Here is a 288,358-nt window from a genome sequence, read left to right as displayed (position 1 = left end):
ACTTGTAGCCAAGATGTATTCCCCATCTTCTCCTGTGAGGTTCTGCTTAAAAGTTCAAAGTTTCACGGAAAACCCACATCTTCCACAAAAGCCTTCTTAGATCCATCCAGTTGACATATTCTTTTCTTCCCTGTGCCCCTATGAAGTATTTCTGTATTTCTGCCTCTTTATTATAATCTAAGCCTTGTGCTAGAGTTACTGCTGACATATCTGTTTCCACAGAAGGATGGTGAGCCATTGGTGGGCAGAGCCATGCCTTTTTCACTTTGTCTCTCACATGGAGACAAGCTCAGCATCTGGGTCCAAGGAAAGCTCCCTAATATCTATTGAGGTATCTTCTTTGTAATGGCCTGACACTGTGCTAGTGTATAGTTAGTGCTTAATAATTCTCTTTTCATTGCTAATCCCTTTTATAAGCTAACAGAATACTTGGAATTATGATAGGCACTCAATGTTTTTTCAGTGAATTAATGAAAACAGGACATGACTGGCTAAATACAGGGAATTTCAAGAAACTTTCAACCTCATACCTCTTTTGTGAGTTTTTTCAGGGGAGTTTGTTGCAAGGTCTCTTGTTAGCTATTTGAGGCAGGACTAGGGTATGGCAACAAAAGGCCTAAGGTAGAAATTTAAGCAGGTATTTATTCATGGGGCCATGCAAGCCCAATGATGCCCTTGCAACAATGGTATGAGGGCCTCCCTTACCTTGAATCCCCTCGTTCCAGTCCTAGTCCAAGGTATGTTGTTGGCTCCAGTATTAGTCAGCTCAGGCTGCGATAACACAGTACCACAGACTGAGTGGCTTAAGTCATAGAACAGGGATGGCGAACCTATGACAAGCGTGTCAGAGGTGACACGCGAACTCATTTTTTTGGTTGATTTTTCTTTGTTAAATGGCATTTAAATATATAAAATAAATATCAAAAATATAAATCTTTGTTTTACTATGGTTGAAAATATAAAAAATTTCTATATGTGACACGGCACCAGAGTTAAGTTAGGGTCTTTCAAAATGCTGACACGCCGAGCTCAAAAGGTTCGCCATCACTGTCATAGAAACTGGCTCTCACATAGTTCTGGGGGCTAGAAGCCCAACATCGCATAGTCTGCAGGTTTGTTTTCTCCTGAGGCCTCACTCCTTGACTTGCAGATGGTTTGCCTTCTTGTTATGTCTTTACATGGTTGCCCCTTAGTCTGTGTGTTTGTTTCTGTGCTAATCCCCTCTTCTTAAAAGAACACCTAGTCCTATTGGATTAGTGCCTAGCAGTGTGACCTCATTGTACCTAATTACCTCTTGAAAAATCCTATCTCCAAATACTGTCACATTCAAGGTTCTAAGGGGTTAGGACATCAACATACGAATGTGGAGGGATACACAATTCAGCTCATAACAGCCCCCAAATGCCATAGCTTACAACTTCTTTGATCTCCTGAAGATGGTTTTTACCTTGGGAAATGGACACTTGTAATAATACCATAAAATATCCGAGAGATGCAAATCAAAACAACAATGAGGTACCATCTCACACCTGTTAGACTGGCTATCATCAACAAATCAACAAACGACAAGTGCTGGAGAGGATGTGGAGAAAAAGGAACACTTGTGCACTGCTGGTGGGAATGCAGACTGGTGCAGCCACTATGGAAGACAGTATGGAGTTTCCTCAAAAAAACTACAAATGGAACTCCCATTTGACCCTGTGATCCCACTTCTAGGAATATATCCCAAGAAACCAGAAACACCAGTCAGAAAGGATATATGCACCCCTATGTTCATAGCAGCACAATTCACCATAGCTAAGATCTGGAAACAGCCTAAGTGCCCATCTGTAGATGAATGGATTCGAAAACTGTGGTACATCTACACGATGGAATACTATGCTGCTGTAAAAAAGAAGGAACTCTTACCATTTGCAACGTCATGGATGGAACTGGAGATCATTATGCTAAGTGAAATAAGCCAGTCAATGAAGGAAAAATACCACATGATCTCACTCATTTCTAGATAATAAAGACCATTATAAACTTATGAACAAAAATAGATACAGAGGCAGAGATGCCTCAAACAGATTGTCAAACTACAGCAGGAAGGCTGGGGAGGGTGGGAGGGCAGGAGGGGGATGGGTAAGAGATCAATCAAAGGACTTTTATGCATGCATATAAGCATAACCAATGGACACAAGACACTGGGGGGTAGGGGAGGCCAGGGGATTGTCAAGGGCGGGGGGGGGGGGGGGAAGGAGACTTACGTAATACTCTTTGTAATACTTTAAGCAATAAAATAAATAAATAAATAAAACCATAAAGTGTTCATAAAAAGCCAGTTATGTGGGTTTTAATGCAACTTAACAGTACTTGCTCCTGTAAGAGATAACAGAATCCCTTCTTCCTGCCACCATCCTTGTGCCATGCCAGCACCTTCTTGTATACCCCTCCCTACCTAAAGCATCAGGCAAAAGAATTTACTACGTGCTAGACATCTCTGGTTATTATGTATGATTTTCTGTGTTGTGAACAGACAGGGGAAGAGGAGAAAGGCCCACCATCATTTATGTTGTCCATAAAGCACCGTTACAAGCAGTACCTATGTTTAAGTGCCTGTAAATTCTGGTAAAAATGATATAAATTATAACTACTTCAGAAATAACTTTAACTGATGGGTTACCCGATGTTTAATTCACTGGTGGAGGTTGTCTGGGGATCTTGGCACATTGAAAGGGACAGAACTATTTACTTGAGTCATCTTTAACTTGGATAACTGATAACTATGTTTAAAAATGTAATAATATATAGTTTGAGTATAAGGAGAGAAGTGGGAATACTTTAAATTTAAAGATTTATAGCTCTATGTAGTTTAGAATATTCCAAAAACGTGTGGGGGTGCTTGCTTAGGACATGCATCATTATTTGAGCAGTTCAAGCAGTTGTTGGAATCTCCCATCTTTCCTTGCATCAGACTCACTGCCTCCCCTCGGGTGGGTCTGGTGCTTTTTGCCAGAAAGGATAGATGAGGAGGGTAGGAAAGGCAGTTTAAGATGAGATGAATGGCAATGAGTGGAAGATATTAGTTGGGTAAAGAAGGTCGCAGCATAATGACTGGCCAGGGCTTATTGAGCAATCGACCTTCAGAGTTCCTCCTGGTAATCATCCCACGCCATGAATACAGGCCCCTGGATGACCAGCCCATCAGGTGTCCCTCTTACAACTTTACTTTCAGATTTTCTAAATCTTCGCATCTCTGTGCTCCATGCTAAGCAGTGTTCTAAAATGTATTTTCTGTTTTACTAATTCTTTCTTCAGTTGTATATAAACCTCTGTTTAAAACTCTGCTGGCTCTATCCATTTCAGGTTACAAGTTTAATTTTCAGGTTCTCCTTTGAAAAGTTCTTTTGCTTTGATAGTAAGATACATATCTATTTCAAATTGTTTTATCATCTCTCTTGGAGTCACCATTTCTTCTGTTCGCTGCCCTTGATAGTGGGCTGTTTCTGCGCATCAGTTTTAATATTCTGTGTGACCGAATCCTCTGTGAAGGTTATTGTTTGTGTGGTCACGGGGAGAATTCTAAGGGTGATGGTCAGGGCATAGAGGTCAAGCCCAGTCCTGCTCAAAATTCCCAACAACAATTTAAAGCATAATAATGGATCATGCTTATCAGGTTTCTGAAACAGAGATAGGATTGGAAGCATAGTTAATACACTGAAATAGAAGGTCCTCCAGCTTTTGCATATATGATGACTGCAAAGAAAGCAGGGGCCAATGACAGAGCAAGGCTGCTGAGAAAGCCAGTGGGGTCTCAGGTCCTCTGAACAAGAATGCTGAGCCCAGGACAGAGACTGCTGTTCTGTGTTCTGGCCTCTAACTGGAAACCACTTCTGCTTCTGGGCACAGCACGTTTAGAATAATATTAACAAATTGGAAAGTGCCTGGAGTCGCAATACTGGTGGATGAAGGACCCTGATGTCATAGGGAAGTTGAAGAATATTTTGCCAAGGAAGAAAATCTTAAGACTCCTCATGAATGTATTTAAATGTCCCAGTTGCTGCCTTGAGGCAGAAGCAGAATTGTTCTGGGCGAACCCCAGAGGGCGGCACTATGACTGATGGGTAAAAGTTATAGAAAAGGACATTTCTGCCCCACAGAAAGGAGTTTTTAACCAAGAACCTGCCTGATAGATGTTATAAGTTTTGGAAAGAGGAGTGAGCCCTCTAACACCAGAAGTATTCAAGGAAAGTCTCTGAGTCCCTAGAGAAGCAGAGCACAACCAATGATTGGGCTGGATGACCTCCACAGCCCAAGTGTGATGATGGGTGGCATAGGTGGGTCTGTGATCAGAGCACCAGGGGCCTCTACCACTGTGCTCTGATGTCAGGCATGTGACTTTACCTCTTCAACAAGAGGCTTGTGAGAATCAAACAATAATTCATCTGAGTACCTAGCACATCAAGTAAGATATAATAGACTTCTAATAAATGGTAGTACTTTTAAATTACTTTTCATAGTACTGTTGCATGAAGGGAAGTAGAAAATTAATATTTAATAAACATCTGTCAAAAAGAAACTATTGAGAATTCATATATATATTTATCTGTCTATATATATGAACATCTTTTTCTCTCATGATCCTATCATTGGTTGTTAAAATAATTAGTTGTTAAAATTACCCTTTTAACAACTGAGGAAACTGAGACTCAGAAAGGTGAAAACAAGTCATCCAAAACACATGCATAATAAGTGAGTAAAGAAAGGCTTAAACCTAGATACTCTCCCTCAAAGATCTGATCGCTTAAAAATTAGTTTATGTAGCCGTCTGCAGGTATGTTCTCTTGTCCTAATGATGCCATTTTTATTGAGTGTTACAGAAACATTTGTCTTAGTTTCTCCACGTGGCCAAAACCTTTGGGAGTCAGAAACTAGAACCATATGCTGTTTGTACTTCTAGCTCAGTCCTAAGCACATAAAGAATCTCAATATTCCTCACACTATAATTTTACTGAAACTTTATTTCTAGAGAAGATGATCTCTTAAAGTGTTTATTTGGGGCTGTTGGATGTTAGACATTAAAAATCCACAATTATGAACGTTTTAATATTTCTTTGGGTGATCCTTACCCCATCTATCCCATCTGAGTATGCAAATGGACCTCCCTCCACGATCATCTGTCTGTGCTTCCAATTCAAAGTGTGGGCAATTCAAGTTAATATCAGGGGAACCAGCTTGTCAATGCTAATTGTGTGACTTTGGGCAAGTGACTTAGCAGCTCTAAGCCTCCCATGGGTAACATATATAGACTAAGCCCTCTCTTGCAACTAGTTTGTGAAGATTAAATGAAATGATAGAGCAGAGGGCAAGCAGTGTATTCAGTAAAATGTTTCCTTTTCCTTATGAGAACATAAATGGTCTTCTTGCCCCTTATTTATAAGTGAGGACATTGGTGCTTAAATCTAGGCAGAAGAATGGGACCCTTATGATAAAGGATATTTCCAGCTCAGGACCTCAGGACCTTAGGACCTTCTACTCACTGATTCTTCACTCATTGCCAGTTGGGTATGAAAAATAAGTCCAGAGGGAGACTCTGAGGTCCTAAGGAAGACCAAGATGATAGGTGCTACTCAAGGGGAATGGGGTGAAGATGCTCTGCCACAGCCATGTTAGATTATGGTAAGGACAGTATATATATAATTATTTGGGGACTGTTTAGTATAGCAACTAGTATTATTTTCTCTGACTTATACAACTAATAAATGCACCAAGCATAGTATCCAGCACATAAGAAACACCCCAGCCTGGCCAACGTGGCTTAGTTATTGATCATCAACCTATGAACCAGGAGGTCACAGTTCAATTCCCAGTCAGGGCACATGCCTGGGTTGCAGGCTCGATCCCCAGTGTGGGGTGTGCAGGAGGTAGCCGATCAGTGATTCTCTCTCATCATTGATGTTTCAATCTGTCTCTCCCTCTCCCTCCCTCTCTGAAATCAACAAAAACATATTTTTTAAAAACACACCTCATAAGTGTTTGCATTCTTATTTAACACCACAATATGCCAAAATAAGGACATTTTCAAGTAGCAACAGCAAAAACTCCTCTTGTCTGAGCATTGTCCATGGGCCTGATGGCCAAGTAAGTACTTTGTTCAAAGTGCCTCATACCTGGTAATGCAGATTGTTAGCACTATGGAAACATCTCAGAGAGGACACCGGTACTCAGAGCAGGCTCCACATTTGTATAACTGCTAAGTGGAAAAGTTAGAAATTCAGCTTGAGCCAGCGTGTCTCCCTAATCCATGTCCCTTTGGACACACAGACAGTTTAGCCTCCTGAAGGTCCCACAATCAGCCTTCCACTGAGCTTGTGGGAGACTACAAAAGTGTAGACTCCGAAAGCACACTGACTGCCTTCCTCTGCAGCCACGTGCCCTGAGCTATTGTAAGTGGTTTCCTAGCTAGTCCAAAGATGGGAATCTTTTCCATCTGCCTCCCTTCTCCAGAAACACATTGGAGCAGTGGTTCAATGAATCCATTAGATTTCAGATATTTGGAGTTAACTGTGATTATCCCTTTATAACATCAAATAAATCAAAAGAAATATGCTTTTTAAACATCCCAAGAAGTAAATATATTTTCCACAAGGGAAAATATGGGTGCCATTTGCCATTGAGTAATATGGCAACAGATGGAACTCAGCATGAGGCACTGAAATCCATGGGTGTTTCCTCCTGGAGATGCTGACTGCCTGAAAAAGAAAAAAGCAAAAAAAAAAAAAAAAAAAAAAAAAAAAAAAAAAAAGCTGGATGGTAAGGTTGTTTTACAGTAATGAAAATAAACAACGTTATTCCAACGTAATTAATCTTCCCCCAAATGTTCTTCCTTCCGTGGTGTTTTTGTTCTCACCAGTGTTTGAGGACTTTCTCCCTAGGTTTGAGTCACCAAACACCTAGTTTGATTTTTTTTAATGTTTTATGTTTAGATACAGGCATGTCATTACCCACTGAGAGCTTAGTCATCCTTTCTCAGGGTCACCTCAGTTCCTCCACCCATCCCCAAGTCTAACTTTTCATCCTCAGTTACCCCTCTTACCTTATTCCCAAATTTAACTACAGCTCAGCCATCTGCCAATTGAGTCCTGCATCAAACCAGCTCATCTTTGCCTCTCCTCTCTCCTCTCTGGTCTCCTTGCCTACATAGCCCCTAAGAAAATCCTCTCACTTCCCACATCCTCTCTCCTTTCTAAAAAAAAATATTTGTGTATTTGTTCAATAACCGTTTAAAGTACAATATTGCTATAGATACTCATTTACCTGACTTCTTCCAATTCCATTAGTTTTTGACATTAAAAAAAAAGACTTGCTGAGAGTCAATGTCAAGAAAACAGGAAACTGACATCTTTGGAGCACGTGGTCTAGGCCTGGCACTGTGTCGCACACGTTACAGATGTGCCTTGTCAAGGCACATGACGACCCTGTGAAGTAGATCGACCTGTTCCTATTTCATAATTAAGGAACGTACGTCTCAAAGAGTTTCAGGAATTCCCCCCACATTACCCAGCCATGTAACAAATGGTAGAGTTAAGGATGTGGATTGAGATCTCTTCGCCTCCAAATCCCTTATTCCTCCATGAAATTTGGAGTCACATATGCCTAGATTCAAAACACTTATTAGGTCTGTGATTTTAGCTAGTTTCCTCTCACCCCATGGCCTGCCACTCTTTCTGAGCCTTAGTGTCCTCATATTTAAAATGGCGAAACTGTATCTTCTTCAGGTGCTTTTAGTGAGTATTAAACAAAATAACATATAAAAGTAATTAAAATGCCTGAAATGGTGTCCCCATGCTGGAAAGCCTCAAATGGAACCTCTGTTTATTAGAGATGAGGTTTGAAACATTGACCTTTCGACTGTGAAACCAGTTCAGACAGGACATAAGTTAAGGTGTTAGAGCTGGAGAGCAGGTTGAAATACTTCAGCTCAGGATGAAGGCGACAGTCCAGTGCCGGGTGCCAGGGTACAGATTCACAGGGCAGCCAACTGGATCCTAAAATAGTTATCATCAGTGGGAAACAGGTGCTGTGCGAGAAAGCATTGCCCAGTGCAAATGCAAACATCATAGAATGAAACTAACTTTTTTCTTCAGAAGCAGAGGTTTGCCTTTCTATCTGGAAAATAAGTGCTACCCGATACTACCTAGCAAGGTATTGAGTTTGTTGTCCCTGGGATTCATGAAATAAATAGTCAACTTCCTATCAGGGCTATAATTAGATGGCCTTCACATTAGCAAAGTTAACTCAGATGGTCAAAGGCACTTGCAAATTGTGATCAAGATCTATGACATAGAGATGTCCACTCTTGTTCAATATCTACCATATGTAGGATATGGTGTTTATGTTAAGCATGCATTATCTATTTCAACACACACACAGACAAAGAATCAGATATCATAATCCCCATTTTAGAGGTGGAAGAAACTGAGGTTCAAGTTTAGAGTCCTTGCCCAAAGTCATAGAACTGGCAAACAGGTATTTGAAACTAGATGTTTGTGGTAACAATCTCTAGGCTATACGTTTAACTTACTATCTAAAAAAAATGTTACAAATATATGTAAAGTAAAAATATATTTAACATAGAAATATATATATATATATATATGTATATATATATATATATATGTGTGTGTGTGTGTGTGTATATATATATATATATATATATATATATATATATATATATATATATATAAAACACAGCATGTACTGGCCCAAGGCCATGCCGCAGCTAGATAACTAGATGATGGAGACAGTTTTGACCCAGGCAATGTGACTGGAGAGACCTAACCTATATTCACACCACTGTGATGTCTCTAAATAGAACATTCTCTGGACCCCATTTTCCCTGGGAAGTCAGGGAGGCATGACTTAAAAACAGAATAGAGATGACTAAGTAGTGAGAAAAAAATATCTGGGAGTTAGGCAACCTCACCTCTTATTCCAGTTTAGAAACTAGATTTCTACATAACTGGGGCAAGCCATTCTCTCTTGTCAGTGACTCTGAAGCTGCAGAGAAAATTCTAGGGGGCTCCAGAGTTTCTTTAGGGTCTCTGAAGGGGTGGGTGTGGAACCAGTTAGATAGTATCATGGGACAGATGAACAGGAACTAAAATAGCTCTTAGTGAGGTTCCCTGAGAGCTTGGTATCACATGTTTCACGTGTATTATCTCATGTAGTCTTTCTAGCAACCCAAGGAAGGTAGTATCATTGCCCCCATTTGACAGATTAGATAAGCAAGGCTTAGGGAAACTGTATAAGGGGATTGAAAATCTAAGTCTTGCTGACTCCAAAAGCAATCAATCATTGAGCTGCCCCACTAGTCTAGAAGAGGACGCTGCCTTTCCCAGGTGTCAGAGGAAGAACAAATCAAATGGTGAGACACTAGGCCCTGACCCTGCATCCATGTTATCTGGCCTTTAGATTCACAGGCTCCAATCCCAGACCTACTGGTTTCTGTCCCAGAGATCATCTTTTTAAAAAAATAAATAATTTTATTGATTTTGAGAGATAGGGAAAGGGAGAAGGGAAAGAAAGATAGAAACATCCATGAAAGAGAAACATTGATCGGCTGCCTCCTGCATGGCCCTCCCGCCCCCTCCCACACACACACACTGGGGATCAAGCACACAACCCTGGCATGTGCCTTGACTGGGAATTGAACTGGGGAGCTCTTGGTGCATGGGTTGATGCTCAACCACTGAGCCACACCTGCCGGGCAATATCATCTTTTAATGAGCTTCTAGGATGATGCTCATGAACACTGATGTTGTAGAACCACTGGTTGAAAGGAACAGTAAATGACGAACTGGTAGTTTTATGCTGTGAAGGCAGAAGCAACCAAGACTGATGGCTCAGATCAGAGGAGGAATGCAGAGCATGCAAATGTGCATGTGTGTGTGCATGTGCGTGTGTATGTTGGTGCTTAAGTGTGTGTGGGTCGGGGGGAGGGGCGGTAATGCTAAAATATACTGGGGAGAGGAGAGAAAAGAGAGTCCTATGTTTAAGGATTGATTTAAGTGTTCACTCCCATTTCAGTGTCTCCGAGAGTCTTCTTGGGCCATCTTATTCAAAAGCTCATCTACCATTATTCTCCTTTTTTAAATTTTCAACCTGCTTTGTTTATCTCTGTTTCACCTTCTCTTACTTTACATATATTATTTCTTGGTGCATTTGCTTATTGTCTCTCCTCCTATAGAGTGTGAGCTGCATGAGGACAGGGACGGTGTTGTGCTCACTGCTCTGCATCATCATCTCAGCAGGGGCTGGTATATAGTAAAATCTCACCATGTGCTTCTTGAGTGAGTGGATAATAGATGGGCTTTCAAAGAAACATAGTTTGTGAGTATGGAAAAATGTGTGGAGCTAGTTATGGAAGGATTAGGCAAGCTCCCTGCCAGGTCAGTGGGACAGAAAGGAAGGTTAGGGGACCCCATAGGAAGCAACCCGGTGAAAGAAACCACAGAAGAAGTCTCTACCATTTGGGAGCCTTAAACAAATTCATTCTTCTTTCTGGAAATGAGTTTTCCCATGAATGAGCACATTTACCTCCTGGGTCAGATTTAGGGATTTACGTGTGAAAATGCTACAAAGGACTTAGCATAACAGTGAACATGAAAGGCAGACTCATCCATGTGTGTTCCTTATGATCGCAGTGTAATGAAGTAGCAGCCTAGAGCACAGCTCTGGAGTCTCATTGCTCACATTTTTATTCTGGCTCCCCCATTGTTTTACTGTTGTACCTTCAGAAAGCCTCTAAGCCTCTCTGAGCCTTCATTCTTTTATCTGTAAAATTGGATAAAAATATTGCCTGCTTTTGGGCAAATGGGAAGAGTAAATGACGAAATTCCATGGGAAACATTTAGCATTGTGCCCAGTACAGAGGTAGCACTCTCTAAGGGTTATCTTACATTTTAGGCTGATTTTAGTTCTTTCTGTTCTCCTTTCTCTATGGAATTATTTGGGTAAGTTCTGAGCTCCACACTTTGTGTAAAAGAGATTGCAAGCAAAGTATCCTTCCCGAAAGCAATTATTTGTGGAATACACTGAGAAGAGTGGACTCAATAGAGCATCCAAATAAACTACACACCTTTCTAGCAGTGTAGTCTTTTCAAGAGAAAATGCACTGTTCAGTACCTGTATTAGGTGCAACCACCAGGAGTCAGGGTGACCTGGCGCAGCTTGATGGCTGCATGGAAACTTTAAAAGGGAACTTTGGGTGAAAAGTCTACCCCAAATTTGTCCACAGAGAGGGGAGTCACAGAGATTGGTTGAACTGTAGGAAGGTCATGAGTTTGGGATCTGCCATATAAAAGCTGAAATGCCAGGAGAACATTCCATGTGGGGATATCTGGATGTAGGAGGTATATATTAGGGATAAGCTGCATATTGGTGGTGGTTGAAACCTTAAGAAGGATAGGTTTGCCAAAGGCAGGGTCTAGAACAGTATATTCCCATTTGCTCCAAGGTGTTTATTGGGATATTCTAAGATGAGAATAGGGTAGTGTGTGTTCCCCGGAGTTTTTTCACCTTAAAATCCCTTTAACAGACAACCTCTCAGAGCTAGAATCCTAGAGAACACACTCTGAGAAACTCTCATTTAGACCAGCAAGCAGAAGAGGGCCCCATTGATGAAGACAGATTGGGTTTTGCTTCAGTAACAACTAACCTCCAGCTCTCAGTGGCTTAAAATAACACAGGTTTGTTTATTTCTCACCCATCATCAGCTGGCAGGGGAAGTTTACTAATCGCTGTTACTTGGGGGCCACATTGGTGGAGTTGCCACCATCTTCAATGCTGCTGGTCTCTACAGCAGAAAAGTGACCCCTAGTGGGTCACAAGTTCATTTATTAAACTCCCTGGCATGGAAGAGATACATATGACTTACCTTTAGTACTCTTTCACCAGGGGTGGCCTCGTGTTCCACTTAACCAAAGAGAAATAGGAAGTGTGACCCTACTATGTGTCCAGGGGAATAACCTACCATGTGATCAGAATTATTTGGTGTGCAGCAGTAACATCGATCCCAAGGAGAAAACCTTAACAAAGGTCTTGACTTAGAGAGCAAAAGAAAGAATCTTGAAAAAAGGAATAACAAAAGAGATGGATAAAGGATTTCAGAGTATAGTTCAAGACACAGATTTTTCTGGGTTTTATCATTGACACACACTCTCCAGACTTCTCTTTCTTTCTCCTTGGAGGGTGACAGGGATTACTGGGAATTCTGTGCTGGCCTAAGGTCACATCTTTTTTTGGATGGGGATGTTGATTTACCATGTCCCCAGCCTTTACCTGTGTCACTTTTTATTTATTTATCCTGAAACCCTTTTCTGTTTCCTGACCTGTTTCTTGTTGGTGATTTAACTTTTCCCTTCTCTCATGGTTTAAGGTTAGACAGGAATTATCCATTTGACCTTTGTGGGTTTCACTCCTGGTGTTCTCTTGCTCAGACTTTGGTGCATGCCTTCAAGGAGCCCCATCCCTGGATGGTGGGTAGCCTGTCCTCCCCTCTCAACTCTTACCCCAAAGCCAAACACCCTAATCAACTCAAAACCCACTGGCTAGCTTGGGGATTGTCCTCATGGCAGTTGGCAGGGATCCAAGAGAGGAAGTAGAGTGTGAAAAGCCTTCTGCTGTGTTCTCTTGGCAAAGCAAGTCCCAAGTCTAGCCCAAACTCCAGGGGTGGTGAGGTAGACTCTACCTCTTGATGGGGGAACCTGTCAAAAGGTGTTGATGCAGGAATCAGCAGGACATTGGAGTCATTTTTGCAAGCAATCTACCACAGCACCATCTTACTCCTTCCTCTTTCAAGTCTTTCCTGTCCTGCTCTAGCACTGTTCCAAGTGGTTGTGAGCTTTCTTGAAGGCAGGGATTATACATTGTACATATCTGCATCCTACACTTCCTGAGCATCAAATGAACACCATCACTGTCACTCAGTAAATGGTGAATTTATTCCAGGTTCTATTTTAATCACTTTTAAATATATCTCTTGGCCCTTATGACCATTCTCTGTATAATAGTTACTCTTGACTGTCTTCCCATTCCCATGCACTTAGTAGGTACCCAATAAAAATCTATTAGATGGACCTTTTTTGGGAGAGTCTTAAGCTATGTTGTGAGGTTAATACCTGGTTTGTGGTTCTAGGAGATGGATCCAGGAGTGAGATGGTGAGTCAATCATTCCCATCTCTGACTTCTCCCAATACCCACCTATTTCACCTCCAGTTCACCCTGCAGACTTGTTGTTCTGGGTTGAATTCAGCCTCCCATGAACTCCTGTGATATTCATAATGCCCCAAAGTGCCAATATTACTCATCATGCTCACCCACACACCTCCTACTTCCCTCCATTCATGTATTTGCCCACAATCATTCTATCCCTTGGTTTATGTGAGTTTATCACAGTTATCTTTCAGAGTGAGATACCATAAACCCTTATGCTTCATCATAAAAAGCAACAGTAATAGCAATGTCTTTCTATTGCCAAGTACTTGTCCTGACATGTCATTTGATTTCTGCAACTGCCCTGATAGTACATGAGGCAGGTAAAATAGTCCTCATTTACAAACATGGAAACCAAGCCAGGGAAAGATTTAGTGGCTTTCTCAAGATCACACAATACAACAATGTTCAAGATAGGAGGAAAACTCAGGATTTAATGCTTTATAGGCCAGCAATAATTCCACCCTCTTGCCATTCAACCTGATCTATTCTCACAATGTAAACTCAGTATAATCAAGGAACATCTAGTGGTTGTTGATGATATGCCAAGCACAATTCCAAAATGGAAGGCAGATGAATCTGTCCATCTAAGGAGAAATATTGCTGTGTTGTACCTGGAACTGTTTTATATTTAGGTAATCCTGGTTTCTAATCAAGTTTCTATCCCTTGCTCATTTGTGATCTTGAGTAAATTATGCAATATGTTTCATTCTCTGTTTCTTCATCCCTCAGAAGTGGGCATTCACTTCACACCACTGGTTTATTAGGAAAATTACATGAGGTGATGTAAATAAAACTCTGACACATAGGAGCCATTCTGCAGGCTATTATTATTGTTGTTGTTGTTGTTAAATGTGAGTGAGGCAAGAATGAGTCATGTTAGTCAATTGCTCAACCCTCCCCTAGTCAATCTTCATCACATTTATGTCTCTGTTATTGATGTTTGCCCAAGATATAAACTGTTTGTCTCCTTAAGATATAGGTAGACATTTTTGTTTCATGTACCTAATTCCAGGATGGCCCTTCTAGCTTAGATGTGTAATTTGAAACATAAATGACATATGTACATCCATTAAATGTCTTTTCCCCCCTTATGCAAAGGTGTGTATGACCTGGAAGAAATGGTAACTTAGAAAAACAATGATATTCAAAAAAATCCATGGAGACAAAACTGAGTCCATGATCTCTGCAACCTTGTGGGACTTAGTTTCTGAACAGCATCCTGGACTTTGATGCTCAGGAGAATGGTCATTTCAAACGCTCATGATCTAAAATTATTCGAAGGCAATTATACATGTATTGTAACTTTCTTATTTTTTTTAGCTGTATCAAAACCCACAGAAGTTAATGACAAAACCTAGACAAATTGTAAGTCTCTACCTCCAGGCTCTCATGCTCCACAATGCCACAATAAGAGTCAATCAACATCTTTGTTGTATTTGTTTTCTGCCTCTTTGTTTACAAGCTGGTTTGTGCTTGCTTCTTTTTACTTAGCCCCCTCACCCATATGAGTTAAAGTGACCATTGTAGCTCATTTGTAAAACTAGCGGTGAAGGAATTAGACTCAGAAGAGTAAAGTGGCATGCCATGTTCTTTGAGCTCATGATGAAAGATATGTCAATCATACCTCAGTAAAGAAGATATGTCAACCATACCTCAGTAAAGTAGTTAAAAAAACAACAGCTAGAAGTTGAGAGCGCATATTGCCTGACACCAGTGCTTTTCCCAATGGTGTGCTGGAAGAAGATAAAATGGAATTCGAGCTGGTCTGATCAAGACATTTTTGTCCCCACTCAGCTCTGCAAGAATGCTTGTAAAGCCCATGGAAGGGCTTTTACTTTCTTCTTGAGGATTGGAGAGTTGGAAAGATCTGAATGGAACCATGGAAGACAGATCACTCTGTAAGGAGCAAGGAAGGGACTGAATAATTCAGTGAAATTTAATGGGCTTTTCAGAACATGCCAGCAATCTATTCCCATTCTCTAACCAGATGCCACAGAGCCAGCTTTCTTCCTGTCTGTCTGATCCATTTGGGAGGCTTCATTGGGGGATAAGTAGGGTTCTTCCTAGAAGCTGGAGGCCCCTCTCCTTGGTTGTCTTGTGGGAAGCTCATTGTAAATGCCAGGGGCTGGTTTGCACAGGTGTAGATGGGGCTAAGTGTGGTGGTAAGAGTCTTGAGGACTTCCATCTTTTGGACTGATTGTTATACACTAGAGTAGCAGAGTGGTACTAAATAGAGTTTCCTGGCCTCATCACGGCGAGCTCTCCTCTGTGATGCCATGATTTTGAGTTACCATTCTGGATTTCAGCGTCCCATTGTAAAACAAGGAGGTTGGACTCTTGTCCCTGATCATCCTTTGAGTTCCAAATTTCATAGTTTTGCGTCACTTAGGAAAGGGAACAGCCCTTGCTAGGGCTCATTTAGGTGAGACAGTCTAGTCATATCACCCACATTGGGCACATTAACCTAATTGAGCCTTAGTTTATTTATGTAAAATAAGCATAAAAAGATGATGCTTATCGCATGGACTTGAAAAGTTTGAATCAGTCTTGCCTGTAAAATTCTTTGTTGCCGAACTTAGCATGTAGCACTCACATTATAGCTGCCATTGTTATTATTTAATATTGTTTTCGTTGTGATTCTTCTTTTCTGCTCCCCCATGAACCTCTGAGGCCAGAGCAAGATATACAGCTAAATAAACATCCCTAGGGACTTCTTGGGCATCCAAGAAAAATGCTTACTTTACATCCTGTGGGCTATCAATTAGTAGCATTTTCTATGGAAATCAACTCCCTGAAAGAAAGAGAAGGATTTGATTTCAAGCATGAGAAAGGAGAAGGAAACAAAGATTAGTCACACCTCTAATGTGTTCCGATGCCATTGGTGTTATTATCTCAGCAGCCAGGTATCCAATGCTTCCACAGCTAGTGAGCAGAATGGAGAGCTGCTGAAAAGTGTCTCAGCAGAGCTCTGCCTTGCAGATGTATTAAGAGTGGTATTAGCGGGACTTTATTTGAACAACATGCTCTTCTCATGACTAAGTTGAAGGGCTTTTCCTTTCAGCTACAGCATCTGCTTAATATAGAAATGCTGATTTTCGGCTGCTCTTATGTCTCCACTAGATCACTCGAGGAGATCCAAGTTCCTTTCCCCAACACACAGGGTTCAAAGTTCAATTAGTTGTAAGAGAGTCAAGTCCCCTCTTAACTGGTTTCTCCTGTCATTCTGCTGTGTTTCATCACCAGAGAGGCTCAGCTTCTCATTGTCACATGTCCTTTTATTCCAGGGGTATCATCCAGCCCATGGGCCATATAAGGCCTGTGAAATCATTTGGTCTGGTCTTGCCAAGGCATTAGTGGTAAGTTAATTAAATGTTTGACCAAATATAGCAGGCTAATTTTTAAGTTGATAATTTTGTATGGCCTGCAAATGATGTTATAAATACCCAAATGGCCTTTGGCAGGAAAAAGGTTCCCCACCCTAGTTTCAGACCATAGAAAGAGTGAACTAGCACTGTGTATATCTCCTATAATTCATGTGATTATAAACATAAAACATACTAAGAAAGTTCAAGCAATAGAGAAGTATGTCCATGAAAATATAAAATCCCTTAGTCAACCATATATTCCAGTATCTATAAGCTCAGACCCTAAAGATTGTGACTATTAATGGTATAATGTGTACCCTTACATGCTTTTGTCTATAAATTTATAATTGTAATTAGATGGAAAACTTGTTCATTGGGCATTTGTTTGGGAATGCATTTGAGTTAGAAAAAAAGCTCTTAAGAAAATAGGGTTTGGGAAGAAACAAACCCAAGAATTAGGCTGTTGCTCTGGAGGTGGAGGAGGAGTGGAGAGGGCTGGAGAAAGAGGAAAGAAGTCATAGTGAAGCCAGCAAGATAGAAGGATGTCATATGTGTTTTAATGCCATCCCATGTGCTTAGTAACTCTAAAATCTTCAGCAGTGTCAACAAGATAAGAAAGAACTTGGGAGTGAATTGATTCTTGGAGATACAGGTAAAAAGATTGAGTTGGGCATCCCAAGTTCAAATGGGATATAATGGAAGTAGCATGAATATATAGGAACAACTATATGGAGAAAAACAAAAGGGAAAAGTCCTGGAACTTACAGAAATCATAGGGAAGGCTTTTTAATATTAAAACCTAAAATTTAGGTTTGGGCCAAGGTTAACTATGCTTCAAGTTCTTAGCTAATGATATATATTTATGTACATTTTATATGCTATCAACACTAATAAAAGAGAAAAATGGTAATTGGCGTACGAGCTACCCTTTTCATTGGCTAATCAGGGCTATATGCAAATTAACTGCCAACTAAGATTGACAGTTAACTGCCAATTAAGATTGGCAGTTAACTGACAACTAAGATTGGCAGTTAACTGCCAACAAGATGGCAGTTAATTTGCATATGTAGGCACAATGCGGGGAGGCGAAAGAGAAAGCAGGAAGAAGCCCCCTGCCACTGACAGTGATCGGAAACCCAGGGGGGAGCTAAGAGCTGGGGGGCAGGTGCCTTTTCCGCCCTGGCCAGTGATAGCAGGAAGTAGGGGTGGAGCCAGCGATGGGAGCTGGGCAAGGTCGAAGCTGGCAGTCCCAGGAGCTATGGGTCCCTTGCCTGGGCCTAAAGCGAAGCCCACGATCGTGGGGCTGCTGCAGCTGTGGGTCCCCGCTGCCCGGGCCGGTTGCCTCAGCCAGAAGCGTCAGGCCTGGGCAAGGGGCCGATCCTGTGATTGGAGGGTGATGGGGGTCAACGCCTGAGGGCTCCCAGTATGTGAGAGGGGGCAGGCTGGGCTGAGGGACACTCCTCCCCACACACACCCAGTGCACGAATTTCGTGCACCGGGCCCCTAGTGTGTGTGTGTGTGTGTGTGTGTGTGTGTGTGTGTGTGTATGTGTATATATATATATATATATATATGTATGTATATATATTAGTATACACAGAGATACACACAAAAATTATATGGTTTTATTTTGCAAATTCCTTTCTTTTTCAGAAATATAATATTGAATCATTGTATTTCAAAAGTATTTGGTAATTGTCTGCAATGAACCATGATTCAGGCACTGGAATACAACCAAAAAGAATCTTTTCATAGAAAAGAGCTATATCTTTCTTTTTAATGATCACATTGAATTCCACAGTGAAAAGTTTTGTTTTGTTTTGTTCTGTTTCATTTTGGTAACAAGCCCTGTAGTAATAGACATTTAGGTTATTTTAGTCTTTTGATGCACCATGCTCTAGTGTGCTGATGTATTTGTGTATATGTACAAATATTTTTGAAGGAAGTTTCCTTTGAAAAAAATTGGAGGAGTCAGGGACCATGCATATTTTAAAATTACATCTGTATTTTCAAATTCTCCTACAAAAATGTCATGTCATGAAAATTTTACTGGATTAAATATCAAATAACTAAAGGCCATTTGTAGAAGCAGAATTCCTATCAGATCTTGTCAAGAGTACTGATGATGATAGTGATGGTGATGATGATGAAGAAGATGGTAGTGATGATGTTGATAATGATGACAGTGTTGATGATGATGCTAGTTAACATTTGGCATAGTCTTACAATGTATCAAGTATTATGCTCTGCATCTTTCAAACCTGTGGACTGAGAGAAATAAAACCTGTTCAAACATTAATGGCAGGTAAATAGCGGAGTAAAGATTTGAGCCTTTTCTTTCATACTCCAAAGCCCACTCTACTACTTCAATACTACACAAGGGTTTGCCATACACTAGTATTATGAGATGTTCCACTAGTAAAAACAGCATGATAAATAAAAGGGTTCTATAACCAAACCAATTCTGGGAAATATTTTTTATCATCTGTATATTTTTGGAGATTCACAATACTCATGAATTAAGTAAATCCCCTGAGAAGATGTTTAACCAAGCCAAACAATCATTTCTCAAATTTAATTGATTATGAGACCCTTAATCAAGCACAAGTCTGTTCTGAAGAACACACTGAAAAATGTTGTCCTTGTCGTACAGTATTTCTATGATTCTTTCATAGAATCACAGGCATTTCTAAAGACTTTTTTTGTTGTTAATCCTCAACAGAGAATATTTTTTCCATTGATTTTATAGAGAGAATGGAAGGAGAGAGAGAGAGAGAGAGAGAGAGAGAGAGAGAGAGAGAGAGAGAGAGAGAGAGAGAGAAATATTGATGTGAGAGAGGCACATCGACTGGTTGCCTCCCGCATGCGCCCCAACCAGGGCCAGGGACTGAGCCTGCAACCAAGGTATGTGCCTTTCCCTAGAATTGAACTCAAGACCCTTCAGTCTGCTGGCCAATGCTCTAACGACTGAGAAAACTGGCTAGGGCAAGACTTTTTAAGTATAGTCTACACTCAGAGATTTATATGGATAACATCCCCCCCCACAAGCCTTTGCTGGAAGGTCTGCAGTAATGGGGGGCTTACTACCTCATGGGCTAGCCAATTTCATCTTTGGATACCCCTGTTGTTAGAAAATTGTTTATTATATATTCAACCACATAACCCTGTGAAATTTAATCACCGATTCTAATTTTACCCATTTGCAGTTTCACAGAGTATGTCAAATCCGAATTTTCCGTTCAGATTTTTTTTTTTAATTTCCTAATGTGCTTTATATATTTTTCAGTACAAATAAAGCATATTGCTTTCACTAAAAGTGCAACCTCAAGCAAAAACCATAACAGCACAATTAAATTATTGAACCCTTGTTATTAAGACATGTAATGTGCTTTTTCACTTATGTTCAAAGATGTTCAAAGATTCACTCTAGGATTTATTATTGTAACTCATTTAAGTACAAAGTATAGTCTTAACAACACTTATTGCCATTTCATATTTATCTAAAAATTCAAATATGAATGTGAATTTAATTTTAAAACATTAGTTAACCTTACCCAACTATATTATTAAAGACTATGTATTCAATGGGGGAAATGTTAGGACCAGTGGGGTTTTAGAGGAATTATGCAAAGAAATCTCTTTTATTTTCTTAAAGACCTAATTTGAAATAAAATAAATTAAAATGCCCATCTTGGAAAATATTCCCTTCAGATTTTTGAAGCCAGTAATCACATCTTAGTCCATCCCTCATCATCTTTTTTAAAAAAAATATTTTATTGATTTTTTGCAGAGAGGAGGGGAGAGGGATAGAGAGTTAGAAACATCGATGAGAGAGAAACATTGATCAGCTGCCTCCTGCATATTCCCTACTGGGTATGTGCCCACAACCAAGGTACATACCCCTGACCTGAATCAAACCTGGGACCCTTCAGTCGGCAGGCCGACGCTCTACCACTGAGCCAAACCGGTCAGGCCATCTCTCATCATCTTATCTTACATTTCACGGCCCCAGTGTTTCTTTCTTTCACCTGCTCTTATCTGGCTCTTTCCTTTTTCATCTTCGCAATGATTTTTCTTTAATATGCTACCATTGGTCTGCACAGACATCAAAGTGTGATTCCCAGAACTGGGCATGCCATTCTAGCTGTGAGCCAACTAGCACAGGTGAGGACAGAACCAGTGTTTCCCTGGCTCTAAACATTCCATTTCTATGGACACATCTAGTTTGGGACAACTGGGTTTTGCAGCCTCAGCACACTGGATCTTCAACTGTACTTGACAATAATTCAACCTTCTAAATAGCTGTGACTTTGGAAGGATGAACAGGTGTTGATGGTGGCAACTTTTAAAGAAAGCATACATCTAAGTGATTATGAAGTTTTGTTCGGTACTACTCTGACCCCAAAGGAATATTTACTTTTGTAGTCTCATGGCTTAAAGAGTTCTCTCTATGTCCAGAGAAATTGATACAATAAGGGGCTAGAGGGAAAGGGGAGTACATAATGAAAACTAAAGGATGAATTGCAGCAATTATTTTGCCAAATATATAAGAAAGATAAAAATCTTAAAAATATAGATCAAAAGAAAAAATTAAAAATGATAAAAGAAAGTACAACTATTATGATTTAATACTTTGCATGTGTCTTCTTATTTAAACCTTATAACATAAAGGAGAATATGTCCCCTACTTTTTTTTAATTTAAATTCTTTATTGTTTAAAGTATTACATGAGTCTCCCCATTGATCTCTCCCTGGCCGCTCCCACCCTCCAGCACATGCCTCACCCCCCTACTATCTGTGTCCATTGATTATGCTCATATGCATGCATACAAGTCCTTTGGTTGATCACCCTCTCCCCCAAACCCCCGCCTGCCTTCCCTCATAGGTTGAACAGTCTATTTGATGCTTATATGTCTTTGGTTCTATTTTTGTTCATCAGTTTATGTTGCTCGTTATATTCCACAAATGAGTTAGATCATGTGATATTTATCTTTCTCTGACTGGCTTATTTTGCTTAGCATGATACTTTCCAGTTCTATATATGCTGTTGCAAATGGTAAGAATTCCTTCTTTTTTAGAGCAGCATAGTATTCCATTGTGTAGATGTACCACAGTTTTTTAATCTACTCATCTGCTGATGGGCACTTGGGCTGTTTCCAAATCTTAGCTATGGTAAATTGTGTTACTGTGAACATAGGAGTGTATATATCCTTTCTGGTTGGTGTTTCTGTTTTCTTGGGATATATTCCTAGAAGTGGGATCACTGGGTCAAATGGCAGTTCCATTTTTAATATTTTGAGGAAACTCCATACTGTCTTGCACAGTCTGCATTCCCACCAGCAGTGCATGAGAGTTCCTTTTTCTCCACATTCTCACCAGCACTTGTTGTTTGTTGATTTGTTGATGATAGCCATTCTGACAGGTGTCAAATGGTACCTTATTGTCGTTTTGATTTGCATCTCTTGGATGATTAGTGACTTTGAGCATGTTTTCATATGTCTCTTGGCTTTCTGTATGTCCTCTTTCAAAAAGTGTCTATTTAGGTCCTTTGCCCATTTTTTTATTGGGTTGTTTATCTTCCTTTTGTTAAGTTGTATGAGTCGTCCCTTACTTTTAAAGGGCAGAAAATAAGGATTCAAGAGGTTAAATGACTTGTCTGATTTTAATCAGCTGATAGGCTGTCGAGGCAGGATTTCTACCTGGGTATGTTCAATTCCAAGACTTTTTCCTCAAAACCCCTAGATAAATCCCAGTGGTGCTGGGATGGAGCAGCAAAGCCTAGTGAGCTCTGTTTCAGAATGTGCCAAGGGAAAGGACCAAGCAATGAGCAACTTACAACAGCCTGAAATAGTCATGAGTAATTTCCCAGTGAACTGGCTGCCTTCACTGCCTGTCAGAAAGGAACTCCTCTCAGCTCCCCAGTATGAATTAATTCTGAAAACCAAAAGCATTACAGAGAACATGTTGGAGGCCCTCAGTTAGGGTGCCTGAACTCCAGTTCTAACTTTGAGAATCTTTAATGGTTCCTTATAAGTGTCTCAGATCCTGGGGATACCCCTGCACTGATGGAGCAGGAGCTAAATAAACAGTGCTAGCTGATATCTTTTCCTGTGTACAGGTTGTGGTTGGCCACATTATTCACCTATGTATTTGACACTATCATCACTATTAATAGATAGTATTTACTGAACACTGTGCCGTGCACTGTGCTGATGTTTTATATATAACTAGAGGCCTGGTGCACGAATTCGTGCACTGGTGAGGTCCCTCGGCCGGCCGGCGGTTGGGGCCCATTGGGGCTGTTTTGCCCAGTCAGGATTAGGGACGGCTAGCAGGGAGGGAGGGACTGTGGAGGTTGGTCAGCTGTGGGGAGGGACCTCAGAAGGTTGGCTGTGGGAGCACACTGACCACCAGGGGGCAGCTCCTGCATAGAATGTCTGCCCCCTGGTGGTCAGTGCACATCATAGTGACCAGTTGGCCGGCCGTTCAGTTGGCTGGTCGCTTAGACTTTTCTATATATAGATATCTCATATTATGTCAAACATCATATTTTTAAGTAAGTCTTATTATTGTTATTTTAAACAGCTCTTAAATAGGTGGGGAAGAAGGAACCTTTTGGAGGTGATAGATATGTTTAGGGCCTTGATTGAATGAAGTGTTACTATGCCCATTTTTATCAACGGAGAAACTACGTTAACTTGCCCAGAGTCCGAGAGTAAATAAGAAGTGGAGTCAAATCCAAGTCTGTCTGAAATCAAAGCCTACTTAACCCAATACTTAGCCTGAAGCTTCTCAGACTTTGGAATGTATTGTAATCTTCTAGGCCTTGACCCAGATTCTGGTGTAGTGGGTCACAGTGGGCCAAGGGATTTACATCTGGACAAGAACAACCAGATAATTCTGAGCACCATAGTTGCAAAGGTGCTAAGTAGAGGCCTCTCTTAGTAAGAATTGGTACTCCCCCCCAAAAAAAAAATTGGATATGGTGTCCTTCTAATAAAAATACCTGAAAAATGGGGGTGGAGGAGTGAACCCATGTCTGGAAAGAGGAAAGAGTGGTGTGGAGATAATGAAGGAGGAGAAATGGTCCATCCTGAAGTCCTGACACTCAGCGATGTCTAGAAGTTTAACTCAGACAGTGGTTCTGATCCCAGTGATTGTCCCTTGCTTTGTGCCACTGGCTTCCCGGATTGCTGGTTGGAACATTCCCTGGACCAGAGACAACACAGCGGTGAGAAGGAAGGAGTGCAGTGGCTGGGTAAGGGCTTGGTTTACAAACCCCTGTCTTCTCCCCTGCTGCTCCCTCCAGACTTCTGTAGCCAAAAGGAGTGAACAGAACCGTGAACAAAAGGGGCCAGGAGATGAGCAGTTTCCTGTGGGATGTGAAATGTAAAACTTATGCATTGCCTGGAAATGCCATAAGAAATTAATATTTGTTACAGAAACAGTAGGGCTGCATTAATATTTTAATGGTGAATGAATATTTAATCCAAAACTCTGGATGGAAAGCGGACAAGACAACCATGGCAGGAACAGTTACACCACCCGGTTAGAGATGTGAATGATTCATTGGCTCTGTCAGTAGTAATAACACCACACAGTGTATCTATTATATAATTCCTTTGAAATATTGGGAAGTAACTCCTCAGAATCAAAATCAGAAGCATTGTTTATTCTTTAAGAGGCAGCCCTTGAAGCATCAGACAGAGCAAGTCTTTGGAATCAGGGAAGCCTGGAATTGGGTACCAACTCTGTGGTTACTGACTCTGCAACTATGAATCAGCCCATTTCACCTCTTGGAGTCTTATCTCTAAAAAGAGGCAAGCATCTATTTGATGGGATTCTTGGCTGCATCTACATTAGTCACTCAATTAATGTTTCCTTTTGTGTTTCTCCTTATTTTTATAACATGGTAAAAAAAAAAGACACTTTTAAGGTGGCTGAAATGTCTCTTAATTTAGCCCCATGCCTATTTTTGAAAGAAATACAATGATATTTTAATTTTCCTATTTCTCCTGGATCTTTGTGTCTGTCACTATTCTTCTCAGTAAAATGTTCTGTAGTTTGGAGAAAGCTATTTTCCTAATCAAAAATCCAATTCTATTTGTAACCCTTAAACTTAAAATTCATCAGTGTTGCTTGTCTTTTAAATGTATACAGGTGTCTCCATGTAGCTCCACTCTTAATGGTCACATGCACATGTCATTGCAATGAAACTTACACTTCTCCTGGCAGGTAATCCTCCCTCCTCCAACACTAGACTATGGCCCCGGTAGTGCCTGTTCCCTCTCATCTCTCCTAGGTGGTCCCACTATACTTATTAGCTTCTTTATTCTGCCACTTGGGACTTTGATAATTTTATACTAAGAACAGGGGCTTTAGAGACCCATCTGCTTTAGATACAAGTCTCCACTCAGCCTGTTATTCATTGGGTAATCTTGAGCAAGGTCCTCGGTCAACCCCCTAGGTCAGGGGCCTTAAAACTGGGACAATGACATTTACCTCATTGCATTACAATATCTATGACATACACATATTAAGTGAAATATATTGGAGCATTCCCATTTCACAGATGAGGAAACAGATGCAGAGATCCAGTAAGGTACTCAAGGTCATTCAGTAAGGACTAAAACCAGGTCTTCACAGGAAAAGTGCTGCTGAGGATTAAAATGTTCTAGTAGCTAAGCCACCCCTGCCACTCCTGGATCCTTCTTCTGCTAGCTGGCCATTGAATGGCTACCAGCTGCATAATGTTGCCATATGTGTAAAGATGAGAATGGACATAGAGAAGAGGGTATCCGGATGAAGAACTAAGGAAGTGGGATAAGACAGAGGACAAATTATTATAATACACAGCAGAAAGTCATTCTCAAAAAATGGGAAGAATGTATTGCAAAGCAGAGACTAAATAGCGACTTAACTTTCAATTCACATACTGGGATTCAGTGTAGAATTTCACAAGGAGGAAAAAAAATGTGACCACCAGTAAGAAACAGGAAAAAAAAGTCCAAAAACCACTATGATAGATGATGCCAATGAACTACAACCAAACTTTAAACATTCATCATTCTTTGCCTTCTTCTGGACAGAATTAAGTCATGGAACAAACTTCTGTGAACGCTCACCTTTTTGTTTTTCCTGGAAGGACGCATGAAGTATAATACGTGGGAGAGAGGGCATGATGGATGGGTGCAAGAAAACGGAACAGCCAAATAGCTTGCACTCAGGAGTCAGTCTGCAGTTCTGTTTAAAAGTTTCTGCTTTGTTAAGGAGGGGAAGCAACCATACTATTCCCTCCCAGACACTGTACAAAATACTTTATATAGCTAATTCCTCTTAATTCCCACTAGAACCCTAGGAGGAGGGAATTGCATTAGCAACAACAGAAGTCACCTCTGCCTGTGTTAAGGAACAGAATATTTCTGGGCAGCAAACACAAGGATCTCTGCAAGCCTCCACCACCTATGAATGTAGACTCTATCCTGGCCCCAACGGAAATCCCCCTCTCCCTCATTCCTTCATCTCTAAACCACTCAGTTGACCTCCAAAGTCCAAGGCAGAAGTATCAAATCAGCCAGATCTAGGGTATGCCTTCAAGACCAGGATACCTAAAGGGGTGCGTTTCTTCACATGGACTTCCTACCTTTCTCCAAGACACACACTGAAGTCCCCCAAATTGAGAATAAGTCCATATTCATGGCAGACCAAATGACAATTACCTGCTGTAGGTACTGTCATCTCAACTTACTAGGTGTACCAATTAATAATGCGGATTATTTTCAGTAGATGGAGTTACACATATGTTGATATATATGCGATTTGATATGTATGCTGTTTTGTTGTATTGACAGCAAGCTTTAAAACTTCACATGTCAAATTTGCTGAAGGTGTTAACGTCATAGATATTTTTACACTTAAAAATGTTGAATTTCATGCCATAAAAAAGAGCATTTGTGGGAAGTTTTAATCCATTACTTTATTTTGAAGAGAAATGCTGCTGAATACTTTGGGAAGCTTATGGTGAAAATGCTCCATCTTAAGATACTTGTGAACGCTGGTTTAAACTCTTTAAAAGTGATGATTTCCATGTGAAAGACAAAGAACATCCAGGTCAACCTAAAAAGTTTGAAGACCAACAATTACAAGCATTATTGGATGAAGATGCGTGTCAAACTCAAAAACAACTTGCAGAAAGATTAAACATTGCTCAGCAAACAATTTCTGATTGTTTACAAGCAATGGGAAAGATTGTAAAGGAAGGAAAATGGGTGCCACATCAACTGAATGAAAGACAAATGGAAAACTAAAAAGTCATCAGGAAAATGTTGCTTCAGTGGCATGAAAGAAAGTCTTTTTAGCATCGAATTGTGACTGGCGATGAAAAGTGGATTTATTTTGAGAATCCCAAATGCACAAAATCATGGGTTGACCCAGGTCAACCATCAACATCGACTGCAAGGCCAAATCACCTCGGAAAGAAGACAGTGCTCTGCATTTGGTGGGATCAGGAAGGTGTGGTGTATTAGGAGCTTTTAAAACCAGGTGAAACCGTTAATACTGATCGCTACCAACAACAAATTATCAATTTGAACAACACTTTGATGGTGAAATGACCAGAATGTGCCAGAAGACATGGCAAAGTAATTTTGCTTCATGATGATGCACCATCACACACTTCAAAACCAGTTAAAGACACATTAAAAGAGCTTGCCTGGAAAGTAATTTATTAACCCACCCGCTGTATTCACCAGACCTTACTCCTTCATATTACCACTTGTTCCGATCGATGGCACACTCACTTTCTGAGCAGCACTTCAGAACATACAAAGAAGTAAAATATTGGGTCTCTGAATGGTTTGCCTCAAAACAAGAAAAGTTCTATTGGGACGGTATCCACAAATTACCTGAAAGATGAGGGAAATATGTAGCTAGCAATGGACATAATTTTGAATAAAGCACTTTTGATGTTTCTCTTGAAATTATTGTGTTTTCTTTGATTCCAAAATCCGCCATTATTAACCGGTGCACTATAGATGAAAGCATCAAGGCTCAGTAAAGTAAGAAAATTACCCTAAGATTTTATAGCTGCTTTAAAAAAACACACACAAAACATTTTATTGAGGTATGATTTGACATGTAAAAAGCTGTACATAATTAATGTATACAACTCAAGTTTGGGGATTAACATACATCTGTGAAATCCTCACCACCATCAAAATGATAGCCATATCTATCACCTACTAAAGCTTCCTCCTGCCCTCTTTATAATAACAACTAGTGCCCTGGGGTGGTGCAGTGGCTCGAAGGGTGTCTGTGGAGTGAGCGGGGATCCTCTGGCACATGGGAATCCCTCAGCCTAGCCTGCAGGGATCAGGCTGAAACCGGCTCTTCAACGTCCCCTAAGGGGTCCTGGATTGGGAGAGGGCATTGCTCAGGTGACACCCCCCAGAATTGGGCTCCTTCCTTTCTGGTTCTGGGGTGCATCACCTGAGGACCACTGCTGCCAAGTCACTGCAGCTCGGCAGCTCCTGCGGTGAGCATCTGCACCCTGGTGGTCAGTGTGCATCATAGCTACCGGTCAGACGGTTGCTTAGCCTTTTATATATAGAGGTAAATATTGTTATTATCATTATTGGTAAGAACACTAACCATAAAATCTACTCTCCTACAAATTGTAAGTAAACAATATACTATTGTTAGTTATAGGCACTATGCTGCATATTCAGTCCCCAGAAATTAATATCTTGCATAACTAAAATGTTGTACCCTTTAACCATCACTTCTCCATTTCCCCTCTGCCCAGCCCCTGGTAACCACCATCCTACCCTCTGCTTCAATGAGTTTGACTAGTTTAGATTCTGCGTTTATCTATAGTGAGATCATATAGATGTATCTTTCTGTGTCTGGCTTATTTCACTTAGCAAAATGCCCTCTGCATTTATCCATGTTGCCCCAAATGGTAGGATTTACTTTTTAAAGGCTAAATAATATTCCATTTTATGTATATACCACATTTTCCTTGTTTTTTATTTTTACTATTCGATTTTACTTTTAAATTTATTGAGGTGACATTGGTTACTAAAAATTATATAGGTTTCAATTTTTAAAAACATTTATTTACAAAGATATATGCACCCCTGTGTTCATTACAGCATTATTCACATTTTCTTTATTTATCAGGGGATGGACACTTGGGTTGCTTTCATTTTGGGGCTATTGTGAATAATGTGGTTATGAACATGAGTGTGCAGATGTCTGTTTGGGTCCCTATTTTCAATTCTTTTGGATATATACCCATAAGTGGAATTACTGAGTCATGTGATAACTTTATTTTTAATTTTTTCAGGAATTATCATACTATTTTCCATTATGGTTTCACCATTTTTACTTTCCCACTAACACTGAAGAAGGGGTCCAATTTGTCTACTTCCTCATCAACAATTCTTTTCTGTTTTGTTTTTAATAGTAGGATCCTAATAAGTGTGAAATGGGTCCTATAGTATATTTACCGCATGTTCAACACTGGCTCCCAGAGTTCCCAGCGGGATAAGAGTGCCAGTTGCTCCCACACAGTGGTAACTTGCTTTTATTGGTTTCCTTCTCTTCCTTGCCTGGATTCCATATTTTCCCACTCTCTTGGCATATTCTCTGATTATCTCCCAATGAACTACTTACACTCAAACTTTTGCCTCGGGGTCTGCTTCTAAGGATCTTGAACGAAGACACCTATTTGAGATCATTTCTTATCTTTTGCAGTACTTAAAAAAAACTGTATTGTTGAAAGTATTACATATACCCCCCCTTTCCCCCCATTGACCCTTTCTAGCCCACTCCTGCCCCCACCCCAGGTCTTCACCACGCTATTGTCTGTGTCCATGGTTCGTGCATATATGCATACAACAAGTTCTTTGGTTGATATGTTCCAACCCACCCATCCCTGTCTTTTCCATGCTTCTGTGTCTCTGGATCTATGTTATTCATCAGTGTATTTTGTACAGTACTTATTGACAACACCTAATTTGCTCCATGGACATAATCTACACTCCTAAAGAAATGAAGAATTTATTCAGCCGATCCCATAGAAAGAAATCTCTCTATCTTTAGTATACTCAAAACTCTTACAACTTCAGAGGGAAGTGGGAGCTCACAGATCTATGCAATTGCTTTAAAACTATGTTCCATGGATCCCCATGGTTTTAGAGATTCTGAAAGTGTTTACTTTGTGCAATATGAAAAATAAATTGGTTCTATACTACATTTTGAGATATTTCAAATGAGCTAACTGGGGTTGCTTAGTACATTGTTTTTGGTACAGAACTTTGGTCACAATTTTTCCAGTCATCTTTTAATTAAAATTATCCAGAGTCTTCAAGGCAAGTTTTTTTTAATGTTATTATAGACAAATATATCTTTGTCAATCAGAACTTTGTCATGCTGTGTCATCATGTAATAACTCCAGATTCTTTGTTGTTGTTTTACTACTTTAATGAAGACATTGAAAATATGCAATAATTTCCAGGAAAATCCATAGCTGCTTTTTTTCATATGTATATATGATGTTCCAATACAGGTTCTTTAAACATGAACAAACAAACATTAAGGTTTCCATAGCCATAGAAGTTGGTAATCTATAGATCTAGGTCATGCCCTCATGCAGTTCATAATTTCCTTCATCAGCACCTTGACATGTGTGCTTACACATGGCAAGTTAAAGAAAGCTTTTCCCTCTTGGAGAAGTCTGCTTTATTTTACAATTGAACTAATTGCTATGAAGATTTCTGTATTTCCCTCCTATTGAGCTGAAACCTGCATCCCTGAAACTTCCACTCTTCCATTAAGGAGAGATTTTTTCTCTCCTTAATCTTTAAGGGTCACTTCCAGACCTCACTGGCGTTTCCCAGTATTCTTGCACAAGCAGGCAAAAACCATTGCATGCATTTGAACTCCTGTACTTTTGGCACCTAGCAAGGAGTGGGTCCCCCTTCTCCACTGGTTGGCAGCAAGCCTCCCCTTTTCAGTCCATCTGTAACATATAGGAAAGTGACGGCAAAGATATGGATTTCACCAAACTTAATCAGAGCCTTAAGTGAATCAACAGGGGCGGGGGGTGGGAGGAGAGTTAGGGGTGCAGAGAAGGGGTGGGCAACTTTCCAGCCCCACAACATATGGCAATAGTTTCATTGAAAGCCCAAGACAGCATTTATTTCATGCAGCGACATCGCCCCAAGAAGCATGCAGGCCAAATTTCTAATACATGAACCCTAAATCCAATTTTTCAGATCTCCTCCTCTTCCTCTTACTTTTCTTCCTTTGCCCCATCCCCCTCTGAGCTTGTTTCTCTTCCTTATTTTTTTGAGGACTCCCTGTTCTCCTTGAAAGCTGGGGTAGTATGAATGGAATGTTTTGATTTACAACAGCCCCCCTGAATTCTTCTTTCCCAAATCAATTAATTTTCACACATTCTGACAACTGAGGAGTAGGAGCAAGGACTGAGGGGGGCAGTGGTTGGGTGGTGAGAGGTTAGGGTCTAGCAGGGGGTAAGGTGAGTGGGAGATCGGAGCTCCCCAGAGGGGCTTAGCCAGGGGAAGATGAATTACCCTTGTGTTGGTGTTGAGAGAAAAGGACTGGGGGAGAGCTTGGTATCTGAGATGAGCACACATGAGCACTGGGGGCAGGGCGATTGGCTGTCAGTCAGAGGGTTAAAAATATGGAAAAAGAAAAAGGCAACTTCATTCCAAGAAGATAGAAAACTAAGGAATTCAAAGACCTCCTCTGCCTCCCTACCCCAGGTTGCCTGGGGCCTGCCCATTTACTCCTGCGGCATTGCCAGCAGAGGTGGGTAGTGGCGTTTCTTTGCAGCAAATATTCAAGAATTCTGGTGGAGGAGACAGGAAGAGGAGGCTTTCTTTCTTCCTTCCTTCCTTCCTTCCTTCCTTCCTTCCTTCCTTCCTTCCTTCCTTCCTTCCTTCCTCTCTCTCTCTCTCTCTCTCTCTCTCTCTCTCTCTCTCTCTCTCTCTCTCCCCCTCTCTCTCTCCCCCCCTCCCTCCCTCCTCCTTTCCTCCCTCCCTCCCCCCTCCCTTCCTCCCTTCCTTCCTTCCTTCCTTCCTTCCTTCCTTCCTTCCTTCCTTCCTTCCTTCCTTCCTTCCTTTCAATCTTGTGTATTCTATTTCTCCTCCTTCCTTTGTTCCTCTCTTCCTCCCATTTCTCCTATTCTACTTTCTTTTTCCTTTCTCCCTTCTTTCCTCCCTCCCTCCCTCCCTCCCTTCCTTCCATTGTTCCTTTCTCCTTTCTTTTCTTTTTTCATTCTCCCTTGATCACTCAGCCATTCAGTCTCCCAAAATGTACTCAACAGCTCTTCTGGTGAGACTCTATGTTGATTATCGTAAGAAAGACCAGACTTCACAGATATGATCCAATTCAATTGAAAAGACATTGACTCATCAAGCTCTGTACTAGATGCTGTGATACTGGTTCTAAAAAGAAGAACACAGTGCTATGACCTCAAGAACTCAATTGCTGTGTAGGGGAGACAGGCATGTCATTACTCAGGTGTTTATTCATTAAATCTGTATGTGAGGTTCTGGGACCATGGACTGTTTTTGATTCTGTAGCATGTAGGATCATGCCTAGTCTCTAGTTGACATAAATTAAATTCAATAATAAAAAAAGTTATTAGAAACCTGTGATGTGTCAGCTATTTTGCATGCTTTATCATTAATCCTTCCTCCAACCTCATAACAAAGATAAGGTTATCCCCATTTTACAGAGGAGAAAGAGAGCCATAGAGAGATTAGGCAATTCACCAATGTTAAATCACTTAAAGGGTAACATGAAGATGCTAATTCAGATCTGCCTGATGCCAGTGCAGAACATTTTCCTATTCTTTCTGTCATGCTGTTTTTTACAAAAATATGTGAATGAAGAACTACTAAGTGGATGAGATGAAAGCCTTCCTAATTCAAGTCTTATCCTCATTGATAGGAAATCTAGGTTGCAACATATTTTGCAGTGCACAGACCTTTACAAATAAATATGTCAATAAAGCTGGAACATTCCATGTTACACCAGCCTGAGGTCTCTGTGGCCTGAGCACCCACATCTTACTGATCCAAACTCTCATTTGCATGATTGTGGGGCCTCGGCAGCATCTAGCTAACATCTCTAATTATTTTTCACTAGAGGCCCAATGCCTGAAATTCTTTCAAGGGGCTCGGTCCTCGCAGCCCTGGTTTTGTCTGGAAGGTTGTCTAGAAGGTCGTTCAGTTGTCTGGTCTAATTAGCATATTATACTTTTATTATTATAGATATCAGCCTATGATCAGTGAGTAACCACTTGTCCTTCTATTCTGGTCCCTTTATTGCTGTCTCCTGCACAGTCACTTGGGGCAGTTGCTCACCATAAACATGATGCTCAGGACCCTGAAAGGGAATAATGCGCTCCTGCTAAGGATGATTCACCCCAGGGTCCCTCAAAATACACAACCAAATATTTATGTACTACTCCTACTACAGGCCCAAAGTGGAACATCAGGGAGGCTCTGCTCATGGAGTAACTGACTCATCGCAGGCTTCCACCACCTTCTCAGCAGTGAGGAGAGAGAGCTCCTTGCCAAACCCTACTGTTTTTTACAGTACACATTACATCAGAGCCAAGCTGTCTTCTGGTCAGCAATGGGGAGAATGCTCCTCTCTCAACTCCGCACAACTCTGTCACCTGAGGCTGAAGAAAGTTTGCTTACATGCAATTTATTGACTGAAAGTTGTCATTCCTCCCCGAATCCATATCCTTTGATTGTAAACCAACCCATTGACTCTGGGCTTGGGCCAGGTGACTGATTTTGTCCAAGGAGATAATAACAAACCTTATGTAAACAGAGGCTTGCAAAAACATGCCTGGCCCAGACTGCTAGAGGATGAGACATGTGAAGCAGAGGTTGGTTCAGCTAAGACTGTTGTAGATTCACTAACACTCTAACGATCACCTGAGTCTCACGAAGACCGAAAGAACTGCTTGACCAAGACCAGCCCCATTCAGAAGAACTGCCCAAACAACTCACAGACATGGGAAGAAAATAGCGTACAGTTGTTAAAAGCCACTACTTTGAGAGAATGGTTTGTTATATAACTATAGCTAACTGATATATTTATTGTAAGTGAAGTCTCACAAATTATCTCATGGAAACAGATTTTTTAGCTCTTACCACCAACATTTCTCTTCAAAGGGTCAGACCCAGCTGAGAAACAAGCATAATCCTCTACTTTCCATCTCCAGCATTTCTCTTTTCTTCTGTACCTTCTGCCCCAAGAAGCTGCTTATAAGAACTGACTTATGGTGCTACCAAGAAGCACATGACCTGTTACCCATTCTACTTTTCTGCTCTTAACTCTTCTCTCTTCTCCCTGTCCCCTCTCTCTGCATTAAATAGCGTACAGCCTGCTATCTCCTCCTTCACTAAGAGAAAAAACTAAACACAAGGCTCTCACATAAATTAATTCATGCAAATAGATGCCTAAGGTCTACCAAATCTATCGCTTCATTAGACATACATAGATAAGGCTCAATTCCCTTTAGACTGAGCTAGGATCTGACTACAGAAAAAAGAAATAGACATAAGTGTAATTGGTATACACTAGTATATCATACATGTACACACATAGATCTGACTTGTATGAATTATACAGACACGGTAAGATTAAGTGGATAAGAATAAATAAAGGAGATTGCATTATGCAAATGAACATTGTCACCACTAAGAGAAGATGCCATTACTATTTTGGCCTTTATCATGTATTAGCATCACACATACTTTCTCCTAATTATAGCAGATTCTAAAGTAGCAGGACATGAATTAACAATGTTTTTGTGCTTGCATCCTGCCTTATGACCTTACAAAGGACATATGAGCAGTTTTGAACTTCCAGGAACCCATATCTGGTACCTGGTAGGGGACCAGCCTCCGCTTTGCCAGGTCACCCTGGTAGAATCAGAATAAATCAGTCCTGCTCTTGCTGGCATGTTTCTAGAAACTCTCTTTATCTCCCTGACACCTGCAGACAGGCCCTCTTTAATTTTACCTATTACAACCCTCAACATCAAGAACAAAAACATGTCTTTCTTCTCTCAGCCAAAAAAGGGGGGCACTCTGTATTTCATGGACAATAATTTGTCTGTGAAACACTTGACAAGGGCCAACTCCAAGCATGTGCATGCAGTAGAAGGAGCACTGGGCTAGAAGGCAAGAAGCACAGGTTCTAATCACAGTTCTGCATCCAACTGACTTTGTGAACTTGGACACAAAGGCTGGATTTATTTCCCTTTTTATGCTTATCTCTTTGTGGAAGTGCTTGCTTGCCTCCACTTCATTTTATTCTTTTTCTGCAGTTTTTTGCTGTTCTTTCACTTGAGGCATGTTTCTTTGTCTCCTCACTTTGGCTGCCTCACTGTGCTTATTTCTATGTATTCCATAGATTTGCTATGTATCCCACTCCTGGTAGTGTGGTCTTATGTAGTAGGTGCCCTGTGGGGCCCAGTGTCCTAGTCTCCTGGATCACCTGAGGCAGGAGCTCCAGGAGTGTCTCTTTTGTGGGTTGTATGTGCCCTTTGGTGTGGTTGACCCTTGATTTTTCTGTTGATACATCAGTGGGTGGGATTGACCCTCAGGCTGACTGGCTGTGAGAACTGGCCGTGACCGCAGTGGAGAGGCTGACCCCATGGAGTAGCGTTCACCCCAGTGGGTTCTGGTGCCTGCCAAGACTACTCTTTAGGTGTGTGGCTTATGGAGTTAATCAGATGGTTCTCAGTTGTGGTCTGAAGCTAGCAACTAGGTGTATTGGTTCTGGAGCCCCTTGGGAATGGCTCCAGTGCAGGCCAAGGCCAGCGGCTTTTGATGACCAACCTTGGGGTTACCTGTCAGGAGCTACAAAGCAATCCATGGTTAGTAGCTGCCTAGGCTGGACCTGGGCTTCCGAGGGAGAGGCCATGCTGCAAACCGAGGATGGCTGCCACCAGTACCAGGCCTGTGGCCACTCGGCAAAGGGCACCAGGCTGGATTTTAGTCTTCTCGTCGATTTGCCTTTGAAATGCAAAGTTGTATTAAATATTATTTAGGACTCTAGCTTCAAAAACTAAATGAGTTGATCCAGAGTTTCTTAAATTGTGCCATATAACCGGAAGCCGTACTGCTTGGGAGTTTAGATCTTGGAATCCATCACTGGATTGCAAGACACCCTGATCTTTGGCCTGGGCCACTGCAGGAGAATCTGATTTGGTATTGTTGTTCCCTCTCTTGTATTTTCACAACTCCTTCCCGAGAAAGAGTCCAGAGTATTGTCTATAAACACAAAATTAGATCAGGTCCCTTCCCTGCATAAGTCCTCCAATCATTTTCCATTGAACTTAGAATTTGTTCAGCCTGGCTCTTGCCTCCATCATCAATTTTATCTCCTGCCACCCTCCCATGCTGACAGCCAGCAAGGAGACAGGAACTCCAGTCTTATAACTACATGGAACTGAATTTTTCCAGCAATCTGAATGAGCTTGGAAGTGCATTCCCGCCCCCTGAAAACCAGGGAAGGATGCTGTGCTGTGGACACCTGGATTTCAGCATTGTGAGACACTAACCAGAGCCCACTGGCCTTTTTGTGAGCTCCAGCCAAGCCAAACTGGACTTCTGCCCTACATAACTGTGTGATAGTACATTTTTTATTTTAATCCACTTATGGGGCAATGATTTTTTATAACAGCAATAAAAGACTAATACAATGAGCGACCAAGCGCTCATCTGGGAAGATGCCATGAAGAAAGAGATCCCTAATCTTCTTCCATTTCTTATGCCTGATTTTACTCTCTTAGAACCTTTTATCCTTCTCTCGAGTAACACAAATCCTAAGATTCAAATTACTCCCAGCCTCTGGATGAAATCTCAGCTGGCATAACTGACAGGTCATTATGCATAGCAACATCAAAGTCAGGCTCTCGTTGTACCAGGTTGATTTCCCATGAAGTCTTGGGACCCCCTGCTGCTGCCACACTTGAAAATGGAAAGAACTAAGTGGGACATGTTCAATGTGGAAAAGGGTCTCAAAATTATGAAAACAGTAAGAGCTGGGGGGTATTTTTGCCCAAAGAAATGGAGCTCAGGGAGAAAGTTGTTTGTATGGTTCTCAGGGAGGTGAGGAAACAGACTTCCGTTGATTCCAGGGAAGAGAACATAAATGGTTGGGTTCACAATATAGAGAGCTTAGTGCCCAGGGGATAACCATAAAAGGTATCAATACATGCTCAGTACATGCTTAAACTGAGGATGTTGTATTGGGACAGCACTTCAGAATTTCTAGTCCAACTTTCTCATTTACCAATAAATGAACCAAGGCCCAAAAAGCAAGACTTATCACATGACCTTTAGTCTTTTGCCATAATGAAATTCTATTTTAATTATTCCTGTTTTATGGAATTATGAAAGACCCATAGGGAGGACTATTGAAAGAGAACATGTTGCTCTTCAGGAATTGCAGTTCCTTCCTTGACCCCTTTCTCTATAGTGCAGACTCTGGCTCATGGTACCTTTTAGTGACCCACTCCCACTGCCCCTGTGCTAAAAAAAAATGTGGAAATTATAGTTCTTGTCTGACTCCTCAAAAAACAATCCTCAGACTTCAGATGTGTCTGGAACATATACTTTCTTTTGCACTATGTCTTTAAAAGGGATTTGTACAGCAAAAAAGGGTCCAGTCAAGATGTTCAAATCCTGTTTTAGGCAATGAAATAGTTCAAACTTTCACTTGAAAAATATTAGTTCCTTCTAAATAGGGGTGTTGCAGAAATGAATAAGATAAAATCCTCACTGTCTAGTAGTCCACAGGGAAATGACATGGGAAAAGAGCACTAGATCATACTGTATCGTAAGTGCTGGAGTGAGAGGCTCTCTAAGGTGAAGGTGGAAGTGCAGGGCCCTGAGGATCAAGTACAAGGCCTGCTCCATGTACAATCTGGTTGTTGCACAGGGAGCTTGGGGATGGACAAACGGACAGCAGAAGAGGCTGGGGAATTTGGCTGAGACCAGGCATGCCATGCGAAGGAATTTGTATTTTATTCTGAAACTCATGTGGATTTGATGATATATTTAAAGGATGAAAAGGACATGAAAATATCTTGTGTTTAGAAAAGACTTCTGGTAAAAGGGGGAAGGTTGATTTTCCATAATCTCCTTAGCAGCATTCAATTTTAAAATTAGTATCATTAATGTATGTCCAGTAGGCTTCACTTCTGGCTACATAATTTTAATCCTTGCTTTTAAAGAATATATATAAGTGGTGATTAAAAGATATCTTTGTGATATTTGCACATTCAATCTTTATAGCGACATTATTCACAATAGCTGCAAAATGAAAGCAATGCAAATACCGATTGACAGGAATATTATTCAGCCTTAAAAAGAAAGGAAATTTTAACATATGCTACAACATAGATGAACCTTGAAGACATTATGCTAAGTGAAGTAAGCCAGTCACAACAACGATGACCACCAAATATGGTCTGATTATATATATATATGATATGCCTAGAATAGTCAAATTCGTAGAGACAGAAAGAAGAATGGTGGCTGCTGGGAGCTAGCGAGAGGGAGGAATAGGGAGCTATCCTATCTAATAAAAGAGAAACATGGTAATTAGCATACAACTGCTACCCTTCCCATTGGCTAATCAGGGCAATATGCAAATTAACTGCTAACCAAGATGGCGGCTGGCAGCCAGGCAGCTTCAAGCGAACATGAGGCTTGCTTGCTTCAGTGACGGAGGACTCCAACGTTCCCTGCCTGCTGCTGCAGGCCTCTGAGCTGCAACTCTAAGCAACTATGTTACAAATATAGAAGCTAAACAAAACCCCAGAAACCTGCTTTAGTTGGCCGGGCTTCAGCCAGCAGGATCGCAACATTGTTTCAAATACAGAAGGTAAACAAAGGCCAGAAACCTACTTTCGGCAGTGGAGACCTAAGAGCTGCAGCCAGAGCTAAAGCTGGCCCAGAATTAAAAAAAAGAAAAAAGGAGTGGTTGGGAGCTTCAGTCATCCGCCAGCCTGAAAACAGCCCTCAGCCCCTCACCCAGACTGGCCAGGCACCCCAGTGGGGACCCCCACCCTGAAGGGTGTGTGACCAGCTGCAAACAGCCATCAGCCCCTCACCCAGGCTGGCAAGAGGACCCCCACCCTGATCCAGGACACGCTTCAGGGCAAACCAGCCGGCCCCCACACGTGCACCAGGCCTCTATCCTATATAGTAAAAGGGCAATATGCCTCCCGGCACCGGGATCAGCGGAGCCGAGAGGCCTCCCGGCACTGGGATCAGCGTGACAGGGGGCAGCGCCCAAACCCTCTGATTGCCCTCCCGCTCTGTGTGTGACGGGGCGGGGCCACAACCTCCCTATCCGCCCTGCTCTGTTTGTGACAGGGGAAGGCGCCCCAACCCCCTGATCAGCCCTGCTCTGTGCCTGATGGGGGGAGCTCCCCAACCCCCTGATCGCCCTGCGGCTCTGTGTATGACAGGGTGTGGCACCCCAACCCCCTGATCGGCCCTGCTCTGTGTGTGACGGGGTAGAGCCATAACCTCCCCATCAGCCCTGCCCTGAGTGTGACAGTGGCGGCGCCCCAACCCCCTGATCGGCCCTGCTCTGTGCGTGACAGGGGGGAGCTCCCCAACCCCCTTATGGGCCCTGCTCTGTGCGTGACAGGGGGTGTCTCCGCAACCTGCCCATTGACCCTGCCTTGAGTGTGACAGGGGGCTGTGCCCCAACCCCCCAATCGGCCCTACCCTGAGCGTGCCTATCAGGGATCGCAACCTCCTGATCCACCCTGCTCTGTGCATGACAGGGGCGACGCCCCAACTCCCCAATCAGCCCTGCTCTGAGCCTGACCAGGGGCTGCACCTAGGGATTGGGCCTGCCCTCTGCCACCCGGGAGCAGGCCTAAGCCAGCAGGTTGTTATCTCCCGAGGGGTCCCAGACTGCAAGAGGGCACAGGCCGGGCTGAGGGACCCCCACCTTCCCCCTGAGTGCACAAGTTTTTGTGCACTGGGCCTCTAGTCTCATATAAAAGGCCGGAGCTCTGGAGGTGGGCAGGGCGGGGCAGGGTGGTGCGCAGGGAGCCAAGCAGCTGCAAGAGCTACTAGCTGCAGAGGGCGGGGCAGGGAGCTATGAGCAGCAATGGGCGGGGCAGCCAGTTGGGCCTCTAGTTGTTTAATAAATGCCAAGTTTCAATTGGGAAGATAAAAATGTTCTGGATATGGGTGGTGGTCATAGTGGCACAACAATGTGAATGTACTTAAAGCCACAGAACTGGACATTTAAAATGATTAAAATGGTAAGTTTTCTGTTATATATATTTTTACTACAATAAAAGAATTCTGTAAAATATAGGCAAAAAGTAAACTTCAGCCCAGCTCTGACAGAGTCCTGGGGTAGCATACTACACTATCCAGCTTGTCACCCACATGTTTATTTGTACCAGGAGACAAACGTGGGCCAATTCGAGTCTGTTGTGTCCTCTTGAATCAGGGAAATTCCATCTCTCTCATTGTGTGTGATCATACTGCTAGGGCCTCTGGTAGAGGGACAGTCTGCTAGAAGTCTCTCACCTTTTCCCTAATATTTGGCATGAGACCAGGAGCTCAGACATTTTCAAAGAGAGAGAGAGAGAGGGAACACCTGTGAGCTGAGCATGCTGGACACCTGAGTTGCCCACTCTTGGTCAGAAAGCAGAGAGGATATTTGCTGCAGAGTAGGATTCCTGGAACCTAGTGCCTGCTGAGATGGCACCAGGAGACAAACCACCTAAATAAATGGAAGGCACTGTCAGAAGTAAGCATAATGAAGAATTAGAGGAGGATACAGTGGCCCAGGTGGCACAGAAAGAGCATGAAATTAAAGCCAGGTGGCCTGGGTTCAGGTCCTGTTCTGTGACTTCACCTCTCTCTAGAGCAGTGGTTCTCAACCTTGGCTGCACATTAGAATCACCTGGGAATCTTTTAAAAATCCTGATTTCTAGGCCTCATCCTCCGGAAATTCTGTTTCTTTTTATGAGATGAGGCCACAACATTCATAACAAAGAAACAGAATTTCCGGAGGATGAGGCCCAGAAATCAGGATTTTAAAAAGATTCCCAGGTGATTCTAATGTGCAGCCAAGGTTGAGAACCACTGCTCTAGAGTTATGATGCATAGAAAATGGGATGACAAAATATAAAGTGCATGTAAGCTGTAAGTGTCCACAAATGTTAGTTCTCCTCCTGCAGGCATGGTATCAAGAGATGGTCCAGTTCTACAGTTACATCAGTTCTGCTCTCAACATTCATCTGTGTATCTCTCTTGCAAAAGATACCTCACATTTCTCCTCACATATGCCACCATCTCATGCAATGCCCACTGTGTGCTAGACATTGTACTGACTTCACATCTTAGATCTCGTTCTAGCCTTTACTTCTGATGCTCGAATTGCTTTTAAGGCTTCTCTCTGACTTATTTCAGGTTCATCTTGTCTTACAGGTATCAGACAATACCTTGAAGGAAGAATTGCAGTTGGATTCCTGGCTATAGTTAGGTGATACCAAATGATGTTTTCGGGTCTCCTGAAGCTCTTCCCTTCCTTACTTATGCCTAAATTGGCTTGCACTTCAAGTCTTCATGCTACTCCCTACTCTGAATTATCTGGTGAGAGGGGGTCCCATGTGGTAGGGGAATAGCCAGGGTCTGTCTTAGTAGACAAAATGACAATTGAATTTCTCCAACATGATTTCAATTTCCTCTTGAAGATTTTTTAAAGTGACATCTTCACAGGATAATAAAAATGTACATTTTATTATCTATTTGGGGGGAAAGCATCAGTAGATGATATTTGCTTCTCATAACTAGGGACTGGCCTCCAAATACTTTAAGTGTGGAGAAGATCTTTGAGACCATTTGGTCCATGGGTGGTGAGCATAAACATCCACCAAAGCCAGGAAGAGCAGGGAAATGAGTGACACCAGTCAGGAAGGTGAACTGGGGAGGTCACGCTTCATCTAAAGAGGAAGTTACTACTAAGGCACCAGGATTGTTGTCACTAAATGCACATGTTTTAAAAAATACTATGTATACCAAACATAGCATGTTTGCACAGCCCTTGGGCTACCGTTTTGCAATTTCAAACTTTGTCCAAACTACTCATTTTAGAGGTCCAGGAAATGCAAATTAATTGCCCAAAGTCACATCAAACATTCCTGGCAGAACTGGAATGAGAACTGAAGCTGAGCCAGATCCTTCCACCGCAGCTCCCTGGTGGTTCTTTCTCCATGTGGCAAGAAAGGTGAAAGGATTAGGAAAAAGGTGGGGTGAAACACATTTATTGAAGGAGCAAACAGTCCCTGTGAAAGAAAATGTGACATCTTTCTTAAAATGTCACCACATTCTTCTGGACAAATGCAGTCTGCTATCCCTATACTAGGAATGGGGACTCCATGAGGAGTGAGATAGGAAAGGTCATCACCCTGGCAGACACCACTCTCTAAAGGGGAAGTCAAGCACCCAGGCAATTGTAAAAGACTCTGAAAGGAGCTGGGATAGAAAGTGAAAGGACTTGTGAGAACACAGAGGCAGGGAACCCAACCCAGCCTAGTGGTCACAGAAAGCCTTCCAGACCCAAGTAATAGAGTTACAAAGGGGTGTGATGGGTTGATGGATGGCAAAGAAAACAGCATCCCCTGGAGTGTGAAACCCCAACCACCAATCCTAGGGGAAGAGGAAAGGTATCCTTTGACCATCCTAATGGGTGGCATTTTAATAAATTCTAGCTTTGTGTTTATTTCCCAGTCTTCCCATCATTGTTTACATGGAAGAAACAGAATGCCTGTTATGGGGAAGGTGTTGGAGGAACTCAGTCTCCACACAACATTCACGGTGCTGGCATGGTTGTCAGCTGTTTGGAAGCACAGACTCTAAGTGTGGTCCCTAGCTCTACCACTTACTGGTTGTGTGTACTTGAGTACGTTACTTATCTTCTCTGTGCTTTAGTTTTTTCCTCATTAAATGGGAATCACAAGAGTACCTAACTGTAGGGTTGTTGTGAGGATTAAATTGTAAAATCCCCAAAAGATCTTAATACCGGGTCTGGTACCTAGTGCAACTTAATAATTCACTGTTATACCTATGATGGCAGCTGGATTCCATGATCTTTAAAGTCCCTCCAGTGCTGGGGTCATATGAATCCACAGAGATCATAAAATCAGAAGGTCTGATTGGACAAACATTTGCAGTGGAGAATGAAGGATTAGAAAAAACAAATCAAAAAGTTAAAAGCATATCTAGTGATCAGAAATTCATTTATTTAGTGGATATATGCTAAGTGGAAGACATTACCATTCCTGATTTAATAAGATCTTAATCCTTTTCAGAAGTTGAGAAGTATTCACATGACCGGGAAAGAAAACGTGATGAGAATCTCCATAAAGCAGACCCAGAACTAGTCTGTTCATTTTTCAACAACCATTTGTGAGCATCTCCTATGTGTCTGGAGTTGTCCTAGATGTAGGAATTTGTGAAGGATGAAGATGCAGTGAAAGGGCTAGAGCAAAATTAATTGGGAAGGATCCAAGTGGAACTGAAAAGGGGCCATTCATGCCACCTGGGAGGTGTCCGAGCCTGCCATCTCTCATTTGAATTCCTGCCACAGCCTCCCAGCTGATCTTTCTGCCTCCCATCTTGTCCCTCTTAACCCATTCTCCTCACGGTACAGCAGGCAACGCCACTCCACAGTTCGTTTAATGGCAACATGGCTTGTAAGACCTCATAGCATGTGACCCTGCCATACTTCTCCTGACTCATTTCTTGCCACTCCACTCTCACCAACACACTTCCTCCCATCACTTAAACTTATCATGATTTCACCTCCAGACTTCTATAATACTGTTCCCTTGATGGGAATGGGCTTCCCTTGACACAGCCAGGCTCAATCCTGCTCATGCTTCAACCCTCAGCTAAAATTTTACTTCCTCCAGGAAGCCTTCTGGAATGCCCTCTGATGTACACACACACACACACACACACACACACACACACACACACACACACACTCACACTCGTAGATCTGGATTAGGTGACCTCCTCTAAGACCCCTCAGAGCCTTGTACTTCCCTATTGAAACACTTACTAGGAGGCATTCTAATGTCCCTTGTCTCTGCTAAATACCCAACTAAATATGGGTACACACAGTGGCTGTCGTGTTCACCACATACTCGCAGCGTCTCCCACAGTCTCTAGTACAGAGTTGGTGCTCAGGAAATATTTGGTGTCATGCTCCCCCTTCTAGGAATGGTGACACAAGACCATGTGAGCTAGCTCCCCAATATCAATGTCTCTGGTAGACCCAGTACCATCCCCCACCCTAATCCCCTGAAAGCCCGATTCTCCTCTACTCTACCCCCTTCCTTCTGCCCAAATCTCCTCCCTCTCCCTGTGTTTCACCTCCCATCAGTTCTGGAATCAGTCCTTGCTTTATTAGGTTTGTGTTCACTTTGAAGCTGTGGCTACACATGGCCACACAAACTCTGGCATCCAGGCCTCCAATCATCCAGAGCCTTGGTGACCTGACAACAAAACATCTGGGCCACTGACTCATCTTGGTTTTCTTTGCATCCACATGGCTTGGCACACTTAGGCACTGCCTGAAGGTCGGGCACTGAATCCCGATGCCGTGACAGTTTCCGTCTGGTCTCTTGAAATCATCAAGCGTTTGTATACATGGGAAAGGCTTTTCTAATCAGGGAACAGCTGGTTGTGGTGAGGGATCTATCTGTTGCTCCCACTATTAATTAGTAACATTTTAGAAAGCAAAGGGGAAAAGGAAAGTTTACCCCTGGGAGGGAGTATTGGGAGCCATATGTAAAACTGTAGGCAATGGAGGTTGGATTAACAAGAGATGATTGAAGACCCTCAGGTAGAAGACAAATATTTCTTCTCTGTGACTTTAGGGAGGAAAACCATGATCAAAAGTTTCAGAGAAGATGATTTTAGGCATTATTCTTTCAACAAAAAGGACTGAATCTTCTATTGTTGTTTTTCAAGCAACATTTATCAAACACCTATGTCTTCTGGGCCAGTGCCCGAGGGAGGCATGTGATGAGCAGTTACCAAACAGAGTCCCTGCTCTCCAAGGGGCTGCAGTCAAATGGGGGGAAAGTGACACAAACCCGGAGAGTCATGGTGATGCAGTGTTTACGTGCAATGGCGCACATTCGCATCGTGGGAGCAGAGGAGCAGGCACCTTTTTTGAGTTTCAGAACTGGTACCACCATGTACTGGTGAAGTGATCTTGAGCAAATCTCGTAACCTACCTGGCATGATGGTAGTGGACTAGATGGATTCAGTATAGGCAGTGGCATTGTGTAGACAAAAAAATTGACTTATTGGTGTTAATGTCCACCATTCAACTTCCCCAGATTCACACAGGACAATCTTGTAAATTATGGAGCTTCTGGTCATTGAAAGTATTTAAGGAGGCCAGATGATGCCTAGGAAGAGAAATGCTTAAAGGGAAGTCCCTGTGCTGGAGAGAGGTCTATCAATGCCTGAGGCTCTCTTTTCTATAGCACCTTGTTATAAATAAGACTAGTAAATGTGGTTCTTGTTCTAGAACATAGAGAGTGCACCAAAATCAGGAAGCTCAGAACCATCTGGCACTGCAGAGTACTTTTCCCCTACCAGTGGGATCGAGAGGGCCACCCCTGACCCTGGCCTGACCTCAGTTTTCTCACTGAGAATATGTTAACCTACCAGCAAGGATGAGGGGTGAGTCCCCACTGCATTCTCCAGTGCCCCTTGATCTAGTTCCAAAGTTTCTTATTCCAAAATGTTTCAACTCTTCCTCCTGTCTCATTCTTCTTCCATTACCAGGTCCTATGGATTTTACTCCCTGAATATATGTGTATTCATTATCTTTGGTCAGGCCTCACCACCTCTCACATGAGTCCTTTGATCCCTAGTCTTGTTTTCTTACCCCCAGCATCTAGTAGAGTCCTTTCTTTAAACAATAGACAGAGTGATCCTTTAAAAAAACAAATCTCATAACATCACCCCCTTATATAAAACCATTTATTATCTCCCACTGGTCTAAGGATCAAGTTCAAGCCTGCTGAATGTCTTGTAAGGGCAGTTCTCCATCTTTTTTATCATTGATTGTGCACATTACACTCTGGTCAGCCAAACCAACTGCATCTTTCAAATTGTCTAAGTCCTTCCACAGGACCTTTGCTCATGCTGTTCCCTCTGCGTGGAAATGCCAAGCTCTCTCCCTATCTGATTAAACATGTTTTCTTCCTCTTTGAAAATTTCCCTAACTTTTTCTTTCTTCCCCCTTCATCTAATTAGAATTAACCATTTACCTCTTTTTTGTTGTTGTTTGTTTGTGCATATTATGTTTTCTTCCACTATTTTTTTCTTTATTGATTAGGGTATTACATATGTGTCCTTATCACACCATTGTACCCCCCACACACACTCCACTCATGCCCTTACCCCCCTGTTGTCTGTTAAGGTACCACAGTACTCCACGCGCACCTGTATCAGAGCAGTTTGAACAGTTTATTACACTCCTTTATTTGAGTTTGTTTTCCTCTCTAGTTTTTTGAGGTCAAAGACTGCATCCCAGTCACCTGACATACAGTATTTTTAAAATAAGAAATTGAACCTGGACAAACTACCACATGGTATTGTTTAAAATCAGCAAATTTGCCGAAACCGGTTTGGCTCAGTGGATAGAGTGTCGGCCTGCGGACTGAAAGGTCCCAGGTTCGATTCCGGTCAAGGGCATGTACCTGGGTTGCGGGCATATCCCCAGTAGGAGATGTGCAGGAGGCAGCTGATCGATGTTTCTCTCTCATCGATGTTTCTAACTATCTCTCTCCCTTCCTCTCTGTAAAAAATCAATAAAATATATTTTAAAAACTAAATAAAATAAAATAAAATCAGCAAATTTGATGACCATTCTTAAGCTCGTTTATTCTGTAAAAGTTCACAGCACTGAGTATTGAGCCAAAGATAAAATCAAGCAAATTTCACAATTTACCCTCTTTCTTCAAGTAACTCCCAATCTCCAGACAGGAGCCTACTAATTAGACTATGTAATTAGTGTCATCATGAAGATCTGAAGAATAATCAAGTGAGGTGAGATTTTTCATTTTCCCGTGCCATCTGGGGACATGGACAGCATGACTATCAAAAGCCACATCGTGTACAAAACATTTCTTCAAGCAAGAGATAGTCCATTGATGTATCTGTGTACTAAGGATGAGCTGCTGAACTTTAAGGAAATCTTGGCCCTCCCCTTCGAGGTTCAGGGGGTGGGCGGTAGCCAGTGCTACCTTCCTCCTCTGTGGAAGCTGTAAGCCAGTGGTGGTAGGTCTCATCCGTCCCACGAGGGACATCACCATGAAATAGGAGGATTCAACAAGCATATTCAGTCTTGATGGGCTGCCATCTGGAGCTGTCAGACTTCTTTCCCCTAGGCAATAAAGGTGTTGTTTGAAGCTTATTAGTCCAGAAAACAACAATAACAAAAGTATATAATTACCTCAAAAATGTATCTGGGTGGGGTGTGAGTTGCTGTTACATATGCATAACTTCCCCAGGAATATGAAGGGTATAATAGTCACTCTTCAAGGACAATGAATACTAATGAGTACTTGAAACACAGTGTGCTTATCTGGGTGGCAACCTGTTTCTCTGCATTGTGGAGATGTAGAACTCCTTGAATTGGAAGCACCGAGAGCAAGGGAGCATCATTGTAGGAGTCCTGGAATTCCTAATAATGTCATTATCATGATTGACAGGCAGTGGGCTTATGCATTGTCCTAACATTTCTAGGCTTTAAAAGTGTTTCATTCGTTCACATATCTGACCAAAAATATTCAGCTGAACTAGTGCCATCACAGGAATTGTGATAGAGTGGACTAGTTAGTGCTTTGGTAGGACTCGGGAGACCTGGGGTCTTGTTCCAGCAAAGGCCAGATGCAGTGGCTACCCCCGTATTTCTCTATTTTCCCATCTCTAATATAGGGATGGGAGCTACTGGACAAGAAAAGCTTCGGTCTAGTTCTGCCTTTCATGGCATCGTTGTTTCCATGGGCTTTATTAGCTCAACTGTATCTTTCTCTACAATGACACTACCATGGAATATTGTAAGAAAATCTTCAGAGAAAGTACATTAAACATCAAAATTTCCATACTGGTGAGATCAGAGATATATAGCCCTGAGCTCTGTGGCACGTATAAGGAAGATACTATAATCAACCTTAGGGAGGTTCCATGCTCATCGTCACAGTCATAATGTCCCAAAAGTAATGACAGCCACATCAAGCAGGTCATAGAAAGTAACCATCAGAACTACTGTGGCTGTAGGGGATTAAACAAGCACACTAACTGTACTTAAGTGGACCAGTTGCCATTGTGATCTGGATCAAGAGCGTTAATGTTGATTGCCTGGCCGGCATGGCTTAGTAGTTGAGCATCAACCTATTCATCAAATGTCACTGGTTCGATTCCCAGTCAGGGCACATGCCCAGGGTATGGGCTCGATCCATAATGTGGGGCGTGCAGGCGGCAACCGATCAGTGATTCTCTCTCATCATTGATGTTTTTATCTCTCTCTCTCTCTCTCTCTCTCTCTCTCTCTCTCTCCCTCTCTCCCTCTCTGAAACAAATATATATATATATATATACACACACACACATATATACACATACATTTAAAAAGAATGTTAATGTTGAGAATAATGTTGAGTTTTATATTATGATCAGAAAACTTTTAAATTCGTGCACAGCATCATCTCTTAGTGAGTAAAGAGAGCAAGATATCTGGGTTGAGTCCTCATTTGATAGATACAACCTGTGTGACTTGAGAGAGAGGCTGTGAAGTTCACAGCATGGCTTTTGGCACAGTGAGTGCTCAGGGCATGAGACCTGTGTGGTAGGCAGGAGGAGGAATAGACCCACGTCCCAACTGGCTCATTTACCCAGTCCGCTGTGGAGGCTGGTGGTTCTCACTCCTGAGCCCATGCTTCGTTTGTGTAATAAAATAAGAAAAGAGGACACAGAGAGAGGGGGTGGAAGGAGAGGGAGAAGGGAGGAAAGAAGAGGGAGGGAGAAAGGGAAGGATGGTAGGAGAGAAAAGAGGTAACAGAAGGAGGGAGGGAAAGAGGAAGAAGGAAAAGAGAAAGAATAACAGAAGAAAGGAAGGAAGAAAGAAAGAGAAGGGAGGGCAGGAGGGAAGGTAAACAGAAAGAGGGGGGAGGGAGGGAAAGAGGACGAAAGGATGGAAAAGAGAGAGAAAGGAAGAAAAGAAGAAAGGAAGAACAATAGAAAGAAAGGAAAAATGAAAAAAAGACAGGCTCAAGTTCAGTAGAATTTCTTGCCTGTTATCCTAAGTAAGCAGTGTTTTATTCTTCAGATCTGAATGTCAGTACCTACTGCAAAAAGGTTCATTGTCATTATCAAACTAATATTTAGCCACCCTGGTAACGGGGTGGGGTGGGGTAGGGTGGGAGGGAATACAAACAGGTATTTAAAGCAGAGTGTGTAGTCTGGGCAGGGAGTTTGGAAGCCATGCTAGTGGACAAAGCAAGTACACAAGTCAAGTGTGCTTGCTAAGAGGTTGTCTCGCTTTCCTTTCCGCTCGCCTGGCATAGCAGACACACATGATGTGGCAGAGAAAACGACAACTTGAAATCCAGCAATTAGACATTCATTTGCATCAAGTCTTAGCTTCTCAGGTTTCCTTCCTTAGTCCCTCAGGAGTCTGAAAATATTTTAAAAAGAGAGAGAGGGAGAAAGAAAAAGTTCCAATGAAAATAAAGAATGTCATTTTTCTTTTCCCCTTATGAAATATATTCTGAGGATGAATGAGTCCATTTGGATAGAGTGGGATCCCTTGGAACAAATATCTGTGGTTGGAATTGCTTCTTTAAAAGTTGTGTAACTCTGTCTATCGTTCCATGGGTTTCGAGCATTGGCAATAGGCTGGTGCAGCGTGAGAGACATACACCTAAAGCAGACAGCCACGTCTCTAAGCACGTACTCTGAGTCAGGTTCTGTGCCAGGGCCTTCAGTGCCCTATCTCATTTGTGCCTCGCATTAACACTGCAAAATAGGTGATTTTAAGCCTGTTTATAGATAAGGAAACGGAGACCAAGAGAGAGGTGAGGTAATTTGCCCAGCGGCATGCATCTAGTAAATAACAGAGCCAGAAATTCAACTCATGCTCCAAAGCCTGTGTCCAAGACACAAACCTTGTCCAGATCCTTACATCCTGCTTGGCCAGAGTGGGCATTGATGTAAGACTGCAAAGCCAAGGAGCTGCTCCTGTAAAGGCTGCTCCTTCATATCCTTTTAGAACCACATTCTGCTAAGTGAAGGAGGTATTGTTGTTTCCATTTTTCAGATGGTGAAACTGAGGTGCAGATGGATGGAGGAATTGTCAGAGGGATAACGGTGGGACAGCTGCTCAGGACGTCAATGAAGTTTTCCTCAGGAGTTGGTCTTGACATTGGGGTAATGGGGAAGTCTGGGTTTTTATTTTTCCTTTCTTATAACTAACTGTGGAAGCCCAAGGAGGGAGCAGTTAGGAGCAAAATTTCATTTTAGGAGCAAAAGTTCAGTGGTTTTGGCTGAAATTCTCTCACACAACCTCCCATGAGTCAGTGAGCCTCTGAGTCTCAGGCTACCTGTCCAGAAAGTGTGACTAAGAAATGTGCTTATGTCCAATGGGTGTTGAGAAGATTTGATGAGTGAAAGCTAAGCAAAGTGCATTGTCTTCGAAAGTCCTCTAGAAATGTTACTTATTACATCATTACCATCGTCGTCATCATCATGTGCTGTTGTCTAGCAGCAAAGGGAACCGTGTTAGCCAGTCAGGATGGGGTATGCTCCTGCATCAAGGTGCACACGAGGAATCCCAGGCTCAACCTTCTTGGCTGTTTTACCCTGGTTCCGTCACAGGAGCCCTGAGCTTCATGCTCCTCATCCCTAAAGTGGAGCCAGTCGCGATCCCTGCTGTCTCACCTGCCTTCCAGGGCGGTCCCAGATTTCAAATGAGATGATGAAAGAGAAAACATCTTCGCAAAATCTAAAGTGAGCTGTGCATAGAAAGATTCTGTGCTGATAATTCATCTTTCAGTATTTTCTCCTTCTTTTCAATATCAAAATCCACACACAATATGCCTCCATTGTAAAAGGAGAAGCCAAGCAAGACAAAGTAAAAGTCCCCTGACTCCCTCTGTGTGCTTGCCCTGGGCTCCCCATCTCATCCATCAGAGGTACCACGTGTGTACCGTTCCAACCCGCATCTGTCACATTTGTTTTTGTTTTCGGTTGGTTTTGTTATCTTAGTTAATGTCTTGCCTTTCCAATGAGATATGTGGCTGAGTGGTTGAAGACTAGGTTCAGAACCCAAACTGCCTGAGTTTGAATTGTGGCTCCTTCATATGTTAACTGTGGATAAGCTTTTCTTGGTCTCACTGTCCTCCTTTGTGAAGCGAGGGCACTGATTATACCTAACTCAGGACTTTGTTGTGAGAACTGAAATGGTTAATGCAGCAAATAGGTAACCAGCCCCTGGCACCTGTGTTCCTCACTGTGTGTGTTCATTACTAGTATAGTTAGACAGGCAAGCTCATGAGGACATGGGTCATAGTTGAATCCTTGGCACTTAGCCCAATACCTCGTACCCAATGGGCACTAACAGGTATTTCTTAAATTAATAAGAGAACAACATGCTCATTTTCATATTGGGAGGCTAAGGACTGGGGAAAGCTTAATAGAAAGGCGATTAAAATAAGAACTTGTACTAACTGAGCATCAACTCTGCACAGAGAAGTCCTGTGCGTAATGCATGCTGACTTATTTACTCCTCATGGAAACCCCAAAGGACAGGTGTTATTATCACTGTCCTTGCTTTACCGGTGAGGGAACTGGGACATGGACAGGGTAGGACTCCTATACAGTCAGATGGTCAGGATCAAACCCAGCCAGTGTGGGCCCAACATGAGCATTCTTCGTTCCTCTCCAGTCTTCAGAGGGTTTGTTAACTGGGTTAGCATGAAGACCCTGAGTGACTTGGGCCAGTAATAATTACACAGTGTTTTCCCACTTACCTTTCTGGGCTGAAGTGCTTGCTCCTCTCCCCTCTGGGGGTAAAGTTAATGATGTGGGACATGAAGACAAGGTTATATTGCTTTTGAGAACATAGGAGCCCTGTGGCCCAGACAGTGTCAGAAAGATGTTGAGACCACTTGGTAGATTGAGAAGCCTGGCTGGCCAAAGAGCCACCTCTAAACTTAGAGCACATTTGACTTCAAGAGGCAGCCCACCATTCTGAACTGTGCTAAGCAGTACCGTAGAATGACTCCAGGGTGCTTATGAGAACCAGGGAAGAACTGAGTGGGTGGGAGTCTTAGGGGTCACATCTTTCAGGAGGTTTAATTGGATTCCTGTTGGAATCAGGATGATGATGACCAGCCTTCTAAAATCAGAAGTGAATTATTCACATGGGTCATGTTCAGAATCATTTAACAACTGGTAGTTCCCAGTCACCACTCCACCAGGAAGAATATTGGCCCCAGAGAACAGAGTGAACAATGGCCCTACAGCACGGCCTTCCCAGAGCATATCTGCTGGCTACCAGTCCAGGAACTAGATAGTTTTCTCTCTCCAAAGAAAAAGACAGATTCTCAAAGGGAAAGGAAAAGGAAAAGGATTTGTTTAAGGCAACACAGGGATTTACTAGTAGTGGCAGAAGTAAAAACAGAACCTGCACTCTTGGCTCCTATAAGAGCCCCTCAATCAGCCTCGTTTAACTCATGGTCCTTATTAACCACCACAGGAACAGATCCAGTTGGAAATTGGACATTTCTGAACATGACACCACACACACAGTAAAGTTAAACATCTCCTTTTTCTGAGGAGCACAAGAGTTCTTCACATCTACCAGGGCCATGCTCTAAGGCTATTGTTGTTGTTGTTGTTGCTATTATTATTAACTAGAGGCCTGGTGCATGAGACTCGTGCACTGGGGGAGGGGTCCCTTAGCCTGGCCTGCACTCTCTCGCAGTCGGGGACCCCTCAGGGCATGGCCCCTCCCTCAGGAGGGCATCGGGCCTAAGCCGGCAGTCAGACATCCCTCTCGTAGTCTGAGACACCTCGCTTCTTACCGCCTGCCTGCAGTGGAGGCGGGAGAGGCTCCCACCACCTCCACTGTGCTCGCCAGCCGTGAACCCCTTGCTGCTTCTTATCACAGCTGGGCTCACCTTCTGGCTGAGTGGAGCTCCCTCTGTGGGAGCACACTGACCACCAGGGGGCAGCTCCTGCATTGAGCGTCTGCCCCCTGGTGGTCAATGCGCAGCATAGAGACCAGTCATTCTGCTGTTCGTTTGATTTGCATATTACGCTTTTATTATATAGAATTCACTATTTAAAGTTAGTGTTTTCATATGTCATCCAAGTGAGTCTGCATCCTGTATTCTCCCAGAATACAGGCGTTCTCTATCAGTGTTCAGCAATTTGGTTGATCTCACTGTGGAGGGCTGACCACTGTTAGAGCCATGAGTTTCAGGACAAACTTGGGACACTGCACAATGAATCTCCAATTTTCTGGATGGAATTTTCAAATGTCTCATTGCTGTAGTTTATCCTAAAGCTTAAGAACATTGCCGTAACCAGTTTGGCTCAGTGGATAGAGCGTCAGCCTGTGGACTGAGGGGTCCCAGGTTCGATTCCGGTCAAGGGCATGTACCTTGGTTGCGGGCACATCTCCAGTGGGGAGTGTGCAGGAGGCAGCTGATCGATGTTTCTCTCTCATCGATGTTTCTAACTCTCTATCTCTCTCCCTTCCTCTCTGTGAAAAATCAATAAAATATATTTTTTAAAAAAAAGAACATAGGCTAAAACTCCTTTTAAAAAAAATATATATATTATTGATTTTTGTTTGTTTTTTTTTTACAGAGAGGAAGGGAGAGGGATAGGGAGTTAGAAACATCAATGAGAGAGAAACATCGATCAGCTGCCTCCTGCACACTCCCTACTGGGGATGTGCCCACAACCAAGGTACATGCCCTTGACTGGAATCGAACCTGGGACCCTTGAGTCCGCAGGCTGACGCTCTATCCACTGAGCCAAACCGGTTAGGGCTAAAACTCCTTTTCTTCTTTGGAAAATGGAAGTAGTCATATTACCTGCTCTTAGGGTTGCTATAAAGACTGCATGCTGCAATGTATAAGTACTCACCACACATAAGCAAACAATACATTTCAACTACCAGTGACAATGATGATAATTTGAGAGGAAAAAATTATGCTAGACAGCTAACCAAACCTGCCAGGCACAGAAATTGATAACTGATAAATAATTGTCAATTGAATAAATGAGTTATCACCATCTGCAATAAGAGCGACATCATAGCAGAAATAATATTGGTTTGGGAACTAGGAAACCAGGGAATTCTCACTTTGGAATGGTTTCGATATGTGACTTTAGAAGAATCCCCTCCCCTCTGTGAGTCTTCAGCTGTAGGTTTAATAGGCTGTAAAGCTGTTTCTACTTTAAGAAATATATATGACAGTAGGCTGGTGCAGCACATACTAACATCATCCCCATGTGCCACGTAGGAAGGGTTATGTTCACATGACAAGGTAAGTAGCCACACAGGCTGTGCATGGGAGCTGGCTGCATGGCTTGAAGACAAGATGAGAGAGAGTTTCAGAGGATGGAGAGATTAACTCTGACTGGGGGAGGGCATGAGTAAGGTTTTCTGAAAGAGCCAGGACTTTCATCAACTGGGTTTTAAGAATTCAAAGGACCCAAGCTAAGGTGAAATGAAAGAAACAGGACATTATTCTGGAAGTTACACATAGCAAGGAGAAACAGAGGTCCCTAGGCATTCGCCAAGTGTTCACTGAGTTTCTGTTCAGCATGAACCATAGAGGGTTAATCCCATAGGGGATATCAAAAGGCAGAAGACTCAGTCTCACCTTCGAGAAGCTTAAGATCTGGCACAGAAAGGAAGACAAGGGCATAAATCCAACAATATAGGAGACCCAAACAAGCTAAATAATCCTCTGGGAATGATTTATTTTCATGTTTAATAAAGAATAATGTTATGGAGAGGTGACATTTGCACTAGATTGGAAAAAAGCACAAAGGTTAGAGATTTGGTTTGGAGGTATATCTTCCAGTGAGGTGATCTGGGGTAAAGTGCTCCCTCTTTCTAAACTTGAATATCCTTATCTTTTAAAACAAACAGAGCAAAACCAACCTAATCGAGTGGTTATGAGACTCTGTGCCCTCATATTCATACAGGGCATACAGAAGGTGCTCAACAAGTCCTGTTATTCTTCACTGGCATAGACTGAGTTTCATCAGAAACCATTGCTGAATTCGTTTCCCAGGGAAAGATATTTTTGAAAGAATGATTAATTGCATATCTTCAGTCTCAGTTGATATAAAAAGTGGCCAACTGGACAGTGATTCTGCAATTTCTGGAGAGAAAAACAAACGCTACAGAGTTGAAAGCATTGTCCATTATGCGACTCAAGGCCTCATCTCAAAAATGCCACAAGATACATTTGTCCTAGAATTAAGCGGAAGGGGTTATCAGATGTTTTATTTTCTGTTCAACAAAACAAGGCAAAAGGAATGAAGAGAATGCCCACCATTGCCCATTTCCATTTCCGATTTCTCACAAAGCTTCCTCTTCCACAAGATTAAGGAGATATGGTCTTGAGTCCAATTTAAAACAATAGAAAGATTAATAGTAGATTAGAACCAGGCCAGCCAGGCAGTTAAGAATGGGAACTCTGGGGTGAGATAAACTTGGGTTCAAATGTGTCATAAAATCCAACTTTACTGAGCCTCATTCTTTAAAAAGTCTGTATAATGGGAATAAAAAAACCTACATATAGTTTTGAGGGTAAATGAAATAATGCAATAACCATTCAAGATGCTGTCTCATAATAAATTATAGCTAATTATTATTACTAAAGAGTAAAAATAAAATAAAATTATGTTTTTCTACAAATAAAAACGTGCAGTGTCAAGCAACAGTCTTCATCCTTAACTAAAACTCTACGTTTAAGAAATGCCTGGGCACCTGAGGTGAACAAAATTACACTCTTTGGAATGAATCAAAGAACCAGGGTTGGACTCTAGAAGCTGCTGTTTCAGTTCCCTAGTCATAAGCCTGCAGGAAGACTAAGAAAGGACTCCAGTTCATTCCAGAACCACCCACTTGTGGACACAAAAGGTTAAAAAAATACAGAGGAAGACAGCTAGAGCTCACCAGCTCCACCCCCGGCCAGAGCAATTCCTAAGCTGGAACCCCTAACCCTACCTCAGGCAATGTGGCCACCGGCTCTTTTCTTTATGGCTTTGTAGAACAGGCAGTTATTAAATTACCGACTTAATTTTTTTTTCAGATGGAGAGTAGAGATGCTAAAATATTCTCAGGGCTGCAAATAAATTTATGTTTTAATATGAGTTAAGAAGATAGAAGGATATACAGAATACTGCTTAACAATTCAGATAGACTGAGTTCTAACTACCTCCTAGTCTTGTGAAAAGTTAAAAACTGAGTACAGTATCTAACACATAGTAGGTGCTCAATACAGGTGGATCATTATTACTCTGGCACAATTTTTATAATTGACAACTCTACTACATGTGTTAAATTAATAGAATGAAACTACTGTTGGGAAGGAAGTAAAGAAGCCAGTGTTTAGTTAACACCCACTGACATATGTACTAGTCACTATGTAATATGGTGTCCATCATCTCATTTAACCTCCCAGGTAACCCCATGACATCTATAAAAATGAAGAACAGGTATCAAAAAGGTTAAGGGATTCTTCCTAGCCCCTGAAGCTAGAACACATAGTGCTAGATCCAGATTGGCTGAGCTCTCCACTCTTTGTTTGGTCACTGTGATTCAGGATGTTTAGATTTTTTTTTCTCTTGTAAAATAGAATGATTACTGGACCTCCTCTATAGGCTCCTTAAGAGGATTAAATGGGATCATTGCTATAAAAAGCATTTAAATATTGCTTGGAACACAGTGCATACTCAATAAATATAAGCTGTTATTAGGATCGTTATTTAGCAAAGATGGGCTTTTAATCCAAATTTCTTTTACTCCCAAGTTCACATTCTTTCTAGTGACTTTCAACTTGGGCAGCCAATGAACTTCAAAGTGTCTGTATGGGTGTCCACAGATGTATCACTTGGGAAAGGCTGGCAAAATTACGTATTTATTAAAAACCTAGTATGTTCAGAGCATTAAACATATTGGCACCACAGAAAAAACTAAAGAAGCAAAAAACATACATTTTTACATCTATATAAATGTACACATATGTGTAGATCTATATATGTGTGCGTTTATATATACATATTTAATTAAATTTAATGGTACTAAACCAGGAGCTATGTGCAAAGTGATGGGCTAAGCATTTGGCTATACACAAATATGAATGCAACAGAATCTTTGTCCGCTCAGAAAGGGGAGACAAGCACGTGTGTAATTAAACGTTAATAGTTGGTTTTGGGGATGTGCCCAGAGAAATTCAGAGGAAGTTCTAGGACCGCCCAGATGAGGGAGCCCTTCAGGCTAGTGGAGGAGCGATGTGGTAGCAGAAGTGGCCCTTGAAGATCCTTGCCCTGGAAGGTTCTAATCTTGGAGGAGAGACATAAACAGGACACAGAGAACAATGCAAGATCCGATATTAATCGAGTTCCAGATCCTACCAGCCAGACAGTGCCTGCCTAGGAATTCTGAGATGAGACTAATCCTTCTGCCTTTGAGTAAGATGTAGGCGGGGCTCTGGCTCTAAATGGAAGCTGGTGAAAGCATAGCAGGCCATAGTATTTAGATCCCTGTAAAGTAAGAGAGGGCACTCATTTATTAAGCACCTACTATGTGTCACAGCACACTATCCTCAGGACACATCCATAATAAGGCCACTAGACTTGCTTGCTGGAAGTCATAGGAACCCAGGGTAGGGTGGCTCTGAAATGTGTACTTTGAACCTCCCTCTCTCACTCAAATCCTCCCCAAACTTTTAGACTCCACTAGGTGTTACTCTCCTAACTTCCACTAGATCCTGACCCCTTCCCTGGCAAAACATCTTGTTTTTATTTATTACCAAGTAATAAGAGTGGAGGGACAGAACTATTTTTATTCTAAAAAAGTAGTTTTTAGGACAAAAATCCCCAGGAAGAAGGGACTCCCTGGGGTGGGGGAGGGTGAGAGGGAATTGACCAAGTATGATTAAATGGGAATTATTGTCACACTGCAATAATCAAAAGCTCCATTCCACTTCATATTTGGAAGCGACCTTAGGAATCTTCAACTCCTGTTCTTTCATTTCACGTAAGAGCAAACTGAGGTCCAAGATCTCACACAGCTCAGAACGAGAACCCAAGTCTCCTCACTCTCAGATGATTGCTCCTTGACTACAGATAATGAAAGATCAAGGAAGGGAGCAAAAGAGGGTTAGCAGCATGTGACATATCCCTTATTACATATGTGTAAATAAATAAGAATGCCATGCATAGGCCAGTGATTACAGTGGATCATGAACCAAAGGTTACAATTTACCCAGTCTGTCCACTCAGTCAAAACCAAACACACACATACAGAATACATACATACATAGATACATACATGCATAAAGTAAGAGTGGCTTCCAAGACAGGTGGGATAGAATAATAAATGGATATTCCATGAAAGACCAGTCCAAGGCTTTGGCAATTGCTCCCAAATACGTTTAGGGACTGAGTCAAGCGGCTCCAGTAGCTCTGAGACGTGGATCTCTCTGTCCCTTCCTCTTTGTGCTGCCACACGACATCAATGAAAGCCTGGGCTCCCAGAATGTTGTTTGTCTTTAAGAACCTAAGGAGCTCTTAGTCCTTGACAATGGCAGTAGATTAAATGGTGTTTATATAGCATTTGTATGGTTGAAGAGCATATTTTTCCTCAAATTATATTGTGAAATGCCTATTCCCATTTTAAAGGTGAGAAAGTGAAGGGCTAGCGAAGCAACTCAGGGCATAGCACTGACATGTGTTGGAGTGAGTGGGGGACTAAGAACTATAGCCCTCGTGTTTTGACTTCCTGGAAGAGTTGACAAAGCTCCAAACGTCTAGAAATATTCAAAACCATTGTATACAATGACTTAGAAGCCCCTGGAAGAAATAGAGTTTCCAAATGACTGCCACAATTGAAGTGAATTAGTAGGCATCTTCCAACTTCTATTGGGGAAAGAGAGGGATTTTGTGAGATATAATTTATGTAGTTCAATATAGGTTTTTTTTTTTTAAATTGAATGGCAACCTCATGGCTTTTCTAGATGACTTGGCGCTGCAGAAATTGAAAGATTTGCTTAGGCAAATTCCTTATCCATAGCACTTCTTTCCACCCAGTCTCTGGAAACACATGTAGAATAGGATGCCATTTTCATTTTATAACTGGAGAAACTGAGTTCAAACATTCTTGGCCCAGGACTATATGGCATGTTCCTTCCAAACCAAGATCTGAATCTGGGCTCTCCTGTTTTCAGAATGGTGTCATAATCCCTGCATGCTGCATTCTGGCTTTTATAGAGGGGATGTCTGACTCACTTGCTCATTCTACAACTCTGCAGAGTTTCACAACCACTTATTCTCCACTGGTGTTCCCTCTCCCTGAAGAGTAGGAATGAGCCCAGCTCTCAGATAGCATCTGGAGCAGCCCTGAGGACCAGAGCACATGGGGAGGAAAGTGGCACATTGGTGGAGTACATTTCACCCCCAGGCTTCCAGCATGCTATCCACATGCAAACCCCACACAGCATATTTTTATCACTACATTATTTGAACAGACTGGTAATAATGTGTAATCCACCACTGCTAACTCATTTTGACTTATTATACACTTGGATGAAAAAAAAAAAAAAAGGAAAGAACCGTTTTGCCATAAGGGGGAGCTTTTGAGTTCTAGAAAGAGGGGGAACAAGAAGAACAAAAATACATTACATCTATGTGCCAGTTCAAAACAGTCCTACAAAGCAGCACATTGGTCAGATCCTTACCTGGGACGTGAACAATGTTAGAGAACCTGAATTTCTCAGGTTGATTTTTTTAAAAATAGGCAAATTAATATTTCATTCTCATTTTTCATATTAAACTAAAATAATGTCTAACAACCAACAGAATATTTTTTGAGAGTATTCGGGAAAAGTGAGAGACCTGGCTGTGCTGAGTCCACAGCTTCTGAGAGGCAAATGCCTTGGAAAATGCCTTTCCTCTGGGTTTCTTCTTCCGAATCCAGGAGGGCAGCTTTTGGACCTGCTGAAGCCAGCAACACAGGGGTTCAGGGAAGAAGGGGGACTTTCATCATTGCATAACTTCAAGGGAATTCTGAGAAGGAGAAAGGGAAGGAAGGATAGGAAAGGCAAGAGAGAAGGGAAAGGGGGAGAGGAAGAGGGAGAGAAAGGGGGTGAAGAGAGAAAGAGAGAGAGAGAGAGAGAGAGAGAGAGAGAGAGAGAGAGAGAGAGAGAGAGAAGAGTGAAAGGGAGAAACAGCATTTAAAAAAAAAATCTGAGAATCAAGTTTCAAGACTCTTTATGTGCTATAGCGAAGGATGAGGTTTACCAGCAAAGTGCAAAGGAGATCCTGGGAGAAGAGAGAGGTGTTTTGTTTTGTTTTTCCTCTCCCTCCAGGGGGGTTAAAAATAATGATGAGGAGGGGGGATGAAGGAGGGGACGAACGCAAGCAAACCAAAACAAAAACAGGAATGTGTGTGTTTTGAGCAGGAATGGGGAGAGTTGGGAGGACCATAAGGGGGTGTGTACAGAATTTCATTAAATTGTTACTTTAAGATTGTCTTTAAAAAAAAAGGAGGGGGGTGGAGAAGCGGGAGCGAAGGAAAGAGGCAAACGGCAAAGTGGAGGCAGGCTGCGTAGCTTGGCCTCTCCAAACTGATTGATTAGTCATGATCCCCGCAGTTTTAACAGGGACTCATTCAATTGGGAAGGTGGAGCGCTCGGGAGCAGATTAGCATACGCTTGTTTACTCATCTTCTGAGAGATTTTCCCCCCCTTTCCTTTCATTTTGTGAAGAAGGAGGGAGGGGAGGGGGGACCGGTGGGGGGAGAAGGGGGCTGTGGCTTGTGTTATAAAGGACGCAAAAAATAAATAAATTAGAGCATCTTTTGGGGGGAGGGAATTCAGCGGAGCAGTGTCTTAGAGGAGCTTTTTTTTTTTTTTTTTGGTAGAGCGAGAAATCATATAAAATAAAATTAAATAAAACAAGGAGGAAGGCAACCAGCTGTTAAGAGGGGGGATAAGGCAGATAAAGGAGCAGGGAGAGAAATTAATTGCCAACCAGGAGGAGTTGGGCTGTATTTTTCAAAGGTGGGGGTAGTGGAGCACACACCTTGAGGAGGAAAGCGAGAAAGAAAAGAAAAAAGCAAGTGAAAGGGGGGGCTCGCCCAAGAAGGGTGAAGAAGCGAAGAAAGTCGAGGCGCCGAGTCTCCCAAAGCTGGCAGCTCCCGGCGGCGGTGCAGGGGCGAAGGGGGGGCGGGGGGGACCGTCGGACATGCGGCTCTGGAGTTGGGTGCTGCGCCTGGGGCTGCTGAGCGCCGCGCTGGGCTGCGGGCTGTCCGAGCGCCCCCGCCGGGCCCGGAGAGACCCGCGGGCCAGCCGCCCCCCGCGCCCCGCCGCCGGCCCGGCCACCTGCGCCACCCGGGCGGCCCGCGGCCGCCGCGCCTCGCCGCCGCCGCCGCCGCCGGGCGGTGCCTGGGAAGCCGTGCGCGTCCCCCGGCGGCGGCAGCAGCGGGAGGCGAGGGGCGCCGCCGAGGAGCCGAGCCCGCCGAGCCGGGCGCTCTATTTCAGCGGGCGAGGCGAGCAGCTGCGCCTGCGGGCCGACCTGGAGCTGCCCCGGGACGCGTTCACGCTGCAAGTGTGGCTGCGAGCGGAGGGGGGCCAGAGATCTCCGGCGGTGATCACAGGTAAGCGAGGGCGCCCGGCGGGCGCTGCACCGGCCCCGCGGCCCCAGGGGCGCGGGGTTGCCTGGGCACGAGCGGCAGGCTGGTCCGGGGCGGACGGGTGTGTCTGTGCGGGAGCCGCCCATCCGGAGGCGCGGAGGCACCCTGTGCGAGCTGCCAGGCTCACTTTGCCCCATCTGAGGAATGGGTGCTCTCCAAAGGTGTTGCCACCTAAACCCCGGGGAGGATCGCAGGGAGCGCTCCTGGAGGTCCGGAGACCTGCGGCCAGTCAGTAAGAGCCGCTCCCTGGGAGCCTGGAGCACGGAAGCCTTTTTCGGGATGGTCCAAAGTGCTGTCTGTGTTTGGGATGGAGGGGAGGGTGACCCAATTGGGATGCATGGGAAAAGAGGCTAGGGGACCATTGCTTTCTTGGACTTTTTAATCCCGGTAACCCCCCTTCACTTGACCCGGTTATCCTGAAAGACTGCAGGGACGAGGTGGTTGTAATCTCCTGGATTTAGAAGTCCTTGAAGTGCCCCAAAGTTGCTCTCTGCTTGATCTCTGCCTCTGGGATTGACCCGCTTTCTCCCAGCCAAACAACACACACACACACACTCACTCACTCACTCACTCACTCACTCACTCACTCACACACACAGAGCCATCCATGTCCCCGCTTTTAAAGCCTGTTGCCTGTCCCTCGGGGCTGGGGCAAGACCTTCCTCACGCACACCCTGCCAGTCTTCCCGGACTTGGCTGCTGAACGGGGTGCTTTTCTCATTTGGGACTTTGAGTTCTCCCTCCTCACCCTCCCTCTCTGTCCCCTTCCCGGTTCCATAGCAAAGCCCAGAGTGAAACCGGACACTCTCGGAGGGTTGAAAACCTTAGAAGTGCTCCAACATCCATACCCTCGCAAAATGAGTCTGTGGCAATGCGTTTAATAAAACCAGGGGACCGAGGTAGGGTGGCGCTGGAGGAGAGAAGGAAAGTTCTGCCTCTTCTGGCTGGGAGATTCCCTTCCTGCACAAACAGCCTTGCCAGGTCCTGGGACGCCTTAAAGCCAGAGAAGGGGTTCCCCCTTCGCTGCTGCCAGGAACGTGGGGAAGCGTTTTTGCGATCCCACCCCCTGACACACACTTTCTTAGAAGGGGAAGCTCTAAGCTCTTCGGCAGCTCTGCTCCTTTCTGTCTTGGCGTGCACTCCCTCCCGGGTAGCTCTGACTCTGTCCTGTTTACGTGAAGCCCATTTCAGGGGACCCCAACTCAACTACTGTGCCAAGAATGTGCCCCTAAAGCTCCCATTCTCCTACTACCAAACCAAGAGCTAGAAAGTGATTTCTCCCCCCCCCCCCACACACACACATCTGACGTCATCGGATGCTATTTTTTTCCTCCTTTTTCCCCAGGAAGGAGAGGGAAAGTGAGCTCATTCACTTTCAGCCCCCAAGCCCTCGTCACCCAGAGCGGGTGTAATATAGGGTAGAGGAGAGACGTTATTCATAATGATGATGATGATGGTGATGGTAATTCAGGACTGCGGTATGTTTACTTCTCTCTGGGAACATCGGGGAAGCGTAGAGCCTGCTGCTTGGAGAGGATTTTTAAAAGATGAGAGAATCTGTTTTTCCCCCGTGTTTACCTGTCATAACCAGTGATTTGGAAGGCTTCCCTTCCAGAGGGGAGAGCCCAGGGTTATACAGGTATCATCACTGAAAAGGCAGTAAATGCATTTAAACATATATGTAACACCTGGGATTCCTCAGGAGCGTGCTTGCAATTGTAATTCAGACAAGGAGCCTCTATCCACACGCGTTCTCCTGTGCACTCCGTCACTCTCTCACACAAAGATTTGTGCAGTAAAATACTTTAATTGGATGGGGGACGCTAGGTTATTATTGCTTGTATAAAATGCCTGGTCCATTTTATGTGTGGAAATAACATTCCTCTCAAAAAGGAAAAAAAAAAAAAAAGGCACTGCTGTAGCGTAGCACCAGAAAACCAGGAGCTTTTCTCCCGAGGATACTGGTGGATTTTTTCCCCTCCCCTAGTTGAGTCGGAGCCAGATTCGGCGGTGTGTAAACACCTGGCCCTGAGCCAGAAAAGACTCATTCTGTGTATCCTCCACATGGGAGAGACTGTCGGACGAAAAAGAACCTGCTTCTCCTTGAATTAAAAAGCAAACAAACAGAGGTTCTTTGCAGAAGCACTTTGCCAGCTTCTCCCTTCCTGTAAGTTTGGGCTGGGAGAGGCAGGGCCCAGGTGGGGCAGCGGGGACGCAGGTGCGGAGCCATCTCCTCCTGCTGCTGGAGACCGAGGGCCCAGTGTGCTGCCTGACCTCCGCTGGCTCCCTGAGGCTGGGCGTCGCCACTTTCCTAGGAATCCCTGGTCACCTATCTGGAGAGAGCAGGCATCTCTCAGCGGGACTGCGCTGCTATTTCAGGCAGAGGGTTGCTGCCTCGCTGTCAGGCCAGGCTGCCTTACATCATTCTTTCACTCTTTGCTGCAGGATTCGACTGGGTTTCGCAAAGGTCTAATTTTACGGTGCAGTTAACTGGGTCTGTTGTCTGGCAGAGGCAGGCCTTGCCGCTCCTGGTAGGCGGGCCGTGCTCCCAGATCTGCCTGGGATGCTATTTCTGCCCCGGTTCAAACTTCACTGACACCAGTTCAGACAGGCGTATGGAGAGGCAGAGGGAAGGAGCAGTTTGCTTCTGAAACTCAGAAAACATGCCTTTTATTTTCCCAAAAGGGAAGGAGAAAAAAAAAAATATATATATATATATATATGAAAACAGATATATATTAAATATAAAAGGAAAGGCTTGTGCCGGCAAAAACAAAGGTAAAGTTAGAAAGTGAAGGATTCTCCAGATGACCCCTGACAAGGGACGGACTTTAGGCTTGAGGAATTCTTTAAGGCTACTGGGATCAGGGTGCTTGCAGGCGCCAGTTCTCTCTTTGGCTGAATAGGGAGGCAGAGACGGGAACAGAGGAAGGTTGTGTCCTGGATGACAGGTCTTCAGTGGCAGGAACTGGGATTTAATCCCAGGCATCCTGACTTCCCGGCCTCATCCCCTACACCATGGAGAGAACGTGTCTAATGAACACCATCACCTCTCACCCCTCGCAGACCCACCACCCAGACACAGCCTTCCGTCTTCAGGCATGGCGATTGGGGCTGTCTTTCAAGCCCTGGGGTGGGAGTTTTCTGATGCATCCCTTTGTTTTTGTACCGTACCAGGCAGGATCCAGACTCCTGCCCCTCATCCCCAATTGCCCCCTTCCCCTGCTCCCCCCACCGCCCCAGTGACCCTCCAGTTTGAAAGAGAAAGAAAACGAAAACAATGGGTTCAATTTGCTCCATTGAGCAGAGGCCCTGAGCAGCAGTTAATCTTGTTAAAGTTTCTCCTGACCTGTTAGATAAGTGAAATGTGGACCCCACAAGTGCTCCCCTCCTCCCAGCCCACCCCATAGTGATCCAGAATCCCTGCTCAGAGGAGAAAGGGATTTACCTGAACCCCATCCAGCAATGCTGCCCCTGTCATGCTTTATTCTTTCATTCTAAATGTTGGATTGAGTTTGCTGGCTACTCAGAAGTCTTTTTTATCCCTCCCTTTTACAGTTCCTACTTCCTACTACCCACCCACCCCCCCAAAAGAATTCCTGCATTTTCCCAACTTGAGAAAGCTAGGTTCTAGGAGTCCGTACATTAATACTATTCTCCCTGGCATTTGTATTCACGGGGTGTCTAGAATATTGCAATGGTTAGAAGCCCGTTTTAGTAGTCAGGTTACCTAAGTGGGAATCCACCTCTGCCCCTAACTGGCTGTGTGACCTTGGGCAAACTAGTTGACGCCTCTGGGCTTCAGCTTCCTCATGTACAAAGTTAGGATAGTTTGAGTATCTGTCATTAAATGAGCTCATATGTGAAAAGTGCTCAGAACAGGATCTGGTGTATAGCAAGTGCTCAATAAACTTCGTTCTTGTTATTCAACACGATTTTCCAAAGATCTCCGTCTTGGTTTTGTGGACTAAGGGCACTTAAAGGCAGGAAGGAAACCAGCAGTTCCTGGGTGCCTTCAAGGTGCCAGGCGCTGTGCTAGGTGCTTGCTTTGTGCCTGCACGTTTCATTCTCACAACCACCCTGGGAGGTGGGCATTGTCAGCTCCCTTTTACCGAGGAGGAAACAGAGTCCCACAGGCCATCAGCTGGTCAGAGCATAGATGTGACCTTGAGTACCGAGTGCCTGTTTCCTCTTCAGTAGTCTTTTTTGGAGCGAGAGGAAGTGACTGCCGTGTGTTCTCCTTCCTCTCTGCCTCTCTGCGTGCTGATCATCACCTACAGATTAAAGAGGATAAAGAATAAGCACACATCTCACCTGGAACCAGGGTTTGACCTAGCAGATCTGATTTTCATTTCAAGCCAAATTATCAGACAGACTGGGCTTGGACTTTCTGTTGACAGTTAGATGCTGTGTGAATTAAATCAAGTCACTTCATCTCTCCATCCCTTGGTTTGCTCATCTGTGAAATGGGCACACTAAGATCGGGGTATTGCAATAAAATAACTATGTAGGAAGTACCTGGCGCAGTTCCAGCTCACATTAGGGACTCAGTCAACAGTAGCTGCATCTGGTCAATAACCACATTCTCTTTCCAGTTTGCTAGCTTGGTCTTCGGAAAATGGGGCCTGTTTGTGCCCGGGTAGGGCTCCTCCTTGTGAGTTGCTGGGGAGTCTGTCTAGAGTGGACAGTGTATCTTGAGGAAGAGTTAGACCACCTCACATCCCTTCCTTGCACTTTGATTTCCTCTTCTGTGACCTACTTGGATGACCCCTTGGTGGAGAGAGCCAGAGGAGGTCCAGAAGCACTGGACCTGTAAGCAGGAAAAGCTGATAGCCTCCAGGGAAAGCCTGCACCCCCACGCACAGGAGCCAGACCGTGCTCATAGCGGAGTCCAGGTCACAGATCTACTGTCACATGCTTCTTGCTCCTTCCCCAGCTTCCACATTCCCCCAAGCAGCCATTCGCATGGACAGACGGGGGATGGAGGCTGCATCGCCCTGGCCCCTCTGTACAGAGGAAGGCACGCTTGAGGTGGGAGGTGTGGGGCTCAGGAGCGTGGGCTGTGCCTGGTCAGCCCATGCACAGACTGGGTCAGACAGCTCATTGTGCAGCAGGGAAACTGAAGACCAGGTTCATATAGAAGCTAAGAGTTAAACTATGTTCATAAGCCACCTCATCTTTAGTGGGCCAGAGAGATCCTTTGGTCTAATAGTTTCTGTCCCCAGCAGCACTTGGCATCACCAGCTTTTACAACCCCCCAGTGCCCAGGCTGCCTCCCAGGGTTTCTGATGTCAGGGCGTGGGGTTGGCCTGGGCACTGGTGGTTTTCAAAGTCTTCTCAGGTGGTGTGGAAGGACCCTCAGTGGGGAGAACCACAGATTCAGTGTTATGCCTCCCTACTCTGCAGATGAGGAAACTGAGGCCCAAAGGGGAAGTAGTGTTTTCTGCTTATGCAGCTGGTTAGTGGCTGAACCTTTAGAGAAATCAGCTGTCCTGATTCTGAATTGCCAAACACCAGGAAAGACCCTTCTTCTGGTCTTAGTTCCCCTGCTGAGCCCAAACCCCTTGGTACCCTGGCCCTGACATTACCTGTTTCCAGAGCGATTGCTGTGTGTGAAGCCATACCCTCCCCTTCTGGCATTGCCTTTAAAGTGTGAACATGCCTGTACAGTGTAACACATTGAGTTTTATGCATCTGATTTTAAATGAATTTTCCCAAGTGCTTGGGAGGGGGAGCCCCTCAGAACAGGACCAGGGGATATTAAAAAGGGAAGCTCAGCACTGAGGCATTCCCATTTTGCCTGGGCTAGTCCTGCAGGAAGGGGTATGTTCCTATTATTTCACCCTCCTCACTCCCCCCTGCCCATACCTCACACCTGTGATCACTGTGAAACCAGCACTAGCTGTAGGTCTCAGATGAGAAAGAGAGATCCCAGGTGCCCCAGGTAGGAGGACTCCCTCTACATGCAGCTTGTCCCTTGTCTACCCGTGGCCAGGGGCTCAGAAATGCAGCAAATGACTTTTCTCCCCTCACCTGCCACACACTCCTTCCCTCATTTTCTTTGCCTCAGCATTCCCTTACCTTTCTTCTTGATGCTCTGCGGGCTTTGCCTCAGACCTCGACAAACTTACCGGAAATACTGAGAGCTGACCTGTGTACTTTGGCCCCTTGGCTCCTTGGAAGATCTAAAACGGGGAGTTGGGAGCTCTGAGTTCATGTCCTGCCTTGGCATCCTCTGAACTGTGTGACTTGGGGCCTCTGACTCAGCCACTGGGGCCTCAGGGGAGAGGGATTCAGGTGTGGTTACACTCAGCATCCCTATTTCACGAGTTGCCACAGGAACCAGGTGAGGCATGGTGGCAGAAGCTGTTAGCCAAGGTCAGAACCCAATCCACATGTCAGCAATAGTAGGAGGAGCCAGAGGTGGGAGAGGTGAGGGATTTGTGCACTCAAGGTCATTCCTGCAGAGGTGCCTTTATTTCATTATCCACACTACAAATGATAAACAGCGTTAGCAAATCTTTTGTTACCTGTGACTTCACTGGAATCCTTTGATGTTGGGACTTCACAGGTCTGCCAAATCCTGCCATTTATTTACTGTGTGGTCTTGACAACTTAACTGCCCTTCTCTGGGCAGTGATCTCAGAATACACAATGAAGAATAGGGATATAATTAAGATTTTCAAATTGTGCCCACAATTTTATGAACCCCCTGTGAAGGTCTATCTCTCCCACCTTCCCCACCCCTTATTCTGCTTAAATTGTGGGAATTTCAGGATTCCATTTAAGGGACTGTGCAGGTTGCTTAGTTGCAGAATTTGAGTGGATATGGACTGACATTAGGAATGATTGTGGCTTTTATTAGGGGTGATAATGATAATGTTATATATTTTTAAAGATCCTAATCTGTTAGAAATGCCTGTTAAAGTATTTATGGATAAAATGATGCTACATTTGTTTGGTTTGTTTAAAATTTTCCAGAAAAAAATAGGGTATTGGGATGAGGGAGGGTGTAGATCAGTGATGGCGAACCTATGACATGCGTGTCAGACGTGACACGCGAACTCATTTTTTTTGGTTGATTTTTCTTTGTTAAATGGCATTTAAATATATAAAATAAATATCAAAACTATAAGTCTTTGTTTTACTATGGTTGCAAATATCAAAAAATTTCTATATGTGACACGGCACCAGAGTTAAGTTAGGGTTTTTTCAAAATGCTGACACGCCGAGCTCAAAAGTTTCGCCATCACTGGTGTAGATGAAAGAAGATTGGTAACCTGATGACATCGTTGGAACCAGGTTGCAGAGATTTCGGGCTTCAACACAGTTTTGCCAGACTCTGTGTGTGATTGGAGAGTTTCATCATTAAAAGTTTTAAAAATGAAAAGAGTTTTAGAGCCACAGGAGGAGTTGAAGTCTTAGGTCCCTGTGTGTTCGGTGAGCTGCTGGTTTTTCAAATATAGAAGTGGCACTTTGAGAGGATTGAGGACTCTTCCAAGGTCACACAGAGAATAACTGAAAGAACCCAGTCTGGGCTGCAGAATTTTAAGAGATGGACCATCCTGGGAAAGCTGAGGGGAAGGGAAGAAAGGCGGGGAGGGGAGCCTTAGGAAGGACGTGTAGAAGGGCCGAGTGGAGCCTTGCTGGGCACTGAGAGGCTTTTGAGGGAGGAGAGTCATTGCTGTATGGAATTGCCCACACATTGTGAAAGGTGTGGCTTCCTTGGTTCTGTGCATAATAATCTCCTAGGGTCTGCTAGTCATTGTGTCCATACAGAACATATTGTGATGGCTGTGCGTGCGCGCGCGTGCACACACACACACGTTCCCACAAACCTCTATTTTTCATGGCTGGCTCATTATCTCTCTCCATCTCCAGCAGCCTGAGGAGTCTCCTAGGACCATCTAGAGCCCTGGGGGAATGACCTGCAGTTGACTGATCTCAGCAAGAGCTGACACCACCCGGAAATGGGAAAGGGCCTGTGTTTACTGAGCAAGTATTTTGTGCTGATTGATCATAGGACTCAGTCAGATGGCCTGGGTTTGATTTCCTGACTCTCCCACCTGCTAGTTGCATGACCTTGGGCAAGTTACGTAATCTCTTCAAGCTTTACTTTTCCCAAGTGTAAAATGCGGATGGGACCGGCTCCCACTTCGTAGGCTTGTTTTGAAGATTAACTGGGCCTCCATGTGGAAAAACGCTTAGTAATGGGATCTTGACCATGGGTAAGCACCCAGTAAATGTTAACTCACGTTGGTATTACGTGTGTCCAGCCCTTGCCACACGTTATTTCAAATTCTCTCAACAGCTCTCAGAGTTAGACATGTTTCTCTCTTTTGGCAGAGCCAGGCACTGCCTTTCCCTCCCTGGCCACTCAGGAAAGATTCATTGGGATCATCTTAGCATAAAACAAAAAGTAAAAGGAAAGACAAACAGAAGAAACATTTGATTGTTTCATATTACAAAAGCAGTGTGTGCTCATTATAGAGAAGGTAAGAAATAGACATAAAAACAAGAGACAGAGTAAAATGTAACCACCCCTTCCCAGCATTTGACAAGTATTTATTGAGTGACTGCTACATGCCAGGTATAGTTTTAGGCCTCGAGTATAGAGCTATGAACCTCAGAGGAGAATGCCCCTGCCTTTGGGAGTTTATATGGAAGGTAGGGGTGGGGTGGGAGGGGAAAGGTGAAGACAGAGTATAAGTGAATGATAAACCATATCACACAATGTCAGGTGAATGCTTAAGAAGAAAAAGCAGAGGAGGGATTCTAGGGAACGTTGTGTGGGGCTTCCAGAAGGAGTGAGATTTAAACGGGGCTGTGGGGAGGCTGTGCTGAGCAGTGGCATTGATGATGAGCCCTAAGGGCAGACCCATGGCCATCCAGAGAAGGCCACATGCACTGGAGAAGGAAGAGCAGTGCACTGGGAGCTCGGAGATCCATTCCAGACCATCAGTGCTTTGCTTGATGTGTGACTTTGGTCACTTCTCTGTATGTCTTAGGCCACTTTTCCTCATCTGAACCATTTGGGTAGCGAGGAGCTTATCTTTGTCCTAGAGAACCTTCTAGCAGACATCTCCTAGGATTCGATAATCTAATCAGGGTTGTCCAAAAACAAAATTGCAAAGTTGGCATTAATTCCAAGTTTCCTCCCTTTCTCGGTGCATTTTCCTCCACTAGGTGGTGCCTGTGCCTGTCTCCCTCAGGGGCCAAGTGCCCACACACTTTCTACTTCAGCTCCCCAACATCACTCATTCTCAGAAAAGGACATGGCATTCCTTCTTGCTAAGGTATCAATGACTGGGAACAACTTAGAGTGTTACTCTTCCAGAGACATATATACTTTAATATTGCCCCAAAAACCTTTGACTTGAAAAGCCAAGTACCAATGGGTAGAATTTCAGTCCAAGACTGACTGAAGACATTATTTAGGGGATATTGGTACTTCCCAATGGCTGGAAGCCATCTCACCAATAGTATTGCTAATAATAGCTGCCACAATCCAAAACTCTCACTGAGCAACTTTCCCTGTGATCACCTACTTGGCTAATGGTGAGAGTGCTCGAATTTCATAATTCTTACTATACAAAGGCCATTCTAGAGAAGTTTTTAGACATCACAGTAGGGCACTGGCCTTTTAGTCTTGCTTATCATTTTAATCAGATCATTTTATGAATTAAAATAGTAAGACTCTGGAGTCTGTAGCCATCTGTTAGCCTATTTTTCCTTCTGGGAATCCCCAGTACTGTATCCATGAAGGACCTCTTGTTCCCTCCAACCCCTTCTTTTCTCTCTTTCTTCCCCTCAGACCTACTGCACTGATTTTAGCCATTAAATTTTTTTCTTCAAACAACAAAGAAAACTTGTTTTTCAGTATTATTTACCATAAACCCAGGGCCCTGGAAGAGTAAGAGACATGACCGTTTAAATTTTAGAGAACTTGAGAAGGTCTCAGGTTCAAGTTCATTTGTATAAGACAGAAAGTCCAGTAGAGGGAGGTTGCAGCTTGGAATTTAAGTATGTGCATCGGGGGTAGCATGTGACTAAATGCAAAACCATGTTTCAGCCTCTTTTGCCCTCAGGAAGTTTGTGGTTTAACCTGTATCTATCACCTTTGTAGTCAAGAAGGCATTCCTGTATCTGTCCCATGTCCATTTTCCCTTAATTCCTAATTCATGTTGCTCTCTAAACATGAAATGTGGCAGGACTGAATAGGAGCAGATGTGTTTGTATGATATTGGACGTCTTTCGGCTACCAAAGCTGATGAGAAAATAGAGAAAGATACATTAATAAGCCAATCAGGAACAAGTAGGCCTTGCTTCAAGAGATGCAAAATATACAGATAAAACATAATACATATTTGTTTTCATGTAAGTCCAAAGACTCAAGGTGTGTGAGAGTGAGAAACACTCATCTAAGCCATTCATTTCATAGATGGGGGTTGGTGACTAGCCCAGAGCAGTGACCAGGCTGGGTAAGTTCCTCTGTTTTCTGAGTGTGAGGCTAGAGCTAGGTCTACTTTTCTCCTCACTTTGCACCCCGTCCCATGGAGTAAATATCATCTATCTGCTGATGTGCATCATTTATCTCCAGATTCTTCTGGACTCCAGACCGATTGATCTAGCTATCCACCAGAAATGTCAACATGCACTTCTAGCTCAGTCAGTTTTCCTCCAAATTCCTTGTGTCCCCATCTAGTGCCACCGACTGTGGCTATACCATCCACAACATTCAATCAGTCATCTGTTCCTGTCTGTCCTGCCTCCTTGACAGTTTTATAGCCGCCTTTTATCTTTCTAGCTTAGGCCCTCTGCGTCTCTAGCTTTAACTCTTTCCCTAGTAATGTGGTGCCCATTTCTATGAGCTTCAACCTCTGCACCCTTTCAACCTATCCTTCAATACCCAATAGGCAGATATTTCTAAAATGCAAATTTGACTCTGACTAGAGGTTCTTCAATATCATGGAATTATTTGCAGTACCCCAGATAACTTAGGCTTTTATTCCACATCATTTTCTTCATTTGGTGTGCCTCCTATATCCCCATGCACCATTTTTCAGAACACGTAAGCCTCTACAGGATTCTGCTCAAGGTTCCCCTCTTTTGGGAAGCCCTCCCTGATTCTTCTCTAATTAGAATTGGTTCCCCACCTCCCTTATCCATCTGCCTCCATTGTACCCTCTACACACATATATCAAAAGACCTGGATTTCTTTCTGTCACATTTAATTGTGTGCATATTTGAGATCATCTCCACTTCTTCACTGCCTAGCACAGTGCCTGGCTTTTAAAGGAGTTGTATTTTTTAAAAATTTTTTTCTCAATGAATGCATGACTGCAAAAGATAACCAGCTAAATATCTAATGATTCTGGAAGAAAGAGCTCAGGAACCTCAGGCATGGTGCATTACGTAACCAAAGCACATGACCTACCCCGTGCGTCACACTCAAAAACATTACACAGTGGTTAATTCCATTTCCCCTTGAGCAAAGAAGTCAGAAGGGAAAAGAAATATGGTCTTCCAAAACAGAGCCAGGAGGGAGCAGTGTATTTAAATGCCTCCTCAACTCATATTTCGGCCTTTCTAATCCAAGCCACATTTTAGCCTTGGGTCTACCCTTCCCAGCCCCTTGCCTCTTTGCAAAGCATTTGTTCTGTGTGTGCACTGCAGCACATAATTTGAAGCTTCCCTCTCAGATTTCTCTCTCTGCCCCTTATCAGCTTCTCATTGGGCCTCCAGTGTCCTGGCAGTCATATCTTTTGCTTGGGTTTTCATCCATTTCCCTTCTTCTTGATGGGAGAGGGGGTCTTTCCGTCTGCTTCCCTTGATCTTGTGAGACCTTGGGATGACCTCAGGATCTGGAATCCTCTATCCACTGTTTATATACCCTTGAGGGGGAGAGTACACATTTTCAGCCGTAATAACAGTAATAAAAGCAGCTAGCTTATAATGAGCACTTACTATGTTCTGGCACTGTGCTGAGTGCTACACTTTGAATCCTTTGAATATGACTTAGAAAGTTATAGGACTCACTGAAGGCCCCACAGCTAAAGGTTAGTGGAACTGGGGTTCAAATATAGGACATTGTAACTTTTCTCTATCCACAGGGCCTACTGCATCGCTTGGAATGCAGTAATTGTCCTGGAAATGATCCATGATGAGGGGATGAATTATGAATGAATGAATGAATGAATGAATGAATGAATGAATGGTGTGTCCAGTCACTAATGCACTTAGAGATTGTAGACTGAAAAGGGAAGGGATCAAGGGGGAGAGGATGGAAGGGAGGGAAATATGGAGGAAAAATCTGAATGAATATTAAAAGAGATTGGCTAAGACATTTCTGATATGCAAAATTAATTTGCAGGTGACTTTTGAGCAAATAATCCATTTACTTCCATGAGACATTTCCCATCTTTAAGTAGTCTACTGGGAGATACACACATATTTCAAAGATGCTCTCTGCCAAAAATGTTTCTGGATTTCTCTTTTGAGAAATTCTGGGGTGTGTTCTCCAGAATATGCCCAATGGAGACACGTTGTCACCCTCTGGGAGGTCCTGGATACATTCTGGGCCAAACCGAGATGCGTGTAGTGATTGTGCCGCATGAACTGTGGGGTCCTGAGTAGAGGAAGGACGGGTGACAAGGCTGATGTGCCATATGCTCTCCCTGGAGCTGATCAAGCCTCTGTAGAGCCAGTACTGAGCTCTCACGATGACTTCTTCTCAGACCAGCCCCGCTGGGCTGATTAGGTGTCATCTGCTAAAAACAAGCAAAGACAGAATTCTGTTCATCCCTCCCCCAAATTCTGAAGCTGGAATGATGGAGTCTGCTTTATCCAATCTGCTCAGTTTACAGATAGAGAAACTGAGGTCTGGGCAAGTTAACTTGTTGAACTATGTTAAGTTGAGTAAACTTAATCGACAAATTGGCAGCAAAGTTGAAACTAGAATTCAGGTTTTTGACTCTCAGATCAGCGCTCTTTCCACTGGATCCCTTCGTTTTTCCTTCCAGTGTGGGATGACAGTGGCACTGGGGCGTACACATTGCTGAGCTTATTAGAATCCATCATGCAGCTAGCTGTTCAGTTGCTTTCCTTAAGCACTTCTTACGTGCCAAACCTCTGCCCTCAGCATTCTGCGAGGTTCAGAATGGCAACATATTAGGAGAGGTAAAACATCTCCCTCCCTCCCTCCCTCCCTCCCTCCCTCCCTCCCTCCCTCCCTCCCTTCTTCCCTTCCTTTCTTCCTTCCATTTGTCCATCCATTTGCCCATCTATCCATTTGCCCATTTATTTAATTAGATAGTTATTTTGAAGTCTTTGTGTATTATATATACATTGAGCTGTGATATGTGGATTAAAAAGAACAGGGTACAGGTCCATCCCTGAGGAGCTCCCAGTCCTAGTGGTGGAAGCAGACTGGTAAACAGATACATGACATCATGGTAACTGCCCTAACTAAGCAATTAATCGTGCCCTAGGCAAGCACAGAGGCAGATACTCTGTGTTTTTGAATACATCATGTTTTTATTATGGGGCCTAGAAAGTGCTCTGAGATTTCAGAGGCATAAAAGGTTGCTCCCACCTGGAAGGTTGGGCACTTATTCATGAACTAGGTGGCGCGGGTATGTATGTAGAGTGTGTGCTTTCCCTTTCCTATGGATACGTCATGCACATCATTTAAATTGTAGAGCCATAGGTCAAATGAGAACAATGAACACTTTTTGATTCATGTCTCAGCGGAGAACATTGGCCACAAGTAGCTTTTAGGAGTATGACACTAGGAAATGATTGGACAGTTAATCATCACCAGTTCAACAGCCCTTTGTTTCTCACCTCATTGCATTTCTCACTCTGTTGTGATTGTCTTTGAGCTTGTCTGTTTCTTACCACTGTTGTCCAAGCTCCTCAGAAGCAAGGACCACTTCTGTCTTTGTCTCTGCTGTATTCCCAACATTAGCACATGGCCAGCCCTGTGGGTTGGTGCTCAGTAAACTTTGTGAAAAGATACTATGGGCCCTAGGAAGGGCCAAGCAGTGACGGCAAACATGTTATGAATGGCATTGCCCATTAGATACGGTCCTGGTCTCTCTGAACTGACCACTACCTGTGTGTATTCTTTACTGCTTCTCCCCATTACTCTCTACCTCCCTTTCTCTCTGCTGAGCCAGTGTAACATTCTGTTGCTTGTGAGTCCTTCTCCCATGGTTTTCTCTCAGCTTCTCCAATTCCGTCCCTAGAGAGCTGCTGCAGAGCCATGTGTGACAATGTGGGATGCACCAATGCTCCCCCTGCAACCTTCATCTGGGCCATGCAGACCTCCCAGAGGAAATGAGAGCAGCACGCTGGCACAAATCATGTCTTCTGTGCTCAGGGTACCTCCCAGGGCCTGGTATATTGCAGGGGTTCAACCAATGTGTGTGGGTGGATTTCTGGATGAAGAAATGATGTAAATTGATGATGCCTCTCATCTAGTCTTCTCAGTTCACAGATGGAGAATCCCATGCCCAGAGGAGGCAAGGAAATTATCCCAAATTACATCCCCAAATTAGGGACAGAAAAGGACTGCAGTCCAGTTGTCTATTTCTTCTATCTAGCCATATTGTCCTGGGATTTTGGATCAGATCTCTTAAATTTGGCCACAAAGATTTCAGAGCATTGGGTCCTGTAGTTGGATAGGACCCACACTATCTTTTTTACAAGTGGGAAATCTGGAATCCAAAGGTGGGGGAAATGACAGTGACAATACCAAGGCAAAAACCTGCGCATGTCTCCATCTGACCAACAAATAGATACTATGTGATGTGCCCAGCACTTTTAGAGATGTAGCAGTGAGCAGACAGAGCCGGTTCCTCCCTAATGGACTCTGAGTTCTTGTGGGAAGAGAAAGACAATAAATGAAGATGGAAGGTAGGAGTATAATGATTGAAGGAGAGAGAAAGGATATAAACCATGGCATAGGATAAGTTCAGGATGTTGAAGGAGCAGGTATACAAGCCACTGGGAGATGTGTGTCTGGAGATGAAGGCATCCCGGGTCATGGAATCTGCATTTTAATCTAGATAACCTAGGAAGTTATTAGAAAGTTTCAAACAAGGAAGTTACCAATTGCATCTGGTGTCGGTTTTCCAAAGATCATTCTGACCTCTAAGGGGAGAATATAAAATGTGAGGACAAGAGTAGAGTCTCAATCATACCATTATCGGTGTGAATTGATTGCCGAGATTATTATTTTTGATATGACTTGGTATTTTGTTTAATATCATCACCATCTATTTCCTTGCCAAAGCCATTACCAACTGAAATAACCTGACTAGCACTAATACTTTAGATCAGTGGTTCTCAACCTTCCTAATGCCTCGACCCTTTAATACAGTTCCTCATGTTGTGGTGACCCCCACCCATAAAATTATTTTCGTTGCTACTTCATAACTGTAATTTTGCTACTGTTATGAATCGTAAAGTAAATATCTGATATGCAAGATGTATTTTCATTGTTACAAATTGAACATAATTAAAGCATAGTGATTAATCACAAAAACAATATGTAATTATATATGTGTTTTCCGATGGTCTTAGGCGACCCCTGTGAAAGGGTCATTCGACCCTCAAAGGGGTCGTGACCCACAGGTTGAGAACCGCTGCTTTAGATCAATGGAGGAGAGGAGAATTCCCTTGGTCCAGGAGGACTTGAAGAGATTTATGAACCCCAAGACATTTACTGTAAAACTTTGAGGCTGTGCACATTTTTCTGGGGAGAAAGTCCAAAGTTTTCATCAGTTTCTTAAAGGGGTCTGTGGTCCCCAAATGATGACTTAAATGCTGAAAAGCAGGGGGCACGAGAGGTCATTTCCTGACGCCTGCTCCCAGCTCTAAAATCTGAACACTCTAGCAGGTCTGTGAAAATGAGAATGTTGATGCTGAATTGTCAGATCAGCCTGAGGAATTGCACTTTCCTTCATCTGTACCCTTGTTGGAGTAAATAGAATTTGGGACATTTTTTCCTCTAAGGACAAGTTAGTTTATTCCTTAGAAATATAATCTACAACTTTGTTTATTCAAACTCTGGTCTCTGCGTTTCTCTGAGTTTTAAAATAGGGAAATTCACTTCAAATGTGGCCTGAGGTGGTCCTGACCATAATTATTCACTGTGGACTTTACCCATGAATCTCTGAGTCCAAATATCCATTCCATTTCCATCCATCCAACCATCCACCCACCTACCCTATCTCTCTCCCTCCCTTCCACCTTCCCTCCGCCTTCCTCGTCTCCCTGCTTTCTCCATCATTCCCATTCATCCATCCACCCATCCACCCATCCATCCATCCATCCATCCACCCATCCACCCATCCACCCATCCACCCTTTCATCTCTCCACCCTTCCATCACTCCATGCTGTCATCCATCTACCTGTCCATCCATGTAATCTTCCGTCTACCCGGGTCTCTACTAGGGCCGGGAGCAAGAGTTTGAAGACTCCAATGCTTGTTCTTATGCTACTGTGTGTCCTTGAAATAATCCCCTGAGAAACTTCCCCTGAACCATTTGCTTCTGCTAGAGCGCTAGTATGGAATCCCACTTCAGAAGTTGAACACTACTTTGAAAAAACGAAAGTGGTCCGCCTGCAGTTATATGATTACAAGTTTTTACAGTATGCTCTGAGTCTGAGTCTAGACCACTGGAGGCTCCTTTAACACACTCATATTTTAGTTCAATAGCAGCTTCTACCCTTGGGTCAGGAGGTTGTGGGAGGCCAGTAGAGAAAGTGAAATAGAGGCAGGGCTCTCAGAGAAAGGGCAGACTTTATGAAGAGAGCAGAGAAGGGAGCTCACAGCCACTTGGCTCATGGGACTCTCTGCCCACAACCCTCAAAACCCTTGTAGAGCAATTCTAAGCCTTCATGATCCATGTGTGTCCTTGGATGCATGATGTAGCAGGAAGCCCTCATGGCATGAGGTTGTTTCAGTTTCCGAAGCATTTTCGACACGTACCTATCATATTCCCACTCGCCTTGTAAAACAAGCATTTTCATTTAATACAGTGAGGTCTTTGTATTCTCAACAACAAACACATGGTCTAAGACTCGCGGACACAACCTGTTTTTTTCTCCAACACCCTCCCACCCCCAACCCCAATCTGTCGGCCCTTACAAAGCCCAGTGTCAGCAGAAATATCTGTTTACAAACAAAGGCTCCAAGAGAACAGTACCAGGAGCTCAAACAGACCTCTCAAACATGCCCCCAGCTCCGTCCTTGGAGTCCTTGTGAACAGTGTGTATCGCTGGCAACAGCTTTCATGGAAGGCTTCCTGCCTTTCCATCTTTCCATCTGTCTTCATGTCTGGCTTCCTCTGTCTCCCTCCACTTATTAAAACCGTGAGGAGCCTAGACGCCAGAGGCAGTCAGATGCTGGCCTGGGCCTCATGGATATCTGGAAAACAGAGCCCAGGCAGAGAGTTGCTTACAAACAACAAGAAAGACCCAAACACACCCAGCCTGTAGTGTCATTTGAAGCAGAAGCTGATTGAAGAAGGCTTATTAATTGGGTTCATGTAATAGTCACATGGTGACCATGCAGCTCTCGATTATTTTTCTAGGATTATCAGCAACTGGAGGGATTCTTTCACCACCATCTTGAACTTGAATCTACTATAGCTTCCTATTACATACACATGACAATGATAATAGTCAACACATTTGGCACGTAATATGTGCCAGGCACTGTTCTGAGTACAATGCATGCATTGATTCTTTAATCCTCACAGTGACCTCCTGAAATAGGTTCTATTATAACCCCAGTTTCCCAGATGACAGAATCAAGGTCCAGGAAAGTTCAATGACTTTCCCAAGGTCACAAAGCAAGTAAGTGGTAGAATTAGTCCCAGAGTCCGCATTGTAACCATTCCTCCACAAAACTCTCCAGATCAGCTCAGAATGCCTTAGCTTCACATACAACTTTCTCCTTATACATTGTTTCCTACCATAGCTTTCCTGATTTCTCATTTCTCAATGTAAGACCTATTGACGTTTTGGACCAGGTAATTTTTGTCCTGGGAGTTTGCCCTGTGCACTAGAGGATGTTTAGCTGCCTGCATCCCTGGCCTCCACCCACTAAATGCAGTAGCAGCCCCTCTTCCATGGTGTTGCTGATCAAAAGTGTCTGCAGAAACATCACCAAATGTGCCCTGGTTGAGCACCATTGACGTACATGGATTCTTCTGGTTAAGTAGAATTATCTGATGTTCCTACAACATATACTCCCACCTCCATGCTTTTTCACATTTGGTTTCCCCCTGGACCGTGCAATGTCCTTGACAACCTCCCCATCAGTCTTCTCTAAAAGACTTCTAGTCTCTTAGTTACTCAACATCTTTTATAGCCAGAGAAGAAACACTAGTCTGTCTGGGTTACTGATCTGCTTGCTCTTATGCTTTTTTGTTTACAAAATGGTCCCTGATTACCAACTTTCCATTTGAAATCCCCTAAAGCTTCCACGGGAGTCTTGAGTTAACAGTGCAACTCATTCCATGTATTCAGCAGTTGTTTATTGGGGTCTGCCTTGTGTTAAGTCCCAAGCTGGGTGCTCAGAGTATGAGGTCAAAGAAGGTCCAATCCCTGCAACTCAAGACTTTATGTGATAGACTGTCCAAGCTGGGAAGGCCTTTAAGAGTTCCACACTCCACCTTCTCCCGGTTGAGTAGATAGGGAAACCAAGCCCCAGAATGTAGGTGATATTTGATCAAGGTCAACTAGAGACCTAGGGCGAGTTAGGTCATCCTCCATCTGTGGAATAATATTAAAATTCTGAAGTCCTAGTGAGCACCTAAATACTATTTTTCATCTGGAGCCTTTAAAGAGCTCCTTTGAATTGAGTCGCAATTCACAATTTTCTAGCAGATAGGAAAACAATAGAAAATTAATATCTGAGTAGCCTGTCAGCCCTCTCTCTTCAAAACTTTGCTTACATTCCACACTTTTTGTTACGTCTTAATGACCGCAGATGGCCACTGAGCACAGGACAGGGAGTCTTAAGACATGAGTTCTGGTTCTTTCAGCTGTGTGACCCTATATATTAGAAGGTCATGAAATCCCCTGCCAATGATCTCTACCGCCATGGAATCTCCTGAAAAACCACCAGTGACTCCCTATTGCCTATGGAGTAGACTTCAGATACTTGGCATGCCGTTCACAGCCCTTTGCAGTCTAGCCTCAGACAGCCCTTGCTATTTCATTTCCCTCTATTACTCTGTGTCCCCTCAGTTCATCGAAAGCAGAGATCACAACTCTTGGCCTTGGCACATGCTTCACCTTCTGCTAGATCTTTGCCCGTCGTCCCCCACCAAATTCCTGTTCCTCTTTCAAGGCTCGGTCACTGAGTTGCTCATTCAGGAAAACTTCCCTGAGCCTCCGTGTCCCAATCAAGTAGCTCTGTTTGCTTGTACCTGTGCTAGAACTTACTCTATCATGCTTTATTTATTTATAATTATAATCTACCACTCAGCCTCACGTGGTCAGATTCCCTGGCTGGGCTGCATAATGTGGAAGTTAACATGAATTCTTGAGTCTGATTGCCGGTGTTTGAAATCCACCTCTGTCACTTGCCAGGAGTTACTCAGGCTTGAGCCCTTTACTGAAGCTTCTCTGAGCCTCAGTTTCCTCTGTAAAATGGAGATAATATCAATACTTCCTGCTTGGATTATTGATGAAGGTTGCCTGAGCTAATCCAATGCAAAGGGCTTAGCACAGTGCCTGGTATGCAGTGAATGCTTGGCACCATCAGCCGTCCTTGCCCTCCCTGCACTGGAGAGTCATTCCGCATGGCACCAGCCCTCCTAGGCCAGGATCTGCCTGTCTGGCCGTGTCCCTTCCTTATCACCCTTTCTCATCTCTTGCCCTGAAAGGCTCACCCCTGGCTGTGTGGGCTACGATGAGGTGATGGTAGGCTCACCCGAGAGAGGAGCTTTTGTTTCCAGAACTCAGCCCACACTGTCTAGGATGTGTTTTTTACATAACTTGCTATGGTCCTGCATCAGTTATGAAATTGACATCATTTGGCTTGCCCACGTGGGAACCTTCCCCACCCCTCTGAGTGCCCTGTGTCAACTACAGGTGCTCAGTGCTCCCTCCTGATGCTGTTTTGTAGATGAGGGTCTGAGGTCCAAAGATGGACCCAAAGTTGACACATCCATTAGGCAAAGTTGGCCCAGTGCCTGAAGTCCACAGTATTTTTAGGGGCCCATAAAATGGCTTGATCTCTTTTAAAATCAGAAGAAAAAAGTTAATATAATAATACTATATAAGTAATAATGAATCTAGCTTCCTGATTATATAAATCTTTATAGCAGGGCAGTCATAAAATACAATTATATTTATGAGGGAAGGAAAAAGTGGCTAAGGCCCATGAAAGTCAGGATGAAGAGGAATTTTCCCCAAACCAATAGTACACGGTGATGAATCAAGGCAAAAGTTCAGAAATCTTTTTCCTACCTTTTCAAAAAAGTCCCTAGACGTCATTTCATTTTCACAGAATGGAAAAGGGGACCAGAGAGAGGTGCCACGTTACTCAGGTCACAGGGCTCAATCATGCCAGCATTCAGCCAAGTTGTGCTTTCCTAACTCTTTGTCACTTAGTACTTGACACAAAAAGTGGCCATATGAAGAAGTAAGTATGCAACTAATTAAACAATTTTTGCTTATATTTATCCATAGAAAACCTAAGGCATTGGTTAAGCACTTGGCTTTGAAGTCAGAGAGCTGGGTTCTCATACTAGTTATGTTATAACAAATCAAATGGCCTTTGCCAAGTCAATGCAACAATCTGATTCTCAGTTTTCTCATCTATAAAATGGGACCAAAAGAACTCATATTAGAGTAGTTGTAATAATTCAGAGATGAAGCACAGTAAGTTCTTTGGCCTTGTACATGGCATGCCATAGATGGCGGCTCTGTTTCTTTCTCTTTTTTTCTTTATTGATTAAGGTATTACATATGTGTCCTTACCCCCCTATTTCCCCCACCCCCTCCCTCTGGTGCTCTCACCCCGCTAGTGTCTATATCCATTGGTTATGCTTGCATGCATACAAGTCCTTTGGTTGATCTCTCCCCCTTCCCCCCACCCTCCCCTGCCTTCCCTCTGAGGTTTGATGGTCTGATCTGTGCTTCTCTGTCTCTGGATCTATTTTTGTTCAGTTTATTTTGTTCATTATATTCCACAAATGAGTGAGATCATGTGATATTTATCTTTCTCTGACTGACTTATTTCGCTTAGCATAATGCTCTCCAGGTCCATCCATGCTGTTGCAAATGAGAGGAGTTCCTTCCTTTTTACAGCACCATAGTATTCCATTGTGTAGATGTACCACAGTTTTCTTTCTCAGAAGTTTCATGTAGCTCTGAATGGTGTTAAAACAAATCAGAGTAGTGATCCTAGGGATACTGTAAGGCAGCGGTTCTCAATCTGTGGGTCGCGACCCCTTTGGCGGTCGAATGTCCCTTTCACAGGGGTCACCTAAGACCATCCTGCACATCAGATATTTACATTACAATTCATAACAGTAGCAACATTACAGTTATGAAGTGGCAACGAAAATAATTTTATGGTTGGGTCACAACATGAGGAACTGTATTTAAAGGGCCAGAAGGTTGAGAACCACTGCTGTAAGGAGACGGGTATGGTAATAATAGGCCATCCTAATTGCATAGTATCAACTCCCATTGTATGTATATTGTATCAACAGGACTGGCCCTAGAATTAGGGAATAGCAGGTCTCTTGCCAGAGATCATAGCCTGTGTCTAGTCTAGTCTATACCTGGGACATCCAACTAGGACCTGATACATAGATGCCCCATGAACATGTGTTGAATGAACCTGTGAATTAAGAAATGGATACATCAGGCAGGACTTGGGGCTTTTAATTTGGGGAATAGAAGAGACAGGGGTGACTCCATCAAAAGCCTCAGACATTTCCAGGGCTGTCCTGAGGTCAAGGGCATAGAATAACTCCGTGGGTTCCTGAAGGTCAGATCCTGGGCCACTGAGTGGAAAAGAGACGGGGGTGATTTGGGTTCACTCTAGTGAGGAATGCCTGAAGGTGCAAAGGCCTTCTTCAGACTGCAGGTGTTCTCTGAGTCTGGAAATATGAACAGATGCTTGTGGAGATGTGGCATAGGTGGTCCCAGCAGGAGGTCAGGGGTAAAGGAGATGATTAGATGACCTCAAAGGGAACCTCCAGCCCTGACTATGCCTGATTGCATGAATGAGGAGAAGGGCTGAGGCTGCTGTGAAGCGTGTGGACAGCAGGATGCACTGGTCCTCAGAAATTGCTGGGAAGTGGTATCTTTTTCTCTGAGGTTTGATGAGTGAGCAGGGAGAGCTTAGAGGTCCTGAAATCATCCGAATGACTAACATGCTGTCTTCTCCAGGGCAGCGCCAACGTCAGCCCCACACAGTGCGGGGTCAGCTTTGTGCTATGGCAACATGTGAGAGTGAACAACAACAACAAAGCATGAATCCTGCCCCTCCTCTTTCATCTTTGTCTTTTTTCCCTCTCCTCCCACTTTCTTTTTTTTAAGTCGATATGCACCAATTTCACTGACAACATGAAAAAGTGAGCAGGGAACATGTCTCTATTTCAGAGGACAACGTCAGAAAGGATAAAGTTTAACAACACAAAAGAGGGAACAAAACAATTGGTTCTAATTCCGAGAAAAAGCAACAGGCATTTATGATGAATATTAATAAAAAGTGTAGCTGACATTTGTCCCCTGCTCTGCGCATGGGTGTTTGTGTTCTCTCACTAAACCCTGAAAACGGCACTATGCATTACGTACTGTTGTGATCAGCTTTCAGATGAGAAGACTGTGGGGGAGGTGGAGGGATTTTGCCCAAGGCTCCATAGCTAACAAGGGGCAGCCCTCGGATTCCAAGGAATCAGACTCCGCAGTACACATGCTTAACACTTGTTACATTGCCATTGACCCCGTGCCAAGTCCTGGTGTGTTCATTATCTCATTAGTTCTCTCTACAACCATGAGAGGTAGATAGAGAGTGATGAAGACTAATATGAGGAGAGGTGCCCCGACTTTCAAGTCGCATAGCTAGTGAATGGTAGAGGCAGCATTTGAATGCACATTTGTTGGTGTATAAGACCCTGACCTTCCTGTGTCCACACACCCTGCTTGTGTAGAAGCAGAGAAAACAGGTTGGAGCATTAAGAGCCAGAGGGAATCACAGGTGACCCTTGAGGCCTCAACAACACTTTGCCATCCAAAACATACCCTATAGGTCTGTGTATTAATAAAGCTTATGGGTTTTAGGAATCCTTGGGCATACTCTGGTCAATCTCACCTGACATCTGGAAAGCCTTAGATAGTTTACCAGAAAATATGCAGCATGTCTCTCCCTCATCTCTGAAAGCAATCTATCATGCTTTCAGGATAAGACTTTTTAATCCCTGCTGTACTTGTGGGAAAACTGAGGCTCAGGGAGTTGAATGAACTCATCCAAGGTCACACAGCTCATAAACAAAGGTAAGCAGACTCATGGAGTTGGGGGAGTTTCAGATACTGGTTCCCAACAGGCAGAGAACAGACACGCACGCCACTGCAGAGACTCTTCCTACTGCTCCACACAGTCCTGCACTGGGGAATCGGCCCCACTCATTCACTTGCATGGCCAACAAAGAGGAGACACCTGAGCTAATCTTGACCTTGTGGATTGCTCCAAAGGGTCTCTTTTGATGCTCTAGCCTCTCTTACACCAGGAGACAGGGATGTCCGGAGCTCAGAACAGTTTGGGATAAGCCTCCAGCCAGGTGTAATTTCTTTTAAGCCTCCTCCTTCCACTGAGCCCACAATCAATCCTCTGAGCCAGGGTGGGCCTGGAGGGCTGAGGATGCTGAGGAGCAGTCCCTCAGGTACTGAGATGCCTGTCTCAGTGACGTCCCAGCCTTTCTGGGACTGCCAAGTCCTCCAGGGTCCCCTTGGTAGTCCTCCCCCCGACTGTAGCAAATGTGGGGACCATGGGTACACTTAACCCAAATCTGTCTGTTTTAATCACTGTCCTCTGGACAGATAAAAGCTTTCCATGGGATTGCTCTCTCAAGCATTGCTCTGTGGCTTTGATACCAGCCATTAAATCACAGAAGGGAAAACAAAACAAAACACAACAAGAGAGGGGCCAGCTCCAACTTTAGCTCTTAAATTTTTTAGCCTCCTGAGAGAAACCAGACTGTTGACCTAAATTCCCCCCTTTCATCCCCTCATCCTCTAAACTCTGCTTGTCTTTCCCCGGCAGAGGTCCCACAGAGAGTGGACACCCTTAAATTGGAGGGCCTGAAACTGCCTTCCTTCCCTTCTTCCCCCTCCTCCATGACCTTACATCTCCCCACAGTGAGAACCAAAGCTGGGATGTCTGAAGAACCTGGGATATCAGAGTTACAGGGAGTCTGAGACGAACAGGACCCATGTGGCCATCTGGTATACCCCTCCTGTCTCACACGTGGGGACATGAGGGAGCTCAGAGAAGGGAGCTACTCTCATACCTGAGTAGTGGTGGAGCTGAGCAAAGAAACTTGACCTTGGGCTAGGAGTTGTTCCCATTAGAGAAAAGCATCTGTAGTGGAGCTCTGGCTTAGTGTTGGTCTGGTTTTGATGCCACTGTGCTGTCTGGCTGGGATGTTTGGGGATGGGCTGGAGTCACTTAGCTTTTCTACATCTCCATTTCCTTCTCTGTCAAAGGGATGTCAGAAAAGCCCACTTCAGTGGGTCACTCTGAGCATTAAATAGGACTAAGACATCTGTGCTTAGTAGAGAGTCTGCTACATAGAGGCTTCTGTGACTGTCACAGATAGAAATGATCCGGTAGAGTTTTCTTTCCTCCCATCTCCACTCTCCCAATGAGAGAAAACAAATAATAATGTAAACTTGATATACGTTGTCATCCTTTTGCTAATTGTCTTCCCTAGACAGTGATGGGAAAAAGTCAAATGTTATCTGAGCTAATTTGGTGCTGTGTTAACCCATCCTGGGGATATATTTGAGGGCAAAAAATGCAGGATGGAGGCATAGCTGAGGCCCCACTCCTCTGTGGTGGAACTGAACTTGAAAGGAGGAATCTTGAATTCCAGTCTTTCCTACTGCTTAGTGCTGTGTGACCTTGGGCAGGTGACCTCACCTATCTGATTGTCAGTTTTCTCACCTGTAAATAGCATCCATTATACAAGGTTACTATGAGGGTTATATGAGACACCAGGGCACCGAGCACCTATCCACCGGCTCAACATACAGCAGGTGTTTCAGAAATACACACTGGAGCTGAAAAACAGAAGCACCTGGCCCCTGTGAGGACCACTTCCTGTGCGTGGTGACCACACATGGCAGTTTTTCATCTTCCTAATCCATCTTGCTCTGCTCACAATAGGAACTGAGTAGATTGAGACAATGTATCCTAACCAGGCAGTAATTCTGATTCGGGCACCAGGCACTGGGAGTTGGCATAGTCAGGGGTGGGCAAACTTTTTGACTCGAGGGCCACAATGGGTTCTTAAACTGGACCGGAGGGCCGGAACAAAAGCATGGATGGAGTGTTTGTGTGAACTAATATAAATTCAAAGTAAACATCATTACATAAAAGGGTACGGTCTTTTTTTTTTTTAGTTTTATTCATTTCAAACGGGCCGCATTCGGCCCGCGGGCCGTAGTTTGCCCACGGCTGGCATAGATCTTAGAGAAATTTTTGTGGGAGAGCTGAGAAAACTCACAAAATGATGGTGCTTTCCTTTTGTAGGGTTACCATAACAGAGTGATACAGACTGGGTGGCTTAAACTACGGAAATGTATTCTCTCACTATTCTAGAAGCTAGGCATCCGAGATCAGATGTCCGGGTGTTGGTTTCTCCTAAAGCCTCTCTCCTTGGCTTATAGACGGCCTTCGTTTCCCTGTGGCTTCACATGGCTTTCCTCCTTTGTGCATCTGTGTCCTAGTGTTCTCTTCTTCTAAGGACACCAGTCAGGTTGAGTTCGGGTCCACCCTACGCACCTATTTTAACTTGATTACCTCTGTAAAGACTCTCCAAATAAGGGCACATTTTGAGGTACTAGGAGTTAGAACTTCAACTATGAATTTTGGGAGGACACAATTGAGCTTATAGCAAATGCACAGGCAGCCAAGAGTATGACAACTGAGAAAAAGAACATTTCAGTATAGACCCTGTAAGTTGGGAGAAACCTGGGTCAGGCACCATCAGGCAAGGAGGCGAGTGCTGGAAATCCAGATGCTGAGGCATTCTTCATTCTAGAGAGACAACGGGTCCAGGAAACACTCGGGTTCCCATGAAGTGGGGTGAGCCAAGAAGGACAGCTTAAGCACTAGTCAAAAAGGACCGTTGATTCTTAGTCGGTTTTGGAGGCCCAGGCTGAAGAATGACTCGGACAGCAGCCTCCTGGCTTGTAGTTCAGTTCAACTTGCTTGTGTTGGCGCTGTGGGACTTATAGAAATATTTTTGGAGGGGCCGTGCCTTCAGACAGCCCACACTTGGCGCTTCAAGCCATGACGCGATTAAGAACCTAAGCCTAGGAATCCTGGAGGCCTCTATTCCAAACCGCGTTGCTCTGGACCAGCCTCTTCCCCTCCCTGAGCTTCGGTTTTCTCTGACAAAAGGAGCAATGCTGATAGTTTTGTTGTGAAGATTAAGTGAGAGAATTAATGTAGTGTACATGGTACTTAGAAAGGTCTAAATAAAGGGTTCGCTGCTCTTTAAAGAAGCCAGCAATAGAGAGGTGTCCCTACCTCCCTTTATTTTTTACTTCTAATAACAAACTATGTGGTGCATCCACAAGGCACCAGGCTCTGTGCTAGGTGCTGGGCATTTCACAGTGAACCAAGTAGACACACATGGATGAAACAGAGACATTGGGTGAGTGATTGAGAAGTATGAAAGATTCGTCTGTCCCTGGGGTGGAACACAGTGGTCAGACAGAGCTGCCCTGGGGTAATGTCTTTAAAATGTGACCTTAGAGGGTGACCCCGAAGCCCAGAGGAGTCTCCCAGTCCCACCCAGGCTGAGTTTTGGGGAGACATCTCCAAGTCTGCTGCCATTGGACTTGCCCCTTCACTCAGGTCTTCACCTCTGGGGTGAGGCTTAGTGGGTGGATGAGAAGAAAGTGAGGCAGTGACCATCAAACTTCCAGGTGGGGATTAGAAGCCCTTTGCACAGTAAGCCTACCTGCAGGAAGCAAGGGACACATTAGAGGGGCCAGCTGACCAGGGGTCCAGGGACCAGTGATTTCTATGGGAGCTGAGGGCAAGCCCCCTTCCTGGGCTGGGCCTCCACCTCTCCGCCTGGGCAGTGGGCCCCACATACCTCCTGGGCTGGGGAACGGGCTCTCTTCCACCTTCACTGTCTGCTTGTACGTGATGACAGCCTTGAGCAGCGTGTGCTAATTAGATGCGGATGTGTGCACAATCGCCTGAGGCTTCCATCTTGCCAGGTGGGCACGCATGCCCTGGGATCAACCTCCAGTACTACACAGATGGTGTCAGCCTCAGACCGATTCTCACCATCTTTCACCATCTCTATCTTCCTGGAGAACCATGGGGAGAACCCACGGTAGAAAGTGTCGGATACACCTGTGTCCTCCAGAGAGCACTGTTCCATGCCCTGTGTGGAGATACACAGAGGCGAGGGGACCTAAGCACATTGGAATCAATCGGGAGTGACGAGGCATCCGGTTCAAAGCAATACAGTTTTGAGGACCTCTGCTTACAAGGAACCATTCTAACAAAACAAAAGAGCTCTTAAATTGTGGTGGGGGTGTCATCTCATGTGAACCCCCTCCTTTTCAGAGAAAGGAAATGAGGCCAGCAGCATGGGGTGGGAATGGTGACTTCTCCCAGGCAAGTCCATCCAGCAAGCTGAGCCCAGATCTCTGGTTCCAGGGCCCTGGTCCTGGGCTGGTGATTCACAGTGTCGCCCCCTACCTCCAGCCACTGAAATGTGACTACTGTTGATGAAGTTATTTTCATACAGAAATAAGTCGCTGTCACCACTATATCCCCCATCCCATCCCTATTGGAGTCAGTGATTTTCTTTCGCCACTCACACTTCAGGTAAATATTTCCCTCTGAACTTCTGAAGTCACCGCTTCAAGGTTCTCATTTCCCTTAATGTGTTTCCTCCTGGTTCCATTGAAAACGCGCTCTCTGCCTCCTGGGGCTCAGCCACCTCTTAGTCCTGGCTCCATGTGCTCAGTGTCACAGTCTGGCCTTTGCTTACTATTTCCTTCATCTCTCAACTGCAAACAGAGGTGCCCTGAGCCATGGTCCCAAGCCAGGAAGGTTCTGAACTGAGGGCACCCTACAGATGTGTAAACATTTTACCTTGCTAACCCTGCTAGCCGCCTTCCAAAGGCAACAGGAAAACCAGGGACTGAGAGCCCCTGGCAAAATAAAAACCTGCAGAGACAGAGAGGGGGTGAGGGGGAGAAAGGATCCCGTTTCAGATGTTCATTTCCTCATTAGAAGAATTTTCTGTTCAAGTGTAGGGGCTTTGTGTTAGCCAGGGAAGGAGGAGATGGCGAGTTTAGAGGTGAGTGGGGAACACAAGAGTGGGGGCTCTAGGAACCATTGTTCTCCTTGTTTCCCATAGTGGGGTAACTTATTCCAAATCTGGGGTCAGAGCCTTGGCTTGAGGGGTAGGGGCAGTGCTAGGCCCACTGGAATTTATGCTTTCTGAGTAGGCTTGCCAGGGGATTGCAGGAGGACTGGTGCTTTTTTGAGCCTTCATCGTACTTGCTCTTGGTACATGGTCAAGATGCCCTCAGGGCACCATCTCTCTCTGCCCTTGCTGTGTTTTGCTTCTTGTCATTTTCTACTTTTTGCCCTTGGCATCATTTCCTAGACCCTCCAGCATCTGAAAAAGGAACTGCCATTTGGAGAGCCACCTTGTGCCACGTGTGGTGTATCTGCTATGGCTTTTCAGTATGACCATATACTTAAAATAGAGTTATATGAGGGAAGTAAGATCCACAGAGGTGAAGGGATTGGGCCCAAATGTACAGCTAGTAATTGCTATCATCAGAATGACCCCGAGTCCAGAGGCCCTACTCTTCCTACCCTACCAAGAACACATGCTGTCTTCTGATCCTTTCTGTCCTCTAGCCGTGGAAACATAAACCAGTGCTTTTGATCTCACTAATAATTCATGTGCTCATTCATAAGTGCCTGCTCTAGGCAAGGCATGGAGTGAGCTGCTGACAGAACACAGATGACCCAGACAGAGTCTTCCATCTCAAAAAAGGCATCCAGTCTGGGGTGGGAGAGGGTGTGGTAAGATGACTCGAAAACCAGAAAGCACGTGTCCAGATTCCTAAAAGTAAAATGAGTTCAGAGAAGAGAATGATCATTCCTTACAGGGCTATCAGAGAGAGCTTCTTGGAAGAGGTGGTTTCTGTTTTAGCCATTGGGAAACTTAGAATCACAGGTAAACAGAGACCAAGCATGTGAGGGGAATCTTCACTCAAGACCTTTCTTTACCAGGTAGAGAACCAAGACCCAGAAGAGATAGTTGAGGCTTTACCAAGGTTGCTCAGCCTGTGAGAAAAGGTTGACTTTGGGAGGACATTCTGGCCATTTCCTGAAGAGCTGTCAGGCAAAGTGTGGGAGGAGAGGTAGAGGTGAACTGCCTGGCGCCAAAACTGCCATCCGTGTCAGCAACTAATGGAGAGATTTACACAAATTCTAAGGCCCCAGCGCCCACAAAGGAGTAAAGACTGTGTGGACCTCCTTTGTTGATTTTTCTGGAAGCTCTCCATGCTCATTTGATGAGTGCTAATGGTAGATGCACACTCAGTTAAAGTGACCACAACAATTTTCCAGCTAAAAGTAGGCCCTGTCCTAAATGAGCATCTTCTATTAATTCTTGCATCCCTCTCTTTATCCTCCCACCTGGCCTCAGGTGTCAGCCAACATTTAAAATATACTCTCACTTAGAAAACCCTCTTCTCCACCCAGTAGCCTCTCTGTGCCATGGACACTGGGTATATTCCAGAAAGGCTGGGGAGTGGGGGTTGATGAGTGGAAAGATTAGATCCAGAGAGAGGAAGGTGCTTACCTCTGGTAAGTGACTTCTTGGGGTTCCCAGAGTAAGTCTAGAGATGTCCTGGCTTAAAACTTTCCCAAACCACACCAGGCAGATAGTGTGGTTCAGATCCCCAGTGGCATTGATGAGGGAGAGGAAGGTGCTGAGGACCGTGAGTCCCAGGGTCTGATGGATCCAAGATCTGCTTACCAACCAGTTGGCCTTAAACTTATCTTTATCTTCTTTAACTTCCATGTGTGCCTCCGTTAACTTCCATGTGCTCCGGGAGTATTACATAGATTAAAGGAATTAATGCACACATAGACCTCAGCATAATGCTTGACCTGCCACAGAGGCTTGGTAGATTGTACTTATTATTGTTAACTATTATGGAGGGGTCGCCAACACCTGCTTATGTAAGAGGCTGCTCATTTTATTTTTTAAAATATTAACTTTTGTGTTAGAGGAGAACAAGCTGAATTGGGTCTCAGGAAATTGGTCCATGACTCTATGTAACCTGACAAATGCCTTCCACTCTCTGGGTCTCGAGACTCTAAGCTGTCAAGTGAAGGAGTTGAAAGTGGTGATCTCTGAAAACCTTTCCAGTTCAGCCAGTCAGCATTGCTGCCTTTCTTTGGCATAAGTGTCAGGTCTGGCCAGACTCCTGTTAGAGACAGAAACAATGGAGTTCCTTGTCCCCACCTCTGCAGGCCGGCTTTCCCAACAATTCACCACCACCGAGCACTGGATGGCTGGCTGCTCATGTCTGATGTGCACTCAAAGTTATGGCGACTGTAGGAGGAGCTGTCCTACTAAATGAACACCTTCTATTCATTATTATCTCCCTCTGTTTCTCCTCTGACCTCCCATATCATTTCATACTTAAAATACCCTATTAATTAGAAAGTCCTCTTTTCCATAGAACAGCTTTGCAGTCAAAGGTTTTTGATCATTATTGGTGGTGGTGTCATTGTTTTCTTTAGCTCAAGTACCCATTCTTCAAACAAAAATGTTTCTCTGTGTGTTCCATATGCAAAACCAATTAAAGTGCATCCACTTGGGTTACAGTTATGGTGAGAAGCCCCCAACCCAACTCCCCTGTCCTGTCATTTTCTCTAGCCCTTGCCTTGGCCTGGGGGTGGTTCCAGAGGCTCCAGTAGTAACTGCCAATTTGAAGACGATTGGTCTAGGACATCCTGATATAAGTTTTATCGCAACGAAATAACGTAACCCCCTTTCTTTCCATCTTTTATTTATTCATCTTTCTTTTTTGGGGCCACATAGGGCTGTATGACAAGTGTTCTTATACCTCACGTGACCGAGGATGGGTCGTGGGCATTCACACCATCAGTGACCAAGGCAACAGAGACCCACGCTACTTTTTCTCCTTGAAGACAGACCGGGCCCGGCAAGTGACCACCATCAATGCCCACCAAAGCTACCTCCCTGGCCAGTGGGTATTCCTAGCTGCCACCTACGATGGGCGGTTGATGAAGCTCTATGTGAATGGTGCCCAGGTGGCGACCTCTGGGGATCAGGTGGGTGGCATATTCAGCCCATTGACTCAGAAGTGTAAAGTGCTCATGTTGGGGGGCAGCACCCTGAATCACAACTACCGGGGCTATATCGAGCGCTTCAGTCTGTGGAAGGTGGCCAGGACCCAGCGGGAGGTCCTGCTGGACATGGAAACCCATGGCCTCCACACGCCTCTACCTCAGCTCCTCCTACAGGAGAACTGGGACAATGTGAAGCGCACCTGGTCCCCCATGAAGGACGGCCACAGCCCCCAGGTGGAGTTCAGTGGTGCCCACAGCTTCCTGCTGGACACCACTTTGGAGCCCCCTCTGTGCGGGCAGACGTTGTGCGACAACGCGCAAGTTATTGCCAGCTACAATCAGCTGCCGCGCTTCCGCCGGCCCAAGGTGGTGCGCTACCGCGTGGTCAACCTCCATGACGATGGCCACGAGAACCCCACGGTGAGCCGCCAGCAAATCGAGCTCCAGCACCAGCAGCTGGCCGAGGCCTTCCAGCCCTACAACATCTCCTGGGAGCTGGAGGTGCTAGAGGTGAGCAACTCCTCCCTGCGCCACCGCCTCATCCTGGCCAACTGTGACATCAGCAAGATCGGGGACGAGAACTGCGACCCTGAGTGCAACCACACGCTGACCGGCCACGACGGTGGGGACTGCCGCCACCTGCGCCACCCTGCCTTCATGAAGAAGCAGCAGAATGGGGTGTGTGACATGGACTGTAACTACGAACGGTTCAACTTCGACGGCGGGGAGTGCTGTGACCCCGACATCACAGATGTCACCCAGACATGCTTTGATCCTGACTCTCCACACAGGTAAGACCCGCTGGGCAGGTGGTGATGCCCAGCTGAGAGCTGAGCTTCCCCCCATTTTATAGGCATGTGCCCTGAGGCCCCTGGGAGTCCTGGGAATTTTCCAGCTCACACGGCAGCCTTGTGACTGAGACCAGGCTGCTACTCATGTGATCTTGGGGACCACATCGAGCATCATCCATTACAAAAATGTGTTGACTGCTTACTCTGGGATAAGAAGGAACGGTCAAGACCCTGTCTTCTCAAAGAGCTCACAGTCTAAATTGGGTGGCATGAGCTGGGTACAAACAGCTGTTGAAGCGTACGTGGTAGAGTGGGCTAGAGTTGTGCTGTCTGTCTAGCCACCTGTGACTATTCACATGTAAATTAAGATGAAATAAAACTGAAAATCCACTTCCTAAGCCACACTAGCTGCATTTCAAGTACACAGCCGTATGGGGCTCCCGTACTGGACAGAGTAGTGTGGTCGGTTGGGCAGTGTGAATAAAGCCAGGGTCAGATCTCTGTGGTACTATTTCCTCACTTGTTGACCTCTTGGAAGCCACTTCCTCATCTGTGCAATGGGAATAATCATGGTGCTCACTCTGCTGAGCTGCTCTGAGGATTGAGATAGGGCATGCAGGGGTGGGCAAAAGTAGGATCACAGTTGTTTGTATGGAAAAAGCACACAGGCTTTGGTCACAATAACACAAGAATCAACTGTGTTTCACATACTCACAACCATAAACCTCCTCTGCCCACCCTTGCATAAAGCATCATCTCTTGTAGTGGCTAGCAGGTAATATGCGCTCATTGAGTGTATCTGTCATTCTTTGTATGATAAAGGGAGCAGGTGCTGTGGTCAGGGAGTGCCATGGGACATCACAGAGAAGACTCACTTGCAGCAAGAGTGTTTGGGGAAGGTGCAGGTACAACTTGCGCATCAGAGACTGGGTTGGGGGAGAAAGGAGGGCCCTTGGGGAGAGGCACTTCTTCCTGTCCTGCTGAGAAGAGGGTACAAGAAGCATCTTCTATCTAATGCCCCCCCCCTTAGCCTCTACCTTATGCTACCAACTCTCACCAGGAATGCAAAGGAGAAACCCAAAGGTGAACCCCTGGGTGATTTATATTCTACGTGAGACCAGGAAGAACTAGTTTCAAGCTAGAGAAACAGTCCTCCGATGTCCCAGATTCGGGCTGAACTTTTCCATTCTGTCCGCACGCAGGACCCTGGACCTGCTGGTATCCCGGGTGCATTTGCAGACCTCGGCAGGTTTTCTGCTGACTCCCCTCTTTATGTCTCTCTCCAAAGAGCAAGGGCCGCCCATGTACAGACAGAATACCTATGTGCAAAGGAATGACGATGCCTGGCAGCAAGCCAGAGAGCACGTCAGCTCAGCTTCCTGGCACCAGGAGGGCCCTGGACTCTCACCTTGGCTCAACACATGAGCAGCCCATGTGGGAAGCAGCCGTGGTGTGTGGCCAGTTCCTTCCAGGTCATGATGCCCTTTCATCTCTGCTCTCATTTGGGCTTTGACAGAATTTGGCAAGGAAGACAAGGCAGAGGTTAGTTAGCATTTGCATTTGATGGACAGGAAAAGAGAGGAATTTCGAGAGTGAAATGACTTGGTCAAGGTCATGGGTCAGGAAAATCATTTGGTTAATTCACAAATGCAAGTCTTCCAAGATTAATGCAGTGTGTGCTCTTCTGAGCTAGACTCCCAGAGGTTACCAGTGTACCCAGGCAGAGTGGGCATGGGGAAGAGCAAAGGGCCAGAAGTAGGTAGAAGTTATTCACCCATTCATTCATTCATTCATTCATCCATCCATCCATCCATCCATTCTTGCATCCATTCTTGCGTCTATGCAGCACATGTTTATTTAGCACCTACCAAGTCCCAAGAAGGTGGGTAGCCTGAGCCCTCTTTTACTGAAGGAAATTCAGGATTCAGAATGGTGAAGGGATTGACTCAAGTTCACTCAGCTACTCAATGGAGAGCTTGGATTTGAACTCAGATCCATGGACTCCAAAGCTCCCACTGAAGGAGGGTATATTTAAGTCCAAGGAACAATAAGTGGCAGAGTTAAAGGACAGAGTTGGCAGGCAGGACAGCTTCTCTAAAGCCTTGGGAGAAAACTGTTGAGTGGGATTGGGTCAGGACCGAGGGTAGCCAGCCTTTGTGGAGGGCACACTGTGCTGGTGTGGGGGACCGTGGGGCTCCAGGTCCCAGATACCTCACCATCAGCAGGCAGAACTGGGAGGCTCCAGTGGCCTCCTCTTTCCTAAGTCATGGGACTGCATGCCCAGCATGCCTGAGAGTGGTCCAATGCCAGTGCTGTGACCACTCCCACCAGGGCCTGTTTCTTTGCTGGTTTAGAAAGTCATGTGCCCTGCGTGAGCCCCTCCGGGGCACAGCTATCTCCTGGCAGGTTGGGGGTGACAGCATTCTGGCGGAATCAGGTCTCCTGTGTGCAGAGAGAAACCTGTGGAAGTTTGTAGAGAAATTTTTACTTTGTGACTTTTCAAAACAGAGGTGGGCAGAAGAAATGACAGAAGGAAAGAAGGAAGGAAGACGGGCACCTGTGATAGAGACAGTGAAAATTAGATTGACATTATATATATAGATAATTTGTAATAAAGAGCTCAACTTAATTCTCGCCCAAGGTGATTCATTCTCATTCCCTCTCTTCTTTCTTCTCTCTTCTCTCTTCTCTCTCTCTTTCTCTCCCCCCCCCCTCTCTCTCTCTCTCTCTCTCTCTCTCTATATATATATATATATATATATATATATATATATATATATATATGTGTGTGTGTGTGTGTGTGTGTGTGTGTGTGTGTGTGTGTATGAGAAAAGATAATATTTCAATTGCTTCTTCTCAATCTATGGTGAAGGGCCAGGTTTTGTTTTTTCTATATGCTACAAAACAGTACCTTTGTAATATACAGCAAAAGTGAATTGATATAAAATGAAATACCACAAGCACGGTGAAGCAGCGTCTGAGTTCTGTACATGTATCTAAGGGCTCACTCCCCATTTCTGTACTCACTGTGCAATAGACTGGTGAGAAATAGTTGGTCCATTGCCTAATCTGAGTAGCCCCAATGAAATTTCATCATTGTGACTATTTATGTAGCGATTCTCCTGAGTAAAATAATATCCACCCATAATGCAGCTGGGTAGATTGGCAGACTCCATCAGAGAAGTACAATGTCTTTCAACACATTTAAACACACTTGTTATCTAATAGTCCTTGGGTCCCTGTGTTACAGGAGAGCATCCAGCCCTAGCAGATCTGGGGCTGCAGACTCAGAAACATCCTCTGTAGAGGGAACTGAAGGCCAAAGCTCACATGGCCTCTTAGTGGTCACGCGGTGGTTAAGGGGGCTGTAGATCCCTGCATCCTGGTTGTCTGCAGTGCACAGCTCCCCAGCGCTGCCCAGACATCCTTGCAGGCCACAGAGACCTGCTCCTTGCCTTCTGTTCTCACTCTCTTCTTTCCAACTGCTCTAGAAAGCTTGGGATTACGAAGTGCTGAGAGAGTGGATTTGGAGGAGAACTGGATAATGGCCTTGGGTTTCCTTGAGCCGCACCAGCAGTGAGTTTTCTTATTAAGAGGCCATGATAAGCACAGCCACCTGAGGATGAGCACAAAGAAGGGGACTGGTACAGTGAGGGGGCCAGGAGCCGTGTCATGTAACCATTTGAAGATGTTTGGATAAGAAAATTCTCACAAGGACCACAGGCCTATGACACATGCACTTCAAGTATCAGAAGCCATGTTCCATGGAAAATGGCGCATAATTATTCCGTATGGTTTCTAAGCCATGGCTGGTACCGGAGTGTTTCAATCACAGTAGGCAGTGTTGAAGTGAGTAACAGGCAAGGCCTTTTCTTATGAGAATGTTCCTTCCAGGGGAGTAATTCTCTGCAGGTGAGTGAGCTCCCCATCACCTGAGGCATGCACACGGAGGCTATAGCCAGGGTTATGGCAAATGGTGGAGAAGGTGGCCTTGATGGTCTTGGGGTTGAGTACTACACAGCCCAACTTTATGCTTATATCTTATTCCAAGTCATTTTAGGGAACCATATGGTGAGTGTTTCTATCCTCTAAACAGGCATTTATTGGGCACGTCTCCCTTTGCCATTCACTAGTTGGCAGCAATGGAGGAATATTCCTCACCATTGAAGGGCCTCCACTTTATTGGGGGAGTCATATTCAAACCTAAGACATTCTGAGCTGTGGTTTTAGTGACAGACAGTGGCAGGAGACCCGAGAAGCAGAGATTGATTCTGTCTCGAGGAAACAAGGCAAGTCAGTAGAGCAGGCCTGATTTGAACAGGCATCGGGCAGCACGCTGAGAGGTAGAGATGCAGTCTGCATCAGTCAGAGGGTCCTGGCAGGAACCAGATGGCACATTCAAACAGAATAATTCAGGAGAGTTGAAGGAGGAGCTATTTTGAAGGAGAGGCTATTTACAACAGTATCGGTTACTTACAACAGTGTAGGACAACCAACAAGGCCAGGGCTGTAACATTGGGGAGCTATTTCCATCCTTGGCCTGCAGGGTTAGGAGGAGGAGTGGCTCTGGAACCTAAAGAGAGTGGCTGCGTGGAGAGGGCTTTCTGGCAGCAGCTGTGACTCTGGGTAGAGAGGAGTGCCAGCCTGCTGCACTCTGGCCAGAAGGGCATCGGAAGAGGAGATTCTTCATGTTGTTTGCCTGTGCCTTCCAGTCTCCAGCCAGTGCTTTCCGTTGGGGAACCAGACTGGGGATCACAAGGCACAGGAATCTGTTTATGCAACTGAGAGAGGCCAGCCTCGTAAGGGCGCAGGGCAGGGTGGAGAGGTAGGGGAGAGGATGTGGATGAGTGGACAGAACACATCCAGAACACCGGGAAGGCCAGCCCATGCGGAAGGTACAGCATAAGCAAGGGGGAGGGGAGAAGTTGGTGAGGAAGGACTTGGAGAATAAGAAGTCATGCAGTGTGGCTCAGGTCCAGGCCATAAGCAGAAAAAGGTTCTTCTCGGGGAAAACTCTACTATCACACAAAGTCCTTCCTCCTTGCGTCATTTCCTTACTTTATGTCCTTCTTTCCTTCCTTTCTTCCTTCATTTTCTTTTTATTTCTTTCCTTCCTCCCCACCTCTCTTCTTCTCTTTTCTCAATAGATAGTTGTTGAACGTCCCTTTTGTGCCCGTCCCATCCCACCCCTGCCCTTTTGGAGCTCAGCATCTAGTGCAGCGGTCACCAACCTTTCGGACCTCACAGACCACCAGTTGGCGACCGCTGATCGAGTGGGTGAGACAGGCAGGTAAAGGTGCCATTGCAATCACTGGTGTGAGAGAAGGATCCCACGTTGGCCAGGAGGAGCAGTATGTGTGAGCAGGAGAAGTCTTTCTCTCAGACTCGGCAGTTAGAGAAAGACATTCTGGTGAACCTTGGCATTCTCTGGTGTGGTGGACATGAGCCAGGAGGGTAGAGCTTCATCTGCAGCCACTAGAAATGTCCACAAACAAGTTAGAATGCACTTCACATGCCTTTTAACAAATAAAATGGAAAACCCGGGTGTTAATAGAAATCCCCAGTAGCAGGAAATCACGGGTCAGGTGACACTTTGGGCTGTAGGCATCCCCAATGCCAGAGGATATTGCAACAAATCCATCACATTCCTGGTGGAACCCCTCCAGTCTGCAGGCTCTGACTCCATCAGGTGAACTTCACCTTTGTCCATGAGTATGTTTTCATGTGGAATTGGACACAGAGGAAAAAAGGGGTTTCCCTTATATACTGGGGGCTTGTAGGGAAACATTATGTGTTTTCTCTTTTTGTTTATTATTTTTTTTATGTAATGAGGGCATTCCCTGTATCCATGTTGTTATTATTTTTGGACCCAGATTCCTGCTGGACATTGCTGGAAATCTTGGGAAAGGGTACAAAAAGAAGACAGTCTCCTTTTTAATATCTATATCTATATCTATATCTATATCTATATCTATATCTATATCTATATCTATATCTATATCTATCTATCTATCTATTGATTTCAGAGAGGAAGGGGGAGAGAGAGATAGAAACATCAATGATGAGAGAGATTCATTGATCAACTGCCTCCTGCATGCCCTACCCTAGGGATTGAACCTGCAACCCGGGCATGTGCCCTGACCAGGAATCGAACCATAACCTCCTGGTTCATAGGTTGATACTCAACCACTGAGCCATGCTGGCCGGGTGAGGCAGCCTCCTTGACCCCTCTGCTGGTATCTGTAGACCCCTCAGCCTCTCCCCCTGCCATTCAATGTTTCGTCTTCACTCACTGGGTCTCACTTCTTTGCTGGGATGACTGCATGGGACATATACTTCCTTCCTCCAAGTTCTTTCCTAATCTGGAAAAGTTGCATGGAACCAGGGGCTTTCAAGCTGAAGATCCAGCCCCCTCTTGCTATAGACGAGGAGACTGAGCAGCCAGAGGTGCAGCACTGACCCAGCCTCATGGCGAGAGTGCAGCTGAGTTGAGAGCAAGACCCCGAGTCTCATCTCCAGGTCCCCAGGCACTTCACCCCCCTGCATTATCCTGGTGTCTTAGAAGCTGGCAATCTGAAACTAGGAAAAATTCTATTTGGAATGGTCATGTTCTTACCCATCATCCGTATTTTGTTAAGACACTTGAGTAAACAGGGCGCTGTGATAAATGCCCCGGGGAGCCACGATGTAATCTCTGTCCTGAAGGCGCTTGTAAGCTGTGGTTTAATGACCTTTGTTACCGTCACTCCAGACACGGCCAGGCGGCAGATGATTAATTTCCAGATGAACCGCACAGACGATAAGGCTTACGTGCGCCCTGAGAAAAGACAGGCTCCCTGTGGTTTGGAGAACTTCGGAAAGTTTTCTGGTGGAGAAGCATCTAGTTGGCTTTGTAGTGCTATAGAAGAGGTGGGTGAGTCCTGGCCAGTTTGGCTCAGTGGATAGACCGCTGGTCCACAGACGGAAGGGCCCGGGTTCGATTCCAGTCAAGGTCACATACCTCAGTCGCAGGGCTCTATCCCGGGTATGCTGATCTGTGTGTCTCTCTCCCATCCATGTTTTTCTCTCTCTCTGTCTCTCCCCCTCCTTCCGCTCTCTCTAAAAATCAATGGAAAAATATCCTCTGTGAGGATTAAATAAATAAATAAATAAAAAGAGGTGGGGGAGAGCAAAGAGATCGAGGCAGGAAGGTGTGGGGAGGGACTGCAGATAGGTAGATACCATGATTTGTTCTTCAGGTAGTAGAGCCTGGAGAACCTTACTGTTACAGGATGCAGGAAGAATTGAGGGGAGATAGATTCTAGGCCTGGCTCGGCAGCTCCTTAGCTATGCAATCTTGGGCAGGTCTCTTAATCTCCCCGTGCCTCCGTTTTCACCTCTGTCAAAAGGGAATAATAACAATATCTGACCGCCTGGATGGCACAATTGCCTTGAGGGTCACATAAAATAATATCCCACAAAGAGTTCTGGGAAGTTAACCAGCGTACAGATGAAAAAGGCCCTGGTTATTTTTTCAGCAACTTTTTTTTCATTCTTTTCCAGAAATCATGTAAGAGAAATGGCTTGGAATTTTATAATCAGAATATCAGAGTTTATTTAACATGACTAATATTCATTAAAGCAATAACAGGAGTCAGGCTTGGTGGAGGGGAAAAAGGATGCATGCTGGAGACTGATCAGGGTTTGAATCTTGCTCCCACTCTCGATCCACAGCCTGACCTCAGCCCATTTCTCAGGGAGAGTCGCTGGCTTGTCATCTCTAAAAGTGGGTGAGAGTGGCTCTCCTGGGACATGTCAGGAAACTTAAATGCAGTCCTTTGTGTGAAGCGTCTGGTGCAGCATCTGGCGCATAGTAGGTGCTGGCGCAAGCTTCCTCCCTTCTGGATTGCACACATGGATCTCTCGTCAGCATTGTTTTTTTTGGAGATGCTGTCCAGCAGCTTCATAAAACACGCCTAAATGGAACCACTACACACACTGAGGGCATGTGCCCAGATTATTTTCATTCTTAAAATACTATTTGTTTTTTGTTTTTAGGACTGTCCACAGAACGGACGTTTTAAAATAAAGACCACAAAAGTTATATCGATCTCATTAGGCTTGCACACTAGTTTATCTTGAAACCGACCCAAATGTCTAACTATGTTAGGGGATGCATTTCTGCATGGACTAATCCCAGGCACTGTTGGGGGATTGGTTAGAATGGGTTGACATTCCAATTTGGTTGAAGTTCCTAGATTTTCCAGCCATCTCCAGCCCCCATACCTGCCTGGTCCAAACACACAGGCCCAGGCCACTGATGCACATGGTCTTGTTTCCTCTGGTTCCGTCTGGGCTCCCTTCGGGCTTGTCTTCTGAACAAAGTGCACCTTTGCTCACAGGTCCCATCTGTGACCCTGGTGTGCCTGTGACCTTGGTCTTTGAGAGCAGAATAGAGGGGTGAATGGAAAGCAGCAGAAGAACTGCACGTGGCCCCTAAATTGAGGTTAATAAGGAGCTCAGCACAGTGACCAGTGAGAAGCTTCGGGACCGGTCATCTAGCAAATCCATAAGACTACTGGCTTCAGAGACAGAGCATATTTGAACCAGCTCCCTTAACATTCCTATGACATTGAACAAGTCTCTTCCTTTATCGAAGACTCAGTAGCCTCCTGTAAAAATTGGGATGATAGTAACACATGTGAAGGTTTAGAGCAGTGGTTCTCAACCTGTGGGTCGCGACCCCTTTGGGGGTTGAACGACCCTTTCACAGGGGTCGCCTAAGACCATCGGAAAACACATATATAATTACATATTTTTTGTGATTCATCATTATGCTTTAATTATGTTCAATTTGTAACAATGAAATTGGGGGTCACCACAACATGAGGAACTGTATTAAAGGGTTGCTGCATTAGGAAGGTTGAGAACCACTGGTTTAGAGGATTCAGTGAAATAATATACAGTCCTTAGCAAACTCTCAAAATAGCAGTTCTGGTTAGTTTGGGGATTTTCCATCTCCAGGAAATCTTCTGACCTCTTACATACATGTCTCTTCATCTCCAGCCCCCCTTGATCCTGAGCCCCTCACCAGAGCCTTGGGACTGGCAAGGAACTTGGAGACGACCTGGTCACTCTTTACCACCAAGGGCCCCTTTTATTCTGGGTCCTCGCAAATTCCATTTTTTGAAAGCGTTTCTTTATCCCGGAAGCTCTGCACATATTAAAGGCTAATGTATCTATTTTCTCAAGAGATAAGCAGCACACCACACAAGTTAATGCCTTTCCAACAAAAGGCAAACGCTTGGCTGGGATCTGAGGAAAGGGCTGGCTGAGTAATTCACGCTTGTCCTAGGGAAGGGGGGGCCCTAGGGGTGGGGAGATGCCCTAACCCCCTCAGGCCCACACTGAGCAGGGAAGGGGTGGAGTGAGCCATCTCCTGGCCGGGGCTCTTGCTGCTGCACACTCTGTCTCTCAGTTACTGATGCAAGTTGGAATCCTTTTTTGGGAACTCGCCAGGGAGGCCCCCCAACTTGCGGGGATCTGAGGTGGCTCCCCTTTCACCCCTTTCCTCGATGTGTGTGTCCACGTCTGGCTCCCGGATGTATGGGAGCACTGGGTGCCCCTTTGAGGGCCCCGGCGGGAGGCGGTGGGGTTTTTCCATCTGGGTCGGGCATAGTCAGCACTCTCATTTTCCTCTCTACATCCACTGGTGACACTGACCACTCATGACAGCCTCGGTGCTCAGTCACATGCCCTCCCAGGTTGGGAACAAAGCAGAGGGGGTGTGAGGGGGGATTGAGAGGACAGACAGCAGGACCTTTTATGTGCATGAACCACATGTCCCTACATGGATCACAGCTCAGCTTATCTTCAAAACTCATCATTGGCTTATTGTCCACCTCCTGAGAGAATCCCCACACCCCCACACTCACTTTCTGAAAACATAAAACTAGTGTTTGCACAGCAGGGGGTGTTGCTTACAGGTTTGTTGGCGCAAGTCAAACAGCTTCTATTTCCCCATTGTTTGGCGGGGCCTTTTCTGTCTTTCTCCTTCCCTCTCTGCTTCTCTTATGTTTTGCCCTGTTCTAGAGATTGTTTGGGTGGTCTGGTGGTGAAGGGTGGAGGTGAGGGCACTGTTGCCTCCATTTCAAGCTTCTGATGTTTGTGATCGCAGCCTTTCCTGGGTTCAGTCAGCCAGCCTCAGCTCTTAACCTTGAGCTTGACTTCTGATTACTGACCTATTTTTATGGCCACAGAGGACAAGGGTGACTATGACTCCAAAAAGAATGAAGCATCTCAGAATCATACAGAGGGTGGAAGAGAGACACAAGTGAGAGCTCTTTTCCTGAGAATTCGTGCTACCAACAAAAAACCCAGTCTGCCTGTGGCTTGGCAATACCTTAGGAAGGAAGTGACTAGATATTGCCAGTAACTTCCTAGCCATCAGGGAGTATCTTAGTTCTTTTACTCCCAATTCTTCATCTGTAAAATGGGTAGATTTGGGTAGAATATTTCCCAGATCTCTTCCTGTACAGACATTTTAGAATCAGACACTGTCATCCTGGTTCCAGGCTTGTGGGGGAGCTTAATATTGAAAAGATACCAATAATGCCAGGCACTGACACTGGGGACATCCAGGGAGGTAAGAGATGGTCTTGCCTCCCAGGGATGCCGGGGTCCAACCCCAGCAGGTCCAGGGGGTCCCCAAAGGTGTGGACGGAGTCGGCGAAGAAGGAATGACACGGAGACAGCGTTCAGTTGATCAGCAGCCTAGCCAGGACCTCTAGCCAGGATCTCTAGCCAAGTTCTGGTCTGGATCTCCAGAGAGGTTCTGCTTAGGATCTCCAGCCAGGTTCTGTAGCCATGTTCCCTCGCTAGGTTCTCCAGCCAGGTTCGGTCACCAGGTTCTAGTCAGGCTCTCCTGCCAATCTCCGCAGTCAGGTTCAGTCCAGGATCCCCTGCCATGCTCTCTCGCCAGGCTCCGCCTCCAGGCTCCGAGGCCAGTCCCTGTCCAGGATCCTCCGGCATGCTCTCGCCAGGGAAGTTCTTCTGTCCCTAGAGAACGTTCTGTGTAGGTTCTGTGCCTAGGCTCTGTTTCTCTTGGTCCTGTCTTCCAAGCCCTGTGTCTTGCTGTCTTGTTACATCTGTATTTATACCAGTTCATTTTAATCCTGTCAATCTCTATTACAAAGGTTAGGGCGTTTCTTATCTCCATTCCAGGGAGTAAAGATTATGTAGCTTAAGCATGATTGTTTGTAGTTAAATTGATTAACTACCCGCCTGGCACTTAGTTAAGGAGTTTCATCCCCTCCCTAACTTCAGGGAAAAATCCCTACCTGGGGAAACAACCTTTCTCGGAGAGGTGACCTTGGTTAAAACACAGCGCCAAGAACACATTAAGAACCGTATGCCATATATGCCAGGTCCCTTGAAACAGCAAGGATGGACCGGCTCCCGGCACAGGGATTTTCCAGCCCCTATATCTTAATGGAGTGTAATATGTTCAGAATAGCAATGAAGGAACAAATATGCTCTGTGACAAGTTAAAAAAAAATCCTATTCCTTTGACTCAAGTGCCAGCGGTGGCCTAATGATGGTACCCCACCTCAGGCAGTCTGTGTACCCGCTCCTTTACTTACTCGCGGCCCTCAGGCCCTGAATTTGCCATCCTTGTTCCAAAAATCAGTTCGAATTTAATTCTCCTTTCGACAGCCTGACCTATAGTGTCATGCTTTTCCCAGCATCGTTTCCCCATACTCGAGCTCTGACTGTCACAAGACCCCATGAGACCTATCTCTTTTCTAACCCCGGGAGAAACCCAAATTTAGGGAAGTTCCTAGACTTGTTCGAGGTCATCCAGAGAGGTCTACATTTACTGTAAGGACTATGTAGTTCTAACTTTAGATCATTCTGTAATTTGCCTAAGGCTAGGTGATTGGTATGGGGCCACGGTGCAGACTGAAAATCTAGAGGTTGCCATATTGATGATGATGTTGTAATTCTTGCTCTATTCTTCCCAAACATAATATTGTTCAGTCACTCTTCACATCTGTTTCATGGTTTTCATGGCTAACAAGTAGAGCCAAACTACACAATCTACCTAGAACATTGCGGCTGCCACTGCTTATGAAAGAGAGGTGATTTGTCTTAATTTAATTGTGCTCCAAGTGCAAGACAAACCACAGGGCTGTCGGTGAGCTGTGTGTATTCTGCTCACTGTGGTCAGTGTATGGTTTATCAACTGTGGTTTTGATCCTCCAAGAGGCAAGTGAGGTGGTCAGAAGAGGCAGTTGGGGGCCCTGGAACTGTTGTGCAAGCAATAATTTGACGTGAGATCATCACATGGCTGTTCTGGTACTTTCAATACACCACCCCACTTCAGTTGTTGCTTCTTCTTACTTATCAGGGTATTCTTATTGCTTAATGGTTTCCTTGAAAATAAGTAAATTCTCAGAACCTGAGGCTGTAAAACAAAGATTATGGTATCCCATGCAGAGATCTTAGGAAGTGGCGGATCACTTCACTCTGCGTGTATGTACACCTACTATGTGCAGGTACAGTGCTAGGAGCTGGAGTACAACAACGAACATTTCACAAGATAGGTGTGATTCTACCCTCATGGAATTCGCTGTAGGTAGGTCAGTAGCTCATTGGATCCATGCTTTATGGAGAGGTTCAAGGTGCTGAGGAAACACAGCAAATGGGTACTTGACTTGTTTGGGGTCAAAGTCACTTCCAGTCTGAGTCATGTTCACCAAGGGGTGTCACCAAGCTTGCCAGGAACCAGGTGTTCTGACGCTCTGCCTTCTGCTCCAGCCTCTCCAGAAGCCACTTCCAAAAAGGCAAATGAGAAAAATAGGAGCTGAATAGTTCCTAGTGAAAGGTATTAATTTTAAATGAGTGTCCTTTATTCCAAGATAATTTTATTCTTTTCTTTGGAGGGCCACTCCAGTATCCTTTATTTTATTCTACAAGAGACATTATACATGCTGGTGTGTGTGTGTGTGGGGGGGGGGGGAAATCATCTTCAAATGCTTTATTTATTTGTCAAAGTTAAAAATCGCTACTTCCACCTCAATTTCTAAAAATGATCTAGAGGTCTAAGAGTCAGCACCTTCCTCTCCTCCCAACCGAATCCTCAAGATTCTGATCCCACCCAAGTCCTGGGCTTGGCGTGATCGTGCCCCGCAGTGAGCCACAGACAGCGATGTTCCCAAGAGTTGACCTTCCATTTGACTCAGCAGAGGGCACAACCCCAAGAGACAATACTCCTAAAAGGCCAGCAGGGGGGCAGGAGAGCATTGATGTATAGAATCTGAGACCGGTAAGGCAAAGTGTCCAGTGGACCGAGTCAGAACCCAGACCCTCATTACGTCCCTCCCACCCTCACTCAGCATTGAATTGTCCCCCATGCGTAAATACTGTCCTACTTCTACTTCGATGTTCTCAGGGTATCTCCACAAGCCACTGCCAATTCCTACTTCTCCATTTCTTCTCTCCTCCAGTCCACCTTCCATGTTCCCCAGAAAGGAAAGAAAGCTCTTTGGGAAACATGAACCAGGTCGTTTTTATCTTTATAACATCTTCCAGGATCTGCTTAGAGCTTTCTGGACACTCCATCCTCCATAACCTGCTGTACAAGAATCTTCCCGATGTGGCCCTTGCTGGCACCTACGGCCTCATCTTAGGTGCTGGGGTCCAACCCCAGCAGGTCCAGGGGTTCCCAAAGGCGTAGACGGAGCGGCGAAGAAGGAAGGCCACGGAGACAGTGTTCAGTTGATCAGCAGCCTAGCCAGGATCTCTAGCCAAGTTCTGGTTAGGATCTCCAACGAAGTTCTGGTTAGGATCTCCAGCCAGGTTCTGTGTCCATGTTCTCTTGCTAGGTTCTCCAGGTTCTCCAGCCAGGTTCTGTAGCCATGTTCCCTCGCTAGGTTCTCCAGCCAGGTTCTGTACAGGTTCTTCAGCCAGGTTCAGTCACCAGGTTCTAGTCAGGTTCTCTTGGCAATTTCTATAGTCAGGTTCAGTCCAGGATCTTTTGCCATGTTCTCTCCAGCGAAGTTCTTCTGTCTCTAGGTTCAGTGTAGGTTCTGTCTTCTAAGTTCTGTCTTCTAAGTTCTGTCTTCTAAATTCTGTCTCTTTCTGTCTTGTTACAACTGTATTTATACCAGTTGATTCAATCCTATCAATCTCTATTACAAAGGTTAGGGCGTTTCTTATCTCCATTCCAGGGAGTAAAGATTATGTAGCTTAAGCATGATTGTTCATAGTTAAAGTGATTAATTACCCGCCTTGAACTTAGTTGAGGGGTTTTATTCCCTCCCCAACTTCAGGGGAAAATCCCTACCTGGGGAAACAACCTTTCTCAGAGAGGAGACCTTGGTTAAAACACATAGTGCCAAGAAAGTGAGCAAACATTTTAAGAACAGTATGCCATATATGCCAGGTCCTTTGAAACAGCAAGGATGGACTGGCTCCCGGCACTTAGGGAGTTGCTCCCATGTCCCCAACTTTGCAGCCACCTCAGAGGACTTGCAGAGCCTAACTCTCCTCACACTCTTGCATGCCTCTTAGCTTCTGGAGCTTCAGCCCTTTTCCTGGTCCCCCACACTCGGTCGGACCTCCAATCAGTATTTATTTTCCATGTGAAAACCTCACTGGTATCTTACCCACCTTCAGGGAGGAGTCATTGCTCTGTGCTTCCATCATGTTCAGCACCCCTTCTACTGTAGCATACAGAAGATAAGAGACTCACAGTAAAGGATATGGCCCGTCATAGCCAACAAACAGGAGTCACATCCCATCTCTGACATCTGTGAGTGGGAGCAGGGACTTTGGAAAAATGGTGTCACCTCACTGAGCCCTGGTTATTCCTTTATAAACTGGGAATATCCACACCTAATACATAGAGCTCTTATAATGCTTCAAATAAATAATGTAAAAAAAGTACTTTAGCAGTTCCAGGGTGTAGTCAACTCCCCAAATGGTAGTTTTTATTAGTATTATCACATTATGTTGTGATCATCTGATTTGTCTCGCTTCGTTCATAAAACTGCTAACTCTGCGATGTGGAATTTGTTTGTATGCCCAGTTTCTACCTTAAAGCATGGTATTTGGTACCATCTCAGTAAATTCTGGTGAAGGAAAGAGGAAAAGACTAAATGAATGATATGCAGGGAGGAAGGGAGCTGGTAGGAAGGAGGAAAGGAAGGCTCACAGGAAAGGAGGGAGGGCAGGAGGGAAGAGGAGAGTAATGAAACCATGAGTAATTCAATAAATAAATATAAGAATAATCATTTTTTCAATTGCTCTTTTTTAAATTTAATATATTTTTATTGATTTCAGAGAGGAGGGGAGAGGAAGAGAGAGATAGAAACATCAATGATGAGAGAGAATCATTGATTGGCTTCCTCCTGTACACCCCGTACTAGGGATTGAGCCCACAACCCGGGCATGTGCCTTGACCAGGAATCGAACCATGACCTACCTCCTGGTTCATAGGTCGACACTGAACCACTGAGCAACACTGGCTGTGCTTTCAATTGATCTTGGATTGGTGCTGTTACATTTTTTTTAGACTATGTGTCAAGCTTCTACAAAAAAGCTATTATTTTGGAAACCAATCATTCAGAATTCCTAGAATTTAATAAACTCTCCACGCATTCCCCCCACCCCCCTTTGCCTCTCCTTACAGACAAGAGAGGCATATTTAAGCATTTCTGACAATGAAAGTAAGCAGGAGAATAAAGTCCAAATCATTAGGGCCCTTGGGATAAAAGTACAAAATCCAGGTTTTAGAACTGGTCACCGCTTGGAGAAAGCTTGTAATTTGGAATGAGGGATATGGATGCAATAAACATTCTGAGGTTTATCTTGCTTTAATGACTTGTCTCAAGTGGCTTTGATCTTTACGTTTGATAATCGCTTTCAAATGGCCTAGTGTGTTCTGAAAGTGGAGGAGTGGGTCACGGACTTGAGATCCTCCCTGGAAATGATAGGCTGCATCAGGATTTGGAAATAGGCAATGTTCACAAGACTCGTTCTGTTGGCTGTAGAAACAGGGCACCTGCCTGCTAGGAAGATAAACACATCGGTCCAGTGATAGGAACCAGGGTTCACTGAGGAAAGGACACCACAGGCCTTGGGGGCGAAGGCCTGTTCTCTCTAGCTCCTTGAGTGAGCTAAAAAGAGAACTGGGCATCATGGGGCCTCTCCATGGGGTAGGCACCCTTCTAGGTACTTTCGTATGTATTGCTTCCTTGAGTTTTTATATTCCCCTCTCTAGGTTGCATGTTAGCATCACCATTTTATAGATGAGAAAATTATGGTTCAAGAGAGTTGAGTACCTTCTCTAAGGCCACACTGTCCCTTAAGTAGGAGAGGAAGCATTTGAACCCTTGTCCGTCTCTCTCTTTTAAGGTGTGGCTTTATCTCTAGCAATCTGCTGCTTTTTCCTTTAACCTGAAAGAACTGTCCCCAGCCTTCAGCTTGGAAGTCTCCAACTCTCAGCCAACTGAGGGCATCCGCACATGGCCGGCACCATTCCTGTAACCCACCTGCACTGATCAAGTGCCCAGGGGACAGCCCCGTGGCATGGCACTTCTCAAAGGTCTCCTTGGAGGCTCTCTCTTCTGCAGCAGGGATGTCAGTTTGCTTTTAGTGGGAATAGAACCTGAGATGGGTCCGTCTTGACCTGGGCTCCCTGTGAGCCATACCACTGACCAACCATCTTTAAAATGGGAGAGCCCGTGTATTATGTTTCCAGACTTGGAAAAACTCGAGTTTTCTGTGATTCATTTGAGGGATTTGTTGTTGTTCTGCATTCTGAATGTAGTTCCCTTTTGCTTCTCTTTCAGCCAAACAGGTCCTGACAGCTCTCTCATTGAGATTATTACTGAGTTGTACCATCTCAGCCAGTGCATTTAGGAAATATGTTGTTGGCACTCACCAGTGAATGAGATGCATAAAGAAAATATTCTAATGACAGTTGAGTTGAGAGAGCTTTGATCTCCCTCCAGAACTGCTCTCATGGCTTTGAAATGCGGCTCTGGCAGAGGGGTACAGTCTGGGTGCCTTGGCACTGTGGGCTGGGCCCCTTGAAACCGACATTCCAGGGGACCTGCAACCTTCCCAGTGAGGTTCAGGTGCACAGCTGTGTGGGAAGAAAGGAGGCACCTCTCTTGAGAGGCTCAGGGGGAGGATCCAAGTTAGGAGGGACTTTCCAGTTTAGCTCAACATTTCCTAAACTGTCTTGGTTATGCTATTATTTGGGTTTGGGGTAAAGGCAGGGGTGGGGTGGGGGAAGGGATTATGGTCCAATATATTTGGGAACACCTCATACACTATCTGACCGACTCTTCATTTTGCATATTAAAGGCTCTGCAAATTCTTGCAATTAAGAAATATATGTATTTAGCCTTGTTTAACAGAGCATGTCCTAAACCCATTTGACTCGGAAACATTTTTCCTTTAGACCTGCATCTGGTTCATGTGGGTTCAGCCTTCTTCAGACTGGGATTTGAAAAGCACTGAGCTAACTCACGTGCTCACAGAGCAGATGGTGAGCCTGCACTACAGACTGGGCCTCAGAGTGTGGCAGCAACAGGCCCGGAGTTCAGGCAACGCAGGTTCTGCAGGAGGCCGCAGTCCCTCCCATGCCCAACTTCCCAAGCCATGCTCTCCTGCAGGGACCTGTGTCCCCTCCCCCCTCCCCCCCCCCAGGAAAGGATGACTTCACCCATTGGTGCTGCCACCCAGCCTAGCGAATAGAGGCTTGTCCTCAGACCCTTCTGTGACCCTTGGGCAAGTTGGTGCATTTTCCTGAGCCTTGGGCCTCTCCTCCTGTTTTGAGATTATGCAATTTAAGAGAGGTGCTCAATAACTGCCAATCATTGGTAGCACACTCTCTCTGTCTCTTTGGAAGGGAAAGTTTAGGAAACACAGAGGGGATAAAGATTTGGCTCCACCTGCTTGATGCTCACAGCCTGATGGGGAAGACAGGTGCTCACACTGTGAAGATAACACAAAGGAGGTTGATAATAGAATCACCAGAATCCAAAGTGGGGCGGGGGGGGCTCTGAGAAGGGGGGCATCTTTTGCAGCTAGAGATGATGATGATGATTTTGGTGTTGCTAATAATTATCATTGGAATAATAATAACGATGCAATGAAAATAGCCAAGGTTAACTAATGACTGCCTTCTATGGGCCAGGCCCTGTGCGAGGAACTTCCTCTGCTGTGCCTCTAGTCCTTCGGACAACCCTGTTAGGTGGACAGCATTATTCCATGTTACAGGTGTGTGGTCCTTAGTGGGTCCATGGAGCACATCACCTGTACGCTGAACTTAGCGTGGAGGCTTGGGTTTTGGAAAGCTGAGACTCAGGAAAAGAGATTGTGGGGCAGAGGAGGGTAAATGGTGGACATGCTCAGGGAATGGGCATAATTGGGGAAAACCAGAGGTTCTCAGGTGAGGAAATAATGAGAACTTGAGTGGGAAGATGTGGGAGGAAGATAAAGGTTGGATGGTGGGGATGAGACACTGAAAGCTGAGAGTGAGGGAGCCACCCAGAGACCGACTGTCAGTTCAGGTGTTGCCCAGGAGCAGAAAATAGGAGACCAGGACTTGGAGGGGAGTGCCAGCCAGGACTGTGCTGAGCTGCCTTCTTTAATGCTACTGCATCCCTGGGTGTTAACTGAGACTCAGAGAGGTAAAGCAGCCATGGACATAGCTCTGGCCATCTGACTTGAATAGTATTGCCTTATAAATTAACAAACACACAGAGTTTTTGTATTTGGATTGATTTTTTTCTGGGTTAATTTTAAAAAAATTACCAATTTATCTTATACACTCAGGGCCAACCTTCCCACAGTGGCAACATGGAAAGGTATGTGGCCTTGAGCAGGTCCTTGTCCTTTTCTCATCCTCAGTCCCTGTAGACTCTCGTGGTCCTGCTCAATTTGACCTTCTGTGATTTCTCCTCCACCCATTGACTGAAAGGAATACACAGTATCTTAAAGAGATGGGAGGAAGCAGGTAGATAACCCACATGAACTCCTGTCCCCAAGATTTTTCCCTGATGCTTTTTGGGGACACCCAGCAAGGCTCTGAATTGGTGGGAGGACCTTAGCAAGTAGAGGAAGACTTTCAGCCCCAGAGCTCTTTTCCTTTGGGTGTGTCCTTCCAAAAGAGATGGAGAGAAGAGAGGCTAGTGAGGCTAGGAGCCAGGATGGCTACTGTAGGTTCTTTCTCTTTTGGGAAACAGAGGCTTCTCAAAGTATGAAAAAAAGAAAACCCACAGACAAGCAAGGGAATAACTCCAACATCCCACATCTCTGCCTTGGGCCAGAATGAATGCCACCCTCTAAAAAGATTGCTTCTGCAATTACAACTGAATAAACAACCAATTAAAATGTCTCCCCTGGCCCTACCTTCTATCCCCCCTCTCTCTCTGAAGCTTTCTCAGCCTAGAGCCATGGGGCGAAGAGGTGACTTTCTCTAATAACATTTGTGTTCTCTGCCAGAGAGAACACTTGATGGAAGTGGACAAATCAATTATAAAATAATAAATAATGTGGAAAGGGCTGAGCCAAGAAAACCTCAGCTTCTCTGTGTTTTCATTCTCCTCCCACACACTGTTTCCCTCTCCACCGTGGCCCGCAGTACCCTTGGAAGTGAGGGCGAGGCTGTGGGAAGTGTTGGCCACATCTAGAGTTGCCCTTGGCCTTGTCATTCTGTGATCTCCAACCCCCTGTTACTTCATCTATAAGATGGGGGTAAATAATGGGAATAGCTAAACACTTACTTCTACATGCCAGGTATTCTAAGCCCTTTACACTTTCTTTTTAATGTCCCAAATCCTCTGAACAACTCTATGAGATAGGTACTATTATTGTTTTTGTGTTTTGTGAATAAAGGAACTGGTGTGCAGGGAGTCAAATAAATTGCTCAGTTAAGATAATTGACCCAAATGTCAAGTGGAAGAGCTGGATTCATAGCCAGGGCTCTGGCTTGGGATGGAGCCATCTTGCCCACTCTGTGGCATCACGTGTGCACAGAGATGGAACAGCATGTGGAGCTGGCATACAGCAAGTGCTTAATAAGTGTTGGTTTTCCTTCTTTGATCACAGAACAGCCTGGTTTGAACTCCTTATGAGGTATCCAGGCCAAGAAGCTGAGGATGGGACCTTGGGAGGAAAGGGGCACAATAGCAAAGCTTTGCGTCAATATCTGAACTTGTGTGGTTGTCTTTGAAATTGGTCACCTCAACCATGTTCAGGCCCACGTAGATGCAACCTCTGCTGGCCCTGCCTGTGTCTACAATTCAAGTTAACCAGTTATTTGAAAAGCTGTAAAGATTATGGTTACATGAGTTTTTGGTTTTATGAACTCTTGATGATGTGGGTAGACAGGAGGGCACTCGAGGTCTCGACATCTCTTATTCCCATCGGAGTAGAGGTGTAAGGTCATGACCCACAGAAATGCTCTGTGAAGCATCCAGTGTATTGATATGGAAACGGGGGTCTCATAGCAAGGAAGTGCCGAAACAGACTGTGACCTAAATATTTTGGCTGTTTTCTTTCCCAGTGTGAATTCAAATCCAACCATATGTACTGAGTGCTTCTCAGGTGTCAAGTCCTGTGCTGAGGACTCAGTAAACAGAGATGAGTAAGGTGCATCCCCTGCCCTCCAGGGAGCCACAAAGAGTGGCAGATATAGACAGGGGTAGTGATTATTTGGAATGGTGTTAGAGTACCTACAAATAGGAGGTGGATGAGTAAGTACAAAGATGGTAAAGAAGGTGGGGGTGATGTGGAAATCAGGGAGGTCTTCCTGGAGGAGAGGTCCCAGAATGGACTTTGGATTTGTTCATCAGAGTCCCTGTTAGAGGGAATGGCATGAGTAAAGGCACTGGGGCTGATGCTTCATGGTGGGTGATGCCAGTGCACAGTGGGGGATTCAAGAGAGGGGACGGAGAGAGATGAGGCCAGAAGTGGAGACGGGTTCTTGCAGGCCATGCTGGGAGCTTGGACTTTACTCTCATATTGAAAGGCCCTTCCATGACAAGGGAACCATCATTATGTGCTCTACATGCCAGGCCCTGTGCCAACCCCCTAGGAGAGACAACATTGTGAAAAAGGAAAACACTTTTAACTGACCGTGTGACCTTAGCAAGATATGAAGGCTCTTTAAGCCTCTATCTTGTCCTCTGGAAAACGGGGATAATGCTGCCCACCTCGGTATAAATAAGTCGATGAAAGGAGATAATCCATGTAAAATCAGGCCAACAAACATCAAATATCATTATTCCTGGACTTTATCTCGCCTACTACATCAAGCTGCCTGCCTGCTTGCTTATTTATGTTTTTATTCATTTATTTATCAATGAATCACTGGATTCATTTCCAGCCTTCCTCAAGAAGTGATTATCAGCTGCTCACGAGATCCCTAAAATACGTGACGACAAATATAACATAGGAGCTGGAAGAGGCACTGTGAGCAGAGAGCAGGATGCCTCTCTCTGTTCTGGGATGAGTGTGAATAACGTTCCTGTGGCTGATCCCCTGCTTTAGCCTTTCTGTCTGGATGGGAGAGTCTTCCTCTGCAAGGGAAGACATCTTAATACTGAGCACTTAGGATGTGCCAGTTTCTCTCCAAAGACCATTTCTTTCTCTCTCCAACATGTGTTTGTCCCAAGTATTAAAGAGTTGACTGTTGTGCTATGGGGAATTAAGGAGAGTTAATTCACTTTCCAGATATGTCAGGCTAAGCAGCGACCTCAAATACAATATCCTTCTGTAGTCTATTGTACAGACAAAGACATAGAGGCTTGCAGAATGCAGAATCGTGTGATACAGGAGACAGCATGATGCCCCAGTCAAAGGAGTATGGTTTTCCAAGCTAGACAGAATTGACCCTGAAACCCAGTTCTGCAGCTTTCGGACAACCTGTTTAATCACATTGGGCCACATGTTCCTTATCTTGAAAACCAAGTAACAGTGCCTCCTGGCAAGGTTGGTTTAGAGATGCAAAGAAGGCTTCCTAGCACAGCTCCGTATACACCAAATGAATGGTCCAAGGTCCATAGTGAATGAGGAAAGAGAAAGAAGCCAAGACTAGAAAATATGTTAGCTCTTCCATGGTCTGTGTTTTTGATCTGTACATACTCACATTGTGTGGCCCTGTCACTAGTCAGTATAGCTGAGTCCTTAGGGACACAGATGTGGACCTTAGATAAATTTCAATTCTGAACTGAACTCTGCTATTTGTAAGCTGAGCAACCTTATCAAGCCTTACACGCTTAGGGATATAATTTTGTTATCTATATAATGGGGCCATCTCAGTTACCTTACAATATGTATTGAAAGAAGTCAATGAGGTGATGTCTATAAAGTGCTTAGCAAAGTGCCTGACACATAGTTGCTCTACTGAATGAGCAGTACCTGTTATGCGAAGAGTCACGTTTTTGAATGGTGATGACAGCCAAGGTTCTTTTTCTATTACAGAGCGTACTTGGATGTTAATGAACTGAAGAACATTCTTAGACTGGATGGAACTACACACCTCAATATCTTCTTTGCAAACTCCTCGGAGGAGGAATTGGCAGGAGTAGCCACTTGGCCATGGGACAAGGAGGCCCTAATGCCCTTAGGTGAGAATTAGAAACGTCTCTAGGAGGGAGTTGGATTAGCACAGGAATACATTTACTAGTGGTGATGGCGATCCTGGTGGTGGTGGTGGTATGGGAATGGTGAACAATTTACTTTTCACTTTTTAAATTTACAAAACTCTTGAGCATTCCTTATCTCTTGTCAACCACTAAGAAATGCTCTGAAGAAAATAATACAACAGTATTCACCCTGTTTACCAGTGAGGAAACTGAGATTTAGAGAGGGAGTGGGGGCTTATCCAAGGTCACACACGTCAGTGGCAGAGCTATGTTTTGAATTCAGATTTATTAACTCCATTCATCGATTGCTTTCAGTGTCCCTTGCCTCTCTGCCTCTTCGTTCATGCAAATATCTCCTCAGCCTTGTAACCACATTGTGCTGGCACAGCCAAACATGGGTTGGCTTGAAAGCCACCAGAGAGGCAAGAGAAAGCGAGTTTGTAAGAACTCCTTGTTCCTTCATGTTCCACCCACCAACACCAGGAACTCTTCTTACATTCAAATTATGCATGTCCATAAACAAGATATATGTTTATGCATATCAATACCAAAGTCAGAAATGACAATGGTTTCTGAACCACGCACTGTGAGCAAACATTGGAGTTATTCGATTCTGTAAAAATTTTTTCCAGTTCACAGATATACACAGACGTGCATTTTTAACTTGTGCATATTTGAAATCATAGCATAAATGCAATTTTGTGTTCTTTTTTTTCACAGAGTGTTATGCTATCTACATTTTTCCATGTTGCAGCAATCTTTGTAATTACTTCCCATCCCACTTTTTCTCATTTAACATCACACACATCTTTCTGGGTTATTTCCATCTCTCTAAAGACGCCATTTGTAATGGCCACATGACATTCCATTGAATGAGGGCACTGCAGTGTCTTTAACCATTTCCCTTTGGTGGAATGTTCCCATTATTTCCACCAGTGAGTAGTGATGACTCAGTGAGTGTCTTCATCAGAAAATGCCCAGTCTCAGCAGAGTGACTGTGCTGGATGTTTCCTCAGGCTGCCTGGTCTCCCAGGGGTAGACCCACAGTCCAGTAGCTGCATCTATGCTATCTTGGAGATGAAGGACCCTGTAACTTCAAATAATGACGTTGTGCTGAATTAAACTCTAGACTTAGTTTGCTCTAGACAGCTCTCATTTTCCAGTTGTTTTTAAGAGAATGAAACCACTGTGTGTGTGTGTGTGTGTGTGTGTGTGTGTGTGTGTGATGATGATGATGATGATGTAAATAGAAATAGATAAAAAATAAATATTAGTGATTCTCAACTGGGGAGGGGTGGATTTTGTTTCCTAGGAGACACTTGGCAATGTCTAGAGATATTTTTGGTTGTTAAAATGGGGGGATGCTACGCCAGTAGCATCTAGTGTGTAGAGGCCAGTGATGCTGCTAACTCTCCTGCAAAAGCCACAGAAAGGAATTATCTAGTCCCAAATGCAATAGTGTTGAGAAACCCTGAAGTTGGTGATGGGTAGACGGACAGGTGGATTCACAGACAGACAGAGAGGTATTGGGCAGAAGAGAGATTGGAACTTCGGCAAACTTGGGCACAATCAGCTTATACCACATGCTTCGTATGATGTCTGGGAATCGTGCTGGTCCAGAGCCAAAATCCATAGTTGTTCTCAGCAGGGAACAGATTCAGTAGTATGGCCTTAGGCAGGTCTCTTGCTTTTCCCAGATCTGTTTCTTCAGATTTTAAATGAACAGGTTAGGCTAGATGGTGGCCTCCAAGGACCCTTCTCAGTGCTGAAATTTTGTGCTATTGGAAAAGCAACAAACAAGGCCATGAGCAGTCTTAAAAGGGTTGAACAGCAGACTTCTAAAGTTAGAGAAAAGTACTTCTGATATTCCACGAATTTCAGAGACTGGCTCAGGACCAGGAGTACAGAAGGCTATAAATCCATAGCATGTTATAGTATTTCAGGATGATGTCAGGCTCCAGCTATTTCACCTTTTAAGAGAAGCAATGAAACAGGACTCGGGCCCTGTGCTATCGCTCTGTGCAAAGGGGTGCGCTGGCGGGAATGAGGTAGAATAAGCAGAGCCCACCTGGACAGTAAGTCTGCAATCCTATCCTTATCCTTGAAAAATACCTGTGGGGTCCTCTTCCCATTACCTCAGTGTCGAAGTTCCTGGAGAGACGGAGTCATTGACACTATTGTGGCTGTTTCTTTTAGAACTCCCCAGAGAGTCAAGGTCACTTTCCCAAGATCATACAGCCAATATGAAGCAAATGGAGGATTGCAACCCATGTCAGGCTAACTCCAGCTGTCCTTCAGGCTGCCACCTCCCTGTTTTGAGAGAGATTGATCATAAGCAAGTTCTCTGAAGTAGCCCCAATCAAACCCCATTTATTAGAAATTATACACACACACACACACACACACACACACACACTCCTGCTAGTTACACCATGATCCCTAGAAAAAGTCTTGGGTGGGAAGGGGATTATGTTTTATATTGTGATCGACATAAAATAGACATAAAATAATTGAGAGAGATTTCCTGTCTCAGTTTCTCTTCCTCCCTGCCTTTGCCTGTCCCTTCTCACATACACACATGCACACCCCCCCATCACCACAGTCCTCTCATACATCTCTATCTTTGGGTTTGAAGAAGGCCCTGAGCAGTTCAGAATTAATAGACCCCACCAGCCCCATGACTGAGCGAGCTCGCCCTCCTGGCAGTTGAATCTGAGATAAATCTCCTGCTCGCCAGCACCAGGCCTGCCAGGACAGATCAAGGCTCTGCCCTCTCACCGTTCTTGCATAAGATGATGCTCTGCACTTAAAGTTACTACTTAGAGGAAGCTCAGATCTGAATTTTAACCTTCCCTTAGACACACTCAGATAAAGTTTACATATCTTTCTGCTAGCCTGCATGGGTTTCTCCAGTGCCTGAAATGAACATAGAAGGATGCTGCCCGTTGATTCTATGAGACCTTTCATTTGTCTCGCCAAGCAAAGCAATGCTGTCTTCTAAGACACATGGTGTGCACTATTATTCCTCAAACTAGACCAGTGATGGCGAACCTTTTGAGCTCGGCATGTCAGCACTTTGAAAAACCCTAACTTAACTCTGGTGCCGTATCACATATAGAAATTTTTTTGATATTTGCAACCATAGTAAAACAAAGACATATTTTTGATATTTATTTTATATATTTATTTTATATATTTAAATGCCATTTAACAAAGAAAAATCAACCAAAAGAATGAGTTCGTGTGTCACCTCTGACACGCATGTCATAGGTTCGCCATCACTGAAATAGATAGACTATGCAGGTCAGTCACCTGGGGCTCTTGTTCAAATTCAGATTCTGAAGCTGTAAGTTTGGGAGGGGTCTGAGATTGTGCATTTTTAATCACCTTTTAGGTGAACCACACTTTGAGTAACAAGTAGTTAGACCAGTGATGGCGAACCTTTTGAGCTCGGCATGTCAGCATTTTAAAAAACCCTAACTTAACTCTGGTGCCGTGTCACATATAGAAATTTTTTGATACTTGCAACCATATTAAAACAAAGACTTATATTTTTGATATTTATTTTATATATTTAAATGCCATTTAACAAAGAAAAATCAACCAAAAGAATGAGTTCGCGTGTCACCTCTGACACGCATGTCATAGGTTCGCCATCACTGAGTTAGACAGTGAGTAAGGGACTCATTGTTACTAGCTGCTTACGTGTGATTAGACTTGGCAAAACTTCTTTTGTGGGGTCAGCATTCAGCAAATATTAACACACATTTAAGGAGATGCCATATTTTGGTTCCTGAGTTAGGCTTCCACTGTAGAACTCAGATAAAGAGCCCTCACTTTGGAGTCCAGGGATCATGGTTCAGATGTCAGCTCCACACTGACTAGCTCCTGACCATGGGTCAGTCGCTTCACGTCTCTGGGAATCAGTGCCTATCTCATCTGGCTGGGAATGACTGTGATTAGACACAAGAAACACTCAGCAGCTGGCCTAGGGAGACATCATGATGCTCAAGAAATATTGGCTTTATGGTCACTGTTATAATGACAAGTGCAACACAGCGCTCGCCTTCACGAACGTTCACTCACAGAGATGAGAGAGAAAAAGGATTGGGACTCAGAGATGTCGTTGACTTGCTCAAGGCCACAGAGTTAGTGCAGGCAGAATGAGCCCTGAAACCAAGGGGTCTCACCTTGAGGGCTTCATTTAAGCAGACGCTCGTAGAATACTTACCAACCCGGGTGTGACTTACTTCCTAAGGGAGAAGTTGCAGCAGAAATATTTACCAGCCCAGAAATCAGAGGCCTTGAATTTGAATCATGCAGGCTCTTTTAAGTAGTTGGAGATCACTGTGGGTAAGTTGCCTCACTTCTGTAGGCATTGGTGTTTCCATCTGGAAAATGAAGGGATTGCAAAAATGACTTTTGAGACTCCTTTCTACTAAATCAGTGATTCATATTACAAGTCACAACAGCGCCCAGGGCAGTAGGAGGCATAGGGTGGAAAAGCCTGTGGGTACTTTGGGCAGCACCCCATTGATTGGGGGATTCCTAAATCAGGAAGCAAAGTGTCCAGCTTGCCTCATGCTCTGGTTTTCCCCTTGCAGGTGGCATCGTCCTGAACCCATCTGTCTATGGCATTCCTGGGCACACCCACACCATGATCCACGAGATCGGGCACAGCCTGGGCCTCTATCACATCTTTCGAGGCATCTCAGAAATACAGTCTTGCAGTGACCCCTGCATGGAGACCGAGCCCTCCTTTGAGACCGGAGACCTCTGCAGTGACACCAATCCAGCCCCAAAATACAAGTTCTGTGGTGACCCAGGGCCAGGAAACGACACCTGTGGCTTTCACAGCTTCTTCGACACTCCTTACAACAACTTCATGAGCTATGCAGGTAGGGCCCCACTCTGGGCAGGATGCCTGGGGCTGGGCAGCAGATAGGGGCTCCAGTCCTGACTCAGCGTATCTTTGAGCAAGCTGCTTACCGCTGCTAATACATCTTCCTGACAATTCCTCATCCCAGGCCATCCGCATAATACTCCTTCCAGTGAGCATTTCTACTGCAACTTCTTCCTTAGAAAGTATTTCACTCCCGGGTTTATAAGTATTATATGTGCTTCTACTTAAATGAAACCCTCAAGGTCAGACCCCTTGATTTCAGTGCTCAGTCTGCCTTCACTAACTCTATGACCTTGAGAACCGCAAGTGTCCATGGGTGATGCTGCATCTGAAAGCCCCTCAGGAAGACACACGTTGGAAAGCCCGCGGGCTGGTACTCAGGACACCTGAGTAAAGGCCTGGCTCTGCCACTCACTCACCTGGTGCCTTTCAGCCCATCCCATCTCCTCTCTTTTCTCCAGAAAATGGGTTCTTCAGACTCTGTCTCTAAGGTCCCTCTTTGTTTTTCAACTGTATTTTTCTCAGCTTGTGGTTTTTAAACATTTAAAAAAAAAAAAAAACACCATAAAACTCTCACACCCTCCTTTACTATTTTATTACCAAAAAAAGGAATGCTTTTAGTTTTGTAATCACATAATGATTGCATGAGATCGATACGTCCTTTTTCTAAGCACACATGTCCTATCAAAACCCTTTAGTAACAGTATTACGGATTTATCCCTTGGGTTCTAGGATGCCCGCACTTCCTTTTAGCACCTGTGAAGACCACCTCTAGCCCTTGTAACATCTTTAGCAAATTAGAACAAGGCATCCTTTCCTCAGAGTATAACAGCCCTCACTGCTGGCCCCTTTAAGCAACAGCCCTATGTAAGGCAAGAGCTACAAAATTACACAAATTCTATTATAATATTCAACTTAGGGCCTCTTTTCCCACTAGAACAAGGGAATTCTGTGAAGGCACAGATTGTCTCTAATGCATCACTGTATTCCTAGCACCCAGAACAGGGCCTGCGTGCTTAATAAATGCTTGTTAGGAAGAAAGGGAAGGAGGGAGCCATGGACACAAGGAAGTGAATAAATCCTCTTATAATAGGCCTATAAAATTGATGCTTATCAATAACAGTATTTCTACTTATAGAAAAGGTTATTGTCCATACAGGACTTTAGAGTAGATGCCATCTTATTTCATTCTCACCAAAAATCTAAGGGGTAGGAACTATTCACATTTTACAGATGACAGTTCTGGGATGCACTGAAGTTATGTGCCCTAGGTCATACATCTGACTGCAAGCACTTCTTCCCTTCTACAATGGTGCCACTCTTCACCAGAGACCCAGATGATGAGAGAGAGGGAAACTGAGAAACCTGGGTGGTTTTCCACCCTGCTCCACAGAGAGGCGTCAGGGACTGCCCTGGGTGGGGCTCTAGGCCTCTATTTCCACTTGAACCAGGGAAGACCTCCAAGTGTGTTTCATTTCTGTTGGCGTTATGCTTTGGATTGCATGTAGAACGATGACTTTGCTATTAACACGCAATGAGTTAGATGATCCCCAGGGGTCTTCCTATTTTCCCATTTGGGCTGATGACCTCTGGGGGTCTCAGATTCATGCAGTCCAAACCTGAGGTCTCGCTAAGACAGCGGTTCTCAACCTGTGGGTCGCGACCCCTTTGGTGGTCGAACGACCCTTTCACAGGGGTTGCCTAAGACCATCCTGCATATCAGATATTTACATTACGATTCATAACAGTAGCAACATTACAGTTATGAAGTAGCAACAAAAATAACTTTATGGTTGGGTCAGAACATGAGGAACTGTATTTAAAGGACCAGAAGGTTGAGAACCACTGCTCTAAGAGATAGTCCCCACCTGGGCACCATAAAGAGTCTTTAGATTTCATTCTCTGAAAAGACCAGAGTGCTGGGTATTTCCTCAAAAGCAGATTCCTACTGGGTTCCACTCCCAGCCCAGTGGACATCCCACATCCAGTGCCCTGTCCCCTCACACAGCCCTGCTTACGGTCCATTTCTGCGGCACCTTTCCTCGGCCAGCACAACGCACATGGAAAATAAACAATAACATGAGTTTGGAAGTTTGCCGGCCTCTTAGGAGCCTAGGAGCTGCCACTAGCTATCAGACCCCCATAAACTAAATCTCTTTTTGTTCCCCTTTGTACAGATCTAAAGGGTGATTGATTTACTGTTGTTTTTCTAAAGGAACCCCTCAGCTCAGTGACCCATTAACAGCAGAACTAATTCACTGAGCTACGATAACAAACTTACACCCGCAAAAGCATATTCAAGGCAACCACGAGCTTTGAAATGTTTGTTTTCCTTAGGATCTCTGATAGATGAGGTGACAAAAGCAGCTGGATGAAGTTCAAAATACAGAGCAGGATCGGGTTCTCAGGGCCTGGAGAGCAGGAGAGCGGTGCTGAGGGCCCTTGCAGTCCAGGCGAGAGGGTGGAGCCCCTTGGGGTCAACTTCTTGGAGTCCTGCCTTCCCGGTGCTTCTTCCTCAGGCCTGGTCACTAGCAGGGTGAAGAGTCTAGGGCAGCGCCATCTGCAGAACGTTCTGCAGAGAAGGACGTGTTCCGTGTCTGTGCTGCCCAGGATGCTAGCCGTTAGTGAGACCGAGGAACTGAATTCTCAGTCTTAAGTAATTGTGGTTCATTTCAGTTGACATAACCATGCCAGGCTACCGTATTGATCGGCACAGGTCTTCACTGATGATTGAGTGTCTATGACAGGCCAGACACTGTGTGAAACACTTCATAGGTTTCTCTCACAGAACTTTCCAAATGACCCGATGAGGTCAGGGCTGTTATTATTGCACCCATTTTACAGATGCAGAGAGTGTGGTTTAGGGAGCGTCGGTAGCTGGCCTGGAGTCACACAGCAAAACCAAGACAAGCTTTTCTCACTGGAAGGTTAGCAATCAGTAATTATCTGGCTGTTTCTGATACTAGATGAGGCTGAGAGGGTCCCAGTTGCTCAGATCAAGCTGGCACCAGGCAGGTGACAGGGAGAACCTAGTTGAGCAAAAGGAGAGTAAGGTCATATTGCCCTGGGCAGATAGGAGGGTGGTAACCAGTCTTCTCCAACCTATGGGAGCTGCTGTCTTGTCCCCATATTCCTCCATGTCAGGGCCCTTAATGTGCCATATGCTTTGCCCAGCCGCCCATATCTAAAGAATATATCCTGAGGAAATAAATCAGTTGCTGTGTTTAAAGATTTAATCAGAAGAATGGTCTTAGCAAGGTTCATTCTCCGAATATTAATTAGGCATTTACTATCTGCCAGGTGTGGAAGAAAAATGCTTATATGTGTGAAAAATGAGAAACAGCGTACAAGTCCGAAGGGAATGGATTGCTAAAATAAATCACAAGGCATCTGCAGGATGCACACTATGCGGCCACTAGGAGAGTGGCGGGCGGAGTGGTTCAGAGGGTGAAGTTCGGGGCATGGGGCCGGACTAGAATCCTCCATGCACCAGCCTTTGAGCCAAGCAAGTTACTTCTCCTCTCTGAGCCTCGGTTGATTCATGGAGACCATGGAGAATAGTCACACCTTGAGTGATAGGTGTCGTCATATAGGTGACGGGCTTCGTATCATAGCTAGTGCTCAGTCCATGACAATTAGTGGGTCATTTATGAGTTATTTAATGTGAAAACAGTCACACAGTCACAGAGTCTTAGGTATAGAGTAAGGTGTGTGTGTGCATGTGTGTATATGTTTGTGCTGAGAAATTTACATATTCATATCCATACACACATACATATACCTGTATACTAAATATTAATTCTGTTATCTCTAGGTAATGAGTTTAGGGTGACATTTATTTCTTTGTAACTCTTTTTTTACCATATGACAAATGTTCTGCAGCGAATATCTGTAACTTTCATATTCCTTTATTATTATTACTGTCATTATCATTATTGTTAAAACAACACACAGGGAGGGACTTTTACAAAAGGCAACTCAGTTATCCATGCACTAGACCTGGGTCAGCTTGCTAAATGCCTTCCTCAGCATTAGGGGGAAGGTGCCCTTATTATTCCCTATTATCCAGTGGGTGAAAATGAGGCTGGCAGGGATCAGCATTTGCCCACCTTTCCGCAGGAAGTGGAGGAACTGTGCCCAGGCCCTGCACCTCCGTGCTCGGTGGCTCCCTGCCACAGAAGGAAACCAAGTTCCTTAGCAAACCCAGGGCACTCCATCAACATCATGGGACTGGTGCAGGCTCCCAGCAGAATGCCAGCCCCAAATTCCTTTCCACTAGGGGACATGGTGGGGACAGAAGAACAAGATGTGCCGGTTGGTCCTGAGACCAGGGTAAAGTGGCTACAGATATCAGGCGGGGAGGCACGTGGTGGTGGGAAGCTAGACATGAGAGAATTGAGACAGAGCATTTGTGATAAACAGAACCCTTTGGTACCTCACCCAGGATTCTGATAGCAGCTCCATCTCTAAGTTATGCACCCAGACAGACTTTCTTTTCTGACTTCAGCTTTAAATTGCAGAGGCATTTCCCTACCAGGTTCTAGTTTTCAAATTCTCTTTTTGCTGACAGACATGGAAATGACTAATTTTTATGTTATAAAAGGTAAATATTCTTCTTTGGGGTTACAAGAAACAAATCAGAGGTGTATAGAGGAAAACTGCATTTCTCCTCCATTCATCTTGACTAATGCTTTGTGTGCTTCTGCTCAAGGATGTACACAACTCCATGGGGTGGGACTGATTTAAATAGCCCTCGTTTATACATCAGGATCCGAGATTTAAAGTTACTTCCTTTATTTGGAAATGATTGATTTGTATTCTGTTCTATGCTCAGGCGTAAGTTACACAGCTGTTTCCTTATTAATAGAGGGATGTGCTATTTCCAATATTTTTACTATGCTAAATAACGCTTTAAAAAGTCCTTTATATATATTTCCCCATATATGTTCATGAATATATACCTATTGAATTCCTAAATGTGATATTGCTAGATCAAAGAGGAGGACTATTTTACATTCTGTTTATTTCCTTCTCCAAGTTTTCTAACACATGTATGCACGTGCGTGCATGCACACATACACACACACACACACACACACACAGGCACCCAGTCATGTGGCAGTGAGCATGTACTAAGCATTTGTCATGCTTCTTGGTGCTCTAGTCCCCTTAACCCTTAGCCTTAGCTATGTTCTGAGATCAGCACTTAACCACCCACTTTACAGATGGGGAACTGAGGCACTGAGGGCATGAATGACTTGCCCATTTGACTCCAGATCCCACATGCATTAATATAACTATGCAGACATACTGCCTTAGCCCTCGTGCCCTTCTCCTGCCTCTAGCTTATCCAGTGGCTTTCCCATGCTTCCAGGATGAACGGCAAAGCTCTTAGTAACAAAGAAAATTGTACCCGATGATCTGGCCCTTCTCAGACTGAGATGTTTGAACTCTGTTCTCCAGGTTGTAGGGAGCCATAGAATGTTTGGTTTCCAAGGAGAAATCAGGACGTGAGAGAGATTTGCGCTAGTCATGCTTTTACAGAACTTGCTAAGGGACATCAGGCTCTTCTGCTTCCTTCAGGTTGTGAAAGACTTCCGCAGGGGCTGAAAAGGAGACTGTCACAAATTACTAAAGAGATCAGAGGCAGCTTCTGTGGATACCCTCCGTGCACCCCTGCCCTTTCCCCAAGCTGGATTCTCAAGGTCACGTCCAACTACCCAGCACCTGCCCAAACTTATTTTCTGTTTGTTTGATAAGAGAAGTGAGCTTATGCTGCAGGATTCCCAGCGGTGGGTTTATTTTAAGATCTGGCGAGCCCATGCTCCTCCGTCTGGGGCCCAGCTGCGGAAACCCTGACCAGGCGGACACCTCTGGGAAGTGGTGTTTTTGGAAACCAAGCCAAAACAGTGCCTGGCCCTGCCCATAGGGCAGCTGAATAAAGCTGTTGAAGGAAGAGACAGGAGGCAAGCTTCTTCCTTGGGGGCTGAGTCTCGGGTCACCGCCTGCAGTCCACATCTTAGAGAAGGGAGAAGAAGATTGAAGGTCATTGCATCAAAAGACATTTAAGGGATTGTATTCCAGCCCCCTCAGGCTCAGCTCCCATTTATCAAGCACCTGCAGGATGCTTTCCCCACGCAAAGTCTCACTTACGCTCAGAAAGAAGTTTTCATATTGATTAGAAGCCTGGCCTTGGAGTCGAGATTGCCTGGGTTCGAATCCCAGATTTGTCTCAAGCTCTGCGATCTTGAAATCGTTGCTTGATTCCTCTTAGTCTCAATCCCCTCTCTGTAAAATGGAGAATATCGTAGTGTTTATTCCAAAAAATAATGGGAGAGCTCAGTGCACTGTGCTTGTCTCATACATGATAAGTGTCCCCATGTCAGTACTGTGCAGAAGCTGTCATTGTCCTCATGTTCCCAGCATGCACACCGTGACTCTGTGGTCTTGCAGCTCTGTCCCCTGCAGTCCCTCCGATTTCTTCCCCAGCCTTAGCCATGCAGTCTGATTGACCTCAAGTACCTCCTCCTTCAGAAGCCTCCCTGGCTCACTCTCCTTTCCCAACATGCTGCCTCCTTCTGTTCATTGGTGGTCACATGGCTTCACAGACTTTAGCAGCCTCATTACAACCTTGACTCGTACAACTAACTGACCTTCACTTTAGCACTAGATGGGTAGCTCCTCCAGGGCAGGGGTGTTCCACGTTTCACCTTTCTGTGGCCCTTGGCACAGAGTGGAGAATATGTAAGAGATGCTCAGAAGGTTTGCTTGAAGGACTCTCCATCAGTGAATAGCAAAATGAATGAATGAGTGGATCAATGCATGTGAAGGAAAGAGTGAAGGCACAAGTGAGTGCGTAAAGGAACAAGTGAATGAGTAAACAAACAAGGAAATGAATGAATGAATGAAGACAGTGAATAAATGGTGAGGGAGGGAGCAGATAAGGGAATGTGTGACATACAGACCAGTGCATTTGGGGCTCAAGGAAAGCAGCTTGTCCTGCCCTTGTCCTTAGCCATGACCTCTGGGCTGTTCCCTGTCCGTCTCAGATGTGCTTTTTCAGTCCTGTCTACCCTCCCGTTCCTCCTGTTCCCCCTCACCTGTCTCCAGAAGTGATGACTACACTAATTTGTTCACAGACCATTAACTCTTGAGTGCTGGAAGAGGCCGGCTCTGAGTTGGCAAGAGCTGGGGTGCTGGCTCTCAGGCCTCCAGGAGACATCATCCTTCTGCATGCCCGCCTGTGCAGCCAAGTTCTTATCTCACCCTTTGCCCCTTGCAGACGACGACTGCACCGACTCCTTCACGCCCAATCAAGTCGCCAGAATGCACTGCTACCTGGACCTGGTGTACCAGGGCTGGCAGCCCTCCAAGAAGCCGGCGCCGGTCGCCCTGGCTCCCCAGATTGTGGGCCACACGACTGACTCCGTGACGCTGGAGTGGTTTCCACCCATCGATGGCCACTTCTTTGAAAGGTGAGCATGGCCCATGAAGTGTTAATTCCGCTTGCTCTCTCCTGCCAAGAAGAGGGAAACTTGGAAGGGAAGCGAAACTGGGAGGGAGCTTTGGCTGTGTTCTTTGTCTTTGCCTTCGGTCCGTCTGTGGGTGCCCCGGCACCTAACACAGTGACTGGTCCATAGAGGCACATGATACATTTGAGGGTCAAGGAATAAATGAATGATGGCTAATATAAATTAATAAATAATAAAACATATTTTACATGAATGGAGTGAATGTTTAGCTTTATTTTAGCATTAAAAACCTGAAACCTTCATTAGAATCGCCTCTGGGATAGAGGTGCTGGTCTCATCTCCAAGAGCTCAGGACTTGAAATTGGCAAACACCTTTGTAGACATGTTATATGTGAAGGTGTGTATAAGTTTATGTGTATATTCATACATTATGTGTGAATACACATGCATATGTATAATGTAGATAGACATGTGCATATATCTCTACCTAGTATGCAATCTTAGACTGTGAGCAGTGTTTCTTTGTAGAATGAAGAAACCAGGAGACCAGGAATGATAAGCTGAGGCACAGAATACCTTGTGCTGCTCCTGTCTTTCATTTTCTAGCTGTGTGGCCTTGGGCAAGTCACTCTCCATCCCTGAGCCGTATTCTGCTCCCCTGAAAAGTGCGTCTCATGAGGCCTCAGTGCCTGAGGTGGAGACCCTCTCTCGGAGTGCCTTTCAGCATTGAGACCCACTGAGAACCTCTAGCTTCAGGGGCCCGGATTTTAGAGGATTATGAAAACAGGCTACGATGTTCACATGTTGACATCTGTTTTGGAACTTAGCTATAATTTAGGACAGATTAGTATATCACAGCTCACCCCCGCCCCCTAGATGATCTTGGGGATGTTTAGCCAATTATGATGATAGCCTGGATGATGTGGGAAACAATAACCAGCTAATCATTAATTCCTATTACTCTGTGGTTGTGGTGACCTATCCAGTGCTTATTCTGTGTCAGATTCTGTACTGAATTCTTTGTATACAGTGTCTCGTTCTATCTTCCCAGCCACTCTGTAAAAGAGAGATCATCTTCCCTATCTGCCAGGCAAGAAGGGAACTGGAGCTCAAAGAGGCTGGGAGATTTGACCAGAATCCCATAGAAGGTGGTAGGAGTTGGAGTCCAGCTCCCATTTGACAGTGCCTGGTCTCAGACTCCCATGTGTGTTAATTAAATCCTTACAAAGCCCAAATTATAAAGGAGGTAGGGGTGTGTGTGTGTGTGTGTGTGTGTGTGTGTGTGTGTGTGCATTGTGTGTGTATGTTTATAAAAAATATATTAGATCATGGCACCACATTAAATTGGGGCTCTAATTTTCCATCCTGCCATCAGTCCCTGAATCTAGACCCTTCATTCGGCAGCGGGGGGATGTGACCACGGGGGAGGAAAGGCACCCCCTATCCTCTGCAGAAACCCCTCCCCCTTCCCCTGCCACCCTCACTGGGAGCTCAGTGCTGGGTTTGGGAAACCTCATGTGACACTTCAGAGCAGGCTTTCCAGCAGCCCATGGATTTATTTATTTTTTCTGTGGCAATGAGAAGTATCAGGCTTTTGGTCCAGCCTTGGCCTCACTTCCACTTAAAAATGGAAGTTTTGTAAATGAAGCTTCCTGTGTATGTATTCAATTTGTATTTCATAAAGCAGTTATTGTCCATTAAATAAATACCATCTGATTGTTGGAAACCTATTGGAGGGTTAATTGTTGTGTAATGAGATATGGCTCTATTTCACAGTGCCCTCCGCTTCAATCAATATGTTTTTAATAACCAATAGTCAGTTGGTACTTGAGGCTCATACAATAGCTATTCTGTTCAGTCTAAGATTTCATAACGGAGTTATCATATGTTAAATTAAAACTGACATTTTAGAAACATGTCTAATTAGGGTTAACAGCTATGTAGATCATAGTCTATGGCTGAAGGAAGTCAGTCCACAGTTCAATAAATTGTTGTAAAGAAATGGAACTATGTATGTCAGTTTCTCATACACACAGTTTATATTCCAAAAATTGGCTTAGTTTGAAATACACAGTCTTTGATGTCAGGTTGTGTGTGTTCCGTCCCAGCCTTACCACTCATGTCTGTGGGCCCTTGGTCAAGCAATCGCACCTCTCAGATTCTCTCTGGTCCTGTGATTTTCCATAAAAAGGTGCTAATCATGCCCTCTTCACCTGGCATTTTGGGGGAATTTCAACAAGATGACCTCTGTGATATGCCCAGCACACACATTCTATGTTCAACAAATAGCAGCTCTCATATTGTACGAAGTTTTTCAGAGCTGCTTAGCTACTTGAAATGTTCTTTCCCTGCACCATCTCTGGTGTTTTCCACTACATCCATCAATGCCAACCTCTCGCCCCTGGCCATCCTCATGTCCTCCTGCTGTTCCTCACATCTGTGGTCTCAGAGAATACAAGTGCTTTCCTTAAAACAACATGTTCAGATCCTCCCACAGCCTGTGTCCTCACACATGGGCAACTGAATAAATAATTCAAGGCCACCCCCAGCTTTCCTAACTTCTTTATTTCTATCTGTCTTGCAAACATGTGTTGACTGGCTGGTTTCAGTTATCTGAACAATTGGCTGTGACGTATTAGGAAAGCACTGAACTGGGAACCAGGAGATCGGGGTCTGAAGGCTTTGGGATCTTATCCATGCCCTCTTCCTCAGCCTGTGTTCCAATCTTGAAGCCGAAGGGTACTAGCCTTTCTCACCAGCATTCTTCTCCCAAATCCCAGGACAGAGACAATCACTTGAGTGACTATTTTCTCAAATCTCCCAAGGATGTTGCATGGCTAGTACCATTCTAGATGCACAAGAGAGAAGTTACTCCATTATGTACAGTGGATGCCTGAGTGAATCACTGTCCAAATAGGACTTTATATAGTAATGGAAATACTCTATAACCTGCCCTGTTGATATGGTAGCCATTAGCCAACTGTGACCATAGAGCACTTGAAATGTGATGGCACGTGGGATAGAGGAACTGGGTTTCTAAATTTGTTAAATTTTAATTTGTTTAAATGTAAATAGCCACATGTAGCTGGTGGCTGCCATATTGGACAGCATAGACTTGGAGCTTAAGCACTGACTCTAAAGGTACCCAGATATGAAAGAGGATCTCTTTCAGCATTAGTGTCCTATATTTCTATAATTTCAGTGTGTGTGTGTGTGTGTGTGTGTGTGTGTGTGTGTGTATCTGTAGACACAGATATATGAAAATCAAATAAATGCCAAAGGTAAGAAACACACATATACACTCCCTGGATGAATAGGACACTGCCTGATTTTGGTAAAGGCCACAAAAACTCTGTGGCTTTCCAAGCTATGGCCTTAGGATGATTACGTTGTACTCATGAACCTTAGTTTCCTAATCTGTAAAATGGGAACATTACATCTAATATCCTGATCCTTCGGTGGCGAATGTCTAGAACTTGTACAGCACTAGCCATCAGATGCTGTTCAATGACATCCATTGAATGTATAGGTTAAACAATGAATGAACATGTGAATCGATGGTTGAATATGAAGGAATATACTTCGTGGAGCTCTGTGAAAACAAGGCACATTGCTGTCGGGTATATGATGGTTTATTCATCATCGAAGTATTTATTTGAAACGTAGGATGTGCCAAAAACTCAACGAAGTGTAGGTGACTATATAAATATGATCCAGAAAAAAAATGAAGAAACAGAAAGAAAGGCTCATTGGCCATTTAAGTCAGTGTGGTACCTGATTGTGGTACCTGATTCCATCCCAGGACATTTGTAATCTCATTGTCATCAGAGGCATTCATGTGACGCAGAGCTGCTCTGCATGGACTGTGGTCACTGTAACGGAACTCTGCCCCCTCCATAGTGGTGCTGAGCAAGTCTCTCTCTCTTCAGTCCTCATATGTTTCCTATAAGTTTATTTGTATAATTGTTATTATTGCTAGTCCACATTCAGAATATATAGAAAATTCAGAAAACCAGAAGGAATAAAAATAGGGGATCATCCTGTGTTCCACCACCTGGAAATTACTTCCAGTAATATCTTGTCATGTTAAGGTTATTTGAACATTGAAATGCTGGCTATAAATTCAGTTTTGAATATGACTTCAATTGGCTGTAGATTCAGCTTGGAATATGCCTTTTTCACTTAACATTATAGTTTACATTTTCCATGAAATTTCATCATCTTTATAAATATTTTTGGAATAACTACTTACCATTTCATTGAGCAAATTAACCTTAGGATATTTAATCATTTTCTTATCTCTGAATATTTAGTGTGCTTTTAAACTTCCTATGACTGTATAAAAATATAACCTATATGTATGGTTTTAAAACCATACATATGTATGTATAAAACCTATATGTATGGTTTTATATTTTCAATGATGAAACTGAGGATGTAAATTCTGAAATTTGAAGAACTAGGCTATGTTAGTCAGGAATCTTAGCAACATGTCTGAATGACTAGTATTTACCCATCCACCCATCTATCCATCCATCCACCCAACTACACTTGATGACCACTATATAAACAGATAAGCAGGGGCATGGCTTGCTCAGATTTAGGTTTGTGGGTGAGCTCCCTGGCATCCGTGGGGAGGAGGAATGGGGAGCACCAGCAAACGGCTTCCACAGCACGCTCTTCCATACCATGTGAGCTCAGAGGCTACAGAGCTTCCCTGTGAAGGGAAACCCTAAGGCTCCCCCATTGTGTTCTTGCAGGAAGCCAAAGGAGGGACCTTCTAGGAATGACCAAAGAGCTATTGGCAGGATCATTGCATTTTGACAAATAATGGGTCGGGCTGGCACATTTCTTGGCATCTTTCTTCCCTTTCCAGTTCCTTTGCAGTGGTCGCTCAGATTTGTGGAGTTTTGGGTCCACCCTAGTACATGAGGGCTCATCTCTCTCCCTTCCTGGCAACTGCCTCCGAAACATTTGCCAAGTCTGGAGAACAAGTAGGATCCCAGAGGCTGTTGTGGCTAAAGGGAATTTGGATCCAGATACAAGACAGTAGACAGTAGGGGAAGCCATCATCATATTCCACTTCTGGGGCTTATCCTTCTGAGGGATTGGCTTGCCCCTTGGAAAGCTGCTAAAAGGAATGAGATGGCATGGCAAGGAAACTGCTTGTGAGTGTTTAACCAAGGAGTGACTCATCCATTCCCAGAATGTCAGGGCTGGAAGGTTCTCTGGTTATCTTCTAGTTCAGCCCACTCATTTTTCAGACAGAGGAACTAAACCATGCCTTCTTCCTATTTAATATCTGGGACGCAGGATGGTGCCTGGCACATGGTAGGTACCTGATAAATATTGGTAAGAGGATAAAATTTGAAGTCAAATGGGGCAACCGATTTTCTCACAACTACACATCAGGCTCTCAGTGGAGGTTTGGATGGCTGATGGAATTACGACTCTGCAGATCCTGAGTGTGTCTTTGGCCTGTTGAACCTGTGCTGCTTGAAGTTAAAGAAGTGTATCTATCATCAGAATGGAAACCACTTAGGCCCCTACAAGGTCCTTGTGGGGCAATAGGGAGGAATTTCAGTTACAGTAATATCCTGGAAGCTTTGGCATACATAGTCAGGAAAGGGGGTAACGTAGAATAGTTGTGTCCTCCATTGCCTTTGGCCTAGGGGAGTCAGGGGCTTATTCAACTGTTCCTAAGTCAGTGCATTTTCCTTCTCTCCTTGGCCTCCTAGAGAATTGGGATCAGCATGTGACCTTTGCCTGGAAGGGAGGATCCTGGTGCAGTATGCCTTCAACGCCTCCTCCCCGATGCCCTGTGGCCCATCCGGACACTGGAGTCCCCGGGAAGCAGAAGGTGAGCCAGCCTGGAAGCTCACTGACAGGTTGGGTGTGAGAAGAACAACTCTTTTGGTCCATCTGGAGTGTTATGATTCCAATGATCTTTTCTACATACCATCTCCTTGGATCTTAGATTGCCCTGCAAGGCCAGTATTTTTAAGTTGTAACATGTTTGTCCTTTTTTCCCAGCTTGATTGAGATGCAATTGACATAAAACATTGTGTAAGTTTCAGGTGTATGGCATGATTTTGATACATGTATATTACAAAATTGGTTAACGCATGCATCACCTCACCTACTTTACCTTTTATGGTGCCAGAACATTGAAGAGCTACTCTCAACAACAGCAGAGTATCGCTAACTGTAGTCACCATGCTGCAGAGGAGAACCTCAGAACCTTTTCATTTTCCAACTGGAAGTTCATACCCTTTGCCCAACATGAAGGCCAGTGTACATGCCTTCATTTAGCACACGTCCTTTGAGATAGCCTTCCCTACATATATCATCCCCCTTTACATATAAGGAAACAAAGACACTGAGATATTAAATAAGTGCCAAGGTCACACACCTGACAAAGACATACATGTATGCGTCTATATTTACCTCCAGACTCTGACAGGCTGCAGGTACACAGATAAGGTCACCTGAGGATCAATACACACGTGGGGGCTTCAAGACATCAGTATCTTTGATTCTTTCTTTCTTCTTTCTGGGAATATCCAGGGCATTATCACATGTGTCATGACTTTTCCTTTCAGTTTCCCCTTTTTGGGATCCATTGATCTGCAAGACCCTTGAGGGAAGCATCTCATGGTTGCCCTGTTATGGGCTCCACCCATGACCAGACCCTTCCCTGCTTAGGGGAAGTCTCCCAAGCCTCCCAGTGGCTAGTGATCTCTCTGTTCCTACAGTATCCTTCGCTGCCAGATTAGCTTGGTTTTCCATAAAAATTAAGAGTGCCTTTTGCTCAATGTTTTGTTACACTGTGTCTTTGAAGCAAGGCTGCTTGGAACTGAGACTCTGGGACTATTGTCTATTCCATTTCCTTCTTCTGTATCTGTTGCCTAGGGCTCAGCTCTAGTTGCTAAAGCCAGGCTGAGAGACAGGGACCCGCTATTCTCTTCTCAGGCAGTGCCTCAGCCTCCCTCACAGACTGACACTGAGAACACCCCCACACCCAGTCCCCTTGCTCCAATCAGGTCAGCTCAGGCCAGCAGTCCCTGGGTGGGGACACCCATCCCTCAGAGGGAGCAGAATCTGGTTCCTCATAGAGGTTCAGTGAGAACGCCTCTGTCTTCCTCTATATTTTTAGAAAGAAGGTTGAAAAGAAAAGGGCAGAGGGATCAGAGAGGCAAGTGAAGGAGAAAAATGACAACACTACACTTAATCTTCTGAAGTAGCTTAAAATAAAAACGAGAGTCGAACTTGGGAACTCTAAACAAGCCCATCTGGAATGTGAAGCGAGAGGGATTCTGGAGAAACCCTCAGCTCACCCTCGCGGAGTCACAGGCCCTCAGGCATGGAAGGGATGCTCGGGGGTCACCCAGCGGGGTTCTCACCTGGTGCAGGAAGCCCTGGCGCCCTCCCTCACGGAGGCTGTCCTCACACCAGGCTGTCCTTGCACCAGTATTTCTTGGCCTTCCTGTTCTAGCTCCATTTGTTAGAAAGTCCTTCCTGAAATGGGCAGTCGGGACTTTTCCCCCAAACCTAAGCCATGTTGGGTTCTCACAGGAGAAAGTGTATGTCTCTGGCCAGACAGCACTTTCTGTGCCCACAGAGAGTAAACCAGTCTCATCTATAACCATGGGAGGGCCTGTATGCCAGGCTCTGGGCGGGCATGTGGGCAAGGCTGAGCCAACCGTAATAGCGGAGAGTCAGAGAAGTAGATGGACGATTACCATCTGGGGTGGTGAGACCTGTGCTAATAGAAGTAGGGAGCACTCGGAGGGGTGGGGGGGGCAGGAAAAAGGGGAGCTCCCCCAGAACCGGAGACTCAGGCTTCCTGGGAAATGTCACTGTACCAGCAAGCAAGGTGCATTGGAGAACGTGAAAGACATTTGGTATCCTTGAATCCATGGTTTCCACCTGGGATCTGGAGGCTTAGGTCATTAGGGTTCCTCAAAGTCTACAATGATTTTCATAATAATACATGACATGGTTTACCTTTTTCACTCTCACTCTCTCCTGAGAGTGTCGTAGCACTTCCTGGCAGCTCCATGGAATGTGATGTTATTACTGCTCTGATAGCCCGTGGAACACATGCTTGTGTGTTCTTTAAAGTTTCTCAGCTTTAATTGATGGTACAGTAACTGCTAACGGACATGACCCACCTGAATGAGAGCTCCGCAGTGAGGCTAGAAGAGCTTAAATGGATTTGGAACACAAAGAGCAAGGTGTGGAGTGGGGAGAGGTGGGGCTGGGTGAGGTATATACCGACCGGAAGAGGAGTGGTTCCGGTTTATGCCGAGGGCAGGAAGGAGACACCACGTGCCCTGGCAAGGGTCTGGGATCCAGTGAGATGCACACTGGGTTCCTCTGGAGCAGAGAGTGGGGTTCTGGGGAGCATGCTGGAGGAAAGGGAACGGCCCATGGGTGGTGTAGGACTCCAGAAGAAGTGCGGTGGTGGCCGGATGAGGTCGGTGGCAGGGAGAATGGAGAGAGGTCAGTGAGAGATGTTTGGGAGGTAGGGTCAGCAAGACTCTTTCCTGCCACTTCTTTGGCTAAAATCATCTTGATTTGTTCTACCATTTGTGTGAATGAAATAATTTCCAGACATCCCCACACACCTCCATATAGCCCAACTGTTGATTGGTTCCAGCTGTTCCTGGTTTTTCTCTGACCCTCTTAAAGCCTGACATGCAGAAATGGGTTCACTGGAAACATCGAGCCCCCTGGTTCCCTGAGCTGACTCCGGCCTGCAAGGAACCCCAGCAACCTCAGGTTTCCTTCAGGATACGTAAATCCAGTGCAGGTAGGCAAGGGAAAGACACTGTGGTTTTTTTAGAGCATCCCATCACAGGCTCTGTGATCCTTTGGCTCAGACTCTTTTTAATATCCTTGAAGAAATAAACTTTTCCATGAGCCAAACTCTGTAATTTATTTCTCAACTCATTTTCATCCTATTTATCTTTGCGTGTTTAAGTTTGTGGACTTCCCGAACTAACAGAAAACTCTGAAACCCATGAGCGATGCCAGCCGTATCTTTGGGATTGGGGAAAGAGCAGGGGGTCAGAGTGGAGCGGGGTAGAGGACTGACCTTGGCTCCAACCTATCCATCAGCGTGCTCTGTGCCCGTGAGTGAGTCATGGAGCTTCTTTGGAGATAGCGTCCCATCCACAGAATGAATGTCCTTTCCAGCTCCAACATTCCAAGCAGTTGTAATTCATTTATTTTAAATCCATATGAGCAAGACAGAAGGTTCCTCATTTAAACATATTTATTGACTATCTAACGCGTTATCAACTCCATTCTTTGAACTTCAGGTAAATACAGTCACAGGAATTCTTGCCTTTGCCCACAGAAAGTGGTTGTAGTCAAAAGAAACCCCATTTTCCTATCTCTTTAGTAAAAACTATATTTCATAGATAAATTTCTTCTGAGGTATTCAAGACCACACTACATTTATAGCCCAGGAGTTAACTAGCCAGATCTGACGACCTGAAATCCCATTAAGATCACTTACGCAAGCGTATAATACATTACAAGCCTTGGGTTTTCTATGAGAGATTAACACATGGCACTGTTTTCTTTTCTTTTTATTTGCATGAGTCTTTCCCCCTTTTTCTGCCTAGAATATTTCAGGTGCACTGAAGTATTCATCTGGAAAAAACTTGGCTCCAAGTTTTTATAACCATATTTGTGTCAACAGCTGCAGTGTATGTGCACATAAATATAGAATAGATGTCTGTATAGATCTTCATAAGTGTAAATTTAAATCAGCATAACTATGTATAAATATAATTTATACACATATTTGGCCTCACTCCTAGTGGCCAGCTTATATAAACATGTGACTTTTCATTTAGCCACCATATACATAAAAGGCTATATATTAATAATGAAGTAACGGTACCTTTGTGCTTTTCTCCCTCCTCCTCCCCCTTTCCCTCTCTCCCTCTATTCCTCCCTCCCTCCTATCCTGTCTTCATTCCTTAGTTTCTTTCCTTGTCTCAGCTTTTCTCCCTGCCTCACCACCATACATGCAATCAACTTTCCCATCTGTGTGCATTTTTCTCCTTAGGACTCAGGTTTTTCCTTATTTTCTGTGATGTTCTCTTTCTCCAAGGCACAGCTATGCATTCATTGCTGCTTTATTACAGACGTCTGCTAACTGACCACTAGACTGAAAGCTCCATGAGGGCAGAGACCACGTCTTAGAAACCTGCTTTCTCTGGGACTAGCCAACCCTGACACAAACCAGGCTCTCAACAATTAATCTTTGAATACTTGGATGGATGGATGGATGGATGGATGGATGGATGGATGGATGGATGGATGAATGGATGGATGGATGGATGGATGGGTAGATGGATGGATGGGTAGATGGATGGATGTGTGGATGGTGGGTAAACGGGTGGATGGATGGGTGAAAAATGGATAAATAGTATCTATCTCTAAAGAGTGGTTTTCCCAAAAGACAACTTTCATTTGTTTGATTAAAATCCTTCAGTAGCTCCCATCTCTCTCAATATGAAGTCCATCCCCTTAAAGTGACATGTGAGACCCTTCGTCACCTGGATTCTACTTATTTTGCCAGCCTGACCACTTGCTGCTCTCCTGTTGCTCTCAAAACCATAGTCATCTGGACGCACATTCTCTATCCACTGTTCTCTTGGTTTGGAATGCTGCCCCATCTTGAGCTTTTCCTTGTTAATTCCTCCTTACTTGTGAGAACAGAGCTAATTATATATATATATATATATATATACTAGAGGCCCGGTGCACAAAAATTTGTGCACTCGGGGGGGAGAGGAGATCTCTCAGCCCGGCCTGTGCCCTCTTGCAGTCTGGGACCCCTCGGGAGATAACGACCTGCTGGCTTAGGCCTGCTCCCAGGTGGCAGAGGGCAGGCCCAATCCCTAGGTGCTGCCCCTGGTCGGGCTCAGAGCAGGGCCGATTGGGGAGTTGAGGCGCTGCCCCCTGTCATGCACAGAGCAGGGTGGATCAGGAGGTTGCAATGCCACCCCTAGTCACGCTCAGGGCAGGGCCGATTGGGGGGTTGGGGCACTGCCCCCTGTCACACTCAAGGCAGGGTCGATAGGGAGGTTGCGGCGCCACCCCCTGTCACGCACAGAGCAGGGCCGATCAGGGTGTTGGGGCGCTGCCCCCTATCACGCACAGAGCAGGGCACATCAGGGGGGTTGGGGCTCCGTACTCTGTCACACACAGAGCAGGGCCGATCAGTGGGTTGAGGAGCTCCCCCATGTCACGCACAGAGTAGGGCCCATCAGGGGCTTGGGGAGCTCCCCCCTGTCACGCACAGAGCAGGGCCCATCAGGGGGTTCGGGAGCTCCCCCCTGTCACTCACAGAGCAGGGCTGATAGGGGAGTTGGGGCACAGCCCCCTGTCACACACACAGCAGGGGGGACCAGGGGGTTGGGGTGCTGCCTCTGTCACACTCAGGGCAGGGCCAAGGGGGGGGGGGTTGGGGTGCCGCCACTGTCACACTCAGAGCAGGACCGATGGGGGGGGGGGTTGGGGCGCCGCACCCTGTCACACACAGAGCCGCAGGGCGATCAGGGGGTTGGGGAGCTCCCCCCTGTCAGGCACAGAGCAGGGCCGATCAGGGGGTTGAGGAGATCCCCCTGTCACGAACAGAGCAGGGTGGATAGGGAGGTTGTGGCCCCGCCCCTGTCACACACAGAGCCGCAGGGCGATCAGGGGGTTTGGGCAATGCCCCCTGTCACACTGATCCCGGTGCTGGGAGGCCTCGCGGCTCCGCTGATCCCGGTGCTGGGAGGCATATTACCCTTTTACTATATAGGATAGAAGCCTGGTGCACAGGTGGGGGCCGGCTGGTTTGCCCTGAAGGGTGTCCTGGATCAGGGTGGGGGTCCCGCTTGGGTGCCTGGCCAGCCTGGGTGAGGCGATGATGGCTGTTTGCATCTGGTCACACACCCTTTAGGGTGGGGGTCCCCACTGGGGTGCCTGGCCAGCCTGGGTGAGGGGCTGAGGGCCGTTTTCAGGCTGGCGGGTGACTGAAGCTCCCAACCTGTCCTTTTTTCCTTTTTTTTTTTTTTTTTATTCTGGGCCAGCTTTAGCTCTGAGGCTCGGCTCCAGCTATGAGACCTCCACTGCTGAAAGCAGGTTTCTGGCCTTTGTTTACCATCTGTGTTTGAAACAATGTTGTGGTCCTGCTGGCTGAAGCCCGGGGTTTTGTTTAGCTTCTATATTTGTTACAGTGTTGCTTAGAGTGCAGCTGAGAGGCCGGCAAGGCAGGCGGGGAAGCTTGGCTTCCTCCGTCACTGAAGCAAGCAAGCCTCCCTGTTCGCATCAGCTGCCTGGCTGTCAGCCGCCATCTTGGCTGGCAGTTAATTTGCATATCGCCCTGATTAGCCAATGGGAAGGGTAGCGGTCGTACGCTAATTACCATGTTTCTCTTTTATTAGATAGGATATGCGCGTGTGCGCATGCATCTATTAAATATTTGATCCCATTTGAGTTTCACAGAAACCCTGTGAAGTTGTATTGCAGTAGGTGACACAATGTGAAGCTGGATAGCTGATATTTTAACCCAGTTTTCATGGTTTCAAAGCTTGGCATGTTGCCCAGACTGACAGTTATCACAGAATATTCTACTCCCCATCAGGGAATTACTTAACCATCGGAGTCTCAGTTTCCTCTTCTTTAAAATGAGTTTCATAAGCCCTGCATCATACACTTATTGCCAGGATGAAAAGAGCTGAGGCATGTAACGTGCTTGGCACCATTCCTGGCACATACAAGGTGATCAAGTCATGAAGCATGGTGTTATCAAAGGGATTGCTGCTTTGGTGATGGGTTGGACTCAGGGACACTTGAGGCTCTTTTTGACTTCTAAAAGTTTGTCTCTGATAACTAGACAAGCAGAAACCTTGCTAAAATTTCTATTTCTAACACACTTGGGCATAATAAATGACCAGGCTCACCTTTCTGTCCTTTGGAAAAGCATTTGGCCCCTCTGTTGATTAACAAGAAACCAGAGAGAAAGCCTGAGCCAAACAGATTTGTCATCTTTGCTCTCCTGTGGCTCCCCACCACTGACAGTGGTTTTCTCTAAGGAAGGGAGAAAGCCTACTCCATCCCTTGCCAATTCCAGGAGAAAGCCCATGGAGTGAGTGGAATGTTCACCTGGCACTCACCTCCCGCAGCAGGCTCCTGTAGTCCATGGGCATTCACTTCTTCCTTAACTTTACCAAGAGAGAAGATTCTTTCTGTAACATATATGTACTGAGTATCCACTATGTTCACAATCTTTGGACCAGGCCCTGTTTTAAGCAAAGGCTGTATTGTATTGAATGAAACAGAGCTACAAAAATGATAAGAATCCTGCAGGATTTTGGTGATGAGCAGGTGAATTAATTAATGTCTGTGGAATGTGCTTCATATATATATTAAAATGCTACCCTCAATAAAGCTTTTTGAATGAATAAGTGACATATGTGTGCCAACAACCCACAAAGTCAAGAGAATCAGGAACTCAGTGGGATGGAGTGGAGATGGCAAGAAAGGCTTCAGCGTAGGTGGTGCCTTTGACGTAAATGACTGATTGCTTCTAGCCAGCACTTGCTGCTACAGATGAATGAACCTAGCCAAGGAAGAGTGGAGGAAATCTTAGAGCTGTGTCCATCTCTCCTTGCTCTCATGTGTTATATTTAAAAAGGTTTTTATGCATTTTCCTTGTTCCCATCTTTCTGCTTTTTTTCTCTTCTCTTCTCCATTCCCACCTGGTGTTTTCTCTCTTCTCACTTGGTGGCAAGACACAAGGAGATTGAAGGCATGTACAGCCTTCACTGGAATGGCTTCTCCACCCCAGATGACTTTCTGTTTTTCATATCGCGGTGATTCCTCTTACGCTGTAACAGCATCCCCACCCTCCACCAACCACTGATGCTAAAGGGAGGAAAATTGTGACAGAACAGCTTAAAGTCCTCCATCCTACCCTCACTAACTGATCTATATCTCTTGCTACACTCCCTTAAACAAATTAGAGCCAATCACTACATTTTGAGCCCTGATTGCTATTCTCAGCTGAGTAAAGGAGAATTCTGTGAGGGTCTAGGACTAATGATCTCAGTGGAGAAAAATTCAGAAGTCGATGCAGTCTGAGATCATTGGGGATGAGGCATTGTCTCCAAGAGGAAAGAGCAGAAGAATCCCTCCTTCCTTCTCCTAGCTCCTCACCCAGCCCTCCCCTTTTTGAATCAGACTGGTCAGAGCATGGAGAAGCTCAGTGGTATGGGATGACCTCATATAGAGAAGGGGAGGAGGAGAGATAAGATGGCTCCAGGGATGCCTTCCAGCTCTGTCTTTTATGGTTCTAGACAGTTTCCTCCCAGAATCCTCAGTCCAAGAGACAGAAGCTATCTGCACTCATCTCTTTGCTGAAGGTTTCTGACCCTTCTGTCACACTAAGCAGCTTGCATCAAAGGCAATACCATGAGGAACCTAGTTTATTTTAGTGCCCCCTGCATCCAGTAGTGAAAACAATGAGTATGAACTTCCAGAAGAGCCAACACCTGCTTCAAGTGCTGACCTTTACACTTTAAGCTGTGAGACTAGGGTCATTTCACTCTAGATCTGCTCACCTCTGAAATGAGTTAAACAAGTTTATGGGATGTAGTAGGTGTTTGATAAATATGTGTCCCTTTCTTCTTTCCATCCTAGCCACAAAGCCTACATGTGGCAGATTAGGAAGGAAACTTTGGGCATTAATTAAATAGTAAGACACTTACCTGAATATAGTCTTGACCAAGTGTCTGGTGATGCATGTAAGATCTCTGTGGCAGTCATGGGGATGAGCTGGACGCGAGACAGACAGCTGATTCACCAAAACACTGAGAATCTTCCCTTTCTTTTTCCCTCCATCTGAGTTCTAGTCAGGCCAACCTCTTCTGAGGTCTGCAGGAAACTCCAAGGATCAGACTGAAGGGCTGTCAAAAACTCATATCCTCATCTCTTCTCCATAGGCCATCCAGATGTTGAACAACCCTGTAAGTCCAGTGTCCGCACCTGGAGCCCCAATTCAGCTGTCAACCCACACACGGTCCCGCCAGCCTGCCCTGAGCCACAAGGCTGCTACCTTGAACTGGAATTTCACTATCCTTCGGTTCCTGAGTCTCTGACGGTCTGGGTGACCTTTGTCTCCACTGACTGGGACTCTAGTGGGGCTGTCAATGACATCAAACTGTTGACAACCACGGGGAAGAACATCTCCCTGGGCCCTCAGAACGTATTCTGCGATGTTCCACTGACCATCAAACTCCGGGATGTGGGCGAGGAGGTATATGGCATTCAGATCTACACGTTGGATGAGCACCTGGAGATTGATGCTGCCATGTTGACCTCCATTGCAGACAGCCCACTCTGCCTAGCATGTAAACCCCTGCAGTACAAAGTGGTCCGGGACCCTCCTCTCCAGGTGGACGTGGCCTCCATCCTGCATCTCAATAGAAGATTCACAGACATGTAAGTGCACTTTCTGGATAAGGAGAGGACCAAGTGGGTGGGGTGTGGAAGGAAAAAAGGAGAGTGAGAGTCGGAGAGGCCTGGATTAAAAGAAGGCTCATCTCAGCCAGACTCACTTCTAGGGCTTTATAATGCGGCATTGTGTATAGAATTGTCTTAACAAGGCAGAACTGATACGGTGGGAAGAGCAAGGCTAAGGAAGGAGGAGACTTGGATTTTGCTGATAGCTCCAAGTGTGACTCTAAGCATCCCAGTCTTTCGGAAACATGGTTTTCCCAACAGTTGGATGGAATTAGCAATGAGGAAGTCATTTATTACTAATGAAAGTAGAATAATTGAAGTTTGATGATGATTTCTTTTCTATGTTACACTGAAGAATATTCATGCATTCTGGTTGCTTCTTCAGTGTGTGAGATGAAGGTGAAGTTGGCTGGGAATTGACCATGTTCCTGGGTATTTGTATGAGAATTTTGATGGAAGGTAAACATCATCAGTCATGGTCCTTAATTTTTTTTCTTTTTTTGAAGTGGAGCACTGGTCCAAACCCATTTAATTCATACGTGCCCTTGCAGATCTAGGTCTCCATAATTTTTATGGATAGCCAGTGCTTTTATACAACTTAGTGTTTCTCCTGAATATAGTATATATCTTAAGCTTCCTCTCTAGTACACCTTCTTCAAACATCCTCAGGATTTATATTTTACACAAGAGGTCACATTATAATGAAGTCATTCGTGTTTTTCCTATGTGCCAAACAATGGTCTAAGGCAGGGTGGGCAAACTTTTTGACTCGAGGGCCACAATGGGTTCTTAAACTGGACTGGAGGGCCGGAACAAAAGCATGGATGGAGTGTTTGTGTGAACTAATATAAATTCAAAGTAAACATCATTACATAAAAGGGTACAGTCTTTTTTTTTTTTTTAGTTTTATTCATTTCAAACGGGCTGGATCCGGCCTGCGGGCCGTAGTTTGCCCACGGCTGGTCTAAGGTGTTTACATCTTTTACTTGTTTCATCCTCTCTACATCCACAGCCCTATTATCCTGCTCCTTTTACAAAGAAGAAAACAGCAGCTTAGAGACGTGAAGTCATGTGTCCAGAATCGCACGGTTAGGAAGTGGTGAGATCAGGATTGGCATTCCACCTTGACTCCTAAGCCAGAGCACTCAGCCATTGTTCAGTTAATGATGTGATTCCAACTTCTGCTTTAACCTCACCAATGAGGGAGCCTTGGCCACCTAATTTGAGTACCAAGACTCTATGAAGTCAATCAGCAAACATTTGTTGAATGTTTATGACATGTGATGGATGTTGGTAGGGAACACTTTGAGTCTTGGAAAGAAAAATAGCTCAGGAGTCAGACGCCTTGTGTTTGGTCCCAGCCAGTCCACTTACTGACAAAAGATAAATCAGTCAGTTTCGTTGAGCCTCAATTTCCTCCTCTGTGTGATGAAAATGTTGAAGTCCATGGTTTCTATGGGTCTTTTGTGGCTCTTTCTTTGATTATAAGATGATATAAGAGACAATCTGTGCTCTGTCTACTTGAAAATATTTATGAAGCCAATCATTAATAGAAACCAAGTTCTGGAGGAAACTTTTAATCTTTTTAAGAGTCAGAACCACTTTCAAACTCTTTACCAGCACTTCCTTTTACATGCCAGCAATTAACGTGCACATCACAAGCAAGCCCTTGCCCATTCATTGACTCGGAGATGAAGAACATCTGTTTAAGAACTCAGAGGGAGCACTTGGTTTGTGTTTGGGAATGGACTTAAAATGTAAAGAATCATCCTGCCTTGAAAAGATTCCATAACCCCATCTCTGCCATCTCCTCACTTGTCTAGAGTAGTAAAAGCTCCATAAATATGCATCCATTTAAAAATTCTTTACAAAACAATGGGGGTAATAAATAATAGATGTCTTAAACCTCAGTTTAAACACAGCTTTTATTTCTTGCCTCAAATCGTGAGCAAGGGAGAGCTGACACGGGTGCTAAGTGTGGAACGGTGGAAGTTAGACTGAAGAAGTGAAAGCACCTGAGTTCTACTTTTAGCGAGGTCACTAACCCGCTCTGCGATCTTAGTCTAGTCACTTACTCCTTCTGGTCTTCAGAGGCCTCTTCTACAAGGAGGAGCTTGCACTAGATTATTCGTGTTCAGACTCGGTTGCACAGCATGAAAACTTGAGAAATTTTTAAATTTCTCACTATCCAGGCCCACGTTCTTGTGCGCCATTTGTTCTTTCATTCACTCAACAAATAATTCTCTCGTCCCTAATGTGTGACAAGAACAAGGGCAGGTGTTCGCTGGCCTTTCTCTTTGCTTTCTTGAGTCCCAAGGAATTTACTGGAGAACTGGGCTTCCTGACGTGAATGTTCTCTGAGACTCTGAACAAAGTAAAACATCATTCCAAGTCAACCTACCATTTCAACTTCGTTATCTCTTAGTAATGCAAGTTCTGAACTCCAACACAAATACCTCTGTGTGTCTCTGCATGTGTGTGTACTTGGCTGCTTTCACATTTTTTCCATATCAAATAAATTGGCTCATGGACAAGTTCTATATAAAGACTGTTTTGGAGAAAAAGAGGAGAGAGAGGAAAAAATGCCTTTTATTTTCCTTCCCCAACTCAACCCATTACATGATCCCCTTTGACCTTTGTCTTCATTTTTTTCTCTCAGCAAAAATATTTATTCTTTCTGTTATCTATCCTGGAGATAGTTTCCCAAGGTATGACATTGATGGAGGGAAGGGCTTCTGGGCTTACCCCATGGATGCTTCCAGTAGACTGATTACTTTTGGCCAGGATGAGGAAGAAATGCAGAACATCTCCCTCAAGTGGAAACCTCTTCATTGAATGAGAAGTGACACTAGCAGAGGAAAAGAGGACCAGCGCCAACTCTGCTACTAATTTACCATGTGACATTAAGACACATTGCGTCACTTATTTAGGCTTCAATTTCCCTGTGTGTAAAATTGGGGGAAAACACATTATGCAATTCTGTGTGGATAGATGTTGTTCTTAGGTGACAGGTGACTCATTTACCCTCTTTTTTATTTTCTTTCTTTTTTTTTCCCTTTTTTTTCTTCTTTTTTTTTAAGTAAAAGGGATTCGGCAGAGATTGTTTATAAGATCAGTACCTGGAGTGGATCTGACTGGTTCCAATGCCCTAGTGAAATGTGTGGTGTGTGGACAATAATCATGCTAATAATAATAATGACTACTTACTGAATACTCACTGTTTAAGTGCCTTACAAATATTTATGAGGCAGGTGAAGCTCAGAGAAAAATCTAGAGCTCAGAAAATGTACTCATCCAGCTTACCACAGCTGGCAATGGCAGAGCCGGTCTCATTCCAAATTCCCCTTTCTCAACCACAACGCCTCCTGCTGTAATAACGCAGAGGCAGACCTCTAGAGCTCAGACACGCATCCAAGCTGGCTGAAGTTCAATGTTCAGCAAGTAGAAGACATGCTTGCAGCTCGCAGGCCTTTAGCCCACAGTCCATTCCTGAGACCCAGTCTTGGAGCCCAGCAACACAAGTTACACAGCCAGTTCTTCATGCGTGTGGCTGGGAACAAAGAAGGGAGGCTTCTGTTTCTCAACTTGACTGTCATCTTGACTTGCTTTGACTTGCTTCTGCACCGGGCACCGTGCTGCTTGGGTCTGTATGAAATCTTCAGATTTCTCTAAGAAGTAAAAACTTGACAAAACTAAGCCCCCCTGCCTTTTTTTGGGCTTAGGGTAAGTCAGGTGTAAGGCAAAGCAGGAACAGTGAATAGCAGCTCACTATCATTTATCTATTCATCTGCCCATCCATTCACCATCAATTCATTCAGCAAATAGTTACGGGTGTCTATCACCATGGAACTAGGAATAGAGTCCTGATCTCTGGCCTCATGAGCACACAGTTGAAAGGGGGAAATAGGTAAGGAATCCAGTGATTATACTGCAGCATGAAAGATGCTATAGTGGGAGGAGTACAAGGAAAACATAGGAAGGGTATCTAACCCAGTTTGAGGTAGTTAAAGGAAGTTTCTTGGAAGAAGTGCTGTATAAGCTAAGAACTGATGGATGGGTAAGAGTTGATCCTTGAAGAGACTTGCCACAATTCCATGATTAAAACCAAGTGGATGCTCAGCAAACATTGGTAAATGAATGAATGAACAAATAAATGAATGAAACAACATACTATATTTCATAGCAAAAGTGGTTGTTCAATTTCAGAACAAATGTAGAGTTTTGAGGAAGGGAAATGTAATAATCTGGACTATTGATCACTTTGGTTCTTAAATCTACTTCTTTTTAACTGCTGTATAGTATTCCCTATTAGGAATAACTACTCCTAATGCTAGGCAATGAGTATTTCACACATTTTTCTATTGCAAACAAATGCTGCAGCAAGAGCTCTTGTATTAACCTCCTCATGGGCATATGTGAGCATTTTTCCAGGCTGATGCTGAGAAGTGGAACTGCTGGGTTATAAACCATGACCTTTTTCATTTCAGTGGATACAACCAATGGCTTTCTGAGAGAGTGACTGAGCTCATCTTCCAACAGCAGTTGGTAGTGGGACCTTATGTTCTGCATTATCACTACAATTTGACAAAATGAAAGTGCTTTGTCTTTGGGCATTTGATGTTCTTGTGATGAACATCTTGAGTGAGCATCTTTCAATTATTTTAACATCTTCTCTTATGTAACTTGCTAAGAATATCTTTCATTTATGTTTGGTTGTTCATCTCTTTATACCTTGGTTTTTCCATCTGTTAAATTAGGATTTTAATGCCCCCCCCCCCCGCACCCCAGGACAGAGGCGCAGCGGATACCTCTGCTCCTAGCCCAGGCTGGCAGAGTATAGAGTCAGCACAATCATACTCTATTTCTGGAAGCTGGGCATCATCCACCTGTAACTCCCTCTCCTCAATCTGAGGCCAAGTACCTCTCAGGATGAAATACCAGTTCTGAGAACATTCGGGTTTTGCAAAATCAACAGATCTCCAGATTCAGCAGCAGCTATAGAAGTGCTGACTGTCTCCAAGTACCTTCACGATTTTGAAAGTGTGAAGCATCCATTTGATGCTAGCACCACTGAAATCATTTATCCTAAAAATGTCTCTGTATCAGTCTGATGCACTACCGAACTTTACAGCAAGTGGGCCATTACAGATGTTAAATAAGACAGAGAAGATAAATGATAGACCTGAGGTTCTGTTGATAAATTCTTTCTCCCTTCCTCTCTTTCTTCCTCTCCTTCTCTCTTTCTCTTTCCCTTCCTTCCTTCCTTTCTGTAACAAGTCATTACAATGTGCCAATCTTGCTGGTACTGTAATTCTGAATCTTACAATTGGATAGGGAAGCTGAACTGAAAAATATCCCAAGTAAAAAAATATTATTACAAACTAAAGATTATTATAACAAGAGGTTATAAAGAGTATACTCTCCCCTTAAAGGAAGGGGGAATGGCCCTTATTATATAGTTTGGATTTATATTTATTATTCATTAGGAAATAGAGGTCTAAGCCAATCAGATTTGTGTTTTTATAAAATTGCTCCAGGTGCTCTTTGAAGAAGGATTGAGGAAGAGTGGAAATTGGGGATTATTGCTAAAATCCAAACCAGAGTTTGTGATCATTTGCATAGAGAAGTGGATGAATTGGAGACATGTCAGAGGTGGAATCCACAGGGCTTAGTGATGTATTGGATGCAAAGGTTTTAAGATGGAGCTGTCCAGTGACTCCGTTTCTGGTTTGAGCATTTGGAATGAGGTTATTTCCTGAAATGGAGGAATAGCTTTTAGTGTAGTATTTGATTCGAGGGTTTTCCAAGAGTTTCTTTGGATAAATAACAATGAGTTCGTGAAATCAGGTTGCAGTGTGTCCTGGTGTCACCTACTTCTTTGTTCTTTTGCTGTTTGTCCGGGGATAAGTAGGTTGGACTGGACTTGGTTGTGTAGCTCCAATTCCTGATTTTTAAGAAAACAAACAAATGAATAGGAAAGAGAAGGAAAATAACAGCCGTCAGAGTAATTACAGATGTGGGAAGAATGGAGGAATTTATCTCACACTGGGCATTGGCAAGACGAGCGGACAAAATCCATTCAGTCTGTGCTCAGAGATGATGAGAATCTTGAGGACAGGGCTCCGTGAGTTCATGTTGTGTCTGTTGAAACAGAAACCTCAGGCATTTACTTCAGAAATGCTGAGTTCTGAATCAGGAATCTGGCTCCCAGGCCAGCACACAACTGCCTTGCAGTGGGACCCTAACCGGGTGCCTCCACAGTGTGAGCCTCAACTCCTTCCCCTGAGAAAAGTGGGTGCTGATGCCTTTCCATACAGTCTCACAAGGGGTGCCCTGAACAACTGTAATCAGATCACAGGCTTGTGAGGATGTGATGCTGTCTGGGGAACTCTGCAGATTTAAATGTTTATGATTCTTTCTGTTGTTTGGTTTTCATGCAGCTTATTCCTGGCCAGGGCCAGGCTGGAGAGTATGTGTGAGAGGCAAACACACGGACACGCACAGACACACACGTGAGACTGTTTCTCGTGAAACTCTAACTGGGTTCCTATGGTTCGGTGTTGAGTTAGAAGGAATAAAAGATAAATCGCACTTTAATCGCTTTAGCTGAACCAAAGGCGGGGGGAAAGGAGGAAACCCACCAAAATGCTGGCCCTAGATCAGGAGACCTGAATTCCAGTCCTGCTCTGAAATGTTGTTGTGTGTCCCTGACCTGTGACTCTCCTCGGTGGGCCCAAGGCCCCTTCAGGAACAGGAAGGCAGAGGTAGCTGACCCTAAAGGACATTGCCAGGCCTGACATTCCGTTCAGACCACTGAGGGAGTCTAATTCTGCAAGGGTGGAGGCAGCAGGTGCCATGTCACACTGGCAACAAGTCTGGACTGCGCTCAGAGACTGGCCCCTGTACAGACAGCCTCCCAGGCACACCGGGTAGCTCGGAGCTCCTCCCTGACATGCTCTCTCTCTCTCAGGGCTTATCAAGCTCTCCCTTTGTGACAGTTCCAAACGTATTGCTGCATTTTTCTGGTTGAGTGGCATTTTGATTAGAGGTGGGGACTAGGTAGTATCTGCCACCTTATCCTCAGCTTCTCCGGCAATGCCAGGCATCAAGTAGGTGGCCAATAAATGGAGCTAAATAAATGCATGCATGCCTGAATGAATGAATAAGTAAACTCTGTGGCAGGTCAATAGCTAGCAGAAATCCATGATGATACAGCTGATACCTGGTATATTTGAAGCTTTTCTTTAACTTCTAAGATGGATTAGTTACCAGAAAATCAAAAGAACAAAAGAGAGCCGGGCCGGTGTAGCTCAGTAGTTGAGTGTCAACCCAGGAACCAAGAGATCACCGGTTGGATTCCCAGTCAGGGCACTGCCTAGGTTGCTGGCTCAGTCCCCAGTGAGGGTGTGCAGGAGGCAGCCGATGGATGATGTTTCTCTTCATCTTGTCGATGTTTCTATCTCTCCATCCTTCTCCCCCCCTCATATGTATATATGTATACATATATACATACACACACACACACACACACACACACACACATATATATTAAAAAGGACAAAAGAGAAGTGAAACAATGCTGCCAAAACTGAGATAAGAGATGATGGTGCTGGTAAAGGGTAGTAAACTTGAGAGCATGGAGGGAAGGGAGTGGGGCTGAGCCAGACTAATGGGTTGGAAATACTTGATGCCTGAGCAGAGGGAAGGGGCAGGTGAGGGGGCGTGGAAGATGCCTGTGTCACCGGCATCCCTGACACTGAGAATGTGAAGGTAGAGGCACGTTTGGGTTGGGATGAGAGAAAGAAGATGAGTGCAGAAGTGCCTTGCCATCGGCAGCCAGTGAGTCAGTGGCTGGCACGCAATCACACTTCCCTTGAAACCATAACATTCCCTCCCTCCATGGAGCTGTGGGAGCAGTCAAGGTAAGCTTGAGGTGTGTGCGCTCATGAATGCGTGTGTGCAAAGGTGTGTGTGTATTGGGGTGGGGGGCAGACAGGACCTGTGAGACCACTTGTTTTCTTTATCCACCGATGCTCAAAGTGTAGTCCAGTGTTCTGCAAAGGTCCCTCGGGGCATCGCGGGGTTAATCTTCCATGGCACTAATACCTATAACGTTACAAGGTACAGGCTTTGTTTTCTACCCAGGATTAATCATTCACTCATGGGCTTTAATACAAGCCAGACACCACCTCACTGCGCCTCATGCAGAATGCCAGTCCCCCTTCCATGCTAATGCCGCTTTCACAGCCTTGTTGTCAAGGTGGGAAGGAGGGTTTTCTTTGCTCCAGTTTCAATATCCTATAAACTGAAAGGTTTGGAAATTTCCACCAAGGTTGTTCATCAAAAATACCAGGAAAGCTGGACTTTGACTTTAATTTTCTATGACTTGTAGCAATTTATTCCCTTTCTCCATGTCCAGTATCCATCCCATGATGAGAAACTTGGGATGAGTGATCTCTGAAGCCATAGCTCTGTTTCTTCATGTTCATGTTTTCTTGTTGAGCTCAGCTCCTTGAATACAAACTCCGTCTCCAGAAGCTCCATTATGAGGTGCTCCAAATTCCTACTTTCTAGGAATTAAACAGAAAAACTCTCAGATCTGGAAGGAGCATTGAAGCCCAGAGAGGGGAGGCCACTTCCTCAGAACCACACAGCCCTTTAATGGCTGAACAGGTCATTGAACCTGGGGTTCCTGACTCCCCATCCAAGTGCTCCTTCCCCCACAGAACCAAGTGCTGGAGCGTGGCCAGGTCTTGGGACTCAGGTTTGAGTTCGGCTCTCTCCGATTGTGGAGAAGTCTCCGTTGGAAGCTCCGAATACAATCGCAGAGAGCTGACATCAGTAACGTCATGGCAGCTGGTGCTGGGGAGGGGGCTGGTATAGGAAATGAGAGCACACATTTGGCCAAGCTCAGGGTCCACGTGACCCTCCGAGAGCCCTCATTTCAAAACAAACTCAACCTTTTAGGTTCAAGTTCTCCCTCCCATCAAAAACGTGACTTCCTGCTTCTAAGAAGCAAAGCTTACAAAAGAGCTCAGAAGACCTCGCAGACATCAAATAGCTCTTACAAAATAGCGTTTTGATGAGTTAAGTGTAAATGAATCAGAAACATAAGGATTACATTTTCCCCAAGTGCACATGGGTTTCAAATTTGAGGGGAAATGGAGTTTGCTAACTGCACTCCGGCTTTCACCGAACCCAAAGCATTCATTCCTGGGGCTGGTGAGGGGGAGAGGGGAGAGAGAAGAAAGAGAAGCCCAGCCCCCAAATGGTTTTAGATGTGGTGCCAAATTTGAAAACGCTGTTGGGCTCGCCCTTTGCCAGTAATAAAATTGCTGGCCACCCAGAGAGGCCACAGGGAGGAGAAAGGAGATTGCTTTCCCCACTGGCCCCTGGTCTCAACAACTGTGTTCAGTTAGTGCCGCTCAATCACCAGCTGTCACTGGGTCCCAGCACCGGACTTGCTGGCCCCCAGTTGGCCTCGATTTTCACACTGTGCCGCATGCCTTGTTTACCTCCAATGGGATACAGCGTTTGGGCTCCCAGAGGCCTTGGCGACCGGTCAGCTAGTCACAAGCCCCTGCTCTGTTGTCAAGAGACCTGTCCATCACCAGCAGGGGTGTTTGGGGAAGCTGTCACACATCGCCTTTGGTTGCATTCAGGAAAAACAAGAGTCCCTTGTAGATCTTTTCCGCTCTCCTTCCCTTAATGCTCTCCAGGTGTGGCGTTTCCCCCAAACTGGGAAATGTCTTTCCTTCCAATCTCTGCCGGACTCCACAGCCAGTTAAGTCTCAGGACTGCTGTTACCTTATCCCCGGATTTGAAGCTCTGGATTTTTTTTTTTTTTTTTATAATTTCCACATTGTCCCTCCATTCTTTCCCTGGTATTTTATTTCATTGCACCAAGAAAGTAGAAAATCATTTCAATTGGTGGTAAAAGATGATTAAAACAAAATAACAAAGGCCTTGGCTGCAAACTGTTAGTTTCATTAAATTTGCTACTGTGTTTTAAATTGGTACCAGGGCAAATCTTTGGACAACTCCGTCAAAGGCTGCTGGAATTAATCAGTCGCATGTATACATTTGCTCCTGCCTGAGCCTTGCACAGAATGAGGGCAGCATTGCCCGTGTGCAAAGAAAGAGTTTTGTGTTACCTGTGTGAAGAGGGCCGGACCCCCCTCCCATTGGGAGGGATCCGAATGCCCAGAGGAGTCTCAGATCCCTGTCATCCCATTCTTCATCCGTTTAATCCAGACCATGAGTTGGAGCTCGTAGTGGTCACCAGAAGGAATAAGCAGATGGGTATTGCAAGACCATAGTCCATTTTCCCCAAGATTATACCTCAACATCGCAGCTTTGCTTTACTAAAGGAGTGTGTGTGGTGGAAAGCGCTGCTGTCTACTGGATGGGGGACCTGGAAGGAGGGATCTCTGGGAGTCGGGGGAGCTCAGCCTGTCTGAAGACGTGGGTGCTGGCTCAGTGTCTCAGCCACTGTAGCACATGTAATTGTGATTTCTACAACTGGAGGAGGGGTGGGGGCCTTAGGAAGTCATTGTGTCTGGTGCCCTGCTTTTACAACAGTGGCTCTCCATCACTCGGGGACTCAGCATCTTACCTCAGAGCCTTCTGCCATCTATGCACACTCTAACCTGACCATCTAGGAAAACTTTAGCACTTTTTTTGGCTCACCTGATGTTCAGTCTAATTGGACTTTCTTCATCTAAAAAGGTTCACCTGTGTCCTGTTTTGAGCTGTTCCTACTGCTCAGAATGCCATACATGCAATTTATGTCTTTGGACATTTTCCCATGTGCACTGTCTCAAACTTTAATCCATTCAACAGATATTGTTGGAAGCCTATTCTATGTCTGTCAGGCACTGTGCTAAGCACAGATATATAGCAAAGAAAGGCAGACGTGTTCTCTGTCCTTGAAGCACTTAACATACATCAGAGAAGATCAGACATTCAGCATCTAATTGCAACTAAGTATGCTGAGTTTTTTAATGAAATATGGGGTGCTTAAGACACCTGTTTCTACAGGAATCAACCTAATCCAGGTGTCAGAACTCTCCCTAAGCCTTTCTCATCCTTCTAACCTCTCTTTGGTCTTCCTCTCTTTTGGAGCTCTTCAAACTCTACCCTGTTTTACAACCATGCTGCATTTGACTTATCCTCCTGTTTGCCTTTTAACTGTTTGAGACCAACGATGGTATCTTCTTCATCTTTGGGATGATTCTTACCCGAAACTCCATATATACATAGGGTGTCCTCCAAAAATGTATACCCACTTGAACAGCTGATAGCTTAAATGATGTTTCTTTCTTTTCAGATTTAACCCATTGAAATTAATGACAGCCAACATTTTGTGGGGACACCTTGTGTATAAAAAATATTTTAATACCTTAATCAATAGAGAAGGAAATTAAATAAATAAATATTTTAATGGCACAAGGAAAGCGAGGTCCAGAGAGAAGAACTGATTGATCCCAAATCACAACCCAATTTAATGGGAGAACTATAAACATTTTCCTTGACTCGTGGTCCAGGTGGCATCCATAGCGATGCCAGAAAGTCCTCCCCAAAGGCGTATCCAAGTGCTTCACAGCCACCCTCCTTCAATGAAAATTGAGACCAGAGCACCTCTCAGTCTGAAACAGAAGTAAAGTGTTCTCTTCAGAATTCGGGTTGAATAAAGAAAAAACATTTTAAAGCACCACATGAATAGAGAGAAAAAAATAAAAGAATTCAGGGTGATCCACATATGAAGTTGGAATTGAGGATATCCTTATCACATGCAGGAAAACCGGGGTGTAGTTAACCTTAATGTATGAATGGTAAGAATTAAATCCTTTTGAGAAAACGACAGGACTCCAGAGTCCCTCAGCGGGGAAGGCTATTTTGTTGTAAGTTTTAGATCTCTGTAAATGAAACGGAATATGAAAACATCTAGCCTAGTGCCAACACGCGGTAGGCACTCAGTTCATCCCTGCATCTTCCAGCCCACGAGGTATATTTGGTCCACCTTTCCCCCTAAACCAGGTATCTCTGCTGCTACCAAAATGGTCTTCCGGGAAACAAACACGACGATGTCCTTGCCATGCAAGCCCGTTCCCTTCTCCTTCTAATGACCTGGCTTCTCCTTAGCTTTCTCGAGTCAGGCCACTTCTCAGAGTCACCTCCTCAGCCCAGGTCCCGGTCTCCCACAGCCCCTACCCTTGTTGACTGTGCCAAAGCCATCCATTGCCAAGCATTTTCTTCCCCACAAGCCTATGAGCATCCGAAAGGCAGGACCATATTTTGTGGCTCACCGAGTCCCCGAAACCCAAGAGAAGCTGGGATGACTCGGTGAATGCTATTTGGGTGAATGAATGGATGAACGAATGAAATGAGATACATATATTTATCCAGGATTTGAAAAAGTGGTCAAAGCCATCAATATAATTAGGTAGCATAGAGCAAACGAGCTGGATTTAATGATTCTACATGTACTCTTTTTTCCCCCACGTACTCTAAAAATGAGGTTATAGGAACAGGTTTGTGATTTTTATATTGATGGAAAATTGCATGTGAGCATGTTTGCACATAAAATTATACATGAATGGATGGGTGGCCAGAATGTTCTTGGTAATGGCCACAAGGCGATGGAATTTGTGACAATTTTGCTTTATTTTAAGTTTTTTCACATCGTGCTCTAAGTGGTTAACACAGGCATGGGTGATCTTGATGATTAGAAAAATAACAATAAAGCAAGTGTGATAATGCACTGTCACTTCTCAACTGAGGAAAAAGGTCATCCTAAAGATATGTTAGAACTGAAGCTGTTTTTCTCTAAAATGCTACATAAGAAGTAAAATACAATTTAGTTGGAGTAGCAGCTTCCTAAAAGACTTTAGGGCTATGAAGGGGCACTTGCCTTCTCCACACAGAGTTTTTGCATTCTGTGTGCTTATCTGAGGAGTCAGCTCAGTGTCATGGAAACGTCAAGGGTTCTAGCGTGAAACTGCATGGTTTATATTCTGCTTTATAGCTAATATCTCCATGACCTTGGGCAGATTACTAAACTACCCTGAACACCATGCAAATGACTTCTACCTGTCAGGTTTATATTAAACATAGTATGTACAATTTGGTGGACTAACCTACAAATATTTCCAATACTAACATCTATTGGGAAGTTCTAGATCAACCATAACTGATGTAACTAGCATCCTTTCAAATGCATAGATGAGATCAGAAAAACATGTCGCCAGGGGCAAGAAGTAAAACGGAACTGGGAACTAGGCAGGTAAGCGCTCCGCACCTCACATTTTATTGATGCAGTGCCATGAGTCTTGGCAACTGGGTGGGACAAAAAAATATAAACAAAAAAATCTGAGAATTGAAAAGAAACTATCATTCTTCTCCTCTGTAACAGACTACATAGTAAAAGTAATAAAAATCAACAAATTCTTAGACCTAATAAAACAGTCTATGAGGACTTCTAAATAGAATATCCATTTATAAAACCCAATTACTTTTATCAGCTCCAAAATATGATAGTACAAATATATATCTGTACATGTATGTATGTGTGCAGATAGATAGATATGTAGACAGATTCAAGCTACCATTTACAACAGCACTGACATCTATAAAATGCTTAGAGTTAGGAATATATTTCCTAATAAAAAAATCATCACAAGTTTTATGAAGAAAGCTTTAAACTTTACTGGAACCGTAAATGATGACCTAAATAAATAAAAAAATAAACTGTGTGTGTAAATGGGAGCATGCAGTGGGACAAAGATCTCTTTTCTCTTCAAATACATCTATAAAGTCAATGAAATTGGAATCATAATCTTAACAGGCAGTTTAAAAATGAAACTTAAAATTCACATGAAAGAGCAAAGAGGTCTCCTTAGCATAGATCTGTAGTATAAATCAAGACTCCGACTTCTGTAAAAGTATGGAAGTTAAAATAGACTGTGAAGGATACGATTTTAAAAAAAAATGACCAATGCACCAAGATGAGCCATAAACAAAACCTGTCTAAATCCTGAGTGACATATGGCTAGGGAGGCGTTCAAACTCGGTAGTGAAAGAATTAAGTACTCCAGACATAATGCTGGGCAAATGGTCCATCCATATTTGGAGGGGGCAAGGCGGGGGGGAAGGGGAGGGAATAGTCCTAACTTACATCATTTTAAAAACTACACTGCACATTATTGAAGCCATACATGTGAAAATAAAAACCTTAAAACTATTCAAAGGAAATAGAGGAGACTATTTTATGACCTTCAAGTGAAGAAACATTTATTCAACAAGGCATGAAAAGCACAAATCATGAAGGAAATTATTTAAAATTCTATTCTATAAAGCAGCATAAATAAAACAATAAGAGTCACAACCCAAATGATTAAATGATAATGATAGCAGTAATAGAAACAACCTAGATATCTATCAAGAGACGAATGGCCAAATAAAGTGTGGCATGTTCATGCAGTAAATTTAAAATGGCACTCCGAATCCTGTGAAAGAAATCAGAAGTGATAAAAATAATCATGTTTCAGGTGAAGTGGTAAAATTTTAGCTCCAAACATAGTACTGGCAGAGAGTTTCCGGCTTGCTGATCCCATCACCAAATGAGAAGATTTGGGGTTGGAGGGTGGCTTTGGATCAAGATATTCTCATGGTGTTGGCAAGACCAGAAAAGGGAGCCATAGAGGCAGGAGGGCAAGCCAGCAGCCGCTACAGCCATCAAGGTTGACATGTTGGAGGCGGCCGGGATGCAAAGGGGATGACATACAAGTAGAAGCTGTGGGTGGGAAGAATTGACAAGGCCTAGGGTCTGCCTGGGTGTGGGAGGCATGGAGGGAAAGGAGTTCGAGTGACAGTGTAAGACTTTCCAGATGGTTTTAGGAGTAGCTGAAAGGAACAACTTGAAATAAACGTCCTACTTTTAAACCAACTATGAAATAGATCCTAACCTCCAGCAAAACCTTCAGAAGCCATGAGCTGGTCCTGAGAGAATTCTGTCCTACCTGGATCCCTGAGAAAAGAGACCTTGTCCAGCATTCATTTTGACTTTTTTTTAATCTTTATTGTTAAAAGTATTACGTGTCCCCTTTTTTCCCCCACATTGACTTCTTCTAGCTCTCCCCCGCTCCCCCCCCCCCACCTCCAGGCTTTCACCATCCTATTGTCTATGTCCATGGGTTGTGTGAGGAAGGGTGTGTGGCTGGGAAGAGATCATTTTGACTTAACTTGGAGAAAATGTCATTTTATCACAAGACTTCTTCAGTGGGAGAACATAATCTCTTTAATAAGTTGTACCCTGATACCCCCTCCCTACCTTTTTATGAAGGGAGTGGCCTAGGCTTCTGTGTTCCTCTCTGAAAACAACTCCAGGCTTCTGTGAGATAGTGAAACATGAGCCATGCGTGCGCTTTTGGAAGAAGGAGGGTTCTTCAGGTTTCTCTACCAGTCACGTGTGCCATGTAATGCTAGTGGGTAAGGAGGAGGACAGTGGATGGAAGTTACTGGGAGACAGATTTTGGCCCAGGGAAAAATTTGACAAACCTGGGATCCAGAATTTTCAGACGTTGAAATCACCACCTGAAGAGAAAGTTAGCTGCAGGCAGGCACTGAGGCTGTTCTAGCCAAATGACATGACAGACTGTCCATCAAACTATGAAACAGGTGATAGATGATAGCCCCATCTTCATAGGTTTACCTAATAACCAAGGTTATAGGTAGTTAGTTACCTTTCCATCCATCCCACCTAGTAAAGAAAATACAGCGGAATTCCAGTGAATGAGAATGTGGATAATTCACAGTCATGGGTTAACATATGTTAACTTTATCATAGGCAGAGCACATACGTGCTTTATATGTGTTCTCATAGTCCATAAGAAAACACTGTGACTAATGTGAAGTAGGCTTGGAGCAGTGAAACTCCTGCCTGTGACACAGTAGATGATGAAGTGAAGATGGACACACATTCGCCTGCCTGAGAGTCGTATTTATTGAGAAGGAGGAGGAAGAGGGGAAGAGGAAGACATTAACAAATGTTATTGCAGTGTCTTAAATATTATCAGCCATGAATCATCTGTGACACCCACCTCCAAATGCAAAACACAATGTCGAGAAGTGCTTTTCACACTCACATGTCCCATTTTCACAGAAGGGTCCCATTTGCTTCAGAGAGTGACCATGTGCCCCCAGTGGCCTGAGATGTAGCACAAAGAAAATGTATACCATAACATGGTTATATTTGCTTAATATAAAACGGGCCTCCATATTTTAGAGCAGTGGTTCTCAACCTCTGGCCCTTTAAATACAGTTCCTCATGTTGTGACCCAACCATAAAATTATTTTCGTTGCTACATCATAACTGTAATGTTGCTACTGTTATGAATCGTAATGTAAATATCTGATATGCAGGATGGTCTTAGGCGACCCCTGTGAAAGGGTCATTCGACCGCCAAAGGGGTCACGACCCACAGGTGAGAACTGCTGTTTTAGAGCAAAATGAATGAAGGTGCTGTAGAATGTATGTCATTTTTATGTTGTGCCTTCATGTATTCCTTGGGAAAAGCCATCTTTCTCCCAGCACACTATTCCAGTTTTAGAAGCAGCGTCAGAAGACGTATACATTCCCTAGTGTAGAGGTGGATAAAATATTGAATAAACGAGAAGAAAAAAAGGAAGTATATAATTATATCGACAATTTGGCATGCCAGAGGTTTACAAGGCAACAGTTACTTATACACTCACCCATAAAAAAGCTCAGGATCTTTATGCATTGCACCTGCTTAGTCTTCATTGACAGAATACTAATGGAATCCCCAGGGACTTCTGGTCTACCCACAATATTACTGTCTGCTCCAGCACTGCTAACACAAGTTCTCTTTCAGGTGATAAGCTCAACATTCTTAGGAAGGCTATGTTCCTCACCACAGGTTTTAATGCTCATACACTCCAGCTCATCGTTGTTGTGTTGTGAGTCAGGAGACATTGTCCATCCATTTCCCCTACACCTGTTATCTCACTGGCCTTATCCAAGCAGCTCCAACCCTAACAACAGCTGAAACAACAGATGGGCAGGAGAACTTGAGATTTTTTTAACATGGCCTTCTTGTTTATGAAATCCCCCCCAACTCTGGAATCTGATAGGAATTCTCTTCATTATCATTTTGTGTGTGTGTGTTTCCCCCCATGGCACATTGTTATTTTTAATAAGTAAATAATTGATGCTGAGGGAAATGAAAGAAAGGAATAACATCTTCCTTTGACAGTGGTGGAGGAGGGTATGGGGATGGGGATTTGTTCATGTGGAATTGATGTCAATATGTCTGTGCCTCAGAGGATACCTGACAGTAGCCAGGATCTTTTGATGGCAGGATGAATTCAAGCGGAAGTCTCAAGGGCTAACTAAGGGAGGGAGGTGATCTGGTATGAGGGTGAGTATAAGGACATCAAAATAGGCCTTGAACTAGGGGGCGTTGAGAACAGAAGAGAGATGCAATGGAGGGCAGTTGGAAATCTGGCAGGAACCAGTGCTTGGAATGCCAATGCCTTGTCGGGATCCCTCCTTGCAAGGGATGAGATTATTCAAACAGGCCTGAGCTAGGGATTGCAGAAGCTGAACACGGATGTCATGTAATGACATGTGCTTGTAAGTGGGATGCCTAACCTCTCTATGCCTCAGATTCATCATTTATATGTAAAATGAAGATGAAAATACTACCGCACATATAAGGTGGTTTTGATTCTCAAATGAGAAAATGTGTGGAAAGCGCCTAGCCCCAGGCCTGACATTCCATTAATGGATGTCGTGATTATCGTTATTATTTTGGTCAGGAGTGAGCGACATAGGGAGGCGGGAGGGAGAGAATTATAAGGAAAGGACAGACGCGCCTGTAATGGGTTTCTGCTCATATCTCAAAATAGTGCAGAAGGATCAGACAATGCCCACCTCTGGCATTGTCTTTTCCCTCCTCTGTAGGCCTTTGCTTATCCCATTGACTTTTCCTGGATGGCAGTTTCCCACATGTTCATTATACACATCCTCTGATTCTTACCCACCAGGGTTATTGTAAAGGTTAGCTCAACAAGAAAAAATATCTAGTAATATTCATGGGCATCTGTCCACTGATGCTCATTGTGGTTGCTGTGCATTTTAGCGTAACCCATCATGAGTGGAAGAATGCCTTCACCACAGCAGACAATAAAAAACACTGGATAACGGAATGTGCATGTATTTCAAAAATAAGCAAGAATTAGAATGTACGCACCGGGGGGTCAGTGTTGTCTGTCCCCCTCCCCACACTGTGTCTATATAGCTTATCGTCGTCTGTGCATTTTCCAGGGACCTCAGCCTTGGCAGTGTGTACCAGTACTGGGTCATCACCATTTCCGGAAGTGAGGAAGGCGAGCCATCGCCTGCTGCTGTATATACCCACGGAAGTGGGTACTGTGGCGACGGCATCATCCAGAAGTAAGTAGATCTCACTGAAGAAAGGGGAGGGGTGGTGCTCATTAGGCCCAGAAATACTCAGGATGCTGAACAGAAGAACTTACAGGTGCTCTTCTATGTGTGAGCTGCGAGTTAGCTTCGATCCCCAGCAGCCTATCCATTTGTCTGCAGCGGTTTGCTACTCTCAGAAGAAAAATAATGATACGTTTTGGAGCACATACATTTCTCAAGTATGCAATTGATCTGTAATTTTGACAGAGCGGCCATCAGGCACTGACTACCAGTATGCTCTTGTCCTTAGTGGACAGATGCATGCCACAGGGATTCTTATATTCTCTCCCATCCCAGCTCACATTGAGCTAGCAGGTCACAGTGCCTCTGGGTCAAAGCACTTTTACATTTTTTGCTGGTTACCAGTTACATCTGTTAAAATTGCATATTTATTTGTTATTCTGTTGCATTGTATTATATCAACACTTTACAAAAGGGGTCAAAGGCCCCCAAAAATACCAAAATATTCCAACTCACTGTAACGTTGAAACCATAAATCTGGGGCAGTACTCCAGAGTGAATATTGAATGTGAGCATATGTACCGAGTACATGGAGGCAAAGTAGTAAGTGTAAAGATTCCCCACCAGCAGCCAAAGAGGAAAAGTGTGATCAGAAAATACAAAGCTGGATGTCTAAAACATGGATTTAATTGGATATCAGGCCATCCTTGCCCTTGTCCACGGGGCAAGATGTTATGCAACCACAAAATAGGGGCAGGAAGCTATCAAGACTTTTGCATTGTTTTTAAAAAAGTAAACCTTTGAGTTTTTCCTTCAGAAAAAGTACCAAAAAAATGTTTTTCTGGCACAAAATCAAATAGGTTTGTCTCTAGGAGTGGAGAAGAGACCAAAAAGCATTGACAATTAACTTCCTTACTGGTAAAATTGTATTTTCTATTGCTAACCTAGTTGCAAGTCACACTCTTGCTAATACTCTTAAAAGTATTGGCAAATATGCCCGGCCAGCATAGCTCAGTGGTTGAGCATTGACCTATGAACCAGGAAGTCACAGTTCAATTCCCAGTCAGGGCACATGCCTGGGTTGCAGACTTGATCCCCAGTGTGGGGTGTGCAGGAGGCAGCTGATCAATGATTCTCTCTCATCATTGATGTTTCTCTCTTTCCCTCTCTGAAGTCAATAAAAGCATATTTTAAAAAACTATTGGCAGATTTAATGATACACATTATGTGTGGAGATGGCAAAACAAGCTATCGGCAAAATTCCTTCATTAAATGGCACTGCTGGGTGTCCCATAATATCTGTGCGACATGCAACTGCAATGACTGTTTCTGCAGGGGGAGGGGCTGTAAAGAATTTATTTCACAGTTGAATGAAGCCACTGATGTGCAGAACGTGCATCCGCTCATAGGCGTAGCACACATACGAAAGAGAAGCGCTGGATGGCTATTTCCTTCAGTTCATCATTGACACCAGTGCTGGAGGGGCAGAGCAATTGAATTTGGCACTGAGGATTTCATAGTATGTAATGTGAACTGGAAACCTGCAGCGGGATGAAAGGACCAGCTTGGAGCACAGCAAGATTGACACAGTTATGCAAGTAAAGAGTTTGCACATGAATAGCCCTCCACACAGACCTCAGTTATTGGCCAGCAAGGGCCTAGGGCAGCATTGAAGGGAGTAGTGAATGCTGTGAATAAGATCAGAGGCGGGCAGTGAGGTATACCTTTTCATCTTAATGTGCAAAAAGATGCTCATGTGAGCAAGATTTTGTGCCCCACACAGCTCAACACACTGAAGCATACTGGCTGTCACAAGGAAGGTGCTAATTCAAGTTTTTGAAAGAAGGGTTGACATTTTAAAACAAATGTTGACACTGACAAGGCCAGTAGTGATTCTTTACACTAGTGGTTCTCAACCTTGGCTGCACATTAGAATCACCTGGGAATCTTGTTAAAATCCTGATTTCTGGGCCTCATCATTAGTAACAAAGAAACAGAATTTCCAGAGGGTGAGGCCCAGAAATCAGGATTTTGACAAGATTCCCAGGTGATTCTAATGTGCAGCCATGGTTGAGAACCACTGCTTTACACGATTTCCAGTGGTTTGCTGAGTGCTATGTCTCAGGGAATATCTATGGATATAAGGAGTCTTCGGTATTGAATTAAGGTGCAGACCGCCTGATTGCCAAGAATTGGACTCTTTAAGTGTAGAAGATAAAGCTCCACATGTGTCAGAGGATATATTTCAGGTCCACACCCAGATGCAACCACCAGGCATGAAGATATGGTTACCAGTGCTTGATGCACTAAAATAGGGCAGGGGAGCCATCGCTGTTCTCTCCCGTCTTAAGGCATCAGCCTCCAGCTCTGGTGCACATGCTGTCCAGTGGAACGCTGAGCAGCTGCGCAAGGCGGTCCCCGGGGAAAGTGCCCCATCATTTGTGGGTCCAGGATAGAGCAGCAGATCCAGAATCTCCAGCAAACACTTGCGGTCTTTGCTGCAAACCCATAATTGTGATTTGGGATTTTCTAATTTAGCACAAAGAATAAAAAAGGAAACTCACTTGATGTGGAATCAGATGTCCAACTCAGTCTCTCCATTTCGGAGCCCGCTATAGACGCATTGGTAAAACACTGCAAACAATGGCGTTCTTCCAGCTGATCTAGAAATGGATTGTTGTTAGTATTCATTTTAAGAATATTCTTAACAGCGTTTTTTTAGTGTTTTTACCTAGAATTGGTATCCTGAATAGACATCAAGTACGTGTTGAGTTACCTGCAGTTACCTAATAATTGTTGACAGGTTTTGTAGAAACTGAACAGAGCTAGTGAACATGAACAGTTTCCTAAGCAAAACCAACAAACACACAAAAACCACAACTTTGAAGTAAAGGAGGGATGGCATCTTAACTAATGGGATTTTTCAGGGGATGATACATGTTATTTGCTGTGTGTGTGTGTGTGTGTGTGTGTGTAAGAAAATGGTTGAAAACACTGGATGAATATTATGACAATGATAATATTCATAAACATTAGCTGAGCCTCTACTATGCACGAGGCACTGTGCTACTTAGCGATCTCCTTGGGTTCTTCCAACAACCATATTACATAGATCCTTTTACTATACTTTACGAAAGAGACGACTAACACACAAAGATTAAAGTGGTTTTCTCAGCCGTATAGAGCCAGTCAGGAGCAGAACCAAGACATGAACCAGGGCCCAGGTTTTCATGTGGATTCACCGCTGCCTTGTTGCGTGACCAACAATTGTACAAAACTAACAAGTAAAGGAGTAGCTACATGCTTTCTGCTATGTCCAAGGCACAGTGCCAGGCATCGGGGTGCTAGGAGGACAAAGACTGCACTTCCTTTGGCATCTTAAAGCCGAGGATAGGGGCCTCTCAAGTGACAGGACAGGGCAGACAGTATGACAAGCGCTGTGATAGATCGAGCCTGGTGTCGTTAGTCACAGAGAAGACAGCTTCCCACCCCAGCCTGTGAGGTCAGGGAAGGTTTTTCAGAACTTCTCTATCTAATGATAGATCTTTCATGCCTAGAAGATATTTGTGGTGACCCTAATTTCATGCTTAAACCAATAGAACACACTGTTTGGGTGGTGAGGGAAGGCGGTTGAGAAGTATTCTTTGTGGCTTAGGGAACCCAGCCCAGGTTTAAAAAAAAAAATCTCTCCCCAGATAACCCATGAAATAGCTAAGGAGCACAAGGCCATCCCCATTTTCCACCGTGCGAGACTCCGTGGCGGAGATTAGAACAGGGGCCCGGCTTGGGATTTGGGCTGCTTCTTTGCTCCTGGGTGTGCAGACAGGAGAGAGCCTCGGTGGCTCTTTGGAAATCAGTGCAATGCCCTGGCCATCTTCAGGATTGATTGCAAGGCACCATCCTGCTACGCTGACACCTCTTAAAAGCAACAAACATTTCCCAGTATTAATTGCCCCGGTGAAGGCAGAAGTCTGAGGACTCCTTCATGCTGTGATGGGGCCCAGCTGGTCTCCAGGGAGGGCGGGAGGGACAGCTGCCACACACTTTGCAGAGACCTCCCAGGACAGAGTGGGAACGGGCTGTGATCCCGAGCATCTACTGTGTGTCACACACCGTGCCAGTCACTTGCCATCACATCTCATTCTTACACGCACTCTAAGGAGTAGGTATAATTACCTCCATTTTAACCAGTGAGAAAAGGGAGCATCGGCATCTAGAATAGCACCTTCCAGTGGATTTTTTTGCAATGATGGAAATCTCTTCTGTGCTGTCCAACACAGTAACCACTAGCTACATCCAGCTACTAAGGACTCGAAACATAGAAACTGTGACTGAGCCAGAGCATTTTCAGTTATTTTGCATGTTCATTGGTTTACATTGTCCAAGATAGAGGATCAGACAGAGAGATCCAGTGACTTGTTGGAGATCACACAGCCAGTTTGGACCATGGGGAGCAAAACCCAAGATTTCTATTTCTCAGAGGATGGGAATTTTTTTTTTAATCAGCAGTTCATTGAATCTTTCCGTTTTTATTCCTCCGGTTCATTGAATCTCTTCGTTATTATTCCTCTCTTTTCTCCTAGGTCCAATTCCAAGAGCATTGCTCATTTTCTTTCCATCCTAACCTCTGCAGAATCATCCTCAGGTGGTGAAAATAATTCCTAAAATAAACAAGAGGAGGCATTTTTATTTCCTAGAAGCATAGTTAGTTAGGCCTAGGCATTCTTGATGCCAGCAAACAACACACCTATGGAGAAGGCAAAATTTTCTGATAAAAGGAAAACCCAGCCTGAGCATGTGAAGGGGAAAAAAAATCTTGACCTTTAAGAGCATTGGGAAAGTGGGGAGAGGGTGGACATGGGGCATAGTGAAAACAGCATTTATATTTTAGAAATGCCAAAATGTTCTTTAAATCCATCGTTTTAAAGTGGCAGTGACATTTTCTGGACACAGTGCAGCAAGGTCTGTTCATTCATTTGTTCGTTCGTTCATCCATATCTTACTCCCATCCGACTTGCTGACTTAGCTGATTGAGATCTCAGAGAAAGTGTTTGAAACAGAAATTCTGTTGTCATCAGAAACAAGAAATAAAGCAAATGGCATGGGATCCGACAGATGTACACCTTTTAAGCATCGCATGTTGACTATGAAGAAACAGACTTACACAGGGAAAGGGACTTACCTGAGGCCTGGGTTGCAGGGGACTTTGCCACATCCACATCCTGCTGTCGTTTTGAAGCTGATGAGATCCCTTTCTCTCCTATGTGTTTTGCAGAGGCCAAGGTGAAGAATGCGATGACATGAATAAGATCAATGGTGATGGCTGCTCCCTGTTCTGCCAACAGGAAGTTTCCTTCAATTGCATTGGTAAGTCTTTGTCATTTCCCTGGGCCTGGATAGGGACGAACAGTGAGGAATCCTTGACCAATTACAATAACAGCAAATAGTTGTGACTGAATGAAGTTTCACTCACTTATATTGCAAATGTGTATTGAGTGCCTCCTATGGGCCAGGCACTGTTTTAGGCACCAGGAAATACAGCAATGGAAACAAAGGGCAAGTACATCCCTGCCCTGGGTAGCTTAAGTTCTCATAGAGGACAGAGGTGACTGGGAACTCTGTTGACCTAACTTCACCTTACACACAGTATTGCTCTTCTTCACACCAGCTATCCAGGATGGTTAGTAGTATAGATTTTTAAGGCTTTTATTCCTACTGTAGAGATGAGAAACATCAAAAGCCAGAGAGATTATAAACCTTGCCCAGAATCATACAGGTCGGGAGTGATTTGAGACAAAACCAGGACTTGGACCTCATTTTGTCTGATTCTTAGGCATGTGCTCAGTCCATTTGGCTACGCAACCTCCCTCTAGGATCCAGGGACCACCAGCCCCCTTCCCCCCACCCTCTCCCCCCCAGCGCATTCCCAACCTTGGGCATTTTTCTGACTCGAAGAGGGAACAGCAGACCAGCCTGTGTTTAGAAAGCAAAGGTCCTTTTCCCACCTTCCCTAGGCCTCTTCTTGGAGTCTGGCTGATCTTGTTGTTTCAGCCCCACTTGGGAGGCCCTGGCCAGCCCGGGGCTGGTAAACAGACAGGGGTTGGGGGGCAGGGATGGAATTTTGAGCTGGCCCAGATGAGATCATACTTCCTTTAAGATGCAAATCGATACCTGAAGATCAAAGGTCCCCAGGCTAATCCCCTGGGCTGGAGGTGAAAACTAATCACAAATCATTTGCAAGTACAAAAGACAGAGGTGCTCTATCTGAGGAGGGCAGGGGCAGCTGTGGGGGGAATGGAAACAGTGCTGGGAAGATTTCTCACTGAAAGGCAATTTTCTAGGAGGAAAGGGGAGGAAATGTCATGGGGTCTTCACAGTTGCAGTGCATTCCGGTGCATTTAGACCTTCTCCTGCTAAATTGTGAGCTCCCTGAGGTAAATAATATAAGTTACCTTTTATTCCAGTCGCAGCACACATTTATTGAGCACCTACTATCTCCTTGGCACCAAGTAGGGGCCCAGCAGCACCATAGGGGGGTCCCACTACTGCTTGTGGATAGAAGGAAGGAAAGATGTGGAGGGAGGGAGGACAGGAGAGTTTCTAGGCAAGACCTTGGGTTTTTAAATGGCAGAAGGTGGTTTGTTTTTTTCCTTCTCCTCCATTGGTTTCAGTTTGTCGGTCTGTATAAAAGCCTGATATTAGCCGAGTGGTGGGGTGGAAAGAGCCTTGGACTAAAATGAAGAAAAGCAGGCTCTGGTCCTAGCTGTGGTGAGAACTTGCTGGATAATGCTGACCAAATGGCTTCCTTAGCCTGGGCCTCAGTTTACCTTCTGTAACTTGAAAGGATTGAGTGAGGTGGTTTTTAAGAGCCTTGACTGCTCTTCTGTTGTGTGATTTTCAAGGTGTGTGATTATTATTTCTCATAGTCACAAGCTCTACCCTAACCAAACCCTCACCTTTGCTGTCATCCTCATGACACCCAACATGACTCTCAGATCATGCTGGGAAGTAGCTACCTGTTTTACTTGCACGAAGTTGGCATGTGATTCAAGTGCTTCTGGGAGAAAGGTAGGATGTGGGAAGGTAGGATATGGTACCCTAAAGGGATGCTTGGGTTCTGACATCCATGTTCTATGTTGCTTGAGCACTAGGCAACCATAAACAAAAATAAGCAGCCCTTACAGGAGAAGCTTCTTGTCCATGGAAAGGGTCTGCAAAATACCTTCCATGGGCCAAACTCGTCCCACTGCTTACATGTGTAAATAAAGCCTTACTGGAACACAGCACACCCTTCCTTTACATATTGTCTGCTGTGCTTTCCTGCTACAGCAGCAGAATTTGGTGGTTGCAACAGAGACCTATGGGCCAAAAGGCCTACACTATTTACTATTCAGCCCTTTACAGACCACATCTGCTGACCCCTGGTCTATGGATTTGGAGTCTTTGATGCTCTTGGTGGTGGGAGTCTGGTGCAGAGAGGAAGTGAAAATTAGGACATGGTTCATCATTTCTCAGAAAAAGAACCGAGTTGTAAGCATACAGTGGTGGGGCCTGGGAACCTCTGCTAGAAATAGCACTGGACAGCGAGTCCAGCCCCAGCTTGCCATACCTCCTTGGGCCTCACTTCCCCGCCTATACTTTGGACAAAATAGCTGGTGTGGACTAAATCAATGATTTGCACACAGCGTTAACGGAAATGCTTCAGAGGAAAGGCGTGATGATGAGAAAGTTTGTAAGAGAATGAGACTTGGACCCTAAGAGATCCATTTTTATACTGACATTTTCTACTAGATTCCACCTATTCTGCTGCTGATGGATGACATTTATTGAACATCTATAATAATAAAAGCATAATACGCTAATTAGACTGGACGTCCTTCTGGATGACCTTCTGGACAAAGCTGGGGCTGTGAGGGAAGCCTGGGTTCTGGGTGCCTGTCGGCGGCCAGAGGGAAGCCTGGGTCCTGGGTGCTGGAGGAAAGCTCGGGTCCCGGGTGTCAGAGGGAAGCTGGTACCAGCAGCCAAGAGAAGGAAGGCCTACTCTTACACGAATTTTGTGCATCAGGTCTCTAGTCTATTATATATCAAGCATATTTATAAACTAACTCTCATAACAATTCCATTAGTGTCCTGCTTTTACAAAAGAGGAAGTTGAGGCACGGGGAAGTGAAATAAGGAGAGGCAGTTAAATGGTAGAACTGGGGACTCAAACCCAGAGAGCCTGACTCCAGAGCTCATGGTGGTAAACTACTTGCAAAACAGTAGCTCTTGGTCTTGTGGGGCTCCCGGGGTGAGTGGGGAACATAGTGCTGCAGGACAATTCATGGGGTACATAATGGAAGGGCATACAAAACTGTCGGGTGTGGGTGGTGTCCAGGGAAGGTTCTCTGCTGCCCCTGTATGTTGAGTGTGGCTTGTGCTATAGGAAAAACCTCCACTATGCCCCCCGCCCTCACCATTTACTATTAGAGAAACTCACAGAGACACAGGGCATCCCAAGAAGAAAAGGGATCTATCTACCCAGAGATCTCAGCTCCCAGGAACTGTATTCCAAGGACAAACTCCACAGCTTTAATCTGGAAAACCATATTCCTCTAAGAACAGCAGCGCAAGAATCGACATGCATCTTGGGCTCCTCAGAGATCCAGCTCTGATGAGTCAGAGAAAGGGGGCTGGAGCGTGGGAGGCTTTGCCAAGGTGGACTTTGTTCGCATCATTACATTTGTCAAGACAGTGGTCAAGATAGTGGCCCACTGAACAGGCTTGAGTGAGACTGGCTGGGTTCATACCATAGTTTAGACATGAGGCCTGGGCTAAGCTTCAATGTTCTCATCCAGAAAATGGTAAAAATCCTGGGATTCAACTGTGGCAGTTATTTACCAATTTGTAGATAGTTATTATTTGACTCCCTTCCCTAGGTTTAGAAAAGAACTGTTTGTTGTAATGATAATGAGGCAGAGTCCAACCACCACGACCAAAGTTGAAAACACAAGCATCTCCCAGCCCCGCTTGTAGCTGAGTGTGGGCACAAGACTTGCACTCTCCTCCTGACCCCCAATCAGACACCAACCCAAGACTTTGAATCAGAAGCAGAGTGACCCTACAGAAACCATTTTGATTAAAGATGGTGGCAGTGGCCACACCCCCTGCATTTCCAAAGTACCAACGACAGCATCCAGCATTAGGGCTGAAGGTTCTGTGTGTAACAGCAGCTCTGAGATGTCTTCGCAAGACCAGTCATCGGACCTAATCTTGAGCTTGGAATTGGGCTTCAGAGCCTGCAAGGCTAGCTCTCCAGCCCTCCCAGAGAGTCTTCCATAAGTATCCAATGTTCTCTGAACAGAGTTTGCTTGTTTGCTTGTTTTGCTTAAGTTAGCCAAGTTGGTTTCTGTTGTCACTTAGAATCCTGACCAAAAATTGTTGTCATAAGATACTATGAGTTTTAGCCCTATTCTTAGCAAGTTAGACCTGCTTGACACACATTAACTATTACTTTTCTCAATGTGTGTGGGGGGGGGGGAAGGGGGGAGAGGGGGACTGGGGAGTATGTTTGTGTGTATCAGCAACAACCACTATTTATCGATACCCATGAGGTGTCATGCACCTTTGTATAACGTGAACCGATGTGAGGCCTCTGGTATCCAGACGCGGGATCTTAGATCTACAGTGATGTCTTAACTTGCCCGAGGTCACACAGCTCAGAGAAGGGGATCCTCTCTCCAGACGAAGTGGAGAGCCTTTGCTTTTTCTACTCTGCACTCTGCCTTCCCATCTGAGGAACTTCCTTCCTTCTCTCCTTTTTCTATTTTTTGGCACTGACCATTTAGTAGGCTAATGTTTTCCCTGGGTTTGGTACTACCCCCACCCGTGTGAGGGGGTGTCAGATTTATGGTGGCGTTTGCATCCACTTTTCAGAAGCCCGCACATCCAGGAGTATTCCCAGGGTGCCAGTGTGTTATTATGCAACAGCCTGGGACGTCCCTGTCCCACTTTCCCACCCCCAGGACCCTCGTCCCCCTTGCAACATGGCAAGTTGCTTGTTAAGAGGAATACCACCCACAAGACCTCTTGGGCAATGCATGCTATATCCTGGCAATGTGGAAATTATCTCGTCTCCCCCCTCCCTTTAAAATATAACATACACCAGGCCTGAGATGTCAGTTTAAAAATGTGGTATCAGTAAAATGATAACGCCCCCCACCCAGCAGGCACTGGCTGGAGGCATTGTTCGGCAGCGTGGGGATTCTGTCTCCAAGCACTGAGTCATGAGCTACAGACAGGCTGCTGATAGCAGCTGGAGGAGGGAGGGCAGTGGTCAAATTAGTGGGACAAAATGAGAAGCATCACCAAAGGGGTTACACTTAGTAACGTATCTCGAGCCATTGCTGGAAATGAGCTGCCTTCTGCGACGACAGTTAGTCCATGAGGGGAGCTGTGCTGGTGGGGGCCCCTCTCCTCCCGTCCTGTGTCCTTCAGGAGAGCTGGGTGCAGGTCCCCATTTAGACTTGGAAGCCTGGGCGTGTGGCACGTTAGCAGCTCAGAGCCTCAGTTTCTCTCTCTGTGTAATGAAAGCAGTTGGGCTGAGGGCCGAAGGCCGCTTTTCCTCTCGGACACGGATTGTCCAACACCGGAAGGCGTGGGGTTTCCAGTTCTGCTTGACGCTGGTATGTAGTTAAGAAAACAAGGCAAAGGGACCCCCGTGTTGTCGTTCCCAGACGTGCACATTCACTGGGCGTCTCTTTTTCTCGCTCATTCCCTGCCACTAGCATTACATTGTCCCTGGTCCTCACAGAGCATCCCTGCCCAGTCCTACTACAGGGGCCAGTAACTCAGTTATCTGCAAGGCAGATAAGGGAGAGGCGGAGGGATCCATTCGCCTCCCAGCAGTCACTGGGAGGGGCGCAGGTCACCCAGCCTCGTGGCCCCTCTGTCAGGCCGCCCTGGCCTGATCCTAGCCAAGTGCAGAAAGGAAAACAAAAAGATGAATCGCCTCCTCTTCTTGGTGAATGTTCTGATGAGCCTTTAGATCAACAGTGACTAAAAGGGAAACAGCATCTGGGAGGGGAGAGGGGGGGAGAATGGGCTCTGCCGGGAGTCACAGTTATTGTTATTTTTCTTTCTAACAACATGAAATCGGGACAGATGACCCACCTCTCACCTAACCAAAAAAAATGAAAAATTTTAAAACAAAACAAAATAAAACTTTTCCTGGCCTGCATTCCTTCAGCCCTCCCTCTGTAGAAGGCATAGTAACTTTCGCCAAAATGCCTTCTTGAAATAAAGCTTCCCTTGGATGGAAGACAGACCTTTAAAAGAAGAAAAGAGAAATACTGGTGGTCGTGGTGGTGATGAAGGTGATCGTGGTGCTGTCAGCTAGGAGAGGTGGCATGCTTAGCCCTGGCATGATGACCTATGGCTTCAGGATTAATGATGGGTTAAGATGGATATGGGTATTCACCCATGTGGATCTGGGTGAAACGCCTGGCCCAGACACTTTTTATTTGTGCCTCAGGCTTCTCATCAGTAAAATGGGCTAGTAATAGTTTCTACTTTTTACAGTTGGTTTGAGAATGAAATGAGGTTATATAGGTAAAGCATTTAAAAACAGCAATACCCGGTAAATCTTACCTATGTGTTTGCTACCACTGCTATAATTAATGTTATCAGTATAATTAATAATTAATATCAGTATAATTAAGTTGTAGTAATCCTCCCAGGAACCCTAGATAAATAATATTATTTCAGTTTCATAGAGGACAGAAACTGAGGTTCAGAGAGGTTAAGTAACTTGCCCAAGGTTTCACAGCTAGAAATAGCAGAGGTGCGATTCACAGTCCCTAGGCAGACCTGCACACTTACCCATGAAGTCACTGTATTTATGAGGGACCCAACTGTATCAGCCTTTGTATTAAGAGCCCCTTTTTAAAGTGATTTTATTCAGCCTCCCAGCAGCTCTGTGTAATCAGAATAATAATGCCCATTTGGCTGGTGAGACCAGTGAGGCACTGAGAGATGAAGTGAATTGCCTTAAGTAAAGCAGCCAGCTAAGTCATAGGAGGCTTCAAATCCCATCTGCCTGCCTTTAAAGACCTTGTCAATATCCAGAGGAACCCCCCCCCCAAAAAAAAGAAAAAAAACAAAACTTCTTGAGAGCCTCCTTTTCCCTGTTTCTGCGTTGGTGCCATTGACTCACAGCAGGAAGCGAAAGTGAATGCACATGTCCTTCCTGTGCCTGTTTCATGAGTCATGAAAACGACAACCTTCCGTTATTACCACCCCATAAATGTTCCACTGCACAGAGCCCGTGCCCGCGACATAAGGCCGATCTGGGTTTGGGGCTGTATTTTCGTTTTTAACAGCTCGCCCTCCTGTGACAGTAGCAGTGTTGTTTTTTAGCATGAGGGGAAGCTGTCACTTAGGGGAATGTGCTAGAGACAGGAGCCTGAGCTCAAATACCTGTTGGGTGTAATGTGTCTATTGGTTACTTCTGGGCCATCTTGGCCATCTCCCGTCCTCTGTCTGAGTCTCAGCCTTCTCTTCTGAAAATGGACGTCATTTTCACACACCGTCTCTCTGTTGAGAGAAAGAAGGAAATAAGGTCTGTAGCGTGTTTAGCACAATGCATGGCAGTTAGCGAACATTCAAAAACACGCGTCCGTGCCACTTCATCTTCCCTTTTCTCAAGTCCCATCTCAACTGCAAGTGATGCAAAGGTGCCAATCCATCTCTGGCAAAATGGTCCCGAACAGGGCCCTGCCATCAGCACGTGGTAGTACCTTATGCAAAGTGACTAGAAAGGGATGGCCATGAGCTGGAGGAGCTCCAGGGGCCCTTTCAGCTCTGACTTCTAGAATTTAAATCCCAGATCATTATTGTTTTTAAACTGTGCATTTTAAAAGAAATGAGGGCTTGGGGAGGAGAAAGGAATTCCTTTAACCCAGAGGGTCAAAGGGGGTCAGCAAGGGGACAAAGGCGCAGGAAAAGGAGGCGATGGGGTGGAAGGCTGCCATGCGGGCCGGACCAAAGATCTGAAGTCCTCTACCGGGAGGTCTGATGGATGCATTCAAACACCCTGGAGTCAGCACCGGTTAGGATCAAGCCTGCCTTCAGCCTCAGACCACAGTTTACCACCTCCTTTGGAAACCCGGGAGGCCTACCCCACAGAGAGGCCGGGCTGGAATGAAAAGAAACAGGAGGGCCTCTGAGGCCAGAAGGGAGCAATTCTAGCCCTGGGCCCGGCGGCTTCCTGACTCTCAGGGAGGGGTCAGGCACGGAGGCCTTGGAGCTTGCCTGAATTCGAGGAATAGGGATCAAACTTTGATGTGTGCCTTTGAAAGGCAGCCCTCGTCCAAGGCAGGTGAATCTGGGTAGCCAGGAACAAGGGCTTCTTTGTGGCATTGTAAGCGACCAGAAGCCTGCCTGCGCATGCCTGTGCCTGGCTGTGCCTCTCTGCAGTCCTGACCTAGGAGCCGGGGACAGGGGAGAGGCCCGGGGGCCAAGTGTCCCTGTGGGCCTTTCAGTAGGTCCTGGCTCTACGTTCTTTCTTGGGGACCATGTTGGGCTGGAAGAGACATTTAATATTCATGAGCGTGATCTCCACTTGAAGGGAATGCCCTGAGGGAAAGTGAAATATTAAGCAAGTGAGGGATATAGACCTAATTGCCTCCTCTTTTCTTTTTGGAGAAAAGTAATGTGCTTAAAATAAGATGATGGATAGGCAGCCGGGATGGTGTGAAAACCCCACTGCCCTCGCCTGCAGAATAAATCAGCTTCGTGCTCTCACTCACACAGAGAACCAGACAGAAGGCGGTGCAACTTGGCTGCCGGGTCACACCAGGTCACCCGTTCCCAGACCATGGATGCCTGCTGTGTGCCCGGCACTGTGCTAGCTGCAAGGAAACCAGCAGTGAGCCAGGGAGACCAGAGAGGCCAGGGATATGAGGCCAGTAACTAGTAGTTACTGAAAACAATCGTTGAGAATGCCTTTGCATGGACATATGGGAGGTGTGTAAGTGCAGGTCCTCCTTCCTATTTGAGGGGTCAGGAAAGGCCTCCTTGAAGACACGACATTTAACCTGCGACTTGAAGGCTAACTAGGAAGTGGACAAATTAGGGAGCAGTGGGGCAGGGGGATGGAGTGAGGACTGCAAGAAGGTCAGACCGTTAAACCCTCCAGGCAGGAAAGAGCTTCGGAAGAGGTCAAAGAAAGTCAGCATGGCCGGATGGCAGGGAAGGAGAGAGACCAGGGGCGGGACCCTGGCAGACTCTGACCCTTCAGGGCCTTGAAGGCCGTGGCCAGGCTGTTGCTCATGGCATGGAAGGAGAAGAAGGCAGCTCCCACGTGTGCATTCTGCCCTCAGTGCCAAGCCCTGTCGGCCAGTGCATGTCTGCATAGAGCAGGCATCTGAAAGCTACTTACTGTCCCAGCCAAACCCTACCTGCTGCCTGTTTGGGGAGATGCAGTTGCTTGAAAGAGAACTATCCCCCTTGATTCAGATATTTGCCGCTACAAAGACAGAGCAGAGCAGCTCCAACAGAGGTCTTGGATGGGCCCATGAAGCCAGCACATGTGTTGTGTGGCCCTGTACAGAAAGAGTTGCTACCCAACTGCTGGCAAGGATGCGTGAGTACCTAGTGGGTGAAAGAATGTCCAGTTAGGGAGCCATCGAGGCAGAGGAGAGAGAGGTGAGGGTATCACCCCATCCGTCTCACCCCTGGGCCTGGAGCAGCACAGCTGTAATTGTGTTGGCCACCACATTTTCCATGGACACATCCGTTTTCCTCATTCATGAGGAAAGATGTCATCGTGTCCATCCTTGGGTCCCCAGTCAGTGTCTGGCATCCTGAATCAAATGACCCTTTGAGGCAGAAAAGAGTGGCCAGGAGCCTGGGCAGCACCTGATTTCCCCTGGAGAACCTCTACTCCCTTGTCTCATTTCACGCTCACAGCACCCCTGGCAACCACTTTCCAGGTGACACAACAGAGCCCCCAAATGTTAAAGTGACTTTTGAGAAAGTGGCCTCCATTCAGTAACTGTTTATTGAGCTGGGAGACCACCACAAACGGAAACACACTTTGGTGACAGCCACGTCCCATGCTGGGACCACAGCCACGGAAACCTCCTCCCGTGATCTTTCTGAGGGAGGCTGCAGGAAGGTGGGGATTGTCCCCTGAATGTTACACCAGGAGAAACTGAGGCTCAAACAGGTGAAATGACTTGTTCAAAGCAGGTGATTATTAAGTAGCAGAACTGGGATTTGAACCAAGATCTGCCTAACTCCAAAACTGTAAGAGCTGCGTCCTCCTCCAAATTAGCAGACCTTCGGAACAAGTGGGAGTGATGAGATGTGCATATAGATCACCACCCTCCCCATCTCATCATTCCAAACAGTAGTCAGAATAGCAGAAATAGCTTGCTATTAATTTAATTGACTTAATCACTTTTTTCCTATCAGTTCCTCTGATTAATTGCATTGACCTTATGAGGTAGTTTTAATATTATGGCTACTTTATAGATTAAGAAAGAGCACAGAGATGTTAAGTAATTTACTCAAGGCTCCCCAAGAAAGGGATTTGGCTCTGGGATCTGGCTCTTAGGCCCTCAGGCTGAGCTACGAAACTTATGCTACCTCTTGATCATTACTGTTATCTAATTTTTTAAGTGTACTTTCCAGAGCTGAACAGCCTACCAGCAAACAGAAAATGAGAAGGGACAACAATAGACTCTGCAAAAGGAATCTCCACATAAAAAGATCCCAGGGTCTCTTTAAGAAACACTGTCTGGAGTGTTTGTTTACAGATCGTTAACTACTTAACAGAGGGAGAAACTAAAGGCCCCTTTTTCCTGGCTGCTACTGATTAAATTCCAAGGGGAAATTAAGATAAAGCAAATCTGAAATTATAATAATTTTAAGGGTTTTCAATTTTAATTCGCCAGAAAGATAAAATAGTCCATGCCCTGCCTGTGCATCCCTGCTCACAACCACCAGAGTTGTCTTCTCTGCCCTCTGCCCTCAGCGTTGGGGTCTTGCTGAGACCAGTCTCACTCCTCTGTCTACATGGAGCACCTGCGGCATATGAAGTCAGGCGCCAGGCAGGGTGTGGGTGTGAGTGACAAGCAGGAGCCAAAACCCTTCCTCGGAGGACTACAGAGGACAGTGGTCAGTGAGGATGTGCAGGGATTGGTGGGGCCGCCCCAATAGGCATAGTAACGCCCCCGGTGGAGGTGGGAGAGTTGGCAGCAGCTTCCTAGACAGCTGGGCTCAGTAAGACCAAGAGCAGGGCCTGCTGCTGTAAGGTCCTAATATCAGGACATGATATGAGCAGTGTTTGTCTTTTGGGCTTTTTAAAATGTGTTTATATTGATTTGTTTAGAGGGATAGAGAGATAGAAACATCTATGAGAGAGAAACATCATCAGTTGGCTGCCTCCTGCATGCTCCCTACTGGGGAGTTGAGCCTGCACCCGGGTATGTGCCCTGACCTAGAATTGAACCAGCAACCTCCTGGTTCATGGGTCAATACTCAGCCACTGAGACACACCAGCCGGGCAAGGGGCAATGTTTTAAGACCCACCTCCCCCCAGTGGGATGCTCTTCAGGGGCCCACAAAGTACTCCTGGAAACTGACCTGAAGAGACTTCAGGGTGGTTTTGTCTTTCAACACCAGTCTGAAACAGGGGGCGGGGGGGGGGGGGGGGGTCTTATACAGGGAAAAATACGGTAAATCTAAATTCCTTACTGTGGCATCAGCCATCAAGACTGGAGTGGTCTGATCTAGTCACATGTACCTTGGGCTTCAAAATCTTCTGGGCTTTGCACCTATGACCCTGCCCCGAGCTTCCTTTCATTTGCTCTCAGAGTTCCCTGCCTGGGGTGTGTCCCCACCAGTTCCTCCTCCTCAGAGATTCAACCCAGGTGTTAGCCCCTAAAGCAGCGGTTCTCAACCTGTGGGTCGCGACCCCTTTGGGGGTCGAAGGACCCTTTCACAGGGGTCGCCTAAGACCATTGGAAAACACATATATAATTACATATTGTTTTTGTGATTAATCACTATGCTTTAATTATGTTCAATTTGTAACAATGAAATTGGGGGTCACCACAACATGAGGAACTGTATTAAAGGGTCGTGGCATTAGGAAGGTTGAGAACCACTGCCCTAAAGGAAGCCTTCTGATGCTGGGTAAGGTTGAGCTGGGGTTGGTGGGGTTCCTTCCTGCTCTCAGCATCTTGTGCCTCAGAGCAAAATGCTGTCAGTCAGTCAATTTCTTGCCCGCTCACTAGACTCTGAGCTCTCTGCATGCTGAGACCCAGTTAATTCTTCTGATTCCTAGGATTTAGTCCAGGACCTTGTAAATAATTTGTGGCTCCATAAGTGCAGACTATGAGTGAGGGAAGCATGTATTTTTAAAGGTTTGTTTCTTAAGAGTCACTTTCTTAAGTTTTATTTATCAGGCAACAAAGTTAGTAGAGCTTTGTTGGCCTGAATCACTGACTTTCCACCTCACAGTGGTCCTCTCTACACGATGTCAGCGCTGGGCTGCTTGTGTTCAGATCCTAGCTCTGCCACTAAAGGGGTTGGGGGATTCTTTAGTTAGATTGTACCTTCCTGTGAAGGAAAGACTGGCTCCAGTGGCAAGCCTCCTTTATCTCCATACTGACTGTGGTCATAACTCTTTGATGAGGTCCAAACATTTTACAACTTCAGGAGAAGGGGTGGATAGAAGCCCTGACTTTGGTGGTTACTTAAATCACCCCCCAGAACTCTCTGATAACCCCAAATCCAATTGCTTTCAAAACGAAGTCCTGGTCCAGCTAGCTTCCTCTTGGGAACCAGCCTAGTCAACTAGCAGCTGGAAAGGACTGCAGGTAGGCCACCCCCCAGGCAGAGAATTCAAAAGGAAGTGGATGGCTGTGTAAATAACACTGCTTGAAGGGGCATTTAAGCAGAGGCTCTTTGTTAAGGAAATTGATGGCTTTGTAAGTACTGCCTCTGAAGGGAGTACTTTAGTGGAAGGTTCCTGAGCTCCCCTGGCAAATTCCCTAATGGACTGTGGGCCAGGAGTCTGGGCCCCCACATAGTCCATCACTTGCCAACAAAAACCTTGGATTCTACTTTTAAAAATTGAAAAAGGTTATGGAGCCTGTGTAGTTTAACTGGCACAAGGTAGCTGAGACAGATTGCTTCCTTTAGGGAGAGGGAGACGTGGATCTTCCCCAGAACCTTTGTTCCTGCGAGGCACCTTGCTAGGCACCTTGCCAGGTATTTTCTAGGCAGCTTCTTATTCCATTCCCCTGAGGTCTGCAAAGACATCAGGTCACCAGCTTGCTGAAGGGGGAACTGGGGCTCGGAGATGAAGTGGGCTGCTCATGGACACCCCGTTAATTGGTGGAGAGCAGGGATGTGACAGCAGACCCCGGAGCCCCCCAAGTACCACAGAATGGCAGGGCATCGTGGAGAATCAGATCATCGGTCTCATTAGATCCCCCTCGGTATCCACATTCTCACAAAGGACATGGATTAGGCAACGTGGGTGGACGTAAGGGAGTGGGTTTTGGAATCAGATGAGTAAGGATTTGGGTTTCGCTGTATGAAACCCTTTAAAGACCATTTCCCTTGTCTGTGAAATGGGGATAACACCACCAAACACAAAGGATTCTTCTGGAATTAAAGGACATTGCCTATTTAAAAGCATTTAACACAGTGCCTAACAGGAACCACACCATTCAGTTATTCATTTAGCAAATATACTTATTACATAGTGGCTATAATTTTAATTGGGGAATTAGATGATGCTATGGAGAACAGAGGGGGGGACAACCGGCCCTTCTGGGGTGGATTGCCGGAGAGATTTTCCAGAGGAGTGTCGGTAAGACTGGATGAAAGGATGTTTAGAGGCTCAACTTAGGAAAAGCAAGGCTAGGAACATTGGGGAAGCTTCTGCAAAGGTGGGGAGGGGAGGAAGAATCTGGGACACCCAGGAAGTGGACAGGATTCCAGCCTGCCCGGAGCTGGGACAAGAGCATGAGAGAAAGCAAGAGCAGGCTGTGGAAGCAGGCAGGGACCAGATGATTTCTTGACGTCATTGAGCCTCAGAAAACATTGAATGAACAACTATCTTCTGAGGTAGCCTGTTGCATTTTCACACTAACTGTAGTTTGTTAGATGAGCTTCTACTGTGTCCCCTGGGAGCCTTCTGTTCCTTAGGTTCAGCGTTTCCATACCTCTGTGGACATCTCTTCATGAGGCTGCCTCGCTTGGGCCCCAGCAGTCACCAGTGGCTTCGAATTGGTCTGCCCAGCCATCTCCAGGGCCAGAGGAGACTTCCCTGACCTCCATTCCGGCACCTGCAGCCAGCAATGCCATCTGCAATCTCACACTCTTGTTTGGGCAAACACCTTCTCCAGTTGGTGGAAACTGATTGCAGAGAGACCACAAATCCTAGGAACTTTTTCTGAACATGAATAGTGATGCCCACCCTTATCATCTCTGATCAGAATACAGGGGTTTTGATTGATCTAAAATGTTCCAAGTTAACTCTTAAGATTTAGAATCAGTTTTCCCCTCCTTTCCTTTCTTCCTACTTTCCTTCCTTTGCCCTTTCTCCTTCCCTTCCTCCTTTCTCTCCTTCCCATTCTTTATTCCTTATTGGGAAGAGAGAGACATATGCTCACATTTCTGTAAGAACAAAACTCAGTGTAACACTATCAATCAAAGAGCACATCGATTCAGATGAACACAAAATCCTTTTCAAAGGACAGAAGAGTAGCCAGTCCATCGTGTAAGACAAAGAAAACTTACCTGAGTGCAGTGCACTCCTGCCCAGTGACTCGGCTTCTCTCTTCCGAGCATCACCAATTTGGAGAAGGAGGACACCGTGGCTCCAATGTCTCATCCTGTGGACTCACATGAACCATATTGCAGGAGGATAGTCTTCCTGAGTGCCCACACTCAGCAGAGCTCAGGGTGGGAGGTTTCTTGCATAGGAACCCTTCCAAAAACCCACCACACTGTGGTCACCTTAGTCACCATCAGCTATGCCAGACAGGGTTTTGGGGTGTGGTTTTCACATGGGGGCCCTGATTTGGCCTCGATTCCTTGGTTACTGCTGACATAGCATCCCATTGCTCAAAAGTCTCTCTTCTCTGGAACCTTGAGGATGTCTTAACAGACAGATGGGCAGCTTGTTTTACTGAATTGAAGAACAGATACAATGTGTGTACACACTGACTTTTACTTGAAAGCACTGTTTTTCTCATGCTCATCTGCATGTATTTCTCACAGACCAATTTTTGTTTGACATTGCATTATTTCCAATGTTTATAAAACGAGCCTTATTCAGTCAACCCAAACCTTGGGCCTATAATAATTAACGGTGCAGCATTCAGTGAGTCACTTAACCTCTCTGAATCTCAGTTGTGATACTTGCAAACTGAAGCATGAGGACGAGATAATTTCTAAAACTCTTGCAGCACTAAAACCACCAGTTATTCATTCAGCAAATATTTTCGGATTGTCTTCCATGTCCTGGATTTAGAATGCAATAGTGAGCAAAACAGCCTACCCTTCAGCTTTCCCAGGGCTGCTCTTCTGTTTCAGAAAGAATGCAATGATCAATTAAACTCTTGAAGAAGCAATATAATGCTGTGTAGGAAATAATATAGACTGGGGGAGGGAGCGGGGGTGGCGGGTGACTGCAGTGAAAATAGCGTGGTTAGAAAAGGTCTCACCAGGCAGGTGATGGTTGAGTTGAGACCTAAACAATGAATTAAAAAAAGCCATTTGACGATTTGGGAGATGAGTTCTAAACTGTAGCTGTGATAAAAATATGTGAAAACAACAACATGTGTGAGTATGTTCCATAGCATTATTTTACTTGATCATTACAGCCACTTTCTGAAATGGGTAGGAAAAGTGATTTTGTCATTTTATCAGACAAGAATGAAACCCAGAACGATGATGATGTGTGTTGCCCAGTACGGGAGAGTAAGTTAGTGACAGAGATGAGCTTCAAATTTTGATTTCCTGTCCCTAATTTCATCTGCTTTTCCTTATAGTTCTCTTCTGTGTTTCTCCGAATGGTTTCACCTGCACCCTTCTCAGTCTTCATTTTGCTGATCACATTTTTCCATCTCCAGACCAAAAACAACAACAACAACAATACTTTAATGATTAATAGAAAAAATGTATCAAGTACCAAATATGTAGTAGAGTGACTTCATTGAAGGAGATCTTAAATGAAAGGTAGCTGATTTAACTCTCTTAGTCTACAGAAGGGGGAAGTGCAGCCCAGAGAGGGAAGTGTCTTGTCCCCAGCCTTGGGGAGAATAGAGGACATCTGCTCTAGACTCCCGTTCTCTTGACCATGCTATTGCTATTGAAACAGGGTTCCATTCTTTATTCTTTCTTTCTGTCTTTTTTTAACCTATTGATGTATTTATTTATTTGGGGGGTGATGAAATCACAATAAAATCACTGGCATTCTGTTTGTAGTTTGCTACCTTTCATCACTCTGTCACTTTCACATACTCTTCTGCATATGAATGTTTCAGGTGGCTTTTCTCCACTTATTATTAGCGTATATTACCCAAGACAAATCTCATTGTATTTCCTGTTCATACTTTTAAAGGCCTTTGCATCCTAGATATTACTCTTCCTCTTGTCTATGCTTAGAACGCCAGGCATATTTCGCGGCCACTGTAGAATCCATTGTGGTACTGACATTTATCCCCTCTTTCCTATCAGGAGATAGCACTGAACCCAAAGAGACCCGGCTAAAACCCATTCAGGGCTTTGAACATTCATTTCTATTGAATGTATTGTCATTTATTAGGACCACTATCTTTGCTTACAATCTTTTTAGGCCATTCAAATAACTGTACTAAATTCAAGGTGATGTAAATGCATTTTTATGCATTTTCAAGTTCCAATTCATAAGGCCATCAAATCTCTTTATTAAATTTCAGTTTAGTATGCACCACATTTTTTACCTAGATATTTAATTTCTTTGCAAATTCAGTTAAGAATAAAAAAAATATTAGGACAGATGGTGAGTCACGATGTCTCACAGGAAAAAAATATTGTGGGGTGGTTTAGATAGAATTGGATATTTTTTTTCTCTTAATATGCGCTTGTATTTGTATTATGATCTCATTCTAATTAATATTTTCATAAAAATCTGTGTAGCAGACTGCTGAAACAGATTCAAATCAGGTTTGAGCCATCTTCAATATAATCAATAACAGAGATTCTGAAACTCCAAAAGAACTTTGTTAATTCATTATTTACTGAATATCTGCTTTGAGATTGACATTATCCTAAGTATTGGGGATGTAAATAGAGGTAATATTGGAGCCAGCTCAGAAATATCTCACAATCTAAGAGCTGTACATTTTCATTCATTCATCCATTCATAAATATTAGTCACAATATGGCAAGGCAGTGCTCTTGATCCTGAAGAAAGAGGTTCACTTTGAGACATAGTCCCATAAATCTTATCATAAATAAAAATTCATTTTAGATAGTGAATAATACTGTGAAGGAAATAAAATACAGTGATATGCTGCTCTCTAATGGGGTGGGGAATAGGATGTGAGCTTACTGTAAGTAGACGGGGTTATTATTTGAGGAAGTACTATTTGAATTGAGCCTTAAATGATTAAAAGGAAGAGAGTGTGAGAAAATCCAAGAAAAAAGTATTCCAATAAAGTGAGTAACATGTGCAAGTTCCTGAAGCAATAACAAGTTTGGCTTGTTTAGGGAACAGATTCTTGTTGAATGGATACACTTATGGATGAACAAATAAATGAATTGAACCTAGTGAGCAAGAGGATAGTGATAGGAGACATTCAGAGAAAGTAGGGACTCATAGGCCATGTTACAGATTTTGATTTTGTTCCATGTGACATGGGAAGCCATTGAGGTGCTTTAGGTAGGAAAGTGGTCTGATATAGTTTATGTTTTTAAAGGACCACTGTAGCTGCACTTTAGGGGAGGGAAGATTGGGAATCAGACATAGAAAAAGCTGATTAAATGAGCAATACCTCAGTGATGATGGCTTGGCTTAGGATGCTGGTAATGGAGCAAAAGTAGATCTTTTTGGAATTTTCTGAGATGAAAGTCTACAAGATGTACTTTTTTTGGTTTTGGTGAGTTGGCTAAAAAAATAGGAGTGATGATTCAGAAGGTTTTGGTTTAGCCTTTGTTGAGCAATATTGTCATTTACTAAGAGGAGGAAGAAAGGAATGTGGGGAGAAACCATTACTTCTGTTTCAGACATGTTGATTTTGTGATGACTTTAAACAGATATTTAAGTAGAGAGGTCATTTTATTTTATTTTTTTATTTTTTTTAATTAATTTATTTTTTTTATTGCTTAAAGTATTACAAAGGGTATTACATATGTATCCATTTTATCCCCCCGCCCTAGACAGTCCCCTAGCCTCCCCTATCACCCAGTGTCTTATGTCCATTGGTTATGCTTATATGCATGCATACAAGTCCTTTAGTTGATCTCTTACCCCCCTACCTCCTGCCCCCCAACCCACCCCGGCCTTCCCCGTGCAGTTTGACAATCTGTTTGAGGCAGCTCTGCCTCTGTATCTATTATTGTTCAAAAGTTTATAATGGTCTCTATTGTCCATGAATGAGTGAGATCATGTGGTATTTTTCCTTTATTGACTGGCTTATTTCACTTAGCATAATGCTCTCCAGTTCCATCCATGACGTTGCAAATGGTAAGAGTTCCTTCCTTTTTACAGCAGCATAGTATTCCATCGTGTAGATGTACCACAGTTTTCTAATCCATACATCTACTGATGGGCACTTAGGCTGTTTCCAGATCTTAGCTATGGTGAATTGTGCTGCTATGAACATAGGGGTGCATATATCCTTTCTGATTGGTGTTTCTGGTTTCTTGGGATATATTCCTAGAAGTGGGATCACAGGGTCAAATGGGAGTTCCATTTTCAGTTTTTTAAGGAAACTCCATACTGTCTTCCATAGTGGCTGCACCAGTCTGCATTCCCACCAGCAGTGCACAAGTGTTCCTTTTTCTCCACAACCTCTCCAGCACTTGTCGTTTGTTGATTTGTTGATGATAGCCAGTCTGACAGGTGTGAGATGGTACCTCATTGCTGTTTTGATTTGCATCTCTCGGATGATTAGCGACTTTGAGCATGTTTTCATATGTCTCTTGGCTTTCTGAATGTCCTCTTTTGAAAGGTGTCTATTTAGGTCCTTTGCCCATTTTTTGATTGGATTGTTTATCTTCCTTTTGTTAAGTTGTATGAGTTCCCTATAAATTTTGGAGATTAGGCCCTTATCAGATATGTCATTGGCAAATATGTTTTCCCACACAGTGGGTTTTCTCGTTGTTTTGTTGATGGTTTCTTTTGCTGTGCAGAAGCTTTTTATTTTGATGTAGTCCCATTTGTTCATTTTTTCTTTAGTTTCAAGTGCCCTAGGAGCTGTATCAGTGAAGAAATTGCTTCGGCATATGTCTGAAATTTTCTTGCCTTTGGATTCTTCTAGAATTTTTATGGTATCCTGTCGTACATTTAAGTCCTTTATCCATTTTGAGTTTATTTTTGTATATGGTGTAAGTTGGTGGTCTAGTTTCATTTTCTTGCATATATCTGTCCAATTTTCCCAACACTATTTATTGAAGAGACTATCTTGGCTCCATTGTATGTTCTTGCCTCCTTTGTCAAATATTAATTGAGCATATTGGTTCGGGCCGATTTCTGGGCTCTCTATTCTATTCCATTGATCTGTATGCCTATTCTTGTGCCAGTACCAGGCAGTTTTGAGAACAGTGGCTTTGTAATACAACTTGATATCTGGTATTGAGATCCCACCTAGAAGAGGTCATATCGAAAGAAATGTTTGAATCATTAGTGCATAAATGTTCTAAAATCTGTACTTAAAACTTAGGACTGGATGAGAGGATGTAGATAGATAAGAAAAAGAGGGCCTAAGCTCTAACCCTGAAACGTGGCAACATTTAGTAAAGAGTTAGGGAAGCAGAAGACAGCACATGAATCTGTGTGGGAAGAGCTGGGAGCCAGAAGGGATAGGATGGCATGGCACCATGGCATCTGAGAGAGAATACCTCAAGGAAAAGGCACTTCTTTATATACTTCAAGATTCTTTGACATTGTGGTTTGTGTTAGCAATGTTGAGGTCAATGGTGATCTTGACAAGATTGGTTTGGGTGGAGTGGTGAGTACAGAAACTCGATTGAAGAGAACTAAAGAGTGAATTCCAGGAGATAAAGGGGATAAGTTTAGATAATTCAATAAACTTTACTGTGAATCATAGAAAGAGAAATGTGACGTAGGAGACAGTGGTACGGTGATGTGGGATGATGCCACTTAAAAAAAATGTGGGTTTTTAAAATATAATTTAATTTTTAAAATTAAAAATGTTTATGTAGGCAATATCCTGTTTTGCTGGTTTGGAAGGAGAACATAATGATGGAGGAAATAGAGGGAATTGGTTTGTGCTGGACAAATAGGGATGCAGAAGATTGATATATGATGCTTCATGACCTGAAGATGCTGGAAGTAAATCTTGATGGAAGACTCAAAGGTGGAAAGTAGCCTTTCAGACTGAGGAACTAAGGGTAGAAGCTCTGAGGTGTGAATCCTGGGGAGGAGCTGTGTGCATCTGAGAGTGAAGGCATGGTCGGAAATGAGCCTAGGTAGGAACATTGGAGCTGGGCGACAAAAGGGCATGAGTATCAGGTGGGGAAGTTCCGATTTTGCAGGAGTCAATTGAGTATTGTAAACATGATCAGATTGATGTTTTAGATTAAAGGCTCATCATAGGCTGCTTTGTGAGGAGGGACTGAAGTGGGGAAGCCTTCAAGCCAGTGGTGTCAGAGCCAAGGACAGAGGACAAGGCTACCCCCGGAGGATGCTTTTCATGGCAGGCCTGAGAGTGGAGTGTAGTGGTAGCGTGAGACTACATCCAAATTCACCCTTCTTTTCCTAGTGCTTTTGGGTTGCTGGATGGTGCCCGGTTGTCACAGTGAAACACAAGAAGGGATTCTGGCTCACTTTGGTATGTGGCCAAGCCTTGAAGGAACCAGAAACCAACTTCACCTCCTCAGGTTCAGTTGACCTCATCAGCATCTGAAGCTGGTTAGTGGATTCATGGTTCTGTAGGAGCCCTTGGTCACCCCGTCGTCTGTACCCTGGACAGGCTGATCTGGTTGAGAATGTTAAGGACAAATCCCAGTTTGAATAGAATTAAATGAGGTCAGCAGTGTAGGTGTCTCATGAAGCTTTTGAAGGATCGGCGATGCAAAGTCTCGATGTTTCTGTTCCAGCGGAAACATTTGCCAGTGGAGCCACCTCCCACACCCCAGGCTTTCCTTTTGCAAACCTTCAGGGGTTAAGCACTGTAGTTTCCCCTGTTCCAAGGAGCTATTATTTGGACAAAGATCATGCATATTTTGGTCTTTTCTTATTGTTGTTTGGATGAATTGTTATGTGGCATGAAGCATGTTGTGGTTGGATCCATCCCTAAACAAACAGCTGAACTTAAAAAATACTATTTTTTTCCTGGTGCTTAAAAAATTGAAAAAAAAATAGTAATCATTGGACTAAAAGAGGCTATCCCAATGCCAGTCAGTCACTGTTCCCTCTGGAAATAGAAACAGATGCAAATTTCTCCAAAGCTGACCCATCTTCATAAACAGGAAGTTTAGAAAGAGAGGTAAATCTATCCACCCTTAGGAAGGTAGCCTATCTAAGAGTCTGTGTTCAAATTATTTGCTTCCTCCTTGAGTCCTAAACCAAATCCATCTCCTTTTACTTAAAACTCTCATCTCCCCATCTGCAGGGAGTTGTTTTGTTTTGTTTTTTTTTCTCAATGGGCTGTAGACTTGGTAAACTCCCAATAGTTTCTCAGACTAGTTATATTTAGTTCACACTAGTGGCTGTTCCGAAAAGTGAAATCAGAGATTCCACAAAATAATATCGAAACTTGGTAAAGAGTCAAACATGATTTTGTTGCCAGAATTGTATACTGAAAGCCCAGTCTGATGTGACAGCATGGTGCTATAGAAAGAGCACTGCATTGTGAGTTCAAAACCCATCAGTCTAGTCCTGTGTCTACTGGAAATTTCTCTGAAGGCTTCCATAAGTCACCACAACATGTGCACCTCGGCTTCCCTCATGTAAAATGAAACCATTGCTTTCAGCTCCAAGGTCATCATCATCATTATAGACCAGTTATTGATCATCTGTTATGATCAAGCCATCTGAGCATCATACTAAACATTCGATCATTCAACCATTATTCAGAGGAGGAAACCAAGGTTCAGAAATTCTAAGTGATATGCCCAAAGTCAAATTAATAGTAAATGGAACCTCTGCTAAGCAAAGTCAGGTCTACACCTCACTGCCTCAAAGACTGTGAGTCTTACAGGTAACAACACAGCTTTCTTGGTCAGGAGAATCTTCAAGGTCTCCCCATCTCTAAAGGATAATGTTCAAATTCCTTAACAGGGCATTGCAGTCCTTCCTCAGTCTGGCTTCAGATCAGCTTTTCAATGTCTCGGCTCCAGGATCCATTGAACTCCCTGAACTGTGACCTTGCCAGACATACACACACACACACACGGATCAAGATGCAGTTATGCTCTTCCCTGAACATGGACAAATTCTTTTGATCCTCCAAGATGCTGCCCCCAAAGCATCTTCTCAGGAAGCCATCCCCCATTTTTCCAAGTAGTGGTGATCCCCCTGCAGGAGAGGAGTCCTGTCAGATTCATTTGTGTATTCCCAGTGCCAGCGCAGTCACTGAGCAGATACTCAGAAACTACTGGTGAAGTGCAGTGATAGTCCGCACCAGTTTTCCTCTGAGGATAAGGATCTATCTTAGCTGGGAATGATAACATCCCTCCCACGTAAAATCTCTTAAAACTGGGCACTGGGCCATTAAGACCTGTATCACTTCCCCATCTCTTAAGTCTATTATGGTAGTTGATCATACCCAGCCCTTTATTGAGGCAGTCTAAAGGGGAATCTTGTCTCCAGTTTATATATGGGGAAACTGAGGAACAGAGAGATGAACTAACATGCTAATATTACTTGGTAACCAGGGGCAGATCAGGAGTTTGAATCCAGGGTTTCTGAATTCAAGGATGAGAACTTTTAACAATAGCTTGAATGCCAATGTTTGCTTATACATCAAGGTAAACTCGTCTCATTTCCCTGAAGCGTGGCTTTCTGAGTTTTCAGATAGGGGTGACGATCTATGTCTGGCTCAGTGTCCCTTGGACATGCCTCGGGAATGCAGAGGCATGCATTTCAGCTCCATGGTGCAGGCCCACAGAAATTGAAGATTACGTAATGTGAAGCAGCATCAGCTGTGTCTGTCCACTTACAGAGTCCATTGGCCTCAGGCTCTTGGAGCTGAGCTCATTGCTTCCAAAAGGAAAAGAAAGTGTCTTTCAAGTAAAAGCTGAACCATGGAAGACAGACTTGGCAATGCCCCCCAGCCACATCAAGACTCCTCACTGGATATAGCAGATTTCTAAACCTGTCACCACATGAAAGGAACTGAATCTGAATTGAGGGGTTCCCTCAATGTCAAGAGAGGTTCCCTCATGTCAGGATAGGATGAGCTGGGAACCAGCCTGTCCCTGCAACCCCCTGTAAGCTAGTTGCCACTGGTGTCTCAATAACTTTCCCTTCCCCCTAACACCCAGTATAAATTTTTTTTTCAAAGAGCGCAGCATTTAAACTATATTTGGACAAGAGTATATGCATCAGAGGTGCCAAATTTTAGTTACTCATTCATTCAACAGATACTTACTGAGAGTCTAATAGGTTTTCACAGTACCCCTCCCAATGGGATGTGTTATTATCAATGCTACCTAGCTACTACATGGAAGGCAGGCAGCAAGGTGATTATTTGGCTTCAAACTCTTTTCACTATAATCTGCTCCCCTCCCAGCATAAAGCATTCAAGAAGAACTAAGCAAATTGTAATGAAAACAAGAAGGCCAGTCTTGTTCTCTTGTTTTGTTGTCACTACCTTTGTTTTTCCTGGCCACACATTTGTATTCCATTCCTTACCATGTTCCCTTCAGTGCATGAGGCATGGGAGTAGGAATGGAGAGAGAATTCCCCAGATGAAGGTGGTCAGATGTAGCTGAAGGGCCCCTGGGACTCTAGCTAGAAAAATGAATAGCAGAGTCCAAGGATGTTATTCAAAAAAAGGGGGCTCAGAGTAGCTTTGTCAGCAAGATCTTGGGGCAGAAACCAGGCATCTTTCCACTCCCCTCTCTCTCCTTCTCCTCTTTAGCTCTATCTCCTATCTCTTTTAACTCTGTATCAATCTGTCTATATTAATTATCTGTCTATTTAGGTACTTATTTACCCACCTATATCTATCTCTTTCTCTCCTCCATTCCCAGTTTCCGCTGACTCTAGGCAGACATCTATTAAGGTCTTAAACATAATCAGGAAGAAATTAACTTTCATGAGAACTCCAATTCTAGCCCCAACTCCTGACACTCTGAGGTCTCTTTGATGGGGGAATAAATTGTCTTCTTAAAGAATAGACCTTCTACAATCTTATTTTAATCTTACCTTACTGTTCTTCATATTAGAAGAGGAGTAAGGTGTTACCAAGAGTCAGGCAACCCTATGACCATATCTACAGGAGGCTGTGCAGTCATTATTCTGTAGATACCACACATAGAAACCCCTCTGCTAGGTGTCAAAGGCCAGGCTTCTTCTAGCTCTTTGAACACCTCACCTGCTGGGGTTCTCAGGGTTCCAATAGATAAAATGGGAGAGGCGCTGGTGTTGTACATACCATCTCAGGAAATCACTGCAACCACACAAGATAAGTATTTCCTCCATTCCTTTTTGGAGGAGGGAAATGAAGATCAGAGAAGACAGGTTATTTTGTTTCAGTCTTACACAACTTATATATGGCAGAGTTAGCATTGGAAAGTGGCTTTACCTGATGTCAAAACCTAGGCTCTTTGCAATTCCCTGTCTTGGGTTGCTAGTGAGTGAAGTCTGCATTGATGGCTGGTCATTATTGGATTGGGCCTGGGCTTTATTCTATGTGAGTTGGCCACACTGACCAGGACACTGGAGCTCCAGAGAAGTGCTGAGCCTGTGTTCGTCCCTTGCTTGAACTGCCAGGCATGCTAGTGGTCACTGGAGTCCACACTGGCTCCGACCCATCCTCAAATAATTGAATTGAAATGAATTGATTTATTCTGGCTCTTTCAATAGTATTTCACTATGTAAACTGCAGAAATAAACAAGGGATTTTGGAGCTTGGAAGGGGCTCAACATTCTGCTGCCTCTGAATTCACAGACTCCTTTTTCAGATAGTCAGCATCCTAGAAATCCCAGCCTTATTTCTGCTTGACCCGGAGCTTTCTGTTACAGGGAAGGCTTCTTGAAGGTGTTGTAGGCGTGTGCTGACTTCACAAGCTGATTCAGTTCAGTCCATTAGAAATAAAGTCACCCCTTAGAAGATGAAGCCCATTATTGCAGAATGGGCAAGGCTTGGTTGGCTTACCTGAAATGCCCAAGGTATCTAACAAGCCCTTAAAACCTAGAGAATTAGATAGGAAGGGCTCCTAGCATCCCAGTGGTCTAACCCCCTTCTCTATAGTAAGTATAATTGAGGCCAGAGAGGAAGAGTCCTGTCCAAAGTAACAGAGCAATTTAGTTACCGAGCTGGAACTGGAGCCAGCCTCTCTTGTATATAAATTCACTCTTCATGTGAAACCGAAATCCTCTTTGGAGCTAAATAAACCTCAGTTTGCGACTGGGGACTTCTGTGACATCAGGTAATGTCCCTAGAACCTGGGGAGGGAAAACCTGAGTTCGAAACCAGGATCCGGCATTAACACACTGTGTGACCTGGGGCAGATTATTAACGATGCGTGAGATCTCATTTTCCTGGTCTGAAAGACTAACATGATAATTAAAATAACAATGCCTCCCTCACCAGCTTGCTGCGGGCTCACTTGGGGTAATGAAGGTGGATGTGTTTGTGAGTTTGTGTGTGTGTCGTAAAAAACACGTAAGGTGTACCTCTTAAAATGTTAGGTGTACAGTACAGTATTATTAACACAGCATGTGTCCTTTCGTGACTGGCTTATGTCATTTATGATAATGCCCTCCATGTCCGCTCCGGTTTTCACATATGGCAGGATTTCCTTCTTTTTGGAAGGCTGAATAATAATCCGTTGTGATGATCAGTGATGGGCTTTAACAGTGCTGACGATTCTTCTGGTCCAGTTCTACAGCTGCTACTGATGGCTGAGACCAAAGGACCAATATCTCCCTGTTCTCCCCTTTCCGTGTCTCTCCCCCAGATGAGCCCAGCCGGTGCTATTTCCACGATGGTGATGGGGTGTGTGAGGAGTTTGAACAAAAAACCAGCATCAAGGACTGTGGTGTCTACACGCCCCAAGGGTTCCTCGATCAGTGGGCATCCAACGCTTCAGTTTCCCATCAAGACCAGCAGTGCCCAGGCTGGGTCGTCATTGGCCAGCCGGCAGCTTCCCAGGTAAGACGCCAGCCATGCGTGGCATTTCCCACCCATATTCTGAATCTCTACTCTGTCCCTCAGAGCTTCCTGCCTCGAAGGTAGTGTCATTGGATGTGGCCATGTGACCAAACCTCTAGCCAAATGTAATTCCAGAGCCTCAAGGGTACCATTTCTCAGGGATTAGATGTGGAGTAGCTAAGCACAGGGAAGGAACATCAGGGTAATGACTGTCCTCCTATGTCCCTACCTGTTATAATTCACATTTAGGAAAGAATTCCATTTTGGACATACCACTGGAATTCAGTGGGGAAGAACACATTCTTTTGGGGGAGTCCCACAAGTTATTATTTTGTGTGTGTGTGTGGGGGGGTACTCCTTGAGCACTCTCCTGTGAATTTGCTGTGTGGCCTTGGACCAGTCTCCCCACCTTTCTGGCCCCCATATTTCCCCATCTTTAAATTAGAGAGTAGATCAGCTTGATCTCCAAGGACCTTCCCAACTCTAAAAAGCTGTGACTCATTCCCCAGTCCCCTAATGCACTATTTACGTTCCAGGGTTCTTCCCCGAAGGACTCTCCGCTCAGTTGAGGGACTGAGAGTGTTGGGGCCACCAGAGCTTATGTGATTCTAGGGATGGCTGTGCTGTCCCCAGAGCCCCCTTTCCAATTATCCTGCTGAGCAAGCACCTGCCTTCTTCCGAGACTCCCGTTTCCCAGAGACACGACTCAGTGCTTCTGACCGCCTGGCCCAGTGGCTGCCTCTGAGGCCAGCCTGCCACCTGGCCTTGTAGATGAGTCATTAGACTGTTTCCCTGATTCAGGGTCAGGGAGATAGACCTGATTTCTAGATAAAAGAGAGATGTGACCTTCTTTAGGGGCCCAGTAAGAAACCATTGGATGAGGTACAAGATGGGTATATTCACTTACCTATTTTACAGTGTTTATCTGATCATTTCTCATGTACCCATTTGCGTATATTTACATTTGTTAGATTCCCTATTTCTTCCTTTGCATTTGTTCATGACTGCCCTGAGGAGAGTATGTGGAGAGAAATGGGAGCACAGTATTCCCTGATGCTTATCATGGACAGTGCCCGCCTGGTGAATGAATGAATGGGTAAATGAATGAGTGTCTAGGCCTCATCCTACCCCTGTGCCATCTCTGTACTTGAGGAATTTATCTTTGGCTACACCCAATTGCACAAACTCTAATAATCTATTCGTGTGTCTGGCTCCCCCATTAGGCTGCTGGTACTTTCATAACTGTTTTGAGATTAAGTCATCTCTGTCCCTTTCTTCAAGTACAAGATCCAGATAAGACTAGCTGCTCGGGAAATGTGTGTTTAATTGATTATAGATTCACACTCGTGCACACACACTCATACGTGTACACATTGCTACATACGATGAACAACACTAAGAGACAATGTTCAAGAACCACATCTGTATGACAGAGAACCTCCTGCTCTGCGTTGGCAGGGCTGGCTGGCAGTAGAGCCAGGAATTCCAAATTCAGCACAGGCAGCCCTTCCTAGAAATGTCTCAAAAGCATCATTCAAACAAGGGAATTATTAACACACTCAGACTCTCACATGAGCAAGAAGTGAGGTAGCAGCTGTGCTTAAAAATCACACAAAGGTTATTGCTACTAATGTGAGAAGAGGAGAGAAAGACTTTTCCAGTCTTAGCGTTTGAAAGGGACTTCGTGGGGCAATTATTCCACTTCGGTAAGGAGCGGGCTGTCAGGAATTATGGGCAATTATGTCTTCCTAAACAAAAATCCAATTTAAAAAAATCATTATCAATACTACAAAGAGGAGATGAGAAAACAAAATCATCCTATTGAATTATTCATTGCAACCAATTTTATTTTAATGAAATCGACTAGGTTCCATTACTCTGGGCTTGGACATAATCTTTGTTACAAGGAGACTTCAGCTGTAACTAAATTTGCCATAATGAGATCAACTCACTGGAGAATACCGGGTCGGGGAGGGTGTGTATGTGCAGGCTGGGTACAGGGTCAGGCAGGGCGGTCTGGAGGGCTGTTGAACAGTCTCCTGAAGTCCCCCACAGAAAGCAAATGCCTAGAAATCATTCACACGCTGCACTCCCATCGTGCGCGCACGCACACACGTGCACACACACACATAGCCTATGTAATACTGAGTAATGTTTGTGGAGTGGAAACTAGCTCCCTTCTGATAGCACAGCAGAGGGGGACGAGGTATAACCATGGCGCTCATTACCTTGTGCTGTGATTAGGGGAGGCTGGTAGCTAATTCTCACCCTGTCAGGACTCCAGTGAAGAAGTTGATGCCTTGAGAGAAGGAGTTGGGAAGTACTTAGATGCACCTTCCCCCTACACAATTAAGCCCTTCTCTCTCTCTTTCTTCTCTCTCTCTCTCTCTCTCTCTCTCTCTCTCTCTCTCTCTCTCTCGCGCTCTCTCTCTCTCACACACACACACACACACACACACACACACACACACACGCATACATGTGCACACAAACACACGTAAACATTCCTACAAAAATAGGCAGTGTAGGGGCAGGATTCCAGAGAGTAGGAACCAAAGTAGACACAGGAGAGTAGTGGAGGGGACCGGGGGTCTCCAGGTCCACCAGCCATCATACTGAACACTCATGCATCTCATAGCCTATCCCCTTGCCATTCCTCAAGCTAAGAAGTATTGCCCATCTTGGAGAACCAGAGAAGTGGCGTGGCTTCCCCAAGGTCCCATAGCCCATACGTGGAGAATCTAGGATTGGAAGGATGTCATGGAAGATGATAGCAGAAGCTTAGGAATATGTATGTGATCATGTTCAGAAGTTGAAAGTAACTGGATTCCTGGCAAGTACCCCTGGGAAACAAGCAGAAAGAATCATAGGTGGACAGATCGTAGAGTTGCTGTCACTGTGCAGACCTTGTGAGGTACGTGAAATCTCTGCCTGACTCATGGGCACTACCCACAGTTTTGAGTTCAGGCTGCTTCCACTCCCTGTCCTGAGGGTCCTATTCCCTGGCCCCTTGGTGCTCACTGGGATGTCTATGAACTTGGGCAGTGATGAAATGACTATGGTTGTTTCCATTTTTGCATTATAAACCAGTTTTGTCCTACTCTGTCTTCCCCTGATGCTATAAAAATGAGAAATACAAGTGTCTATTGAAGTCATGTGCCTGGCTCTATGCTGGAGTCTGTGGAAGAAACAAAAAAAAGGGGGGAAGACCCAACCTCTGGCCTTGTCCATGTACAAGACTTAGGCACGAGAATTCTCTGGGGAGGACAAGCCCTGTCCAAGTAAGTTGGCAGGGTTTCACCGTGACTGCTAGAAAGAAGAAACGGTCATTGTGCTATAGGAGTCCAAAAAAATTGATTAAAACTTGATTTTTTATTTTGTATAAGCTCTCCACTTTAACAGTTTCAGATCTCTCTCGTCCATTCTCCTCATGCAAGATCCCCAAATTTGGTTAGGACTAAGTTACTCCACTCTGAACATTTAGTTTTATATTCAGATGTTACCAGAAGTATCAAAACTTCCTGGTTGTGCAAATTGGGCTGAACATCCTATAATAAGAGACATTCTTTGGATATTTTGGCCATGCACCTTCCTGGCCCAGCTGGAATTCAAGAAGTCCCTGAAACAGAACAAACATGGAAATCAACCCAAAGAATCCAGTTTTCTCTGTTCTGGGAACCTCAGAAATGGATTGATTTAAAGTGCTTTTTGCAAAGATCCCATCTTGTTCTTATTTTGTCTCCGTGTTTCACATTTCTCTAGTACTTTATACCAAAGGCAGCCCAAATGAGATGTAGCTATTCCTTTATCCTGCCCCCACCCCCAGCATTTCTACCAAAGCCAGTTTCCTCTTCTCCAAGCAGGCACCTCCCTCCTCCCACAGTGGCCTAGGGAAAGTGTGGAAACCCCAAACAGTCAGGAATGTGCAGTGTTCTCCCAGGAATCATGGACCTTCACTCAGCCAACCAGTTCACTTGGTTAATCCTTTGAGGCTAAGACTTAGGCTAAGCAGACCCAGGGCAGTAGTTTCAGAGTCTGGGTAAGGAAAGCCTTGAGGTCGAGAACTATCCGCAGTCGGATGGCCTTGTGCGGTAGAGAGGTCCCCACCGGGAGGCTTCCAACTGGGCTGGTGATGGAACAGGAGATGCCTGTGTTGGAGACCTAATCATCTCCACTTCCTTTGCAATTGGGTCTCTGACTTCCTATTTTATTGTATCAACCCCTTAGTGGGTACATCCCCTGGGTCCTTTGACAATTCGCTTTGTTTCTTGGCATGCCTATAATACTTCGTGCCTCTGTTAGAATACAAATCATGATTTGTCTTGTGTTGTAGAAATTTTGTATTAATTCATTTATTTGCTTGATCAAACAGAAGTCTATTTGAACCCTGCACTGAGACCTGTGGGCAGGTAGAGAGCATGGGCGCTGATGGGTGAAGAGGAAGTGAGGAAGCTTTGCCCTCCTCACTTCTCTTCTTCCTTGGGAACCTGGAGTAAATGACTCCTTTGGGAACCTCAGTTTCCTCCTCTAGAAACAGGAAATGATACCCTCTACCTGGTAGAGATTAAGGGAGCAAATCAGCAAAAACACGTAGCCCTGGTGTGTTTTTTCCACTTAGTGTGGGTAGGGCCAAGGTTAATTTCCTCTCTCAATCATGTTAGGCTCCCCTAACACCCTCGCCCAAAGGCTGGCCACAGTGACCCACCCAGCACAGCTTAGTCAACACTGGGTTGAGTTCAACACAGTTGTGTTCGCAAATGTTCACTGCAGCCTCAGGACTATGCCAGGCATTTTGAGAGACTGCAAAGAAGTTCTGGCCTTTCTGCTGCCCTCATAGAGCTCACCGTTTCATCAGAGGGTGTGTCCATCCAAATCCCAGCCAAGACCCAGGAGTGTGAGAGTCGGAGGGAGTTACCCTGAGGAAGCCACACTGTTATGGGCTTACTCAGTCTGCGTGGGCGAGAGCCGGCATGCAGGAAAGGAAAAGTCCTGTGCCCACTTTCAGAAGCTCCTGAACAAATTATAAAAATAACATCCAGTTTCTCCAGGCTCTGCATCCATTTTTCTGAATCCTCCTACAAAAATAGGAATTGATGTTCTCACATGACAGGTTGGGACACTGAGGCTCTGAGAGCCGGGTGATGGACTATGGGGTCACCCTCGCAGAGCTGAACCAGGGTGCACGCCACTGGTTCATACGGACTGACCTGCAGGACCAGGCAGCTCACGCCCGCTTCAGTGACTGACACAGGAGAATAAGCTGAGGGAGCCAGTGCCTTCGCTTCTCTGCTTGTGGAGGGTGCATTCAGGGAACACCAAGAAAGGGGGGGTCCCTCTCCAGTCCCCCCAAAATTTCCCTGCTGTTTCTGCCATGCTGCCTAGATCTCCACCTGTAGGCTCTCATTCTTTAAGGTTAAGTGTTGCCCTCTTCAAGAGGCATTTAAAATGTGTCCCTGAAAATATGGGAGAAACATGGAAAAGTTTGAAGCTCTCAGCCCGAGTGTAAAAGATCCCTTTGATTTGGGATGTATGCCTGACTATTTCTGGGTTCTGGGAGAAAAAGGAGGAAAGGCACACACAGATCACTTGCAGAGGGAAGAGGAAACTTCGCTCCGTTTACAAGTTTGTCACCAGTCAATGCAAAATAAAGGGAAAGTCAAGAGACATGAGCTAGAAAGGTGTATGGGGACATCCTTCAGGTGCTGGAAGCTTGACTTCATCCGGAATGTGATGGGGAGCTTTTCAGCAGAGGGCTAGCAATTGGGTACTCATTTGAGGAAGGCAGTGACATCTCTGGGATACCTCCTGTATGCCAGACCCTATCCTAGGGTGTAAAACAGAACTTTTTCTTCCCCTCTCTCATCGTGAAGAAACTGGGTTTCAGAGAGATGAGCCCCCGTCACCTATGGCGCTCTTTCTCCTACTTCTTAGCCCACACTACTGGTATACATCGTAAATGCCTCGCTCAGAAATCTTGCATGGGTAAGCAATTCTCCGATGCTGGTTAGATGATGTTATTTGCAAAGGGCAGAGAGAAACCTTGGACTCACACCCAGTGCTGAGGTCACTTTGAAGGGTTGTCCCTTCCCCATGTACGTCTTCAGCGAAGCATGCGGCTCTTCTCACTAGTGACTTGGGACCGCATCTGCCCATGGTGGAGGGAGGAGGAGGGGCAAAGGGAACACACAGAAATGTCGGAGAAGATTCCAAGAAGTTTTCTCCAATACCCAAGGGATCTGCTTTCTCCTGGTGGTTTCTGAAAAATGTTTCAAGAGCACATGTGCAAGTCATCTGAGGAGACAGAACAGAAAGTCCATGGTCTGTTACAGCCTGTCCTGTTGGTGTGGGGCACCCAGAAGTTCTCCAGGAGAGTCACAAACAAACAGTGTTTGGATCAGAAAGGAGCTGGTCCCTAAAACTGCCTTGAACTTGTCAGGGAGCCTTGGGCTAGGAGGGACTTTAAGTCCATCACATTTTTCAGGATCCCAGCAAAGGCCTCTCCTCCCCGCCCTCTCTTGCTCCCTCCGCCTGCATTCATTCACGCTTTCAATGCCTCCAAGTGCCAGGCACCATGAGTGGCCTTGGAAACTTGCAGTGATGAAAGTTTTCAAGAGAAAAACGAGGTTGAGGATCAGATCAACCTAATTCTCAGGCCTGGAGTCTACCACTTACTAGCTGACCCCTTCGGGCAAGCTGAGCTAGTTGTCTTTGTCCCTGCCCAACTCCTTATCCATAAAATAGGAGCCATGACTTCCATATGGTAGGTGCTTGGCCAGGATGTCATTTTCCTTCTTATAGCCACTGAAAATTTTTTTAAAGGAGTGCTTCTTGCTGCCAATGAAGTTACTGCAACTGAGAGACCCAATTGGGAACAATTGAGGTTTTATTTTATTCTTTTAAGAAATACTCTTTTGGTTATAGAAATCAAAGCAGAGAGAGACTTTTTTAAGAGTCTCTTGGTCTTCCTTCACTTACTAAGATTTGACTTTGATTAAACAGCTTCCTTAAACCTCTTCATCTCCTAGCTGTTAGGAAATGGTCTTGATATTTGGATTCAAAAGCAGTGTAATCTCATAGTGGACTTACTACGTCCAAAGCATCACTTGGAGCAGTGGGTAGAGGTTGAGATGAATGACTCAGCCACTGCCCTCCAGCCGTCTGTCTTGTCCATGAAGGACAGGGGACACTGGAATAGGGCCTTCTAATAAGAAGAGACAGATGTTGGCCAGCTGCTGTTATGCATGGACAGTGGAGTTCACCTCAGGGGGAGTACATGGAAGGGGAAGGGTGAGCCTGAGTAGAAGCCGGGCCTAGCAGGCCTCATTATGTGGCAAACAGGTATCAATGGCGCAGGGCAGGCCTGGGTGGAGGAGCCCGTCTTCATCTCTCACCTGCCATTGGCTCCTGACTCAAAACCCGAGAACAAGCAAGGCTCTGTGGTCTCGGGCATATCCAGCGCTCCAACCCATGCCACCGCCCCTCTGGGAAGCCTTCTTGGCCTTTGTCTCGCCTCTTCCTCAGGCCTAACCCACTACCCCTGCATCGTCTCTGTGCTCCACGTCTCCTTGCCCTATCATGAGACTCGGCACCAGGCTCTTCCTCCCATCCCTGTCATTCACCCAGGCTCCCTCAAGACCCTTCTCCATTCTTGCATTTTATCTCTTCTCTTCTTCCCTAAATTATCATTGTTGCTTTAAGTGGGGGCAGTGGTGTTTAGCCAGCCTGGCCTTTGCTGTATAATTTGGTTTCATGTTCGGTACCCAAGAAACATGTGAACGATGTAAACAGTGTCCGCTCTCCGAGGCTGGGATGCACTTAGGAAGCAGGAGCCAGTCGAGCTTGCTGAGCCCGCTGCTCGGGGATTCACTTCTGTCCCCGGAACCTCATGCTCATGCCTCTAAGTCTGAAAGGAAACTCTCTCAAGCCAGGCCCCGAGGAGGGGTTCTGGGGGGGGGGAGTTGGGGTTTGGCTGTGCACAAGATTTTGTTTTTGTTTGTGTATGTGTTTGTTTGTGTTTGTTTTTCATGGCCCCGACCCCCACTCTGCACTCCCCAATCTTTTTAAATTAGCCTGGATGTGTTATCAGACCCAAAGGGGCCTTCTGCCCTCTCTCCCAAGCCAGCCCTGGGTTTCCTCAGACTCCTAATTCGTCAGCCAGATCCAAGTGCCCGGAGGCCCCTGGGTACATGTGTGCATGTTCCTTTTCCAGAGAGTGATGGACCCAGACAGGCAGTGAGAGAGGGCCCTGCCCAGAGGCCTGCTTCCCTGGGCTGCTGCCCACTCTGGGACCCTCTCCCAAACTGGACCCATCTGTGCAGTTGGAGAAAGGGGACCCTTGGCTGACGTCTGCATTTCTCTCCATCCTGGAACAGGTGATCTTAAATATACATACTCTTAAATATACATAGATTCAGGAGCGATCTGGTTTGCTGGCAGGATGTCGGCTTCAGGAATATGGATGCGACCTGAGTGATACCCAGGTCCAGGTCTGCGGTGCAGCTGCCGGGGGCAAGAGGTCCAGGGACTGAATATCAGTTCAGTGCAGTGAGGGAGGAGATACACTGCCACGCAGCAGGGAGCTGTGGGTGGGAGTTTAATGCCCCGGAGCAGGCAGGATGTGTCACTGAGAGCCCAGGCTCCACACCAGCTGTGTTCTGCACCTGCAGGGTCCTGTAGAGGAGCTTCTAGCCACCTGTTATGTTGAACCCATGAAATGTGGCTCACGAGACTGAGGACCTGAACTTTTAATTAATTTACATTTAAATAACCGCATGGAGATGGTGGGCTTCCCATTGGAGAGGAAGAGTGGATCACATTCTCCAGCGTGTATCGTATCCCAGTGCTGCCACCTACGGTGAGATCGCAGGCAAGGTACTTCGCCTCTCTGGTCCTCAGACTCCTCATCTGTAAAATGGGAAAATTAAGTGGGAATTTTTGTGGGGATTCCAGCAAAGAGCACCCATAAAACAGAACAGTGCTTGGTACAGACCTGGTATCTAAAGTCATTCAGTTCAGTTGTTTCATGAAATCCTCATAACCAATCTATGTTGTAGGAATTATGTTCCCATTTCACAGATGGGGAAGCAAAGGTTCACACAAGGTCCCCTACTTCAAGTAGTAGAACAGGAGTAAATCCAGTTCTTTTAACCCCATAGCCCATGCACTTTCTAGTGTACCACACCACCGCTCTTAACATTTAAAAATTAATAACAATACTTCTCTCTTTCCCAGAGTGAGGTAGGACACACTCATCTTTTGGTGTTACGATGTCTTACGTCCTTTAAGTCTGCCTATGTGCTCAATGGGTGGGTTTTGCCTCTGGAGTACATTCACAATAAACATTGTCTCAGTGATCTCTTGTCTGTGGAGCTTTCTATACGGTTCCCCATGGCCTATAAAACCCACAGCCTCTGCAGACTGGGCCTTGCATGATCTCTACCAGCTTTTCCTCACAGTCCGCTGCCTTATGGATACATTCTAGGCCTTGAGGGTTCCATTTCTCCTGCCCAGAGCATCCATCATTCAATACTCCACCTCTTTTTTTAATGTTTTTAAATTTAATTAAAAGTATATATTTTCTACATTCACTATTATTTTGTATTAGCTTCAGGTGTCAGCATAGTACTTTATAGTTCCCCTGGTATTACCAGGACCCACCTGGCAACCTACATGGTCATTACAGCTTCTCCACCTCCAGTAACTATCCGCCCAGGTCCAGCGCAAATGGCACCTCTGCCTGTGGTTTCCTCTGACTGCCCGCGCCGTGATGTGCTACCCTCGCTCTCTGACAACACCTATCCCTTCTGAATCCCCCAGCGGCCCAGTGCACAGGCTGCCTCCTCCTCTGCATTTGCCTGTGTTCATGGCTTTCTGTGCCAAATGGCCTGTGACAGTTAAGGACTGGGCTCCATCTTCTCCCTTTAGGTATTTCCAGTGCTCAGCACAGAGCTGGCCACCTGCAGAATACTCGGAGAATGTTTGTGATCCATTGAATGACACTATTGGGAACAGCCCCTGCTGAGTGATGCCTCCTTTATGATTGGCTTAAACATACAAATAAGTGTCTCTAAGTGATTCCCTTATGTGCCAGGTGACATCCCCTTGTTCCTAAAATAGGTGACCAGAGTGAGCAGCGCCTTAAGTCCCCCGGTGCGTCCCCTACATTCCAGACGAGGCACGAGCCACTGTGTGAGTCGAGGGGAGAAGTCCTGAAGGCCCATCCTGACCCCAGCCCGAATTCTCAGTGCCTCCATGATCGCCTGCCACTCTGGAATGTTATCTGTCCAAAGGCAGGGATTTTATGTTGTTGTTATTCTGTGTTCACTGCCGTGAATTTCAGCATCAAGAATAGGGGCCGGCACATAGCAGGCATGCGAGGACTATTTATGACTACGCCTGCACTTTGCACGGTGACAGTTTTGCACAGAAAGTAGGAAACTGCTTCTGGAAGCTGGGCCTCGGGACTAATGCCCTACCCCTTGCCTCTTATTCTGGGAAAGACTGGGGTCTCGGGAATGTCCCCACAACTAGAGTCCTACAGAGATGGATAGAAACAGAGCGGGCTGTCTTTCTGGCTTGAGACATTGTGGTTCACCCTCGGAGAGGTTTCCCAGAGGGAGGCCCAGCCCAGGAGGGTGTTAAAGTGCAAAAAAGGGAAGAAGGCAGGAAGGAGAAGAGAAGAGGAAAACAGAAATTCGGAGAGAGGAAAAGGAATGACTAAGCAGTAATAAATGACAGCAATGACAGTAACATAATTGTGATGACAAGTGCTGATGATCATGACAGGAGCAGTGTGAATGGCCGGACTGCCAGAGCAGTTACTTCACAACTCCACCCACCGTTTCACACAGGTAGCGGCTAACTTGCACTGGTTTACAGAGGAGTGCATTGAGACTCACAAAAGTTGACTAACTCACTCAGGCTTCTGCAGCTGGCCCAGGGTTGGGACAGGGAAATCTAGAACTTGAACCCAAAACTGTGGTCCTTGAGAGCCAGGAAGAAAGAAGTAGGGCGGGATGGAGGAGGGACATGCTCATTGTATGTGTCTAGTGTGTGGGGCTATGTCTGAGACTTGCGTGTGCTCATCCTACACAGATCCTCCAGGGCAGGCACCATCCTCTGCCTCATTTGCAGTGGAGGAATTAGGGCTTTATGAAGGGTTCAAGGTCACACTGAGAGTCAGTGGCAGAAGCTTAGATTTCAGCCCACATCCCTTGGACTGGGAAGTGTGTGTGACTTCCACTGCTCGAAAGAAGGTTCAGGAAAGCGGCAGGGGTAGGGGTTGTTGAAGAGTTCACGTTGGGGATCCCAGGTCATGCTGCAGTTGTGCTCAGAGACCTCGTCTCGAAACAGCTGCTTCTGCACCCTGCGTTTGTGCAGATGTGGGCTGCCCGGGTCAAGGGCCCCGCTGGGGAAAAGATTCTGTCTCTCACAGGAATCTGCAGAGGAGGTGGTGGACACATAAGTCAGACATGTCCATTGGGCATTTGGTGGGCAAAGCCCCCAGTTTGCATGTCATGATCACCACCCCTGCTTCTGAATTCTGGAGGGGCAGGCCGGAGAGAAACATCACCCTTGTCCTCAGAAATGAGAGCCCTTGTGTGAGCTGGCAGGCCAGCAGGATGCTGGGAAAGCATCAGCCATCCCTGTCCTTCTGTTGCCTGCATATGTTCGGGCATTACACCCTTTGGCGCTTCCTCCAAGGAGAGGTCACGCTGGGGAGGGGGTCAATAGCTCTGTGAGTTTTTGGCCTTTGCTCACTGGAGTTATAGGTGGGGATCAGAGACCCTGAGAGCTCAGTGAGAACCAGGGCCGGTGAGGGCTGCATGGCCCTCCTGGCATTGAGTGGGGTCCCAGCAGGTACAGTGACTGCTCTTCTATCCTGCATACAAGGCAGAACACACAGATCTAAATGAGGCAGCTGGCGAAGACAGGAAAGGGGGAGAAGGGAGGAAAACCAAAACAACCAAGCCCTGGTTTCAGGAACCTGAGGCAGTCTTGTTCTTTTAACACAGAGATGCTTTTCAGTGAAAAATCACTCCCCTGACCTGTCTTCAAAAGGCCAGTGTGGTCAAGACTGCCGTTAACTGCCACTGGGCTATTTCTAACTGAGGGTTTTGGTGACCAGGCAGGCCCACAGCTGGGACACGGTCACTGCTTTCTTGACTCACCACGAGTATCTCAGGGCTCTGAGAGAAAGGCCAGGAAGGCTGGAGGCTCCCAAAGACACCCTGCTCCGCTTTGCATGGCTCCGAGCTGAGTGGTGGTTCCCAAGTGTTGGCTGCGTTTCCCAAGTCCACTCTGGAGCCAGTAGAGAGGGCATTTCGGATTCAGACTGGTTGGGTTTGTGTTCTTGGTCTGAGGCAGTTTTGGAGTGAGGGGTTTAGAGCAGCCAGAAGTGCCTGTTCCTGCTCTGGAATCACCGTACTGTATTCTGGTCTAGAACTGGACCATCTCAGGCTCCGCCTACTTCTCTAGACCTGGCAGTGCCTCTGGGCTCTGAAATAAAGATCCCCATCCAGTGCTTCTGGCTGGCCGTGCCCCAGGGCTTTCCCACAGTGCAGGCAGCGTCTCTGAGTTTCCATCTAGTGTCCAGTGAATATTCTGGAGTGAATATTCTGGTCAGAGCTAATAGCGCCCTTTTGATCTGATCTGGAGTCTGCACTGCTTTTCTATGCTGACCTAGAATAATGAAATGGCATGAGTTGCTTTCAGTATCCGTGTTTTAGAAAAGGAGAGATTTGGAAACACAGAAAGTTAGCCATGTGTTTTTTAAAAAAATGTGCTCAGAAATCTGTTTGCAGCAAGATTCTGCACCTTGAACTTTATCCTTCATGCCTCTGCTGTTGACATCATTGGGGAAACAGGCTGGTCATGGCTCAGCTGTGGCCCAGCTTCCCTTCTCCTGCCTCTCTCTCTCCAGCCCCTGCTCTCCAGGGCCCACTTGACACGAAGTCTGCATTTCAGACCTGGCCCTCAAGCTGAGATTGCCAGGGCCAGTCCCTCCTCTGCACCCCTTGAACCCAGAACCTGCTGTGCTGTTCTAGGAGTGTTTGCTGGACCTTCCACCCAGTTCCCTCTATGGCTTTGGGAGCGCTTCAGGAGAAGGGATTTTTTACCTTTCTTTCTTCCCGCCCCCCCGCCGCCCCCCCCCCCCCCGGGATCCATTTTCTCATGTAGACCGTGGGGAATAAAGGACCTAACACATAATCAGTGCTACATCAGTGTATATTGAAGGAGTGAATGCATGAATTAATGAATGCATAAGAGAGAAATGTGGGCTTTGTCTGGGAAAAAATAACCGGAGACTTCCAAAATGAAAGACAGATCTCTGGGAGCTCCCAAACCTCTGCCTCTCACCCCTTAGGAATTTCAGGAAGGTCCCACCACCCACTCTCCCAACCCTGTCAGCATGTCGCCGTTGGAGAAGGCACGGCTGCCATGAAGTCACCCACGGACCATCTGGCTGGGGATCCCGTGTTCCTCTTCTGCTACAGGGATTACGTAAACTGGACAGCAGCCTCCAGATGTTAGCAGTTTCTGCTCATTGTACCCTCCCTTTTCAGCAACAATAATAATAATTAAAACAAACACAGGCTCGTCCCCCACCCGCACCCCTGAGATTGCAAACAGGTGGGCCCAGATGGCCCTCCCTCTCCAAAGGCCTCCTAGTCTCTAAGCAGAACAGCTGACCCTGGGCAAGGCCTGCCCGCACAGAGCAGATAAGCCAGGCCCGCTGCCCTGGGGCATGGGCCCCGGGCCCCAGCGAGGGAACCTGGCCATGTCATGAGAAGTCCCTACGCTGGCCCTTCCCTCTCCCTGGCTCCCACCCCCAAAGCTGTGGCCTCCAACTTAAATGGATGTATTTTGGAGGATGAGGTGGCTTAAGAGATTAGTAATGAGATCCCAAGTCTTTCACTGCTGGGTCAGGAGTTCAGCGCGCGGGCCTGGGTGACTGGTGAATGGCATAATTACAGAGGCTGGAGCAGGCCCGCCAGGGCCCCTGCAAAACGAGCCTGCCGGGCCTTTCAAGGGAGGAGTTGTCAGCAGCACAAAAGCCGACGACCACCGCATCCGACACTAATCACTCTCCCTTGTTGGAGGATTTACTAGCTGGAGCCCCTGCCCAGCACCTCCTCAAAACGGGCGTCTGGGTTTCAGTGATGGGTGCAGCCACATGGGGAGAGACTGCCCAGCCCATGGGATGGAATTCTGGAAACTAACCTTTCATAAAATGCAAATTGGTGACCAGTGCCATCCTTTTAGTCATTACTACCACTGCTATCGTGGTGATTTCTTCCTCTCCCTTGGCCTCAGTTTCCCCATCTGGAATGGGGTCCTAGGAATCTCCCCTTCACAATGATGTAAGGATGGAGTTAGTGGAGGTGAAAGAAGAGGGGTGCTCATCACTGTCACCTCAGTATGATCACCATTTACACTGTGTCGGCCTCAGTTTCCTCATCTGTGTAATAGAGGACAGGTAGGGGTCAGACAGGCATGGCTTTGGCACACTCTTTACCCCCCTGCCTCACAGGAATGTGAGTATCTGCCCTCGGAGCACAGGTGCTGGCCATAGTGGCTGGTTTAAATGATGGCACAGAAAATATGTTGGGTTTGCCACCTGTCAGAGGTGCTCTGTCAGGCCTCTTGCGTAAACGTTCCCCTTTGAAGAAGGTTGGAGTGTCCAATCTCTGTCCGCTAGAAATCCAAAGCCTCTGCCTGTGAAATTAAGCAATTGCAGGAGCAGTCCCAGTCCCCAAGAATCAGCTCTATGATTCTGAACCATCTCTCTTCTCAGACGCCGTTTCCCCTCCTGTACAGATGTTAGCACGCTGTAGAACAGTGATGCTTGGCATGATCTCTTTGCTCCATTCCCTTTTTCTGCATGATCATTGGATCAGGTCAGGAGTGTACACCCCAAAGCATAGGATTTCAGACCTGTGGGAAGGTGCAGGCCTGGAAGATGTTAGACCCCTAAGGCATGTGAAATGCCTCATAGGTTATGGACAGACCCAGAGGGAAATGAGGTGCTAATCACCCCAGAGCTGAGCTCCAAGGCTGGAGGGCATGGATGCCAAGTTATCTTATCTGGAAGTGTCTCCTGGTAGAGGCCAGGTCTGCTGCTATTTCCAGAACTCGAGGTGGGAGGAGGTGCCATTGCTCTGGCCACACACTGGCCCTCTGTGCAGGAAATGCCTCTTTGCTTGATTGTCAGTGCACGTCAAATAATAAATCCCAGGACTGAAAGAAAGGCAGTCCACCCTCCCCTCCCCTCCTGTCTCTAAGGCAGGCATCAAAGGGGAAGGCTGCTCTGGAGGCCTGGGGAGGTGATCATTGTCTCTAAGAGTGTGTAAGAAAGCCTGGTGTCTCTGTCTCCTCCTCTCCCTGTCTCTCCCTGTCTCTAATTTTCTTTCTTTCTTTCTTTCTTTCTTTCTTTCTTTCTTTCTTTCTTTCTTTCTTTCTTTCTTCTTCTTCTTCTTCTTCTTCTTTTTTTTTTTTTTTTTGGTTAATCCTCACCCAAGGATATTTTTCCATCGATTTTTTTTTTTAGAGAGGGTGGAAGGAAGGGGGAGAAACAGAGAGAGAAACATCAATGTGAGAGAGAAACATCAATTGGTTGCCTCCCACATGTGACCGGGGATCATGCCTGTAACCAAGATACGTGTCCTTGACTGGAATCGAACCTGGAGCCCTTCAGTCCTAGGGCCAATGCTCTATTCACTGAGCCAAACCAGCCAGGGCTCATTCTTTCATTTTCTCTCTCATTTCTCTTCTCTTCTCTTCTCTTCTCTTCTCTTCTCTTCTCTTCTCTTCTCTTCTCTTCTTTCTCTCTCTCTCTCTCTCTCTCTCTCTCTCTCTCTCTCTCTCTCTCTCTCTTCATTGTTATCAAGTGTGTAAAAAGAAGGTTGGAGAAGGGAATTGAAGGTGTGTGTGTATGTGTGCATGTGTGTTATGTTCTATATCTTTTAACCCTCAGTGTTGCCCTTTAAGTTGTCTATGTTAAGGGGGGTCAGTTTGGAATAGGGGGCAAAGGAGAAAGGTCAGGGTGGACTTAAGAGTGGGGAGAAGAACAACTCGGGTTGGGGAGGATGACAGGATGCTGCAGACAGAGAGAGAGGCCTGAACCTGGAGTGGGGGCTTGGGTTGCATGGATCATACATGCATCATTTGCGATGAGGCATGGAAGCCCTTGTTGGAAAGTCTGACATATAGCAAAGGATCAATAACATCATTATTGTTGTTAGTGCATTTTTTAAATTCAACTCATACTTGCTTAGTGCCTGCATTAGGCCTCCTCTGCTGGTTATGCTGAAGGCGTGATAAGCAAGACCCCTTCTTTTTCTCAGGGAGCTAACAGCAAGCTCAAGGATTGCAAATGGGTTCATTTCCTGGGCCCCGCCTGACCAATCACGCGTGCTCCAGGTAGCCTTTGTTGAGATGGATTCAGAGGCCTGTAGGCAGGGAAGAGCACGCCCGGTTTATTAATGCCCTCTGTCCTGAGATGGGGGAATGCTGGCACCCAGCACCACATGTTGGCTCCACTGGTCCAGTGGGCTCAGGGGCTGTTCCACTTCCTGTTAGCTATCAGCCTCAGTTTCCCACCTGGGAAGTAGTGTGACTGATACCTTTCCCATAGGGCTGTTTAAAGGATTCAGGGAGACAATGGTACCCAACAGGTTCTGTGGTGTAGAACACTAGTGAGAGAAATGACTGTGAATACCAGTTCCTAGTGTCATCAGCATATTTAATGCACATCAACTCCATGTGAGGCTCGGGGGTGGCCAGGTCTGGCTGCGGAGCCTGCCAGTCCTCCTGCCTGAATCCTGGGTCTCCCACTGACTTCCCTGAACCACAGGGTCTATACCATCTCTGCTTCTGGGTCAGATCCATCAATCTGAACCATGTGGATCACCTTGGAAAAGCCACACCAGTTCAATGCAGGCAAGTCCTCTGAGCCCCACCCAGTGACACCAGTGCAACGGAGAGAGAAATCAGGCCCAGGCACTGACCTTGAAGCTCACACACAGAGACAGGTGGACACACGGGAAATGCAAGTGCATTACACAGAGGGCATGAGCAAGAGTAATGGGGAAGTCCAGCCCCTGGGTGGGAAGAGTGAATTTGGAGTCCAGCTACTGTAACTCCTCAGCCATGGGGGAGCAAGGCCTTCCAAACCTCAGAGTGCTTGTGTCTAACGTGGGGACAGAAACGTTTGCTCCTCAGGGTTATTAGACGGTAGGACGACTGGATGAGAGGATGCACGGCGAGCAGCCTTCCTGGCTGGCCCTCTTTAAGAGTGGGTGCCCTTTCCCTCCCCCACGGGAGCGCCGAGGCGGGAACAGCATGTTCTGTAAGGAACAGCCAAGCTGGCTGCACAGAGGTGGCTTTATTTCACCTGAGCCACCACTTCGTGTTCCTGTGTCCCAAGGCCCTTCACAGCCAGGGTTTGACGGCTGCCTCCCAGCAGGCATCCCCCCTGCAGTCATCATATCCAGAACTCGGCTCCTCTTGCAACCTTGCAATTCTTGGGAAAATAAGTTGGCACTGGACCCGAGAGCCTGAGGTGAAAATGTGGCCTGAGTAGAAATATTGGGAAACACTGTCTGGTGTTCGTGTGCATGTGCGTGCGTGCGTGTGAGCGTTCACGTGTATTGTTATTGTCAGCAAGGACCCCCACACTCGTCCCTCCCTATTCCTTTTCCTCTTTTTTTTTCTTTCTATGAGGCCCATTTCCAAGTCCCTTTGGGTTGAAAGAGGAAATTGGAGAGGATGGGCTAGAGGTTTGACAAGCACTTCCTCCCTCCTGTGATTGACAAAAGGGCATGTAAATCTGTAAAAGAGAAATCCAATGGAAACCTCATGGCACCTCCCCTGTGTGGGAAAATACCAGCTCTCCAGCTCCCCTGTTCTCCCGTCTTTGTGTACCTGGTGTGTGGGTGAAAGATAAACTGGATTTAAAAAACCTCTTGAAAGCAAGACATCGTTAACTCCTCTAATTGAAAGCAGTCTTCGCAAAGGAATGGGTTTGGCGGCGGGTGCTGGAGGTGGTGGCTAACAGAACATGGTGTGGACTAGAGTCGCAGGTCCTGGGGACACGGGGGCCTCTGCTTCTGTCATCCTGGGCACCCCAGGCACCACCAGACGTCCCAGCCCATCCCAGAGAAGCTTACAGTGTCCCTTCAAGGGATGTCTCTCCCCTCCGCACTGGGCTCTGTTCTCACCTATTGGATGCGATGGCTGGAATCACATCTCTGAGGACCATCCTAGCTCAAACATCCATTGATCTCAAAGCTCTGGAGAGGATGTCCCAGCTCTTCTGCAGCACACATGAAGAGAAAACAAAACAGAAAACACATTGCTGGAATGGGTGCTGTGAACTGTTATGCTACCCCTCCAGGTGCCTTAGGCAGGAAAGGTGGCTGGGAAATGAGCTTCCACCTCAGAGTATCAGAGTTCTGGGCCCGTAGGTGGGTCCAGAGGCCAACAGGAGGGGATACTGCACTGCAGGGTCAATACTTTCCTCGGTCAAGGGCACTAGGAAGAGGCCGGAAATCAGCTGGCCACACGTGAACACTGAACGCCCTTTGGGGGTTCCTCTTACTCCATCCTCTACAAGTGGGAGCAATGAGTGTCAGAAGTAAGCGAAGCAACTGAGTCAGTTCTAGGAGGCAGGTCCCTTGCCTGGCCATCCAGGGCTCTCACAGCCTCATGGCCCAGCCCAGGGCAGATGGACAGGGCCTGCTTGGGTCCAATGAATTAGCACCTACTCAGGAGCCCAGGTGAGGCGACAAGGAGAAATCACAAGTCCATCCTCCATAACAGCCCCGAGAGCCATGGAGGCAGGCCTTTTGCAAGCTGGCCTCTTCAGTGAAGATTGTGGGCTGAGCTGGCACCTGGATTTGAGTCCTGGTTCTACCAATCAATTGTGTGACCTTAGGCATATTGCCAGGCCTCAGTGTCCTTGTCCATAAAACGGGTATCACAATAGTGCTCTACCTCACAGTGTTGTGCTGGGGACTGCATGCTTGAGTGCATATAGAGTCCTTACAACAGTGCCCGGCATAGAACAAGCATGTAGTTAGGCTGCTGCAGCTCTGCTGTTGTCACTATATTGTTACTCTTGTTCCCTGGGCAACTGTGGCATCCCGTGTTGCGGGCAATCTGCTAAGATTTCTTGCAAGGTAACTCAAACCCGGTTCTCACCTTAGAAGTCTTCAGAGTTTAAAGGGATAAGACTGGGCTCTAAACAACTGTAATCCAATTGACATGTGCCGTGCAGTGTTGCTGACTGTAGACACAGCGTTGCAAGGCCGACCCGTAGAACATCTTGCTTAACGGAAACTTCATGCCCAGGATCAGCCACTCCCTTTCTCCTCCCCCAGCCGCTAGCCACCACCATTCCACTCTTTGATGCTATGACTTTGACGTTTTAGATACCTCGTAGGAGGGAAATCACGTAGCATTTGCCCTTTGGCGATTGCCTTATTTCATGTAGCATCATGTCCTCAAGGTTAATTCATATTGCCTCAAATGGCAGCATTTCCTTCTGTTTTGAGGCTGAATACTATTCCATTGTATGTGTATACCACATTTTGCTTATCAACTTATCTGTTGATGCACAGGTAGGCTGTTTCCACCTCTTGGCTGTTGTGGATGCTACTACAATAACCATGAATGTGGGCAGTGCACACATGTGGGTTTCAGTGATAGGAGACCCCCTCTTTATCTCTCTAGGGCAGGGGAACCTTTTTCTGCCAAGGGCCATTTGAATATTTACAGCATCATTTGTGGGCCACACAAAATTATCAACTTAAAATTTAGCTGCTATGTTTGATCAAAGAGTTCATTATCTCACCTCTAGTGCCTTCGCAGGGCCAGGCCAAGGGATTTTGCAGGCCTTCCACAGCGCCTGGGCCAGACGTTCCCCACCCCTGTTTTAGGGGAACCAGAAGCCTGGAGGCTGCAGATATTTCTGTGTGCCCTACGATAGTGAGCGATGTGAAGGGAGGGATCAGATCTTGTTCATACTGGCAGGACACAGAGGTTACAAAAGTTACTATGTTCAACCCCCCGACATCTCAGGGCCTGGGGGGCGGGGTGGAACCCTTGGCGTCCTCAGAGAGATTTGCACGTGTGAGAGTAGAGAACCTAAGGGAAAGCGGACGGTTCTGCACCAGTTTCCACACAGATGCACTTGGGAAGGGGGAGAGGTCGGGGGAGATTGGGAAGGTCACTGGAACCAGTGACGCTGAAGAAACTGGACAGAGGGAGATGACGGGTGAGGAGGAACGTGGGGTGTTGGAGGGAGAGCTTGGGTTCACAGGAGTGTCTGATGTGCCTCTCCTGCTTGCTCCCTCGCAGAATGTTCAGGAAAATCTACATGGCTCAGTCATGCTTTATGGCACTGGATTTGCCTTTGGGGGGGAAGGTGCAAAAAAGGGGGTGGAGGAAAACAGAGCTTCCCCATAGAATCCGTTACCTTGAGATCACACCTGTATCCTTAGTGACCACCTAGGATACAAGTGTGGCCATGGGCACGGGCAAGGCTCTCTTCCTCTTCGGGCTTCCGAGTCCAGTGTGCCACCACCTCCATAAAGGGCAGCTGAGTGAGCAGAGGCACGCCAGGTCCGTCAAAGCAGGAGCTGCGAGTGTCTGCTCCCCTGCGGCAGCCTCCCCCACCTCCCAGGAACCTAGATGGCTTTAAGATCAACTGGGGCTTTGAGGATTTATTCATTCCTCTCTGATCTGCCTTGACTGACCCTGGTCAGGATCCCAGCCAGCCTGAAACAAACCCAACCCTGAATAGGAAAACAGGAGAAGAAAATAACAGCAGCACCTTCTTCTAAAGCCCTGTCTAGCGCTGATAGGGCTGCCCAGATAAGAGGAAATTGTATTGAAGCAAGACTTCTCTGACTGGGAATGCTTTAGATGTGGAGATAAGCTTCCGACGCCTCCCAACACACACACACATACACACACACACACACACACACCAGCCCTCCGGAGATGTGCCCCACCACGCTCTGCTGGGGGACAGGCAGCTAAGACCACAAGGGGAAAGAATTCCAAAATGATACATGTCGAATTGCTGGCCTGGACTCCGAATGCCATAGATAGTTTATGCAAAGTCTCACACTGTTGTAAAATGTAACACAATCCACTGGCAGGCCTGCCTAAGTTTGGTCCCAGTTGTTTTTTGAGAAAAATAAATAAACTTGAAAATGTCTTCCATCCCATGAATGTGACTGTGTTTTTTAACGGTGGTCCCTTCGGTGTTAGGCTCCTAGAGATCTGAATGCCTGAAGCTCCTAGAAGCCATCACTTAATCCCTGGGACTTGACTCTCCATCAGAAGTTACCTGTGACAGTCAGGAAACCAATACTGCATTTCCAGGATCCACTGATGCCTCGGGAGCCGTGAGGGAAACTTTGGCGACGAACATGTTTTAATAATTTTCAGTGTTTTTAAAGCATTAAAGCTCTTTTTGTAAATGAAACTTTCAAGGCGGCTTGATATCTAAAACAGATGATGCTCAGACGATGGCCTGGTTGAAATGGTGGAGCAGAAACTAAGTAGCCCCTCCCCCCACATCCTGAAGCCCAGGCTGACACCACCAGGGAACCCTAGGAATTCATAGGTGATACCTTGAAAACCTATGACGCCATCCAATATTCAACTGTGAAAGATAAACCCCAGGTTCAAAGGGGTGAGATAAGTAGTCCTAGTCCACAAATATACATCAAATGTTGGGGAGCCTGGACCAGAACCAAGTCTCCCTAATCCAATAGCCAGCTCACCATTGCAAAGCTCTTGAGTGACAATGTGATTCTTCAAAGTTGGTTAAGCAACTTTCTTCCTTTCTCTGAGGTCTCAAGGATGAATTGATGAAGATGTTAACGTTAAGAGAAATTAGATGAAGGGTCTAGTGAACTCCCAGTACTATCTTTGCAACTTTTCTTACTCCAAAACAAAAAGGTTATATTTTTTTAAAGATATAACCTTTTTTTTATTAGTTTCAGAGAGGAAGGGAGAGGGAGAGGGAGAAACATCAATGATGAGAGAGAATCACTGATAGGCTGCTTCCTGCACACCTCCTACTGGGGATCGAGCCTGCAACCTGGGCATGTGACCTTGACTGGAATCAAACCTGGGATCCTTCAGTCCGCAGGCTGACGCTCTATCCACTGAGCCAAACCAGCTAGGGCAAAAAAGGTTTATTTTTTTTAAAAAAAAGCATTAATGTTTGCAATTATAGATTACAGTGCAGCCAAGTATTTTTATCTTGCCTTTGATTAGTGAATTTGGTGTAGAACTTCACTCCATTTTTTAATTCTTCTGTTCTCATCTATATGAATCCCTGGGTATAATCTTGTTTTGTGTGATTTTTATAAATGGTATCAAAATGTACTGACCACTTAGATCTTGTTCTTTTTAATCTACTCAGTGTTATGTGTTTGTGATCTTTCCAAGTTGATGTCTGTGAACTCACAAGTAGGGCTTCCATTTTCCTTGGCCAGGACCCATACTAAGCAGGTGTGAAATATTGTTAGCATCATCCCTGTATATGAATATAATTCAGTCCTCTTAATATAATTTGCTCATAGAATCCTATCACATAAATATGTTATTTTATGCATCCCTTCCCTAACAGATGAACAGACGAACTATTTCCAATCTGTTGCTACTGTAGATATTGATGGAATGGATATCCTTCATCCTTTAATATCTTGATCCTCTCCAGGTCAGCCTTACTTCTTAGATGAGCAGACTGAAATCTGCAGATGTGGAATGACAAACCTAAATTCCTAGGGAGGTTTGGAGAGAGGAACCACTTTCAAGCTCAGAGGAAAAGCACTAATTTGGGATGACCTGCTCATGTTCTGACCAATCACAAGAACAGCTCAGCTCTTTCTGTCCTTCTCCATCATAGCCCTCACCTGCTCTGCAGTTTACAGTTATGTGTGTCTATGCGATTACTTGATGAACATCTGTACACATTGCCATTCTTGAGCTCCTCACCATCTGTCTTGTCCACTTGTTGTCTCACAGTGCTTGGTAAAGAGCAGTGACTCAATAAATATCTGAATGTGTGAATGAACCAATGAATGAAGTGACATTTGGATACACACAAAGCCCCTAAGTTTGAAGAATTCTGCTGGTCTACACCTTTGTGCTTCTTTTAACACCAAGTTGGTATATCTGTCATTGAGAATGAATGCGTGTGTATGTGTGGATGTATGTTTACCTATATGCATTTGAAGTGGTGGAGCTGAGTTTCTTTGGGGAAAGCAAATGTTCCTATGATCGCAGTCTTGCTCTGTTGTATGTAGCCCTGAGCACAGTTTACAGATTTATTCTGAAGTGTGCTCTGCTTGGTGTTCAAGAGTCTCTGAGATCCAACCCTGCAGCCTGTCTTTTCTGCCACTTTCCCCCAGCACAGATACCAGGCAGATGACCACAGCTTAACCCTTCTGGATGCCTGCTGTCCTCTGAGCCTGAGCCTCTGGTTCTGTTCCCTCTACCTGCCATGCCCTTCCACTTATCTCTACCCTGTTCATACCCAACTCAATTATCAACTCCTCTAGGATTTGTGTTCCCATGAGAATCACTGTCAACCCCACCATCACTGGCATTGAGGGTTTCCTCCTCTGCGTGAGAATGTGGGCTCCCGGGGTAGACTCTTGCTTGTCTCTTCATCCCTGATTCTTCCTGCAAATGCCAAGGACAAAATATGTAGATAGCAAAGGTTTATCGATTTGAATTTAAGTCAGTCTCTGCCACTCTCTACAACACTTGTGTTTCTTTCTCTTTTCCCAGGTGTGTCGGACCAAGGTGATTGATCTCAGTGAAGGCATCTCCCAACACGCCTGGTATCCTTGCACCATCAGCTACCCCTACTCCCAGCTGACCCAGACCACGTTCTGGCTCCGGGTAAGCCAGTGCTTGAAGAGCCCTGGATGCGCCAGCGGCCCCAGGAAGCTCTGCCTCCCACAACCCTTTTCTTAGGATGGTTTGTCTATCCATTGAGGATGCTCATTGTAAGGACAGGGGACAAAACACTGATCGGTGAGATGCTCCTGGAAATGGAATCCCTTAATTGCTTGTGAAATACCCCCCAGTCATTCTTGTCTTGGCAGAATTTGGATACTTTTGTCTGCCTGAAACCTCCTATTCATTGTTCAAGACTTTTAAAAATTGTCTTCTCTTCCCTGAAGTCTGTACTGATCCCCCCAAGAGAAAAGTGGCTGTTCTCTCTCCTCTAGTCCTGTACATGGTTGGTTGGTCAGCTGTTGATGGCACTTGTCACATGGTGCCATCCCCCTAAGGACTGTGGATTGCACTGAATTTTGATTTGCATGCCATTGACCTATATTGAACCTCATAGTCTGCAGAAGTGCATGGGCCATGTCTCCTTTAGCTTTGTCTCCTCAGTGCCTAGTACAGAGGTTAGCATGGAGGAATGACAAACAGTAACGATACCATTTTTTGTGGTCTTAGTATGTGCCAAACACTTTTCTCCCATCACCTTATTGAGCCTAACAGCCACCCTGTGATACGGGTGTTCACTTTATCCACCACTTGAGGTGAGGAACCGCAGGCCTAGAGCGGCACAGCCAGCACTGATGGACAGGCACATCTCGGAGGGAGCAGAGCTGAGATCGGAGCAGAGTTTCTGATCTCAGAGCCTGTGCTGTTCACTGGGAGGCTCCACTGCCCCTCTGTTCCCGTTATAGAGCCACAACAAGTAATCCAGTTTGGAAACAGGAGGTTCTCCCTGAGACCCCCTCCCCCCATCCTGTGGCTGCTTCCCCACCAGGGGGAGGGGCATGCATGACTCTCTGATGTCATGTGTGTTTCAGGCATACTTTTCTCAGCCAATGGTTGCTGCAGCTGTTATTGTCCACCTGGTGACCGATGGGACCTACTATGGGGACCAAAAGCAGGAAACCATCAGCGTCCAGCTGCTTGACACCAAAGAGCAGAGCCACGATCTAGGTGAGCATGTTCCCTCAGGCCTGGCTGGCTCTGGGTGCCTGATTCCACCTTTGCCCCTGAGGGTTGGTTGAGAAGGCCTCTTCCTTCCCCTCTCCTCTTCCTCGTTCTCTCATTGGCATTCTCATTGCCGTCAAGTCAGGATGTGCTTATGGGTCTAGAGAAGCCTGACTGACAGGTTCAGGGGTGAGGGATCAGTGTGGAAGTCCTCCCTTCAGTGGCTGCCTTCTGCCAGCCACCTGTAACTCAGCATCCCCGACGGTCCTCCAAAGGCCCAGGGAAGGAACCTGCGTAAGGCCCTTTCCCACTGTCCGCATCAGCACCTGAGGCCCAGGGAGCCCAGGCCACAGGGCTGCGGCTCTTTACCCTGTAGCCAGAGGTGCTGGGAATGACCCCAAAGTGCCAGCTGTGTGTCCAGTGTGAGCTCCAGACTTTCCCATGGGAGTAAGATCAGGAACGGTCCGATGCAGGTCTAGGAAGGCAGGGGAGGAGTCAGCTGCCCCAGAACACGGGCTGCAGTTGCCACTTGTGCCACCTGCCTCAGCATACCCACAGGAGCCATGGACATAGAGCTGATGGGCCAGGTTAGGATCCATCCCCGCCACTCGCGCGCCTGGAAAATGGGAGCCGTTTTCTCCACCTCTCCGTGCCTCATTAAGAGCTCTGGGGCAATGATGCCATTGTACAGTCAGAGCGATGTGGGGAATAAGTGAGGCTTGACACTGTAGGGCTGTGCCTAGCACGACACCTGCCCCCAGGAAGTGCTGTTACCTGCTCCCACGTTTCCGACACAGCCATCCCGGGCGGGTGGAATCCCGGGCCAGCACCACAGTCCAGGCATCAAAGCCATGCCCACACACTCCAGAGGGAGCTCATTTCAAAGACCCCGAGATTGCAAACCAGAGACAGGTCATTCCGGGGTCAAGCAGCAGCCCAGGGAGCAGCGAGGGCTTTTCGGTTTTGTGTTGATGTTTACTTATTTAGTTAGTTTCAAAGGCAAGGGGGAACATCCTAATAAGGAATAGAAAGAAAACCCCTCTGGACTTATCTGGATTCCTGGTAAATTTCCCTAAGTGGGAAGTAAATATTTTCATAGCTGTCCTGGCAGAGCGCACCACGGCCGGGCTCCGAGCGGAGGGTTTCAGCGGAGCGGGGCAGGTCTGGTTCCCAGGGAGCTCTTACGTCCTGCTACCTGATGCCGGGGACTTCCACGTGCCACCGTCCCTCCCACCAGCCCGTCCTCCATCCTCAGCACCCTGACTTCCCCTTCAGATGCTTCCCAGCTCTAAGAGAATGGACCACCATAGGGGGAGAGGCTTCGTGCCCCCACCTAGCAGGCCTGCCCGGCATGGTTGGGATCATTCCATTTTCTAGATACGGAAACTGAGTGCTAGGGTTTATTGGACTCACATAATAAGGAAGTGGCTAAAGCAAGACTTGAACCAAGTTCCACCAATGCCAAAGCCACTTCGTTTCACCCACTACATCCCACCAATCACTCCCCTCTCCTGTATGCACACCTCTGCCTGCCCTCCTGAACCTGGGGACCTGCTCCCGGTTCTTTTGAGGGCTCTGGAGTGAGGCAAGCTTGCATGCTACTTGGACTGTATGTCGCTGGCTGCTCTGTGGCCCTCTGGAAGGCCACTTCCTGCCCAGGGTTCTCAGTCTCCTGTCCACAGGATGGTTACAGAGGCCCTCACCTAGTACCACCGCAATGGCCTGCAGTGGTGCAGGCAGCCTGAACACTGGCAGTTCCGACCAGCAGGCCCCAGTGCAATGTGGGAGGTGGGGGAGGCTGGGCAGAGGGGTGGCCCTTTGGGGGAGGAGAGGGCCGTGGGCACTAGGTGAAGGGAAGGCTTAGGGGGCAGGGAGGCAAGGGGGTTGGAAAGATTTGGAACCAAGAGAAAAAGGCAGACAAAGAAACTTTCAATCAAACTCAAAATCCCCACCGGCCACCCAATGGTGCTTTTGTGCAGGGACATGAAAGGGTCTGGGGGCTTGGGGAAGGGCCGGTTGGGGAGGGCGTGACTGGCCTTGAGTAATGAGCTTGGCCCCCCGGCCCTCTGTCTCCCCTGACAGGCCTCCACGTCCTGAGCTGCAGGAACAATCCCCTGATTATCCCTGTGGTCCATGACCTCAGCCAGCCCTTCTACCACAGCCAGGCGGTGCGAGTGAGCTTCAGCTCACCCCTGCTCGCCATCTCGGGGGTGGCCCTCCGCTCCTTCGACGGCTTTGACCCTGTCACCCTGAGCAGCTGCCAGAGAGGGGAGACCTACAGCTCTGCCGAGCAGAGGTAAGGCACCCGGGTCTGCCCACCCTGCCATTGCGTAGCCAAGTTGAGATGGAGGAATTCTGGAATGGGGTGGCCGTGTGTATTGCCATAAAAATCTCTGTGCATCTCCCTCCTCCATCTCGTGGGCTCTGGGCAGCACTGCCTCTGGGCCTGGCGTCCAGGGGTGGGGAGGTCTGTAGGCTGGGTGGTGGAAAGAGGGCCTCCTTTGCTGGCGTTCAGTCCCAGTGGCTTGCAGGGGGACCCTGGGACATCGCTTTCTCTCTCTGGGCCTCAACATCCTCATTTGAACAGAGAGAGGGTGGTGGGTTCGCTGGCTTTCAGCTCTTAAGTGCTGGAATATCCTGCTTCCTGAGTAGCACAGACGGGAAGCATAACTCTCTGAAATTTAGGGGGGAGAGGAGGACTGTTATTTGTCTCATCCCAGTTCGCTGCGTATTTCAGTGACGGTTGGACTCTGTCTTCTCTAAGCCAGGCTCCTGAGATCCCTCCAGTGGTCTAGGAGCCTGTCTCTGAGCTGCATAACATCACCCCCTCGGTGCCTTTGACCTGGCGTCTCTGTTCTTGAACCTGGTTTAGGGCTAAGAGGGAAAGGTGTTTCCTGGACACCCTCTGGTAATCTTCTTACTGGATCTGAATCTACCCTTCCTGACTGTGTGTCCATGTATAAGTCGCTTTGCTTTTCTAAGTCGCAGTTTTCTGTTTTGGAGTAAACGGGTGATAACATCTACCCCATAGGGTGGTCGTGAGGGTCAAATAGTGTGCTGTAGGTGAAGGTGTTCTTGCACATTGCTAGGCACCGTGCAAAGCTAATGCACCAATAAAGGACATTTATCTCCCTGTGACAGTGGTGCTTTTCAGCCCAGAACCTGCATAGAATCCTCAGAGGAGGGCAGAGGAGCCTCAGAGATGGTCTAGCATGTAGAGGTGTCCACACTTCTGTACCATCTAGAATTCCAGGGCCCCAAGAGGAGAAGGACTGGTCCAGAGTCATACAGCATCACTCATGTTTGTTCAATGAGATCCAGAAGGAGAAAGAGAGAGTTGGGGTCTCAGTAGGCTCCCCCAGAGTGAGGCCCTCTGAAGGGCGATGCAGCCCTACCCTGTGTACCTGGGAGTGAGGAGCGGAAATAGGGGTGGGAGGGTGACAGGGGCCTTTCCCACGGCCCTGCTGCTGCAGAGGACACAGAAGGGGGTTGCAACACCCACTGTGCTCTGCACCCACTGTCTCTCGCCTCTTGTGCAAAGTCTGTTGCAATCCTTTGGAGGCCAAAGAGCTCCTTAAATATCACTCATTGTTACATTTCACCCTGAGAGGGCTTTGTCCTCCCCGGCTCCCCAGACTATAAAAATAAGTTAATTCTCAGAACTCAGAGAAACATTGCGGATGGAAAATGCAAATCCATCACCTCGGCCACAATGCTCTCCATCGTCACCCAGACTCCGCACCGCCCACAAGTGCACTGAGGCCGGCACTGACGACTTTGAGTTCTTAATTGGGAGGTCCTGGGCCCCAAGTAAACATAGGGAGAGTTTAACCTCGGAAACAAGTCAACTGATAAGTGCCTGTTGGATCCTCTGACTTGTGGAGGGACATCAAACTTGGGCAAAGCGTTCTGTCTCTGTCTGGTTATGTGACCTTAAACCAGTCACCCCTTCTTTCTAGACCTCAGTTTCCCCATCTGCAAAATGATAATGGGTTGGATGTTCTCTGTGGTTCTTTCCCATTCTAAAAGTCTGTGGTTCCCAAGAGCTGGGAGGGGCGAGAGGGAAGAGGAAGGGACTGACACTTATGATTGTATTATCTTATTTCACTATCACTTCTGTCCTGGGAGGTGTGGAGGCAGTGAGGGAGTCGAGGTCATCAAGGTGGTCAGAGGCCAAACCCTGCTTTGTCTGCCCCTAAAAGCCACTCTGCCCACCGGAGCCAGGAACACCTGTGGGAGAGGAGAGGACTTTTCACAGCTGCTCACCTGCGAGCATTTGGACAGTGAGCCAGTCAGGTGCTGAGGACACAGCTCTGAGGCCTCTGCCGGCTTGGCCTGGGCTGGGACCGGGTTGGAGCAGGCAGAGCGCCCAGGACTGAGGCCTGGGGCATGCAGGGCCCTCCTGAATGCCTGGCTGGGGTGTGGGAGGACAGGCAGGACTGTGCAAATGTGCAAATGCGTCCAAACAAACAAACGAGGAGGAAAGAAAAGAAAAATAAGCAACAACTGGAAAAAGCCATGGGGTGGTTTCCTGCATTCTGAAAGCACCAAGGTAAATAGCATCAGTTTTTATAGATTTCAGCTTGTGGAACACACATCCCACTTTACTCCAGGCTCTCCCCAGGTAGAGAAAGGTGCTGTTTCTCCCGTCCCTCCCTACACCCAGCTCTACCACCCCTCCACCCCTCCTCCTCCCCATCTGCTTTTTCTTGCTTTCTCTCCTTGCTCCCCCTCCTCTCCGTCTCCCTCCCCTCTCTCCTCTCTCCCCCTCTTTTTCCTCCTCATTTGCTTTCTCTTCCCCTGAGAGCAGCATGATACCTAGTGGGCTGCCTCGGGAGCAGCATCATACTCCACATCGATTCAGGTGCTGTGTTCTGACTGAGACTGGGGGGTCCTCCCCAGCCCCGTGCAGTCCTAGGAATAAACACAGGGGTCCAAGCAAACAGGATCGGGTTTCAAAGGAGAGGTCCAGTTGTGGAATTCTGGCCAAACCCCAGCTCCACACAGAGTTAGGGGAAGGGTGTAAGATGGGGGGTTGCATAGTGATCGTGGTGGGGGAGTTCAAGAGGCCTTTTCAATGAGAAAAGCAACAATCATGAATTCAGGCTCTAGTCTCTCTCTCTCTCTCTCTCTCTCTCTCTCTCTCTCTCTCTCTCTCTTTCTCTCTCTCTCTCTCTCTCTCACACACACACACACACACACACACACACACACACACACACACCGCCTCTATCTATCCTATGGCTCTAAGTAGATTGAGCAGTTTATTATAAAATTCAGTGGGTCATGTATGTAGACAAATAACTTTCTTCCCTCCCTTCTTTCCCTCCTCCATGCCTCCTTCCTTCTCTCCCTCCCTCCCTCTCTTCCTTCCTTCCATTTTCCTTCTTGCCTTCCCTTCTCCCCCCGGCCCCCCCCCTTTTTTTCTCATTTTCCTCCTCTACCGCAAACTCTTCCCACAGCTTCCATGCCAGCCCATCTGGGAGAGGCAGCTGGAGAGAACTAACTTTTAAGGTCAGCTTCTTCCTGTGCTCATATGCGCTCCTTCCATCCAGGGTGGATTGGCGGTCGGAGCAGGTGGTGGGTGTCCACAGGCTGGAGCCCAGAGTCCCTGGGGGCTGTGCGCTGATAGGAGCCCAGGCGTGGAGTGTCCTCCCAGGTGAATGTGTAGGGATTCATATGTAAAATTTGGAGCCCAGAATGAAGCTGCCCATGGGGAGACCACAGGCCTCAGGTTGCTGTCCACAGGCTCAACCAACTTCTCGGCACCTCTCAGAACACCCGCCGGGGTCGCTGGTCCGGGGGACACCCCTGCACACAAAGTGCAGGGCCCGCCGTGTGTGCATCCGCACTGCGCTGGGGACTCCCTGACTTCTCCAGAACGCTGTCCAGCTTCACCCCTCAGTGCCCATCAGGTCCTGCTCTTCCAAGTCCTTGTCAGTCTCTGGGATCAAGTCTACTCTCTCCCCTTCCAAGGGCTCCGCAGTGACATAACCTCGGTTGTTTTTCCCTCATAAAACCGTGACCCTGACAGCTGGGGCCTCTAAGAGCTCCTCTGTTTTGCTCTCTAATCTGAGAATGGGACAGCTACGGTCCAGGCAAGAGAAGTGAGCGACTCACAGTCACCCAGACAGTAGGGGCAGAACCGGCATTTGAATCCAGTTTTCCGGATCCAGGACGGAGATCTTTCCTCCTCATCAGAGGTTTCAACACTGCTGTCCCTCCGGCCAGACTAGGCCCAGGCCTCGGTCCCACAGGCAGCCTGGGACTGGAGTGCACGGCTGCCTCGGCTGGGCATGTGCCCTCCGCTGGGCACACCCAGCTCACCTTGCCCTCACCTGTCCACAGAATCTCTGCTCTGTCCCACCACGTCACTGGCTTCCAGAATTCCAGGGTCCGGCCCGCAGCCTCCTGCCATGGGAGCTGCGTCAGTCTCTCTCGCTGCCCACGCTCCCCTGCCGCCGTGGTGCCCAGAGCCTTTCCCTTCACTCCCTCCAGGGTCGCGCATGCTGTTGTGTTGTTTTGTTTTGCTTTGTTTTTGTTTTGCTGTCCCCAGATGAACAACCCACAGTGCTTTATAAACAACCTGCTGTTATTATCTCCACCTCCCCATGGTGTGATTGCAGCTAAGTGGCAGGCCACAGGGGTCAGCCAGGAGTCCAGGGCACAGAGCCAGGAGAGGAGCCCTCACCGCCCTTTAATTTCTGTCCTGGTTGCAGCGTGACCCAAGTGTCCCCTGTTATGCATGATTGGGGCCCTTTCAAGTGGTGGTGGGGGCAGCGGCTGGGGGCTTGGCTGTCAGATCACCTAAGGTTTCACCTCTACATGGAACTTGAGTCTATAAATAAATGAGTGAAAATATAGATAAGAAAAATCATAAATATCTGATTCTCTCTGCACTGGGGCCGGGAGGAGTTCCCTAGCTTTTCCCAGATGTGAGCATTTCATCCATACATTACCTGCACCCCTTCCCCCGCCCCTCCCACCCGCACATTCCTCCCTTCTGGGAAGTGTCTTCCTTTTCCCTTTTTAAATTATTTTTATTGACCGCCCATCATGGGTATTAAATTCTTCCCTCCCGTTTTTTTTTTTTTTTTTTTTTAATGAAGCCAGAGGCTTTCCTTTTGTTTTGTTTTTCTTGTTTTAATTTTTGTTTTGTGTTTCAGAAATGACAGGGCTGTGTCGGGGAGTCAGTTATTTGGGAGGGGCAGTTGGGGTCATGTTTATCATTTCTGGACAATGTGTTCCCATAACTCTTTCCAGCTCACTGGAAAGCAGAGGGAGAGACAGGGGCTTTTGGGACAGAGAGATCCACACGAATCCTGTCTACACAGAGTACCTTTGGACGAGCAATTTAAATTCTCTTCACTCTCCTCTTCTTGAAGGTGGAATGAAAATACCACCTCAATTAGGCTTGTGTATTACTGTTCTTTGACACATGTTCTCCTTCCTGAAACACCCAGGTGACAGGAGTCTGACCTGTCCCCTCCGTTGCTATCTCCCCATGTGGAACAGTGTCTGGGGTGGGTCTGCTGCATAGATGAATGAGTGGCTGACAGGTCACCCTGCTGACAGTCTTGAGAGAGAACATTTTATTAGCTCCATTTTACAGAGGGGGAAACTGAGGCTCAGGGGTTATGACCTTTCCAAGGTCAGACAACTGATAAAAACGGCAGAACTGGGGTAGAGCCCAGATTTGCCCACTTGCTAAGTCCCGTGCTCTTTCTATTCTAGAAAATCAAGTTTTCCAGCTTATTCTTTTCCTGCAAAGAATATTATTGTGCCCAGAACGGAGGAGGGCGCCGCTGGTTCCTTCATGGCCCCACAGCCCAGAGAAGCCCTTGTCTCTCAATGGGAGCCCGGGAAGTCCTGGGAGTGCAGAGAGAACATGATCTGTGAGGCGGAGGTGGAAGACCAGCTTGGAAGCTGGTGGCTCCCTGAGTGAATCTAGTTGAATTGGAACCATGTGGCTCTTTCCCCAGCCCTTACACAACGGGAGCAGATGCACTGTTTGGTGTCGAAGCCCTTGTGTTAACTTCACAGTTCCAGTTTCTTCCAGGTCTCCTCGTGGCGCAAGGCCGAGGCTGCCAGGAGCAGGGAGGAGGGCGGGGAGTCGGAACCCCTCAGCAAGTGTCAGGGAACCCCACTAGCCCTGCGATTATTTCCGAGGGGGGTTCTGTGGGGAGCGCAAAGCCCACGTTAGTGTGGGGGCTGACACCTAAGTCAGATGCTTGCCCCTCCCCAAGTGTTTCAGAAAGTGAATTTGAACAAAAGAGGTGAATTTGGTGATGTGCTTTGGAGACTTTAGCTTCTCGCTCCCGCACCCCACATTTTTCTCACCACCCTTCTGGGCAGGGGAGGGAGTGTGGGAGTGAGTTGTCATGTGCTGTAAAAGCCTCAGGAGTGTGGTCTGAGACTGGCAAAAAGGACAGACATCAGGGATTTCCTCTTAAGCTGGTTTGACCACCAATTGCCTACTGTCTCCTGGATAAAAACAGGAAAAATAGCCTGAGGCTCTGGATACGAATCTCACTCTCTGTGCACAGTGTGCCTGCCAGGCTCTAGGGCAGATGGTCAGAGAGGCAAAGGTGGGAGAGAAGTGCCCCAAGAAGCTTTCGTTGCTAGGAATCATGTCAACCTCCAAGAAATAAATGTTTAGCAGCTATAGGAAGACACTGCTGCCACTCACTTCTCCCTAGTTAGGGAATGTCTGCCATATGCGAGGCATTTCTCTTGCCAATGTGAAGTGCACCCAGATGAAACAGGCGTTATCTCTACCCTCAGGGCAGTTCTAGTCCAGGTGTGGGGAGACGTTACCCACGAGGACTTTGGGGCCACACATCTGGGCAGGAACTGAAGTAACTGAATCTCACTGGTCCCTGGTTTTTCTGACTGTGAAATGAATAACGCTGAGCTCATGGGGGTGTTGTGAGGATGGAGTGAGCTCACGTATGTGAGCAATCAGGAACTAGGCATTCCTGTTCCTGCCTGTTGGGGGCTGTAGTAGGAGGGGAAAGGTCACCAGGCGCAGGGATGTCACATCATTCCTGTCTGCATCCTTAAGGATGAGCACATGTTCCACACTGCTGGGCTCCCAGGGCCTGTGCTGTCAGTGCCTGCGGCAGGCGCCGCGGGGTTAGAGAAAGGAGCAGGATGCCTGCATGGAGCTCACCTGGGACACAGGTGAAGTGTCCTATGGAAATGCATGTACCGGGGACCTGAGGAACGGGGGAATTGGAATTGGCAGGAAGGTTGCAACAGCAGCAGCAAAAGACATGAGGCATGACCTCCGGACAGCTTTCCCAACAATTCATAAATTACTGTACAGTTATAAAGGGCTACTCCGTCCAACACCTCAGTGGAGTCTCATGGCCATGTGCGTTGGCCAAATCTGAGAATACACTGGAGGGACATCAGAAAGGTGATGTACCTTGCTCAAAGGTACACAGCTTCTAGGGAACAGAGCACAGATGTACTGCTATCATTAGCTACCATTTATTGAGTGCTTTTTGGTGCCAGGAATTCTGCTTTGTGCTTTCCCCGAACCATGGAATCTAATTCTCACAATGATCCTTGGGAGTCAGTACTACCATAAGACATAAAGAGGCTTCCATTCAACTCGGTGTCTGGCAGATAAGAAACACAGCGAATACTTGCTATACTGGAATGATCCCCATTTTATAGATGGGAAAACTGAGGCTCCTCAAGGTTGGAAGCATAATAACTTACAAAGCTCTCGAAGATTTGAACCCTGGTTTGTCTGTTTCCATACGTGACCACTGCCTCCAGAGTCTTCCTCACCTAGGCCAGCTCCTTCCTCCCCTCCATCTCCTCTCCTCTCCTTAGGCTCGGCCTCCTGACATTGTAGAGAGGGAGGCCATGGGCCTTTATCTTGCAGCTGCAGTGCCCAGGTCCTGCAGGGAAGCTCCCTCTGACCTTCTGGTTTCTTCCCTCTGCAGCTGTGTGCACTTCGCATGTGAGGCCACTGACTGTCCGGAGCTGGCCGTGGAGAACGCCTCTCTCAACTGCTCCAGCAGCGACCGCTATCATGGTGCCCAGTGCACTGTGAGCTGCCGGACGGGCTATGTGCTCCAGATACGGAGGGATGATGAGCTGATCAAGAGCCAGGTGTGTGCAGGTGCAGGGCCCGCAGCTCCTCTCCACCTGAAAAGGCTGACTGGGTGCTAAATATGCTCCCTGCTGGATCTCCAGTATTTAAAACGGTGCTGCCACATAGTAGATGCTCAGTAAACATGGGGTGATTGACAAGGCTCTGAGCTGTTGCCTGGGGAGAAGGGTGTGTCCCCATATCTGGGACGCCCTCTGCCACCACTCACTGTGTTCACCTCTGCCTTCCAGACGGGACCCAGCGTCACAGTGACCTGCACCGAGGGCAAGTGGAACAAGCAGGTGGCGTGTGAGCCCGTGGACTGTGGCGTCCCAGACCAACATCACGTCTATGCTGCCTCCTTCTCCTGCCTTGAGGGCACCACCTTTGGCAGCAAATGCTCCTTCCAGTGTCGCCACCCAGCGCAGTTGAAAGGTACAGAGGGCCCTCTGGCTGGGCTCGCCCTGCTTCCTGGGTGGGAAGCCCAGCGGCCGCTTCTGCTTCCAGGCTCCCCTCCTGGGTCTCAGACACCAGGCCTTGGGTGGATTTTATCCATCTCCTGATTTCTCTCCACCAAGTGCACTGATGTAAACATCCCTGTTGGGCAGTTAAGGGAAAATCAAGGTGTGGACAAGTATGGCAATGGAATTCCCTCCAAGATCTTTTAAGTTTTGTAAAAATAAAGGGAAAGAGGGAGGAAAAGACGATTCAGAGAGTAACATCTGGAAGGGATGTGACTAGTGCTCTGGATATGGTGAGGGCCCAGTAAACCTAAGAGGTCAGTATTAGTACTGTTCCCAACTGTCACAGAGGAGGAAATTGCCCAAGGCCACCTCATTCATGGCGGGGGTCACATTGGACCGCAGGTCTCATCTTTCTCCAGAGCCAACTGCCACCCTTAGGAAAGGCCGGCTGGGGCGAGGAGCGGGTGCAGGAGGAGGCGATTACTGGCCTCTCCTGGGCTGGATAAGACATCATCAGGCAACCTGAAGAAGAGGCCATGTTTGGAAGGAGGGAGAGGCTGGGTATCCTAGGATTAAAAGGGCTCTTTGAGCTCATAGGAATAACCGATGATTGGGAAGATGGGAAGCTGAGGTCCAGCGAGAGGGAGGAAGGAATTTGTGCAAAATCACAGAGCAGGTTAGCCGCATTATCAGGATACATGCTCTTGGCTTCCAGCCGAGTGTTGGATTGGACGTTGTGCCCAGTCCTCAGAGGGGCCAGGACCCTCTCCTTTGCTTGGTTTATTGGAGGAAACATTGCCCCTTATCAGAGGCCATTTGGGGTCCATCTGTCGAGTGTGCGAGAGTAGACTTCTGTGGGGTATGAGGGCTTGGAGGGAGACCTATAAATTCTCTTAAGCTTAGATATAATATGTACTATTAAGTCTCAGGCATTTTGACGATCAGAGAGGGTCAATCGTTTCCCCAAATTTTCAAGGGGATACCTAGCTTCAAAAGACTAGTGGACTTGAGTCCTTGGAAGGCAGTGGCCATGTGTGTAATTCCTTTGAGCGTTGCTGTCAGCGAACCCAGGGCCTGTACACAGTGAGACTCCATAAAGTACAATGAGTGGATGGCTGGATGAATTGATGACGGTAACACCACAGGAAATATTTAAGAATGAATGAAAGACACAGCATTCTCACTAAACTGCCCCAAATGAAAAGCAGGGAATGTTTTGAGGATGAATTCCTTAGGTCCCCTCATTTTTAACTCAAGAAGATTTGAATCAAAAAGCTATATACTCAAAGTTCTTTTGAGTACTAAGAAGATTTGACCTGAGAAAGGTGACAAGACCAGTAGAAATGGTAAACCTCTGCCATTCAGGCTGCCTGAGCCCTTCTCTTGGCCTTATTTGCCCAAATGTGGGGTAGATTACTAACGTCCGGCTGGGAACTCACACATGTCAGTCAGAGGCTCCTGGGGATGGGAGGTGCATACATTGTCATTGATCAGTGGTTCTCAACCTTCCTAATGCCACGACCCTTTAATACAGTTCCTCATGTTGTGGTGACCCCCAATTTCATTGTTACAAATTGAACATAATTAAAGCATAGTGATTAATCACAAAACAATATGTAATTATATATGTGTTTTCCGATGGTCTTAGGCGACCCCTGTGAAAGGGTCGTTTGACTCCCAAAGAGGTCACGACCCACAGGCTGAGAACTGCTGGTCATTGATCATTATACCCCTCATTGTGGCTAATGATAATTCTTCATCAAAGGGATTCAGACCCGCCTGCCATTGCGTCTGTGCTGACATGGGAGTGGCAGGGGCTGTACTGTGCACATGAGGCCCCAGAAAGGCCATCGAGTTGATCGTGGTGGATCCCGACTTTGCCCTTCCCTTCAGAATGCAGGGAAGCATCTCCCCAGCGGCCACACTGGCCTACTAGGACCCATGGTCACTTAGCATCACCTGGTGCTGAAACTCCGGGGGTGACCCTCTGCTTGGAGCTGCTGGCAGCAAGGCCAGGCAGAGGCCCTGCCATCTCTCTCTTTAGCTTGCTCATGTCTCATGGGGTAAAGAGTTGATCTGAACAATTTCCCTCCATTATTTTGTTTGCTTCCCTTTCTTCCCTCCCTCCGTTTGTTGTTCCTTTCCCTGCAATGTAGTTAAAGCAAAGAGAGCATTAGCTTTAGAATTAAATGGACCAGGATTCTAGGGGGTTCTGTTCCAATTGTTTGATCTTAGGTGAGCAATTTCCCATTGCTCAGCTCAATACCCTCATTTGTAAAATAGGCTAAAGAGTGCCCAGCAAAGGGCCAGGTTGAGGAGTGAAAGAGGTAGCAGGTATAAAATGCCAGAGCGGAGAACGTGCTTGGGAAATACTCATCTTCCCCAAGAGTCACCCTTGTGAGGACTTGTGCAGAGGCTGCCCCATCTCCTCTTTGTCCCGGGGGGCCTGAGTCCTGACAGCTGGGCAACAGGCTCCACCCTCCTTGCTTCTCCCAGGACCTGGAGGTGAGTGTCCCGGGAAGCACAGCTACCACTCAGGACAAGCAGCCAAGTGCACCTGGGAACCTGTGTGACACAGGTAGCGCCACAAACCCACTTGCCCCTTATGTTGCAGGTGAATTTTTCTTGCCTTTCACTGAGATTCCAAGCCCTCTTCAGGATGTATGTCACCTATCCCAGGAACCCACACCTTAGAATCACTTGTGCCAAGGTCCTTCCTTTATCCAATAAACACTAGACAGACAGTATCACACCGACAGAACCTACAGAAATGCACGAGGGGAAAAATATTCTCAAGTTAAAAAAAACACAACACTTCAAAATCAAAATCATGAGTGCTTTATGGAATGGCTAAAACTGCAACATAATTTACATCACCTCAACTCAACTAGGTTGGGTACACTTGAAACTGACTATGGAGTGGGGTGTCTACAGTAAGCGTGCCCTCATCCTACAAAACTCTTTTTAAGACTTGCTTTCTGTTCTGACTCTGGTTGCCTTTTCTATCCCAGTTTTGCCTCTCTAACCTCAGATTTAAAACTCGGTCTATCCACCAGTTTCTGTAAGATATCCCATGATACCATCGAGCACCTTGACGGGACTGAGTTGGTTGGACAGGGAGACTGGCCACGTCCTACAGTGCCCAGCAATTAACCTTCTCGCCTGCTCTCAGCTCTTTGATCCACGCCTTGCCCTCTCCCTTCAGAATCCTGCCACAGCTTCCCTCCCTCTAGGAATTCCAAATTCTCTCTCCTTTCTCAGGCAAAGACCCTTCCATCTTTTTCTGAAGCAGATAGCCAGGCTCTGGAGGGTTCAGCTTTATCCCATGGTTCTCATCTGGCACCTTCCCACAATCCAGGTCACCTCTTAATAGGAACTTTCCTACACTTCCTAAGATGTTTAATTTTATCACCCTAGTATTCTGAAGAGAGCAGCGTCGAGGGTGTCGTGGGTCCACACCACGACTGTGCTCTTCGTCCTTCTTCCGCTGCTTCTACTGTGACTTCTGTTTTTTACCAAGAGAAATAAAACAATCTCTTCCCAATGCCACCAGCACCAGCCTTTGGCTAACACAGCCGACTGCATGTTTATTTGTCCTCACTAGCTGCAGTTTTCTCAAAACAATACGGTAGCCAGTATATGGCCTTTCACATCCTAAAATGTCCAAGCTGGGTAAGAATTCAAAGAAGCTCTGGTCTAGGGCCAAAGAGGTTAGTTGACTAGTTCAAGGTCACAGGTAGATTCATAATACTTCATGCACTTAACAAATGGATATTGAAGACCTACTGTGTGCTTGGCACTAGCTATGTTCCAGAAATAAAAGAAGGAGGAGGGTATATTCCCTGCCCTTAGGATGTGGGCAGTACCAACACCATGTATGTACAATGAACCCGACCTTGGATCTCCTGGCCCTCCTTCCTTGAATATGCTCTAGGCTAATTTTAATCTCAAAGGCACTTCCAAAGAGATTTGGTCTTCTGCATATTCTTTTTAATAAAATAATAAAAACACATCGCTTTGACACTGTTTATAATTACTTTAATACTCATTAGAGATTGAAACTTCCTCAGGCACATTTGTAGATAGGCCAAGCAAATTTCTACCCTCTTGACTTTAAATGATGAACAGAGGAAGGTCAGGGTCACAGAACTGTTTGGAAGCCAATCTCTGACATCAGCACTCTTCCCCACGCAGGGAAAGCCAGGCTTCACGCAGTGCCCTTCACCCATTGTCCTTCACCCAGTGTCCTTCACCCAGTGCCCTTCACCCATTGTCCTTCACCCAGTGTCCTTCACCCAGTGTCCTTCACCCATTGTCCTTCACCCAGTGCCCTTCACCCAGTGTCCTTCACCCAGTGTCCCTCACGCAGTGTCCTTCACCCAGTGCCCTTCACCCAGTGTCCTTCACCCAGTGTCCCTCACGCAGTGTCCTTCACCCAGTGTCCTTCACCCAGTGTCCTTCACCCAGTGCCCTTCACCCAGTGTCCTTCACCCAGTGTCCCTCACGCAGTGTCCTTCACGCAGTGTCCTTCACCCAGTGTCCTTCACCCAGTGTCCCTCACGCAGTGTCCTTCACCCAGTGCCCTTCACCCAGTGTCGTTCACGCAGTGTCCTTCACCCAGTGTCCTTCACGCAGTGTCCTTCACCCAGTGTCCCTCACGCAGTGTCCTTCACCCAGTGTCCCTCACGCAGTGTCCTTCACCCAGTGTCCCTCACGCAGTGTCCTTCACCTAGTGTCCTTCACCCAGTGTCGTTCACGCAGTGTCCTTCACCCAGTGTCCTTCACCCAGGGTTTTTCAGCTAGTGTTGCCCTAGGGATCTCAGGCAGGGGAAGGAGAAAGGGAGGTGTGGAAGTGAGGGTAGCATCAGGGGTCTCTTCTGAAGCCAGTTACTGCTGTGGGCAGCCAGCGCTCATCCTTCTGAGGAGCGAGGGTAGAATGTTCCCTCTGCAGCTCTGGAAGCCAGCCTGTGAATCCACCACCTCCATCCCTGGTTGAGTGCTACTTACAGGGTCCTTGACACCTTAGGACTATGAACTTGCCCTGTGTGCAGGCAGAACACCTACCCATGCCCATGAGAAAGGGCCTCTGCATAGATATAGATAGAGTTTCAGGTACAGTAAATACCCTTCAGAGTAGAGAGGTCAGGGCCCAGGGATGCAGGCAGGACATGTGCAGCCTGTGTCATACCCTACTTTTTTCAAAGCCACATGCACAGGAGCGGCCGCAGCTGCACATGGAAATACCGATGCTGCACAGCTCCGTGTCTGCCTCTCCTGGGCTGTGTTTGATGTGGGTGGGGGCATGTCCATGGTCCTGAATCACCAGGCCCTGCTTTAGCGGGCTTCTTCCTTTGTTAATGCCTGTTTACCCTGTCCCAGAATTCACATTCCTGGTTTGCATTTTTTCTCTTCTGATTAACATTTTGCAGTTTTGTGCTATCTTGGCCACAAAGGAACCACACCATCCATTTCACAGTTTTGATTTGCATAGCAGATGTGGGATACTGTTAAGAGTCCCAACACTTTCTTCACAGATATTTTGTCCTCCTTGGGGAATATAGAGAGGGTGCTCTCCGCAGATCTTTGATAACGCCTCTTCCTCCCAAGCTTTTGCTATGCGTGGGCACCCCACACCACAGCCCCAAGCACAGAGGCAATGCAGGAAGCCCAATGAATCCTCCTTCCATACCCCTCATGCCTTTTAGTTAATGTAGAAAAAGCTGTGGTTTGTTTTTGCGGCATCACAGTTTATCGACGTGGGGTCCTCTGGGGTTTACAGACACTAAATTATCTGTGCTCACCAGATGGTTGACACTGACAATGACAGGAAGGAGGGGAGCAGAGGAGCCTAGAATACAATTGCACAGGCCTCTCTCTTCCTCCTTCTCCCTGCTTGCTTTCTCTCCATAGGGCTCAATGCTTTCATCACACCAGAAAAGTTACTTCCTGGTATAACTTACGGTGCTCCTCCCCACCCAGGGAGAGTATAAGCTCCCAGAGGGCAGGGTTTGAGGCTTCTTTTTTAAGTTTTGTCCACTGCTCTGTTGGTAGCTGGCATATAGTGAGCGCTATGTAGATGCTTATTGAATAAATGAAAGCTTCTGTGCAATTCACAGAGTCCTTTCAGATCTAATGCAGGCAGAGGGTTAGGAGGGAGGAAAGGGAGGGAGGGAGGGAGGAAATGAGGAGTTTGATACCATTTTCTGGACACTTTTCATAACTGTTGTTTCATTGTATCTTCTCATCACCAGGAAGGGCAGGAGCAATTATTTTCTCTCTGTAGATGGGATATTGGGGTTTGCCTCTCAGAATAGCTAATAAGGGCTCTGCTGAGCATATAGGGCCAGCTTCCCATTAAAAACAGTCACCGTCTTGTAGTGACACAACATTGGTTTTGAAGGGCAGTTTCACTGACTGTGAGAACTTAGGTCACTTCCCTCTCCGAGTCTGTTTCCAAATGGGAGGTGTCAGACTAGGAGCAGTGCTTGAGAACACAGGAGATTACACATCAGAGCGGTCGGCATGTAGTAACCTCAGCTCAGCCCATCACTCCGCCCTGCCCCCTTCAGATCAGACCTTCCAACCTCCAAATCCCAGAGCCTCCGTGCTCCCCACCCTTCTGTCAACACTGTTCAGTAATTCCCCAGAGGAGGAGCGTGTGATTGAGAAACCCAAGTGCTGGGTCCATCTCTAATTGTCCTGGGGAGGCTTGGGGCAGGCTGTGCTGATAATATACGACCTGGCAGGGAGATGCTGGACTCCCCGGTTTCACTTTTATTTGCAACGTCTCCATCCGGCCAGCTTCCGGGTGGCCGTCAGCACGGCGGGCAGAGCTGGCACGGGCTGCGGGGGGTGTGCTGCTCTCCCGCCTGCTCTGGCAGGACATCAGGAACATTGGGGACGGAGAGAGTCAGACCTTCAGGTCCCACAATGCTGTCACTACCAGGCACAAGGGGAGTGGGATGAACAGGGCGCAGGGCCCTGTGCGGAGCCGCAGCTCGAGGTCACGCGGCACACTGGGTCACAGCCCTCAGTAGACTCGGCAGGAGCTTGCTCTGCCAGTTATTAGGAGGCAAAGCCTTCCAACCCTGGGCTCAGAGGTCCACCTGGCAAAGCAAAGGGGGGGGGGGTCTCTTTCCTGTGCAGAAAAAAGGTCCAGGAGTGGCAGTCAGGAGCCTTGAATCTCAATTCACGGTGGACACAGATAAGTCACCCCCAAGCTGGGCTCCTTCTGAGCGGCTCTCTCCATCTCCCAAGGTTCCCGGCTGTAAGTGTAAGGGTCTGGCATTACACGTGGAAGACCCTCTGGTTCTTCAGGTTGGCATACGTCCCGGCAGCCCATGAATTAGCTTGACTGTCAGACCCCCATCGGCTAACCCTGCCTGTCTGTTGTTTCCAGGCAACAACAGCCTCCTGACCTGCATGGAGGACGGGCTGTGGTCTTTCCCGGAGGCCCTGTGTGAGCTCATGTGTCTGGCTCCGCCCCCGGTGCCCAATGCAGACCTGCAGACCGCCAGGTGCCGAGAGAACAAGCACAAGGTGGGCTCTTTCTGCAAGTACAAGTGCAAGCCTGGATACCATGTGCCCGGCGCCTCTCGGAAGTCAAAGAAGTAAGTGGGGCAGGTTCTGGGGAGCAGCAGAGCTGAGTCTGCTGTCTGATTAGAAGCAAGGGTTCCTTTCTTTGCTGGAGGCAAAACCCCTTCTGTGTTACGGACGTTGTGAATACCTGCCTACCGGCTGTGTGACTTCATGCAAGTGACTTCCCTTCTCTGGGCCTCTATTTTTCAACAAGAAGATGAAGCCAATAATAAGAGTTCCCCGTAGGATGGTGGGCAGAATAAATGAGGATGTGTATGTAAAGTGCTTGCCACATGCCTGGCACATAGTAATTGTTCAATAAGTAGTGGGTTTAACGTCATCAGTGTCAGCACCAATCAGAGAGCTCAGGAAGGAAGGGAGAAGACGGGGACTAGTAAGGCTTGGATTTTCTTTTCCTTTTTTTAAACTAATTTTAATTTTAATTTTTTTTAATCCTCACCAGAGGATATGCTTTTTTTCATTGATTTGAGGGCGGGGAAGAGAGAGAAACATAGATCAGTTACCTCTCATTTGTGCCCCAATGGGGATCAAACTCACAACCTAGGCATGTGCCCTGACTGGGAATTGAACCCATGACCTTTTGGTGCAAGGAACAATGTGCCAAGCAACTAAACCACCCATCCGGGCTTGGGTTTTATTTCAGTTCATATGTATCTGTGACAAAATCTGAAACTCCAGCTCATTCCTGTTAAAGGAGTTCTATGGATGAATTTTCCTTAATCCCTACACATGCCCCCTCTCAAGCCCACAGGACAGGTAGGGAACCAGGAGTGGAAACGCAGCTGGCCTCAGAGACACCTGGGAGTTTGGGTAGAGCATGGCTCTAGCGATTTGGTCCTTGAGATGCCTCTTCTTTTATCTCTTCCCTGAAGACGCGCCTTCAAGACTCAGTGCACCCAAGACGGCAGCTGGCAGGAGGGAGCCTGTGTTCCTGTGACATGTGACCCGCCTCCACCGAAGTTCCACGGGCTCTACCAGTGCACAGATGGCTTCCAGTTCAACAGCGAGTGTCGGGTCAGGTGTGAAGACAGCGATGCCGCCCAGGTAAGACTCCTTGACCTTAAGATCAATACTCGGGTCCACCTCCTGTCTGCTTACCCAAGACCAGCCTGTAGTTCAAGAACCACTTCCTCCAGGGGACTCTGTCCAGATGCCAGGTGTGTGCAGTAGCAGCATCACCAGTGCAGAGGTTAGGAAATTGGATTCGAATGCTCTTTGTAACCTCTCTGAACCTTGTTTTCTTCCCTGCAATGCCATATTGCATTTGTTCTGAGATCCTTAGCTCTGAAAATACTTTAGTATTGGAAACCTGACGAAGGAAATCATATATGCAATCCCAGCGTATGAATTTGATCAAAGTGAAGTGACTCTAATAGGAGTGACCAAGGCTGTTTGGCCAACTGTCTGCCACCATCATCATGACATTGGTCCCTGAAGTATTTAAAGTCAGAAGACTCTTCAAGCATAAAGAGAAAGGGAACCATATTTAGACTAAAGATGCAGTTTTGAGAAAACTTCAGAAAAAAAGAAGAGAAGGAGATGGCAGGGATTGGATTTTATTCAGTCCACTTGTAATCGAGAGGAAGTCCAACAGCCTGCCGGCCTCTGCTGGAGTTCTGTGAATTAATTGCCCTTAATCCTTACACATACCTCCCCTACACCCCCCAGGAAGACAGGTAGGGAGTCAAGAATGGGAAAGAAATGAGAGGCCAAGCTAGCTCCAAAGAAGACCAAAGTCTATAAGGAATTCCACCTTCATAGACCCAACCTGTTAGGGCCGCACCCCAAGCCCCGTGTCTCCCAGGTGTGCAAGGGTATTCATCTAGGTGAGGCCAGTGTCCTGCCACCTGGGCCCAGTGCAGGTTCCACCTCCAGCCAGTCCTCACGAGTCTTTATTGTTGGCCACCAAATACCAGGCACTGCCAAACCACCTTCCTCCCCTCCGCCAAGCCATTACCAAGCCCAACCCATTCTCCCTCCAAGACATCCTAAGTCCTCCTGTATCTCCAGTGCCTTCACCCTAATGTAGGCCACACCATCTCTTTCCTGGGCTACCAGGCAGCTCCCTGGTTACCTCCCTGCGCCTGTGCCCTGGCCTCTCCACTGTTCCTCCACGTTTCAGCCAGAGTGGTTTGTTTGGAGCATAAATCTGATCATGACGGCTCCCCTGCTTAAAGGCTGGTGAACCAGCAACTCCCATTTCCCTCAGGATTCAACCCTAACTCCTCAGGGTGGCATTCAAGACCTTTCCTCTATCACTAGTAAGAATGACCTCCCCTCTGCCATCTCTCACCCTTTCCAGCTGCCTCACTAACCACCTTCGACGATTCAGCTCAGGACCCCTTCCTCCAGGGACCCTGCCTTGATGTCCCTCGCACTGCTGGCCTCAGTGCTCTTCTCAGGGTCCTCCTTCACAGCACTGGACACACTACACTGAAATCCATGTTATGCTCCCACCTCACCTCCCCACCCCACCTCTCACCCCAGGCTGGGAAATGTTTTCAGCACTGGGGACAGTGCCAGGCACCTAGTAGGGGCTTGGGAAATGAGAGGGCAGGGCAGAGCGCTGCTGGGAACATCCAGGCCAATCACCTCATTTTCCAGTTCAGAAAACCGAGACTCAGAGAAGTCCCTCAACCACCCAAGGTAACACAGCGGGGGTCAGTGGAGTCAGAATCAGAACCCAGGTCCCCCCAACTGTGGGCGGACTGAATTCAGTAGGCACTCCCTTAAGATCCTTGGTAGTGTCCACTGAGGGATGTGTGTGCCGAGTCGTTCCCATCCTTGACTTCCAGGGAAGCAGAAGCCGGGGCTGGCACAGGCTAAGGCCAGAGATTACCACGGCCTCATGCAGGCCGATCAACTTCCCTCTCGCTCCCTTACATAAAACTGTTGCTGACCGTTACCCCGACTACTGAGCCAAATAATATTCTGGCCGCGGTCATGTTATCAAACTGAAACCCAGTCTGCCTGGGGCTTGCCAAGTACCTTTCATGGCCAGTTTGTACTTAAAGGAGAGGGAAATGTAGATGTATCAGACGACTCAAGCAGTTCAGTTTGGCAGCAGGCGGAGAGGCTAGACGCAAAGGAGCAGGGTATGGCTTGTCGGCTCAAGGAATGAGGGAGCGCCTGCCAAATGGGCTCCTAATACAATTGACGTTTCTGGTTTGTACTGCAAATGAATTTCCTCTGCCCTCAGCCCCGGGGACTGGGAGCCAAATCTAGTATTCACCTCAGATCCCCTCTTGCTGCCTGTAAACGCGCAGAAACGTACGGTCCGAAGCATCTTAAACCCAATAGCTTGTACGAGCAGGAATTCTTGGCCTTCCAAACGAGTTCAGACCCTGGCGGAGAGGACGGGGGCTGTCGTAGGGGAGATGCGTGTTCGCTCTCCCACTGCCACAAGAGCAAATTAACAAGTAAACCCTCCACTTGGTTGGTTCATTGGGAGCCAGGATGATGCTAGGCCTGGTGTCAGAGTTCAGATCCTGGCTCCACCACCTTACTAATGGGGAGACTTGGGCAAGTTATTTAACTCGCTAAGCTTCAGTTTCCTCAGACACAACATGCGGGTGGGGTCCATGAAAGCAGTGTATGTCTACGAGTATCCCCTGAAAGGGTGCAGCACACCTGTGGCCCCTACCCAGCAGCCCTGGGTGTGGTGCAAGTGAACCAGACCACCTGTGAGGTCACGTCTAGTGAGGATGATTCCCGATGCCCCAAGTGGGCTCTTACAGGAGCTAAACACAAAGGCGATGGCTGCAAAGTTACCCCAGAAAGTCAGAGACCCAGCATGCGTGAGGCCAGGGTGTGTGGGGGGGTGGAAGGCGAAGGTCAGTGGAACCACAGGGAGACCTGGCCTCTCGCTCAATAAATCTGTAGACTATATGGATCTAGACCAGCGCTGCCTGGTCACACTGTGATGGTGAACCCTCATAGCTGCACTGGGCAGTATGGTGGCCACTAGCCACGTGTGGCTGTGGAGCACTGAAATGTGACTGAGCAGCGAAATAGGACGTCGTATATAGTTTTAAATGTAAACAGCCCACACTTGTGTAGTGGCTACCCTATTGGACTGTTTGTTCTAGAATGAATCTTTGTAAACCAAGACAAAGAACCTTCCTAATAACAGCTTTCTCGTTAAGTGTTCCCCAGATGCCAAACCAGTGTTACAGGATTTCTCTCATTTTGACAACTCACTCTAAACCTTTGAAAAAGACAGTATATGCCCATTGGCCAGATGAGGAAGGAAACTTCAGGAGGCTCGGTGCTTGCCCACGGTTGCGAGAGGCGGTGGTGTTGACTGATGCTTGGCCCAGAGGTTGCCAGGGAAGTCAGGTAGCAAAGGCAGGGTGCACGGGTTCGTGCCCAGGGGACTGGCGAGAAGCCTGATTGTCTCAGCACTAATCCCGCGCAGGTGCTCCTGAGCTGTCTGAGGTGAGGATTCAGGCTCAGTTCTTGTTTGTAGGTAATTCGGGGAGTGGGCCATCTCGGGGTAGGGACGGGGTCTCTGGGAGGTGCAGGGGAGGAAAAGCCTGAAGGGATTTTGTGTACAAAGTTATTACTTAATGGTGGGTTTTGGCAACTCAACAGGGGCAAGAGAGGGAGCGTGGGAGTGGGATCCACATGCCCTCGGTTCCTCCCGTGGGTCACAGAGGGTGGCTGTAGAAGCCTTTCTGCCACCAGTGGCGTGCCGCTGCCTTGGCGGGTTCTGCTGCGGACACAGCATAGCTCTCGGGTACAGTGCCTCCGCAGGCAGGGGCCACGTCCAGTCTCAGGGTCATCCAGTGCTTGCCCACGCACCTGGGCTTCCTGGAGGAAGTCAGAAACATCACCCATGTGATGTGAGCAGTGGGCGGGATCTCAGAGTGTCTCCCATTCCATCCACTTATTCTATCAATGGCACCACTGGAGCCCAGAGAGCAGAAGGGACTTAGCCAAGTCACCCAGCAGGTTACCGGCTGAATCAGGTCTTAAAGCCTCAGATCTCCTAACCGAGTCATCACACAAGCCACGTTTTCCTGCCCAGGCTGCACCTCGCTTGCAGGAAGTGAATGCGCGTGACTGGGAACAGAGACCAGTAATTAACAGCAGCTGCAATTTATTGAGCATCTGCTCCACACCGGTTGCTGGGCTAATACTTGCAGTGGTTCTCAACCTTGGCTGCACATTAGAATCACATGGGAATCTTTTTAAAATCCTGATTTCTGGGCCTCACCCCAGAACAAATTGTTCCCTGCCCTCTCCTGTAGCTCTCCGCCTCCTGTAGGACGTGTTGTCACTCTGTTAGGGGTGGGGCCACAACATTAGTAACAAAGAAACAGAATTTCCGGAGGATGAGGCCCAGAAATCAGGATTTTAAAAAGATTCCCAGGTAATTCTAATGTGCAGCCAAGGTTGAGAACCACTGGCTTGGAGAGACGACTGCGTTTAAGCCCCATGACATCTGGCATTGCTGTCCCATTTCACAGACCAGGGACATGGGGTTCAGTGAGGTCAGGTGCTTTGCCCGACTTTATGCAACCTGGATGTGATAGAACTGGTGTTCCTGTGGGCAGCATAGGCTGCCTCCAGAGCTTAACTATTTCAATCCTGCACTGCACTTCCTGGTTCCGCCTTGCCCTGATGCAGCCACATTTCTCTCTGCAATTATTTTATTTGTATTTCTACTAAATAGAAGAAGTTTAATTCTCCATCTCCCTCCCCTCCCTTTCCTCTCCCCTCCACGCTGGTAAATTCACAGACACTTACAGTCAAGGGACCTGGCCCCAGCATTGGCATCTACAGGACTGGCTACATCACTTCTCCATTCTTGCTGCTGGCATTTCTAAAACCTGGGTGATGGTTGGTTCATTCTGAAGTACCCTTAGAGACAGTATAGCAGAGTGGTTAAGAGTCTTAGCTAACTCTTAGCCTGAATTATGTGCCAAGCTCTATAAGCTTCACTTAGGCTGCCCAGCCGGCATGGCTCAGTGGTTGTGTCGACCTATGAACCAGGAGGTCACAGTTCAATTCCTGGTCAGGGGCACATGCCCGGGTTGTGGATTCCATCCCCAGTGTGTGGCGTACAAGAAGCAGCCAATCAATGATTCTCTCTCATCATTGATACTTCTACCTCTCCCTCTCTGTGGCCCTGCAACTCAGGTATGTGCCCTTGACCAGGAATCAAACCTAGGACTGGTCTGTGCCTGATGCTGTGATCACTGAACCACACTGGCCGGGATGCAATGCTTTTTCTTGCAGATGTATACGCAGGCTCAGAGAGGCAGACTTGCTGAGGGACGCTTAGCCCTCTTGAGGATTTCACCTTAGTGTGCAAAATGGTGCATTCAGAGCCAGGTGCTCCAGTGGTCTCTGGTCTTCCCGTATTGGATGCACAGTCAGGTCTTCTGCGGTCCAACTCACATCAAGGACCTGCTCCGAGGATCTTCAGCAGGTGGTAGGCGAGCCCTGAGTGCCCCAAGATCTACTCCAGAGGAGGGTTTGAACATCCAGAGAGGCTCCAGAAAGTCTGCTTTGCAGAGGGCGCATCAAAGGTGTGGTGGTGGGAAGCAAGAGAAGTGTGCTGGAGGGGCCAGGTGACCAGGAGGCCAAAGGAAGGACATGCACGTAGCAAGAGGTGGGGCTGGACCTGTTGTCTGGGTTCCACCGTGGAAGCCCGGGACTGCCAGCCTGGGAGCATGCCTGGTGAGGAAGGCGAAGGCATCTTAGCAGAAGGAGTCTTCTTAAAGCAGATTTAGTCAGCAGCACAGAGTGCCAGATGAGCTGGGCAGGAGAGAGAGACTGGAGGCAGCAAGACCAGTGCCTTCATGCTCCCGCCTTTTATGGTGGAGCCTTCCCGGTTTGAAATTCCCCGAGCAGATTCCAGCGAGTTCTGATACATTCTCTGTTGCAAACTGAGCTCCCCAGCCAGCTCTGGCCCAAGTAGTGCTGAGGTCTGCAGCCCTGCAGGGGCTGGAGGCCAAGTGCATCATAGCCTCGGGCCAAGGCTCCAGGAAATTGGGGTCAATTTCCTACTCCCCTGGGGGCCCAGCAGAATCATGGGGCCTGGAGCCTGGGGCTCTGGGAGGGAGAGTTGGGGTTCTCTGGAAGCCTCTTAAACTTCCCCTGTGCTCACACAGAACATCTCTGGTGGACTATGCAAGTCGGCCCGCGGCTACATGCTGGGGATGGGCCACCCTTCACCCACGGACACAGAGATTCCCAGTGCCATTGGCCCCTCCTTGTGAATCTTGGAGATGGGCCCCCCTTTCTCTTCTGAATCTTGTCTCCTTGCAGCTGTTTTCCCAGATGGGAGCTTCAGCCTGTATTAGCCCTTCCAAACATTTTATTTGTTTCCTTGGCATGCACTAATTCATTCATCCCCTCATTTCTTCATTCACTCACCTACTCATTGATTTCCTCATCCATGTGTTCATTTTTCTTCATTTAATAGCCAAGTTCATTCCATAACTCTACCTATTCACTCCACCTTTTGTTAACAAACAGGTCTTGAGTGAATAGAAGAAATATCCTTTGAGTGATGAATGAGTGAATGGAATGGCCAGGACCTATTAAAGGTTGCAGAAGGCCCTGCGGCTTCACAGGTGAATAGGGCACCTTCCTAGACCTTGGGGAGCTCATCATCTAGGCACAACGGGTGATGCGTGTCAGAGACCTTAAGGCAGTGTGCTCTGCACAATCAGGAGGCATTAAGACAATGGCTTGTGCCAGATGATGATTGTGGACAGGAGGGGATAGGAAACAGCAGACAGAAGGGGCAGTGAGCACAGAGCATGGCCGTGTGATTCAGCTTACAGTAATGCAGTCAATTTAAACGAAAGTTCAAGGTTGGTGATGGTGCTGCAGGGAGCAAGGAGCAGGAGAATGAGGCAGAGTTAAGGCTGGGGCGCTCTGGGATTGGACACGGGCCGTTCCACAGATTGGTGCCCTGGTGAGCATGGTTAGCACCTCTACCTCGTGTACTTTCTCTCCTCGTGACCTTGAAAGAGGGAGAGGATACATAGCTTGTTCTCAGGCAGATGGACCCCTGGGCAGAAACCACCCACAGTTCTCTGTTTCCAAACATAAGCTGACATTTAAGGCCCCACACCTTACTGGCCTTACCAGCTCAATCTTCCCCCATTTTCTCTCTTGGGTCACAAGGTTGGTAGGGGTGGGGGGGACTCTCTGCTGCTAAATATACGTCCTTGCATTTGCACATGGCCTTTGGCCTTTTAGAAATGTCCTCCCATCCCTGTGCTGCCTGTGATTTTATGCATCCTTAAAGACTTATTTCCATCTATCACCTCCTCTATGAAGCCTTCCCTGCTTACCCTTGCACAACCGGTGACTGTCCCCGTGTACTCACAGCACTGTGACCGAGCACAGTCACACTGACATGGCTGGCTGCTCACACCACTGTCTTTTCTTCCCCGGCTCAGTGGGACCAGATACTGGCTCGCTTTACTTTGGGCCCCACAGAGCTGGGAACAGAATGGGCACTAAGAGGTGGTCCTTGAATTCAGAGGCAGTTCTGAGGTTTCTACAGAGCCGGACTCCCATTAGAACCTTGGACACAGAATGGGGTTTGCAGGAAGGCCTGTGTCTGCAAGCTGCATTCACCGCGGTGCAGAAGATGGAGGAACTGAGTATTGTTTATTTTAAAGACTCTAGGGAGGACACAGGTCAAAGCATCCCCATGCCAGCTTCTTGGTACCTTCATTGCTGGAATGAATGGAATGGATGATGAAGAAGGAAGGAAGGAAAGAAGAAAGGAGGGAGGGAGGGAGGGAGGGAGGGAGGGAGGGAGGGAGGGAGGGAGGAAGGAAGGAAGGAAGGAAGGAAGGAAGGAAGGAAGGAAGGAAGGAAGGAAGGGGCAAGAGAAAGCTTCCCAGCTGGGCCCAGGCAGCGCCGCGAGCAAATGGCAGAGGCCTGGCATGGGATGTTCTCTCACTGCCTGAGAGGAAGCAAGCTCTGGTGTGTCCCTGCCTCCTCACAAACAGTCCCGGGCCCGTGCTCTCCCTCATCGTATGGGCTGGGGTGCACTGGGGCCCCTGCCTTCTCAGTTAATAAAAACAACCAACAAAACAAATCTCTCTGATTGAAATCTCTGCAGGGACACTGAGCCAGGACTTAGGGAGCCTGGGAGTTAGGCTCTCTGAGAAGCTTTGGCCAGTTCAGACATGGAACGGGGTTTGCAGAATGGGCCCACACTGAGCCCTCCACAGTTTCCCCGTCTGTAGAATGCAGGTATTACCAATGGAGGTATTACCAATGCCATCGGTGCCACCAGTGTTAACAAATTGCTCTGATTTCCTTTTTTCCTTGAGAAGCTGCGGTTGAGGGTGGTGTCTTGGTCTGACTGTGTTTCCGTGGTGCTCAGGGCCGGGGAAGCAACGTCATCCACTGCCGGAAAGACGGGACCTGGAGCGGCTCCTTCCACCTCTGCCAGGAGATGCAAGGCCAGTGCTCGGCCCCAAACCAGCTCAACAGCAACCTCAAACTTCAGTGTCCTGAAGGCTACGCCATAGGTAGTACGGGCGCATGCGGGCAGCGTGGGAGGGGCAAGGGCTCCGGAGAGCCCGGGCTGGTGCCTCACCGGGTAGCTGGGTGCCTCTGCCCTGTGGGGCCCTGTGGGGCCCTGTGGGAGGCCCTGGGGAAAGGGAGCCGGATGCAACCAGGCTCCTTCCTGGATGCGGTGGGGGCGGGGGCGGGGGGGGGGGGTCAGGGGGAGAAGTGTGTATAGCAGGCTCACCTACACAGGGCTCTGAAAGAGCTTGTTGGGCACGAAATGATATTGCAGACAGAGCAACCATGTGGCAGGGGGAGGGAGATGAGAAGGCAATAGTGGTTCAGTGTGGCTGCCTTTATTATTAATCTTAACATTTGCATAAGTAATCACTCATGAGCGTCTACATGGGCCAGCACTTAGAGGCGTTATGTCCTGTCCTCTCAGTAACCTTCAACAACTGAGCAAATGGAGACTTAAAGGGAGAACAGAACCCGCTCCAAAGCCCGAGTTCTTTCCATGGCGTCTCGGTTGCCTCCGAAATGAGGATAAACAAATAGCAGCTTCAAAATACCATTTGCGAGGTGATAGGCCAGTTTGCAAAGCGCTCTCAGCGAGGGAGGCAACCTGGGCTTTGATGCCAGGCATTGGCCTGGTGGGAACCAGGAGTCTGGACAGACACATTAATCACCGTCCCGGGGCTTTCTGGGGAACAGGGTGTGCATGGAGCCGGTGCTCAGCAGAGGACAGTGATGCTGACCTTTTGGGCGGATTCCCTAATTGACCATGATGAAAAACCCAGGGAATTGAATGTCCTTTCTCATGGCCAGTGTGATTTATGGGACAGTCACCCGGCATGTCTGGAGCAGAAGGTTATCTGTGCACACACTCCCTCCCCAGCCAGCCTGTTCTGCACCCAGCAAGATGAGTGACCACTTCCTGAGAGCAGGGGTGGGCAGGGCCTGAGCACCCTGCTGGAGATGGACGCAGCCTCAGAGCCCAGAAGTCTGCACCTAAACCTAGAGGAGAAACCAGCGCTCCTTCTTATATTCAGCCCTGCTCCTGCACGGTTGCCCTCTGTGACAATTCAGAAGGCACTTTAAGATCCTACAGAGCCATGGTCCAAAGGGCCTTGACACGAGGCTTGCAGAGAGGTGGGATCTCATAGGGCTTGCCAATGTGGACATTCTAGAATGTGGGGCAACAGGTGAGCAACAGCGAGTCTGTTGGCTGCTCCTTCCCGTCACTGCTGATGGATGTGCACAGCTCTGGACACTACGTCTGTGATGGCGTCCCTACCCCCAACTTAGGATATGCAGTGAACATTCAGTCACACTCACGACTGGCAGTAAGCAAAACACTGATTGAGTTACTTTATTTTTTAAAAAAAAAAAACACCTATAAAAACAGACTTTATGTCTACACCCACTGGCGTATTCAAATATATTCATACACGCATAAATAAACACAAGCACACATGTTTGGGAATGAAACGTAGACCCAGACACACACACACATCCTTCAGTAAACTTATGCCCAGCACGTACACATCAGCCAAATACCACACGAACACAGCACCCACACAAACACATCCACACAGGCACACGGAGCTCAAGCTCACACGTGACACATCAGAACACACACATTACAGGCACAACCACCTCTTAGGCCCCAAACGTATCAAACACACAGAAAGATGCACAAAAGGCCAACAGAGCTCACACCACCATGCACACCGACACATCTCCTGCCCACCTTGTGCGTAGGCTGCATTCCCACATCACAGCCGCACGCACATAGCCGCAGGGCCTGGCTCTGCTGCCCTCGGCACGGTCTAGCGGTGGGAGGAGGTGGCAGCGGCATCCCTTCACCCATGAGCTTCCTCATGATCAGAGCCGAAAGGGAAGGAAGTCTGCCTGTCCTTGGAAACTGAATCTCCTTCCCTCCCCTGCAGCCCATGCTCCCACTGCCACGCAGATGCCCTTGATGAATGGGTCGGTCACCCAGGGAGGTGGGGGCACACAGGGAAGCCTGGCCAGGAGAAGCAACGGGGGACACTGAGTGAGAAGGAAGAGGGAGGGCAGGGTCCCTGCTGGACACCCAGCTCCTCTCCCTCCTCACCTCCAGGGCTCCAGCTCCCTCTCCCTCCTCACCTCCTGGGCTCCAGCTCCCTCTCCCTCCTCACCTCCGGGGCTCCAGCTCCCTCTCCCTCCTCACCTCCTGGACTCCAGCTCCCTCTCCCTCCTCACCTCCGGGGCTCCAGCTCCCTCTCCCTCCTCACCTCCTGGGGACCAGCTCCCTCTCCCTCCTCACCTCCTGGGGACCAGCTCCCTCTCCCTCCTCACCTCCTGGACTCCAGCTCCCTCTCCCTCCTCACCTCCGGGGCTCCAGCTCCCTCTCCCTCCTCACCTCCTGGGGACCAGCTCCCTCTCCCTCCTCACCTCCTGGGGACCAGCTCCCTCTCCCTCCTCACCTCCTGGGGACCAGCTCCCTCTCCCTCCTCACCTCCTGGGCTCCAGCTCCCTCTCCCTCCTCACCTCCTGGGCTCCAGCTCCCTCTCCCTCCTCACCTCCTGGACTCCAGCTCCCTCTCCCTCCTCACCTCCTGGGGACCAGCTCCCTCTCTCTCCTCACCTCCTGGGCTCCAGCTCCCTCTCCCTCCTCACCTCCTGGGCTCCAGCTCCCTCTCCCTCCTCGCCTCCTGGGCTCCAGCTCCCTCTCCCTCCTCACCTCCTGGGCTCCAGCTCCTCTCCCTCCTCACCTCCTGGGCTCCAGCTCCCTCTCCCTCCTCACCTCTGAAGGCCCCTCAGACATCATCCATCCCAGGGGGAGCCCCTCCCTGGGGAGAGCCCACCTCTCTAAGGAGAGGGACTTCATCAAAAGCCTTGTAAAGGGTGAGGTCTGTGTGGGACTTGGGGGCTGGAGGGCACATCTGGGGCTGCCCAGGGCCACGCCACCCCCCCCTCCCCCAGCAGGATAGGGAGGCTCTGGCAGTGAGGAGCTCTCATGGCTACTGCCACCAAAGCTGCCACCTCCCTGCTCCTTGGGGAAGGAGAGGCAGGCAGGGGCCTGGTGAGATCACTGCTCTGTGATGATGCCAATTAGGGCTCATATATCACAACACAGCAGCCTGGTCTCCAAGCCCAGAGCTGCCCAGGCGTGGGGGAGGGGAGCGCAGAGGAGAGAGCACAGAGAAGAGGAAGTAAGACAGGCAGCAGCACAGGGCGGCCACTGCCTCCTGTGTTGACCAGAATTTTTCCTTTCTTCCCTCTTGGGATAAGACAGCTTTGGTCTGTGTCTCAGAGGCTGCCCCTTCTTTTTTTGAGAAGCATTTTATCCTGGAAGTCTGGCGTTGTCCTTGCTCTGTAGAAACTCCAGGATGGATCACATGACAACCACCCAGCTCTGAGCTTCCCCCACTACCCAGCCAGTGTCCCCTTTATTCTCATCATTCGTCTTTCTTCGCATTCCCCCCATTGCTTTCTTCTCCTCTGGCCCTTCACCCGCCTCTGTCCCCTTCGACTGCCTCCCTTCCTCTTCCTCTGTGAGGCTCCATTATTTCCATCGCTGGGCTTGGAAGTCAGAGAGACAGCGGTTCTCATTCATGGTCCTGGACTGCCAGCTCTGTAACCTGAGCTCTGGGCACCTGTGAAAGGGGCGTGAGGGCACCTCTCTTAGAGGCTGGATGTGCAGAAGGAGCAACCTCTGAAAGGCACCCGCAAGGCAGGTCACTCCCCCTTCTGGGCTCAGCATCCTGGTGTGTAAAGTGAGGAGGTTCTAACCTGTCCTGCACCTGCCACCCACCCTCGCCTCTTCTTCACCCCCCATGCCTCTTCCACTGAAGGGAGGAGAAGCTGCAACAGGAGTTCACGGGATAAACTAGGCATGCACGAGAAGTGTGTGTGTATGCACACACGTCCATATGTATGTGTGTATGCATGTGTACAGGGTGGGACAAGTAGGGTTTCGTTTTTTAATAATTATTGATTTCAGAGAGGAAGGGAGAGGGAGAGAGATAGAAACATCAATGAAGAGAGAAAATCATTGATTGGCTGCCTCTTGCATGCTTCCTACTGGGGATCAAGCCCACAACCCAGGCATGTGCCCTGACCAGGAATCGAACTGTAACCATCTGGTTTATAGGTTGACACTCAATCACTGAACCATGATGGACTTGAAACACAGAGTTTGTTCTTGTATTATTATCTATTAACTAGAGGCCTGGTGCACAGAATTCATGCATGGGTAGGGTCCCTAGGCCTGGCTGGCAATCAGGGCCATTCGGAGCTGGCAGCCAGGGCCTTCCTTCATTCCACGCCACCCCCTGGTGGTCAGCACATGTCATATTGAGTGATCGAACTCCCAGTCTCCCGGTCAAACTCCTGAGGGGACACTTTGCATATTAGCCTTTTATATATATAGATTATTTTATTATATTCTATATGAACAACTTTAAACCTACTTTTGCCCCACCCTGTATGTATACACATACACACACATTTGGAAGGGAGGCTTTAGAACGGCTAATAGAATTATATATATATAATATATATATATGTATGTATTTTTATACACTTTTATATATTTATATATTTTAAAGAATTGTCTGTCTCTTGTGAACACATGGTGTTCTGGTGTTCAGGGTGGTCTTGGCACCCAGGTGGGGAAAGGCCTCCTTAGGGCCCTGGTTGGATCCTCACCCTTACTCTTTGCCCACATGAGTAAGCACCTTTTTGGAGGCCTGGGACATGTCCTGGGATAGGATTGATTTTCAAGAGACGTCAGAATGTGTGAGGTCAGACCAGAGCATGAATGAGCCAAATTAGAGCCAGCTTGCCATCCCACAGCTAGACAGCTAATCATCTTCAAGGAGAAATCCCTGGACCGAAGGCTTCAGTCCCCGTTGGTCATCCATGCCTTCATTTTTTTTCAGTTCTTTGTATTCCTTTTCATGTATTCGGTCATTTATTCATTCATGCACCCACTCACGTACTCTCTTCCTTCTTCATAAGATACCTAAGCCCCTATTCCTCATTCACTCCTTGTGTCATGCATTCATTCACTTACTCATTTCTTCTCCATCTATGCGCTCATTGCCTCAACGTCTCTTTCATTCATGTCATAAGTCCTTATCGAGTGCCCGCCATCTGCCATGCACAGTGTGCTGACCTTGTGGAGCTTACAATCCCACAGGGTAGAGAGATACTGACAGATGTTAAAAGTCCCCAAGCCAACGGGAAGGGGTAGTGACAAATGCGGGTGCTGTGAGGGGGGTTTGGTCAGTCAGGAAAGCACAGAGGTCTCCTCTAAGCAGGCTGGGGGTCTGAAGGGTCCTGGTAAGGCACCATTTGAAGAAGAGTAGAAGGCATGAATGCAAGTCCTGTGCCAAGAAATAGCCTGGTGCTTATTAGCAATCCCTGTGTGTCAGGCAGCAGGTTAGGCTTAGGGATGAACCTACCTTGTCCCTGCCCTCTCGGGGCATCTCTGTAACTGTGGAAGGGAGACACAAGGGGTAGGGCCAACACTGGAGTGAGACTCCTCACTGCTGAACACTGCTCCCTCCACTGCACACACATGGGGCAGGCTTCTTGGAGGACATGACCTTGGCCTTGAAGCCAGTAGGACTTGACTGTGAGAAGGCAGATGGTGGGATGATTCAGAGGGAGAGAATGAGAGCAGGACAGAGGCAAAGACGTGTGGGGCTCAGAGGGAAAGCCAGGCGCAGGCCAGTTGGGCTAAACAAAGTGTGAAGGTAGTTAGTGGGAGATGAGACCATGAAGGCCGGGGAAGGGGGTTGGACCTTGCCCTGGATATGGGGAACCTTGAAAAGGTCTTCAAGCAAAGGAGGAACAAGACCAAACTGGGCTCGGGGCCAATGCAAATGGCAGTGGGTGCCAGCTGAACTGGAGACGAGAGAACAGTCAGGGAGACCAGGGGCAGCCCTGCTGGGGAGTTCCCTCCCTCCCACTGCCCTCAGAGTGGGCAGCCCAGTCCACTGGGGGCCAGAGAGCGGCAGGGCCCACTCTGGGAAGAGCAGCCCTGGGCGTTAGGAGACTGGGGCTAAGTGGCCAGCTCAAACTCTGCTTCCCACAGGGTCCGAGTGTGCCACCTCCTGCCTGGACCACAACAGTGAGCCCATTATCCTGCCCACGAACGTGACTGTCCGTGACATCCCTTACTGGCTGAACCCCACGCGGGTGCAGGTAAGTGACAAGGACTTCCTACCTGGGCCTAAGGGGAGGAAAATGCCCTTGTCGAACATTTGTGTTGCCTGGGTGCTGCACTCATCGCTTTACCTGTGTTACACTGTCACATGGCCACACCTCTCTGTCACAATCACTCTCCAGTCCTTAAATATTTAATACTCTGTTGGGTCCTGTGCTTAGGACCTATGCTTTCCTGTCCCACTGAATCCGATGACAGCCTAGGGGACTGATGTTTCTAGTTACAGAAGAGGAAACCTGGACACAAACGCATGAGTAGAGAGCACAGTCGGGTCACACATGCACTCATGAGAGAGGTGCTGTCCGGCTTCTCAGTGTGAGCTCTTGGAAGCCTTCTACATGCCACAGCCATGGCATCTTCCCCGTGCTTTCCTCATTTGGTGGAAAGCAATTAATATGCGATATGGGGAACCAGTAACACCTACAGTTTGTGAAGCACTTACTATGTTCATGTGCCCAGTCCTGGCACACAGACTGCATTTAAACCTTGGAATGGTTTTGTGGTGCAGGGTGGGCAGCACTCTCTGCCTTCTCGGCCATGGACTCTGAGATCTCCGGAGTGACAGCTCGAACCCAAGCCTGAGCCACATGCCCTGCTCTACTCAAGGCGCCAGGCTGGCTTGCCCAGCCAGACCTTGGAAGCCCCACCTCCTGACAGCCAATGGCATTGCCCATTTCATTTGGGGGCTGGCCACCCCTACTTCCTTTATGTGATCAGTCAGGGGCCCTCAGAGCTGATGTGGGGGCTGCTCTTGTCCTCCAGGGCAGCACGCATTCCAGGCCACAGGAACTGGCTCTGGGCACTGCCCTTCCCCTGAAGAAAGTGGGAGGCAGAGGCTCTGGGGTGCAGGGCTGAGGTTCAGCTCTGTCTCTGGCCCAGCCTCCTGCCTGGGTGCTGGGAGGCCTCTGGTCTGCCCACCTGCAGATCGTGCCCCAGATAGCTGGGAAGAACCCGATACCAGGTGTCCTGTTTCTCAAATGAGAGGATGGCAGGATTGTGAGGGCTTACTCAGCACTCTGGGCCTATGGACCTGGCGCTGGACCTGGCCAGCCCACCTCTGCTGCCCCATGCCCCCCAGCATTCTCCTCCCCTCCCTTCCCCTCCTCTTCCTCTTCTGCTGCTCTCTGTGCCATCTCCAACTTTATCTCCCTTTCCTGCCTGTTTTCCCTGTCTTCCCTCTCCTGACAGGACTGTCACCTCACTCTGCCTCCCCTGCCCTCTTTCCCTCCATGTCCACCCCCTCTGTCTCCCTGGTTTCTCTCTTCCTGCCTCTCCCACGCACCCACCAGGCAGCCCTGTTTCCCTCAGCTCACACTCCTCCAGCCCTTTTCTCCACTGGCCATGCCTTTCGCCATCCCTCACCCAGGGTCACACAGGAGCAGAGCCCGGACCATGATCTCAGCTCCTTCCCTCCGTGCCTCCCTCTCGCTCCTACCCTGACTCCCACACACCCACAGGCAGGGACACACTCCCACACTGCAGACCCAGGAGACCACTCACACCTGGGACTGCGGGGCTCCTTTGCCTGGCCCAGACCATGGTGCCTTGGCCCAGCTTCCACTCAGGCCTTTGCTCCGCACCCTCCCCACCCCAGGTGAATTCCCACCCCTCCCTCTGAGAGCCCAGGGCACTAAAAAGTTCAGTTATAATTCACTGTGAAATAAATCCAGGGATTTGAAAGCCTGCAAGCCCCCTCCCCATTTGCCCACCCGCTGCCTGCCTGCCCCAGCCCCCACCCGTTCCCTGGTCTGCCGGCCTTTATTGATGCCGGCCTACCAAGAGAGCCATAACGAGGTTCAGACCTCCACCGGTCTCTGGAGGCCTCATTATCCAGGAGGAAAAAAATGTGGTAGAAAAAGGGAGGAGGGTGAAGGGCAGAGATTGATGATTTCCAGGAATACAGCAGAAAGCTGGCCTTCACTGCACACTTGCCCCTTGTGTGGCGAGAGCTGCAGAAATAGAGCTGCTGGTGCGGGAGGCACCAGGGCGGAGCAGGCCCTGGACAGCTCTGCCTTCTGCAGGTCTGCCTCCCAGGACCAGCGTGAGGTAGATGGTCGGGGCAAGGGTCTACCCCCACTCCTGTCACCTTCGTCCCAGGGTAAGAAAGTGAGAGGCGAGAACTGACAGTTCATGGACGCCTACTGTGCATCGGGCATTGGGTCACTTATTTTCACCTCAAACTCCAACTCACACACACATGCACACACACTCCCCTATGAGGTAGGTCGTAGTCTCTGTTTTTCCAGTGGAGGAAATGGAGTCCCAGAGATGGAAGCCTCATGCCTAAGAGGAAGTGAACGGGGACCCATGTCAGTTTGATGCTGCAGCTTATTCAAGCTACCCATGCAGCCTATCTTGAATGTACAGCAATAATAAAGGCAAAATGTTTACTGACTGCTTACCAGGGATATGCTGGTAAACAGTTAGCAACTGCCCCCCCCCCCCCCCGAAAGGAACTCTGATTTGTAGCATTTGCCACTTACTGTGGTGTAAATATTCCCACCGTGGCAAATACCAAGTTTTCCAAGTTACTGTCACTGCACACAAAGTTAGGAAGAGAGAAACCTCACTGTTGCCTCTTGTGAGCCAAGGCAGGCCAGTTGCAGCCTGCCACTTGTGCTCAGTACATGATGGGCTCAGTTCTAAGCACCCACTGGCATATAAGGAGAGAATGAGGACTACTTAGATGAGTACAGTATCACCACTGACATCCTGTGCTGCCACAACAGTGACCTTTGTGAAGGCAGGCCCGTGGTTATCTTATTCACCATCATACACCCCGCAGTGCCTAGCTCACAGTAGGTGCTCACTAAATATTCATGGTCGCTGAGTGAGGTGACCAAGGCCTAGTTCAAGCCCAGGAACCTTCTTGCTTTATGTCCTTGGACAAATTGTATCACTTTTTAGGCCACGGTCTCCCCATCTGTGAATTGAGAGAGGCTGAGATCAAAGAGCCACAAACTCAAACATATGCAGGATCCAGGCAGGTGGGCTGAATGGGTGAAGCAGGCCAAACACCATTTTTTTATGTTGAATACCTATGTACTAGTATATGTTTCGTAATATCAGTAGTATTTACTATAAATATTTCAGACTTAGAGGAAATATAGCAAACCCTCACGTACGTACCACCCAACTTATCAAAGGGGACTTTCAGATACAGTTGAGGTTCTTTACTCCTAATTGAGCTATAACTTACATGGTCATCTTAAGCATATGGCATGGTAAGTGTTTATATTTGTGTCCACTCATGAAACCAGTACCCAAGTCGGGGTGGGGACATTTCCAGCTCCCCAGAGTTCTCCCCTCTCCATGCCAGGCAGTGCCCCTACCACCAAGGTAATCCCTGCTGGTTTTATTTTTTTTTAATTGGTATATAATTGGCATAAGATTATGTTAGTTTCAGGTGTACTAAAATATTTTAGTTTGACTTTCTTTAAGAACAAAACACTCTATCCCTTTATGTGAGTTCCTCCCAGACTCCCCCCTCCTCTCCCTACCCCGCACACACAGGTACATACACATGCACTTTGAAAGTAATAGGGAAACTAAGAAATCTTCTTCCAACCTAATAAATGAGACAATACAATACAAAACTCGAGGACAGATAGAAATGTCGCTCAGGCTGAATGCTGGAGAGACTACCGGGAATGGTGGGGACTGTGGTGAACTGAGGATACCAGGCTGCTTCCAAAGGGGACGGCTCTAGCCAAGTGTGACAAGGTGGAAATATGGGCTTGGGGTGGCCAGATTTTCCATTTTTTCTCGAGTCTTTAAAATATGAAATCTCTCAGGGTTTTTTACATATTGGCAAATAATTTTGACTTCTGTTAAGGACTTCATGTGCCAAACCAAACGTTTCTGTGGGTTGTGTAGCCTGGAAGCTGTTGGCTCGCAACCTTTGAATGAGAGAGACTCTTCTGGCCCCGGGTACCTAGAATTCAGGGTTCAGGCTCTGCCGCCAGCTCCTCAGGAGCACCTCCTGTCTGCCCAGCACTTCCTCTCGCCCAGAGGAGCTGGAGAGTTTCCCAAGAGAAAATGCTGCTCACAACCTCAGCTGCTTATAATCCCTCTAAGTCAGTGGTTCTCAACCTTGGCTGCACATTAGAATCACCTGGGAATCTTTTTAAAATCCTGATTTCTGGGCCTCATCCTCCGGAAATTCTGTTTCTTTGTTACTAATGTTGTGGCCCCACCCCATAACAAAGAAACAGAATTTCCAGAGGATGAGACCCAGAAATCAGGATTTTAAAAAGATTCCCAGGTGATTCTAATGTGCAGCCAAGGTTGAGAAGCACTGCTGTAGGTAGATGGAGCCTTGGATTTTATAATGGCTTCTGAGAAAGGGTTGAAGGAGGAAAGAGAGGGAAAGAGGAAGATAGGGCCAGAGGGAGGGAATTGACAGAAAAAAGAAATCAGCATTTATTGAATATCTATGCTATGTAGGCACTGCTTATTAGGCAATTTCATATGTGCCAACTCATTTTGTCTCCATCACACGCCAGTGAGATACATATTATCACCATTTAATAGATGAAGACGCTGAAGTTCTGAGAAATTGCCATTGCCCCATTCATGTAATTAATGTATCTGAATCAGAATTTGAACCCAAGGCTAATTCTCCTGTATCCTTCCTGCAAGGCAACCACCTTGTTATGCGTACGTTTATGATTTATGTTATACATGCAACCCTTGCAACAAACGATAGAGAATTCATTCCTTGAAGAGAAGACAGCACCGTGGGAAATCCTGCCAGGTGTCCAAAGGTCAGATGTGGGACGGTTCAGAGTGCGTATCAATGTACAGAAGGGCTGTCCTGAGCCGTGGAGGGGAAGCCCACAGATGGAGAGATGTGTCCAGACTCCAGAGATTCCGCACTCACTCATAGACATAATGATACAGTCACTCATCTGCTCATTTGTTCATTCACTCGTTCAAAGCCACTGATTGCGTACCTCCATTGAAATGTCAGGTATTCTTCAGATTTAAGGGATATGGGGTAGAAAATGCCTAGGCTTTCAAAAACCTTACCCACTTGATAACAAAAGGAAAATATACAGTTTTTCATTTTTTTTCTAAAGTTAAATGATACAGTTCACTCACAGAAGGTCTCATAAACCAAGGAAAAGTCCAGGAGAAAAGACAGCATATCTTAGAAAATATCAGGAGGGTGTGGGATCTGAGCTCAGAATGAGGAGGCTCAGTGTATTTTCTTATATGTCTGGTTCCGCCTGGGGCCTGTCTTTTAGACACTCTGCCCGCTCCCGTGTTTGTTTCAAAGCCTCTCCACCTTTTTGAACCTTGGTCTTACTCAAAAGAGTAAGCCACTTTATGTTTGCAGCTTAGAGGGTTAGGGGAATCTGAAGGAGAGTGTGGTATTCAAAGTATAGACCTGGAATCAGATAGATATGGGTTTAATTCCTGACTGCCATCATCTATGTGTATGATTTGGGGCAACTTGCTTAACTTCTCTGTGCTTCAGTTTCCTCTTGTGTAAACCAGATTCAAAATTAGTACCTATCTTATAGTTATGATAAGAATTAAATAGATGAAAGTTCTAGGTCTTGGACCACAATATTTATGTAATAGAGGACTTTGTGTTGATAAGGATCTGGATAATGATGGTGGGGTTGGCAATGATGAAGATGATAGCAGTGGTGGTGGTAGTGTGACAGCAGTAGTTCTGGTGTTATTGGTGACAGTGGTGGTGCTGGTGCTGGTGAAGGTGATGGTGATAATGCTAGTGGTGGTATTGATGGTGTTGGTGAGGGTGGAGATGATGATATTATGGTTGGTGGTGTTGATGGTGGAGGTGGTAGTGAGGGTGGTGATGATGATAGGGTTGGTGGTGGTGAGGATGGAGGTGATGATAGTGGGGTTGATGATTAGGGTAGTGGTAGTGAGGGTGGAGGTGATGATAGGGTTGGTGGTGATGGTAGTGGTGGTGATGGTAGAGGTGATGATGTTGGGGTTGGTGTTGTTAATGGTGGGGGTGGAAGTGAGGGTGGAGGTGAGGGTAGAGGTGATGATGGTAGGGTTGATGGTGGTGATGATGGTGGTGGTGGTGGTGGAGATGATGATAGTACTGGTGTTGTTGACAGTGATGATGGCGGTGGTGGCATTGATGCTGGTGGTCATTGCAGCTAGGAAGACAGTATATTCTTCCTATGCACCAAGGCAGGAAATGAAAACTACCTTACAAAACCTGCTGAAAGGACTCTGATGGGACTAGTGGTCTCACTGGCATCAAGGGGAGCAAAGCTGATATTTGAGGGGCCCCACTGGGATCTCACAACTTGTGATGTAAACAGCCCAGACTTTCCTTCATCTCCTGCTGCTTGTCCCCTTTCCCAGCTCTCCTCGCATACAGAGGGGCCCTGTAGTGAGACAGGTGGGGCCTGCAGCTCTGAGGAATAGTGGAAACTCCGAACACCTTGGAAAGATAAATAGGCTCATGCAGATGGTATAAAAGTCCTTTTTCTGAACTCACGTCAGGTAAACCTCAACTGACAGAAACATGTACAACCACACCAAGACACTCCTACGGACGGATTAAATTAGCTCCCAAATAAGCAAGGGAGGGATGGGCATCAAATCCCTCGTGGATCCTAACCCTGATGTTTCTGCTACTTCAACCATTACCGAGTGCCCCTCGAACATCCTGTATTTTGGCTGGGAACAGACTCTCCAGCCCAGAAATGAAAGTCTGGTTAAAGTTTCTCAGAGAATGAAAACAGGTGATTCTCTCTACTTCTAGCCACATGGCTGGGAATCGGGGGGCACGAAAGTAGCTGAGCTGGAAGGGAGGAACATGGGGGGCACTCACATTCCTTCATTTGGTCAACACGTATGTGTTTGCTGTGCTCCATGCCTTGTCCTGGGGAGAGACAGAGAGGTCTCAAACCCAGGCTCTGCCCTTAAGAACCTTAAGTAATCAGTCCTAGGTTAACCATTTCCATATTATTTATCTCAGTGTGTCATCACAACAAGCCTCTGGCACTTTCAGTGCCCATTTAACAGATGGGAGAACCATGTCTCCAAGAGGAAATTTACAGAGCAATTTTAAGTCAGAATTGCAACCACGCCTGTCATACCTCAGCACCCAAGGTCCTTCCCATATATTGCTTTGCGCATATCTATTGGGAGAAGGCAGACTTGTCAATAGAGGCAGTAGGGAGCCAGATAGAGTTCACATTTCAAGACTGCTGGCAGATTTTCAAAGTAGGCCGTTTGTCCAAGATCTTTAATTCATTCTACACTTAACTGGTTCTCTAAACTAGACACTGTGGTAGGCATAGTAAATGTCCTGATGCTCTAGGTCAGTGGTCGGCAAACTCATTAGTCAACAGAGCCAAATATCAACAGTACAATGATTGAAATTTCTTTTGAGAGCCAAATTTTTTAAACTTAAACTATATTGGTAGGTACATTGTTATTAATTTAATTTGGGTATTCCTAAGGCTTAGGAAGAGCCATACTCAAGGGGCCAAAGAGCCGCATGTGGCTCGCGAGCCACAGTTTGCCTACCACGGCTCTAGGTCTAGGACAGTGGTCGGCAAACTGCGGCTCAGCAAACTGCGGCTCGCAAGCCACATGCGGCTCTTTGGCCCCTTGAGTGTGGCTCTTCCACAAAATACTGGCTCTTCCACAAAATACTGACTTCTGCGCATGGGCCACAAAGTTTCAATCGCACTGTACATGCGCGCCCGCACGTGGTATTTTGTGGAAGAGCCGCACTCAAGGGGCCAAAGAGCCACATGTGGCTTATAAGCCGCGGTTTGCCGACCACAGGTCTAGGAGAAGGGGGAAGACGAGAAAATACAGTCCATCGACAAAGTCATCTCTATCCTGAGATGGATTCGTTCATTCATTTATAACATAAATACTTCCTAGGCTTCCTCCATGTGCCAGGCACCATCCTAGGCCTGGGAGATCCAAGGTGAACCAGAGATGCAGTGTGGTAGAGGAGAAAGGCGCCCATCCCAGTCTCAGCCAGATCTCGGAGTCATGTGACCTCAGATCCATGCTCACCAAGAAACCTAACTACTATTTGGGTTCCAGATAGGTCTGCCCTCAGGGAGAGAATGAGCCAGTCACATGGCTTTTCCACATTCTGACCATGTGACTTTTTCTTTTTTAAAATATATTTTTATTGATTTCAGAGGGAGAAGGAGAGAGAAATATCAATAAGAATCATTGATCAGTTGCCTGCTGCACACCCCCTACTGGGGATTAAGTCCACAACCTCAGCATGTGCCCTGACCTGGAATTCAACCATGAATAGGTCAACCCTCAACCACTGATCCCCACTGACTGGGCTATTTCTTAATTAAAATTTATCAACTGGCTCTCAGCCAGGAGAGCAAGCCCCAATCATATAGACTTCCATGGCTGGCTCCTGAAACAGTTACTTCTCACTACAAATCTAAGCATTTGCCTCCAGGTCACTTTTATCTCATTTACTTTTTAAAAGAAATCATTGTTAATCTGGAATGGAAAACAGTCATTTATTGTAGACTAGAGAAGGGAGCTTCTAGGATGGTTACATTAGCCCCATTCCTGATGCTATTTTATTTCCCTAGTTTTATCTTTCTTTTTTCACCTACTTTAAAAATTATCCTCATGTTGGATATTATGCTATGAGCTGCCTTAAATTATTTCCAAAGCAATTGCTAGGTTTCAAATCCTGGTTTCTCCACGTCGCCGCTATGGAGCCTAGGGAATTATTGTCCTTATGACCTGAGATTAATGCCCACCTCACTGCCTGGCAAGAAAGAAATAAGATCATACATAAAGCAGTTAGTACTTTGCATGCACTCCATGCATTTTAGTTGTCATTATCATAACAGCAATTGTTATTAAAGGAGGCTATAAATAAATACACATATGCATACCTGTCAGCTCTGCCTGAGGGTGGGGGAGGGGAGAGCAGCACAGAGGCAGAGAGTCTGTAGCAGAAAGTTCAGAGATAACGAAAGATTCTCCAGGTGAAAAGATGAGGACAAGCTGTTTGGGGAAGGAGAGCAGCAGGAACAAAGTCGCAGGGATAAAGAAGGGAAGTGTGGGCCACCTCAGGGAAGTGTGAGCAGGCCCAATACGGCAGGGCAACCAGTGGAAGCCCGAAGGGTTCTCTGTCTCCACGGGTTCCGAATCCAAGGTTAGTTCGTTCATCCTCCGGCTCTCACACAGCATTGTGGACCAGAATCACCAGGAGGCTGGTTTTTAAAATGGACAGTCCGAAGCCCTGAACCTCAGAGGTTTGGATTTATTAGATGCAAGGCGGCCCCAAAGTATGTGCTTTTGAAGAGTTCCCACAGTGGCCCTGGTCAGTGGTCCTCAGTGTCCGCATTCTCCCTGCTCCACACCATTCCCCACATACACACACATATAGTTATATGCACACACACGGACATGCACGCACCACTCTCTCTCCCTCCCTCCCTCCTTACCTTCTTCCTCCTCTTTCTCTACTCTTCCTCCTTCCTCCCATCTTACCCCCAACTCTGTCCATGGGTCAAAGATGAGCCACAAATTTTCTGAAAGGCCTTTCCAATCTTGTCTCCATCCCTCAGTTCTGCTTCTTGTCAGCCCTATTCCTGCCAGAGAAATACAGGCTCAGGACACCTACAGCAAACACAAGAGTTACTTTAATCTTATGGCTCCTGCTATTGCGAGTACCTGGGCAGTTTCTCCATGTAATTCCTAAGGGGAGGTCAGAACTTGGAAGATCCAGAAAGAGGTGGGGTGGTGGAATGTGGTGCCAGCAAAGACATGCTCCCTCCCAGAACCAAACCCATCTGACCTGTCACTGTCTCTACAGAGAGTCGTCTGCACAGCTGGCCTCAAGTGGTACCCTCACCCTGCTGTGATCCACTGTGTCAAAGGCTGTGAGGTGAGTCCCTGGAAATGACCCTACTGTTACTAATGTTATCGTTGTGTTAATCATGGCTACCATTTACTGTACCTGCTAAATGTTGTAAATATCCCTTTAACTGGCCTCCTGGCCAGAAATCAGCAATCCTATTCTACAGCTGGTGGAATTGAGGCACAGAGATACCGACAAACATACTCAAAAATATGTTTACTGGGTAACAACCAGGATTCCGATCCAGGTTGTTCTGCCTCCTAACCCTGCATTCAGCATAATAGTGCGTTTCTGAGTGAGGGTGGCAAGGAGGCCGTATTGATTTGGCATCTGTAATATGCGGGGTTTTACCAGCATGTTCATATTTAACCTTCACAGAACCATGTGAGGCAGGTGTTTTCCATTCCTACTTTATGGTGAGCATCTTATAGGTCACGTCCTTCTGCCATATGCATGTCACTCACTTGCTCTTCAACCCCTTAGACCCAGCCACTGAGCTGAAATATGGTTAATGGATAACAGAACCAGGATGCTCTCTGACCCTTCAATTCGGAGTCACAGCCATGCCCTGGGACTTGGCACCATGGAGCTCTGTCTCTGTGTATCAGCGACAAGCTTGGGGAGGGCAGAGTACTGGGGATGTCATCTGTGTTCTCAAGAGGGGCTTTTCGTAAAACTAGAAGGCGCGTCTGTGTGCCCCATGCCCTTTGGTTCTGCTCAGCTGGTGGTGAAGAGGCCCCGAATCCCTTCCAGGTGGATGTCCAAATCTCCGTGGTCCCCCAGAGCCCACTCAGGAAAAGGTAGTTGGAAAGGACTGGACTGTGCTCTAGGAAAAGTTGTATTCGATGAAATTCTTAGAATGTCAGAACCAGAAATGCTCTTCTAGGTGACCTAAACCTGACCTTTTAATCTATAGATGGGGAACGGAGACCGAGATGGTGGGTGGTTGGGCTAAATTGTGATAGAATGCCCCAACTGGAAGGGTGCTTAGTGTGTCTCATCCTGTTCTTTTGTTGTATAAACTGGACATTATGGCCGGAGAGGGGATGGACTGGCCCAAGGTGGCACAGCATAACAGACACAGAGCCAGACATGAGCCCAGGGCTCCTGGCTTCCATTCGGGTGCTCTTTCTTTCCCAGTAGGTCACCTCCTACTCTTGAACCATCCCCTGCCCTGTGTCACAAGACAGTCCCTGGGTCACACATTTTTGTCTATGTATTGGCTAGGGACCTCCTGTGGCATCTTCTCCTGTGGCACCGGAGCCTTTAAGAACCCCATTCTCCTAAGAGTCAGCACGGGACAGCAGCACCAAGGCCACGGCCATGTGGTTGTTGCTTCTTCCCATCTCCCTGGATCAGTCCAGCATTTCGGGCAAAGGGAGCTTGGGTTACCTGGGCAGGCGTCCTGCTGAGTCGGCGGTCTGGGCCACCAGTGTGACAGCAGAATTCGATCCCTCCTTTGACTCAGCACTGGGACCTGCAAGACCCTCACCTGTCAGGCTCTGAGCCCTGCCAGTGATGCTTATCACCCTTGCCCTTGCAGGTGCCCCTCATCTCCTTTCTTCTTGAGCTTAGCGCCAATTGTTGGCCTCTTGTCTGAGGCAGAAAAGGATACTTAGAAGAGATACAAAGGCTGGGTCTAGGGAGGGGGCATCCACCTGGAGGGTGTAGAGGTAGCCAAGATCCAGAAAGGGTTTGAGACACTGTGCCCCCAGCCCTCTACCCCAACCTGTGTCCAAAGTTGTCATTCGCTCGCTCAGTCATCACAGCCTCACTGAGTGCCTATTATGTGCCCAACACGACTCTTGGTTCTGAGAATAAAATGATCTCAGCCAAGTCAGAACAGTCACTGTGCTCCCTGGTTCACCTGTGGAGTCTTTTTGCCCTCCATCTATCCATGCATCCCTTCAGCCATGTGTGTGCCTCCATCATCCATCATTTTACTAAATGAACACTCAAGGAACACATACAAAGTTTTGCTCAAATTTCCAGGCATTTTGCTGGGAAATAGGGGCAAGACCAATGGATGACACACACTCCTGTCCATAAGGAACTCACAGAATAGTAAAGGAAGCAGACAGGAAACCGCAGGAGGGCAGAACATCTTGGGGGTGTTAGGGAAGGCATTTTAGAGGGATCATGTTGGAGCTGGATCTTGAAGAATGAATTGCTTCCATTGTTGGAAGTAGCAGCATGAGAAATACTAGACAGGAGAAAGCTCTAAGTAGCAGATCTTTGCACCTGCCCCTTTATCTGGAAATTCTCCCTTCTCCATCCCTATCTGATTAACTTCCACCCATCTCCCAATCTCAGCCAAAACGTCCTTTCCTCAGAGACACCTTCACGAAGCTCTCTGATTAGGCCAACTCCTTTGACTCTACCCAAAAGGTCTCACGGACCTTTCTCCCATAGCCCCTCTCCGTGTTAAGATTGGCCAGTTAGAGAGTGGTTCTTTGGGCAGTTCACACTCAGTTTCCTAATATATTTGCATATATTTTATTATAAATTGTTTTTAAATTACCTCCTACCAGTAAAAGTAGGGCAAGGGGACTCAACTTGGCTTATCATTTCTTCAAGTAAAATGAGCCCCCTTCTTTAGGAAGATGTAAGACATACAGGAGTGTGTCTCCCAGGGCAACCATACTTTAATTGGGAAAAACTTGGCTACATAAGACTCTTTATACACGTAGAAGTGTTGACTTGTCCAAGGGGGTGTTGGGATCTGAAGCCAGGAAGCGGTTTGGGAGATGAGAGACGGCTAAATGATTACAGACCTGTGCCTGCCACCCCCACCTTTGCTTTAGGATGCTAACAAGGCACCTTTCCTTCCTGCCTCTCTCCTCCTATAGCCCTTCATGGGAGACAATTACTGTGATGCCATCAACAACAGAGCCTTCTGCAACTACGACGGTGGGGACTGCTGCACGTCCACGGTGAAGACCAAAAAGGTAGGCAGTACCCTCCTCCCCAGCAGCCCAGCTTACTGGGCCAGGATGACCCCTACCTGTTGGACAACCCATTGTTCTGGTTGTGCCAGCGCTTGCCTACAAGCTGTATTGTATTGTACTGTATCATATCGTCTTGTGCTTTTTATCCTTTTAGCCAGTAGTGGAGCTAATATCATGTGCTTGGACCCTGAGCGAGGTTTGGAGGCTCATGGATGATTTTTGCAGATGTGGTCCCTTACCCTGAAAGCTTTGACAAGTGAAAGTGTAATACATACTTTTAAAGGGAAGAACAGGGTGCTGTGGAGGCTCAGGCTAGAGGTGGAGAAGGCTCTGCAGGAGGCTCACATTCGATGCTGCATTTTGAGGGTTGAGGGGAAGGAGTGGGGGTGGTGACCAGGGAAATGGCGTCAGAGACAGAGATTGCCATGAAAAGTCCTGCAGAGAACATGCCCTTCTGGGGTGATGGCTGAGGTCGAGGGGAAGAGAGAAGGCCGGACATTCCCAACAAGGTCTGTCATGGCCGTCGAGCATCATAACCTCTCTTGCTGTTCACACCTGTTCAATGAGTCTTGGTTGTGATTCTCTTCCTTAGTGCACCAGGAGTGACTCAAGTGTTTATAGTGAAACTGAAACATTGGGCTGAAGTACGTATCACTCACAGAGGGCGGCCATGCCCACCTTCCTCCTGGCCAGCGCTTGGACCAGAGTTTGGTGGTCGACCTGGGCCACTGAGTTGAGAATTATTCTTGTGATCATTGAGACAATGGGAAACGATCTCTATTTTATACTCATCTACAACTGATCTGAAAAATCACCTGATCTCAGATGTCATTTGATCTACTCACTCTTTCTTCCTTTCCCACCCATGTTATACATTAATTTTGGCTTTTGGTGTGTTAAAAAGGCTCCCTTCTCCCACTTTAAACTGTCCTTCCTGTTAGCCAAGGCTCCGGAATGCAGGCGGCCAGGCTTCCTTCCTGCAGGGAGATGCAATTTCATTGTGCACCTGGGAACCAGCATGGCCGGGCCCTGCGCACGCCTCCCTTGCGAAGCTCACGGCCTGTGAAGGTCAGGAGACATGAGGCAGTGAGGAACACGACAGGCATTTAATCACCTGGTGGGAGAGGCAGTGAAGGAGAGGTACGGGATCTCACGGAGAACAGTGTACCCGTCAGCATCTCCCTGAGGAGGTGATGTTTGTGTTGAGACCTGGACTGGGAGTGTCCGGGTGAGGGTGCACAGGTTGGGGCAGGCTGTGAGAACTGTGTGTGGCGTGTGGATTGGAGCCTGGAGGCCTCTCTTACTGTGCACACGGCTCAACCTTAGTGATCAGCTGTTAGGAAGAGATTGAGCCTTTCTTCAGATGCGAGATTCCTGGAGGTGTTTCTTCTGGAGAAGAAAGGGGTCCCGAATTAAAGTCATTCTTCCTCTCTCAGTTTGACTTCTACATAAACTCCAACTTCTTGAAAACTTTCTACTTTCTCTTGTAAACACCCATCTACTCCCTGCAATAAACTGGCTTCTAGAGATGAGAGGTGGAGAAAATATATAAGAAGATAAAATACCCCTAAGTGAGCTGCCGAATATGCCAGACACGGTCAGACACTTGTCCTCCGTCACCTTCTTTAACCCTCATTTCAGCCCGGCAGGGTGCTAGTCGCCCCGTCGCACAGGTGAGCCAGTTTTGGCTCCGAGTACCTGCGGGACTCGCTTGAGTTCACTTGGCCATGAGCGCCGAGGCTCCCATTCCAACCCAGTTCTGTCTGACTCACAAGCCCAGCTTTCTCCCGCATGGGCTGAGTCTCCAAAGAGGAAAGCAGGTGGATAGGGCCGTGTCCTCAGAGCACCCGGGCATGACCTTCTCCGTTCCAGTTGCAGACAGTTCACTGTCAACCCAGACTGCCAAGGAACCTGGGGTGTGGGACCCCTCCCCTTGGCAAGGTGGAAGCCGCTTTTCCCAGCAGCAAAGACCGGGTGGGGAGTAGCGGAGGCTCCCAGCCTTGCCAATCATCCCTGACGCCCCAGACAGGAGTTTCCCCGAGTGGAAAAACTTCCTGCTTTCTGTCTCCAGTTTCCACAGCAGGAAGCCTCCGAGAGCGGGAGAGGGGCCAGATTCCTTCCTCTCCTCCCCTCCCTACCCTTACCTGCTGGTCCCACCTGAACTCTTGGCCCCGGACACATATCAGGGGACATTCCCTGACTATGAGCACCCAGACTGGCACTCAGAAACTCGTGGAGTGGGCAGACTTGCTTCCTGCACCTTTCCAAGTACAGCAATGCCATTAATTGAGTACACGTATGTCCTGGCCATGGGTTGGAATCTCTGTGCATAATACCATCCTTAGACCCCAGGACCACTCACCCATGTAGACAGCTGAGGCTCAGAGAGGCGGGATCATCTGTACGAGGTGACAGAACTTATTAGGATTTCGCCTTTCCCGACTACAAACAAATAATGTAGCTGCTATTTGTCGAAAGCTTTCTATTTGCCAAGCATGGCGCTAACTGCTTTCACATGTGTCCATTCATTTTGTCGGCACAGTAGCCCGTTGTAGGTGTTGCCTTTGTGTCCTCATTTTACAGATAATGCAGCTCAGGCTTAGGAGGTTAGGCCATGCAGCCAGGAAGTGGTAGAGCTGAGATGCGACCCCAGTGACTCCTCACCACACAGCCCTGCCTCTGCACCCGGTCTGGACCTCTCGCTGTTCTGGGCTTGCACTTGCCCTTCCCCTGGTGGGTGGGCTTCTCGCTTCTCAGTCCTCCTGGACTGAGTCCAGGGTACGAACTTCGAGCTCAGGGTTCAGTGCTCAGCACCTTCTCCCAGACTTCCTTCTCGCCAACTCTCCACCTAACCCTCTCCCCGGTCCCCAGGGCTGGGGCCTCCCAGTCACTTGGCCCAGAAGGATGTCTGTCTGCTCCCTCCATCCTTCCTCCCTTGTTTGTCTCTGCAGACACCAGCTGTTTCCCACATCTGCCTTGTGTGACCTGGGCCCGGCTGACAGACAAGAGCAAGACAGTGCAGGAAACTCGGTCTGACAGGGGTGACCAGTTTCTCACCCAGACACCTGTCTGCAGCGCGAGGCAGACAGGAAGGGGCGGGACTCAGCTTCCCAGCGTGTCAGTGTATTATTTTCCTGGTGGAGCCTAAAGTCTCCAATACAGAGCAGATTTCCAGAGCGGTTGCTTCAGCAGTTTCCCCTCATAACAACAGCAACAAGTATTCCTTCATAATTGCAGTCATTCTAAGTAAGCGCACGTGGAGCCGTAACAGAGGAGGGGAAATCACCGTCATGCATCAGCACACCCAGGCTGCCTAAGGTGTGGTGGCCTGGGACCACCATCCTGGTCATGTTCCAGGCAACTGGGAGACTGACTCTAGAAGATGCCTGGGAAGGGAGGTGCAGTCCCAGGCTGCCACTTAGCTCTGTGCCCTTGGGCAGGCTGGTTCACCCCAGCTTTTTATTTCTTGACATTTGGATTAGATTCATGTCTCAGTATACTCTACATGGCCTCCTGCATGGTTGTTCCTTTGGCTGAGAACCTTCTTCTCCATTCCTCCTCATGACTCCCCCACACCTCCTGCAGGTCTTTTTGCCTGAGTGCCACGGTCTCAAGGAGCCCCGCCCTGGCCACCCACCTTTTATCCCCCCTGGCACTCCCACACCCAATTGCCTTGGCTTCCACTCCTTTTTCCTTCCGTGACACTTAGCATGTTGGCACGTACTACAAAACGTATACATTATTGATTATCTGGTAACCCCTGCCCTTCTTGCTGCTAGAATGAAAACTCCAGGAGGGCAAGAGCATGCATTTGATTTGATTCCTGATGAACCCCAGGTTCTGATGCTGTGTGATAACACTGGGCTAGGCCATCAGCAAGACGGACTGGGGCTCAGCCATGCTGAGCTCATGTCTTGTGGACTTGTGGTGGGCACTGAGAGTATGAGTATTGTCCCTGCTCATGGAGACACCGCAGGTGAGGGAAATCAGTAAGCTTCCAGAGAGGGCAACACCAGAGCAGACAGTTAAGGTGCAGGAGGTCTTCCCCAGGTCAGAAAAGTAGGGCGATGACCAGACACAAGGATGAGAGAGAAGGGGGCTTCTGGCCAAGGGCATGCTCTATGCAAAAACCCAGACGTAGGAGAGAGCACGAAGGGAAGTATGGTTCCTTGCATGTGGTGGGAGCACAGGGCAAGCAGGGAATGGGCAAGACATGAGCCTAGAGGGGTGGGCAAGACTGATATAGGCCAAGCAGGGAATTTGAGTTTTATCCAGAGAGCCATGGGGGTTGTCAATGATTTTAAACACTGAACCAGCCTAGAAGGTTCTAGAAGGCTTCCTGGAAGAGGTGACAGATGTGCCTAGCTTGGAAGGTTTATAAGGATAACAGGCATATGACTAAGCAGATTAGACTAATCCCCCCTGTCCCAAAATCACTAGCTTCTAGAACGCTATGATTTCTTCATCTGGGGTGTAGGTCTGACTTTTTCATGTGTATGAATTAGACATTCACTTTAGCTTTTCCATCCTGAAAAGTTAGTATCATCATAACCATTGTCAATACTATCATCACTACCATTATCACCACTACCATCAATACCAAGATCACCATCTCCGCCATCATCATCGAGCACATAGTACATGCCCTGCACTATGCTAAATGCTTTACCTGAATTTTATACTTTATCCAAAATCCTGTGCGGCAGGACTGCCCTGACCTCCGTTTTACAGACAGAGACACTGAAGCCCCCAGAGGGGAAGGCGCTTGTTTGATAACATACACTCAGTCAGTGAGAGGGTGAGAAATCAAACCCATGTCTCCTTTGGGTCTAGGCTGGTGCTGTTCTCTGCTTTACCACACTTTCCCTCCATTTTATCCTCCACTCACATTGAAACCACCCTCTGTATTCACGGACTGTTCCATGCCCTCCACCAGGCATGAATCCATGCTACTACCCCCAAGAAGCTTGCAGGGGAGTCCTCAGACTCAACATCCTCCCCGTAGTCTCCTTAAATCTTTCCATCAACACTATGAATGCCCTGACACCCAGAGTGGCCACGTGACCTGCCCAAGTCCCACAGTGGGCAGTGGACAGACAGGGCTATCTGACCTCCAGTCCCGGGTGCCTCTCACTCCTCCGACTGCACACTTGCCGCTGAGGACCTCCCTGCGGAGTCTGCGTATAATCCAGCCCCTGCCTGTCTCCCAGCCTCAGAGGAGACCTGCGGCCAGGGCCTTGCGGTACATTTTCTCAGCCTGCATTCCTGAGCTGCTCACACACGTGGGTGGAGGTGTCAGCCGAGGCAGCTCACCCAGGGGAAGAAACGCCTGGCCTGAGCGACATCCTCAGCCCAGAGGGAAAAAAGGAGAGAATCCTGGCCCTTAGTCATTGACCTGGGCTTGTGGACAGAATGCCAGAGTGGGTGGCCCAGCATTTCTGGGGCGGCCTATCCACACGGCACTAGGTGTCCCAGATGTAAACTGGCCACTGCAGGGCTTGTGCCTTGCGTGGTAGGCTTTCTTGGGAGGCCATGTCAGGGAGAAGGCGGGCAGCTACTGGGGGAGGCAGGGGCCTAGGAATTCTGCTGAGCACTGACTTTATCAGGATGAAATTCAGGATGCCCCAGTTTCTTTCTCTGTGAAAAGGGGACCCTGACTCCCACTCTGCCTGCCATTTGGGGGACAGGAGGGAGGAATGGTTACAAACAGGGATGCAGAACCCAGGCTACTTGCCAGCCAGTGACTCACCTCTTGGCATCTGAGTTTCCTCTGCGCTGTAGGACAGGGATGGTCAGAATAGCTGCCTTAGTAGGGCTGTTGGGAAGGGTGAGTGCAGTAGTGCACATTGTGTTGACTGAGGGCCAGACATGTAAGGGACAAGGGGCTATTGTCTATCTGGCAAAGCAGTAGTTGACAGCCATGTGGTGAGGCAGGCACCTCGCCCTGACTCACTCGCTGAAAGCTCAGTGTTTGAGTGGGTTTGGAATCCTGCATCATCTACTAATCGATGGGCTGTGAAGCCCAGGGCGGCTGTGCTTTGTTGTAAACATTCTGAGGCTTCTATTTTCCCATCTGCAAGATGGGCAGCTAATAACGACAGCCTCATGAGGTGGTGTGGGGTCCGCATGCTAGCAGGTGGCAATCATCTGCAAGTGGAAGGCCCTCAGGAAATGCTAACGTGCATGTGTGTGTGCACACACGTGTGTGTGTGGAAAGTGGTGTTCACTGCTATGAACCTGTACGAATGTGTGTGCATGCGTGTATGTGCATGTGCTTACATGCATGTGTGCATGTGCATGTATGTAAAGTGTTCACTGCTGTGGACCTGCACACATGGGCTTCCCTAGTCTCATCCAGGTCAGGCCCAGAAGCACCTGGGAGGGTGGGGGACTGGCCACCGCCTCCCTTCTCTTCCCAGGTGTAGGCCTTTGATCAGGAGGGCACTTGTGCAGAGAGAGCTCAGGACAGGCAGTTCCCACAGAGGAGAGCGAAGGGCAGGAGGAGGGGACAAGGCACTGGGCACCTGCAAGCTAGTGTGGAGGCAACGTTATTTCATTACTCCTTCCCAGAATCTTGCGCGGTATTTATGAAGACCCTCATATTATAGACGGGGGGCGGGGGGGAGGTGGTGAGGCCACAGGGTGCCAAGGACTCGCCAAAGCCATGCAGTGCCCACCCCAAGCTGGGCTTGTCTGCTCCCAAACTCCTTGGAGGGCTCAATAAACGCAGCTGCACTTCAGCATGTGGTGGAGACGAGGAGCTGCCTGTCTGCAGACCTGCCCCTGAGAGCAAACCTTCTAGACTCGGCTGTGTTCTGTGTGGGGTTCCTTCCTTAGGTGCCAGACACATTTCTTTGGGAAAATGCTGAAACGGCCTGGGCTGACCTGGGAGGAGAGAGAACGGTCACTCACACCCACAGAGCCAGGGTGACCAGACCGGCCTGAGAAACCAGCTGGAGGCAGGGTCCTGGAACCCAATGGCCGAGGAGAAGCTGGTGGAACTGGGGGTGGCAGGACGGGGAGCACGCAAGGAGCGTGTGCAGAATGTGCGTCTCTAGGTACTTTCTGCCTAGGAGTTGCCTTCTGTCTTTCTCAAACTGAGGACTTTCAGAGAGACAGAAAGGTCCAGAACATTAACATCCAATCTTAACATAAAATGGGGAAACCGAAGCTTAGGGAAGGGCAGGGGCTTGTGCCAAGTCACCCAGACAGCAAGGGCAAGAGCAGAGGCTGCCTGGCCTGTGTGCTTCTGGATATTTATCCGTGTATCCATCTGTCCCTCCATCCCTGGGTTCACAGAACACCTGATCTCTGTATATAAAGACTCAGTTCGAAGCAGACATGATCCCTGCCTCGACTGAGCTGGCGTACAAGTGAGAAGTGCTTCAGTACGAGGAGCATGGAGACAGGGTGCTGGGAGATGGGATGGAGGTCAGGGTGCCATTGGTCAGGCCAGTGAGGGGGGAGATGAGACCTGCAGAGTGAATGAGCTGCCAGGGGAGAGAGCAGGGTGGAGGGCCATTAATGGCTAAAGACTTAGAAGTGGGAAAGCACTCGGAGTATTTGAGGAGCCAGTCCATAAATAAACAAGCCGCAAGGAGTGTGGGGACGAAGGGGGGCAGGTGAGTTCTAGGAAGCGTTGGAGAGCAGGTCCGGCAAGGCCTTGACCCCATGGTAAGGACTTTGAGTCTTAGTTGAAGAGATAGTACCTGTTGAGTTTTTGCTTGTGTGAGGTGAGGCAGGATGCATGAGAGAGAAACCAGACTGAAACAGTCCCTCGTGGGTCGTAGTGCCCGATGGGAAAGAGTTATGGAGAGAATTGTGCAGGAGACATTAGGGGTAACTGGATCATTGTAACGTTAGGATGTGGGCAAGGGCAGCAGAATGGGACAGATAAAGGGATGGGTGAGTTGAGGACAAAGAGGCTGCCCAAGTCTGGGAGGCGGGGGCGGGGGGGGGCAATAGGCAGGAAAGGTGTCACAGACGGTGAAATTGGAGCTGGTGGGAAATCTGAGCCAGCACACGTGTATTTAGCATTAAGCATCTCCTGAGTGTTAGGCCATGTGCTGGGGCTTTTGCATATTTCTTCTTGTTTGATCCTCACAACAATATGAAATATGGTGCTTTTTTTAATCGCACTCTTACAGATGTAGAAACTCGGGGTTATGGCAGTGAAGGGCTTTTCCCCAAATGGCTCAGCAAGAATGGGGCCTGAGAGTGCCCACCCAGGCCTCTGAGCTCCCATGATGGAACTCTCCCCACTCACCATCAGTTAGACTTGGTCTTAGCTCTGCCTCAGTTTCCTCACTCGGACTAGAGGGTTTTCTGTGTCTTTTCCCATTCTAACACTCTTGCTTCTCCTGGAGGCGAAGCGGTTGTGGGAGAATATTCTAGATTGGAAGGCACAGCCTGCATAAGGGCATGGAGGTTGGGGAGAAAAGGTGCTAAGCAGGGAACAGCAGGGAGTTGTGAGCAGAAAGACACTGCATGGAAGAGGCAGCTGTGAGAAGGCTCCCCCAGCACCAAGCACCTGCGGGTGTAGGTTGACTAGGGAAACAGGTACGCTGGCTGTGGGTGCAGAGGAGGAGTCAGGCAGAAGAAGAAGTGAACATACACTCCCTCGTTCTATGGATTAGGCCTTGGAAAACAAGGATGAACAGGACGGACATGCTCCTGACTCACCAAGTGAGAGGGAGGAGGAAAGCTATATATGTGCATAAATAGGTATATGGTTGAACTCTGAGCATATGTCAAGCACTGTGTGGTAGGTGGTTTTTGTCACTTACTTCACTCATCCCTCACCACAGCCTCAGGGACACGTATGCTTTCACTGTTTCCATTTAATGAATGAGTTACCTAAGATGCAGAGAAATTGTCACATGCCCCAGGTCACACTGTTAGATGACAGAGCTGCTGGGGCTGATACCTCAATCTTCCTGCTCATCCGTACATTGGACATGGGGAGAGGTTTGGAGGAAGGGAGGGAGGATGGGCCAAGAGGCAGAGAGAAAAGAGTTAGCTACACAGAATGAGTCCGCAAGCTAGAGTCACAGCTCTCTGAGGCTCTGTGAGCACTTGGAGACCCTGCCCAGGCAGGAGGCGAATGAGGTCACTAAATCCATCTGCGCAGATGGGGGACCCTCTGGGGAAAGTGCGATGTGAATGTCATGATGCAATGAGGTGAAATCCACTTGGCTTGTGGTAGCCCAGCTTGGGCTCAGGCAGGGGCTGCATGGCGCTCTTAGGAAAGACAGATCACTGGCTGCATGGGGAAGACGTTCGCTTGGCTGGGCTCTGCCTCTGTTTCTAGAAAGGAAGGCGGCCCAAAGTCACAGAGCACGTGAGGGGATGGCACGGGAACTGACACTAGGGCCTCTCACTGTTTCTTTTTAAAATTTTTTTCAAATCATTATTTCTTCTTTTCCCCAGGTTTTGTAATATCTACATATAGCAAATCATTGTATGCCTCTCACTTTTTTCTAAAATCTGTTCCCTAGGTCCTTCAACCAAATGTTATGCAAAATCTCTATGTGAAATGTCCCCAGCAGGATCTCAGGTGCCCTGGCTCTTGCTGAGAGGAGCTTTTGTGGCTTGCATCCTTGCCTCGCTCAATGGAAATGCCCGATCAGTGCAGAGAGCTGTGTTTTCTTAAAAGACACTCTCACGTCCTTCATCTCACCAATCACCTCGACAGTCCTACCAGATATTCCATTTCACAATTCTCTGAACAGCTCTGGGATAGTGCATTACAATTCTTCACCCACAATTTCATCCAGCCCAAAAGGTCATAGTGCAAGTCAGTCTCATCATATCACTTCTACAGCTATGCACCTGAGGGTGAAGGAGAGGTGGCTCGTCCTACTGGAATGGCAAAGATTTGCCATTTGTTACTTTGGGGGAATGCCTGCCCATTTCTGAGCCTTCGTTTCTCCACCTGTGAAATGGTGACTGTTTTGTATCTGTCTTACAGAGTTGTCGAAGGGTTTGATGTTTCCGTATTTGCAAAGTATTTTGCACATTGCCTGACCCATGGTAAATGCCACCGGAAAGGAAAGCTGATAGGATAACAACGCTGGTGATCTTGATACAAGCTATGATAGGGCTAGGGAAGCAAAGTCAGGACTCAAACTTGAATCTGCTGTCCCCCCAATCCAGCGATTGTCCCCTGAGCTGCCTCTTTGAAAAGTATTCCTTGAGACCCAAACACCTGGTTCACCTCCCCTCTCTTTCTCTCCGCAGGTCACTCCCTTCCCTATGTCCTGTGACCTACAAGGTGACTGTGCTTGTCGGGACCCCCAGGCCCGAGAACACAGCCGGAAAGACCTCCGGGGATACAGCCACGGCTAAGGAAGGACAAGGAGTTAAGAATTCCCAGCGCCAGGACCCGCATCCCTTTGGTATTGATTTCACAGTGAGCTGCTCCACGGAATGGCCTCTCCACACCAGGGATCCTTAGCATCCAACCGGTCTGCCTTTAATTTCACCCAGGAAGGACTCATAGTGGGGGCGCACGAAGCAAGTCTCGCCATGTTAAGTAATGGCATGGAATCCCACCCCACAGTCTTAGATGGATCACATGCACAGCATGCAGTCCCAGAGCCTCCTAAAACTCTAACCATTTGTCACATGACCGCAGAGAGGAACATGCTCTGTGCCCAGGAATGTGCACATCTGTGGTTAGTACACATGCATGCATACACACCCATACAAACATCTGTGTGAGGGCAGTTTTGGAGACTGAGCAGAGAGAGACTGGAACAAAGTCAATCTTTCCTTTCCCAAGCTCCCAGCCAACACTGTCCTCGGGAGAAAGAGTTGCAGAAACTGCTAAGGCCGAGTATTGAGATGCCAAGATAGTTCACACCCTGAGGCCTAGAATATGTAGGACATGCGCAGTGGTACAGTCCTTAGGGATCGAAAGTGAAATGGTCTCTGATCACCTACCTTCTAGGAAAGTAGGGCCCAGGGAGAAAGAATCCAAAGTGTACGAAGCCCCCTGATTTTTCCCGCTGCCATGGGGGACTTACCCCAACTCCAGGGTTTACGGCCAAGCTGGAAATGGCTTAAAATTGCAATGTCAAGGTATTATAAGAGCCCCCTGCTTGAGGCATGAGGCCATAATATCCCTCCGGAACCCATCCATTCCCCAAATCTTGCCTTGGGACCACATTTGCTGCTACTTTTCCTGCTGCTCTATCCTATACATTGAGTAATCCAAGATGATAGGACTAGGTTAGGAAAACCCCCACACAACCAAACAGTCTGCCTTAAACGTGACCCCCATTTCCCCATAGCTCCTCACTCCCTAGTCCTCCTGCAAGAGAAACCCCTTCTTGGCCCCCCATGGAGAGAAGCGTGGTCCTCTGTGGGTGGGCTTCTTACCCTGGAAGGGAGTCGGAACCCTCAGCGAGAGTGCAGAATGTCTAAGCCAGTGTTAGATTTTATAATCAAGTGGAACAGTGTTATGTTTCTGTGATGCTAGAGTCATCCGGGGACTGTTAGAGTTGTAAGGACTCTTGAGTTATGCTTCTTCACCGAGCCTTCCTGCCCGTCTAGGCTACAGCAGGCTTTGGTCCTGAGGACCTCGAGGTGGCCCTGAGCAGCTAGCCTCCTGTAATAGAGAATCATCTTGGATGTGATCAGTCTCGACTGTGTTCCAGGGGCCATCAGAGGGAAGTCCAAGTGCCAGCCTCGGTCCCCAGCAACCCAGAATGGTCATGATGTTTCCCATAGTCTTCCATCTGCCAGTGCTCCCGTCCACACCTGGGGGTGGGCAACCCTTCCGTCTCTCCCATATTCCACCTCCAAAAGTGCAGAGTAAGTCAGTCCGACCCCCATAGGAGCCCCCCCCCCCCTGCTTTGGGGCCTTCTTTGCCTCTTTTCAGCCAGGTTCCATCCACTCCTTTTGAGGAATATGAGGAGAGATGAATACAGAAAAAGGTGGAGAGAATGGTTAAGTTTGACATAATTTCTGACACCTGGAACTGAGAAAGTAAGGCAATGGGAAGGTCTAAATCAGACATAGCCCATAAAGATTGCTATAAATCAAGACCTCTCAAGTTTAGAGAAGACAACCAACAAAAACAGCCTAGCATGGGAGTGGAATATGCCAGGCATGCGCGCTGATCCACACATTCCTGCTTCTGAGGCAGGCATTGTTAGTTACAGTGTTTTCTCCTATGGGGACCAACAAGAACTTCAGAAAGCTCCTTTATCACTCCCGACAGTAATTGCCTACTGATCAAGGATGCTTGAAAAGACATTTATTGGCCATCATATGTGGTTTGTGATATTAAAAAAAATCTATCAAGGTGCTTTTTGCACAGGTGCCCACAAATAAGGATACAGTGCTTAGAATTTTGTGTGGTTCGCACTACATTACCAACTCTGAGACGGAGTTCCAGAGTGAAGAGGCTGCCACCATTGTTAAGGCCAGGCTCAAATCCTTTATGTTTCTTCCTTACAAACTCCTATTTTCATTCAGGACATTTTTTTTCTATAATTACCAGGGCCAATTATTAGCAAAATAATAATTATAATAGAAGACTTCATCCCGTTCTGTACCCCTCTCCAGTGTCTAAGAGCTCTTCCCAACTCTCGAGGCCCCTCTCTTGCTCTGAGTTATCACCCCGTGTGGTATTAGGTTGAAAATATGAACTAAGAAAAATAACATTGTTAGGCCTCCCCGATGCTTTATGACACCAGTAAGTAATGCAAAAAGCCTTAGAGACCCCAAGACAACATGACCAATGGACCTTACCAGCTTCCCTTAAATGGACCCCCATCCTCTTTCTTCCTTTCCCTCTCCTCCTTATCTGTCCCCACCTTCTCTAGCTGAGTAGAGTTTCCTGAAGGCTGCCTTCTATCTCCAGATGGAGTTGAGCCCTCTGAGGAAACTTCCACCCGGTCTCTCCTTACCATCATTCAAACCTGTCACTCGCAAATTCCCTTTTGCCAAGGTTATTGGCCAAGAGAGGCTACTGGATTGGTGGCCAGCCTCGTGCCCACATGGGAGGTGTAACCAATAGGCCCTCCTCCCACCTTGGTGGAGTTGGGTCTGCTCTATTCATGCAGTGCACTGACACCCAATTTCATTTTCTTTCTGGGAATAAACTGATCGTCTCATCTTCCCATCATCTCCTGTTTAGGAAAAGGGAGTACCAGGAGGAAGCCCTGTTGTCTGTCAGCACTTGGGGGTCCTGTGTCTATAGAAGGATTAGCCTGTTAGCAGCAAGGAAGGAGATGAGGTAGACAGCTCTCCAAGCCCTCTCTTGGGAAGCCTTATTAAGCCACAACCCTGCCTGCCTGCCCAGAGGACTTGCATTACCCCACCCCCACTGCCACCTTCACCCCAGATTTGGTGCCAGCCACCTCTTAGGGGAAGACGGTCCTTGAGAAGCCTGTTTCGATGGCTGATGGGTGTGATGGACGGGAGAGACCAGTGTTCATGCAGAGCAGGGCTTTGAGGATGGAAGGTGTCAGCTGCTGCTCCTGGCTACAGCGGGTTGCGTCGCTGCCTAGACAGTGCTCTTGGTCTCAGTCCCACCTGGCCAATGCGTAAATGCTGTTTGTGGAAAATGATTCTTTGAGACAGATTTCAGCTACCTCCCTTCCACGTGTGAGTTAACTTGGTTGCCACTGTCCATTTGTTATAGGTCTTACCTGTGTTAGAGAGAAGGGAGGAAAGGAAGGAGGGAAGAAAGAAAGGAAACCGTATTTTCAAGTGATCAGTTTTGAGGTTTTGGGTGGTGTGATTTTTTCTGGAACTACTTCAAGTGCAGAATATAAATTGATGGTGACAAAACTGTACAGATAGAAATTAATAGAAGACAAGGAGATTAAAAGGAAATACATATGCATGATTAAAAATAAGATTTTTTTAAAAAAAACACACACAACTATTTTTGTGCTTCCTAAAGAAATTTGTTTTCTTCTACAGACTGAGTAAGTAGACACAAGCATAAAGATTTCCCTACAGGAGGCATAGAGTGGGATGTATAATCCTGCTATTTTCTGTATGTTGTGCTAGATCCAGGAAATCAGGCAGCTTCCCCTTGATGTGGAGTTGTTGTTTGGGAGGCATTGGTCTCTTTGGTGGCAATGTGTGTTCATAGGGAGTGAGAGGGCTGGCAATTGGTTTTACCAGATATTAAGGGGACATATTGTGTCGTGCTTCTCACACTATAAAACGTGTGTCCAGACCAGTAGCATTGGGCTTTCTGCACTTAGAACTACACTGCACAGTCCACCGGGGATACACTCTGCTACCTAACCCAACAGGTAATCCCCACGGTTTCTGAGAAACGAAACAAAATAAACCCAACAAACAACACACATAAAAGCTCAATGAAATGAGAGCCTGTTCTTTTTAAACCCATTCACATTTTGCCAAATTCCTACCCACTGTTGGATCCATAAAGGAAATGTTGAATAGCCACACAGGAATTATGTCCCTAGAATAAGAACCTAGACATCTTGCCTCCAGGCAGCAAGCAGTTTGCTTAGTGATCTCGAACAAGTCATCAATTCGCCTCTCCATTTGCCTCAGTTTCTCCAGCTGCAAAATGGGGATAATACTACTTAACCTACCTCACCATGAGAGGCCGGGGGATTGGGAGGCCCTGAGGTTCTACTCGGGCCACGGCGATCTGAGAGCCAAGGCTACACACACAATCCATGGGCTCCCTCAAGAGAGGTGGGGGCCCTCGGGCCTTTCAGGGACGACAGTGAGTGGGCGTTTGATACTCCAGGGGATAAAGCCGGAGTTTGTGTTCCGAGGGAGGCTTGTGTTAGGGAATATTTCATCCTTAGGTGAATTGGACTTTCCCCCCTTATCCTGGCCTTGACAAGTTCTATCATTTGATTCAAAGCCAATTACTTCCTGCAAAGTAAAAGCCAGTGTACTGCTTCCTCTCCGATACTCCCAGGCCATTTCCTACTCTACAGAGGAAGGGAGGCCCTCAAGGCTCTTCTTCCCCAGCGTTTGGTTAGAAGATCTGGCTCTCTGAGTGCAAACCCCTCGGGGCTTCTCAAACTAGACACCAGCAGTCAGCGAGGAGGACTTGGAACAATTACTGAGTTGCTTTTAGGGGTCTCTATAATCAATAACCTGTCCACAGATACCTATCTATATAAAGATATTATATATAAATATAAATTTACATATATATGCACATGTATATATAGCTGTACATATATGTGTGTATATATATACTTAAATGTAATATTTACAAAATAAAACTGTGATCTCGTCTAGAGAAAATGTATTCATATTACAAACTGCTCTTCCATATTTATGTACCATATTATACCTTTTTATTATTGTTATAATTATTATGGGTATTTCTAATCATGATGATGTTGAAAATCTGTTTGGCACCTTCTGGAAACTATCAAAAAAATAATTCTCCATTGAAGTGCTTAAAAATCTATTCTCATGAGAATTCTACTGGCCTACTATGAAAAAGGAAAAAAAAAAAAATCTAAACACCAGAACCAAAACACGATTCCAATCCTTTTTCTGTACCTCACGCGCATAAATTTGCTGCTCCTATTTTGGGTTTTATTTTTTTTTTCCTGTTCATGTGTTTTTATGGATCTAAGTTAAGTCTTTTAGCAATATATAAAAAATGTAAATAGTAAACTTTATTTATTAAGAATGTCATCTTTTTTAATTTATATTTACACAATTGTTCATCTAATTTATTTTTTTTCTATACGGTTTTAAATACTCAGACATATTTTGCTGTTCATGGTATTTTTATCCTGTTCTCGTGGATTCGTTTTTCCATACTGTTTTCTCTGGTCTCAATTACAGGTTGGATCTCACAAAAAAACTAATGTCAAAGACAGAAATATTTTGCCACTGTTGATTACTATACTTTAAAGTTCTATATTATGAAAATATATAATAGCTTGTATGCTTCAGTTTGGAGTGGTGTGTTTTTGTCTGCTGCGGAAATCTAATGGCAGGAAACCAGTGGCAGCATGAATCTAGGACACACCCCCTCTTCTGCACAAACAGTTCCAGGAGAGCATCTCCATTTTGCATATGCAAACATGAAAACCATTCTCACGTCTTATAGGAAAGTTCAGTTTTCAGGGACTAAACTAATGTCACCTCCAGCCATGCCTGCCCTGGGAATGCCCTCTTCACCAATATATGCCAGCGCGTTCAGTCTTCTGATTTTTTCCCTTCGTCATGAAACACACAGTCATCCTGTTCATACCACAGACCTGCAGCCGACACCGACGTTTTGCTGTTTCTGAGCTGCCTATGGGATTTCTCTCTCTTTTTAAAATCTTGTCACTACCTTAGTAGCTGGGTGATCTTTGGAAAGTTACTTAGGTGCTTTAAGCATTAGTTTCCTCGCCTGTAAAATGGTAATAATAAAAGTCCCCACTTGAGGTTGTTGCTAGAATAAGATAAATATACGAAGTGACTAAAACGCAGCAGATACTACATTAACTCTTGGCTATGATTATTATGAGACAAGGGCTGCTTATGACACGTATTAACAATACACTCATTTTCTTCCGAGATCGGCTTGTTTTTTATAAGAATGAAAACAAGATGCACTAAAGCACTCATTCGCACAGGCATTGCCATGCAGTGGGGTTCCTGGCACTGCATTCTGAGCTGGTGGTTGGCAGCACAACCAAAGGACGGGTCAAACATGTGATACCTGAAATGCTGAACTCTGCACAAAAGGGCAGTTTGAGAATATCAGTGTGAATGACAAAAGACACGGGTAGGGGAGCCATCACAGGTGTTTTGGCCTCTTTGCAAACACAACCCACCTAGAGACACGAGGGAGGGCACCAAATAAAGTGAAGGTCATTGGGAGAATCTGCCGGATCACTGGTTATTTCCCAAATAAGATAAATGATTAAAGTTCCATTCACTTCTCTTGAATTCACTGTGAAGACTGACACCAAATTTAAAGAATAGCTTCGTGAAAAGAGGCACATATTTCCCGAATAGAAAGATTAAGTGACCAAATCTTAATGTGTTTTTGTGTGCACCCTGGTTTTATCTGCAGAGACCAGAAGTCACGGGGCAAAGAGATTTCTCTCGGAGGATATGAGACATTCCTTCCAGTGTCTTTTCCACGCACTCACACACCAACACATACTCCGTGATGGAGAAGTTCACTGGGCGTTAGTGGCTTTGACTTCTCATTATCAAACAGGCAGAAACAGTCAGCATATAGATCTGTCTGTCACCCAAGATTTTAGAATTTGTCTAACCATAGTATTTTAAAGTCTTTTTACAAAAATAAGTAAAAGGGTAGAGGCGGCTTTCTATCATGCGATCTGGCACTGGTAAACCCAATTCTCAGATGCCAAGAATAAGAACCTAGGACAAAAGCATGGCCCTCGAGCAAGCAGCCCTGGAGACACTTTGCTTCCTCAAATGACTGTTTTAAACCCTCTAAAGCAGCGGTTCTCAACCTGTGGGTCGCAACCCCTTTGGGGGTCGAACGACCCTTTCACAGGGATCGCCTAAGACCATCGGAAAACACATATATAATTACATATTGTTTTTGTGATTAATCACTATGCTTTAATGATGTTCAATTTGTAACAATGAAATTGGGGGTCACCACAACATGAGGAACTGTATTAAAGGGTCGCAGCATTAGGAAGGTTGAGAACCACTGCAAAGGGATGAGGTCTGAGTTAGGGATCAGGGGAACCAGACTCAAGAGCCACCTGCCCCTTGTGTATCTTTTCTAAGACAGGAGGAGTCAGTGATGTGAAAAAGGCAGGCGATAGGTTTAGCAAATGGGACCAACAGGTGCAGCATCCTAGGTAATAAATTTAAAAACTCTCGCAAAACTGACTAACAGGCCAATGCACTCACAAAGGATATGGAGAGGGTCACAGAGGACCAGGGAAAGAGTGGGGAGGTGATCCTGGGCCGGTGAGCCATGCTGAGGGTACCGGGCATTATCTTAGCAGCAATGGGGAGCTGTGGAATAGCGTTTTTGTTTTGTTTTTTTTCCATGATCAGATTTGCGGTTGAGAAAGATCCCTTAGATGGCAATGTGAAGGAGAACGCTGAGGGAGGGAGGAGCAGATGTAGGGAGTGAGAAGACAAGGTGTAGACCAGGAAAGACATGGTGGCTATCTGGATGACAATGGTCACAGTGGGTAGGCAGACGATGTTCCCCCTTCTATTCGATGGTGAGATTGGACAGAATGAGTTGGAGTGTGTCACATTCTGCGATTCTAGAAAGTCCTTGTACGCCCCTGCTAGTGACTGATTTTAGATTCCTTTTTAAAAAATTAATAGACTATTTTTCAGAGAAGTTTTGGGTTTACAGAACAATGAGCAGACAGTGGGGTTCAAATTGGATTTCCTTTTACATAATAAACTATGGGGATGGGGCATCTAACTATTTTCTAAGGTGAGCTTGCAGGAAAACATACAAGCATAGTTGTTCTTATCATGTGTGTGATATCAAGTCATCTTCCTGCTGAGAGGAAAGCTCTGGGGAAGGAGTCAGGATGGGCTTAGGGGGGCCCTGGGAGCCTCATCATTTACATGCTGCACCTGTTTGAATTCCAGTGGCCTTGTTTATGGCATGGGCTTTATCATTTCTGTCCTAAATGGGCCCCCAAACACTATCATTTAAATACTCCAGGGATGGCAATTATTTCAACTTAATCTCGACACAGACTGACGGGTGGTGATTGCAGTGCTGGATTGAGAAAGGTTTTCATAATGCGGCCGGGCTCCGGGGAAAAGAGGAATGTAACCTTGCGCAAGTTATCGCGGAGCTCACTTCTCCATGCGGGGCCGCCGGGGTGGACAGGGAAAGGACGTGGCTGTGTCAATGTTCCACTTGCTTTTTGGAGTTTGGTACAATTGCTTTCTTTGTCAAATGATGAACTGAAGTCTGTGTTGAAGGGGAGCTTCTCCAGGTCTGTGCACCATTCGGCCATAGGGCCCCATGGTGGCCTCCCTGGCCAGCACGCTCTCTTCTTGACCAGGACTAGAGATTTAATCACCTTCACACTGTTCTGAGCCCCTCGGACAAGTGACCCCTCTGAACTATGTTGCAAAGGGAGCACTTTTGACAAAGTTGCAGAATGTCCACCAACAGGTGAATGATAAACACACTGTGGTACACTCAAACAAAGGGCCATTATTCAGCCATGAAAAGGGATAGAGAGTATTGATGTATGTGGCAAAGTAGATGAACCTCCGAGACATTCTGCTAAGTGAAAGAGGCCAGACATAAAAGGTTACATGTCATATGATTCCATGTATATGAAATATTCACAATAAATAAATCCATATAAAGGGTGCAGACTGTGCAGAAGGTGGGGTCCTACTGTGTGGCTCCCGCCAGGAGTCTAACAGGTCTTCGCATGGAAAAGGAGCCGCGCATCCTCCCAGAACCTTGCACCACAGAGAACACATTCCTCTCCAGGATTACAAACACCTCAGAGTAACAAGGACCGCATGTTAGAAAGGAAGTGACCAGACGTCCCATTTCCTCCTGAAACACAGGCACAAGGCGTCTATCCGTCCATACATCTGTGCGCATGCATGCGACACACACACACACACACACACACACACACACACACGCACGTGCGCGTGCGCACGCAATTCCCAAGGACCCATTTCAAAACCTCTTTCCAAGGATCCAGAGAGAACTTGGTTTCCAGACGTTCAGTGCACCGTCCAAGGTGTAAACCCAAACCTTGATATTTCTTGCCCACCAGGGGAATGGCTTTCTGTCGAGTTGTTACAAATTTTTCTCTGTGTTGATATTTTCAAAATATTTTCCACGAAGCTCCCTGCCAAATGCTTTCATCTCAGACATCTGCAGCTCTCCTGGAACTCATGTGAACACATACAAAGCGTCGGTTGTTGGGACTCCACTCACCTGTACATTTCAAGTTGGGTTCAGAGCCTAAGATTTGTAAACAGGCTCAGCTCTCAAGAACACAGCTGCCCCCACGTTCTAGCTAGCCTACCCCCCAGTGGATTCTTCCTACCCCCCTCACTGGAATGCTGCCTACACCTCGAGAGACTTATCTTTTGCCACAATCCCCACACCACCACCTACCCGACCCTACTTTACGCTCCATGCAAAATGAGCTCCCTTCAGTTCCCGTCGCATTCCACATTCTCTCAGATCTGAGCTTGGAAGTCAGGGTGCCCTTCACCTGGAACACCCTCCTTTAACTATGTAAAGCTCACACCCGTTCATTTTTGAGGTCCCAGCTCAGATAAGCATATTAATTATTATTATTATAGCTTTCATTGACTGTAAGCTTGCTATGTACCTGACATGAAACAAAATACTTTACAGGCACTTCTTTAATAGACACAACAACCCATAGAAATAGAGATAATTATTGGTTTCCTCATTTTATAAAGGAGGAAACTGAAGCACGAAATGTCCAATAACTTTCCCAAGGTCACTTGACTAGGAAGGGGTGAAATGTGAATTTGAACCCAGGTGATCTGACTCTGAATCCCCAGACACAAGGAGGCCATATGACGCTCCTTGAAGCCTTTTCCAGGCTCAGCCTGGCCTGGCAAGCCTGCGAGCTCCGAACAGCCCTGATTTCTTCCACAACTGCCTTAGCCATCCTACACTCCTTCCATTCCTCAAACACACACAGAATCTGCTTTTCATTTCAACTGCTCCCCCGAAGATCACAGTAGGTCTTCTGTGATTGTTTGAGGAAGATATGAATACATTTGGACAGAGTCTGAGTTAAATACCATTCATGGAGAAAATACAAGCCGATCGATCCAATTAGTGGTATAAACTCCAGGCTGTGACTAAACCAATCACGGGAACAAAAGTTTTCAGCATTTTGGTAAAGTCTGCCAACATAAAAATCAGATGTCAATTATGAATCTTTTTCATTTATCCATCGAAGAAGAAGCGCGAAAGGCCTCCGATGCTAAGGCTTAACCAAGATGAGCATGTGGTTAGAAATACAAAAATCTGATTTTTTTAAAAAATCAGTAATTCCAACGCTCAGCACATCCCTGTGGCCTATGTCTAGATAAACAGAGTCATAGATGGATAAGAGTTGGTTAACTGAGGGCAAAGCTATGTTTAAAGTTTTGATGCAAAGTAGAGAAGTGGGCAAACAGAAGGACATCCAAGTACCTGAGAGAGGGTTGGTGTAACCAGGACTAACTCACCCACCCAGGCCGTCTAGTAAGTTTCAGTGGGAAGACAGGTCTCAGCCTTCATAGGCTCAGATAGGAGCAAGTGCCAACCCCTCTGACTCTGAACCTGTAACTCTGGCAAGAAAATGAGGTGGCTTCCTCCACTGACCTGCTCTCCCTCTCTTGACACCTCCAGGCTCTGAATGAGAGGAACGTCGGTTACTAGGCTACCAGCTAGTTCGCAGAGCTGATGACTGGTGGAAGTCCTAGGCTTAGACTCATTGTGTAACCAGGGTCACCCAGACCTCTGACCTGTGAACCATCACCTAAGTCGGTCAGAAATTTGGTGCCATTATTTTCAATTTTCCCGGGTTTTCTGGCAAAGCGATAAACTTTCTTCTTCCTCGTCTAAAGCTGGCCATTCTCCCTTCTTCCTTTCTCCTGCTTTCTGCTTTTCTTCTCTGAGTTTCCCGCCCCAGGGCAATGGACAGAGAAAGCCATAAGCCGAGGACAGCAGCCCTCCTGCTACCAGATGATACATAGAAATCCCATTGCACTGAAGCTACTGCCCAGACGCCATCACCAGCCACACAGCTCGGAATGATCGCCTGGCACTGGCCCATGCAGTGACCGTCCGGCCACACGCCACCACTGAGCACTTGAAACCTGGTCTGTTTGAGATGTGCTGGATGTGAAAATACACACAGCATTTCAAAGACTTTCTACCAAAAAATAATGTGAAGTCTCACTAACAATTGTTTATATTGATCACATGTTGAAAAGATAACATTTTGGATATTTGGGG

The 288,358-nt window shown here is 46.4% G+C and overlaps 1 protein-coding gene across 1 annotated transcript; it reads left to right on the top strand.

Annotated features, from left to right (window-relative positions):
* Positions 1–60,854: 60,854 nt before the first annotated feature.
* PAPPA (pappalysin 1) lies at positions 60,855–282,329 on the top strand. The gene is made up of 22 exons (XM_059657843.1): positions 60,855–61,670; positions 93,075–94,137; positions 116,620–116,765; positions 121,388–121,681; positions 128,969–129,161; positions 134,897–135,018; positions 144,170–144,668; positions 163,039–163,167; positions 168,434–168,525; positions 194,521–194,714; positions 218,532–218,645; positions 219,575–219,710; positions 221,787–222,000; positions 229,664–229,832; positions 230,064–230,247; positions 237,676–237,886; positions 238,748–238,919; positions 247,240–247,387; positions 253,458–253,567; positions 263,410–263,481; positions 266,304–266,402; positions 276,642–282,329. Exons 1-22 carry the CDS (start codon positions 61,259–61,261, stop codon positions 276,747–276,749), a joined length of 4,881 nt encoding a protein of 1,626 aa, XP_059513826.1. The 5' UTR covers positions 60,855–61,258; the 3' UTR covers positions 276,750–282,329.
* The last annotated feature ends 6,029 nt before the right edge of the window (positions 282,330–288,358 follow it).

This window comes from Myotis daubentonii, chromosome 11, assembly GCF_963259705.1.
Source record: "Myotis daubentonii chromosome 11, mMyoDau2.1, whole genome shotgun sequence".
Taxonomy (NCBI): Eukaryota; Metazoa; Chordata; class Mammalia; order Chiroptera; family Vespertilionidae; genus Myotis; species Myotis daubentonii.
This window is presented reverse-complemented; position numbering and strand designations above follow the sequence as displayed.

Coding starts and splice junctions, on each gene's coding strand:
- PAPPA (XM_059657843.1), top strand. CDS start 61,259: ATGCGGCTCTGGAGTTGGGTGCTGCGCCTGGGGCTGCTGAGCGCCGCG. Junction 129,162..134,896: donor GATGGCCACTTCTTTGAAAG/GTGAGCATGGCC, acceptor TTGGCCTCCTAG/AGAATTGGGATCAGCATGTG. Junction 194,715..218,531: donor GCCAGCCGGCAGCTTCCCAG/GTAAGACGCCAG, acceptor CTCTTTTCCCAG/GTGTGTCGGACCAAGGTGAT.